We start from the raw sequence: 288,358 nt of genomic DNA, 5'->3' as shown, positions 1-288,358 counted from the left end.
AGGTCTTGTCTGTTCTTCTGTCTCGAGCTGCTTTAGATGTAATGTTAGCTTGTTTATTTGAGCTTTTGCTTGTTTTCTGAGGTGGGCTTGTATTGCTATAAACTTTCCTCTTAGAAGGGCTTTTGCTGCATCCCATAGGTTTTGGAGTGTTTTATCTCTGTTGTCATTTGCTTCTAGGTATTTTTTAGTTTCCTCTGATTTCTTCAGTGATCCACTGGTTGTTTAGTAGCATGTTGTTTAGTCTCCACGTGTTTGTGTTTTTTGCAGTTTTATTCTTGTGGTTGATTTCCAGGTGTATAGTGTTGTGGTCGGAAAATATGTTTTATATGATTTCAATTTTCTTAAATTTACCGAGGTTTGATTTGTAGCCCAGGATGTGATCAATTTTAGAGAATGTTCCATGTGCACTTGAGAAGAGTGTGTATTCTGTTGCTTTTGCATGGAATATGCTATAAATATCTATTAAGTCCATCTTGTTTAATGCTTCATTCAGGGCCTGTGTTAACTTATTGATTTTCTGTCTGGATGATCTCTCCTTTGCTGTAAGCAGGGTGTTAAAGTCCCCCACTATGATTGTGTTATTGTCAATTTGTCCTTTTAAGGTTGTTAACAGTTGCCTTACATATTGTGGTGAACCTATGTTGGGTGCATAGATATTTAAAATTATTATATCTTCTTCTTGGATTGATCCTTTGATCATTATGTAATGACCTTCTTTGTCCCTTAAAATATTCTTCAATTTAAAGTCTATTTTGTCTGATATGAGTATTACTACTCCAGCTTTCTTTTGAGCCCTGTTTGCATGAAATATTTATTTCCATCCTCTCACTTTCAATTTGTATGTGTCCCTAGAAGTGAAGTGGGTCTCTTGAAGACAGCATATATATGGGTCTTGTTTTTGTATGCATTCAGCCAGTCTATGACTTTTGTTTAGTCCATTAATAATTAAGGTAATTATTGATATTTATGTTCTTATTGCCATTTTATTAATTGCTTTGGATTTGTTTTTGTTGATCTTTTTTCTTCCCTTCTTCTCTTGTTCACTCCTCTTGTGGTTTGATGACTATCTCTAGTGTTGTATTTGAGGCTTTTGTGTGTGTGTGTGTGTGTGTGTGTGTGTGTGTATCAGTTGTAGATTTTTGGTTTGCAGTTACTCTGAAGTTTTGGTATAAGATTCTATATGTATATGAGATTGTTTTAAGTTGTTGTTCTCTTAATTGCAAGTGCATCTTCAGTGTCCTGCATTTGTACCTACCTCTTCTGATGATTTCTGATTGGTGGTATAATTGTGCATGGGTGATTTCATATCTTTACTGTATATATACCTTTACTGATGAGCCTTGTCATTTGTGGTATTTTTGTTTCCTGATGCTGTCTTTTTTTTTTCTGCCTAGAGAAGTTCCTTTAGTATTTGTTGTAAGGCTGGTTTAGTGTTGCTGAATTCTCTCAGCTTTTGCTTATCTGAGAAGGCTTTGATTTCTCCTTCAAATCTGAATGAGAGCCTTGCTGGGTAAAGTAATCTTGGTTGGAGGTTTTTTCCTTTCATCACATTAAGTATATCATGCCACTCTCTTCTGGCCTGCAGAGTTTCTGCTGAAAAATCTTCCAATAACCTTATTGGGGTTCCTTTGTATGTTACTTGTTTCTTTTCCCTAGCTGCTTTCAAGATTTTCTCTTTGTCTTTAATTTTGGTCCGTTTGATTAACATGTGTCTTGGGATATTCCTCCTTGTGTTTATTTTATATGGTACTCGTTGTGCTTACTTGATTTGAGTGAGTGGTTCCTTTCCCATGTTAGGGAAGTTTTCAGCTATTATCTCTTAGAATATTTTTTCTGTCCCCTTCTCTCTCTATTCTCTTTCTGGCACCCCTGTAATACAGATGTTGGTGTGTTCAATATTGTCCCAGAGTTCTCTGAGACTCTCTTCATTTCTTTTCAATCTTTCTTCTCTTTTCTGTTCTGCATCAATGATTTTCACTAGTCTATCCCTCACCTTGCTTATTCGTTCTTCTGCCTCCTGTATTCTTCTGTTGGCTGCTTCTAATGAATTTTTTATTTCATTTGTTGTATTTTACATCTCTTCTTGCATAAGTTTTATATCTTGTATCTCTTGATGTGGGCTCCTCTTTGTCTTCTGGAGTAGGATGTCTTCTTTAAGGTTTACAGTCCATTTGGTTGAAGATTTCTCATCCTTTAGTTGTGAATTTTGTTGTTTTTAGGAGAGACGTTGAGCTCCAGTCCTTCTATTCCACCATCTTAATCCCACCTCCCCACATATAGATTTTTTTTGACATGTTTTTGAGAGAACATGGGCACTACGTCTTACTCAACCACATTAATTATGCCCCCACAATCTAATTATCCCAATACTTCTAACTTATTTTATTTCTTACAGTGATCTGTCATCAGTGATATCTGATGTTGCTACCATAATTGTTTGGGGGAAAACCAAAACTCTATGAGATGGTGATCTTTTTTTTTTTTTTTTGTCTTTTTGCCTTTTTCTAGGGCCGCACCTACAGCATAGGTAGGTTCCCAGGCTAGGGGTTGAATTGGAGCTGTAGCTGCCAGCCTATGCCACAGCCACAGCATCGTGGGATCCAAGCCACGTCTGCAACCTACACCACAGATCTCAGCAATGCCGGATTCTCAATCCACTGAGCAAGGCCAGGGATTGAACCCACAACCTTATGGTTCCTAGTCAGATTCGTTAACCACTGAGCCACAACAGGAACTCCTGAGATGATGATCTTAATCAATAAATATTGTGTGTGTTCTGAATGCTCCACTGACCAGCTTTTCTCTCCCTTTCCTTATGCCTCCCTATTCTCTGAGACACAGCAATGTTGAAATTAGGTAAATTAATAATTGTACAATGACCTCTAAGTCTTTAAGTATGAAGAAGTGTTACATGTCCCTCACTTACATTAAAAGCTAGGTAAGATTAAGCTTAGTGTGGAATTCTTTTCAGAAGATGAGACAGCCAAAAGCTCAGCCTCCTGTCCCATTATCCAAGCTGTGCATACAAAAGTAAACTTCTTGAAGTAAATTAAAAATGCTACTGTGGTGAACACACTAATGGTAAGAAAGCTAAACAGCCTTATTTTTGATGTGGAGAAAATTTTAGTGGTCTGAATAGAAGATCAAACTTACTAACATTCACTTAAGCCAAAGATTAATCCAAAGTAAGTCCCTAACTCTCTTCAGTTCTGTGAAGGCTGATAGAGGTGAGGATGCTATAGAAGAAATTTGAAGTTAGCAAAGGTTGGTTCATGAGGTTTAAAGAAAGAGACTTTTTTTGGCTTTTTAGGGCCACACTAGCAGCATGTGGATGTCCCAGGTTAGGGGTTGAATCAGAGCTATAGCTACCAGCCTATGCCATAGCCATAGCAAAGTGGTATCTGAACCACATCTGTGACCTACACTGCAGCTCATGGCAATGCTGTATCCTTAACCCATGAACAAGGCCAGGGATCAAATCTGCAACTTCATGGTTCTAGTTGGATTTTTTTCTGCTGTGCCACAATGGGAAATCCAAAAAGACATCTCTGTATGAGTGTAAGGTGAAGCAGCACATGGGAGAAATAGCAAGCTATCCAAGAGATCTAAGTGAGATAATTAAACTAAACAACCCATTTTCATTGTAGATATAATGACCTTCTCTTGGAAGAAGATAACACCTAGAACTTTCTCAGCTAGAGAGGAAAAGTCAGTGACAGGCTTCAAGCTTCAAAGGACAGGCTGACTCTCTTTTTAGAGGCTAATGCCACTGATAATTTTAAGTTGAAGCCAATGTTTATTTACCATTCCAAAAACACTAAGGCATTTAAGAATTACGCTAAATCTACTCCACTTGTGCTCTATGACTGGAACAGGAAAGCATGACTGTTGATATCATGGTTTACTGAATAGTTTAAGCCCACTATTGAGACATACTGCTCAGAAAAAAAAATTCCTTTCAAAATATTACTGCTAGTTGACAGTGCACATGGTCACCCAAGAGCCCTGATGTAGATGTAAACATGATTAATGTTTTTGCCTCTGCTGCTAACACAACCAAAATGTTAAAACCCATGAATCAATAAGCCTTTGAATTTTTAACTCTTATTATTTAACAGATACATTTCATAAAACTATAGATGCCATAGATCGTGCTTCCTCTGATGGATCTAGACAAAGTCAATTGAAAACCTTCTGGAAAGGATTCACCATTCTAGATGCCATCAACATCTGTGATTCATGGGAAGAGGTCAAAATATCAACATTAAGAGTTTAGAAGGAGCTGATTCCAACCCTCATAGATGACTTTGAGGGGGTTCAAGAGTCAGTGGGGGAACTAACTGCAGGTGTAGTGGATATAACAAGAGAATTAGAATCATGCATGGATCCTGAAGATGTGACTGAATTACTGCAGTCTCATGATCCAACTTTAAAGGATGAGGAGTTGCTTTTTAGTGAGCAAAGAAAACAGTTTCTTGAGATGGAACCTATTCCTGATGAAGATGCAATGAAGATTGTTGAAATGACAATGCAGGATTTAGAATATGACCTAAACTTAGTTGATAAAACAGTGGTAGATTTGGAAAGGATTGACTCCAATCTTGTAAGACATTCTACTATGGCTAAAACAGCTTTGCATGATACAGAAGAATCATTTGTGATTAATGTAGCAAACTTCATTATTGTCTAATTTTAAGAAATTGCCACAGCCACCCCAACCTCCAGCAACCACCACCCTGATCAGTCAGCAGCCATCAACAAAATTCAAAACCTTCCACCAGAAAAAATATGAGGATAATGGTTAACATTTTGTAGCAATAAAGTATTTTTAATTAAGATATGAATACTGTTTTTTAGACATAATGCTGCTGCACACCTAGCAGACTACACTTACTTTATTATGATATTGACTTTACTGTGGTGGTCTGGAACCAAACATGCAGTATTTCTAAGGTCTGCCCATATAGATAGATAATCGATAGATGATCGGTAGGTAAGGAGATGATAGATAGATAGATAGATAGATAGATAGATAGATAGATAGATAGACAGACAGATAAATAGATAGGAATTGCCAATTATTTTAATTTATATTAGTGTCTCTAAAACTGCCAACACAATTAAAAGACTGAATCAACAAATTGGGATTTAAGAATAATTATAGTTAAATTACGATAATGAGGACAAATAGCCATCAAAAAACCCACAACTCTCAGAGAAATTATAGAACTGAACTCCCACCATTAAAACTCATTCATTTTATTTAATAATCAGAATTTAGGGTACATATTACCAGCCTGAGAAACGTGAAGTTACAATCTTGTTTTTCATGTTTGCAAAGAATGAAAATTGTAATTGGAGATAATATTTACTATCTCATATATGAAACATAAGAATCTTGTTGCTTTTCCAATCTTGTGATCTTATTGGTATCTCTATATATCAAAAGGATTTTATAAAATCTTCACTTGTTTTCTTTTATCCATCTACATTAAAAATAAAAAGTACCTTAAAAAAAACAATAAATAAATTGGGGAAAAACTATTTTTTTCAAAGTTATTTGGTGGCCATACTCTGTCTTCTCTTTAGTCCAATAGTGATAGCTGGAAATTTGGGAAATTAAGTTTTAGTTTTCCACTAATAGATCCCATTTAGTAGTAATTTTTCAGAGACATGAAATATCAAACTATGTCAATTGAAATACAAAGGTATTCACATGTTTAATAAAAATAATAGTAAGTTTCACTTTTGCCTGAGATGTAGGGAAGGTATAGTGAGTGGGGCGGGCACATGCCAGGATTGACTTTTTAATTTTGTGAGTCTTTGCTAGAAGTGCCCACAGTGAAAAGCACCCTTGACTCCTACTAACTTTCCTTCAGCTGTTGTTGGCTTATTATAATTCTTCTATACATGGTTAATGGCAGAAGCAGACATAACATTTTAACATGCATTGAGCCTGCCTCAAGTATTTTAATTGGTTTAAAACTGTTGGTAGCATCTTTTACTGTATTAATTTATTGCTTTAACTTCAGTCAACTGAAACCTTTGACAGATGTAGTGCAACTACTGCATACAGAACAGGAGACTGAAGGTATTTATATGATGCAAATGCCTCTTTTTCATTAAGTATTCATGAACTTTCTCTTAATGATTATATTGAAAAAGTACCATGAAGGTTGAGATTCATGCCTTGTGAAAATTAATAGTCTAATTTTACAAAGTGACAGTTTTGTTTAAATATGATGGAAGACATAGCTTTTGAGCAGATACTAACAATTGTGAAGAAAGAGTATCCCTTCAATGGTTTTGTTTTGTTGAGATTCAGTGGAATTCAAAAGTGACAGCCTTAAAAATAAACATCCTTCATAGCATAGAATAAGAGAGCACAGTGTTTGTTTATGCCATACCTTCAAATATTACATCTTTATTCATTTAGTTATAAAAACACATTGTGCAGTAGTTATATAATAACTGGTGTTTCTCACAATATCATTAGCTTCAAAATGTTCTAATAAAAAATAGTGTATTCTCAGATAAAATATGACATTCTAAAATCATACACACACACACACACACACACAGCACCAAAATAAAATTAAAGCTATTTTTAATTTCAATCAAAACGTTGTAGCTTTTAGAATCTATTGCTCAAGACTGCGCATAATCAACTTAAATGCAAATTATATTGGTAGTGCTTAAGGGAAGCAGACTGTGTATTTTTGAATAACTTTCCTGCTGAAAACATACCTACCTTTCATCAAAAAAGCAAAATATGTTTACAAAAATAATCTGTATACATATTTTAAGTTGTTCCCAGATGGCCAGGGTCACAATACATGTGACTGAAATTCTACCTAAATATTGCAAACATTTGTACACCCATCAGTTTTTATTGTCTAGCAGCATATGTGTCTTTATGATATGGTCCATTAACTGTACATAGAGCAGAGCTGCTGGGACATCTGCCCAGAGGCAGAAACTTTTCTCAAGATATGTGCTTATAGGTATTTGCATCTGTAAGCCTTGCCTTGTCAGGAAGAAAACAGGACAAAATCCTTATAACAAAAATCAATTTCCAGGAACATAAACAAGAAATGTTATACTTTGTAACAATGAATCACTTTTCATTTAAAAAATAACAGCATGGTATTATATATAAAAAGAAAACACAGATTTATGGATAAGAATTTATACTATTGGTAAAAAGAGGAAAAGAGGATGAGTGAGAATGAAAGATGGAGGAAGAGATGTCTATCTGAAAGAAGACATTTAACAAAATTCATAATTGTTACATGGTCATAATTTCAAACTAAACTTGATTATTTAGCTAGAGAGTTCACTTATCCTTGGTCAAGCATGACACATTTGAAGTAAAAAAAAAATTGGCTCTATCTTAATACTCAAAAGATGTCAACATTCTTATTAATATATCCTGTATGTTTTCAAATCCAAAATGATTTATAAAGCAAAGATGCATCCTATGCATATGCTTTTTTCTTCTGCTTCTATCTGCCAACAACAATATCCTACAAGCTTCTAAAACTCTTTCATAAAATTAAAACGTTGGAAAATATTTTTAAAGTTCTTATAAATTGAGTAAATCTTTTTTTTTTTCTAACCCTCATTGTTTTCAAGCTTCCCAATTTGTTTAGGTTTTGTAAGACTCTGTTAGGCTAGTCTTTGATACAGAATGGCAGCTCTGTAATTCACAAGTCTAAGTGTTCATAAAATAATTTTTTGCTTGTCTTATTGTAATCAATTCATTGAGCTATGTCTTTCATAAAATATAAGTGTACAGATCAATGTGTATTGATAAATACGTCTTTATTTAAGCACCACCACAATCAAGATACAGAAATCTCTTATCCCCCAAATTTCTCAACTACCATTATATCTCTCTCTACTCCTCAACCCAGCAAGATCACTGGTTTTATACTCTTCATCAAATCTTAGTTCTGTCTGTTCAGGCTTAATATTAACTAGAAAACACACACTGTACATTTTATTGGATGGCAGGCTTCTGTCACTCAACTAAACTGTGTTCTTTATTTATACTTTTAGAAAAGCAGTAATTTGCTCTTTTTAATTGGTAGGTGGTATCCCATTGTATAAATATATCCATTACCTAAAGAAGAACAGTGTTTTCGGTTTTGTGATTATGCTTAAGGCTGCTGTGAACATTTCTGTACATATATTTTCATTCTTTGGAGTAAGTGCTTAGAAATGGAAATCCTGGGTCATTTTTAGGTATATATGTATCTTTATGAGTAAATGTCAAGCTCTTTTCCAAATTTGTATAATTTTATATCTTACATCCTCTAAATACTTGGCATTAATTCTTGGGGATTTGCAGTTGTATCTCATCATGGCTTTAATTTTCATTACCTTGGAGACTAACCATGTCAGGTGTCTTTTCATGAGTCATTTATACATTCACTTTCTTTTTTAAAGTCTTTTTTCCCAAGTAATTCTGTATGTTTACTGGACTATCATTTTATTGAAGTTTTTAAGATACATATAGATATAGATACACTATTCTGAGTACAGTTTTTTATCATTTCTTTATATGGCAGATGTTTTAATACATTACCATAGGCTATGGAGTTTCTTTTCTTTTATTAAAATTAAAAGTATCTTTTGAAAAACAGTTTTTAGTTTTGATAAGGTCAAATTCATTATTTCTGTTTCTTGTATTATTTAGTACCTTTATCCTAAGACATTACCTTATATTTTTTTTCTGAAATCTCTGTAATATACATTTAGCTATATGATCAATCTGAACTTAATTTTTTGGATGTTATGAGATGCTGGTCCACATTGTTTGAACTTTTTTTTAAACTAATGTCAGATATTCAATTTACCTATTATAACTTGATGGAAAATTTAAACTTTCCCCATTAAATTAGCCTAGCACATTAGTTTAAAAAATTACCATATTAATGTAAGTTTTTTCCGGATGCCCCTCTGTTCCATTAGTAGATTTGTCTATCCTTTCACCATTAGTATACTATAGATTTATAGGAAGTTTTGAAATCCAGTAGCAACATTCAATTATTATTTTTCAAAGAACTTTCAGCTATTATTTTCATAAACATCTTAGAAACAGTTTGTCAGCTGAGACAAAGAGAACTGAGAACTTCATTTGGGCGATGGAAGGAGAAAATCTTTCTGAGGCATATGTTCAGTCCACTTAAAAAATACATATCATCTGACAGATGTCATTATTCACAATATGTCTTTTCACTGAAACTTGTCAGAAACAAATTGCATCTCTGGAATTTTTCGAGGTTAAATGTCTCTTTAGCCATTTGGTTTCTCTGACCTCTTTGGTGCCTTCTGACTTGTCTCCCTCTTAATAACACATTCATTCTCATTTCTGAGCTTACCACTTGAGACATAATTTAAATTATGACTCCAATTCCTTACCTTTTTAAATGTTCAGTTTGGTTCTTAGACCCTGCTCTAGCTTCATGATATTTTCTAATATGAGCAATTATTTAAATATTTTATACCAGGCATCATAAAAGCATTATTGTTTCTGTAGCTATTCCAAAATGTATATCCTCAATTTTTTTTTTTTGTCATTTTGCCATTTCTAGGGCCACTTTTGCGGCATATGGAGGTTCCCAGGCTAGGGTCTAATTGGAGCTATAGCTGCCAGCATACACCAGAGCCGCAGCAACGTGGGATCCTTAACCCACTGAGCAAGGCCAGGGATTGAACCCACAACCTCATGGTTCCTAGTTGGATTTGTTAACCACTGAGCCACAACGGAACTCCATATCCTCAATTTTTATTGCAATTTGTACTTACATTTCTTAGCAGGGGAATAGTTGGAATCAGGAGGAATATCATATCTTATTGAAATTTGAGTGCTTATTTTTGAAACCCAGATGAGTTGAGCATTTACTTTTTCAGTCTCTGCTAGGTTTATTCTTCATTTGCTCTAAGAGTCTCCATGTACTGTCTCAATGTACAATTTCATATAAAGTATCAAATATTCATAAACAAAAGTATCATATTCTTCACAAAATCCTGACAGCATCAGCAACTGAGGTACACAGTACTTTCAATCATATCATTTTTTTTCCTTTTTCTTTTTTGTTTATATCTTCTTAACTCTTCACAGAGAAAACCCCATTATCCAAGCAAGTGCTCAAGGATTAGAGCTATAACGCGGCAACCAAATCACACCAATGATCTGCCCCAAATTCATGGCTCACTTTGTCTCTCTGATTGAGAAACAGATAGAAAACATCCAGCAAATGCCATTATAACTATCACTCCTAAACTCCTCCTTATAAATACAACATGCAATTAGTTAGGCAGAATTAGTTACACATTGATTTTTAAGAATGATGTGGGGTCCCAATCACTCGGGATCTGAGCCAGTCAGATTTTTAAGGTAACTAGAACCCATCTAATTACTCCATGTCATTCCATAGATAACACACATTGGATGAACAGTGGCACAATAAGCACAAAGCATTGAAATTTGTTCTTTTGTAGTGAAAGTAAATGCTTTCTCTAGACATCTTCAACTATGAGGATCAAAACTGAGTATGAAGCCAGTATCCACATGGGGGGCAGGTGCTGAGAAATGGAGGAAAATGAAGTCAGATTCCAGATCAAACTATGTCTGTTTCCAAAATACATCTAGCCCTTTCAGTTGGATGACCCAATAAATCCTCTTGTTTAAGATGATTTACTTGCATTTTCTGTTAGTGCAACTAAATGCGAGGTAATTGGCAATAAATAGTAAATTAAAACACAAATAGCATTACTTGTCCACCTGTATCATCTGTAGAAGAAAATGCAACTATCTTACAAATAAAGGTTTAAACTAGATACAAGTAAAAAGAATGGTTAGTTTAAAAGAGGACAAGGAATAACTGAAATATAGTTAATATATTGGAGATTGTTTTTTTGGAAAATCTGTAGAAGATCTCAATTATTCAGTAAGGATGAACCTAAATATGTACATCTGTTTGTTCACTCATTTGTAACAAATACTAATTATGTGACAACCACATGCAGACACTGCAGTAAGCCCTGGATATTGGGTTGCAAAGAGGCCTTACCTTCCAGAATTTAGCATACAATTTCATTTCATTTAAGAAGAGACATTTTTGCATACAGAGTGACAAAAGGAAGTTATTATTTAATTGTTTTTTGTGTGTGTTTCTTTTTTTGCAATTTCTTGGGCCATTCCCGAGGCATATGGATGTTCCCAGGCTAGGGGTCAAATCGGAGCTGTAGCCACCAGCCTATGCCAGAGCCACAGCAACGCGGGATCTGAGCTGTGTCTGCAACCTACCCCACAGCTCACAGCAACGCCGGATCCTTAACCTACTGAGCAAGGCTAGGGATCGAACTCGCAACCTCATGGTGCCTAGTCATATTCATTAACCACTGAACCATGACGGAAACTCCAGGAAGTTATTATTTAATTGTTAATGGACACTTTCTAAAAAGTTTTATGAACATCCATTCAATAATTGAAGTTTTAAATGATCACTTTCTAATATTCATTTCTATATTATAGCTCCTATTAATTAAAATTCTGAATATTATTACATTATGTTAATTTAGAATATATTTTGAATTTTCTAAAACTTGCCATGTTTGCTACTTTAATGGTTTCTTTATATATTTGAAAAAAGGCAATTATATTATAAATACAAAAATGTTGTTATGTATAGGACCTAACATTTTGACACTTTTATCAAATTTCTGTATTTCTATATTAAATTATATCAAATAATATCATGCATTGAAAGCAGTCTTGTGGTGTAAACAAATAACCTAGTAGGAAATACACTACAGTATGTTTAAGTTTAAAAAGAACAGTTGGAAAAATATGTGTCTTAGACTGAAGTTTTTTATCTAGAATTAATAGTAATATATTGAGAAAAATTGTATTAACATTTTAAATTAACCTTAAAATTAAAAATTTATATTAAAAAATCTTTTCTAAACATTTGAAAAGACCAGATATATAACATATTTAATAGATACACTGATTCTTACTTTTCTAATTTTAATTTCCATCTGCCTTTAAATTTTTTTCCTTGAGATGACTTTAGATTCAAATGCGTTTGAATGAAATAATAAGGGTCAAATACTTTCTCCACCCAGTGTTCCTCAATATTGGTATCTTGCACAATTATATTATAATATTACAGCTAATAAACTGACACTGGTATAATTCACAGACCTGATTTAGCTTTCACTGGTTTCACATGTCCTCACTCCTGTGTGAGTGTATGTATGTATGCACATGTGCACGTGCACATGTTTAGTTCCATGTAATTTTATCACTTATGTGCATTCCTGTGATTACCACCAAAGTCATGATACAGAAAAGTTGCATTACAAGAATTCTTTGTGCCATCTTTCATAGTAACAACATGAACCCTGCCCCACCAATCTCCTTACTCTGTTTTCCATTTTATAGTTTTGTCATTTCAAGAATGTTGCATAAATGAAATCATTTAGTATAATATTTTGAAATTGGCTTTTTCACTTAAAACATAATTCCGAGAGTCATTCAATGTATTGCATGTATTAATAGTTGTTTTTTTAAAATTATCGCTGAGTGGAGTTCCCGTCGTGGCGCAGCGGTTAACGAATCCGACTAGGAACTGTGAGGTTGCGGGTTCGGTCCCTGCCCTTGCTCAGTGGGTTAACGATCCGGTATTGCTGTGAACTGTGGTGTAGGTCGCAGACGCAGCTCAGATCTGGCATTGCTGTGGCTCTGTCGTAGGCTGGCAGCTATAGCTCTGATTAGACCCCTAACCTGGGAACCTCCATATGCTACGGGAGCAGCCCAAGAAATAGCAAAAAGACAAAAAAAAAAAAAAAAAAATAAAAAATAAAATAAAATTATCGCTGAGTAGCATTTCATGATTTGAATGTATCACAAATGCTTAACATTTACTAATTAAAGGACATTTGAGTTATTTCTGGGTATTGAGTTGATATAAGTTTTTATTTCTATGGGATAAATGTATAAGAGTAAAACTACTCAGAACTATGGGAGCTACATGATTAGTTTTGTAAGAAACTGTCATAGATTTTTCCTTAGTAGCTGTACACCATTGTACATACCTACCAGCAATGTATGAGTGATCAAGTTTCTCTGCATCCTAACCAGTGTTTTGTCTTGTTTTGTTTTTAATATTTGTAAATTTTTACTTTGAAATAGTTCTTAAATTTTAGGAGAAACATTAAAGAAAATCCTAACTACTCTTTACCCAGATTCCCCAATTAACATTTTACTACCCTTGCTTTATCTCTCTGTCTCTCCCCGGTTCAATCTCTCTCTCTACATATATCTATATATAGAGAAGAGGAATATATATATATATATATATATATATATATATATATGCACACACACAAACACATATGTATATGCACACACATATGTATTATCATTTTTTTGCCTTTGTGAAAAGTGTGTAGTCATCTCATTCACTGAGCTTTGAAATGGCATTTTTTAAATAGTTAATGATGTTGAACATTTTCCTTCTGTATATTTTTTCCAGTGAAATATTTGTTCTTGTCTTTTGACCGTTTTTAATTGTATCTTTTTTTACATTGAATTTTGAGAGCTCTGTATATATTCTAAATATAAGACCATTGTCAGATATGTGGCTTGAGAATATTTTCTCCAATTTCTAGTATGTCTTTTCAATCTCTTCAAGTGGTCTTTTGAAGAGCAAAAATTTAATTTTGACAAGGTCTAATTTATCTTTTTTTCTGTATGTGTCATGTTTTGATGCCAGTTCTACCAACTCTTAACCTAACTTCAGGCTAATATTTTATATATTTATTTCTAAAATGTTTAATTTTATATTTTACACATGAGTCAGTGATTCATTTTGAGTCTATGTTTGTATAAGGAGTGAGGTTTAGGTCAAAATTTTTTTTCATTTTTCTTGGTCTGTGGATGTCTAATTGCTTTCACACTATTTGTTGAAATAATTACTCTTCCTCCTCCACTGAATTGTGCTTTAGTACCTTGGTCAAAAGTTAGTTGGGCTTATTTGTGAGTCTTTACCTATGGGTTCTCTTATCTTCCAGTGATCTAAATATAAATGAAATAATAAGAGTATTGAATAATTATTCAAATATTTGTGAAAACTGTCATACACAGCATCTTCAATACACAAATGTGTAACATTCCAAGATCAATGGGCTCAGTATCATCTTTGTTTTTGTTTCGTTGTGGTAAAACCATCCTCTACCACATTGCAAGTGTTGTTCCTTTAGCTTTCTACCTCATCAGAAGAAAGAATTTCAAAGACGTTAGCAAATATATTTAAAGGGTACTATAATTTTAATGATGTCATAAATCTATTTTAATTTATAATAATGGAGCTCCATAACTATGTGGTGAACATTCTCAAAGGCAGGAAATTTTATCACAATCCATCACAACCATGAGTCTCTGGTCACTGGAAGTTGAAAAGGGAGATAGCCAGGAAAGAAAACAAAATAATCCCATTTCTTACTATTATTTTGGCATTCACACATGAATTTTTACATCAGATTAGTTTACTCAAAATTTATATTTGAGTGTTTATAAAATACTCAATGTATTTGATGTATTTTTTAAACTTAAATTCAAAAGAAATTGAAAATTATTTTAATTATCCTCTTGTGAGTACATTATAGGTCCAATACATTGAATTCTTTGGGGACTTTAGTGATTACACTCTCTTGGATAATATTCAAAATTTACATATATGATACTAAATATCAATTTGTACTAAGCAATATCACAATGGTGTTTCAGGGTACATATGACCACATTGCCCACATTTCTTTAAATATAACTCACAAGAGGAAAGATAATATGGATATGGAGTTTTCTTTAACTTCTTTTTTTCACATTAACCTTTGCTTATATGTATGATAATTAGAAATAGTTTGTCTTAAAATTTGGTGAATATATTCATTATTATAATTTTATTATCAACTTTTTTTATTCTATTACTGAAATATGTAAATGTGCCATTTAGTCTCATAATAGAACTTGTAATGAGCTATTTTGGACAAATTGGCTAGATGAAATCAGAGATAGAAAATAGAAAAAAATGTAAAATTGAAGTCTTTGGTACAGAATATGCTTGAGGAGATATAATAAATCTTCTTGAGTATTTTAAAGTTTTCTGATCAAATTATTAAAAGGTCCACCTATAGCTGAAGACCTATCACTACCTGATCACAAAATGTACTACCAATCTACAATAATCAAGACAGTGTGGTATTAGTGAGAGTATCCACACTCAGACTAATAGAGTGAAGGAGATGAAAAACAGACTTAACCCAAAGACAGCCTATGGAATGGGGGAAAATAGTTTTAAATGATGCAACTGAGAAGGGCTTAATCTCTAAAATATACAAACAACTTATAAAACTCAACAGCAAAAAAGCCCAACAACCCAATTGAAAAATGGGCAGAAGACCTGAATAGACATTTTCCAAAGAAGACATACAGATGGCCACCACGCACATGAAAAAATGTTCAACATCACTAATTATTAGAGAAGTGCAAATCAAAACTACCATGAGGTACCACCCACACCAGTCAGAATGGCCATCATTAATAAGCCCACAAATAACAAATGCTGGAGATGGTGTGGAGAAAAGGGAACCCTCCTACACTCTTGGTGGAAATGTAAACTAATAAAGCCACTATGGAAAACAGTATGGAGGTACCTCAGAAAACTAAATATAGAACTACCATATGACCCAGAAATCCCACTCCCATGCATATATCCAGACAAAACTTTCTTTGAAAAAGATACATACACCTGTGTGTTCATTACAGCACTATTCACAATAGCCAAGACATGGAAACAACCTAAATGTCCACTGACAGATGAATGAATTAAGAAGATGTGGTATACATACACAATGAAATACTACTCAGCCATAAAAAAGAACAAAATAATGGCATTTGCTGCAACATGGTTGGAACTAGAGACTGACATACTAAGTGAAGTAAGTCAGAAAGAGAAAGACAAATACCATATGCTATCTCTTATATCTGGAATCTAAACTACAGCACAAAAGAATCTTTCTACAGAAAACAAACAAACTCATGAACTTGGAGAACAGACTTGTTGCTGAGGGGGTGAGGATGAAGTGGGATGGACTGGGAGTTTGGGCTTAATAACTATTGCATTTGGAGTGGATAAGATATGCTGTATAGCACAGGGAACCATATCTAGTCACTTGTGATGGAACATGATAGAGGATAATATGAGAAAAAGAATATATATATATGCATGTGTGTATGTATGCATGACTGGGTCTCTTTACTGTACAGCAGAAATGACATAGTGTAAATCAACTATGATGGAAAAAATAAAAACCTAAAAAATAGACTTAAATATAATGTGGGAAGTTGTTTTTTCAGTTGATACTTTTTATCTAGATCATACAATAAAATAATATTTTGGATATTGGGTTAAAATTAATTACTTTTAATTTTTTAATTTATATTTTAAAATAATTTTAGATACATAGGAAGTTTCAGAGACACTCATGTACTCTTCACTCGGTTTCCTCCAATGGTTATATCTCACTGTAGTGCAATATCAAAACCAGGAAACTGATATTTGTACAATGTGTATAACTAGTTCTAAGTCATTTTATCAGATGTGTAGATTTCTGTGACTATCACTACAATCAAGATGCAGAACTATTTCATCATTGCAAAGATCTCTTATGCTCACATTTCATAGTCACGTCTGTCCTCTTACCTTACTGTCCCTAAACCCTGGAATGACTGATTAGTTCTCCATCTCTATAATTTTGTCATTTGGAAAATGTTATAAGAATGGAATCATACAGTATTTAAACTTTTGAGATTGGCTTTTTATACTCAGCATAATTCTCCTGAGATCCCTTCAAGTTATTATGTGTAATAATAATTCAGTCTTCATGTTCCCATTGTGGCTCAGTGCAAACAAACCCAATTAGTATCCATTAAGATACAGGTTCAATCCCTCACCCTGCTCAGTGGGCTAAGGATCCAGCATTGAATGAGCTGTGGTGTAGGTCACAGACACAACTGTGATCTCATAATGCTATGGCTGTGGTGTAGGCCAGCAGCTGCAGCGCCAATTTGCCCCCTAGCCTGGGAACTCCCATATGCTGCAGCTGCAGCCTGAAAAGCAAAAAGAAAAACAGTAATTTGGTCTTCTTTAGTAAGTAATAGTTCATGGGATGAATATACTAGCTTGCTTAACAGTTCGCCTATAGTAGGAAAATTTGATTGTTTTCAGTTTTTGGCTATTACTAATAAAATTTGTATGAACAAACATTTACAGGTTTTTGTGTGGATATAACTTAATTTTTCTAGAATTAAAGTACTAAAAGACCAGCCATGCAATACATTTATATTTTATTTTTTACAGAAACTACAAATATTTTCCAGAATGTCTTTATCATTTTGCATTCCCAACACCAATGTATAAGAGATTCAGTTTCTCCATGTTCTTTTCAACATTTCGTATTGCCATTGCTTTTTGGCTTTTCAGAACTGTTCTAATAGGTATGTATGATATTCCTTGTGGTTTTGATTTGCAATTCCCTAATGGATATCATACATACCTATTAGAACAAACTCAAAAAAAAAAAAAGAAAGAAACTGCAATACCAAATGTTGGTGAGAATGTAGAGAAATGTTTAGTGTCTTTTCCTGTGCTGATTTGCCATTCACATATCCCCTTCAGTAGAATGTTTCTTCATATCATTTGCCCATTATTCAACTTGGATTTTTTGTTTTTACTTTTGAGTTCTGAGAGAATTCTTTATATATTCAAGACATGAGGCCCACATCAGAGATGCAATTTATAAATACTTTCTCTTTGCAAGGTATTTTGCAGAGCAAATCTTGTTTTCTTTTGTTTTTAATAAAGTCCAATATATTGATTTTTTAATGATCTAGCTTTTGATATCAAGTATAAGAACTGTTCTCTAAGTCTTCATTCCTAAAGATATTCTCTCCTTCGCTTTCTTTTGAAAGTTCAAAATTTTTATCTTATATTTAATTCCACAATTCATTTTGACGTGTGTGTGTGTGTGAGAAGTTTAGATCAAGTTTATTTTATTTCTCTGTGGATATTCAACTGATCCAGTACCATTTATTTTATTTTATTTATTTATTTTGTCTTTTTGCCTTTTTCTAGGGCAACACCCATGGCATATGGAGGTTCCCAGGCTAGGGGTCTAATCAGAGCTGTTGCTGCCAGCTTTTGCCAGAGCCACAGCCATGCGGGATCCCAGCCACTTCTGCAACCTACACTACAACTCGCGCAATGCCAGATCCTTAACCCACTGAGCAAGGCCAGGGATCGAACCCGCAACCTCATGATTTCTAGTCGGATACATTAACCACTGAGCCACAATGGGAACTCCGATCCAGTACCATTTATTTTAAAGACTTTCCCTCCTGAGTTGAACTGCTTTTGTATTTTTATCAAAAATATGTTGGACAGATCACCATAGGACTTATAGGGCAGTGAAAATTTCTGCATAATACTAAAATAATGGTTACATTGCCATTATTCATTTATCAAAACCCATAGAATATATATCATTGAAAGTGAACCCTAATGCAAATTGTCAACTTTGAGTGATAATCATATGTCCCAATTGATTGTTGCAAAAGTATCACTCTCCTGGAAGATGGTGAGAGGGAGGGAGGCTGTGCATGTACAGAATCAGGTTGTACATTGAAATTTTCTGTACTTTGCACCAAATTTTATTGAGAGCCTAAAACTACTCTAAAAAATAATTCTAATAAAAAAATTAGGGAATTCCTATTGTAGCTCAGTGGGTTAAGAATCCCATGTTGTCTCTGTGAGATGCAGATTCGATCCCTAGTCTTACTCTGTATGTTAAGAATCCAGCATTGATGTAAGCTGCAGTATAGGTCACAGATGCAGCTAGGATCCAGTGCTGCTGTGGCATAGGCCACAGCTGTAGCTCCAATTAGACTCCTGGCCTGGGAACTTCCATATGCTGCAGGTGCAGCCATAAAAAGAAAAAAAATAATAAGTTGACCATGTTTGCATGGGTCAATTTCCAGATCCTCTGTTCTGTTCCATTGATCTATATGTCTATCTCTATGGTAAAATGATTATCTAAATTGATGTAGCTATTTAATAAATCTCAGAATCTTAAACTTTAAGATACAGTTAATATGGTAACCAGAATAGTTAATGGACAATATGTCCATCAACCTTAAAAATATCCAAAGTAATGTACATAAACAGTGTATAAAAATAGCTTGTCATTTCCAGGCCTTATGTGAAAATTATCAGCATAGACTCTCAGGTCATGCCCTTTGATAGATTCACTCTCAAGTAATATAGTGTTCAGATTTTAAGATAGGCTTTTCATATCTTAATAATAAGAAAAATTATAACTTAATGAGCAACACAACCAAAGACAGCATGAAAGATTTCACATTTTTTGTTAGTCTCTGTGACTATATTAGTCTTAAAAATATTTACCTCAGAGAAAGAACCTAGTGACTTTATAAAGAAATAATAAAAATTTATTAAATCACATCTTGTATAGACAAATGTCATTGAAGCAAAAATTTTTCTATTTCTTCATAAAAATAGATATTTTTATAGTATCCAGATATTTATAAGACTACCCAATAGTCTCATAGATACCCCTGACTGCCAACTTTCCCACATGACTTCATTATTCCTATTGTTCCAGGTTTCCAGTCATTTTTAGCACAGATTTTTGAATGATATATTTATAATTTCCTTTGGTCGATATTTACAATTGTGCTAGCTAATGTTGTATTTTGTGGAAGAAATGTAGACAAATTATTTTGAGAAATTTTTCTAAAGATGGTTTGTTCTCTCTAGAAATTTTGTGTTTGTAACTGGGTAAGAAAAGTATTCCTGTGGCAATGTGATTTCTATTGTACACTTTATTAGAGCTCCCTTACTAGACTATGATCTTCCCAACGATATCAGCCATGCTTTATCATTTCATATCCAGTGCCTCACTCTGAGCAAATACACAGTAAGGCTTATTAAATAAAGGAAGAAAGAAAAGGAAAGAAAGAAAGGAAGGATCTGGAATTCCCATCGTGGCATAGTGGAAATGAATCCAACTAGGAACCATGAGTTTGCAGGTTCAATCCCTGGCCTCACTCAGTGGGTTAAGGATCCAGCATTGCCGTGAGCTGTGGTGTAGGATGCAGTTGCAACTCGATGTGATGTTACTGTGGCTGAGGTGCAGGCTGGCGGCTATAGGTCCGATTGGACCCCTAGCCTGGGAACATCCATGTGCTGAGGGTATAACCCTAAAAAGGCAAAAAAAAAAAAAAAAAAAAAAAGAAAGAAAAAAAAGAAGGATCTGATTCATTATGTATATTATTGATTTTTTCCCTCTTTTTGACACATCTATGGCATATAGAATTTCCCAGAGCAGGGATCAAATCCGAGCTGGGGCTGTAACCTATGCAATGCCAAATCAAACCAGCACCTCCACAGAGACAAGCCAGATTATTGGCCCACTGTGACATACCAGGAACTCCAACTTTTAAAGTACCTCTTTGGATTTGTCAAACTTACATGCTTTTTCAAAACAAAGTCCTAGAATATTAAATTAATATTCCTTAATTTATGTATTATATATGCGTAAGTTAACATCGTAAGAAATGTTTTAAATGATATTTTAAAGATTAAAGCAATCTGTGTGGAAATTTTACACAAGTTACTCCATTTGGGCCTCCCCAGGTCTAAACCATGTTACGTACTAGTCCTTGCCTGATCTCTTCATGAACAACTGTTTCTGTTCCTATATGTAATTACAGGACGCCTTGCCAACCCTACAAGACATATTGATGTATAAGGCATAACAGCTTTTGAATGTGTTCCCCTCATTACCAGCATATGGTGACCAAGAGAAAACTGTTAACAGTTCGAAGCCATTGGTCAACTGTGCCATATTCTCTGGTTTTATCAATGTCTGAAATATGCTCTATTGCTTTTCTCGCACTGGATCACTCTTATGTACCTGGGCACTAATCAATCACAATATATTGTTCTGATAACAAGTACACACCCATACACTTTCTACCTTTAACTCTCTCTGTTTAGAAGAAAAAATAAGGATAAGGTGTAATTGGGGGCCATGTAAATGCACTCTGAAATATATTCCCCAAATATATTTGCCTCATTTCTGTTTCTTTTCTTATAAACATTGTCTGTTGCCCTGACATTCTATTTGGCATAGTCTGTTTATGCCAAGGTAGCTGGGTTACAATGAGAAAATAATGTAGTACTGCTATACTTTATTTTAGGATCTTTGTAAGAGCTGGGTTAGAAGCATCTATCAGAAAGGTTCAAATTTAATATCAAGATTTGAGAGGTTGACTGAGGTTTAGTCATTAGCAAATACCACAGGCTTTTCTGCAAATACTTTTTATTCTGATGTTGGCACCATTACTTAAAATGGGATTACATAACCAAAGCCAAGAGTGCTCCTTAGTTCATCCTTTTATTGTTGTACCTAATAATAATCCTCATTTTCTTGTTATGACAAAAAGCTTTTCTAGGTTGAAGAAAATGCATATTATATTATGCATTTAATGACATATTATATTCATAATGTATTTTTTTAAAAAGGATTCCACTGAGAAGCTGAACATTTTCAGGTGTTTTACCAAAAATAAAATAGTAATAAAACAAGATATTTCAAACCTATTTTTAAAATGACTGCAATTGTGAGAAGCCTCTCCCCTACAGACACACCTCCCCAAATCACTTGTATAAATTATAGCCATTATAGATCTTCAAAAGAAGAGGGGGGATTGAAATCAATAATTTTTCTCCTAGATGTTATTAAAATAATGTAGGGAAGTCCACCAGCTGCCTACAGAAATAGAAATACATTTATTTTTACTTAGGTTCATTCATGACATTTAACTTAGGTGGTTAATATCTTAAGCATAAAATAAATTTGTTTTTGAGGTGGTTTAATTTCATCTGAAGTCAAGTTTTCCAGTGTGGTGACACTATGACCAGCATACTTTTTCTGCTTTGTGTTCTTTCACTCATGCAAATGTCCATTCTATTAAAATCCGATTTTTCTTACAATGGAGAGAGTGCCTCCTACAGCAGAAATCACTCATAACTGGCTCAGGGGAAACAATTTATTTATACTTCTAAATGTATGTTTCTTGAAGGATAGTCAAAGAAAACAGCTCAATAGGGCTAAAGGTATATTTCAGTTTACTCAGAATCAGAGAAAAAAGATAAAGTAATTTCCTAATTTTGCTTTCTGAACACATCCGTTCTGTCACTTTTTGCTAAATAGCTTAAACAATTAAATTGGCATATTAGCAGTTCTTTGTTAAGAAAATTATTTACTGCTATATATCAAAAAGGGCATTATATTTTATATCACTTTAATAAACCCATTCTGTATTTAATATATATTTAGTTCCCTTTTTACAATGTTGCAATGATATGTTGACTTTCTGTATGATTGAGAATAATGTAAATGATATAATTAATTTTTTTTAATTTGCTACCTTAAATTTCCATTGCTCATGTCCTTTCAAAATTTCAAATGTGTAGGTTTTCTGATCACAATGTATGTTTATTAAATAAATAATTGCTTACACTTTCTGAGGTTGTTTAATGGAAAAGGCAGAGGCAGTTTCAAGTGTTTTTAAAGGCTTAAAAACTAAGTAGATTTGAAGACATAGTAATAAAAAGTAAAATAAACAGGGAGAAAAAAACACTACTTCAAAAATGAATTTTGGCAGCTTCAGTAAACTGAAACATTAACACACAAAAAAAGTCTGTATATACACACATATATATATGTAATTTGACTATCTAAAAGACAGCAGAGCAAAAATATGTAAATAAATAATGCTTAAGATTTTTCCAAATTTGGTTAAGATGTAAACCCACAGATCAATGAACATCAATCTTAAGTGCAAGAGACACAAAGAAAAACTACATCAAGCCATATCATATTGTAATCAAATTGGCCAAAATTAGGGATAAAAAGAAAATCCTAAAAGCAGCTAGAGAATAAAAGTAGTCCTATTGTCAGAACAAAGATAGCACTGTATTTATTATCAGAAACAATGAAAGTGAGAAGACAGAGGTGCAACAGCTTTAAAGTACTGAAAGAAAAAAAAAAGTCAAACTTGAATTCTATATGCAACAAAAAAAAACTTTCAAAAATGACAAGATAAAAAATTTATTCCTACCAAATATTAAGCAAATAAGAAAAATATTTTATTCTGAGACCATGCTATATGTATTGACTTATCTAAAGGACCTGCAATTTTCTGAGGTTATAGTCCAAATTAGTGCAGTTTTGATTGACTTTATACAAAATGTATCTTTTTTATAGTAAAATCCACAAATCTTTAGCATACTAATTGTTGTATTTTAATGTGCATATGGCTTTATATAACAGATCAGGTTATACAATATCCCTACTCTCCTGGCAGGCTCCTTGACATATGTTAGTGTTAGCCCTAAAGTAACCATTCTTCTGACTGCTATCACCATAGATTAGTGATGCCTGTTTCTGACTCCACGTGGATATAATCATACAGAATACTTTATGAATATTATGTTCGTATTCGCTTTTATGTGTGCCAACATTGCTGAGTAGTATTCCTCTGTAAAAAATATAAAATAAAATTACCAATCTAATGTTGATGGATATTAGGTTGTGTCTAGTTTTTGCCTATTAAAATAATCATCTATGAACATTTTTGTACATTTTTGTTATACATCAGAGACTCCTTTTTTTAGATACATGCATTTTTTGTTGTATATCTAGCAGTAGTTTAGATTAGTTAGCTCATTTAAAGTACCTATCTTTAATGTTTGAAAGTATGTCCTTCCAAACATTTGTTCCAAAGTGATTACGTCAAATTATGAAGCCACCATCAATGTAACAAGGTTCTGGTTGTTCCACATCCTTAAAGGTATTTTAAACTTTTCCAGAGAGAGAGAAAGAAACACTGAAACACAGAGAGAAACAAAATGAAGAGAAAGAGAATTATACCACCAAATTACAATCCATGAAAAATAGAAGAGGTAGAGTTCTACGAAACTTGGACTAAGGTAAGAGAACTTGCTTTGGAGCTTGCACACCCTATTTTAGGTATGGTGAAGAATTCAGATTTCTTACAAAGTAGGGCAAAAATTTCACAAAGGAACATCAGAGTTTCTTACATGCATAAACTCCTTTGCCACCATTTTGACTGTGAGCCATCACACTTGAACCCAAAAAACTTCTAGCTTGCACACTTTTAGTACAGTCAGATGGGAAATTATCTTTAATATATTCCTTATCCTTTTTTTATCCCCTATTCTAATGCTTCCCTTGGAGTCAATAACAAATTATTTTTAATGATGAAAGACTCTTTTATACATCAAAACATCAGCTTATTTTGGCAGCATAATACTTTGTAAACCATAGAAAACAGAACTCGGTGTGAGGAAAAGAAATACACATAAGAAAAATACACTACGAAAAGTAATTTTAGAAAAGTAATTTCTAAAATAATACTTTGAAGAAAATGGGAGTAGAAAGGTCATGTATTGACACAGAATATAGTTGAGTGTTGAAGAATCTGCATTAAAAAATCAGAGACTGGATAAATCAAATTATTGTCCTCAATCCATTTAGTGAAATACTTTCAATTTAGTATTGCTTAATTTCCTTAAGTTCCTTACACCTCACTTAAATTATAGAGCAAAAATAATTATGCAATTACCACTAATACTGCAAGTAAATAGTTGAAGGTAGAGAACAATTTCATAAATTCTAATCTTTATCTAGCAAAATAATACCATATCCTATATATTTTTGCATCTATATATTTATATTAAGATATTAAAATGTATTTTATTATTTGATATTTCTAAGCAAACATTTTTTTAAAATTACTGGGGATAACTAAGGTGCAGTTTTCATATTTCTGATAATTCTGAAGTTGTAGATAGTAAATTGGAAAGAAGATAATAGAATTTAATTTTAAATGAATATTTTTAATATGTGGATTAATAACAAGAGGTATTCAGGGAAGAGAAAATGATGGCTAGAATTTACGTCATTCAATGGTTTATTTCCTAAGAAAACAAATTCTGTATTTATCATCTTAATTTCATTGCTCCCATAGTTTATAATACTTTGTCTTTATCACCTTTCCATGAAAATATGTGCAATGTATTTCTTATTAAGAAATTCTAAATTGTAATCCATATTTCTATAAGTATGTGCACACTATCAGGTAATTAAAAAAATAAAAACAAAAACAAAACACCTCTTGCTTTTTGCCATCAAAATAAAGACAAAGTATCACTTCCTATTTGAAACTGGAATGCTGAGAAATGTATGAAAATATTAATTTTATATATTGAGAATTATCATTTGTGACATGCATTGAAATTAAAAATTGCCGTCTATTATTGCCATTTAATGCCAGAACTTTTGTAACATCAGTAACTTAAAGGGTGGCCAACACAATAATTTCCTGTTTTGTAATCACATTCTTTATTGTTTAAATTATCAACATTCTCTTTTTTATTTTTGAAACAATAAGATTTGCTGTGATTTATTATATGTCTAGTTATTACTAAGATGGTATCACTATTCAAAAAACTCCTAAGTGAAAATTTATTCCTAAGTACATAAGTCAGCTATAAATTTTCAATTTACACTGGGTCTGATTTTATCATCACAAATAGCTACAATAAATATGAGAATGGTTATCTGAAAGTGTAAATTTCAAATAAGTAAAATGAAATTATGTAGATTTATCTTAAATATTTCTTTTTAAATTAGCAATTTATTAATTTCAATACAAAGCACAAGGAAATACTCCAAGACAGTATTTTATAATATTTGTTTATATATTAATCTTCCATTTATTACACGTGCTCCATGAGGGCCGGGGCTAAACCAGAATAATATTTTTCAATTAAAAAATTAATACAAACTTAAATTTATGAGTATATTAATAAATCAGTTATTACCCTTTGAAAATCATCTGATTTTCCATTCTTTTAAAAAAATATTCTTAGCATTATCTGACAACATTGACTGCTCTATCATCTCACTGGAGTTTTCAGGACTCCATGCTTTGTGAACACCTCGGTAAGTTCAGTCTCTGCCCTATGTTGATATATCTTTTAATAAGGCCCTTAGAGAATCTGTGCACTCTGACTGCATATCTATCAAGAGCCAATTCCAAAAGCTGCCTCTAGCCCAGATATCTTCCTGTCACAATTCTATATTCAGGTTCATCTGTGACTTATCCAAAAGTTAAACAGATCATTTTCACTCCAAAATACTTGTTTCTTTTTTTTCTCACCTACCACTTCAATACCTTAAATACACCAAATACTTCTATCCTCCCGAATTTCTTCCCAGTTTTTATTTTCCACTTCTTAACCATTATCCTTGACAGACGATAATCTTTTCATGCCTGGACAATAACATTAGAGGTCTTTATAGTGTTTCTGCTGCTCTTGTTTCTAATACAGTCCATACCAATCAGAATTTCTCAAATATGATTTAGATAATATCAATAAATGTTATATTTTGTAACATGTAAAACATATAATTTGGATTTTATACATTTAAACTCTTTCGTTCTCTGTCATTATCTGGATTTTCTTCACATAGTTTTTTCCTTATTCATATTTTGGTTTTGTTTAATAGGTCAGTCAGTCATTTCATGCAATTGACTATATTTACCATTCTTTCAAGAAGTCTTCTTCATTCGGTTTTCCCATATAGAAGTCTCTCCCAAGTTTTGCACATTTGCCTATTATTTCCTTTATAGTCTGTGATAGTTATTTTGCCCTTTGATTCATTCTATGACCATCTCTTCTGATAATACTCTTCCCTCTGATAGCACATAGAATGAATGAAATGATTCTCACACAGAGTCAGGAAAATGATTCTCACTATTTCGAGTTCTTGGCTCCATCCTTATTTGTTGCCAACTATCTCCTGAGGAATCATGATTTAAATCAAAAGTTACCATCTCATTGTATCTTTTCATTCCTTTTTGTAACAGTCATTTCCTTTTTTCCCATTCTATTTATGTATTTTTGTAGCAACTAAGAGCTCTGTCATCTAAAAATTGACCCAATCTCAAACCACACATCTAAATCAATGTCAGGTCAAGAATAGAATTAAAGATAATATAGAAGAATTTCCTAATTGATATTGCCAGTGGTTTACAAACACCAGTTATGGATTTTCTATTTTTCTTATGCTTCAAGTGAAAGTTTAAAAATCTACTTCTTATAATTACCGACAGGACAGGTGAGATAATCAAATCGGGTCCCTGATTTGAGAGTGTGAAAGGGGCTGCAATCAGAGGCAAGGTGAACAAGGAAAGAAAAAGCAACAATGAAGGCAAGTAGATGTATTTAGGAGCCAGAGGGAGCAAGATCTTTAAAGGGTCTCATGTTATAACTTCAGATTTCTCAAAATCAGGAGTAAGTTAAAAGAGCAGATGAAGACTTGCGACATTTGTAATGAATGCAAACATTCTGAATATTATGGGGAATAGAACACCAACAGATAATAATGAGCAGCAGTAGTAGATGTGACAAAGGGTCTGACCCTTTAGTGATGTTAAACTGCCAGATTTTAGGCTGCACCCCTCTCTCTTTCTTTCTATCTCACATCTGCCTAGCTAATAAAGAATTCTGGGTACCTCTTCCTTTGACTTTGTGGGAAAGTTTAATCATGTAAGCACCATACAGAGTACATAGGGAATCGTCATGCAGGACCCACCCTCTGATCACCATAAATCCTCAAATCAGTTTCCTTTCTTTCACCTCTTGAGATATTTTTGGACTAGCTTCCAAATGAGGGAAGAAGAGACCTTCAAATTGAACTCATACCTGTATAGCATGGGGGATGAAAAACTTCCATTTGAAAAATGTACATGTGAAGCAGAAATTTGGACAAAATAGTTATCAGATGTGTTTGGGAATACTAATGATTATTGAAAATATTGTTAAGAAACTAGGAGAGTTATTAGTTAATAAATGGTAGTTGTAGATGGCATTGTGAAGAATTTCAAATGGTAAAAATAATTCAAAAGATGTGTCACTGCACTAAGCAGTGTGGGAATGACTTGTAATTAATTACAGAGGCTTATATGTAAAGAATCCAGGCATGTGAGCAATTCCAAGATTTAGATGATGAGTTTCAATAAAATTTAAATTAGTAATCCAGTTCCCTAGTGTATAGAGACTTGAGCTCATTTGAGAATTCTAGAATGGCCACACTATGTGAATGACATTTCATAGACATGAAATGGTATTCTTAGTATTCCACGAGATGAATGTCCTCAGACAGCCACGTCAAGTGGCATTATTTCTTGGATTCTATAAGGAACAAACTTCATGCTATTTGAAGGGATTACTAACAGCATGTAAAGAAACTTCAGCTTGGAGCTTCACTGAGAAGTGACGTACAGCATCAAGCAGTTATTTAGTTCAATAGTCAATAAAATTCAGTAGATCTGGGCTGGGCTTGCCTGATCTGATTTGTCTTTTTCCATACTTCTATAATCAGCAATATTTCAGTAAGGCAGATCTGCTGATATTAATTAGATTAGCTTGCATATATAGCACCAGCTAATTCTTGTTTGACATAGGATGACTTCAACAGAAGCAACTGAGGCAACCAGTTTTATTCCAAATGTTTTCACATCAAGCTAGCTCACATGTATTATCATATAAAAGGTAGATGGCATAAGAAAAGCAAATTCAATCACAGAAATACTTTTTGTCTTGCTTGTGTAAAAATTTGCTGGTATCCTATTGACCAGAGAAAATTGCATACCTAAAACTGGAGTTAGAATTGTAGACATCACAAAATCACACTGCAAAGGATGTGATTAAGGTAATAAAGACTGGAGCCATTTCTGAATTCCATCATACCATCTATTCTACATAATTATATATTCTTAAGTATCTATATTTTAAGCTAATTGACTAACTACATATGCATTTATTAGTTCATTCACTCAGTGATCGTTTATTGAGCTATTAGTATGTACTAAACATCTTTGCAGGAGCTATATATATATAGCAACAAACAAAAGATTTAAAAAATCATCATAGTACATATTTTTTAAGATTTTTAGTTTTTTCTGTTATAGTTGATTTACAGTGTTCTGTCAATTTCTACTGTATAGCAAAGTGACCCAGTCATACATACATATATATGTGTATATATATATATATTCTTTTTCTCACATTATCCTCCATCATGTTCCATCACAAGTGACTAGTAATAGTTCTCTGTGCTGTAAGACAGCATAGTACATAAATTGTTTTAGAGTTGTCACAGACAACAAACAAGTAAAAAGCAATATGTATAATGTCAGTAAATGTGCTATGAGAAGAAGAAAATAGAATTAAAAGTTTGTTGGGGAAAACTATAATTTAAATAGTGCCAGTATTTTATTTTCCAGTTTTACTCAGATATAATTATCATATAGCATTGTATAAATCTTAGGTGTACTGCATAATGATTTAACTTACAAACATCCTGAAATGATTATTACAAGTTTAGTAAATATCATCTTATGTTGATACAAAATTAAAGAAAAGGAAAAAATCCTTGTAATGAGAACTCAAGATTTACCCTCTTAATAATTTTCATACACAACATATGGGAGGGTTAATTATATCTCTCATGTTGTACTTTACATCCCTATTGCTTATTTATCTTTTAAGTAGATTGTACTTTCGAATGCCTTTATCCAATTTCCCCCTCCCCATACCCCCTTGCCTCTGGTAACCAGGAATCTGATCTCTTTTTTCAAATAAGTTTTTTGGTTGGGTGGTTGATTTTGAGGTTATAAGTGACCTACAATACTTTGTAAGTTCCCGTTACCCAACATAGTGATTCCATGTTTCTATACATTTCAAAATGATCACCACAATAAGCCTTGTTACAGTCTGTCGCCAAAGATATTACAGAGTTTTTGACTATATTCCCCACACTGTGCATTTCGTACCCATAACATTTGTTTTGCAACTGAAGTTTGACCTCTTAAAATCTATTTCTGAAGTTCCCATCATGGTTCAGGGGAAACAAATCTGACTAGCATCCATGAAGACATAGGTTCAATCCCTGTCCTCACTCAGTGGGTTTAGGATCCAGCATTGCCATGAGCTCTGGTGTAGGTCAGAGATACAGCTTGTAGCTGGTGTTGCTCTAGAAGCTATAGCTCCAATTTTACCCCTAGCCTGAGAACCTCCGTATGCTGTTAGTGCAGCCCTAAAAAGACCAAAAAAAAAAAATCTATTTCTTTCCTCTCCCCACTATCTCTCCTCTGGCACCCACCTGTTTGTTCTCTTTATCTATAATTGTTTGATGTTTGTTCATTTGTTTTGTTTTTTAGAATCCACATATAAAGAGACATTATACAGTGTATGTCTTTCTCTATTTGACTTGTTTCACTTAGTATAATACCCTCTTGGTCCATCCATATTGTCACAAATGGAAAGATTTCTTTCTTTTTTATGGCTTATTAATATTCATATATATCACATCTTTGTCCATCCTCCATTGATGGGCATTCAGATTGATTTTATATCTTGTAGATAATTCAGCAATGAACATAGAGGAGAATTACCTTTTGAATTACTGGTAATTTTCTTCAAATAAATACTTGGGAGTGGAATTGTTTGATCATATGGTAGTTTTATTTTTAATTTCTCAAAGAATCTCTATACTGTTTACCATAGTGGCTGAGTTTATTTACCTAGGTAAATAACACACTATAGGAAATGAGAAATTGAAAATTGTAATTGGGAGAATGAAAATGACATTTACAGAAATAGGAAAGACTTGAAAAGGAGGAGGTTGACCACTCTTCCAGTGATCCATGGCTTTCTGATTTCAGACTCCGATAGTACCAAGTGTTAGCCACAGCAAATCTTATATATTGCATATAAGCATGTATATTTTTATAACCACTTTGGAAAATATTTTGGCATTATCTAATAAGTCTACAACCCACTAAATCCATTTCTAGATTAATCCAATGAAATATCATGTATATATGTTCTAGGAATGGGGCCAGCTTCCTGGGTGCACAGCCTGTGCAGTCATATTATGCTCCACATTTTGTTTTAATGCCCTTTTGTCATCATCTTGTAATTCTTAATAATTTTGGAAAAGAAGCCCTGAATTTTCATTTTTTAATGACCCCCTAAATTAGACAGCCCTAGGAAACAGGTACAAGAAAGTCATAGAAACATTACACACAGCGTAAAATTCTCTAAGCAACTTGATGTCTATAACTATAAAACGAATTTTTACATTTCTTTCTCTCATTTTTACATATAAGAGAGAAAAAAATAAAGACAGAAACTGAGACAGAGAAACCACAACAGCAACAACAACAACACACACAAACACACAGGTATACATGCAATTTGATTTAGCCAGTGGTTGCCAGGTGATGTAGCATAGGCATTTATAATTGCTTGAAAGGTGTTCATGTGGTAGAGTTTTCTTTCTTACACTTTAGACTTCTCTGTGGAAGTACATATATTTGGAAGCTCACTAGTTCTAGAAAAATAAGAATCAGAGTAGCCTCAGCCAAAATTCAGTCTAGCAGACTGCAACATGAATGCCCAGATGACTTGTAGGAGAAAGGAAGGGAAGGGGAGGGGAGAAGAGGAGAAGAGAGAAGAGGGGAGAGGGGAGGAGAGGAAAGGAGAGAAGAGGGGAGAGGAGAGGAGAGGAGGGGAAAGGAGGGAGAGAAGAAGAGAGGAGAGGAGAGGAAAGAAAAAGAGGACCTTAAGCCAAAGTATAAAAGTAGAGTATCTCCTAGAACCAGCTTCTATTCCCCTTCAATTCAATTTGCTTGTCTGCCGTAGCTCTCTCCTATTGACTCCCCACTTCCCTGTTGGGGCCAGCCAGCTCCATCTCCAGTTAAAGATATCCTAATATTTTATGTTGAGATATGAATGTTTCAAGAATAAAATCACAGAGCACTTCTCTCCTAAGTAATTTACAACATGATTTTGAAAAGCAAGCCCTAGCTTTTATGAGTAGGAGTAAAAAATGGACAACCTTTCCCAACCAAATGTTGCTAGTTGAGTTGGAAGTCAGAGCTCTGCTATTTAATATGAATATTACGTCTAGTCTATTTTACTGATACTGGCCTTCAGCAGAAAAATCTTGCCAGTGCATTCCCATCTGCAGGTACATATGCTTTAAGACTTTCTTTCTTTCAGGTAAGAGCAGGTTAATATATTTTGCTAGAAAAAAAATGCCTTAATTTTCTTTCATATTTATTGAAGACAGGCAGATAAACACCTATAGGCAGATCTCTACCTGCAGGAATGAGTATGCTTTAAGAGAAAATCTCTTAAGTCATGCAAGATGCTTTTAGAAGGAATTCTTGTGTGTTAGCTAATTAAAACCCTGCTCTGAAAAAATGTTTACTTGCATATTCTTGGAGTTTTTCCAATTGCTTTGCTGTATTGCAGACTGTTTGCTGACACTTTCAGGAGATAAAAGAAATAAATGCAACATATTTTTTTAAAAAACTTATTCTAAGATTTTTATTGAAAACAATATCCTTACTCTTGGTTTAAAATCTCAATTGATGGTTGGTATAAATATGAATTTTTTTAGTCTCAGTGCAATCTGTTCAACATAATGATTGAATAAAAAGTAGCTACATGGAATTTATTTCAAAAATTTTTTAAAAATCTTGTTATTGAGGGAGTAAATATTTATACTAAAAATAGAATTGCTTATTTTGATTCTTTTATGGAAAACCACAGAAATCACAAAAAATACTGAGTCTCATCATTAGTCAAAATATTATTAGCAAGACTCATTATTAAACAATTCAAACTGCTATAAAATAGTAGAAAATTTAGAGGTAAGACAAAACATTTATTTACATTAAAAACTGTAATTGTATTTTTATTCTCAATTAATTTAGGGACAAATTAATGAATTTTACATTATAAGTATTATGTTGCCAATAAATATGATGATTCCATTCAGCATTAGAACATAACTCTGATTCATATTCTCTGCATCGTAATCTCAGATTGATTTACAGTGGATAATAATGTACATATTTATTTACAATGGATTAAAATATAAAAATGCTTTACTTATTTTTTCACTCAAATATGACTCCCATTTTTGACAATTTAAATTGGTTCAATTTTTCATTCGTAATGCAACATTCCTCAAAAAAAGCTATTTCCATCAAGAAATCAGAATATTCTAATACTCTCTAAGAGTAATATTTTTTGACTTAGAATGTTATTGCAATCTTCAAAAGTAATGTATTAAGTATTTTATAACTAATTAACATAGGAGCGTGGTCAGCTTCAAAGCCAGGGAACTTAACTAGCTCAAAAAGAAAGTCCCATCACTAGCATATGCCCTTGGGAAAATTTCCTCTTATTATTGAAGCAAGCCATTAATATAGATTGAGATTTTATTCATCTATAATACCTCAATGACATTAAGAGCATTTTAACTATGGCCAGGGCACACAAAGTATATGTCATATTACATTTAGGCTGCTATATCAAAATACTGTAACTCAGGAGCTTGCAATCAATAGAAATTTATTGCTCACAGTATGGAAGCTGGAAGTATAGATCAAGATATCAGCGTGTTTAAGTGAGATCACAGACTTCTCATCATATTTTCACATGTAAAAGAAGTCAGTGATCTCTCTGGAGCCTCATTTATAAGGCACTCATGGCATTAATCTGTGATCCACCCTCATGACTTAAGCATCTCTCAAAAGCTCCACAATCTAATAACATCACCTTAGAAAGTTAGGATTTCAACATATGAATTTTGGGAGGATCCAAACATTTCAGACAATAGAAAGAATAAAAACTGCAGAAGTAAGAGGTTTCAAAATCCTAAAGGTGGAAGAAATTCCTAAGCTCTCTGTGTATCAAATGACCTTAAGCAAAGTGCCCTTCTATGTCTATCAGAATACTAATGCTAAACTCTAAGCACTGTTGAGTTTTGTTTTTTAAGGGGAAATTAGGTGAGATATATAGGATCATTTCATAAGTACTCATCTATTTATGTACGGAAATAGGAGATCCCAGGTAAGGCAACCCTAACCACATGCTACTTGGATGGAGATATGAGGATTTCTCCACCACCCCAGTGATGCAAAAGGGAATGAACTTAGTTTGAGTTCTTACACTTTTCATTCCATACACCTCCTCTGGCCAGAAAATTGTATGACCTCTTTCTATTATGCTGGCCTGTCTGGGTAAATATCCTTTCTTTGTCTATTTCAGAACAACTACCACATTCACTGAGCTCTCAAATACCAAGTTCCTAGATTTCTCTCTGGACAACAGAGGAAAGGCTACTAATTACCACTCATATTAACTTATATAAATATTCTTAGAATTTATTTTATATTTTCAAAAAATATAAAATCTACATGCTGAAGAAAGAAGGATAATACTTTAATACTCCCCCCCCAAAAAAAAAAATACCATCTATTAGGGAGGATGGAGAAAATAAATATGTACATAGTGTTAGCAATACAGATGGTACAGAAAAAAATACATGCATTGGAAAGTACTATTTAATCATAGATCCATAAGCACAAATACAACACATAAAGTTCAACAGGAGTAGGCCCACAAAATGTTTTTTTTTTTTTTTTAACAAACTCCCTAGATGATTCGTCTCTAGTTTTCATCATCATAATCTTCCAAAAAACATTTAGGAATTAATGCTCTATATGGTTTGCAAAGTGATTTTCATAACAAGGGCATTTGAATTTTGTCACTACAGTTCTAAAGACATTTCAGTGGTTTCCCCATGGCCTTCAGAATAATAAAGTATACATAATGTGACTTCCCTGAGTTTAAATGTGGACCTGGATATGTACTGACCTTCCTGAGTTGACACACAATCTTATGACCACAGCTCTAGTCATCTTAGACAATGTTCTTCCTTCTCATGTATTGTGTTACCTCCATCTCCATAAATTAATGAAAGATTTCTGCTCAAAGGAAATAGTCAAAATATTGTTAAAAAGTCTCAGTTTCCAGTTAGACTTGTGAAGAGCTTAGAGGTCATAACTGCATTCCTCACAACAAGAAAAAAGCTGAATAAACTGAAAATCAACAACTCTTCCTAGATGCATAACAGCATTGAGGTCACAGGGCAAACTCAGTGTCCCCCCAAACTGGAGACAAACAGGCAGTTACAGAAAAGTCACAGCTTAACTGAAGCAGGTCAGGGGTGGAAAACCACAGTGTAAGCCAGTATTGAAGGAAGTATTAAAGGAGGTCAATATTAAAGGAAGACTTTAAACTGTAATTGACCAATTGCCAGAAGTTCAGAGTAGAATAATTTTAGATTTTAAAACTCCACAGGGAAACCATCCTAAGGGGATCTTTCCCATATGTATTAATTTTTCCTGTAGCATCCCTACCTGGTTCTCATTTTGAAGATCAGAGAAAAATCCCTTCACATTTCCAACAGAGGGAAGAGAAAAGGAATCGTTTTATTTATTTATTTGTTTTAATTTTTTTGTCACCATGTTGTATAGTAGAAAAAAAATTGTATTGGGGAATCATTTTAAAATACACCCAGAGCTCTCTGTTCCCTTTCATAAGACTTGCCCTCAAGAGGAACTATTTTATCAGAACCTAATCAACTGGGATTTTAATAAAACCCAACTGACATAGAAAATACCCAATTGAGACTCACTAAAAGACTATTTGCAGGATTGGGGAGAATGCTTCCTATCCCACTCCCTTCCCTCACCATCTTATGATGATAAAGCTCCTATATAATAAAAGAAATGACACCTAAAAGAAGGTCAAGCCTCAAATCCTATTTGAAGCATACCTAAAGACAATGGTGGGATGGGGTGTGGATTGAAAAGAACACTGAAGGAAATTTTAGCATTTGAGACAACAGCTATAGCAAACAGTAACCACAGTATTGTTGCTAGCCAGATAAACATACAACCTCACTCTAAAAGCATATCTACTTCATTTTTTCTAACCTGATACATATCATGTCTGGTTTTCAACATAACATTATAAGGTATGCTAAAAGGCAGCAGTCAGAGTCTGAGGAGACAAACCAACCATCAGAACCAGACACTGACATGACAGAAATTTTTTAATATAAGATCAAAAATTTAAAATAACTGAGAGATTTCCTACTACGGCTTGGCAGTGACGAATCTGACTAGAATCCATACTGGTTTGATTCCTGCCCCTGATCAGTGGGTTAAGGATCTGGTGTTGCCATGAGCTGTGGTGTAGATCAGAGGCAGTTCAGATCTCACATTGCTGTGGCTGTGGTGTAGGCCAGCAGCTACAGCTCCAATTTGACCCCTAGCCTTGTAACATCCATATGCCATGGATGTGGCCCTGAAAAGATAAAAATATAATAAAATAACTATTGATTACTATCCTAAGGGCTTGAATGGATTAGTGGATAATAAGCAAGCAAAGGGATAAGCTAAGCAGGGGGATGGAAATGTAAAAAGGAAAGTAAATACTAGAAATGAAAAACACTGTAATAGAAATGAAAATGACTTTGTTGGGTTCATCAGTACCATGAACATGGAAGGTGGAAAAAAGAATCAGTAGCTTTAAGGTATGTTAATAGCAACTTCCAAAACCAAATGCAAAGAAAAAAAAACACAACTAACAGATATGGCTTAATATAATATCCAAGCACTGTGAGAAAATTATAAAAAGGGTACAGTATGGGAGATGGGAATACCAGAAAGAGAAGAGACAGGAACATAATAGATACCAAGCCACAAATTAGTGGTCTCAGAGAGCACCAAGAAGCAGAGCTACCAAAATATCTACGGCTAGGTAGATCGTATTTCTTTTCTTTTCTTTTCTTTTGTCTTTTTTGGGGGCCATATCGGCAGCATATGGAGGTTCCCAGGCTAGGGGTCGAATCGGAGCTATAGCTGCTGGCCTACACCACAGCCACAGCAGAGCCAGATCCAAGCCATGTCTGTAAACTACACCATAGCTCATGGCAACACGGTTCCTTTACCCACTGAGCCAGGCCAAGGATTGAACCTGCATCCTCATAGATACATTCATTTCTACCGAGTCAGGATGGGAACTCCTAGGTGTATCGTATTTAAACATAGCTAGGTGAGAAATCAAAGACAAAAAAAAATTTTGAAAGGAATAAAATACCTTTCCTATAAAGGAACAAGAATAAGAATTTTATCAGACTTCTCTTCAGAAAACATGCAAGCAAGAACTGAGCAAATTTAAAGCATTTTTAAAAAGAAAAAATAACCCTACCAGCTTAGAATTCAGTATCCAGCAATGTTATCCTTTAAAACTTAAGCACTTTAAGAATAGACTATTTTCCAGACAAGAAAAAACTGAGAGAGAGACTTGCCTTGCAAGAAATCTTAAAAGAAATTCTACAGAGAGAAGGAAAATGATAAAGGTCTAAAACTCAGGTCTATATTAAGAAAGGAAGAGCTTTAGACAGGAACAAATATAAGTAAAATAACACCTTATTTTTCTGATAATTAATCTATGAGATAACATTGTTCAAAAAATAATAGCAACAATATATTTGTTGATTATACCTTATGGATAAGTGAAATGAATAACAGCAAGGCTATAAGGGGTGAGAGAGACGAAAGTGAAATATTTTGTTATAAGGCACTTGTACTGCCTGTGAAGTGGTATAGTGTGATTTGAAAAATGGGCTTGGATTAGTCAAAATATATATTGCAAGTATCAGGGCAACCATGACAATTTTAAAAGAGAACTACAATAGATACTAGAAGGAGAAAAGTGGAATAAGAAAATGTTCAGTTAAAACCAAAGAAGGCAAAAAGTATGAAAGGCCCCAAATAAAGGAGACAAAATTAGAGGCAATGAATTGAAACATTGTTATTTTTTTCTTACCTCTGCTGAGAGAATAAAAGGATCAGATTTCAGGAGTTGTTGGGGAGGGAAGAAATCTATTAGAATAGCATTTCTTTTCCTCTATTAAATAAATACATGTTCATGACTATTTTGTAGCTACCATTGTAGGGAAGATTTCTGATTAAATCGCAAATTACCCTAATTAATATATAGGACAGCATTATATGAATAATAGGTAAGTTTAAACAACATTCATGAATTCTTGGTTGCCAGCTCTGAGAAACCAAGTAATAGGAAAATAGAAGAAAATTCTCCTCTATAAATTTTACAAAAGAGGTTGCATATGCAAAAAAAAAACAGAATAAGAATATATTTCTACTTTCTTTTTAATCTCTCAGTTTCTTTTGCTAAAAGGAAAGTCACAAAACTATCACAATTAAAAATTTACTTTTATTATCTTGAAATTTTTTTCCATTTTGGATCAGTTTATGTGAATGGAAAATGTGTTCTTCCCCATAGTTCTATTTAACTGAAAGCAAGTTACCTTATTTTGAAATATTATTACTGGAATATTTCTCTATAAACATATGTTGCTCTAAAATTAACATAAATAAATAAGCCAGCATGTTCAATAATTTGTATGAGACTAGTTAAATTTACAGATACATCATGACAAATTCTTTTCTTGGTTTAACTGTACATACATCTTCAAGATAGAAAAAAGTGATTATTAGTTACTTATCTTTAATGGTTTTAACTAAAATTTTAATAATTAACCATAAATGTAAGTTATGTTATATTTCATGGTTTAGTAATTAATTTCCAAATTAAATCCTAGCTTTCAGCAATTATGTAATTTGTGGAAACTGGTTAGTGAATGTCTTTATTTTCTTAAGGTTTACTGAGTAGTTCTATAAAATTGGGGTTGAAATTACATATCTTAAAATTTTAGTGTCCATTGTATAATGATTGGTGGCCTAAGTGGCTTCTGAGACTATGTGCATTCATCTTGATAATAAAAAAAAAAAATCACCTTTAGCTCTAAAATTCTATTAGATAACAATAAACTTGGTTTTTAAAAGATGTCTATTAATAGTGTTAGTAAAAATAAGGCTTTTCATACAAAACCACAAGTTTTTTTGTCTTAATAAATTTTAAGAGCCAGTACAAAAAAATGGTAAATTGTACACTAGAAGTCCATTAAATTTGGGTTCTATTCATAATTTTGACACTGAAATTTGATGTCATTACCATTGGTTAAAGAGTTTGCTAATTGGGTCTCATATTGATAATCTATAATTAAAAGATTATATGTTGGTCAATACAACATGGAACTAATGTTTAAGTAGTTTATTTATAGAACCTGAATAATTTACCTTAACATTTTCAAAAGTGTCTGTCTTAGTTCATTCAGACTGCTACACCAAAAGTGCCATAGACCACATGACTCTGTGTCCTCACTCAGTCCAAGGAGTGAGAGAGCTCTCTATGTATCTTTTATAAGGGGACTGATCCCATTTATGAGGGCTTCACCCTTGACCTAATTATCTCCAAGGGCCCCATAGTCTAATATCATTACATTGGAGGTTAGAATTTCAACATATGAATTTGGGAGGCACATAAACATTCAGTTCATAATAGTGTCATACATTTTTAGAAAATGATTTTGATTTTATGAAGGAAAAGGGGAATATCCAATTTTTTTCCTGCACTAAATATTTTCCCTAGTCTAAGAAACACCTAGAGACAACTAAGGATTGAATGACATGTTCCACCTAAGGATAGGTTATTATTTCCACTTACCATCTGATGTGTGTGCCAACAATTTTCCCAATAACTATACACTTCCTCTCAAAAGAAAAGAGAAATTGGAGATACTAAAAAAATTGGAAGATCATATAACCATCTAAATGTGGTTTCTTTACACAAGGCTTTAACGAGAATACTGTAAGCAGTGACAGATGGTCTGGAAGTATTAGCTGTGTAGAATTTGAAATACTTAATTTGTATTAATCATAATCAATATTGATTAATAAGATAAATTCACAATTGATAAGATAGGTTATGCTTATTCTACTTATATTATTTGTGAGTCAATTTTCACTCCTTATGCTATCTTTTCAGCACTACTTTTTCTCAATTATTTTCTCAGATCATGCATAATAATATCCTCTAACGCTCCATGGTAAGGCCCTGATTTTTAGTATCACTCAATATGGGCAAAGAGATATTTTCTAAAATGTATCTTTCAACACACATTTCTTTAATAAGCAGACATTCACCTACACAGAGATGCTTATACTATTTTTCCTATTTGGGAATCACAGCTTTATTAATGTTCCAACCATATTCTAATTAATAAGAAATAAGGAGTCATGAGTGGGTTCTAAGCAGAGGAGTGACAAGTCTTAGTTTTCATTGTATCATGTTTGCTCTAGCTACATTTCTTTTTTATAATTTTATTGAAATATACTTAATTTATAATGTGTTAGTTTCAGGTACATAATAAAGTGATTCAGATATATTTGATATATAAATATGTATTCACTTTTAGATTATTTTCCCTTACAAATTATTATAAGATATTGAGTATATTTCCCTGTGCTGTATAGTAGATCCTTGTTGTTTAATTTATATATAATAGTGTTATATTTTAATCCTAAACTCCTAATTTATCCTTCCCTCTCCCCTTTGGTAACCATAAGTTTGTTTTCTATGTTTGTGAGTCTGTTTCTGTTTGTAAATAAGTTCATTTGTATCATTTTTTTTAGATTCCACATGTAAGTGATATCAATATAATATTTGTCTTTCTCTATCTGACTTCCTTCACTTGGTATGAAAATCTCTAGGTCCATCCATGTTGCTTCAAATGGTATTAATGCATGATTTTTAGGGATGAGTAATATTTCATTGTGTATATGTATACAATACATCTTTATCCATTCATAGCCGCACTTCTAAGAGAAGTCTGTGTGGAGGCATGTGCTCTGGTTAAAAATCTATCCTAGTTGCAATAATCCTGTATACTGAAGTACCAAATAATCCTATCACCTCAGTGAATTACCTCAATAAATTTTATATCTCACACATGCATTTTCAACTCAAGTTTACAAGGGTTTTCTGCTCATCATGGTCATTAAAGAGCTCAAACAGGCAGAAGCTCTGTCTCGGTGCCTTCAACAATAGATAAGTTAGGAGAAGGAGATGTGAAAACATATATCAGCTCTTAAAGCTTCTATTGTCACAGCTATTTACAGTTTATTAGCCAAAGAATGTAACACAGTTATGTCTAACTTCAAAGGAAATAGAGAGGAACAAGTCTATTATGAGTCTAGAAGAAGAGAAAAATATTATAGAGACTCAACAAAAACTCCAGCAAGAGGTGACAGTGCCTTAAACAAGGGGGAAAGGGAGAGTTGGTGAGAAGTCACTGGATTCCAGGCGGCTAGAAGTATTTCCTAACAAATGGATATTAGGTGTGAGAGAAGAAGAGGAGTGATGGCTTTGGGGGACAAACAACTACAAAGAATGCATTTCCATTATTGAGATCAGGGAGACTGAAGGTACAGGGCCAGCAGAATTTGGAGAGGACTTAGATTTATACATATTAAGTTTTAGACATTCAGGTGGAGAGCTTCAGTAAGCCATTGAACATACATGCTGGTGACTGCTAAGGAGATGTCTGCATTGGAAATGAAAATGAGAAAATCAGCAGCAGATAGGAGACATTTAAAGGTATGAAATTAGATGAGATCATTAAGGGAGTTGATAGAGGTCCAAGGACAGAGATGTCTACAAAAATGCAAATTTTAGTGTCTGAATTCAGAAGTTAATAGTTTTTCTCTAGACCCATCTGACACAAATAAGTCTAATCCTATAAACCCATACCATGTTTATCATACCTAAGTGTATTTAGAAATATTTATCCATTTCCTATAATGAAGTGATATATTTGAAGTATACAAACACTAGTACCACACAGATACAGGTGAAGCACAAAGGATGTCTGCTAGTTTGTGTTCATCCTGCTTGTAACACCAACCCCTGACTTCCCTTCAAGAGCCCCATTGTCTAATATGTGAAACTCAGCTTCACTTCCATAGGCAGCATTTAATTATTATTTGCCTTCTCATTTTTTATAACATTGTGACAAAAAGTATAATAGAATTTGTTACTTTAGGCAAATGTTTTAAATGGCTTTTTTCTTCATAAAATGCAAATTCAGAGCATATTTCTATAATTTTTGAAACACCATGATGCAGAGGTCTTGAAACAGAGAAGAATCTTAAAATAATTATAATTATACTAACCAAATAAGTTATGACTGTTAGCAATTATCCTAATCCTATATGACCTCATAATTCATTATTTACTAACTAAGGCTTTAAAATGTTTAAAGCAAAAACCAATATAACATGACAGTGTTTTACTAGGCTAAAATTTTAAGTAAAATAAAAAGAGAAAATTATATAATTAACTATATTCCCGCCAGGATTCCCTGCTAGGTATGAGCTCCTTCAGGGACCATATTTCATTCACTTATAATTTTTTTATTAAAGTATAGTTGATTTACAATGTTATGCCAATTTCTGCTGAACATTCATTTATAACATAAGCATACAGCACAATGCATGTGACAAAGGAAGCATTTGATTCAATAAATATTCGGAGAATCTATTTTGCGACAGGTATTACCCAATGATAAGACAGGAAAGAAACTAGCAGATTAGTATCCAGTTTCCATTATAGTGGAGGCTAAATGAAATAAACACATTCCTAAGTCTAAATTATATATTCAGGTTAATGAGAAATGGAGTACCCAAAATTAAAGCAGGATGTAGGAATAAAGAGTGAAGGGAAGGGGGAAGTTAGCTGGCGAGAAGATATCACTTTCTGAGATGATGACAAAAGAAAATGGACAAGAATAATGTAAAGGGACCAGTCAAATAGAGATGTGGAGAAAGATATCCTTGCTGAAAAAATTAATAACTGACAAGATGTGTGGATGGAAATGAATTAAGTGTGTTTAAGAGTAGCAAGGCCAGAAAGGCTGAATCAGAATATTAGTAAAACAAAAAGTAGGAGACAAGGCCAGAGACCTAAGCAGTTGTCATATTAAGCACTGCCTTGTAAACTAGAGAATTTGGATTTTACTCTGATAAGAAGCCACTGGAGGGTTTTTAGTATGATAGGATATGATTTGATTTATGTTTCTAAAAGGCTACTTTGGATTCTGTGTAGAATATAGGAAATAAATCAGGTGAAATCCCAGGACCACTTTGTTAATAAGTTTTTTAAGTAATTTGGAAAAGATATGATGATGGTTTGGACTTGTAACAGTGTAAGTAATTAGAAATCATATTTGAAAGCTTATGGTTATTCTTACAGACAGTAAGCAACCAACTTAGAGATGGCTGAGCAAAAGATGGTTGATGGACTGCATGTATAATTTCAGAGAATGAGAGAGATCAAGGATAAATCCTGGGGTTTTGGTATCACCCACTGATACAGGGAATATTGGAGGAGCAGGTTTTTGAGCCAGGAAATCCATTTTACCTATGTTAGGTTTTACATGCCAAATTCATGTTTAAATGAAGATGCTTAGAAGCAGAAATACAAAATTATAAACTCAGCATATACATTTGAGGATCGTCAGTGTATAAAACATCTTCAAATCCATAGGACTGTGTGTAGTCAACTCAAAAGAGAGAAGATCTGAGAGTGAGCATGTAGACTTTGGGAATTGGAGGAGTCATTAATTAGACTGAAGGGATTCACTAAGAAGAAAGAAATTCAGTAGAGGTTTCTGTTTGGCAATCGACAGAGAAAAGTTTTCATGAAAAAAGGTATGGTGTATTGCATAAAATGGTTCTTAACTTCAAGTATAATGTTGGTTAAAATTGATCATTGGGGTTGGCCAGTAGTGAAAGTTTTGGTAACATCAGCAGTAGTAGTAATTTCTCCATAGTATCAAACTACTCAGTCAAAATTAGAATTTGACTATGCTGAAAAAGAACAGGCAAACATGGATGTGGTAACAACCAGTTATGTGAAGATTTGGTGAACCAAAGAGGGTTTTGTTTGTTTTCAAACTGGAAGCATTTTCGCAATCTTATTGTTTATAATACATAGGAAATTAGGATATTGACTACAGATAGACTAATAGATTTGTTAATGGAAAGATGAGTAGATCTATTTTTATTTCTCCCATTTTCTCAGTGCAAGAAGAATCAAATTTACCAGCCTTGAGAGAGAAGGGACAGGTATGAAATGGTATAAAATAGCCTTTGAAAAATAATGTCATATAAAATAATAAATTTATGTGTTATATATTGTGAATTTCTACAGAAACTGGTTAGGGCTCAATTGGCAAAGGAGTGACAGAGACAATTGTGTTGGATTTGAGGGATTTCCAAACAAATATGATAATAATCTTAAAAAAATTGATTTTTTTCTGAATAAATCTAGAATATGAAATAAATGATCTAGTGAACCTCTCCTCAAAAAAATGCTCAGAATAATATTTTGTTTTGATGAAATAGGTCTTCATTTAAAAAAAAGGATATCACATAAGTAGTCACATAAGTTTGAGGTTCACAGACTTAACCAAACTAAAGCACAGTTTGGTTGATGGTTTCTTTCATTTTATATTTTTTTAATTACAGAACTTATCAGAGCCTTTAATAAGCCACTGGACATTGTGAATCTCCCACAGTGTGATTTTGCATGTTCTATTTGAGGATACCCCTTCTTTGTGGAGAGAGGGTATCCCCAAATAATCTGATTATTTTTCTTTCTTCCAAAGCAAAATCACCCTGGTAAATGTCTACCTGTCCCTTTGGGAGAAAGCTAGAAGAAATATTAAAGTACAAATTTTAGTGTAATTTTGAGAATGTAGTTTGTGAAGATCTGCCCTGGTACGTCTAAATTTCAAATATTTTATCACATTCTCTTTTTATTTTGTTTCCCCTCCATTACTGCTTTACATAACAACTTTCACCTTCCCTTTTTTTTTTTGCTTTAGATTAATAAAGTGTTATGAGATTTATTTTGTGAGATATGTCAGCTAACATATCACTTTTTCTGTGGTAATCAGGCACAAACCACTTGTTCTATTATTGATTATAACATTATACTTAACTTTGGAAGAAGTAGAAACAGCTTGTCTATATGAATATGATCTTAGATTTCAAAGACTGCTTTCCTCTGAAGATTGTTACAATTGAAGTATACACATTAAAAAAAAAAAAAAAAGAAGAACAGCCAAAATTTAAAGTAGTTTCAAGGTTGTACTAACAACAAGGAACTTGAGTAAAATGTGCTACATTGTAGATAATGCATGAAACTGGGAATGCTATTTTCATAATTGAGAGACAGCAGAGACCAAAAAAATTCTATTTTTATCATTTGGAAAGAAGCTTCTCTAATTTCATATGATTTTCCCCTATTTTAGTCCAGACAACCTAGGTTCCTGAAAGTTCCCATTTGTTAGTAACTTAATTAGCAACTCAGTTCAGTTGGGTCTGCAGCCTAACGCTATTGTTGGAAATGACTGAGAATGAAGGCAGCCCAATTTGTTGAATGATTTCCATCTCTACCAACCAGTCTGTGAAATCTAGAAGCATTACCTGGGCTTCTGCTTGTTAACTCAGAGCACATCACAAGGCTCAGACTGATGTCCAGGGTCCTGTGCTCTCTGCTCTCAGCCTATACAGAGCAGCTGTAATCACACTCTGAGCATAGGGAATTTAGTTTTATCTAAGTGCTCCAAATACATGGTCTCAAAAAGGAATGCTACAGGACAGAGGTACCTTTTATTGGAATGATTTGAAAGCATTTACATCCATGAGAAAAGCTGTGCTTTCCCAAGGATACTGAAAAATGACTAATTGTGTCTGGTGCCAGGTGCATAAAGCAAATCATTTGGTTCGGTTTTCACATTTTTTAAGGAAAAAAAAAGGAACAGTGTATAAAAAGAATCAGTGTATTGCTTTTCAAGATGTATTTGTTGTTTCTGGGGATGATACCTTGTTTCTATTTATTACTCTGGTTCAATTTCTTTACTTTCTTTTTTTCTCTTATTTCCATATTGAATTGTGATCAGAAGAGCAGATGGAATTGCATTTTGCAAATTCCTCTGTTGATTAATATAAAATTTCAGAAAATGCACAGACTGTCAGGAGATTAGCATTTCTTTCTTGAGATGTTCTTGGTTTGATATCCTTCAAACTGAATGAGATTAATGGGCATCAATAAATGTGGGCACGTGACCATGCATATCAGCCCATCAGTTCTTTTTTTCATACAAGTGCCATAGATATTCAAAATATTGTTTGTGTTATTCTTTCAAGTTTTAATTCTTATTCTCAGGCTATTGTCTTTTTTTTTAATCTCAGAAGTGATATTACATAGTTATCATTCTTAGTGTTATGTGTGCTACCTTTTAGTGGTTCACTTTTTTTCCTAACCACTGAAGATTGTCACTTAGCTTGCATGGATTTTTTTCCAAATAATCATCAGTTGCCATAATTCAGTAAAATGTGACACCTTTCTAGAAACACTTTTTAAAGCAAAGTAACTAGCTGAGGTTTATTTTATTTTGTTTTGATCTATGAATTAGTGGGGGTTTTCTGGTATAAAATAATTATAACAACTTAAATGAGCAAGCACACAGAAAATTGATCTCTGTAACTCGTCTAATATTTTTTTCTATGAAATAATATTTTGGTTAATTTCATGATATTCCTGTGTTATATTAGTCCTTCATGTGCCACCAAACATTGAAGAGACATTTTATGTAAGATTCAACAGAGAAACAGAATTAGTAGTATTTATATTTGAAGGGGTTATATGATTATGAGGAGTTAGTGTACATGATTGTGAGAGCTGCCTAGGCAAGTCCAAAATCTTGGGAAAGGAAGGGAAAAAGAGGAGCTGTCAGGCTGAATTAAAGATGCAGTACACAGAATTTTTTCCAGGAAACTTCAGTTCTGTTCTAAGTCCTTTCAACTAAGTAATTAAAGTCTTGCCCAGATCACCTTAGGATAATCTCCTTTGCTTAAAGTCAACTGATCATAAATGTTAACCACATCTACAAATATCCTCACAGCAACATCTAAATTAGTGTTTGACTGAATAAATAACTGGGTACCATAGTCTAGCCAAATTAACACATAAAATTGACCATTGAAGTCCAATATATCTCAACCTTGGCACCCAGACACATTTCTTAAAGTATATTCACTCTCCAAATAAAACCAACCAAAGTCATATTCAGGTAACGTAATACAGCTATCCTGTGCACAACAAAAAAGGCACCAACCATTTCCCTGGAAGAGGATGCACAGTCAATGGGTCATGTTGCACTTCTCTTTGATATCCTTTGTCTTAAATACTGTGATGTAAAGTTAGTTATTATTAATATATCTTATGATGGATGATTAAAAATAAATAGGAAGAAAAAGAAAACATTGCTTAATATAACTCTACTAATCTATACAAAACATATCCATAAAAAATAAGGAACAATTAAAATATTATAGTACTCATTTCTACAATTATTCATAAGTTTATAGCTAATATTTATAACCATATTTCTACTATCATTCCAGCACCTCAGCTGCTCATGGTTCTTTGCCTGTTGAGGTGGCCAAATATTACTTGCAAATATGTCTGGGCCATTAGTAGTCCTACCTTAGTTTGGTTATTGTAATTTCCCATTAATTTAATCACAAGACTGGCAATGCTAGGAAATGCGTTCGGGATCTCCTGTATTCCACCCATATTATTTCTTACTTCCATTGTATAATGGAAATTGAAATTTGTGCAAACCAGTTTCCCTTTGATGATCAGGATCAAACATTCCAGTCAGTACAGAACTTCTTTCTTTGCCTGTTGTTTCAGAGATATTAGGAAAACAAAACAGACAGTGACATTTTCAACTTCTAGTTCAATGGGATCATTGTTTTGCTTCCTGGTAGAAGCATTTCTCCCTTTGGACTAAGACATCTAAACCAGCAAAGCATGAAGTCATAAGACAGAAAGTAAATATTTTGCTAGTAGTAGTAGCAAGTGATACCCCTCCCATTTCCACCCCTTCATTACTAGACATGATACTGTCTATGGAAAAAAAATTTGATTTATTGATCATTAATTTAGAGTATATACAGCCTCATGGAGGTATTATCACCCATCTGAGACTGTAACTGAATCTTCAAAAGGCCACAGCTCTGTTCTGTCAAGCCAACTGATACTAGAGGATAGGGGACATAGTATAAGTGATAAATACAGTGGACATGGACCCATTGCTAAACTAATCAATGGTCATTACTTCATTGACCAGAAACAATGCTATTTGCCAAGTCATGGAAGCTACCTAAATGTCCATTGACAGAGGAACGAATAAAGAGGATGTGGTACACATATACAATGAAAATATTATTCACCCATAAAAAAGAATGAAACAATGCCATTTGCAGCAACATGTATGGACCTAGAGATTATCATACTGGAGGTAAGTCTGACAGAGAAAGACAATTATATGATATCACTTATATGTGAATTAATAAAAATGATACAAAAGACCTTATTTTCAAAACTAATATTATATTTACCATAGGTAAAACCATGGAGGGGAAGGAAGAATTGGAGGCTGGGGATAACATGTACAATTTATTGTATAAAATAGATGATTAACAGGAACCAATTGTATAGTAAAGGAAAATCTGCTTAATAGTTTGTAATAACCTATATGAGAAAAAAGAAACAATATATTTATATGTACGACTGATTCACTTTGTTGTACAACTAAAACTAACACAACATTGTAAGTCAGCTATACTCTAATAAAATTAAGTAAAAAATACATACATAGATAAATCAAAGCAATGTTCCTATAAATATAAAAATAAAAGAAATAACGCTATTTGGAATACCACTAGGCATTCTATGCATCCACTGGTAATTTTGACAGAAGCATTGTGGGCAAGGCATATAAATCCATATTCAGAATAAGTGTCACACAGAACACAGCGCTACCCCTTCCATGAGAAAAATGGTTCAGGGCAATTAATCTGCCAACAGGTAGCAGACTGATCCCCTGGGAAGCAGTGCCATAACGGGGAAGTAGTGCTGTTGGTCTGTCCTGCTGGCAATGGGCATCCAGATGCGGCTATAGCCAGTTCTCTTTAGTGAAATGAAGTCCATGTTGCTGAGCTATGAGTTATCCCCATCCTTGCTACCATGCCCACTTTGTTCATAAATTCACTGAGCAATAGCAGGAGAGGAAAGAGGCTAACTGGTATCTGCTTATATGTCATCCTATCCGCTTCATTATTAAAATCCTCCTCTGTAGAGATCACCTTTTGATGCTCATTCATATGGGACACAAATATGTTTATAATGTTGCCCATTCAGCAAGTCCATCCACATAGCTCTTCCCAGCACCTTCCTGTCACCAGTTTCCCTATTACATTCCTTCCTAGTCCTTGACTATTCAATCGAATCTTTGGCCAGAGCCCATAAATCAATATATACTCATACCTCTGGCACTTATTCCTTCCAAGCAAAATGCACAACCAGCTGCACTGGTTGAAGCTCTGCCAACTGGGAATATTTCCTATCACCACTGTCCTTTAGAGATGTCTCAGGAAGGGCCTGGAGCACTACAGCTGCCCACCTTCAGGTGGTATCTACATGCCATACAAGGACCCTCTATAAAACATTTCTGAGTTTTCTCTTCCTCAGCCAACTAATTATAGGAAACTACCCAGGCTGTGGTATGGGCTGAGAAAGAGTAGGTAAAAAGCAGGTATAGGAGCTATGAACATTTGTACCACTTCTTTACGTAACTTTTCTTCAGGCCTTGCTCTATTCAATAATAGATATCATTTCCATTTGATACTAGAATGCTATTGCAATCATTTATCTGGTAAAAAACTATATATTTGATCAATTTATTCAAGTCATAAATATTAATTACCTAGGAATAATTATTTTTTTGGAGGCACAGTTATACATATGGTAATACAAGAAACAGTAATCTTATAAAACAGTCAAAATACAAACAATATAGCTAATAACATTAATAGAGTTATAAGTAAATAGTTAAGCCAAGATCTTCTTACATCAAACCAGTGTTTGAAGATGTCATTAAGACTAGGGACTGGGTCACTTAAAGTAGCATAGAGACCTTAGAATTCAGTAGGCTAATATTAAGTCTGATTACTATCATATAAAATCTGTTGAGTGAATTTCAGTAAGTCTTTGATATGGCTGATTACATGTTCCAATCCTATTTAAGGTACAAAAATAGCTGCTAAATTATCATACTAGCTGAATACAGAACTCTTGACCCATTTGGCTCCTACCAATGGTATACTGGTTGGGGTCATCTTTAGATTGTTATGAAAATGGCCTTGAGTCCAAGGGAATCCTAGAGTACATCTCCCTCTCCATCCTGGCAGTAGCCAAGGCCATAAATTAATACTAGAAATTTAGTGAATTCTGTTAGGTGTGACTCAGTGAATCTCCAGTCATCTCACCCAGTCTGTTCCATACCAGCCACTATCTCTAAAAGTAGTAATAGGAAGGCATTGTTCATAGCGGGCCCAGATTAATTTCCTAATGTTACTAGGCTAGGCTGATCATTCTTAGTATGAGTTAATTGTTCCCAACATCAACTTTTAGGTTTTGGCTTTTTTTTTTTTAAGTCAATACAACCTATGTGGGAAAAGAATCTAAAAGAATGGATATATGAATATATATATATAACTAATTTACTTTGATGTACACCTGAAATTAACACAACTTTGCAAGTCAACAGTCAACAATACTCCAATAATTTTTTAACCCCCAAAAATAAATAAATAAAAAGAAAAAAAACTAGAGTGCTGCTGAAAATGCCCAACTTTATGGTGTGGAGGGTCAGAAAATACTCAGTTTATGATGGACAGTTCAGTTTGCATTGTAACTTGGTGGCTGAAGCTCAAGCATTCATTTTCTACTAAAACCCAGGAGCAGACCAAGAGGTGCTTCTCAAAGAGATAGTAGTTATCTGCCAAGGAAGATAGCACTTTTCTCCAAAATCCTAAGAATCCTCTCTGTGATTTACCTGTAAGTGCCTGTCAAAGGCTCAATTCAACATCTCAATCTGGAGCGCACACCTAAAGCACTATTTCATCTGCTGGATCATATGACTCAAGTGGCAGAACAGAATTCATGGAAACTTGCCACTGCCACAGAATCTTCCTTTCTTTTGACTATAAAGTAGCAAATGTTCAGGGCACTTAGTAATGGGCCAGAAAAGCATACGTTGCCTCCAAAATCCAAAGAAGCACACTGAGCTCAAAGTCTCTTTTTCAATTGGGCCAAATGCAATATCTTATCTTTTACCCTAGAAAGGATATATAACAGGCTCATACCAGTGAACTCCCAGAAATTTAACTAAAGTAGAAGGCCCCTGCTTTTATTTATAAACTGTTAATGCAAAGTTATTAGATGGAATCAATGTATGTGATTGTGGAGACAAGCTCCAAATCCAGAGTAGGCCATTAGGAAAGGCAAGATGAAATTCTCAGCATGAGTGGAAACCACTGTTCTGTTTGTAAGGCCTTTAAATTGGTTGTATAAGAGCCATTCATATTTTCTAGGATGATCTCCTTCACTCGAAGTCAACTGATTATGAACTTTAATAATATCTAGAAAATATCTTCATGAAGCTTATAGTTAGTGTTTGATTGAATTTTGGGAGACTCTAGCCTATCCAAATTGATATACACAACTGAAAGTCACTGTAACATTTGCACAATAATTATATATCTCTGGAGATTTTTCCTAATTTATAAAATAAGGCACTATGTATATGATCTTTAAACATTTCTTAGCACTGTATCCCCTTAGAACTTCCATATTATACTTCATTAGAAATCATACAAAAGAGCAAGTGTAACCATCACTACTTAAGGTAACTTTTCTAAGCCCAATTTATTTTAACTTTTCATCCTTATTTTTTTTTCAGGCTGAATTTAACTGCCATTCTAGCCTTACCATAGTTATAGTTTATTATTTATAAAATGCTTATTTTGATGCACCAATAAATATGTATTACATCAAGATACTGTATGGCAGAGAAAGAATTTAAGCTTGTCAAGTGTAATGGTGTAGAATTCAAGACAGTTTTCAGGTAAGAAAAACATACTAGAAAACTGGGTTTTTGGAAGTAGGAGAAAAATGAAGGGGTCCAGTAAAATTCATAGTTGAAAATGAAAGACAATTACAAAAGGAAAGGAAACACATGTTTTAGCTTCTCTACAACTTCACAAGTTTGAGGGGAGCTTCTTTATAAGCATGTGGAAATTTTGCTATAATTACTGCATCTTTTGCCCTTAATTGGATATGAAATATCATAGAACGAAGGGCACTGCTGTTAACTCACAGGTTACTATGCCCTATGCTAGTACTCTGGGATTCAGTACATCAAATTAATATGGAGTCTTATGACAGGGAGTTTTTTCCACATCATGTTTCTTCGGTGCCTGTGGTATGAATATAAAAGATTTCTTCTTAACATTTTTTTTGACACAAGAAGATATGGATTTTCAGTTGAAGTCATGTACCTTAATCTAACCCAAATTACCCCCAAAGGGCTAAACATCCCTTCTAGCTAATAGTAAATCTTTTTGAGGTCTCCTAAAATAGCTGTGTAGACTTGGAAAATAAGGATCAGAAAAGAATTTCCTCTGTTTTGTGTCAAAGGGAGATTTGCCCTGTTAAGCCTAGAAAAGGCATAAGCTATTCCTACCATTTGTAATAATTTTCCCTCTATGAGATGATACAAAATGCAATTCTCTATATTCATTTTGTTACAGGAAATACCCTCAGAAATATAAATTTGGACTTGAGTTTAAACCATACAGGAAAAGAATTTATATACAAAACAGATAAGTGAAATAATTAAAAATAGATCATTGACACCCAATATCAAAGCAAGAATATGACTTTAAAAATGTAGAAACGTTGTTGCTTTCAGTTTCTGTGATAATCACATGATCTGTTATAGGACATAAGATATGGTATAAAATTTTGCTATTTAATTTTTTACAGTTTAAATTTCTCTTTCGAAGTGATGAAAAGTACTAAAGAATGCCCTATACCATTTTATTACCATAATAGCTATTACCTAAGCAAATGAACCAAAGGAATTTTAGAAAAACAAACCCCCCTTCTGTATCTTACTCCTAAAAATTCTTTAAAGCAATAGTTTTCTTTTTTTCTTTTTTTTTTTTTTTTTCTTTTTATGGCTGCACCTGTGGCAAACGGAAGTTCCTGGGCTTGGCATTCCCAGGCTATGTCACAGCCATAGCAACGCCAGATCTGAACTGTGTCTGTGAGCTACACAGGTAATGCTGTATTCTTAACCCACTGAGTGGGGCCAGGAGTCAAATCTACTTGGACACCAAGTAGGTTTCTTAACTCACTGAGCGACTGGGAACTCCTCTTGAAGCAATAGTTTTCAAACATGGTCATTTTTTTTTCCTCCAAAGAACATTTGGCAATTTCAAGAAACATATTCGGTTGTCACAACTGTACTGGAAATGAGGGGAGTGATGCTATTGGCAACTAGTGGGTAGAGGCATGGATGGTACCTACCATTCCACAGGGCACAAGAGAGTGCCTACCAACAAAGAATTATCCATCCAAAATATTAATATTGCTGAGATAATTTCTTTAAAGGAATGAAATGAAAGTAATTATTGTATATTTGGATGCTTCAGAATTATCTACTAATATTCAAATACCATATTTGATTCTGCTTTATCAGGTCTAAATAGCAGTCACATGCATTGTAAATGTTTCTTCTGAATAGATTCTGCTATCCTCATTTTACTTCATTTCTTTTTCCTCTTTAATCTACTAAGAAGTATTTTATAGGCCGTTGTTTCTAAGTATATATTGCCATGACAACCAAAACATCTCTACACCTTCCCTTTGCTTATGATTTTCCTTTACTTTTACTTGAGTCATTTTATGGATGGAGATTAATTTTATACCTTCAAAATCTTGTGTGCATGCATTCAATAACTAATTAGGCAAATTTTATGATCCAAAACTTATCTGCATTTGCATATTATTAATGAAAAAATTAGAAGAGAATGTCATAAAGAAGTTGGTAATTTAGGAAGATTTTAGAGGGAATCAACTATCAACTTGGGCTTGAAGTTGAAATTATAAAATGGAAATGCAAAAGAGGGTAACTATCTAGTGAGAAGGAACTTGTAGGCAGATGAGGAGAGTGTCATATGAGTGAGAAGCAGATGAGGAGCAGAAATAAGTCGGCTTGGATGAGTAAATATTTTTTACAAAAGCATATGGAAAGATAAGTTTGCTAATAATGGCTACATTAAAAAAGAGTTTGATCGTTAAGCTAAGGATCCTGGGTTTTGTTTTTAAAACAAATGAGAAACGTAGAAAATTTTTGATGTAGAGAAGTGCCATGGGCAAAAAACTTTCTAGAACAACTAATCTGTCTGTGATATGTCAAATGGAGCTGCATGGAGAAGGGGATAGGAATAGCAACTCTAGAGGTAAATATGGAAAATTAAGACATTAGATTTTAATACCATGAGAAAATAGAGATCAACCTAGGAAAAATCTCTAATGATTGAATATTGATGTATACTATACTTGAGAGGTAGGAGAACAACCAAAATAGAGTTGATCCAATTGGCTAAAAAAATAAAGGAAAAAGTGCAGTGTAGAATCAATAACTAAATATAATATCATACTTCATTAATTATTGCAATGCCATACCATTGGTGATTCACATTTATTTTTTTTTTTTTGGAATGATTGTTTTCATGCTGATAAGCAAAATTGGTTCAGGGTTTGCATTGCATATAAACTATCTCTTTATATAACAATAAGATAAAATGGATTTAGAAGTTTTATAACTTTTACCTCTGCATTGGAAATTTTTAGAGGAAAATAAATCATTTTGTGCTTGATTTTACTTCAGTTTTTACAGAAAATATTTATGCATATACCTTTGTGGATTAAAAGACTTTTGAGATACTTGGGCATTTTAGTTTTTTGTGGGTTTAGTTTTTTTTCCTATTTCACATGTATTGGCTAATTTAGCCTTTCTAAGATAATTTTATGCATATTTGCATAATTCATTTATTTCTTCAAACTCTATTCCATCTAGATTTCAAAATTTAATAAGTATGTAATTGAACATAATATCTTTCAAACTCAGATTAATGAGGATTAATATATTGGAGTTCATAAGCATGCATATTACAGTCTGTCAGTTTTTTTGCTGTATAAATACTATAGATATAGAACATAATAGTTTCATTAATATAGCTATTTTCTTTGTAATCCTTGTTATGGTCACTTTGCCAAAACAGCATATTCAAGTAACCTTGTTTTTATGTACCTATGTGTCCCTTTTTTTTTCCTCTAATATTTTTACTCAACACGAAGTAGAACATTTAGATCCAAAATCAGCTCAGGGAAATTACCCTTGTTTCTATGATAGCCCTTTTTTTCTTGTTTCTATGTTATATTTTTCTAAAATCCTATTAAAGATTTGCTCAGTTTTATCTTATGATTTAGATCTTTATGTTTGCTCAATGAGACAAAGAACAGCAAGTACCTACCTGAGACTGCCAGGGCTTCTCTGGATGGGCTCCCTTCTTTCTGTGAGATTTGCCTGAATATGTGGTCTTTTCCTCATACTGTGTAGAGAACAGACTGGTTGAGTGACAATAGCCTTTAATTGAGAAAGTAAAAAAAAAAAAAAATTGTTATGGTAACTGATCAGGTTCCTGTGGGGTCCTGGGCACAAAAGGCTTTCTGTTTCACCCCTTTCTTATTTTTAGGAAATGGGCCTCATTCAGCCTCCATGGCCTTTTTTGAGTTCCACAGGGCAGGTTCAGATAGTTGCTGATTGAGGAAGGGAGGGCATGCAAAGGCAAGGGAGGAACAGTCAAGCAACAGCAGTGCAGCCTTGGGGCAAAATCATGGTTCTGCCCACCAAGGGATACATATAATGACGTAGGCATCTTATACACCTAAGAGAAAAGTTATATTCCTTATGCTTCTTTTAGAAATGAATACTTTAACATTGGGCAGCTGGGGGCCCTTCCTTGTGCTTCCCCCTCATTTGATTGATTCCTAAACACAATCACCTATAAATTAAAATTAGGCACCCTGAGCACAACTGCCTGTGGGTTAAAGATTATTAGCAGGTGGTGTTTTTCAGAAATGTTCCTAGTTTGTTCTAATCTATGATCAAAATGCTTTTTGCAGTTATTCTAGGCAATAATCCTGAAGACCACCATCCGGATCATGCTGAGATATACTGATGCCAGGTTGGATGACTAAAATTCCCCCGAATTAAAAAGAGTGCATGTCTGACCCAATCCTGAACCTTATTTGAAAACCTATTGTTCTCTTAGATTAAAACTCCCTTCAATTCTTCCTCGGGGCGGGGGGGGGAGAGGGTGGGGGGGCGGCGCACAGTCTTTATGGCATTAACCTGCTGTAGCCTCATTTGCCTGGCAAAGCAATAAAAGCTATTTTTTTCTCTTTCACCCAAAACTCTGTCTCCGCATTTCTATTCAGTGCTGGGGGACAGCAGCTGTTTTGGCAACAATATCACAGTATAAGAATTTATGAATTTTTCACTCTACTCAGCATCTAGAATCTGTTCTTCTATCTCTGGTTACTGTGATGAGATAGGACTGCTTTGTCTGGCTTTTTTTTTTTTTTTTTTTTTGAATCACCACAATACCTGAGTTGGGCACTTATATGGCAGACACCAGTGCACAGAGGGAACTACACAGTTTGGAGTGAAAACTACAGCTGCATCCTCTGAGTACATCAATTAAACTCTGGTTAGTTCTTTATCCAACTTAATCACTGCAGTAAGTATTATGTAACTTGCTGATGGTTTATGTTGTTTTTGGTTTGTTATTCTTATATTTCAGTGTTTTTAAGGGAAAATCAATCAACCATCTCAGCTTACCTCTTCTGTTTTTTAATCTTTGCTCTATTTTGTTACTCTTGTTCCAACTGCTTTAAGACTTGTAAATGTGATTAAAATTGTGATCATCTTTGACACATTACTTACTTGTAGTGATCACATGGTTTAATTTCTATTTTCATATTTTTCAATTGTCTCATTTATTATATTGATAAAGAGGATAAAATATGAATTTAAGACTCACCTCCTGATATGAAGCCTTAATCTTTTATCTTCAATAACTTTTAATGTACTTTAAAATGTTATACATTTACATACATCTTAAACTCTCTAGGCTGTTTGTTAATTAATATCCCCAATAAATCAGATGTTTTAACCATTATCTGAGGTATATATAAGCACCCTAATATTCTAATGTCTAAAAAGCCTAGATTTTGTTGAAATAGTCTTATTTTGGCATTGAATCAAACTGGTTCACAGTTCTGTTTCTTTAAATTGATTATTTATTGATAAAATACATTCACATTTATATCAGATCCTCAATGCTGGCCTCTCAAGATTTAGAACACAACTCAAAGGAAGGGAAATGGTCTTCTAGACCAGCAGCATTTCCACGAGGACACCCTCCACAAATCTTCAGAGCAATCTAAAATTTTATTTTAGGACATAAAAATATCACCTTTGAAATGAGTAAAACTTTGGCATTTTAGCTTTTGCTTTTATAAAGCACCTGCTAGAATTGAAATGAACAAAAGTCACACACCAATTTCTTCATCCAAAAGACCATCACCTGGTGGGAGAGAAGCATAGAAGAATAAACAGTAATTGTTTTTATCCTGAGTTGTAGTTACAGCTCTGCTAGTTAGTAAATGATGGTTTTAGGAAGTAACTCAATCTCTCAAAGCCTTAGCTTCTTGTAAAATGTAGTGAGTCTGTTCTTCCTGCCTAAGATAACTAGAAAGCACAAAGGTAAGGATTATATGTCAGCTTCAAATATGTCAAGATACTGTACCAAAGCGTATATGATTTTATTAAATGAATATATCTTTAATTGACTAAACAATTTCTGACTCTAATCTAGTCTTGCATTAGAAAGTGTCTGACAAGAGGATCAGCAGCAAGGACAATGTAAATACCTAAGAGAATGCAAAGTATTTTCTGGTGACTGAGAAGCAGAATCAGACATAAGTTCCCACATTAATAATTACCAAACTCAAGAACATGGACACACACTTTTGTTTGCCCTAATTTATAAGCACATTCTGACAAATGCATGCCTGTGACAGTAGCTATTTAGGTCCAAGCTCTTCCTCATATTTTTTATGATTTAAGAAAGCAAAAGGAATGACATCAAGGTAGTGATATCTTGGATCTTACCTTTGCGTCAAAAGTAGCAGATGCCAGTTGGGAGACTATGTACAAAATATTGAGAAGTGCTTGTCTGCTTACTTCTAAAAAGACAAGTTCTTCTCCCAAAACCATCTGCCATGTAATCAAATTCTCTGGTCATCACACGCAGACGAACTCAGTCAAATCAAAGTACAGATGGTCGTTTATTACAAAACAACACAGGAGGCTTAGAATAGATGATACATTTGGTCATTTTTGCACATAAAGTCTCTGATTAAGTATGAAAAATGTGAACATTTGTTTATCTTGGAAAAACTGCTATTACTTGTCAGGCATGACCAATTAGTTATTTCTAAACTGTTATCCGTATAATTAAGAAAAACACCCATCTGTAAAGTCAGAAGTTTGTGTCTCTTTTCTGATCCATATGTAAATGTAATTTCCGTAATCTGATTTACTTAAAAGAGAATTATCAGGCACAATATAAGACATATGATAGAAACTAATGTGTTTTCTAATTTCTTTCTCTGTTTATTCCTTCACTTATGGGAGACAATATAGCTCTTGTGGCTGGAATAAGGAAACCAAAATAGCATTAGAAGAAAGCTTATTAGGATATTTATTTTTCAAACACAGGACATGAGTGTTATAAAGAAAAGTGAAATTGTCACATAAGAAAGTTTATATCATTTTTATAACATAAGCATGTTACATACTTAAAATAGGAAAAAAAATCATGATCAAGTTTTTAAAAATAACCTCACTTGAATTCAGTTTTAATGTGCATATATATCTTAACAGGTACATGTGTGTGCTTAATCTTAATAAATATTACTTATATGTTAAACATAACTTCTATACTTAGATAATCGATAAATATTTATACAATGCTTATTTATACTTCATTTATATCAACCAGCACTCTTTATCTCGAGCAAAATTCTGTATCATAGAATTCGATATCAAATGGTGAGCAAATGAACCAATTATATAAGATGCAAGTTTCATGGTTTTTTAATTTCCAGTAAACTCAACACTTTCCTCAATGTCCAGAGTGGAAGACGTCACAAGAAAAGAATTCATGCATCACTTAGCAACTCCAGATGTCCCCAACACCTACTGTTATCAGTATTTAATCATATTCCCAGCTGTCCTTTTTTTGTTTTGCCTAGGATTTTTTAATGTTAAACATTTTAAAAGACCGTAAACTCTATTTTAATTGATGTTATTAATGCTTAAAGGAAAAGTACTTACACTGTATCTCTTTCTCATAACCAGTTACTCTTGAATTACTTACTATTCTGATTTGAAAGGGCCAGTTAAAAAAAAAAATGCAATTCCATAGGAGGTTATCATCAGAATAAATTGCTTAGTTAATGGCTTTCAATTACCTTTTTTTTTTTTTTGGTCTTTTTGCCATTTCTGGGGCTGCTCCCGCAGCATATGGAGGTTCCCAGGCTAGGGGTCGAATTGGAGCTGCAGCCTCTGACCTACACCAGAGGCACAGCAACATGGGATCCAAGCCACGTCTGCAACGCCGGATCCTGAACCCACTGAGCAAGGCCAAGGATCCAACCCACAACCTCCTGGTTCCTAGTCGGATTCGTTAACCACTGAGCCACGGCAGGAACTCCCCGCTTTCAATTACTTTTAATTAGTCAGAAATAGGGAAAATTCAAGATTCTGTGAATATATAAATCTGCCATTTATAGTATATGTGTGAGTAGCCAGTATTTCTGCTATGTATGAATAATCAATAGTGAATACTCCATATTTTAAACTTAGAAAATATAATCAGAATATTTAGTCAGGTTGCTTTCTGAGTTTAATGCCATGGAGTATATTTAAGTTTGCTGATTAAAATAGAAGCACTTTAAAAAAAATATGTCATGTCTTACTCTTTAAAAAGAAAATATTTAGTAATGGGAATACTGATATTCAGAAAAGCCTAATTCTTGCATTCATGATGGAGATAGGGGCTATGGAAACAGATTGTTTGCTACAAACCAGACTTACTTTTCACAACACCGGTCAAATCTAGAGCCGACTTCAAATCCGAAAGAAAGCACTCCATGTTCTTCCTGACTGAGCCAAATATTAGAATCAGCAAGAAAAAATTATTTGTGAACTACAACTAAATCATGTGCATTTCTTTAGGTATTAAAAGAAAATTGAAACATTAAAAAATAAGTTTCCATGTTGTCTTCTCAATCAGCTTTCATAAACTTTTAGTTTCAAGACCTCTTTTTTATCTTAAAATTTATCAAATCTGCCAAAGAGCTTTTCTTTGTGTGACTAATATTTACTGCGCTAGAAATAAAAACTGAGAAATTTAAAACCACTTATGTATTAATCTGTTAAAAACAACAAACCTCTTACAAGTTAATGAAAAATAACTATAATGACGTAGATAGCAAAAAATTTAGAAGAGTGACATGACTTCATATTTTTACAAATCTTCTCTGATATCTGGCTTACGAGAAGTCAGATAAACTCTCATCTCCACTTTTGCATTTAAACCACTGTGATGTCACATATGATGCAGCATCTGAAAATGGCATTTGTAAGAGAATGAGAGTGATAAAGGTAAATTATGTCAAGGTATGATAAGGAAATTAATAGTTTTGGCCTCACTAAGCCACAAAAGAGTTCAAAATCCCTTTAGAACCCCAGAAAACACTGTGGGAACCACTATTATAAAGCATGTATAACGCACAAATGATTTCAAACCAATGAAAAGTATTTAACAATGGACAACCCAGTTCAGTATGTATAATTCATATCATGTATTCGTACCTAATGTTCATGTGTGAGATAAAGGCTATAGTCATGTGTGTATGTATAGCTATTACATCCATTAGACATTACTCTTTACAAATTATTACACAAAGATATAACACTGAAATTTTTTAAAAGAACAAGGTTGAAAAATACAAAGAATTTTTTTTTTTTTTGGTCTTTTTTCCTTTTAGGGCTGTGCCCACAGCACGTGGAGGTTCCCAGGCTAGGGGTCTAATCGGAGCTGTAGCTGCCAGCCTAGGCCAGAGCCACAGCAACATGGGATCCTAGTCACGTCTGTGACCTACACCACAGCTCACAGCAACACCAGATCTTTAACCCACTTGAGCAAGGCCAGAGATGGAACCCACAACCTCATGGTTCCTAGTCGGATTCATTTCTGCTGCACCATGACGGGAACTCCACAAAGAATGTTTTAATTATATGATTTTTTATTAAAAAGTAAGAAGATATCAAATTGCACATTATAATATTTATCTAACATAGAAAACAGCATTATACTTATGGTTTTGCAAATTGATATAGTCTTTTAAGTGATATTTCTAGATTATAAAGCAAACTCTCCAGTTAACTACCTTAGTTTAGAGCACTAATCCTCATTCCTTGGTTTGTTTGTTTTTGTTTTTGTTTTGATAATATCAATACACTGTATTCTCATTCTTTGGTATAACATTAAGGATGAGTTTGTCAAACTTACAGATGTAATGAGTAAAACAGCAATGCAGAACACTTAGAATCATACTATTCACAATGCTAAATTCTAATGAATCAGAGGCATTATGTAGAATTTGACTCACATTGTTCTCACTGCCTGCTAGCCTGCCAAAAAGCAAAAGATATTTGTCATCATGCTTTAAAAGGGATGAATTAATTATTCAATAAAGACTATAATGAGAAAATAGAATGCATTATGAAATGATTTGCATAGAAATCCTATAGGATAACCTTTGTATTAAAACTGTACAATAATGCCACCCATCACATCAGAGTAACAACATTTCATAAAGTAAATAATTATGAAGAAAGTGGTGAACAGATGAAACACAAACATCAATTTGCTGACTAAATCTAGGACAGGCTGATGAGTAAGTGAGAAACAATCAGTATCAAGGAAAAATATGAAGCAGTAAGAGATTTGTGGCAGCATCTGGAAGAGATGCTAACCTAAGGAGGATTTGGTGAGAGCTATTCTAGCCAGCCAAGGTAAGAAAAGCCCTCCCAAATGGAAAGTTCACTGAATAGATGAGATCATATTTTCTAATCTAATCCAAAGTTCACATTCAGCACCAGCTAAGTTAATTTTTAAATATTATTTTTATTTTCCATGTTATCCAATCTATAGCTATAGAATATTTCTCTGAAATGGACATCACAGGTCAATATCTCAAAATACTAAAATGATAAGTGAATCTTTCCCATACAAAATCTACTTGACTAATCAATGACATCATTCCTTTTATAAGTTTTAAAAGTTAAGTTTTAGAATTAACATTTAAAGTGACTGGATTCTCTTGGGATAGAGCATAACGTAAGACTATAAGAAAGGGAATGGTTTTTTTTGGGTATATACACAGACAGACATATGTAGATGAATATATATGACTGTGTCACTTTGCTGTTTAGCAAAAATTGACACAACATTGTAAATCAACTATAATTTAAAAAAGAAGCATCAGAATGTAAAAAAATTAAAGTGACTAGATTATCTTTAAAAATAATAAAGCAAGACTATAAATTCTATGTATAGTAATGATGTGTTCCTTTTAGTCTGATTATTATACTTTATACTCACTGTTATTAAAATTTAAATGAAAGGGGAAACTATTCTCTAAATGCAAATTTTAGTATGCAACATATCACATGATGATTTAATATTATTAGCCATAATTACATTAAACATATTTAAACACACATATACATTTATATAAATTGTGAGTTAAAAATCTGAAAATTAAAATATTGCCCCCAATATACCTCACTGAAATGGATAAGGAAAGGCCATGTGTCTGACTGCACTGATTTCTAGATATAATCATAGGCTAAGAGTTAGGTTTAGATATTCCAGAAAATGTATGATTATAAATGGACCAAATTTCAGATAAACCTGTGGACAATAGACTTTTCTTCTTAATAAAATTCCAATCAACACTTTTCTTTTTACATATACATTGAGGCAGACAGAAATTAGGGAATATACTACCTTCTATATTTGAAATAAGAGAATCAGAAAGGTTGAAAATTGCAGAACTCTGAGCACCTAACAGCTCTGTCCAAACCCTTGTACCAAGACACTTCATCAGACTCTAACAAGGCTCCCAGCTGCAGGAGGCTGGGTCCCTAAGATGACACAGTAGCCCCTCATTAAACTGCCTGCCTGAGAAAGCCCAGCATTGCCAGGAAAACTGACTATTGTAGCCATTTGTTCTAGCCAACTGTCATGATAACTCCCAACCTCCGTTCTTAGAATATTTACAAAAAAGGGCTTGAAATTTTGAGTATGTGTTTCTTGCAACCAGAAGCCTCTCCCTCCAGGACCTGGAAATCATTCTTTTGAAACATAATCATTGAAAAGAAGGTCTCTGCATCCAGTCTCTGTGGGAGGATAGAATCCTGGCTTGGATAACTGCCAGCCAGCACACACAATGGGCCTAAGCACATTTACACTGACCAACCTTTGTACTTTTTCACCTTTCTAACTCTACGAAGACCCAAACTTCCCCTCCCTCGTTCTCCCTGTGAAGTTTCTAGTCACTTTTGCAGAAATCAGAATGGAGCCTCAGCTCTTTCCCTTACTGTTAGCAGTTACTAGATAAAATCGGTTTCACCCCTTTAATGCTCTGTTGTGTTTATCATTGACAGTATCACAGGCAACACGTCAGCACAGGTAGAAATAAATAGAAAAGATAGATAAGTGGTAGATGACTGATTGAGAGAGAGAGGAAGGAAAGGGAGAAAGCACTTGAGAACCACTTAGGAAAAAGGTGAAACCTAGTTGCCATTTCTTCTCTAAGGTGCGTAAACAGACTCTGGCTTATAATCAGTCAGACATCAAGGAAGTGTCCGTGTTACTCACTGAATCTTGCAACTTTTCACCATCTAACTAACAATGAGACTCAAACCAACTCTCTTTCTTTTCATTTTAAAGTCACAATTAATTGTGATATTACTGCCTTCCATTATCTGGACTGCAATCTCCCAATAGCCCCAGTGGTCATTCTGCTAACTTCCTATTTTGAGGTAGCAGAACTCCTTGTGTTAGAACAATTAGGCCTCTTATTGATTTGAATTTGGAAGTTGGAAACACAGGATATGTAGGCATGCATTCATAATCATTTTCACAAAGATGTGAAAATTCATAATATGTCAGAGAAAAAGGGCATGACTACTCGCTCTAAAATTAAATTTGTTAAAGGCTTTATGCCTTCAGGTGAAATCTTACCTATAAATTCAAATCCTAAAGGAAAATAAAAAAAAAATCATCAAATTTCCCAAAATAATAGTGAAATAATAGAAGTAATTCAGCCAAAATATCTTCAAATTCCTATTTCTCATTAAAAAATTTAAAAGTAGAAAATGGTAACAAAAATAGGTTTCTATTTTAATAATTATTCCTATTAGATAACAAGTTAACTAAAGAGTGAAAAAGAAATCCAATGGAAGTATTTACTCAATTTCCATGTGATAACATTAATTCAGTAATGATCAGTAGCACTGGCAGGATAATTTTAATTTTTTTACACATGTACTTGTTTAGTTAGGCAATTGGACATCAAAATCTATAGAAAGCACACACAATTTATTAATGATTAAGGATTCATTTCTCCTTTGACTATTACATATTACAAAGGTACATCCCTAAAAAATTCATTTTGCAAAAAATGACATACAATAATTCTTGATATGGTTACCTGAAAAGTATTATATATTGACCGAAAAGACAAATATTAATGTGGAATGTATTTCTCAATGCAAATTCCATTAGGAGACCAATTACTCCATTTCCAAACAATGTCAGTATTATGAATAGATAAGTGTGTGCATAATGTTATTTTAAAAGCCTCCAAAAGACCCCTGTTTTCAATCCACAAAAAAGCACCATAAATCTATTCACCCTATTCATCAATGCCTCATGTTCTAAGAATCATTTTTGGATAAAATTCTGAGCTCATTAAATGTAGTTATCGGGTTATAGCAAAAATTTAGACTGATCAGTCATTCATACTTTAATGCAAGTGAATGTATAAACCCTTTGCAAAGGAAAGATTTGCATTTAGATACTGTGAATATGGGAAGTAATAATAATCTTTATTTGTTTCAGGGTTCTTTCTTCTCCAATTTATGTACTCTCCTTGAGTGAAACCTCTGGAAATTGTAAATGATTATTTGAGGTGAGGTAAAAATAAGAGAGAGTGAATATCACTTTCAAAGGAGATTTAAGTTTTCCTACTTGAGGTAATCTTGTGTGTCACATCCATAATATTCTGTTAAAACTCTAAGCAATGTTGATTAACATTTTGGGCAAACCTGTGAAGAAGAAAGGCATGTATTTGAGAGGGGAAAAATGTGGGAGATAAATTTTATATAAATACTTTATATGTTGGTTTTCCCATTATGAAAAGCTATTCAACAACCAGGAAAAAAAAAAAAAGTGGAGGGTGGGAGAAAGAAAGGAAAAGAGAATATTTCATACCAAGGAAAGAGAGGAAATGAAGAAATTTGCTTGATGTAGCCAATTGTTTTCCACGAATCTGATGGGGGTGTAGCATGAGCAATTGTTTTCCACGTCTGTCTTATGTCCTTATCTCAACCCTCATCAGATGGCATGTTGGGAATGCAGTCTGCTGCTTGGAAGCACATTGTAGGGCATGCCATTATGATTCTGAAGTTCTTATGCCTGGAGAAGATGGATACTAATAAAGGTCTCTCATCACTCCATTTTAAAAATGATGAAATTCTTCAATAATAAGCATGCTGGTTTCAATATTTAACAGTTAAAATAAATATGATTTACTATTTTAGCATTAACTGATGAAAATAGTGTTATTTCACTGATTTATATTTTTGGCATTGCAAAATATACAATTTTTTGCATACAGTTTTAGGGAAATGTGACCACCAGCACATAATCATTTAGTGCTTTAATTAGAAATAGAGCTGGTATATAGTTATTTTGAAATCACATTTCCTTTACCTATCATAATGATGGGTTTTTAAGTATTTCTGAATCATAAATTCAGTAATTTGAAATATTCAGTTTTAAATGTATCACTTCTCAGTAAATTAGAATATACTACTTATTATATCTATGTCTAATAAAGTATCCTGAAAATAATTTTCTATTTTAAAATTATTTGATTTATAACTATTTTGTCTTTGGTCTGGCAAGGATTAAAAACATATGTGATCTATCTTTTTAATGTGTTCTTTGCCTCTCTGTTTTTTTCCAGTATCACTTAGTAATGTATTAACTTTGCTCCTTAACAAAAATGTAGGCAGGCTTCTCTGAGCCCACTTCCCAACTAGGCCTCGCTTAGCTCCCCTCTGTCTTTGGCATGCCTAGACCAGTTTTAGCAAGAATTCCACTAATTTATTTTAGAAAGAATGCTACCTTTGATGTCTGATCATCTTTGACATCTGTTCAAATTCCTTATTCCTCACACTTGATATATAAGTCCTTGGTTAAGTTAGTTGGTTTAGTAAGAATCCTATCTTTGATGTCTAATTTTCCATCTCCTTGACCCCCTCATTTTGTTCATTGTCTTTGCCCCAATGAGTCTTTGACCTACTCAAAATAGAGCCTAATCCCTCCTCCTTCTTGAGGCCCAGGACTTAACCCACATCTTCACTGATACTAGTTGGGTTTGTAATCCACTGTGCACAATAGGAACTCCCTTCCCTACTGTTTCAACAAGCATCAGAAGAGTTTTTCTATAATATTGCTGGCCCTGAGATTACGGGCAGAGCCAGAAACATCCCCCAGTGGAAACCTCAGAAATGACAACTTGAAGCACCATGTGGACATTGATGGAGATGAGTTGAAAAACCAATTCACATGACTCATCCACATGGAATTTCCACCAAGCTCGTCATCTTCAGGCTCATGTCAAGGTTGAGAAATGATACAACATCTATGTAAACTCAGAGTGGAGTCTGTCCAATGTTTAGAAACTTGGATAGCTGAGCTCATTTCCAAAGGAAAAAGACACTCTAAGAAACATTGTCTCTCAAACTTAGGAAAAGAGTTCACTTTTTCTTTCTTGGAGAGCATGAGGAAATTATAACCCTAATTTTGTGTGAGGAGTTACTATCATGGCTTAGTGAAAGCGAATCAGACTAGTATCCATGAGGATGCAGGTTTGATCCCTGGCTTCCCTCAGTGGGTTAAGGATCCGGCGTTGCCATGAGTTATGGTGTAGGTAGAAGACACAGCTTGGATCCCACATTGCTGTGGCTGTGGTATAGGCCCAGCAACTGTAGCTCCAATTTGACCCCTAACCTGGGAACCTCCACATGCTGCAGATGAGGTCCTAAAAAGACAAAAAAAAAAAAAAAAAAACCTTGTGTGAGATACCGGAAGGCAAGTTTGGATGATTTTGAAATGGAAAGGGTGTGCTAAGAATAATTAATAACTAAATTTTGAAGTACTAGTTTATTGGCCAATAAGTAGGTTATATTTTATTGATAATAATTAGAATAGGTTTACTTAAATTATATTTAAAAATAAAATGATTTATCAGTATACAAAATAGATATGAAATCATTTTTTCCATTTAAAGTAACTTAGTAGGAAATTTTTCCTGAAATATATTCCTGTAACAGAAACTTCTTCACCATTTCGGCATTTAATATCTTATTATTTATATTTTTTCTAGAACTTACTTTTTGTAAAGTCTTATTATTTTTTAATTTTGTCAAAATTACCTATAATATCTCCAAAGTTATATTTAATGAATAATAAACTTAATATTCTTGGACATTTTAATAAGCCACACTCTATACCATAATACTATTTTAATTGGAATATTACTCTACAGTAGCTAAAGTCTCTGGTAAGCTTAGAGAAAATTCTGAAAGTAAAAGATATTCTCAATTTCTATTTTTATTGAAATTTACTTACATTTCAAGTAAATTATTTTCACAAATTTATTTTTGCCTCATTTCAGAGCAGCTTTCTTGGACAAATAGTATTATAATAAAACAAATCATATAATATTGATGATTCTTTAGAATATTTTATAAAATTTTTATTATAAAATCAAAAGCTTTCTAAATTCCATTTTATTCTACTATACAATAAAACAATTAAATACAGAATCTTCATCAAAAATCATACTGTTAAATAATAATAAGTTACTTACCAAGGTGAATTTATAAAATTCCAAATTAAAAATAAAACAAAACAGGGAGTTCCTGTCATGGCTCAGTGGTTAACAAATCCAACTAGGAACCATGAGGTTGCGGGTTCGATCCCTGGCCTTGCTCAGTGGGTTAAGGATCCGGCGTTGCCATGAGCTGTGGTGTAGGTTGCAGACGCGGCTCGGATCCCGCGTAGGCCGGCGGCTACAGCTCCAATTTGGCCCCTAACCTGGGAACCTCCATATGCCGCGGGAGTGGCCCAAGAAATGGCAAAATAAAGACAAAACAAAAACAAAAAACTGCAACACATATTTTTATCTCAATTTATTTGTTTCTTTCTCTCTTGAAATTTCTGGTCTGTATTTTTTTTTTTCCTTTTTGGCCATCTACAGTATATGAGTTCCATAGACCAGGCCAGGGATTGGATCTGAGAATCTGAGCAGCTGTTGCAACTTAGGCTGAAGTTGCAGCAACACTGAATCCTTAATCCACTGCTTGGGGGCAGGGGTCAAACCTGTGTACCGGCATTCCCAAAATGCCACCTATCCCATTGTGACACAGTGGGAACTCCTCTGGTCTGTATTTTAAAGTTTCTCTAGCATTGCTTTTGATGATTGCACATTAACATATCCTTCAAAATTGAAATTATTTTCAATCACATTTATAAGAATTTAATATGTTACATATTGATAGAATGAACTTCCGAATATTTTGGTTTGATTCTGTAAGGTAGGTGAATAACTCAAATCATCATTGAAAGTAACTGATTTTCTATTTGAAGCATCTGATGACATGGCTTAAATTGAACATCATTTAACATTTGCATTTTTGTCTTCTAAAGGAGTTGACGTAATACAAATATTGTTTCATTTTAGTATTTGCAAGGAGAAAATTTTGATTTGAAAATTAGTGCCACAGTTTTAGAGGAATATTTTGACCTAAAAAAAGGTTTTATAGAATAGCAGGTGTATATGTATGTACTTTTCGCAGCTGAATGTTTTAAATTATCTTCGGTAGGCATAGAATTTCTAATATGAAGATTACTTTCAAGAAGTGGGCCAGGCATCTTCTAAGATTTGTTTCTTCTGGTTTCCACATAGTCAATGATGAAGGCTTTCTTTCCATTTACTTTGCAGATTACACACACATCATCAAATATTAACATTCCTAAGAAATGGAAATTCACTACTTATTAATTGAACATTTTTCTTTTAAGATTAGTATTTTAAAAGGCATATATTTTATAACGTTTAATGTGTTACAAAGTGAAAAAAGTATATAAAGGTGAGATTTTACACCAATAAAATTTTAAAAATTCTAACATGAGCTCTCTATGTTCTATACTCTGATCAGCCTTAATTTCCTCTATGTGATTTACAAAAGTTATTATTGTCCTGTGTTTTCTACAGACACCACTGACTAATAGCCTGTCTATATCTTCCATGTTAAAAAAAAAAAATAACTCATCATGAACAATGACACACCTGGCTGTTTTATCAAATTGCAAGATGTAACAATCACATTTAACCTGACTCCTGCCATAACCAGAAAGAATTAGTTAACCCTACTCACATGTGCCCTCTGTAATTAATTTTATCATCCAGTTTCCAAGCTATCCTTAAAAGAGAAGGGCTAGATAATTATGCGAAGAGTTGGGAAAAGAGAGGGCATATTGCTGGTAGTTATTCATATTTGACTGTGTATTAAAATGAGAATTTGCACAGGGCACAGTCATTTCATATGTTAACAGCTAAGACCATGGAAGAACTCTAATGGACAAAGTAACAATCTACCAAACTCATCCCTGATTATTGCTAATATTAATAATTAAAATACAAAAATGTAAAATGGTAACAAAAAGCTAATCCATACAGATTGATAGAACAAAAAGTATAAACAAGGAGTGTTCTAGGCAAATAGGACATGTGGTCACCCATTGATAGAGAGCCTGACCAATGTGAGAAGGCTGAGACAAAGAGACAAAAAGTTCCACATCTCATGGTGGCATATTGGGGGAAAGTAAAACACCAAGATGGAATGATGGGAAATACAGTTTCTTTCCTACATGCAAATATGTTCCAGAGGAATAGCAGGTCAGGATAATGTGCTGAGATAACTAATGTGGTTTTTTGTCTCCATGGGATTAATTTTCCTCTCCCCTTTCCAAGAAGTCAGCATGACTCATAATAACTTTATTCCATGGTAATTTGGGCATGTGTAAGATCAGAAGCTGCCTAAAGATAATCATTTGGGGAGCATTTTTGAAAGCTGATGTTCTTTATAAAAATTGTATCAGGCACTCCAGGGCACTGCTGAAGAGATGGGTGTGGCATTGAGAAATAAATATGAGGAGAGGAGTATTATTTAATTATGGAAAGAGAATAGAAAGTGCAGCTCTTATTGGCAAAGATTTCTTAGGCCACAGAAAGAAATTAACCATACAATCAAAGCATGACAAAAACACATTTCATCAAAATAAAAAATAACTTTACTTGTTAAACACATCGTTAAGGAAGGCAAATTAATCTGGGGAGACTATCAGCAAAACATGTTTGGCAAATTATATTCACAAAAATCTGTTATAACTCGACAATAAAGAAAAAATATTTCATTGTTTTAAAAAGTGGAAAAAAAGACATGGACAGATCCTTCTCAAAAGAGCATATGTAAATAGCTAATAATGATATAAACAGACATTTTACATAGTTGGTCATGAGGGAGATGTAAATTGAAAACACATTGAGACACCACTGATGTACCCACTAGATCAGAGAAAGACAATTAAAAATAAATTCCTTTTTTAAATTTGAAAACCTCGCAAATCCTAACCAGGACCTAAATCCATAGTCCAAGCAACTACTTTCCTCTTCTATCCACTCCTCAGTTCCCATCAGTTCAAGAGATTTCTTGTTATTTCTTAAATATAAAAAAATATAGTTTCCACATAGGGATGACTGGTTTCTTTATCCTCCTTCCTGACATCAGAACAATTTCTTAAGTAGATTTACTTAATTATTTCCCCAGAAAGAATTCATTCTGTGAGAAATGGAGCTGTTATCTATAGACAGACTTCTAAGATGTTCTCAAATACAGTATTGCCCAGACTCTTGGTGTATACACATCTTCTCTCAATTATTCAATTAAATAGTAATCTAGGTACTCCTATTACTGAGCAGGACTCAATGGGGCCTTCGCAGGATAGACCTCCACCTACATCTTCCACCTGCCTTTTGTCTACAGAAAAAGCTCAGTCAAAAAATAAATTTAATCATAGAAGTGAGAAAATGCCCAAAGAAAGGAAAACAGTCAAGCAAGACAAAATAATACTTTAGTCATTCAACAAAGTCAAGGACTTTAGTTCTTCCTCAAGAACTACATAGATAATACTCTGGGCCATGTGTTTTCAAGCTGTTTTGCAGACTGAAATTCTCATCAGGTAAAAGATGTTAACTAAATGCCCACAAACAAATAGACCTCAAACCAACTGAAACCAGAAGGTTGATGATGCTGACTTCCAATTAATTCACCACCAACCAATCAGAAGAATGCCCATGAGCTAACCACACCCCACTCCATGAGCACTATAAGACTCCTCACTATCGCCTCAGAGTGGGGGCACAGTTTATACGGCGCTGGCCTGCTGTGGTTTCCTGAATCTGGCAGAGAAATGAAGCTGTTCGTTTCTACTTCACCCAAAACTATGTCTCCATGATTCAGTTTTTTGCTGGTGTGCAGAGGCCGAATTTAAGCAACACTCCTGAGCAGCAATTCCACAGGTACAATTAAGTTATGAAATCACTGATAAACAAGAACAGAATTGTCCATGTGGGTGTTAACTAATCACACAAATTCTAGGTCTGAATCAGAGTAATGAGAACTTGATGTACACTTTCTGACTTGATGCACCGTTTCTGGCTTGGAGATGAAGGAGGCCTTGCAGCAAGTGATGCTGGTGGAATGTTGGACTGGGGAGCAGCCCCAGCTATCAGTCAGAAAGGAAACCAGAGACCACAGTCCTAAACCTGTAAAAATACTGAATTTTTCTTGAAATATAAATGCTTTGAAATTAAACATGGAATGGAATCTGACTTCTCCCAGAACCTCCAGAAGAACTCAGCCGGAGGGACCCTCTGAATCAGATTTGTGTTAACTCTGAGCAGACCAGCCATGCGGTACCAGTCTTTTGACCAACAGAAATGGTGAGGTAAGAATTTTTTGCTGTATTAAGCTATTACATTTGTGGTAATTTGTTACTAAGTCATAAAAACACACACACATCTAACATTCAGTCGGCCTACTGCCCTGTAAACAATAAGTTTTTAAGTAATAGCCACATTATAAATCTTGATGACCTTGTGGTAGTTAAACAATTTTAGCAAAATCTTTGTATGTTTATTGCTTGAACACTGTTTTAGTTATTTATTACACTATATTAATATATTAGAGTTGACTTAATCTTTTCCTCATGTGCATCTTTAAATGTTATCATAAATACTGAATTGCTTTTAGCCCTTTTATTTTTGTAACCACTGGAAGAAAAACCAAAACAATTCCAAGCTTTAGCGTTTTTCATGTAATGGAAGTCACCTGATGGCTGGTAAGAATGCCTGGGAGGATCTTCTCTGATAAATCTGCAGTAATAGTTTTCAGGTGACTATTTTGGGTCTGCAATTAAAATGTATTTCTGTCTCTGTGCCTCAATTCCTTTACTGTGTAATTTCTGGACAGAAAAAATAGTAAAAAATTTTAGACTTAATATAAATTATACACTTCTTGTGTTTAGCTGATAGTTTCATCCAAAATTCTGCATGTTTTGTAGATGGAATTTATACTAATGGTACTCAGTGTTATGATTATACCTATTTATTGCTCAGATTTAATTTTAAATATGGTGATAACAGGTATTAGACTTGTTTTAAATGTACTGTTTTGTCATGGATGCCGCATAGAAGTTACAGACTTCTTGTTATGAAAGACACATGAAAGATGGAGTTTCCAAACTTTACTGGAAGACCTCCAAAAACAGTTGTGATGGGAGAGATGCTAGCATACATTGTATTTATGTATTCAGAGTATTTTTGAATCCTATTTGAAATTGGAATTTTCAAATCAATGCTTGAAAGCAAGCAAGGGTGGTTAGTAGTTCTGATAATGACACAAGATTGTGACATGTAGTCCTAGTCATTTTAGACTCAGTATCTGGATCTTAATATTTTCAAAAAGAAGGAAAGCGTCCTAATATAAAAACATAGGCTGACATCAAAACTTTTCAATATTTTCCAGATTATAAAATTAAGTTCTGAACAGTTTTCTGTACAGTTTCCAAGGTGTGAAGTGTCCAGTTATCTATTAAAATTGAGGGTTTTTTTTTTTTTTTTAACTGTTTTGTATCATTGTCTATCACTTTAGCAACTGAGGATGTTATTTAGGGAACAATGAATAGACAAAAATGAGTAGGCTAGCAGTGTCCTTTATAGTTAAACATACAGCAAAAAAAAAAAAAAAATCCTAGACAGAATAGCAAAAAATACCTAAACATATAACAGATTATAAATACAAATGCCAATCAGATAGCCAGAATTCAGGTATTTAAAATATACTGATAAATAATTCTGTGCAATGTTGCTTTTAAAGCTCAGCTCTGCCCTACTATAATAAATGCAGGGAGCCACTGAGAGGTCAATTAAAGTTGAATAACTAAGCCCCAGTCCAGCATTTTGAGGGCATCGAGGTTATAGTTTACTACTTATTAAAAGCAGTTCATTAAACAATTTAGAGTAATGTCTTGGAGTTTTGTTGGTGGCTATTAGTATTACTGACTGTGAAGCAGCTGCTTGATTTAATTCAAAAACACTTGTTCTTTTCATTTACAAGAAAAATTAGCACCTACACTCTTGCCAATAAATTAGACATTGTACCTATTCTGAAATGAGAACCACTAAATACTGATTGTAATTAGAGCAGATAACCTATCACACTTGCCTAAGGCTTTTTGTTCTGGTGCTTACCTTCATCTTTGCAAATACAAGGAACTGATGTATCTTTGATATCAAAGTTCCCTGGTAAATGTCACATTTTTTTTAGTAAACACCTGATGGAGTAATGCATCAAATAATACTAGTTCTTGTATATTGAAGGGAGTTCCACTGTGTGTCAGAGCATAGTTGAGCAATATAACATACTTTAATGAAGATTCACTACAGAATTAGTAATGTAAATGTATAAGGCATGGTCTCATTCATATGGCTGCTTTAAACCCATAAGAACACAACTTTTGATTAATAGTGCGTTTACATGCTTTCAAAAACCAATATAGGAATAACTATATTTTTTTTAGTAGTGAATGAGTAAAATGACTTTTTGAAATTTCTTACCAGCCATCTTCCTAACCCTCTCCCCGTCGCCAACCCACACACCACACACATTTGGCAGAAAAAGGCAAGGTCTATACTAGGAAGATAGGACAATATTTAGAACTAATTTTCTAAACGTACTGTAATGTATTACCAGTTTGTTCTCATTCATTTAAAATCTACTAGCTAGGCTGGTCAATATGAATTAGCTTAGATATTTATATGTAGCAATACCTGGAGTGATGCTTTAGAGGCATTCTAAAAATGAAGGTGACCAAAGATTTTGGTGTGAATGTCTGAATCCAGACTCTCTAATAAGTACAAAAATAAAATTCATATATTCATTGTTTAAACTACTTTAAAATTTAAATATAAATAACTACAATGAATTTCCTACTAACAGTATACTTATTTATCATACTCAGTTCTTCCTCACCAAACACAGCCTATACCCAGCACCTGTCTTTCACTTCGGCCCGATCATTAACTGGGATGGGGGGTAGATTGGAATCAATCCAGGCAGAAATCAGGCTAGGTCTGCATTTTGTTGATTATTCAGGCTACTTGCAGTGTGCTTACGATGTTGTTGTAGGATGGACCTAGTGTGCGCAGAGTTGTTTGTATCTCCTCTCCTCCTGTGAGGAAACATCCAGGCTGGGCTGAGGTGATGCACCTTTGCTGCTGCTGTAGCCAATCACCCCCACATACCTATTCCATGGAAGCAGGCTCTGGTCAGTTGCTTTTCCCCTGACTTTTTTCCTGAATACCAAATGGGCATTTAAGGAGAAGAATCTGCAGAGTCCTTTTGTGAGGTATTGTAAGCAGTTGCATGATGTCATAGTGTCCCATACTTAGCTTTAGCATTTTGTCTAAACTCCAGCTGACTTCTCTCCCTCCTGGATGGTGCCTTACATCACTGTTGACCACACTGTGTAGAAGTGAATATAGTCTCTACCTGAAAGCTTGTTTCTTCCTGGAATTGAGCAAATGTTTGTCCTAGAACTCGAGCATTTTGATGACTTCAAGAAAAGCACTAACTTTATGTTACTCTGATTTTGTTTCAAAGTGGGGAATGATATTCTTTCCAATTTTCTGTATTCTAGACAGAAACTACCTATGCATTTTGGTCATTGATCCCTTACCGCAGTCCCTTGAAAGGCTTTTGAGGTAATTCAGGATTTCATCCAGAATTCATACTAAAGTGACTCTCGGTCTGTTTATAAATCAGTAAATATTAAATAGTCCTGTGGTGATTTTAATGCTCATAAAAATTTAAATATTGGCTTTATATATAATAGAGAATTTTTTAAATATGTAACAATTATGCGCTTTTATTAACTTTTTAATGTTAGGTTGTTTTACATGGAAACATAATGCAAATTAGAAGAATCACAAATACCAAGTTCCATTCACTTAAAGAAAGAAATGACAGTTAACATTGTAATATTAATTTCATAAGATTTTTACAAAATTGACTCACTTGAAATGATAGTTAGCTGAAATATCCTATTTCTCTTCAGATATATTATACAGTGACCAAGTCGTTACAATGGAGATTAATACTTTGCACATTTTATGTAAAGACACCACCATAGCACTTCTAACAATATTTCTATTGCTTTTATCTATTTTATTGAATCAACTCAGGACTACTGTATGGCCTCATATTACCTAATCATTCTTATTCCTCACAATTCTCTTTATATTAATAACAGTCAAAACGTATTTTTCTTGGATTTCTTGCTGTGGCACAATGGGATTGGCAGCATCTTGGGAGCAGGGGACGCAAGTTCCATCCCTGGCTCTGTACAGTGGGATAAAGATCTAACTTTGCAGAAGCTGCAGCTTAGGTGGCAACTGCAGCTCAGATCTGATCCCTGGCCAGGAACTTCATATGCTGTTCCCAAAACATATTTTTATTAATCCAAATGTATGCTTTTAATTTCTGTTGTGTATCACTGTTACATGTTCTACATTCTTTCTCTTCCCTATCATTATTCTTTTCATTTTTTATTTTTTCTAATATTTTCTTTCAGGATTAATCTAAATTCCTAACCTATTTCATGAATCTTATTCCATTCTATATTCATCTTGATTCACATGGCTAGAGTACCACTTTATTGTTCTATAGTTGTTAGTTTCTAATGAGTGATCTAATGTGGCATTTTCTCCAGTTTTTGAAGTGTTAGTCTCTTGTGCAGAAGAATGCGAGACTTCTAAAGAGTAAGTAATGCATACATATTCATTAAACATAATTTGCTAAAATTGGTACAATACTCAGCACCACTTATTAGCCAATAATTAATTGACAGTCATTAGTTAATTATGTAGTCAATTATATAAACATTTTAATTGTTTTATGAAAAAATCTGTGCCTAGACACATAATTAATCAGTCATTGCAACAAAGTCAAATTCAAAAAAATCTAATTTGTAAGAGTGTATTTATAAGACATATCATGTTCTGAATCATTACATGTTTATTATTTTCAGTCACTGATTTAGAGACATTCATATAACCACCATTTGTGAATAGGAAAAATAATCTTGACTACTGTCTCTAGATATTCCATTCTTCAGCTCATTGAACTTTGTGCATTAGAACTAAAGTTTAAACATCAAGTGTTCTATCTAATAGAGTCCAGTGGGAAATTATAACAAGGCATTAAAATAATAGAAGCAAACTCAATTTCTTTCAAAGAATCATTCTTTAAAATTTAAGAAATTGCATTTAAAACACACTTTGATAAGTACTTGAATACCAAATCACAAATTACCTTCTCCTAAAGTTTACTTAATATTTTATTAAACCCACTTCTATATAGATACGTGCATATTTACCTCACTGATTTTATTTTTGCATTTTCTTTTTAATAAGCTTTTTTAAAATTTTCCTATAGTCAGATTTTAGAATGTTTTGAAAATTGAGTTCCTATATATTTCAAGCCCATTTTACCTTATTGTAACCTCTTACAAAGGTAGAAACATTTTTTTCCCAAATATCTATTACACCATAAAAACAGATTCTAATATAAGTTTCTGTGAAAGGAAATGTTTGAAATTTTTAAGCTATGGCTTTGTCTTTATATGAATATAGTACTTGCACAAATATACAAAATGCATACTGGCAAATAACTAATGTTAGGCTTAATGTGCACTTGATAAGGATAGTTAAATAAAATGTATTAAAAAAAAGTCAATCATATAGGCCTTAATTTTTTTCCCAAGGTTTAATTTACTGCTTTATAATGTATTTTATGAGGTTCAATTGTAATTGCATTGTAAAAATCTTAGAGGTAGAGATTTGCAGGTTAGGGAATGGGGGGGACAGGGAAATGTTGAGTAAGGGTCAGAAAAACCCACTTTTTCTGGCTTTAAAGATGGAAAAGGGGTCATGTGCCAAGAAATGCACTAGAACTCTAGAGGCTGCAAAATGCAAAGAAGCAAATTCTCCCCTATAGCCTCCAGAAAGAAAAACAGTTCTGCAACAGTTTAATTTTAGCTCAGTGAGATGCATGTCAAACTTCTCACCTGCAAACGATAAGATAATTTGTGTCATCTTAAATTTCTAAGTTTATAGTAATTTTTAGTAACATTAGGAAACTAATATACTCCCTCATTTAATAGATCATCTAAAATTAGTGTGGAAAGAGTGAAATAAGTTTCAAGAAAAATCCTATTTTATTGCTATGGTCAGCTTGACTTGACATTGGAGTGCTTTTGGCATTTCATGGATTCAAGTGAAAATAACCTGACCATCACAGGAGAGCTCACTTACTGCCCATCCATATGGCTGAATGTTTTTCAGCTGCTTGGTCACTGAGTTTCTTTAGGTATGAAGAACTGCCTTTCTACTTTTCATGTCTTAAGTTTTTACTTTTGCCTCTGGTAATCTTAAACCTGATTCAAGGTATCTGTGGGACATTTCTTACTGAAGTAGCACACAGCTAATCGGTAGGAACAATCCCTGTACTCTTGCTCATGCGGGAATGTGAAACTCATAGTAACTTGACAGTTTGCCCAATAATCATGTGACTTCCTACTTCAGCATTCTGCAGAGTCAATCCTGCGAGTGGTCAGTTTGGATTATGGAGGAAATTCTTATGTTGTTTTAAGATCAAGTCAAATATTGAAATATACCAGTTAGGAATGACTTGGGTTATAAACTGACAGATTTGTGGTTATTAAAAGCATTTAATTGTTTTATATAATTAAGATATCAGAGATAGGAATGGCATACTAGACACAGTGCCACAATGACACTAAGAACCTATTCTTAGAGTTCCCGCTGTGGCTCAGCAGGTTATGAACCTGACTAGTATCCATGAGAATGTGGGTTTGACCCCTAGCCTTGCTCACTGGGTTGAGGATCAAGCTTTGCCATGAGCTGTGGTGTAGGTCGCAGCATGGCTCAGATCCACGTTTCTGTGGCTGTGGTGCAGGCAGGCAGCTGTGGCTCCAACTCAATCCCTGGCCTGGAAACTTCCATATGCCTCAGGTGTGGCCCTAGAAAGCAAAAAATAAATAAAACCTAGTTCTTTTAATTATTTCATTCACCTGTACATGTGGCCTTTGTTTTACCTTTTGGGTTTCCTGTCTCCAGAAAAAGCAACATTGTTTTTAGAAAATAGGCAGGAAAAATAGGTGAATAAGATTGGAAACCAGAATAATTTTAAGTATCTGCCTTTGTTGCCAGGAAACTGAATATACCCCAAAACCCATTTGTTGTTCCACGAGAATTCCTTTTGGGGATTCACTGACAATAACTAAGCAATTTGACTGATTGATCAGATAATGAATAAATATTTTAAAATTTTAATTGAGAGTGAATTAAAGTTTATGCCTATATAATGGCTAATTTTGTAGCGAATACCAAAGGATAAAAATATAAAGGAATAATAATTTTGATTAACTCATCATAAAATTATTTAAAAGGTACAAATACAATGTTTTAAAATATGTGATATATGGATTGGATAGACCATGCACTCCATAAGGAAAAGTCCCCAAATAAGATCAGGAAAAATGTTACATGTTCATCTTTTTAAGATACTATAAAAAGCTGAGACCAAAATTCATTATTCATGGATTTCCACATATTCAAAACACTGTCATTATTATTTTGTGATGAATAGAGTAACAGTTATAGCATCAAGGACACATATAAAATGCCTTTTCTCCAAATTAGCTTTTATCAAGTTGACTATAGCTCCAAGTCATACAGTAGTTTAGGAGAGATGATTTATATAGACTCCAGTAATAGTCTTGCTGTCCTGGTACCAATCAGTAGTCTTTTTTTATATTATCACTTGACTTTATCATTTATGCTGACATGCAAACAAAGATCATTGTATACATTTATAAAGGGATAGTTCTTTTGGCATATTAAAATAATGCTTTTAAAAGAATGTTCAACTTGAGTAAAGCATATTTTAATGACGTGATAGAATCAACTGTGGTTGAAATAACAGACACATCTATCTCCTCTACCTCCTTATTTAAATATTCCTCTTCCAAGAAACTTCCTCACTAATTCTTTGCGACTTTGAACTATTATCTACTGAATGCAACTGAGGGCAGATTTTAAATTTTTTTAGATTTTGGTAGTGATAATGAAAATATGCTTTGTATATTTAACATCTAAACAATAAGATTATGCTCTCTAAATTAGTTTAGCATATTTTTAAGGCTGTGAGTAGTATGGTGGGGGGAAAAAAGGAAAGGGAAAAATTGAAGAGACTGGGAAATTATTCACCTAGCTACTAAAATATATATCATGTTTTCTTGACCTCCCCTGTTCAAATGCTTAATCTTTATTCAGACAAACATCTTAAAAGAGATCTTTTGTTCTTATTGTTTGCTTAAAATACATTCTTAATAATTAACTATTAAAAATCAAATCAATATGAGCTTTTTCTACATGAAAATAAGGTAGGAGTATATGGAAAAGGATCTATGTCTACATATATATGTGACTAGTTATATCTCCCTATAAATCTATATATAATCAATATCTATCTACATATATAAATGATTAGTTACTGCCATTATTTTGCAAAATAATTTTTAAGTATTAGTATTTTTCATATGATCCAAAATATTCTAGGCTCCTCCATATAACTTTAGGTTTATTTATGAAAAAAATTGTAAAATAATGGCTATTTCAAAGATCTATTCATTAAAGTAATAACTTCATTTAAACTATAGGAATTTTACTTACATTAAAGAATATAAAATCATTTTCAGAAAGATCAGTACAATGGAGATGAAACAAATGAATGAACAAAATACCTAGTATTCTCTATGTATGGAAATATGGAATATTTGAAAACTATTTCATAAAGTAACTTCCACAGGTCTCAGGAAATACAAATTAATACTTTTAAAAATTGTATACACCCTGTGCTGCTAGAAGTCACCACAAACTCATGATTAAAGCTGAAAACAACTCCAAAAGATACGGTGGTGAAACTTTCAAGTCCAGATGAGCAAGTGACTGGACACTTTCGCTATAGTAGATTTGACCTCATCCCATCGTATGTGAAAGCTTGAAATAATTTGACAACATGCTTGAAATAATTTGTATATCAGGAAGGGAAATGTGTCTGATACTAAATCTGTGATGGAGGATTACACAGAAGCATTGAGAAAGCTCTCTTTTCCTCTCCTTCTCTCAACCATATTTATTGTAAAGTACTTCTCATTTTCAAATATCGAAGGAATCCAAAAGTAGATAAAGAAGAAAGTAAGGCTAACTTCTAATTTTACCACTCAAGGATATCTTGTATTTCAAAAATGCTCCAGATTATAATCTTCACTCCTTCTCTCTCTCCCCCGCCATTTCACACATACCCACATTTTCATGAATTTTTTACAAATATTTATGATGCATGTACAGAAACTCTGGTTTGTTTCTGATGATGATGGCACTGATAGATCGCATTTTAAATTGCAGAATATGAGATCTATTTTTTATTCTTTTTTTTTTTCTTTCTTTTTTGGTCTTTTCGCCAGTTTTTTGGGCCGCTTCCCGCGGCATATGGGGGTTCCCAGGCTAGGGGTCTAATCGGAGCTATAGCCGCCGGCCTACACCAGAGCCACAGCAACGCAGGATCCGAGCCACGTCTGCAACGTACACCACAGCTCACGGCAATGCCGGGTCCTTAACCCACTGAGCAAGGCCAGGGATCGAATCCGCAACCTCATGGTTCCTAGTCGGATTCGTTAACCACTGAGCCAGAACGGGAACTCCCTATTTTTTAATCTTAAACATATTCTTGATAAGGCTATTTTACTTCCTGTCATATTCATTTTCCTAAGTGACTGTTTCACATTTTTCTTGACTACTCCAACACACCTTGAACTCTTCCTTACTCTTACCTGATGCATTTGCCTCATAATGAATTGAGAATATATAAATAAGCATTCAATAATTATTTAATGATCTGTCTTTCTACCACCTAATCTATCAACAAATCAGCATCCATATCTGGGAAATCTTTGTACCTTCTCTTAATATTTTTGTGAACCTGAAACTGCTCTTAAAGTATTCCCCAAAAAGTCTGGAAAGGCTGTATTTTGGCGGAATATTAAGTGGCAATATTCTTTTTACATTTTCCCCCATTTCTTAAGCTTCTACGAACTCACTGATAATGCTTACATTCTCTGTAAAGTTAAAGGCATGTAGAATGTAATACTGAGAATTCTATAAGTACAAAGACACACTTCACCTATTTCACTGTCAGGCATAAGACACAAGCAATAAAATGTGCAATCTATTCACTCAACATGAAACTTTGGCTCCCATTCTCTCTTAACAGTATGTTCATTGAGTTTCTTTATGCTCATTGAGTTTCTTTATCACACCTATCTTTTCCAAACTTGTGAGGTGTTATGTTAAAATCCAAACCTTATTAATGCTACCACTTTTAATTTTCACCCCACTTTTTAATTTTCACCCTACGTTATGTTCTAAGTATGATCCCATCTCAACACTATATATTTCCTCTCCTGTAAATCCTTCACATGAAAGTATATATTACAAAAAGCATGTGAGCAAGCCTCATACCTGTGTCTGGATGTAGTTTGCTACCCCTGTTCTCTGAGGGTTATAAATTCTAGCCACCAATGTATGAAACTGAAAACCAAGGCCACTATGAGGGAGCCTGTGTCCTGTTCCAAGCTCTGCAACTTTATAAACTAACCAGATGGTGCCATTTCAATACACTAGTTTTTACATCCACAAAATAGAAATAAAATTTTTATTTAAAAAAAGGCATGAATACAAAAATGAGACATTTAAAAAATTAATCTCAAACTGGATCTTTCATTAATCAGATTGAAACAAGAGCAAATGGTCAGTGAAATGGTGAAAACTCCTGTAATGCTGTAACATCTCCTGCAGTAGATTAGAATGAGCCACATATTGAAAGGGAAGCTTTGGTTTATGCAGGAGCTCTAACTTGAATGACATGAGTGTAATATTTAAAGATAGTGTATATCTGCCTACTAAGGGGTCAAATAAAGGGGCTTTGGATTGGCATATGCACACTGAGGTGTATAGAATTATTGGCTGGTAGGGACCTGCTGTGTAGCACAGCAAACTCTACCCAGTATTCTGTGATAATCTATGTGGAAAAAGAGAATGTATATGTGTATATGTATGATTGGGTCACTTTATTGTACAGCAGAAATTATCACAACCTTGTAAATCAACTACAATAAAACTTATAATTCTCTTCGTAAAAAATATGTTCACATGACCCTATAAAGCATGCCGTGAGAACAGGAGGGCTTGGATGGCGGACGCATTCATTTCCTACAACTATGAGGCAAACTATGTTGAGAACTGGGAACAAAATTATATCATGAGAATGGTAGATTGCCGAGGCTAGCTCAGGAGGTTAGGGCTGAAGAACGGGTGCTGTGGAACTTAAGGGAAAAGTTAATATAAAGCAAGACGGAGACATTTATCTTAAAGGTGTGAACAGGGGACTCAAGATCTCAGGGACCAAGAGTGCTGCCTCAAGAAACCACACTGCTTTTATTGTGCTCTTTGGGAGTACATCAAGTGAGGAGGGGGCTATAGGTGCAGGATATGGGGGGGGTTGTTTTTTTATTTTTTTGTTTTTTTTTTTTAACAATCAGTAGCATTTTAGGAAGCTTGGCATTAACTATGCACAGCATCTAGAGAATCATCACTGTGCTTCCTCAAAGGGCATGCCTGTCTGCGGCACCCCTGCGTGCCTAGGTTTGCACCTTGGTTCTCTTTGCTAATGCATATTCTAACAACCGCTCATAAACCACTTGGGACCATGAGTTTCTTCTCTTAAGAGGACATATGCTGTGCAAACGGCGTGCCAATCTGCACAGGTCTGGCATGCCTAGACCAATACATTATGTCCTCTTTCAGCTGACCATATGAATAACTTATGCCTTTAGGTCTTTGTTCTTAAGCTTTTAAGTCATTCACCAGCACTGTGACTGTTTTTCAAGCAGAAAAATGGGATAAAGTAAAGCAGGACAAGATGGAGCTTTCAGCAAATAGACTAAAAAAATATTGTAGAAACATGTCTCACGACAGAAGATTAAACTGAATTTTCTACCTCCAGTGCCCTTGTATGGTAAAGTAAGAGTTCCAAGAGATGGGCACTTAAAACTAGAATGAGGGATTATCTGAGCATTTAAATATTGATATCAGTATCTATATTTCAATTTGTAGATTAGCACCAGATGAAGTTACAATGGGGTGGGAACTATTTGTAATACTGAGGTTTGATGATGACTATGGTGACTGATGGTGATAGAGATTATGGAGATATACTTTTATTTAAAAACTGAGGAATATGCCAAAATCTTTAAAATATCTATACAATAGATAATAATACCTACTTCATGGATAGAAACTTCATACATACTTCATAGATAGAAAAAGCAAAGTTCCCACTGTGGCTCAGCAAAAATGAGTCTGACTAGCAACCATGAGGATACATGTTCAATCCCTGGTCTTGCTTTGTGGCATTGACGTGGTAGTGGTCTAGGCCAGAGGCTATAGCTCTGATTGGAGCCCTAGCCTGGGAACTTGTATATGCCATGGGTGCAACAGAAGGAGGGAAGGAAGGAAGGAAAAGAAAGAAACTTAAAGAACTATTAAATCTTTTGCCCCAAAGCAAAAATTTAAAAATTCTGGAACCAAGATCACAACGTAGTACGTTGGCTCCACTACATCTTATGAGAAAAAAAATGCTTTGTGTAATGTAAATGAACTTGGACTTCGCCTTAAGAATTAAAACCTTCAAATATTTGCAAGATCTTTGATTTAGGAATTTGGATTTATTTTTGTATTCATAGAAATGGTACTGTCCTGTTTTAGAATATTTGCATGCATCTTTATGTGAAGATGGAGAGAAATAGATATATGCAAGAGGCTTATGAGTGGAAATTAGCATTCTTGGAGATTGATTATATATGGACTGAAATGTAATCAGGTATAATATTCCTAGTATTTAAAAACCCACACAGCATAAGTACCAATCAATTAAATTGAATGTTGAATCTGCAAAACAGAAAGGAGCTGCTTTGTAGTACCAGTGTGTCCTGGTTCATTATCAGCTTTGGGTAGATGGAAGAAGCAGAAAATGTGTAGTCCTTGTTTTTTTTGCTTAAGTGAATGGGTAGATGGTTGTGCTGGTCTTTCTGACTGGGACATATTTCTGTACTAAATGATAACGTGTGCTTATTCCCTTTAGAATTAACTTTGTATCAACTTATTACAGATTTATGATGAAAAGAGTATCTTTGTTATCAATTGCCTAGAAAAAAATCGATCAGAAATGTTAATTGAACAGATGTGACTTTGAGCAGGAATTATATATTTGAAATAGTGATCTTTACAGTCTTATTGAGGTATTGATGTATGACACAAAGTTTCAGATACACAACATAATGATTCTGTATTAGTATATATTGAAAAATTATCATCACTATAAGTCTAGTTAACATCCATCATCATACCTAGTTAATAATTTTTTGTGCTGAGAACTTTTAAATTTTACTCTCAGAGCAACTTTCAAATATGCAATATAGTGTCATTAACTATAGTCACTTTGATGTACATTATACCCCCATGATTTATTTATACTAACTGGAAGTTTGTACCTTTTGCCTACCTTTACCCATTTTTCCACCCCTTAACTCCTGCCTCCTCTATCAGATATCAATCTGTTCCTGTATCTATGAGCTATATTTAGTTTTCTGGGGTTTGTGGGAGTTTTTGTTTTTTATATTTAGATTTCACATATAAATGAAATAAATCATATGTAACTTATCTTTCTGTCTGTTTATTTCACTTAGTATAATACTTTCAAAGTCCACTCATGTTGTCACAAATGGGAAGATTTCATTCTTTTTTATGGCCGAATGTTATTCTTGAAGTTTTATTATATTCTAAATAAATACACCATTGAATAGACACATAATAGACATGTATATTCCAAACAGAGTAGATGATTAATGATAACCTAGCATATAGCACAGGAAAATCTACTCAATAGTTTGAAATAACCTATATTGGAGAAAACAATGGATATATTTATATGTATACATGGTTCCAACTTGCTGTACACCTGAAAAGTGTACATCATAAGTCAACTATACTCCAGTACAATTTTATAAAATATCAATATACATTAAATTAGATAAAACACCTACTATATTTGGGGATTGAAATTATAACAGTTTATGGTAGAACTAATATTCTATACACAACCTCTTATTGTTGGAATTATAAAATATATGCACCCACACCAAAAAAAATATAGTCAATGCTCCAACCACTTCTTTTTAATAAATGACCCAATGTAGATATTTGACATGGGACCATGGGATAGTAATAAAAATAGAAGGACAGTTAATGTTTTACAACTTCCCAGGTCCTTGACTTCAAATGTTAGGATAATAAATTACTAAAATATAACTTGTCAATAACAAGTTGAAATGTACAGATATTCATATGTGTTCAAGGAAGAATATCAACAGATGCTTGTTATATCATAGTTTTTAATAGCATACAACATTAAAATCAACTTAAGTATAAAAACATAAGTAGACAATGGAAAATATGTTTTGTATACATCCTGTACCAATACAGTTAAGTCCAAGGCAACTGTTGGAATCAAGTTAAGTATAATTGCTGACCCACAAAGATGTTCATACTATATCGTCAGGAGACAAAAGGAATTTTTTAGTGTTGTATAGTATGAATGATCTTTGGTAAAGTGTAGAAATGAATTCTAATGACTTCAAGGCTGCTCTGTGTTCTATTATATTCGGATGCCTTCCAGCCATATTAACAAAAATTAGCATAAATATAGCTCTTGTGCCTTAGATTCCCCTGATATAAAGAATCTCTGATTAATTTCAGATTGGGTCGTGGGTGCCTGGCAATATAGATCATCCTTAATTTAATTCTTAGCTCAATGCACAGGAGAATTAAATAAACCTATGTACTTATTTGTTTACCCTGGCAAATACATTCATAAGCACTTATAAGGAAATGCTTATAAGGCAATTAAGAACTGTAATTACAGGAGAACAACAACATTAAAGATCATACATATTATTGAATATTGTGATATTCTTTTAAATAATCAGATATGTGGGAAAATAAAGTAGCAGGAGGAGGAGGAATGAATAGAGAAAGGAGATAAGGAGTCGGAAATAAGGGTTAATTCTATTTTGCAAAGTGTTGAAGATAATGATTCTTAGATACTTTTTGTAATGTATACCCCACTCACACTGTGTATCATAAACGAATGAACTGCATTGCTCTATTTTTCAGTTTGTGCTCTCATTTCTGTTTCCATGACTTTGTTCCTATAAATGTCCTCTCTGAAATAATGTATGTCTAAATCTAACCTGATGTTAAAAAGCAAATCAATGACCACTCATTTAACAAAGCCTTTTTGATTTTAATCACCATACCAGCCAAACCCTCAGTGGGATAGCATCAGAAATATATACAACTATATTTTATCTGGAAATTTTAACACATAAGCTTTCCTACAAGTGCTGTTAAATACTTTGATTTTTTAATTTGCTTCTAAATAAATAACATTCTCCATTTTTCATTATGGAGATATTGATGCTCTTTTCTATTTTTTTATTTTTACAAGTTTATTATTTCTAAAGAGTGGCTTGCTATAATAAAGTTTGATTATTGCTTATTGAAATAATGACTATAGTATCATATGCATTTTAGATTAAAATAAATCATATTTTATCATTACCATCATAAATGTTTAAAAGATGTTTCCATACAATATGTAGCTTGATTTTATGTATTCCATAAATGTAATAAATCTGTATAAGCTGCTCACTGAAATTCTGTCTTATGGAATCTTAAAGACTTCCTAGAAGCACAAATTATCCTTATATCATTACAGGAAATGGGTTCTAAAGCTGCTTTGGAGCATAAAACTTAACATATGCTATATAATGTTAAACATTATATATTAATAATATATATTTATATATTGTGTATAATTAGAAAATATCAAGCTAGGGGTACTGATACTTTTCATTTCATGTGCGATTGACCCCTGAACCATGTGAGGGTGGGTTATTTCATATAAAACTTATAGTTGGACCTCCATCTTTTCAGTTCCTCCATATGTGTACGTTCAACCAAACATGGACCGTGTAGTTCTATAGCATCTACTATTGAAAAATATCCCTGTATAAGTGGATCCCCGTGCAGTTCAAACCTCATTGGTCAAAGGCCAATTGTATTTACTTTTGTCATCTGTAGATGTTAACAAATGAAAGTTTGTGTGAGGCTGAACAATGCCCAAACATCAGAGTTTGGAACAGAGAAAGGTTTATTGCAGGACCATGTAAGGAGACTGGTGGCTTTTTTCCCTAAAAAAGCCCTGAACTCCTTGAAGGGTTTCAGCAAAGTCCTTTTAAAGGCAAGATGAGGGAGGAGTGTGGTTAGTTGTTACAAACTTCTTAGTGTCAGATTCCTTCCTTTTTGCATCTGTCCACATAGGTTAGGTCACCATGTTCCTGTGGACCTCCAGTAGGAGCAATGTTGTTTTTGTTCTGCAACTTTTTATCTTTATGAGGATGGATTCTTAAAGGTCAGAGCATGAGAATAGGCTATCCTCTGTATTTCAGACTGCAGGCAACATTCTTTCACAAAAAAAGGTGTGGCGCCAGCATGACTAAGCATAGACAACAATAGTGCTGATAGAGAGTCAGATTTGTTCTTCCCTATTATATAGACATATAATTACTTTTCTTGACGTGCTGCAAGACAGTAAGACAAGCTTACGTGATGCAATGAGCTTTTTGTGATATTAATGTTCTCACTATTCTATCAGATGATAATATGGCCAGGTTTTATACATTTGAATATTCATAAATGTTATAGATTGTAATTAGTAAACAAGATTTATTCCATTATTTTTTGTTTCATTGTATCCAGCAACATTTGGTTACTATTTCTAATCCCCTTGTACAAACTTTACAACTACCCCAACAATCACCATCTTACCCAATGGTACCTGCACATACCCCATTGCCAGGCCTATAGCGTCTGACCCTTGACTTCTCTAAGCTTATTATACTATTACCTTTGTCTTATGCCTTAACCACACTAGTCTTACCTTCCCTTCAACCTGCTAAGCTCCTTCATATGCTAAAAGATTTGGACTTTAAAAAAAATAAATTTGGGGAGTTCCCATCGTGGCTCAGTGGTTAACGAATCCGACTAGGAACCATGAGGTTGCGGGTTCGGTCCCTGCCTTGCTCAGTGGGTTAAAGATCCGGCATTGCCATGAGCTTTGGTGTAGGTCGCAGACATGGCTTGGATCCCGCGTTGCTGTGGCTCTGGTGTAGGCTGGCAGCTACAGCTCCGATTAGACCCCTAGCCTGGGAACCTCCATATGCTGCAGGAGCGGCCCAAGAAATGGCAAAAAGAATAAATAAATAAATAAATTTCTTCAAATTAAATGTGATATACTTCTTTCTTTGGCTTAATGATTCAACTATCAACCTTATCAAAGAGTAGTTCTAAAGACACTATGTAATACTTATTCTTTAGGTGATTTTTATTTAAGATCTATTTCTTTTATTTGTAGGGCTTGCAGATTTCACTGGTTGTTTTACTTGGTTAATCTTTTTCAACTCCATCAGAACACAACTTCCTTTAAAATAGAGCTTTATCTTGTTTAATGTCAAAATCCCAGTACCTAGAATAGAACCTGGCACATAGTAGCTGTGTTAATAAATGGTTTAAAACCATGTATATGAAGAAAAGTTGTTTGTGTATAACTGAGGGTAAGGAGGTGTGGTGATGTAGAAATTACAGTGGTTCCACATGTCAAAAAGTTTTCAAAATTTTGAAATAATATTATTACTTTAAATCTTGAATTACTCTGTTATAAAGACAGCAAGATAGTTTTAGATTGCTATATACAGAAACACTTAGATCAGGGAAGAGCAATATAATCATTTCAATGAAAAATGTTGCTACATTCAGTGCTCATTGAGAATTGGCTATTGTCGATTGCAGTTTTGCATAGATGGAGTGAAGGGCACCATTTGGATCATGCCACAGACAAAAAGAAACACAGTTATTGCTCTGTAATGATGGAGCAGCTGCTGTAGAAGACTAATTGTGTCTCATTGTCTCAGCTTTTCCAATTTGAATAAGATTCTGAATGAGAGAGGGAGAGATCAGAGAGTAAGAGAGGACAAATTACTTGTAAAAAATTCTAAGCCCCAAATGTATTCCCAAACAAGGGCAGGAAGTGGGGCATGGGGAAGATAGAAAAAGAAGACACAGCCATTATGTTGAAACAGATGAATATTTACTTGGGTAGGGGAGCATATGTATTTCTATGGGTCTCCGAGGTGTGAACATTTTAACTCAAGAGAAATTTAACTCAAAAATCATGTCTCCTTTTCATCATAGCACAAAGAACAGAAGAGGGGGAAGTAGCCCCTGCAAAAAAAATTAAGTGCTGTTACTGCCAGCTGTCTTGGATGGTTTGCCCAGTTTTTGAGTGATTAAAAGAAAAGTTACAAAGTACAAAACTTCACCTGCTTATTTATATGGGACTTTGATGTTAAAACACAGAACTTGTTTTGGCATGGATGAAATATACAAGTTTACCTCATTAAGCCAGAAGCTATGCTACCAAAATTATTATTTTGATTATAATTATGTGATTTTTTGAAATCACAAAAAGTATATTGAATAAATATATTTAACTTAGACTAAAAATGTGTATATTTGCTCCTGTGTTACTCTAGTAATGCTCTTTATTAGGCATTTCTAAGAAACTAAAAACAAATCTAATTAAGACTGGTCTGCTGTTCTTAGCAAATATTAATTAGAACTATTAAAGCTGTAGGTAATCAGCAAATTTTCAACTATCAAATTAAATCCAACCTTAAAAAGATGAATGCTTTTGTTTATTTTATATTTTGAGGGTTTCCTGTATTTTTTTCTCAATGATTAAAATTCTATTGATAAGGCAGGTGGAGTAAAAGGGACCTTTGTATTCCAGACTTCTAGGCTTTAATTTGCATTTGTTCTAAAGGGAAATCCTACACTTACATGTAGAATCAGAGTTAATGGCATTACTATTTTACAATAACAAGTTTAAGAGGGAAGTAGTTAACTATTAGCTTGATCTTAAAAATATCAAAGGTTTTTCCTGAAGTTTGTCTCACCCAAAAGTTTATACACATTAAAAACCAAGAGATAGCCTTGAAAGCTATTTTCATGTTTCATGAAGTCAATCAGCACTTCCTATTGACTGTGTTTCCAAAATACACCAAATTTTTGGCACCTCTTTTTCTGCTGCCATAGGTCTTGTGAGAGAACTGTGGTCTCACAAAAGCTTCCTAATATATATCTCTCCTTTCACTCTCATCTTTTCATCTGCTTTCAAATTTACTAGCCTTAAAAAAAGAAATATTCCCTAGAATAGTTTGTATAAGTTTGAATTTATCTCTTTATAATTTGGTAAGAAATCCTATAAAACATTTATGTATTCAGTGTTTGGTTGTTTCCATTTTTTAAGTTTATTGAGATGAAATTCATGACAAAGTTTATGAGGTGTAATACATGCACAATGTTGAACAACTACCAACTCTATAGATGAAGACTGTTTCAAGCACTGCCTGATTAATCCCTTTACCTATTAAGTTTCTTCCCATTTTCCTTCCCCACCTTCCAGCCCAAGCAATTACCAGTCTGAGTTCTGCATCTATGGATTTATCTATCTCAGATACTTCATGTAAATTGAATCATAGAATGTATGACCTTTTTGTCTGGCTTACTGCACTTAAAATAACATTTTGGAGGCTTATCCATATTGTATCATGTATCATTCTGCATATTTTATTCAGTTACGTTGTATGTATATATCATGTTTATCCATTGGTCCAGAGATGCACATTTGAGCTCTTTCCACCTTTTGGATATGTGAATAGTGCTGGAATGAATATGTATGCATATATATTTATTTGAGTGATTATTTTCAATTATTGTACGTATATTTTTTGCCTCTAATAATACATATTTCATTAGAGTCGTATTTGTTTGATATCAATGTGTAGTGGTCCTTAAAGGATTTCCTGATATCTTTTATATTAATATTTATAATCTTAACCATTTTTAAGTACACAGTTTAACAGTGTTAAGTATATTCATATTGTTGTGGAAAAGATCTTTAGAACTTTTTCACATTAAAAATCTAAAAATTGACACATATTAAACAGTTAATCTTTTCCCCCAACCCACAGCCCCCAGTAATCACAATCCTACTTTCTGATTCTTTGAATTTGGCTACTTTATTTACCATATAAAAGCAGAATAATATAGCACTCTTTCTTTAGTGATTATCTTATTTCAATTGGCATAATGGTCTCAAGGTTCATCCATGCTGTAGCTTGTAACCAAGAATAATTCAATTTCCTATGTATACCACAATTTGTTTTCCCATTCCCCCGTTAATGGGTATCTTGATTGGAACCATCTCATAACTATTGTGAATAGAGCTGCTGTATATATGAACATACAAATATTTCTTCAATATCCAGCTTTCAGTTCTTTTGAATGTGCATCCAGAAGTAGGATTGCTGAATCACATGGTGGTGCTATTTTTAATTTTTTGAGGAAACTCCATAATGTTTTCCATAGTGGTTGCACCATTTTACAATCTCACCAATGGTGCATAAGTGTTGCAATTCCTCCACATCCTCACCAATGCTTGTTTTCTTTCTTTCTTTTTTTTTATAGTAGCCATCCTAATGGATATCAGGTAATATCTCTATGGTTTTGATTTGCATTTATGTGATTAAAAAGCGATGTTGGGCTGCTTTCCATATGCATTGGTGGCAATTTGTATATCGTCTTTGGAGAAATATCTGTCTTTTGCCCATTTTTAAATAGGTAAAAGTTTCAAGTGTTGTTTATGTAATATTAATCCCTTATCAGATATAATTTGCAGATTTGAACATTCCCTAAGTAGCTATTCAATCTGTTGCTAAAGTCATTTGAACAAAAGTTTTTAGAGTTTGATGTAGTTTCATGTCTATGTCTGCTTTTGTTGCATGTGCCATTGGTGTCATATCTAAGAAATCACTATCAAAACCAGTATCATGAAAATTCCCTCTATATATTCCTCTAAGAATTTTATATTTTGATCTCATACATTTATGATAATTTTTATTTATTTTTTTCAGAATAAAATACATACATTTAAACACAATTACATTCACACAGATTATTATATCATGGATTTTAAGAAACAGATTAAGCGACTCCCTCTGGAGAAGTGGAATGAAAAATATGCTGAGACAAATAGGAAATTTATTCTATACTCCATCCCATCCTGTAGGGCTTTCATCCTTACTATTTAGTATTATCTATTACATTTCAATTTTTCTTTAAAAATTAGCATTATATTGTGTATATTATGCAACTAAAATTTATAAAGAAGAAAGCCTTATATACCATTAAATATTTTATATAGCATAATAAGAATAACAACTGGTAAGAATAACAAAAATAATATACCCTCTGAAAATAAGTAAAATATGAAATGAATAAATTGGTTAAAAAACAGTGTAACTATATAAATATGTCCTCACAATCTGTTACATCTTATTGATTCTTCAATATAGGCATTACACCATTCTAGGTGATGTGATAAACAAGACATTATAGACCTTACATTGTACCATGGAGAAAATGATTATTAATACTACAATTGTAGAACTGTATAATTTAATTGTACAGTTGCATTATTTAATTATAATTATCATAAATTCTTTGATGGAGAAGAAATCAGAATCAGTTCTAAGAAGACTTCAGCATTCCAAGAATGATGTCAAATGACCCCCTACATGGTGGATTATGCACTTATTTACTATGAGATATATTTCTTCTCCAGAGATTCCTTGTTTGGTATCAATTGTAGATTTTTGGTTTGCAGTTACTCTGAAGTTTTGGTATAAGATCTATATGTATATGAGATTGTTTTAAGTTGTTTTCTTAATTGCAAGTGCATCTCCAGTGTCCTGCATTTGTACCCACCTCTTCTCACGATTTCTAATTTTGGTGGTACAATTGTGCATGGATGATTTCGTATCTTTAGTGTATATATACCTTTACTGGTGAGCCTTGTCATTTGTGGAATTTTTGTTTCCTGTTGCTGTCTTTTCCTTTCTGCCTAGAGAAGTTCCTTTAGTATTTGTTGTAAGGCTGGTTTAGTGTTGCTGAATTCTCTCAACTTTTGCTATCTGTGAAGGTTTTGATTTCTCTTTTAAATCTGAATGAAAGCCTTGCTAGGTAAAGTAATCTTGGTTGGAGGTTTTTTCCTTTCATCACGTTAAGTATATCATGCCATTCCCTTCTGGCCTGCAGAGTTTCTGCTGAAAAATCTGCCGATAACCTTATTGGGGTTCCCTTGTATGTTACTTGTTTCTTTTCCCTACCTGCTTTCAAGATTTTCTCTTTGTCTTTAATTTTGGTTAGTTTGATTTAATATGTGTCTCAGTGTGTTCCTCCTTGGGTTTATTTTATATGGTACTCGTTGTGCTTCCTGGATTTGAGTGAGGGATTCTGTTCCCATGTCAGGGAAATTTTCAGCTATTATCTCTTAGAATATTTTTTCTGTCCCCTTCTCTCTCTCTTCTCTTTCTGGCACCCCTGTAATACAGATGTTGGTGCATTTAACGTTGATCATGTTAATTTATATTGAGTTCATTTTTGTATTTAGTGTAATAAGTATCCAGCTTCATTTTTTGCACATGGATACCCAATTTGCCCAGAACTATTTGCTGAAGAAACTTTTTTCCTCATTGAATAGTGATTGCAACCTTGTTGAAGATATTTTGACCAAATACACAAGAGTTTATCCCTGGATTCTATTTCATTCTGTTGTTTTAAGGGTCTATCTTCACCAACACCAAACTGTTCTGATTTCTGTAGCTTCATAGTATATTTTTATTTAAATTGTGTGGTGCGTTCTCCAAATTTGTTCTTTTTCAAAATGGTTTATAATGAGCCCCTCAATCTTATATAAATTTTGAGAATTTTTTTATATTTCTTCAAAAAATGACAATGGGGTTTTGATAGGGATTCTGTTGAATCTGTAGATTGCTTTGGGTAGCATCGATATCTTAATGTTAAGTCTCTTAATGACTGTATACTGGATGTCTTTCATTTATTTGTGATTAATTTCATTTCTTTGAGCAACATTTTGTAGTTTTCAGTGTACAAGTTTTTCACCTTCTTTGTTACATTTATTACTAATTATTTTTATTCTTTATGCTATTATAAATGGAATTGTTTTCTTAGTTTCCTTTTTGGCTTGTCAATTGTTAGTATATATAAATGCTACTGAATTTTATGTTAATTTTGTATGCTACATCTTCACTTAATTGATTTTTTTTTTTTTTTAGTTGTAACAAGTGTTTTGTGTGCACGTACACACTGCAAGCAAAATCTCCCATATTCCTGTTCCTATTTGGCTATTTGGATGCCTTTTTTTCCTTTTCCTGATTGCTCTGGCTAGGGTTCCCAATACTTTGTGGAACAGAAGTTGTGAAAATAGGCATCCTTGCTTTATTCCTGATATTACAGGAAAAGCTAGAAGAAGACAGCAAGGGAGCTAGAGAGGGGGAAATGTGACATTGCTATTTTTTATCTTATTGACATAGAGTTGATTTACAATGTTGTACTAGTTTCAGGTGTACAGCAAAGTGAATCAGTTATACAATTACATGTATCCATTACTTTTCTCCAAATAGATTAACAGAACATTGAGTAGACCTCCCTGTGCTATACATAGGTCTTTGATAGTTATCTATTTTATATACAGTAGTGTGTATGTGTTAAACACATCCTCCCAATTTCCCCCCCCAACAGTTTTCCTTTGGTAACTATAAGTTTGATTTTGAAATCTGTGAGTTTGTTTCTGTTTTGTAAGTAAGTTCATTTGTATCATTTTATTAGTTTCCATATGTAAGTGATAACATATGATATTTGTCTTTTTCTGTCTGACTTATTTCACTTAATATGATAATCTCTAAGCCCATCCATGTTGCTGCAAATGGAATTAGTTCATTCTTTTTATGACTAATATTCTACCATATAAATATCCAGATGTTTTTTATCCATTCCTCTGTCAGTGGACTTTTAGGTTGCTTCCATGTCTTGGCTATTGTAAGTGGTGCTGCAATGAACATTGGGGTGCATATATCTTTTTGAATTACGGTTTTATCCAGATACATGCCCAGGAGAGGAATTGCAGAATTATGTGGTAGTTCTATATTTAGTTTTTTAAGGAGTCTCCATATCATTCTCCATAATATTTGTACTAATTTATATTCTCACCAACAGAGTAGGAGGGTTCCTTTTCTCCCTACCTTCTCAGTATTTATGACTTCGTGATGATGGCCATTCTGACTGGTGTGAGGTGATACCTCATTATAGTTTTGTTTGCATTTCTCTAATAGTGATATTGAGCACCTTTGGAGAAATGTCTATTTCGATCTTCTACCCATTTGTTGATTGTATCTATCGATATATATAAAGATGTGACATATCTGTGTATTTTGGAGTCAACCTTTTTCATCTCTTCATTTGTAAAGATTTTCTCCCATTGTAAGAGTTGTCTTTTATTTATGGTTTCCTTAAGCTCAATCAAATTAGCTCAATTTGATCCAATTTGTTGATTCATGTTCATCATTCTAGAAGTGGATAAAAAAAGATATCACTGGAGTTCCCATTGTGGCCCAGTGGTTAATGAATCCGACTAGGAACCATGAAGTTGCGGGTTCCATCCCTGGCTTGCTCAGTGGGTTAAGGATCCGGCATCTCCCTGAGCTGTGGTGTAGGTCGCACATGAGGCTCGGATCTGTCATTGCTGTGGCTGTGGTGTAGGCTGGTGGCTTCAGCTCTGATTAGACCCCTAGCCTGGGAACTCCATGTGCCATGGGAGCAGCCCTAGAAAAGGCAAAAAGACCAAAAAAAAAAAAAAAAAGCTATCACTGCAGTTTATATCAGAGAGTGTTCTGCCCTATGTTTTCCTCTAAGGAGTTTGATAGTGTCCAGCCTTATATTTATTTCTTTAATCCATTTTGAGTTTATTTTCATGAACAGTGTTAGAGGATTTCAAGAATGTTCTAATTTTATTCTTTTACATGTAGCTGTCCAGTTTTCCCAACACCACTTATTGAAGAGACTATCTTTTCTCCATTGTATATTTTTGTCTCCTTTGTCATAGATTACTTGCCCATAGGTACATAGGTTTATATCTGGGCTTTCTATCCTGTACCATTGATCAATATTTCTGTTTTGGTGCCTGTACCATACTGTTTTGATGACAGTAGCTAGTTTGGAGTCAGGGAGAATGATTCCTCCAGTTCTGTTTGTTTGTTTGTTTGTTTTCAATATTGCTTTGGCTATTCAGGGTCTGAGGTGTTTCCATACAACTTAAGTTTTTTTTTTTTTTTGGTTCTAGTTCTATGAAAAATGCTTTTGGTAATTTGATAACAATTACGTTGAATCTATAAATTGCCCTGGATAGTATACTCATCTTGACAATATTGATTCTTCCAATTCAAGATTATGCTATGTCTTTATCTGTTCTCATTAATTTCTGTCATCCTTGTCTATAGTTTTCTTATACTGGTCTTTTGTCTCTTTAGTTAGGTTTATCATAGGTATCCTATTCTTTTTGATATGATGGTAAATGGGATTGTTTGCTTAATTTTTTTTTGTTGTTGTTAGTATATAGGAATAATGTCACTTGATCATGATGTATGATCCTTTCAATGTATTTTTGGATTCAGTTTGCTAATTTTTTTGTTGAGAATTTTTGTGTCTATGTTTAACAGTGATGATGGCATGTAACTTTGTTTTGTGTGTGCAGTATCTTTGGCTTTGATATCAGGGTGATGGTGGCCACATAGAATGAGCTTGGGAGTGTTCCTTTCTCTGCAGTTTTTTTGGAATAATTTCAGATGAATAGATATTAACTTTTCTCTAAATATTTCTCTAAATGTAACTTGTTTTTCATTTCTAATTTTACTGATTTGAGGTCTCCTTTTTCTCTTGATGGGTCTGAATAAAGGTTTATTGATTTTGTTGATCTTTACAAAGAACTACATTTTAGTTTTATCATCTTCTCTATTGCTTTGTCTCTAATTTATTTCTGCTCTGTTTATGATTTCTTTCCTTCTACTACCTTTGGACTTTTTTTTTTTTCTTCTTTCTCTAGTTGCTTTAGGTTTAATGTTTGGTTGTTTATTTGTGATCTTTTCTTGTTTCCTGAGGTTAGATTATATTACTATAAACTTCCCTCATAGAACAGCTTTTGATGTGTCCCATAGCTTCTGCATCATCATGTTTTCATTGTCCTTTGTCTCTAGGTATATTTTTATTTATCTTTAATTTCTTCATTGATCCATTGTTGAGTAGAATATTATTTTACCTCCAGGTGTTTGGGGGTTTTGCTGGTTTCTTTCCTTGTAGCTGATTTATAGTCTCTAGAATTGTGGTTGGAAAAGATGTTAGAAAATTTTCTTAAATTTACTTAGGCTTGTTTTGTCATCCAAGATGTGATCTATCCTGGAGAATATTCCACATGCACCTGAGAAAATGTATATTCTCCAGCTTTCAGACAGAATATTCTAATATAACATCTATGTCTATCTGGTCTAGTGTGTCATTTAAGGCCTATGTTTCCTTGTTGATTTTCTGTCTATTTGATCTGTCCATTGATGCAAGTGGGGTGTTAAAGCTCCCCACTCTTACTGTGTTGTTGTTGTTATCTACTTTTATGGTTGTTAGCATTTGCCTTATATATTGTGGTGCCCCTATGTTGGGTGCATATATATTTGCAATTGTTATCTTTTTCTGGATTGATATTTTGATCATTACATAGTGTCCCTCTTTGTCTTTTGTAACCATCTTTATTTTAAAGTCTATTTTGTCTGGTATGAGTATTGTTACTCCAACTTTCTTTTGATTTCCATTTGCATGGAATACCTTTTCCCACCTCCTCACTTTCAGTCTGTATGTGTCCCTAGATCTGAAGTGGGTCTCTTGTGGACAGCATATAGATGGGTCTTGGGTTTCATATTCATTCAGCCAGTCTATGTTTTTTGGCTGGAGCATTTACTTTATTTACATTCAATGTAACTATTAACATGTATGTACTTACTGACATTTTCTTAACTGTTTTAGATTTGTTATTTTAGATTATTTTTTTCCTCTTAGGATTTGATGCCTATATTTAGTATTGTATTTGGTTTGCTTTTTTCTTTTTCATGTCTGTGTCTATTGTTATCTTGGTTTAAATTTCCCATGAGGTTTTGATATAACAGTCTACATATGTATAGGATTCTTTTAGGTTGATGGTATCATTATTTCAAATGCATTTTCAATATTCTGCACTTGTACTGTCCAATTGCATGTATCTAACTGGAAGTAGATAACATTTGAATTTATTGTGATAATTTATATCTTGAGTTTTACTTCTGCCATTGTATTTTTGCTTTAATTTCCTATACTCTCAGGCTGTTACTTTCTCTCAACAATTTTCAGATGTGTTGAGGGTTTCTATTTACATCCCTAAATTTCCCTCTTCTGTTTGTGAAAAATCTTATCTTCATTTCTCTTTAATCATAACTTGCAATTTTACCATGTGTATTTAGTTTTTTAATCAGTATCTTTATTTATTCCTGTGAAGGCATATAGTACAGAATTGAGGCCAACTTCTCTGACAAATTTACAACAAAGAAACTGAGATTATAATCCTGAAAGCAGATAAAATAAAATTCAGAACCAAAGCAATAAGTAAGATAATGAAGGATAATGTATAATGCTAAAAACGATCTTTTCAAAATTGATATAATATTTATGAATAACTATGAATCAAATAGCACAGAAGTCCCTAGTATAAAATATAATCTACTGAAAATTAAACTTTTAATGGGAAACTGAACTTAATTTGCCTATTTAAAGATATCTCAAATTGCAACATAATGTAAAACTAACTCTATGTCCTGTACAAGAAACAATTATTTTAGAAGTAAATAAGATGACTAAAAATTTAAATGTAGACAATGCAAAGCCAAGAAAATGGAAAGATAAATTTAGTTGTCTGGTAAAGTTGGGGAAATAGTCTCATTCTTTGGTAATACAAAATGATATACCTAAAGGGGTAGATTTTGGAAATACTCTACAAAATTATGTATTTACCTTTGGAGCCACCAATTCTACTTCTAGGAAAATATATTGAATTACACTCCCCAATGGTGGAAAAAAAAAAAAGAAAAAAACATATGTACAAGTTTACTAACTGTACCATTAAGAATTACCTGTATTGAGAGTTCCCTTTGTGGCTCAGCAGGTTATGAACCCTACTAGTACCCATGAGAATACAGGTTCTATCCCTGGCTTACACTCTGGAGTTGCATGAGCTGCAGTTTAGGTCACAGATGCGGCTTGGATCCCAAGATGCTGTGTTGTTGGCCAGCAGCTCCAGCTCTGATTCACCCCCAGCCTGGGAACTTCCATACACCAAAGAAGCAGCCTTAAAAAGCAAAAAATAAAAAAATAAATAATTTTTTTAAAATTTTTATTTTATGTCCAAATACAGAAGATAATTGAACAAATCATGATACATAAGTATGTTACACAACTGTAAGAATGAAGAAGTATCAGTGAACTGAAATATAATAATTTCTAGTAGATATTTTTATGTGAGAAACAATTGCAAAATAAAATACATAATATGCTACAATTGCTGTAAGGAGAAATAGAAAATAGCAATCATATTTCTGCTTGTCTCTGTGAAAAGAAGCACAAAAAGGATAAAGCTCCAAAAAATGATGTCACTAACAGGAGGTGGGGTTAGGAAAGTGTATAAGTATGACACTTCTATAAATAATCTTTATAAAGTACTGACTTCTGGAAGCATGTGATACCATTGATATTTTTTCACACTGTAATAAGAATGGAAAGGAGGGAAAAAAACTAAAAACTAAATTAACCTAACTGCATTTCAAAAGAATAAGATAGCCAAGTGGAAATAATTACTTGAAGTGCAAATGGAGTATTTTTTTCATTTAGAAGATAAATATTTTGATGGATTAGGAGTCACTGACCTTACTTGGGAAGAAAATTTTCGAATATTGAAAGGTTTAAAGAAAACTGTTGGCCATGTTGAATTGGAGATGTTTATATGGATGGACTTCTAAAATATGCATTTGCATGAACATTTCAAGTACATGAATTAGATTGCTTGGAGAAACAGCTAATTGAAGGGCTGGTTGAGGGAAGTACAAGATGACACTAGGACATCTCTTACCATGCCAGAAGTTAAAGAAGCACTTAAAAAATAAAAGTGCATGTCACAATGACACAGGCACCACCTTGAATAGGCTTCTAATGGTAAAATCTGGGGCAATTTGATGAACAAAATAATTAAGACAAGTGATGAATTATAAAATTTGAAATAAGATATAATTCATGAGATCATACTTTTAACAAATGCCGACTAGATGGAGAGATATACTGATGAATAGGAAGAAAAAGTAGACTCAGTAAAAAGGCTAAGTGTGGAAAATTAATTTTGGAAGCAATGATGGAAGTAAAATTAACCCTAATCATCACTGGTGCATGTTGGTAGGACCTTAAAGTGTCTCACCATGTGTTAAATATCGAAGGTAAAAGCGAGTACCTTAGTATAGATTAGCATAGATTGCCTATTATAATGGAAAAAAGCAGTAACCATACAGTGGAGAACTTTACAAAAATTAATAAAATGTCTGAGAAATCTTTTAATAATTCTCCTGATTCAAAGAAATGCCAAACCGTTCTGTTTATTAAAGAGATTCAAACAATTGAATAACAGTTACATCCAAAAGACTTAATAACCATTAAAAAAACCCCACAAACATGTTTTGGTTTTTGGGGTTTTTTTTTTGTCTTTTTAGGGTCACACCCACAGCACATGCAGATTCCCAGGCTAGGGGTCTGGTTGGAGCTGCAGCTGCCAGCATATGCCAGAGCCACAGCAACACCAGATCCAAGCCACATCTGTGACCTACACCACAACTCAAGCAACGCTGGATCCTTAACCCACTGAGCAAGGCCAGGGATCGAACCTGCATCCTCATGGTTCCTAGTCAGATTTGTTTGCTCTGTACCTTGACAGGAACTCCACAAATACGTTTTTTAAAAGCCATTTTATTTTCATTCCTAAATAATCTAATGGAATATATTTACATTTGGGGCACTGAACAAATTTTCAAATTTGGAATCAGATTGGACACTGACCATCTGCATTGCTTCTATTTTTGTGTGTGTTCTTGGTTTCATCAGAGTGAGTATCAAATACTTCGGTTTGCAATGTCATAACATCTTTGAAATAACATAGGATGATCTAATTTAACTCTAAGCTCACCTCAAGCTAATTTCTGGCAGTTTTTGTCAGATGTTTGTGCAGTTTCTGGCAGACAGCAAGTGCTATTGTATATCCCTAGAAAATTTATCATTGGTCACCCCATGTGCTCATCATAGGACCTTAGGGTGTATTTGCCCATAGTCTGAGGACCATGTTTATAGTGAACATATGAGATAACACATTTACAGTGTGATAAAAACATTATCAACAAAGGGCAGATGGACATTGTGTGACTCCAGCTGTGATACTTACACTAAGGGGGACAAAATGTAGAATATCCAGGCTAGGAGTATAAAACCTGCATCTAATCATAAGCAAGACATAATAAAAAAAAAGTTAAAACAACAACCACAGGGGTGATAATTTTCAATAATATCAATTCATAAAATTCAAAGAAAAGCTAACTTTTTTTCATATATAAGGAGACTGAAATGACAACTCAATATACTAAACTGATTCCTTTATTCTGGATTTTTTGGGTTTTTTTTGCTTTTTAGAACCACACACAGCATATGGAGGTTCCCAGGTTAGGGGTCTAATGGAAGCTATAGCTGCTAGCCTAGGCCAGAGCCACAGAAATGCCCCATCTGAGCTGCATCTGTGACCTACACCACAGCTCATGGCAACACCAGATCCTTAACCCACTGAGCGAGGCCAGGGATCAAACCCGCAACCCCTAGTTCCTAGTCAGATTCGTTTCTGTTGTGCCATGGTGGGAACCTCCAATACTGCATTCTTTACTGGAGGAAAAAAAAAATTGCTACACAGGACATCATTGGAGCAATTGGCAAAATGGAATGGAGAGCAATTTGGGTAAAAGTATTATAGTTGTATTACATGTTCATAATTGCACTATAGTTATATAAAAGAATATGCTATTTTTAGAAAATGCATACTAAGTATTAGGGATAAAGGGCAATGAAATATACAACTTCCAGATCAGAGTGAAAGAAAAAGATAAGGAGAGAAGGTGAGCAAAGGACATAGCAATTGAGGTAATATAAACATTTATCTACTTTGTAAGTATTTTGCTATAGGTTTTTTTTTGTTTTTTGTTTTTCCAAGAATTCTATAGGAAGTAAAACCATGTTTCACTCTGTTTTTTGTTCACCAGTATGGGATAGGAAACTTTCCAGAAAATACGGTATGGAAGAATATATTAAAAATGTCAGGAGTTCCCATCGTGGTGCAGCGGAAATGAATCCAACTAGGAACCATGAGTTTGTGGGTTTGATCCCTGGCCTTGCTCAGTGGGTTAAGGGTCCTGCATTGCCATGAGTAGTGGTGTAGGTTCAGACTCGGCTTGGACCTGAAGTTGCTGTGGCTGTGGTATAGGCCAGCGGCTACAGTTCCAATTCAACCCCTAGCCTGGGAACCTCCATATGCCATGGGTGCAGCCCTAAAAGGACTGAAAAGACAAAAAAAAAAAAGTCAGGATGCATACTATTGCCTTTGGAATGGATTAGCAATGAGATCCTGCTGTGTAGCACTGGGAACTATGTCTAGTCACTTGTGATGGAGCATGATAATGTGAGAAAAAATGTATACATTTATGTGTAACTGGGTCACCATGCTATACAGTAGAAAATTGACAGAACACTGTAAACCAGCTATAACAGAAAAAAATAAAAATCATTATATAATAAAGTCAGGAAATTCCTCTTGATTTGACTTTAATTACAAAGATTTTAGCACTTTTTTTGTTATTAATTCCATAATCTCCCTTTCAAGTTTGTCACAGTCAAACCAGAGTAATTATGCATTTATATTACTCATCAATTTTGAGCTAATTAGATTGTAAATAGCCTGATCTCTTTTCATATTTTAATCTCTATTTTAAAAACCTGCACATATTTAATTAATGTAAAAACACTCACTGATAAATTAAAATTACAACCTTATACAGATTTTTCAGATGCATAAGATACTGTTTTATATCTTGAAATTAACATAAATTAAAGGATCATAATGTTAAAACAGATGCATTTATTGCACTTATTTCACCTTCAAACACAATGCGAATGCTTTCATGATGAACACTATTTATGCAAATACCAAATGTTTCGAGCTGATGTGTTTGAAAATACAGTGATGGGCAGCTTCCAGTAATGAGAAGTGATCATGAATATGCACAGATGATTTCATCTGGGTTTTAACTTGCTCCAGTCTTATAGTACCCAAATATAGTATCTGATGTATTCATAAAATAATCAACAATTTTTGAAATAATGGAAGAGGAAATATGCTTGTAAGCAGCAAGTAAGGGTTTGCTACCACATTGAGCAATTGTCTTTACCTCTGTTAAGTATAAGAAAGAAAAACAAAACAAAAAGCCTGATTATCACAGTCAATATTTTGTGGTACTCATGGGACCTAACATTGCCTGGCTCAGTACTCAATTGAATAATCCAGATAGAACAGTGGAAAACACCAACTTTATGCTCTTAAATCTCATTTCCTCTTTGTAAAATGGGGTTAATGGTATTCAAAAGGAATGCCTATGGTATTGCCTGGCTTCTAGAATGTTAAATACTATTACTATTTTTTTTTTTTTTTAGGTCCACACCTGCGGTACATGGAAGTTCCCAGGCTAGGGATAGAATCAGAGCTGCAGCTGCCAGCCTACAACACAGCTGCAGCAACACCGGATCTAAGCTATATTTGCAAACTATGCCACAACTTGCAGCAATGCTAGATCCTTAACCCACTGAGTGAGGCCAGGGATCAAACCTGTCTCCTTGTAGACACTATGTCAGGTTCTTAACCCACTGAACCACAACAGGAACTCTTAAGCACTGTTATTATAGTATGTTGTTTATTAATTCTGTCTAGATGTAGACAATTTTCTGAATTATCTCAAACAAAGGATATGCCAAGGCTGAAACCTAGAACTTGTCAGAATTCTAAGCCGAGACATTATGGACTTTGTACACGTGATGTAGCCAGAGGGAGTGCTACTCATGGGTCATACAACACATAAGCCCCATGTACATCTGAGTCTGGAATGGCAAGGCACTATTGCTTCAAGAAGGTTGCTTAACCTATGATATACCTCAGTCACTATTAAGGACTCCAAGTTGGAGAAAAATATGCTTAAGTCAATATATGCTTGATACCAAGACAGCAAAGGCTGAATCCCTCCTCCAAGGAGGTCAGGCACTTGAATTGGGAGGTGGAAAGTAACTTAAAAATTCAAAAGTAGAACATACAAAGTTTAGAAGAATATAAAGTTTAGGTGAAGGGCAATAAGAATATCGAATTAACCTTTTGAGATGAATTTGCAGTCCATCTTACGAGGGTAAGATATGGGGAAGGTACGAGATTTTGGTAGTAGGCATAAAATTTAAATAGAAGTTACAATCCATTTTCCATTCCATTCCATTCAGTGGTTCAAAATCCTACAGGGACAAGGCTCACATATTCTATCCACTATACATTCTGGAACACTACTCACTAAGCAATATTAATGTTAAGTGTTTCATGCCTCACCTGAAGCATGTCCCCTTCCTTGAGAACTACTTTCATCTATAACCCCACCTGGTAGACTATTCACTCACCCCACATGCACTTCAATTTTGTTTTGCTTGATGTTCCATTTATTCCTTATTATAAGTTCCAGATCGGTACTCACTAGTCTTGTAAATATTCTGCAATTTTAGGCATGTGTTCTTATGCTATACTACCCAATACTCCTCTTCTTGCTATTATTTGTAACATGTTAGCATCTAACTTCAGTATTCTTCTTTACCCCAATTATTGTCAATATTCTGGGTGACCCCACTTTCCATATAGATGACCATTCCAACATTCAGCCTCTGTTCTTTAATCTCTTCATCTCCAATGATTTTTCTCCTCTCCTTCCTCAACCACATAATTCTACATTATCATCTAGATGTTGTTCCACCCAGTATTGCTCCCACCAGTCACCTTTGCTTCTCATAATAGTGCTCTTTATACCAACCTTATCAGTTCACTTGTGAATTACTTCCATCCATACACTCTTTGATCTCATGTGACTCTCAACTGTTCTATATTTCCAGTCTCCATTCATTGCCCTCACCATTTTCCTTTCCATATTCAGTCTTTGCTCCATGGTTCATTATTTAATAATTCTCACGCAAATATCCTAAACCTTGGTTACTTTTTTATTCTTACTGCACTCAAGGATGAATTCTAAAGCTTGATCATCTGTTTTCTCCATTTCCAAACATGGTCATATGTCCTACTGCAGAAAAGGCACTGGACATATTGAAGCACTACACATACCATTCAGAGCCTCATTAATGGTTTCTCTAACCATCAGTAATCCTATCTATTTTGTCAGATACTTACTTTATAATAAAACTTTTCAATGGGCAATGAAGCATGCTTGTCAAACTATCTTTAAAATAATCTATTGGACCATACATAACCTCCAAAACTACCACATCAGTTCTTTCCTTCACAATGAAATTTCTTTAGAGTGGTTGACATATGCTAACTTCTTTTTTTTTTTTTAAACTTCTCAACCCTATTCAACTGTCTTGTGCTCCAATCATTCCATCAAAACAACACTTACTCTAATTACTCAGGACCTTCTGGAGGTTAATTTGGAAGCATATTTTTAGGCTTCTTAAATGTCTGGTGAATTCCTTCCTTTTCAAAACATTTTCCTTGGATTTTTGCCACTCAAGCTGTATTTATCTTGTTATGCTGTGTCTGGATCCTGTTTCATGCTCTCTTTTCCAGGATCATCATCATCCCTTTCAACACAGGAGTTCCTCAAAACTCATAGTATCTTTTCTTACTTTCATCTCATTTATGTTACAGCTTCCATTGTTATCTTTATACCATGTTAGACAAATTGTTTGCAAATTTATTTTTAAACTTCTTTGTTGAGCTCCAGACTCATATATCTAATTGTCCACTTAATACCGAAAAGAACTAACACTTTTCTTCACAAAAAGTATAGTATTAAAAATATGTTAAATAGGGTGTTCTTGCCATGGTGCAGTGGGTTAAGAATCCGACTAGGGTCCATGAGGATGCATGTTCGATCACTGGCTTTGCTCAGTGGGTTAGGGATTTGGCATTGCTACAAGCTATGGCTTGGATCTGGCATTGCTATGGCTGTGACATAGGCTGGCAGCTGCAGTTCTGATTTGACCCCTAGCCTGGGAACTTCCATATGCCACACAGCAATGAAAAAATATGTTAAATAAAGGCCAATGTTACCTCAAATTGAACATATTCCAAATAAACTCAGTCTCTTCCCCATGTCTTCCTCCCCAAGAAAATTAACTGTGTCTCCTCCAGTGTTGTTTTTTTTTTAATCTCAGCGATTGATACCACTATTCATTTCTATAAATATGAAAGATACTGAGAAGTCACACTTACTTGCCCTCACATATTATATTCTATTTCTCACTAAGTCAGGTCTGTTTATCTTCAAAATTCTGCTAAAAACAATTTTATTTCCTTTCCGTTGTCACTGTGCTAGTTCAAGTAGCCATCACACCTTCTTCTCCTCATTCTTACAATTGACTTATCTTCTAACTGGTCTACATGAAGCCCCTGTATACCAGAGCGGGAAAGATAGTATTTCATAAATTTACCCGAAAATGTTATATTTCTTTTTTTATATTGTTTCTTCTGCTTAAAAGACTTTTCTATTGTTTCTCTACTCTCTCATTTTCCTACTTAACTTTCCTTTTTTACATATCTGCCTTATATTAATCAAGAGCTCCTCCCTGCCCACAAGACTGTAAAGATATCTGAGCCTCTATTAACTTACACATTTATAAATTTTCACCCATGGAACTTTTACATTCTATTTTTATGTATTATACTACACCACAGTTACGAGAGAATGGTCTGTATCTGTTATTTCGGTTGCTTCTCAAGTGACTACTATAGTTCCTGGCACATAGTAGGAACTATTATGAAGTAACTGGTGTTTGTAGAGTCAATAAATAAGGAAAAATAAATTCTTTTCTATGGGGAAAAATAAACACCTTATTACATTTAGCTTATGTTATCAAATAAAATGCAACACAATTCAGCTCTGAATAGCGATAAAATGTTCTTTGTGATTCTTATATAATGGACACAGAGGGCATTCTTATATAAAGGGCACAGGAGGATAATAGGCAAAAGTTTTTCATTATGTTTGACAAAACAATTAGATATTTTCTTTAGTGGAAGCTTGTAGATATTGAAAATGTAAGATTAATTCAACTGAGTAAAAGTATTTCTATAGAGAACTAAAATGATTTTTGTTGTTCTTACAAAACTTAATATAGTAACAGAAATTAGAACACCAGTTTCAAGTGCTAAAATGTCAGTCATCTGAAGTAGAACAAATTAAATCTCTCAGGATTAGGAAAGGGATTTATTTCAGAATCTTGGATATAGCTGAGCCTGTAAGGGATATTAACTCGTTTTAGGTATGTGGATTGGAAAATATCAAGAATAAATAGCCAGATAAATAATTAGGGCTTCTTTTTATGTCTTAATTGTAAATAATTAATAGTTAAATCCTTTAATGCATGGCTGAAATACACATGTTTTGGTTGTTTATTTTAAATAATCCATATGGTTTAGATACCAGATGTTCTGGTGACATAGCAGCAAATTCTGTTCTAAAATTTAGAAATGAACACCTATGCCTTTCTATAGCCTCAAGAGGGTAGACCAGAGAGGTATATATGACCTAACATTAATAATGATATTTATAAAGAGTTTGGAAGTATGCCTGATACATGGCAGGTGATTTATAATGGTAAAATTATTACTAGCTATACTTAAAAGCAAAAAACCATTCCTGTAAGAAATGTACATTTAATATCCATTAAAAATCAGATATTTAGTTTTAAAAGTATGCAGCTGGACTCATTTGCATACCATGAAAAGATTTATTTTGAAATTGAAAATGTCCATTGAATACAGTATTCTATAACTTGTGCTGATAAAATGTTAATCCCATTACTCAAAACAAATAATTAACTCTGTGAATGAATAGTGTGTCAAGAAGTTTGACAGTTATTTACAAACGAGAAGCTAAGCTTCTGAACAATATTTTCATTACTTCAGGATCTGGATTATCTTTTGTCTTTCTGCTTTTTGAGGGCCACTCCCACGGCATATGGAGGTTCCCAGGCTAGGGGTCGAATTGGAGCTGTAGCCACCGGCCTACACCAGAGGCACAGCAACGCGGGACCCGAGCCACCTCTGCAACCTACACCACAGTTCACAGCAACACCGAATCCTTAACCCACTGAGCAAGGCCAGGGATGGAAGCCGCAACCTCGTGGTTCCTAGTCGGATTCATTAACCACTGAGCCACGACGGGAACTCCTGGATTATCTTAATTCAAGAAAATATTTTAAGATTCTCTTACATATACTATGCATTAAGAATAGTTAAGGAACTGAAAACAATCCATTTGGGTATTCTTAAGAAAATTTAGTCTATATGTGAGATAGATACAACAATAATAATCATGAGAGATGCCAAAAATATTTGTGTTTAAAAAAAGTTAAACGGAATGAAGGTAAAGATATAATTGGCTTTATTCAATGATTCCTTAATTGGGCAGCATCCGATCTAGCAAACAGGAAAGAGCTCAAGGAGCTGTACAGACTGGAAGGCTTTTATAGGCATAAGGGGGTGGGAAAAAGAAATTTCTAACAAGAGATAGATTGTTTCAAAGTCACCTCCCTATAGGGACAGAGTCTACCTTACAGATTATCTCACTAATGATGACCAGATAATTGGTTAAAGTTAACATTCCTAGGAGATCAGGGTAACATTAGGTCTTGACTTGCAGCCGTAGGACTTAGCACAATGACTTCATTTAGGGCCTATTATTTATCAGAGGAAATGTATGGTATTTAAATAATGTGTCAGTTAAAGATGTTCTTTCTAGGGTTTTGCTGAATTCCTCTTGCAACTCATTGTTCAGGTTGTTGAGGGAACTAACACTATATCTGCAATGATCAATTGAAATTTAAATAAGTCAAAGTAGTTTTCAAGAGATGGGTTAGAATCTCTTATCTCTGAATTTCCTGTTTGCCTCTTAGAGTTCTTTGCGTAGGCATCCTTTTGTAACAAGGTAAGGATATTTTCATATGATCAGTGGATTGATAAATATTTGCTGAAAACTTAATTTATAACCTTATTGAAGCATTAGTAATTTTCCTGTCTACATTTTAAAAACTTTTTAAAACTTTTTAAAATGTGATATAAAATGAATTCTCTCAGAACATACATCATGGAAAGCAAATGAGGCACATTTCCATTAAGAATCGAGGTTTGTTTTTGTTTTGTTTTGCCTGTATAATGAAGTCCATTTTTCCTTCTTTTCTGACTATCTTATATTCTCATATGTTTTTGGTGGGAATATCTCTGGATGAAAATAAAAATGAGGTAGCTGCCTTCTGAACATGCTGGAATCTTTCTTGAACTGTCACTTTTTAAAATATAGTTGATTTACAATGTTGTGTCAGTTTCTGCTGTTACAGCAAAGTGACTCAGTCATACACACACATACATTCTTTTTTAATATAATTATCCACCATGATCTATTCCAAGAGACTGGATACAGTTCCCTGTACTATACAATAGGACCTTATTTTTTATCGATTATAAATGTAATAGTTTGCATCTACTAACCCCAAAGTCCAAGTCCATCTCATTATCTCCTCCCTCCCTCTTGACAAACACAAATCTAGTCTCTTTGTCCATGAATAAGCTTCTGTTTTGTAGATAGGTACTTTGTGCCATATTTTACATTCCGTATATATGTGATAACAGAGTGTTCATCTTTCTCTTTCTGAATTACTTCACTTAATAGATTTTCTAGTGGCATTGCTGTAAGTGGCATTTTTATTTCATTCTTTTTTGTGGAGTAGTATTCCATTATGTATGTGTACCACATCTTTTTTATCCATTTATCTGTTCATGGACATTTAGGTTGTTTCCATGTCTTAGCTATTGTGAATAGTGCTGCTATGAACAAAGGGGTGCATGGGTGCATGTATCTTTTTGAATATAGTTTTGTCCAGATATATACCCAGGAGTGGGTTTCCTGGATCATATGAGAGTTCTGTATTTAGTTTTCTGAGGAACCTCCATACTGTTGTCCATAGCGGTTATACCAATTTACATTCCCACCGAAAGTGTAGGAGGATTCCCTTTTCTTTATGCCCTCTCCAGCATTTATTTGGAGACTTACTATGATGGCCATTCTGATTGGTGTGAATTGGTACCTCATTGTAGTTTTTATTCACATTTCTCTAATAAATAGTGATGTTGAACATCTTTTCATGTGCCTACTGGCCATCCAGTTTTCTGCCCAATTTTTAATTTTGTTTGGTTATTTTTGAGTTGTATGGGTTGTTTGTATATTTTGGAGGTTAAGCCCTTGTTGGTTTAATTATTTGCAAATCAACTATTTTCTCTCATTCTGTAGGTCTCCCCCCCCCCCCCCCCGCCCCGCCTTGGCTGTCCTGAAGCATATGGAGTTCCCTGGGCAAGGGAAAAGATCAAAGACGCTGCTGTGGCCTCTGATGCAACTGCAGCAATGCTGGATTCCTTAAACCACTGGGCCAGCTGGGGATCGCACCTACATCCTGGCACACCTGAGATGCCACTAATCCCACTGTACCACAGCAGGAAATCCAATCTTTTGGGGTTTTTTGTTTGTTTGTTTTTTAATGGTTTCCTTTGCTGTACAAAAGCTTGTAAGTTTGATTAGGTCCCATTTGTTTATTTTTGTTTTTATTTCTATTGCCTTGGGAGACTGACCTAAGAAAACATTTGTATATTTATATCAGAATATTTTGCCTATATCTCTTCTAGGAGTTTTATGGTGTCATGTTTAATTGTCTTTCAGCCATTTTGAAGTTATTTTTGTTCATGGTGTGAGGGTGTGTCCTAATTTCATTGATTTATATGCAGCTGTCCAGTTTTTCCAGTACCACTTGCTGAAGAGACTATTTCCCATTTTATATTCTTGTCTCCTTCGTCAAAGATTAATTGACCATAGGTGTCTGGGTTTTTTCCTGGGCTCCTCTATTCTGTTCTGTATGTCTATTTTTGTACCAATACCTCACTGTTTTAGTTTCTATAGCTTTGTAATATTGTCTCAATTCTAGGAGAGTTATGCTGCCTGCCCCCCACCCCAGGATTACTTTGGCAATTCTGGGTGTTTTATGATGCCATATAAATTTTTGGATTATTTGTTATGATTCTATGACAAATGTTATGGGTAATTTGATAGGGTTTGCATTAAATCTGTAGATTTCTTTGGGTACTATGGCCATTTTAACAATACTGATTCTTCAGATCTAGGAACATGGGATACCTTTCTGTTTATTTGAATCCTCTTTAATTTTCTTGATTAATATTTTATAGATCTCAGAATATAAGTCTTTCAGCTCCTTGGTCAGGTTTATGCCTAGGGTTTTTTTGTGTGTTGTTTTGTTTTGGTTTGGTTTTTTTGGTGTGATTTTAAAAGGTATTTTTTAATATTCCTTTTCTAATATCACATTTTTAGTATATATAAATGCATCTGATTTATGAATGTTAATCTTTATCGTGCTATTTTGATGAATTAATTTATCAGTTGGAGTTGTTTTTGTGTGGAGTCCTTAAGGTTTTATATATATAATATCATGTTATCTGCATGTAGTGAAAATTTTACCTCTTCTCTTCCAATTAGGACACCTTTTATTTCTTTTTTTTTCCTTGGTATTATTGCTGTGTCTGGACCTTCCAATACTACATTGCATAAAACTAGTGAAACTGGGCATCCTTGTCTTATTCCAGATCTTAGTGGGGAGGATTTCAATTTTTCTACATTGAGTATTATATTGGCTGTGGGTTTGTTATAAGTAGCTTTTATTATGTTGATATATGTTCCTTCTACAACCACTTTGGTAAGAGTTTTTATCATAAATATATGTTGAATTTTGTTAAATGATTTTTTTGTCCTTCTATTGAGATTATCATGTGATTTTTGACTTTATTTTAATGTGGTGTAAGACAGTGATTGATTGTGTATGTTGAACGAGTCTCTGAACTTACAATGAATCCACTTGGTTGTGGTGTATGATCACTTATATGTAGATTCTGTTTTCTAAATTTTGTTGAGAATTTTTTATCTATATTCATCAAATATATTGCCTATAATTTTCTTTGTTGGTAGTATCTTTATTTGCTTTTGGTATTAGGGTGATGGTAGCTTCATAGATATCTCTGGGTTTCTTATTCTTCAATCTTTTGAAAAAATTTAAGAAGAATAGCTATAATTTCTTCTTTGTATGTTGGGTAGAATTTGTCTGTAAAGCCATCTGGTCCTGGACATTTGCAGGGAGCTTTTTATTATTATCATTAATTACATATTCGGTTTCTTTTCTACAGATTGCTCTGTTCAAATTATCTATTCTTGATTCAATTTTGATAGGCTATGTGTTTCTACAAAGTTGTCTATTTCTTTGAGATAGTCATAGTATTCTTTTTTTATATTTCTGTAGTATTCATGAAGATTTATTTTTTTTTTTTCTTTTTGTCTTTTTGCCTTTTCTAGGGCTGCTCCTATGGCATATGGAGGTTTCCAGGCTAATGGTCTAATTGGAGCTGTAGATACCAGCCTACACTAGAGTCACAGCAACACCAGATCCAAGCGGCATCTCTGACCTACAACCCAGCTCAGGGCAATGCTGGATCCTCAACCCACTGAGCAAGACAAGGGATCGAACCTGCAACCTCATGGTTCCTAGTCAGATTCAGTAACCACTGTGCCACAACAGGAACTCCGATCTTTTCATTTCTTATTTTGTTAATTTGGGCTCTCTCACCTTTCTTCTTAGTGAGCTTGGCAAGAGGTTTGTCAATTTTGTTTACCCTTTCAAAAAGCCATCTCTTGGTTTCATCAATTTTTTTCTTATTTAAATCTCTATTTCCTCTCTGATATTCATTATTACCTTTCTTCTGATGACTTTAGATTTTGTTTGTTATTTTTCTAATTATTTTAGGAGGTAGATTAGGTTGTTGATTTGAGTCTTTTCTTGATTTTGGAGGAAGGCTTATCTCACTATGAACACCCCCCTAAGAACTGATCTTGCTGAATCCCATAGACTTTGTATGGTTGTGTTTTCATTGTTGTTTGTCTTGACATATTTTCAATTTGCCTTTTGATTTCTTCATTGGCTCATGGGTTTTTTAATACCATGTTGTTTAGTGTCCATGTAGTCAGCTTTTTCTCATTTCTTTTCCTGTAGTTGATTTCTAGTTTCATGCCACTGTGGTCCGAGAAAGTGCTTGAAATAATCTTTATACCCTTAAATTTGTTGAGGTTAGTTTTGTGCCCAGTATGTAGTCAATCCTAGAGAATGTTCCATGTCTGCTTGAAAAAATATATATATATATTCTGGTTTTTTTGGATGTAATACCCTGAAAATATCAATTAAGTCTAACTGTTCTATCATGCTATTTAGGATCTTTTTGCCTTACTGATTTTCTATCTAGAGGATTTGTCCATTGATGTGAGTAGGGTTTTAAAATCTCCTATTATTGTATTCCCGTCAATTTCTCCTTTTATATCTGTTTGTTTTATGTATTTAGGTGCTCCTATATTATGTGCATAGGTGTCGATAAGTATAATATCTCCTCTTGAATTGATCTCTTTATCATTAAATAGTGTCTATCTTTATGGCCTTTGTTTACAAGTCTATTTTGTCTGAAAAGAATATTGTGACTCCCACTTTCCTATCATTGCCATTCACATGAAAGATCTTTTTCCATCCCTTCACTTTCAGTTTATGTGTGTCCTAAGGTGATTCTCTTGTAGGCAGCATATTGTAGGCTCTTATTTTTTTTATCCAGTCTGCCAATCTGTGTCTTTTGATTAGAGCATTCAATCCATTGACATTTAAGGTAATTATTGATATTTTTATTGTCATTTTAAAACTTCTTTTCTAGCTGAGTCTATGGTTCTGCTTTGTTCCTCTCCTTTTCTTTGTTATTGGGGAGGTTACATGATTTATTTTATGCTTGTGTCCTCTTCCCAATATCTGCTTGATTTAGACTGATAGTTGTATAGACTCAAACACATTTTTTTAAAAGAGTCTAGATTTTCTTACTCTCTGTCCCCACATTTTGATTTTGATGTCCTATTTTACAACTTCATGTTTATCCTTTTGCTATTCCTTGTGTTTATCACCTGCAAAAATAGGTTTTGTTTTTGTTTTATCTGTATACTGGCTTATTTAAGTGATTATTTTCCAACTGTGATTTCCTCTATCTTTTATTCTTACATCCTATATTAGACCTTTCAATATTTCTTCTAGGGTAGGTTTAGTATTACTCTATTCTTTTAGATTTTGCTTTTCTGAGAAATTCTTTATCCTTCTATTTCAAATGATAATATTACTGGTAGAGTATTCTTGATCGCAAGCTTTCCCCTTTTAGAACTTCAGATGTATCCTGCCACTTTCTTCTGGTCTGTAGCATTTCTGTAGAGAGATTAGCCAATAGCCTTATGGGAGTTCCCTTATAATTAAATCTTTGTTTTTCTCTTGCTGTCTTTGGAATTCACTCTTTAACTTAGACATTTTTGCTATGTCTTGGTATAGGTTTGTTTGGGTTCATCTTGTTTGGAACCTTCTGTGCTTCCTGTATCTAAGTATCTGTTTCCTTATTTAGATTTGGAATGTTTTCAGCTATAATCTCTTCAAAGATATTTTTAATCCCCTTTTATGTTTCTTCACCTCTGGGATCCTTATTAAGCATAGATCAGCATGTTTTATATTATCCCATAGATCTCTTACATGTCTTTCATTTTGTTTTAATTTGGCTTTTTGTCTATTGTCCTGATTGGGTGATTTCCATTATTCTATCTTCCAAGTGTCTTCTTCATTCTCTGGATTATCCGTTCTGCTGTTCAGTGCCATTAGCTCAGCTGCCATCTTGGCAAATGTATTTTCTAATTTTTCTTGGCTTCTCCTTACAGTTTCTAATTCCTTTTTAAATTAATCTATATTATGGTTGAGAGCCATTCTTAATTTCTTCAGTATTTTAATTACCTTCTTTTTGAGGTTGGTGTCTGTTAGACTGCAGTGGTCTGTTTTATCATTTGCTCCTTCATGGGGATTCTCTTGTTCTTTTAACTGGAATGGTTCCTGTGCATCTTTATTTTGCATATATTTTTCTTACTTGATGAGTTTAGGGGAAACAATTGTTTACTATAATCTTGGAGGGCACTTTGTATGTGGGAACATCCCTGGGCTTACGTGATGGTTTATTTTGGTTTGTATGATTACTCAAGAGTCAAAATCAACCCTCACGTAAGCCCAGGGATGCTCCCACATATAAAGTACCCTCCAAGATTACAGTGTATTATCCCCTTGATAGTGGGTATGTGGGTGTATGGTCTGCATGCACTTCCACGGAGGTGGGGGCAATGAGTGGTGCCTGCAGGTAGCACCTGATTACCAGGCCTTTGGCAGTGGTGGTGACTCCTGAGGATGTGGAGGTGGCAGGCTGCATGCACCTGGTTGCATGGTCAAAGGTGCCTGCTCAGAGAACCTGCAGTGCTGGTGGGAAATGCCCACCTCTGGAGTCCAAGATGGATGCAGTGGTTTGAACCTACCTTCATATCCCACACGAGAGGCACCATGCCACCTGAGAGTCAGGGCATGTGCAGAGAAAGAAGTTTCTAAGACAGTCCCACATTCCTCATCTCACACTCTCCAACAATGGCACTTTGCTTCCCTGGAGGTCTCAGGCTCCTCCCACCCTTCCTTGGCTGTGATGCACTACTACCTGGCCCCTCCAGGCTGTTTCCACAGCCAACTTTAGTCCTCTCCTTGGGACTTACCTCGGAAGCCCAAGCCTCAGCACTTAGACTCCACCTGAGGAACTCCCACTATGGTATGCTAGGTGATGGTATCAATGGTCTGTGTGTCTCCTGCTTTGCCCTCCTCAGACAAGCTGGTGTGCTTTTCTTTGAGGCTTTGAGGATCCCCCTCCATCCTAGCTGATTCCTTTCCTCTTTCACAATTCCCTCTCAGGAGTTCTGTCCTGCCTTCATTCCTTTTTTCTCTTTCTCTCTTTTCTCTCCTTTTGTTCTACCCAGTTGTGTGGAGGGTTTCTCACCCTTTTTGGAAGTCTTAGGTCTTCTTCCAGTGTTCAGTAGATGTTCTATGAGAATCATTCTACATGTAGTTTTTTGGGGGGTTGTGTTTGTGGGAGAAGGTGTTCCACATCCTACTCCTTTGCCTTCTTGATCCCACTCTGTTTTTTTGGAAGTTTTTAATCACAGTTTAAATTTCAGTACTTGTGATTGGTCTATTAATACTTCCTATCTCTCACTGGTTCAATCTTGGAAGGTAGTATCTTTGTAAGAATTTGTCCGTTTCTTCTAGGTTGTTCATTGTATTGGCCTATAGTTGCTTACAGTAGTCTCTTTTTGGGTTTTTTATGATTTCTTTTGATGTATTTGTGGGAGAAGGTGAGTTCCACATCCTACCCCTCTGCTGTCTTGGTCCCACCTCTAAACTGTCCCTATTTTGACAGTTCTTGTGAATAACATACCAGTGGGAGATACCACATGGTGAAGCTAAAGTTGTTTACTGACTATTTCACCTGATTACTCTGTTGGTTTCTGATTCCACCCTTGCACAAATATTTACCTAGTAGACTGGTTATGTTAGAAGTCTATTTCTGTAGAATTATCACTTATTCTTCTCATCCAGATAAAAGTTATGGTAACAGATACATAGAATAAAAGTGAGGTTTTCATTCCTTTCACAGCAGAGACTATTTGCTCAAAAGGGGAAAAAATCAAGTTAAATTTCATAATGATTTGAAATGTTTGTTTTACTTAAGAACTTTATAAAGTTTCATTATAAATGTACCCCATGACTTAGTAACTCTCTGGAAACATGTTCTTCATTCAAAGCCACATCCAAATACAACCTCTTCAGAGTATAAATAAGAAGTCTTATTCATCTTGGTCATACCCCTTGGTATTATTCCCTAAATGGAATTTGAAATTACTATCAAAGAAGTCTAGTCTAGCTATAGGAATGAAAAGAAATCTAGTCTAGCAAGAGGAATGAATAAAAAGCTAAGTCAATGTAATGATTAAAAGGATTCCACAAGGACTGTGGTCATCTGTGGCAAGAGATATATTTAAATATTATCAACAGTATTTCACAAATACCTGCCTCTAACAATTGCTATAAATGAGCCTAAATGGCTTTATGTGCATGTATACATCAACAAAACCTCACCTGTCTCATTGGGGAAAAGGAACAAAGGCACTCAATTAGGATGTTCATGTTGCTGGCACCAGCAGCTTCAAGGTGTCCATTTTGGCCTTATCTTAAAAGGCAGTTGGGCTAGCAGTGCATCTTTTTAAGGCAAATGTACAGCTTAGAAAGACGCCATTTCAAAAAACCTAGGTGAATCCAAATATGGAGGTGAAAGGGTAGATTTTTCTAACAATGCAATTATCTAGTATTCTAGGAACACTTTGGGTGTAACCTTTATATTTCTCAAATTTCTGTTACAAGCTCACAGAGGTGAGATACATTCAAAACTACTTAGACCTTAGATTTTAGTGAAGGCATATGGAAAACTGATAAATTTATGTTCTGTATCATGCACTAGCCACTTCCATTTCTCATAAGTGAGTTATCTTTCACATATTGTTATTTTTAAAGGTAAACATCTTTTAGTACTTCAGGAAACTGAAATATTGAATACATTTTCCCTTAGAGCAAGGTAAATTGATAGTTACCATGAACACCCATATCCTATTTTCTGTATATAATATATCTGTAAAACCAGATTATGAAGGAATGAATGACATTCACTAATTTTTTTTTTTTTGGAGTATAATTAACAAAATTCTAGAATCCAAAGTTTTCATGCTCATCTTGCCCAGAGACTCCCTTAGTTCTTTTATTCTTTAAAAAATTATATGTAAAAGTCACCTCGAGAGCTTGCCCTGCCTTGAAAGATTCATGTTTAGTAGTTCCACAGGAGGGGATGAGGTATGTGAATTTTTTATCAGGGAACTCAGGTGATTCTTACATCACCAGGAATCTGCATGCTTGGAGAAAGACTCTTCTCCATGTTGTCAGCATGATATTGAGTTGAATAGATTCTCAGGAAATAAAATTTAATGTTGGTGTCTTTTAAGGACATTAAATATCATTTCGAATGTCAAATGTCAAAAAGATCAAAAGAATTGCTAATGCAACAATGGCTCTTTGCTTCCTCATTCCTTTACTCTGTCAAGCTCTTTTCTCTTGGGACTCATAGTCCTCAAATGCAGTTTGCATTAGAAAACAAAGCAGAGACTGCTCATTGTCTCTAGTAGTCACTGTACCTTCTATTCTTTGAGAAGGTAACCCAGGGTTTTATCTTGGATTGGGTTGCCTGAATAAATATGCTATTTCCCAACATCCATGTAGATGTGTGGTTAAAGATTATAGAGCTGAAGGCGTATGGTTAAATAGTGTCCAAATGGCTGTATGGAGATAGGCTGTTATAAAAAAAAAAAAAAATCCCTGACAAAGAAGGCACAATTATTTATTCTTCCTTTCTACTTTCTGTTAGATGGAACGAAATTATGATGGCTGAATTCAGAATGTTACCCCCAAATAATGCCTCTTTGACATAAAAATTATGAGCAAAGACACTTAAAGAGAGAACCCAGCAGGTGCAGGAAACACACTGACTCTCCTCTTTTCCTTCCTGAAAGCAGGAGGAAAAACCCCCTATGGAAGATGCCTTCCGTATATCAGAAGGAAAATAATATTCTTATCAAGGACCTTAAGTTGAGATTAAGAGAATTCTATATGAACAGATTTTTCTAGAATTATCATCCTTATCTTCCTCACTAGATTACTTACTTCTCCACCATGGACTCTGTTTGTTCAACCCAATACAAAAGCAAGCATGTTTTGCTATTTCTTTGGGTCTTCATTCCATATGGTTCATTCTCAAGTTCACATGTCAAGTAAAACATGTATGCTAGGTGCAAACTCTTATATTTAGAATGGATAAACAACAGGGTCCTTCTATATAGCACAGGGAACTATATTCAATCTCCTGAGATAAACCACGATAGAAAATAATACAAAAAAAGAATGTATGTATATGTATGACCCAATCACTTTGCTGTTCTGCAGAAATTGGCACATTGTAAATCAACTATATTTAATAATAAATTTTTTTAAATGTATGCAAGTTTTCCTCTTGTTGATCTCTCTTACATCAATTTAATTCTCATGCCCAGTGAAAAAATTTACCTCAAAATTTGTATGCTACTGGCCACTGTTAGCCTCTCAGCAGAGCTGCATGCAGAGAATGCACTAGACAGTGGGCTCCTTGAAAACAGGTTCTGAAGGTGAATTTTTTTTTCATGCTTATTTTTAAATACTACTAAGAGCTCATGAAATACAGCAGACTCATAATAAATATTCAAATTAATGGATTTTTTCAGATCATATTTTAATTAAATATTAATTTTTAACTTTCAGAAGTAAATCAGAATTTGATGCTTGTGTTTGTCATTGACAGTGAATTGCCACCACTGAAATTTTCTTAGAAATAAACCATGTAGTAATTTCTTTGCCAATTAAGTCTGTCACCACTGCAATTAGATTGAAGTTATAAACATAATTATACAGTGATTTGCTGGCATATTAACTGGTTATTCTATGGTAGATGAGGGTTATGATTTGGGAAGAAACTTATAACTAATGGGAATTTTATCTATGGCTTCATTCAAGTTTATAGGTAATTCACATCTGAATCCAAAGCCAAAGGTGGGTTGGAGAGGAGAAATTTGTTTAGCATTATATTGTGCCATTAATAATTGACATAGTAGATAAAATAAGCATTTTATTCTTGGCAATTAAAGTTCATGCCTCTGCTTAGGCTCCATTTTCCCAGCCATTAGATACAGGGACTTTTTCCAAATTCTGATAGTAACTTCTTTAATTTGATTAAAAATCTGTGAGATATTGACCCAAACTCAACTATTTATTCACATTTAATCATATTCTGTACTATGTAGTAACTACTGGTTATGCATATACAATAATAGAGATTTCATAAATCTTGATAATATATTTAATTTGTAAAAATATAGGTAATTTACTTTGTAATGTTTCAGAAGGAGAAGATGAAGAACAGAGTTATCAATACGCTGGCTCTTCCCTCCCTTTATACCTTACCTAGATGTTTGTCCTTTCTTGGAAATCTTTTGGTAATTAAGTTAGTGATTTTTTTTTTTTTTTAAGGTCCTCACTTGTGGCATATGGAGGTTTCCAGGCTAGGGGTAGAATCAGAGCTGTTGCCTATGGCCTACACCACACCCACAGCAATGTGGCATCAGAGCCATATCTGTGACCTACACCACAGCTCACAGCAACTCTGGGTCCTTAACCCACTGGGCAAGGCCAGGGATGGAACCTGCATCATCCTCATGGATACCAGTCAGATTTGTTTCCAGTGAGCCACAAATGGAACTACCCCCTTTTTTTTTAAGTTATTTCTTAGAAATGTGTTCCAAAAAGGAAAAATCATTATCACAGGACATGTTATAATATGGGTTATGAATTATCCTATTGTATATAGTTATTTGAAATAAAATATTAAGAATAAGGCAGGCTGAATTTACTATACAAAATTAATTTTGTGTTTCTTACATAGCAACACATAAATGATTGATGTCACTTAAATAACTTTTGAAGTAGCTAATTTTTCTGATTGTTTTTCTCCTTTTGCTTTTTGGGTGCATTTTTAACTGCCACAACATTCATGAAACCCTCTCCTCCTAGGTTTTTCCAGCAGCAAATTATCCTTGTTCTCCCCTGCTTCAAAGACTATCCTGTCCCTTTTCTTTGAGGAGTTATTATTTCTCCCATTTCCTAATGATGAGAGGCACATCATTCTCAATGTCTACTCTTTGCTTTTGTAACACTGCAGACTTCATTTTTTGTCTTTAACTCAAACACTCAAATCACAAAATACCACATTTCCCTCAAATTTCAGCCTGAATTTTTTTCTGCCTTGGTCATTTGCACATGGACTCATCCAAACATGGAATACATTCAAACATGGACCTAATTTCCCTCCCCTCTCCCACCTTCTAAATCAGCTTGCTCACAAGTAGCCAATTTCCTTTTATTCCACTATTTTTTAAAAAATTATTTTATTAAACTATTTCATGTCTGTCTATGTATACTTACCTTTTTTACTGACATGATCTAAACATTACCCTTCTGTTGATTCAAAAATAGCCACCTCAAAAAAATTTAGCAATAGTTAGTTATTATGGTACTTCCTCTCTCTTAAATATTTAATTATTATAGAAAAATTTGCATTTTATTTTGAAGACTGCAGCTTGTTATACCATGTTACTTGCTCAAAGCATAAATTATTAGACCTTAAATTGGAAAGTTAAATTATGCTAAATTTTCAAAGTTGTCTGATTTATCTCTGTAATTTATAAGAAAAGACACCAAGTAAATTATTTGAAAATAAATCATTTGGAAAATAGGGAGAAAATGTAATCTCTATATTTTGAATTAGATGGATCATGTATCCTTGTGTTCTACAAATTTGTATTATGCAAATTTGAACATATCAGTGTGTGTTAGTTAATATAGTTGTTTTCATAAGAATGTAAGGACATAATATGACAGCACAATTTTCCATTTTACTTTTAGCACAAACTATACCACCTAAGACTAGCATAGGCTACATATTTTTAGGGAGATTTCATGGAATAGGATAACTGCTTAAATATGAATGACTATATTTCAGTCTTCACTTCATCTCTCCCATATTCCTCACTGTTTACTACCACTGTTTGAAAACTGCCCATTGAAAGGGCATAAGGAAATTAGGCTAATGCATTCTACTCTGCAATAGGATTGAAAGGTATGGAAGGCAAATTGAAGCTTACCAAGGCTATAATTTTCGGATCAGCACAAAGACTCTAACTTCCTATTAACATGTTGCTTAGAATCCATCAAAATAGCTTTGTCTTGATGTCAAAGATATTTTAAAATACTAGTGAAATTCATTTTCTGAAAGATTGCTATTATTTTGACCAAGACAATGGCAATCAAAGTACATATTGTGGTTGTTAATAATAATACATGAATATAGTTGCCAGATCAATGGATACCTGAAGCTACACAGAGAGACTCAGAATTTACCAGATAGCTATTTTGCTTTTTGTTTTTTGCCACCCCATGGCATATGGAGTTCCCAGGCCAGGAATCAGATCTGCAGTTGCAAATTATGCCACAGCCGTGGCAATGCTTCTTCCTTAACCCACTGTGCCAGGCTGAGGGAACAAACCTGTGTCCCAGGGCTCTCAAGATGCAACCTGTTGCACCAAGCAGTAACTCCTGGATAGTTCTTTTGAATAGTAGTTTTTTGAAGTAGAATAGTTAACCTACTTTGATCAAATAGGACCTTCTCAGATGGGCTTTCCCTAGTCACACACTGTTAAATTAATTCAACAAAGAGGCCTTTAGATTGACATGGGTTGATGTGGGTTTAATGCCTTTGTAGCCTTCATAAGTAAAATAAAACCTAAGCCAGTAAATGACTCAAGGTAAATGACTCAAGGTTAAGAAATGAAAATCTAAGGAGAACCAATCACAAATAGTCAACTTGACTTTCCCCCAAACTATAACAGCTTCATCAAATAATGTCCTTGTTTTGCTTTGGCTGTTTCTCTATAAATGTCTTTCCCTGAGTTCCTGCTGGTAGTGTTCCAACCATTTCCAATTTGGCACTATGTCACATCAAGAATAAAAAGTAGATGTGGAAACTTGTCCCATTCATCTCTGTATCTTTAGAAGTAGAACTAAGTGTTCTATAAATGTTTTTGAATGAAATAAGTAATATTTCCCAAATTATATTTTATTTCTGTCACAAAATTGAATTACTGCTGTCAATGTCATAAAATTTAAACTTAGATTTTTGAAAGATGAAAGAAATATATCATCAGCCTCATAGCCTCTTGTTGAAATGTCAGGTAGGGTGATATCTCAAAATACCCATCATGAAAATAGGTAATAGTTACCTGTAAAAAGGCAATGCAATATATCAAAATATGCAAAGAAGTAAGCATTAAAGATAATAAGATTTACAAGGTAAAATGTACATAAATTAAGTCTAGTTTGCTGTGTCATTCTAAGTTGTTATATACAGTATGATCTAGATTGAGTGAGTTTGGACCCAATTAGCACATCATAATCCTTCTGACAATATTTGTAATATTCTAATGCCTAGGTCATACTTTTAGGAGTTCTTGTTTAATTGCTATAGAATATGAATAGAGGCTCGGTACTTTGAAGGTCTCCGCAAAATGATTCTAAGTGAATGCATCCAACACTCTAGTGTATTTCTAGCTCTATTTCTAAAATACCTTTTGAATTTTAACTTTAAAAAATTCCCTTCTGTCTTTGTATTTCACATTGTATATGCTATTTCAGTCACAATCTAAAATTGTATTTTGTTTTTGTTCATAATGAAGCAAAAACAGCCAATGAAGAGAGAATTCTTAAATTGTATTAAAATGAAAGACGATTTACCTTTAAAGGTGAAATTTTGGTAGTCTCAACTTGATAAAATACTTTAAGAAAATTAGTTATTTTATTCAAAATATTTATGTCAAATATTTGATGGGATGTTTTATATGTTATGTTTAAGTTCTGGCTGATTTTGGGTAGTTCTACAAAACATGACTGAAATAATCTTACTACAGTTCAATACTTGGATGTGACAGCATGAACTATTGGTTTCACTGTTTTCACTAAATTGATGACTAACAATTTAGTTCAGATGAAAACTATAAGAAATAGATAATGCTTTGCCATAAATATCTTGGTTTAAAAAAAAGAAAAGCATCAAGTATACTGTCTCTGTATGCCTGACATGTTGCACAGCATAAGCACAAGCTTACAACAAACATTACTGCCTATGGCACAAACTGAATACTTAGCTCCCTATTAGTATAATAGATCTGGAGGAAATAGGACTCCCTAAGACAAGTTGGTAATTGCACTGCTTTCTTCAATTTTCTTGCTTTAGGCAGTAGAATCTTGACACCACAATCAAACAGTTTACCTGGTCTAGGAGAGTATGTAACAGTAACTCTAGAAGACTTCTCTAAATTAGTGTGTTATAAAAATATTGAAAGATTTTTCTTCCAAACTAACGATGTATTGCTTTCATGAGTGTGCATGTGCGTGTGTTTGTGTGTATGTGTAGTATAACCCTTAATTCTTAGAGTTTAAGATAATCTTAACAAACCAGCCTAAATCCTCCCTTCAGAATCCCATTCTATTTTATCCCACATATCTGTTTGGAGCTTCATCATAGATGGTTGCTCTAATTCCAACCAATAAAACAGACCAATTAATGTTGTTCACCCTCTTGCACCTTAGTCCCCAGATGGCTGCTTTCTGTAACAATGCCAAGACTCTGATTACATTGTAGTGGGAAGAACTACTTTAAATCCGAGAAGGTTTCCAACTGTTCACACACCATAGGGACCTTGACATTTCCTATGAAATGCCGTTAAGTAGACCCCTGCAGCAGTGATTCCTCATGTTTTAAGATTGGCTCATTCTAGCCATTATAATCACACATCTTTATACATTCACTCCCTTATGTGATAGTAAGAAAATTAAAGTTACTTTTTTTCAGTTTTCATGGTATGTAAAAGGCCTAACTGAATCCTATTAAATACTAAATCAAATTATTTAAATCTTCTTAGAATGAATTTTGATTTTTTAAACCAGTCTTTTAACTTTTAAACCATTTTAAACAGATTTATTTAGATATGGTTTACACACCAAAAATTCACTGGTTTTATGAGTATAATGACAAATTTAGGGTTGTGCAACCAGAACTAAAGTCAATTTTAAATATTTTAATCATTTAAGAAGATATTTTTGCCTGTTTGCACTTATTTTTTGTTCCCACCTCAGCTACAAGAATCTGCTAACCTATTTTATGTATCTGAGAATTTTTTTTTCATATAAATGCAATCATACAATAAGTGGTATTTCATGTCAGGCTTCTTTCATAAATTTGTTTTTAAAGTTTGTCGATGTTGTCTTTATTTCTCTTAATTGCTGAATAGTATTTCATTGTCTGGATATATCACATTTGTTTATCTATTCAATAGATGAACATTTGAGTTATTTCTGGTCTTTTCGTTTTCGTGAGTAATGCTGCTAAAAACATTCCCATAAAGATATTTATGTAGATACACGTTTTCATTTCTTTTAGGTGGATCCTAAAGATGGGATTGGTTTGTTGTGTAGTAAATGTATGTATATCATTTCAAGAAACTGTCAAACTTTTTTTGAAGTGGCTGTATCATTTTATATTCTCACCTGCAAAGTATGAGGTTCCAGAGCTATCCTGATATAGAAACCACATGGAGAACAAGTGTCCCAGCCAACCTACCCAGTTAACTGCCAGACATGTGTATGGCTACCTTGGATCATGTAGCACAAATCAATTCATCAGATGACTGCAGCTGTAAGCAAAACAAGGAGAAAAACTTACAAGCTCAGCCTAGTCCAATTTAGGGTATCATAAGTAGATAAATGCCTACCAACATGGTTGAAATACCATTATGTCACAAAAATCTTCCTTGTTGCTAATTTATAAAAATAATGTTGAATCATATGAAACTTTAGTTTTATGATGAGTAGAAGATCTGTTCCTTAAGAACATCTCTGCTTTTAGACTACAGGTGTTTTCAGTGGAAATTGTTAATAATCAGTGCTTTGCTAACCTAAATATCAGGGACATGGAAAAGGGTACAATCTTTTGCCAGCAGTGTCCTGTTGGCTCCCAGTGGGAACCTCCAGTGTAGTGTTGGAGAGCTGGAGCAAAGACAACTTCATTCTACTTCTAAAACCTTCAGTGACTGCTTTGGCTCTCCTGCCGTGACAGTGAAAAAAAACCTTGATCTTATTTGCAGATGTCTATGGCCTCCTGAAACAGTAGTAAGGCCTTCTTTCATACATTTCCTGGTCTTTGGGTAAGACCACCCTAGGCCTTTTTTTAACCCCTCCATCTTTTCCGAAAATTTTGTCACCCAACTCATTCATTAAATTTCTGTGCATGAAATGTCAAGAGTGGGTTCTTGGTGTTCTTCTGACCAGTTTCTGACTGATATCTTGTTAAATCCCTCCTGAAAATACAGTTTGAAGAAGCTTCCCTGTCTAACCCTGAAAGTAGAGACACACTTTCTGGATATAGTTCTTTTAATATATATTTTGGCAAATTGTACAGACTCGTAATCTGACAAATTTGTATTTTGCTAAATAGGAACTCACCTGGGGACAAAAATGTGTTACATCATATTGAACAAAGAAATGCTCCACTGGCTTTAATTCCACTTAGTTATCCCATTTCTGGAACAACATGAGTTCTTTTTCTTTTTAACTTAAATAATGGCAGACTATTATGGTGGGATGGAACAAACTAAACATTCTCAGTTCAAGTTCTTTTCCGAAGTTGAGAACTGGAAACATCAAATCTCCTTCCCAGCCATTTGCCTATTTTATTTGTTCCCTCAAAACTGACTCACCCTTTCCTCCCCTGACCTTTCTGATTAAGTGTACACCCCCACCGAAACATCTCACAGAACCATGGTTCTCTTCTTTCTACTATTGTGATGTAATTTTATGGTTATTTGTTTGATTATTGGATTTAAAACTGCCCCAACAACTTTCCTGTTAGTTCCATGACTCTAAGGCCATTCATTTGATTATTTTTGTTATTATTCTCACCATCAAATCTCCCAGGTTATTAGCAGTTTGAATTCTAGCTATGTTTTCTATTTGTTCTCTCTACCTTGAGAAGTTACTTCGTCTCTGTGCCTCAGTATCCTAATTCACTTTATAGCTATGTTAATTTAGGCCATATATGTAATTTTACTAAACCTCAGTTTATCCTTTATTAGCAATATAACATTGGAGAGAATTTAAATCTTTCTTAGTTGTCATTGTAAAAGAATAGGATACAATGCTATTAGAAGGATAGAACATGCATATGAAGTACTTATCACAGTGCCTTGTATTTGATAAGTACTCGGTAAAGGTTATAGTTTTCTTTTTTTAAATGTAGGTAATAACATGGTCGATATAATAATTAAATTTTATGTAACACCCTCTATGTAATTTGTATTTCCTATAATATGTGAAAAATGTATTAAAATTATTGTAGCTTTACGTAGGAGCAGTCTTGATTGTAGAGAACTGTATTTGTTGCTAGTGGAAATTCATTCTGTGGAGAGGATATTAGACAGAAAACTTTGTTTCTTGTTTTGCCACTAAGCATCACTAAGTAGCAATGGAGTAATAGTGATAATGGCATTAATTATAACAAGAAAACTACTGTTGATGGAATGTCTACCATGTGCCAAAGACTATCGACCATGTGTCCAAAGTATAATTCTAAGTGGTGAGTTAGACAGTATCTTGAGCTCATACCTGACCATATACTAACATTACACCTTCGGAAAATACTTACCTATGCCCAAGACTCTTGTTCCTCACTAATAAAATGAAATAATAACAATTCTTATTCTATTAGGTAGTAGGACATGAAATGAGATGATTCACCTTGGTTTCTCACTATGCATTTGAACCATTGCAGAGCCTCAGAATGTGCTGATACATGATATAGGCACCAGCATTCTTCCTTCTGTCTCATGCCTGACTAAAGCATCCTGAGGTCTTTTCTCCACTGGACATATTTAACCACATTATCCATACTTCTCCAGGATGAATGCTTTTCCCTAAAAGCTACTCTTTTCATTGTTCTCCTAACATGTTCAATTTCCACATGTCTACTTGCATCTACTGATAGGGGTTTAGGCAGAGAGCCACAGAGGGGCCCGCTGCACTCCTCTAGTCAGATTCTTGCTCATATCTTTCTCTCCTTCAATGCTCAGTTCAATTCTATGTTATGAAATAAACCTCTCTGACTGTTTCAACCCATTTTGATACTTAGAGGGCATGTATTAACTTCATTGACTTTGGATTTTTAAAATAACCATACAGGTCTGGTCCATAAAAGATTGTTAGCAAATTGCATTAACTTGAATAGAGGGATTTTTCCAAGGCCTTTTTTCTTATCTAATGTGTCTGAAAAGTGGTAGGTAACATTTTTTTTCCCCCCAGTAAAACATCTATGAAAATTCATGATCACTGCCTGTGTCCATCTTATTCCCCAAATATTAACTCTTTGGCTCATAATGTTTATATATGTGCATCTTTCTGCATCTTGCAGGTAGAACTTCCTCCAAGGCTGTGTAATAGCCTGACTCAACCCTCTCACTATGTAGTTGGTCAGGAAATTGAGAATTAGAAGAGTTCCCTTTGTGGCTCAGCAGAAACAAACGTGATAAGCATCCATGAGCATGCAGGTTCCATCCCTGGCCTCTCTCTGTGGGTTAAGGATCCAGCGTTTCTCTGAGCTGTGGTGTAGAGGGCAAATGCAGCTCATATCCCGCGTTGCTGTGGCTGTGGTATAGGCAGGTGGCTACAGCTCCAATTCGACCCTAGTCTAGGAACTTCCATATGCTGCGGGTGCAGCCCTAAAAGACAAAAAAAAAAAAAAAAAAAAAAATTGAGAGTTAGAGAAAAATCCGTGGAGATTGTAATATCCAATTTAAGTCCAACCTGACATAGCGTTCTCTGTCGGGCACAGATAGATCCAAAAAAATACCACTTTTAACCTGATTTTCTTGGGGCTAATTTAGTTTTTCTACCAACTTTTGAAGTCTGGAGAAGCATACAATAGTGAATTTTCCATCATCAAGTAAAAAACAGAAAAGTGGGATTCCATTGCTTTGTTTAAATACAGTATCATCTTGTTATAATAATGAGAAATTTTCAAAGAAGAGGACTCATCTATTTGAGCTGCAAAAACTCATCTGTTTGATTTGCAAATATTCTTTCTAAAGGGAAAGACTTGAACAAGGTAATTTTAGGCAACAAGACTATTTTAGCTATTTCTGTCTAAATTTAAATTTAAATGAAAGCTCAGCAATCACTCTTTTCAGACCAGCCATTCTCATTGTCATTAATTTATTTTGTCAACAGTGTATTATAGGCTAAATCAGTGGTGCTTTTTAAAAATATTGTTAAAGTAAAGAGTCTTTTTTATTTCTTATCTCTCTGATTACATAATGCAAACCACTTTTGAAAGCTTTGTAACAGAAAATTACAAAGGCTTGTCTGGGCCAAGATAGGGGAACTAATTCAATTATAATAAAAAGGATTTAAACCCAAGCCATAAGAGTTCTTGCTTTTATTGATTATTTTTCAAGCTTTCTGGAGATTAAAATCAAAAGGTTTTAATGCAGGATTACAGACAAAGCTAATAATCTTAGAAAGCGAGTCAATTCAATAATGTTCATATAAAATAGAATATTTTAGCAAATATAATTAAAACATTAAAAAATCTAACCTCTGGCAAATAAAATCTTGCAAAATCCAATGGCTCCGAAAAAGGAAGATATTGTAGCAAGTCACAACATTTAGATGAATGCAACTATATTAAACCAGAAATTAAAACAGACATGAAAATAAATACTTTCATCCTCTTCAGAAATAAGATGTCCGGTCACAGAATTTTCTCCTGTGTTGTACCACTTCTGCTGTTTTTATATCTCATAGTTCACTATAATCCAACATCAACCAAAAATAACAAACTGCTACTCTTCACCCAAAAACAGGTTGAGTTTATTGATTTAGAAAAGTGTAAGTAGAAATACTAGAGATAATTAATATTTTTAAACTATGCTTTTGGTTATGTCACTATTCTGTTCAAAACTTTAAAGTTCCCATTACTTAATAATAGTTGAGCACCTTCTTATAAATTACATCATGTAAAGTAGAATTATTCTCCTTTATCTGGTTAGGTTCCAAGAAAAGCATGTTTAGGGCATGGTGATGCTTGTAGGAAGGTGAGATTGACCTCTCAACCCATAAGTTTTTTTTGCGCTGCATGCATGATTAGGCTGGCCCTGGTGATTCCAGAGGAAAGGAGTAGAGAATACACTGAAAGATCTTGGCATATCTCCTGGAGGTTTTAGGGATAAAAAAGACTCACTGAAAGTCACGAAAACGCATGGATAATGTATTTCACTTTCATATACTTTGCTGTGAAAATTCCACAGGCACAGCAATGGCTTCAGCTGCCTCTGATGGCTGAATGAAAAAAGAGACAGAAAGGAGCAGGTTGTACTCACACAGGTGTGGAGAGAGCTGTTTGGTCTCATTGATGACTTGAGTCCTTTTAATAAGAACTGTGATCAAGAGGCCAGATTGGAAGGTCAAAACTGCCTAGACAGAAAGATTCAACAAGCGGTGGACTAACAGGAAGTTAGGGACTGACAGCAGAATTATCAATTGCCAGTTAGTGGAGGTGTGCTTGAAAGCTGGAAAATGTAGAGAAGAGACAGGTGAAGCCCTTTCAGAATATTCTAAAATGGAATAACATAAATGAACATATAGTAATTCAACACCATCAACCATGTAACACCTGCCCAACTTTGTTACATCACCCATCCATACTCTCGTTTTTGAAACCCTGGAGAAGCAAGAAGTACACAAAATGGTGAGAATTGAGGAAGAGGAGAAGGCAGAATCAAGGAGGAAGAGTAGAACAGATGCCAAAACAACCAACCAATGAGAAACCATTTGACCACTTCACTACATTTCTCATTGCAGGTTTATGAGATTATGTATTAAGGCAGAAATTGTAGTTTGCATAAGTAAGGTATGTTTAGATTTGACCATATTGTTTTTTTTCTTTTAACTGGAACAATTAGACTGTCTAATAACATGTGAAAGTAAAAGAAAGTGCTTTGGGTTTGTTTGATAAATCTCCAGGACAGGATGCTTAAAAAGAGGTGCTTTGAAAAATGCAGTTGCTTTTTCTTTCATATCCCATAAATCTAGTTTGTTCACTAAAATAGGTGCCTAGAGTTCTTTTGATTTTGACATTCTGACCACCCCGAAAATGTATTTCACTTTCATATATTTCACCAACTCTCCAACCATGAATGCATATTCTGATAGTATGCCTCACTGTAAAAAAAAAAAAAAATTTTTTTTGATGGGTTTGGCCTATAATTGGCCCTAGGTAGAAACTATTTATTACTCTACATTTCAATTACAATATTCATAATGTGTGTGTTTCAATAAATGTTTGGAATATAAATTTTCAGATCAGCAACATGGTATGTGTTCATATAAAAAGATTACATAGATTAGGTTAGATTAGTTCTTCCCTGCTGGTAAGCAATAGCAGATAAATGTTTATGTATATATATATATATCACATACATATGTACATGCACAGAAATATAGATTCCTGTATGCGTATATATGTGTGTGTATGTTTGTGTAGTCTCTTTGACTCTCTTTTATTTCATTCATCTGTTTATCATCTTTAATCCAAATATGGACTCTCTTAATTAATGTAGCTTATAATTTCTTGATATCTAAAAGTTCTCATTTTGCAGAAACCTTGCAGTGATCTTTGGTTCTTTTAGCTTCCATGTGCATGCTGGAATCAGTTGGCCAAGTGCAACAGTAACCATGGATCAGTTATTTCCTTAAGAATCCTTGGTTCCTTTTATGGCAGAGTAGGTATAGGAACCAAGCAAAGGTACAGTTATAGCTACTGGGGTGAAATTGTAACTAAGCCTTCTCAGTATACACAGCTAGGAAATATATGAAATGTATGTAGATGCATACACAGGTGCATCCATATCTATTTAAATTTCAGTCTGTATATCAACAAAAATCTGTAAGTTTATACTGATGTCTTGAACACCACAGGGTTAACACAAGCCATTCTTCCTTCTTTATTTGTAATTCCTTTCTCTGATAGTCTCTCTTACAGTAAGAAACTGGATTTCATTATCTACAATATATTTACTGATTTGCTCAATCCTAGAATACCGATAAAGCTTTGTCAGAATTGCTACCCGAAAACTCTGTGAAAAACAAATTTACTAAATAGAGTACGAAATGGCAGACTATTATTTTTCCGTTAGTATATTTAATAGTATAATATTGTTTATTCAACATTTTCTCACATCTTTTCCTTCCTTATACGAAGAGTAGCTAAGTTTTGCACAAAATGCTTTTTCAACCAAATTACCTGAAAAAAAGAAAGTCAAATGCAAAAGAGTGAGTCTGGCAGTTTTAAAGTAACATGTAATTTTTAAATCCTAAAGCTTTACATTAATGACATTAAATATTAAAGTCAAGATTTGTTATGGCTCTAGTTTTTATTCTTATCAGTTGGTGTGGTAGAGGACTATCTGTTTAATTAACCATGGGAAATCACAGAGTTACACTTTTCCAGCACAGGGAAGACATCTTACAGGCAGCTTGTAAGGGAAATGCTATTTCAAAATGTATATCTAACTTTAAAAATTACCTCAAATGTTTAATAGGGGATAAAAAGAATTGAATGTACCTATTGGATCTGATGATAGAAAAACACTTTTTCTGTGGTACTTGCATTTGGCTACATGCTAAATTACTGTTCTAGGGGGGAAATAAATCCCTAAATATAAGACAGAATTGACTGAAGAAGCCAAACCCACCAAATACTAGCAAATATTTTAATGCATTTCACATGAGTACTTCCACCTCCCTGAATTCTTTAACTTTTATTTATAACTATCAAGTCTCTATGCCAATATTTTCCTATAAATATATAACTGCACTAATAAAAAGGAGTTGAGAAAAAAAAATTCAGTATTTTCTACAAGAAAACAAAACAATACCAATTTGGTAAAATATCATTTCTAGTCACTTCACTCTTAGGTTTCATGAAACTAACTGAAGTCTAACAGAAACAACATGTACAACAAATCTCACAGTAAGTGGTGTTTTCTTTCCAAAAACACCACTGTCTCTAGGGGCCTTTCTTATCCTTTCACAAAACAGTTCTCCACTTTTTCACCACAAGCACCGCAATTACAAAAAAAAAATCTACATTATACACACTATATGGTTTGATTCCAAATTGGATCTACCTTATCATTGAAGTAACATGAATATATTTAGTTTTTCACTTAAAATGAAAAGGTGTCAGATCAATTCTTCCTCTCTGATTTCTGCCTTTGACTCTGGCATTATTACAAATTGCCCTGAGGCATATCTTTCCTTTTAATATGATGTCTAAAATGCAAACGTTCAGCAGCAGTTATTGTTCAACATTACATAACCAAAAAGAAATGCCACCTAGTTATTAAACTGTCAGAACATTAAAAGTGAATAAATCATAACAAACTTCATAGTATATAAAGCCATAGACACAATCAGTTTCTTCAGAAGAGGCTTATGAAGTGCATAAAGGAAAGTAAAGGACCAAAACAGAATAGGAATGTATCATATTTAAACATTTTTATCCCTAGTTCCATAGAATTAGTAAGGGTACAGAATTGTATTTCCCATCCTTTTGTTATTTAATATGTGGCTTAGTTAAAGGAATATTTCTAAATGTTAGAACCACTCTGCAAGAAACTGTATTTTAACACATAACCAGCATCTGATACTTCATTTTAATTTGAAGTCACCCTTGATATCTACTGGTGAATACTTTGAATTTAGTTTCATATAAGTTTAAATCACAAGAGAAGCATATTTTTTATATAAAAGAAATACTATATTCTTTTTTATTCCTTTTATGACCACATAATCGAGCCATAGCATCTTTTTTTTTTTTTTTTTCCCTGCACTTAAGGCATGTGAAAGTTCTCGAGCTAGGGATCAAATACCTACCACAGCAGCTACCTGAGCCACTTCAATGACAATGCCAATCCTTAACCCTCTGTGCCATAAGAGAACTCCTGCATCATCTTTTATTAAGTGTTAATCTGTTTTCAAGACTGTGTAAAAATGTACACTTTCTTTACATTTCCTCTTAGAACAAAGATAGCAGAAGGGTTCTAGATTCACTCAAATGGAATTTTGAGTCTAATTAATTAATAAAATGCACTATTGGCTTTTCACCATTGAAGACCAAACATAAAAGTGGATCCTGTAAAAGGAAAATCTTAGAAATCTATAAAGTCCTAAAGTAATGTAAATTATAGGGCAGGACAAAACAAAAGTAGCAATAGCACTGAGTGAACTAAGTGACTATCCTTTCAGAAAATAAATAGGGAAAGATATAAAATCGGGTGTTCCATGCCAAGCTATATTGCAATGTCTTGGAGCCAGTCCCTATATTTTGGACACGGTACCGCCAATGGAGATTGTTAGCAGGTACTGAATTAATATATATATTTTTACTCCACCTGACTATCTGAGGCGACCATCAAAGTTGAGAATTGATTTAGTTTCATATAAGTTTCACTCACAAGTTTCAACTATTTGAATTAATCTATGATCAATCTCATCTAATTTAGGTAATAGTTTCTAATCCTTATTTCTGCCTAACACTATAACTGTGGATTTCAAATGCTCATTAGCTTATCATAGGCAATGAACTTTCATAGGTAGTAATAGGCATTGCCTGCACTAGTTGGTGAGACATTAACTGTCCATAGTTTTCTTTCTACAGAATGACTTGATGATGATAGTTGTCATCCCCTTATCTTGCAAATTTATCTTAATAATGAGACAATACTTGACAATTTTTTTTTCCATAACTGACTTCCAGTTACAAAGGCAGGTTATTGAACATGTCAATCCACATGTTTAACATTGTAGTTATTGCCACTGGGTAGTAATTCTATTAAGGTATAAAATATAAAATTTCATATTTGACATTTTCACAGAGATGTATAATTCCCTCCATTCTTTTGCTTATGATAAAGAAGGAACTTAAAGTATAATTTAGAATGAAGAGGAAAAAATAAGTCTTTTGTATTTTTCTAGTTCCAGTTTTCTGACTTAAAATGACAATAGCTTATATAGATGAAAGAGAGAATGCCAGACAAAGCACAAAAGACTGCCAAGAGGAAGGTACATCTGAAACTTAAATAGCATTGCTTTTGAATATCCTTCTGGGGGTTACTCACTGCACATTAGTTAGTAAGAACGCTTTTACTATATTCATCTACTCCTCACACTGTAGCTTTTAACTTGACTGTCATAGACCAGATGCACTTGTATGCCGTAAGCAAACAGCAAAAAAGGATTCACTTTTATTATTTCATTTCCATGTTCCTTTGGTAACTGTAGTTCAGTTTTCTCTTTTCTTACATATATTTAAGCTATTTGGACAAGTACCATCTACAGAAAATGCAACAAATTGGTTTTTTAAAGATTGTTTCCATTGCTTAGCACAAACAATACCAATGAAGTGGTGCTCCAGGAAATGCAAGAGAAGGGGGATTTAGAATGCCTGGGTGGAAAATTTCAGCACCCCATTGTGAGAAACTTTGTGTAGACAGTTACCTTTAAGTGCTCCAAATTATGTGAGGAGTTATTAGTGGATAAAAGATCAAATAGATATAAGAAACTCTGAGTTTATTAAAAGTCAACAAGTTTCTTTCATTCAGATCTTGGCAGAGCTTTAAGTAAACAATTTGAGCATGAAGAGGATGATAGACAAAAATGCTGAGCAACCAATGAGAAATGTTATATAAGGGAAGTTTGAAAAGATATGGTCAGGCTTTTATTTCCAGATCTGTTGTATAGCAGATTACCTAGGATGAAAGTTTTAATTTCTTTAACCCTATTGTCTAATTAATAAAAACTTAAAAGTTATACCTACTTTTCGGGGGTGTTGCAAGATCTATGAAAATAGTAGAAAAATACCAAATGCAATTTGAAAATCATAATAATAAACCTAATCTTCTATGTATATTATTAAACTCAACGGTAGCAAATAACATTTCCAAGATATTGTTTTCTACCCTATCGAATCTTTAGGAAAATAAACATAATTTTTTCTTTTTTCATTTTTTTCCGTTAGTGTTATCCTAGCGTCTGAAAGTATATATAATGAGTCAGTACTCAATGGTTTTTTTTAATAAAATGAATGACTAAAGTGAGAAAATACTATTTAAAAATCTGCAGAAAACAAGAAAAAAATAAGCAAACAAAAAAAATCTATGTAGACAAGGGGCCAGAGTGTGGCAGAGCCATGCAGTACCCGCAACGGTCCCCCCACCCCACAACCCCGGCTGGCACCATGGGGGTTCCGCTGCACATGCCCATGCAGTTGCTGCAGCCTGTGCACCCAATGCGGTTCTACATCAAGGACATTCTGGGCAGCAGGCCCGCCAAGTCCACCCCCATGCCCACGCTGCCGTCCCCCAACTCCTCATTCACCAGCCTCGTGTCCTCCTACCAGATGCCTGGTGTACAAGCCCATGCCGATCCACCCCACTTTCTCGCACCACTCCGCTGCTGCGCTGGCCACCGCCTATGGACCCGGCGACTTCAGGAGCCCTCGGTACCCCTTCCCATGGTCAGTGAATGACTACAAGCACGCCCTGATCCGCCACGACCCCCTAGGCAAACCCCTGCTCTGGAGCCCCATTCTTCAGAGGCCTCTGCATAAAAGGAAAGGCGGCCAGGTTAGGTTCTCCAAGGACCACACCATCGAGCTGGAGAAGAAGCTCGAGACCCAGAAATACCTTTCCCCGCCTGAGAGGAAACTTCTGGCCAAAATGCTACAGCTTAGCGAGAGGCAGGTCAAAACCTGGTTTCAGAATCATTGCGGTAAATGGAGAAGATTAAAACAGGAGAACCCTCAAAAACAATAAAAGGAAGAACTGGAAAGTTTGGACATTTCCTGTGACCAGAGGCAAGACTTGCCCAGTGAACAGAATAAAGGTGCTTTGGATAGCTCTCAGTATTCACCCTCCCCTGTCTCCCAGGAAGATCTTGAGAATCAGAGATTTCAGAGGATTCAGATCAGGAAGTGGACATCAAGGGTGATAAAGGCTATTTTAATGCTAGATGATAACCACTGATGTTGGCATATTCAGAAAAATGGACTTGGGAATAACATTTACCTTAAAAAATCTTCATAGATGAACTGGAAAACTATATGAAAAAGGGAATCAATTTGCTGGTATTCTGGAAAGCTAAAATACTTGCTGCACTAGCTAAATAACAACCTCACATTGAAACCTTACTTTTGACTTAAATAGTTTATGTACTGATTTTAGGTTGTATGATAAAAGGAATCCACTGATTAAATTTGCCCCCCCTTAAGAAGTAAATTGTTTTTTCTATTTATAAAAGTAATTTTGAACTTAAAAAAAATTTGTTACAACTTAAAATATTTTAATATAACCTTCTTAAATAACTTTTGTGTAATCTGTGTCTACAGTCTACTTAATAGAAAAGCAAAGGGGCAGGCCAAATCCAGAGATAAACCTAGGAAAAGGGGCCCACAATTCAGGCAGCCTTGGAGTATTTTAAAGGAAATATTCTTTACTTTTATATTACATTTTTAAACTGAAGCTTTTAAATCCAAACCTATCTCAGAGCTCTTGCCTCTGGGATATATGTGATCTTTTTATTAGAGAGAGAGTTGATAAACTGAAATGCTTGTTTTGCACTATCACTTAGTACCTGTTTGACCAAGGTATTAAGGGAATACAGTCCAATTCAAACAGGGAAGCTGACTCATCAGTGGCTACAGTTAATCACAGATGAACTAGAAGTAGCAGTTAATGAAATGTAAGTAGATTGTAGAGAGTATGTTTTGTATTAAACTGTTTATAATGTGTGTATATACAACTGTTCACTAAAAAACTATAATGTGTGTATATATAATTGTTCACTGTTTAAAAAAAAAAGACCTAGTGGGTTTGTTTAACATGAGTAACTTGCCTATAAAATAAATCTTTCAATGGGATGGGAAAAAAAAAACATATATATATGAAGCTTGATTCCAGAATCTATCTCAACCACAGTGTGCTGTGAATTTTTGTGAAAGATGTACTTTCTTTTCCTTTTTTTTTTTTTCTGAGGGGGGGTTGTTTTTCTTTGAGGAAGTACAGCCTTTAAAATAAAATTTTACATAACTAAAGGAACACATTTAGTTGTTCCCTAGTGGCCCAGAGATTAAGGATTTAGCATTCTCACTGCTGTGGTTCAGGGTACTGCTGTGGCTCAAGTTTGATTCCCGGCCTGGGAACTTAGATATGCTGTGGGTTTAGCCAAAAAAAAAAAAAAAAAAGAATGTGTTTAATCTTTTCTGCTTCTGTGAAATTCTTCCATTTATTCATTAATTCATCAAGCATTTATTAAATGATGACCATGTGTGAGATAGTGAGCTAGAAATGGGAAATTTTATACAAAAATGCAAGACAAAGTGCTTGCCTTCAGCTCTATTACAATGGAGAAGAGCAGCATGTAAAAATTACTTATAAACACAGTTCAGTTGCTTTGGTCATTTTTGCAGAGCACACAAAGAAAATAGAAAGTTACTTGTACCTATATTTACTGACCATTTGTGAATTGCATGGCACATACTGAGACCTCAAAATATTGTTTTAATAAGTGAATGAGTGATGTAAAGAATTATTTTTAAGAAGCTGGAAGTGGAAGGGATTTAGGTTGGGAAAATATTTAATCTTCATTTTGCATCTTTTTTTTAATTTTGGGGAAAAAATGTTACTTCTGATTACCCATTGTCAATTACTGGGTCTACAACTATCAGAGTATGTTATAATCAGAAAAATTAATCCTGAGTTGACAAAATATGATGAAAAGTGGTATATAATATGTACATTTCTAAAAAAAAAAAATGTACTCAGGAATACCTGTGGTCAAGTTCCTGTTGTGGCTCAATGAGTTAAGAACCTCACATAGTATCCATGAGGATGCAGGTTTGATCCCTGGTCTTACTCAGCAGGCTAAGGATCTTGTGTTTCCACCAACTGCAGTGTAGCAGTGTAGGTCACAGATGCTGCTCAGATCAGGCATTGTTGTTGAGGTGGTAAAGGCTGGCAGCTGCAGCTCTAATTCAACCCTTGGCCCAGGAACTTTGACATGCCACAGGTGCAGCCCTCAAAAAAAAAAAAAAAAAAAAAAAATACCTGTGGTTTGGCGTTCCCACTGTGGCACAGTGGGTTGAAGATACAGCATTGCTGCAGCTGTGGCATAAGTCACAGCTCTAGTTCAGATGCAATCCCTGATTCAGGAACTTCCATATGCTGCAGTGGCAGCCAAAAGAGAGAAAAAATAAAATAGAAATCAGTTAAAAGAAAAATGAGGAAAGAACCAACAAGTGGAGATTAAAATACATGCTACTAAAAAACCAGTGGGTCAATTAAGAATTCAAAGACAAAATCAGAAAATAACTTGAGAAAAATGAGAATGGAAGTGCAATACTCCAAAATCTATGGGATGCAGCAGAAACAGTTCTACAAAGGAAGTTTATAGTGATACGAGCCTTTCTCAAGAAACAACTTAATCTACCACCTAAAGGAAAAATCTCAAATAAACAACCTAGCCTACCATCTAAAGGAATTAGAAAAAGGAAAAATAAAGCCCAAAGTTGGCAGAAGAAAGAAAGTTATAAAGACCAGAGAGGAAATAAATAAAATGGAGATCAAAAAGAGCAAAAGAGAAGATGAAACCAAGAACTGTTTTTTTTTTAAACAATAAACAAAATTGATAAAACTTTTAGCCAGACTCACCAAGAAGAAAAGAGAGAAGACCTAAATAAACAAAATAAGAAATGAAAGAAGATATCATATAGACACACACAGACACACACATATGCATACTCACATACAAAATGGAATATTTCTCAGCCATAAAGAATGAGATTCTGACATCTGCAGCAATTGGATGGACCTAGGAAAAAATGTGCTTAGTTAGGGAAATAAGTGAGAAAAAGATAAATATTGTATGATATTACTTGTGGAATATGAAAAATAATATAAATCAATGTATGTACAACAAACAGAAAACTAGAGCATACCAGAAGGGAGAAGGAAGGGAGAGGGGTAAATTAGGGGAATAGGATTAAAAGATACAAACTACTATGTGTAAAATATATAAGCAATAAGGGTATATTCTTTAGCGCTGGAAATTATAGCCATTATCATGAAATAACATTTAACAAGAATATAATCTATAAAAATACAGAATTACTATGCTGAACACTTAAAACTATTTTAAATCAACTACAGTAAATTTTTTTCTTATAAACCTAAAAAAAGAACAGCTGAGGCAATAAAACTTCAATTCTTAGAAAGAATTTCTACCCGACATTATTTAGAAAAATGTTACCGTAATCTTAGAAACATCTGTCTAACGAACCATTTGAAAAACAGGCAAGAGTTTAAGAAAAGGCACATTGGTTAAGACAGCAGAATAAATGTGCAAAATTAAATCAGAGATCAAGGTTCAAAGTAGACTGACTAAAATTGCAGATTCCTATAACATATTTCCTTTTTCACTTGATTGTTTTTTTATAGCCAAGGCCGATATATAACGGTGCCGAATTTTTCACGTAAAACATTTTATAGTTCCAAATAATGTTAAAATTTCAACATGTTCAAGGGTAAATTTATTTCCCAGTCTTTCTTATATATATATAATTTTTTTTCCATTATAGCTGGTTTACAGTGTTCTGTCAGTTTTCTACTATACAGCGTGGTGACCCAGTTACACATACATATACACATTATTTTTTCTCACATTATCATGCTCCATCGTAAGTGACTAGACATAGTTCCCAGTACTACACAGCAGGATCCTACTGCTAATCCATTCCAAAGGTAATAGTCTGCATCTATTAACCCCAAGCTCCAAATTCATCCCGCTCCCTCCCCCTCCCCCTCGACAACCACAAGTCTATTCTCCAAGTCCATGATTTTCTCTTCTGTGGAAAAGTTCATTTGTGCCATAAATTAGATTCCAGATATAAGTGATATCATATAGTATTTGTCTTTCTCTTTCTGACTTACTTTACTCAGGATGAGAGTCTAGTTCCATCCATGTTGCTGCAAATGGTATTATTTTGTTCTTTTTTATGGCTGAGTAGTATTCTACTGTGTATATATACCACCTCTTCCAAATCCAATCATCTATTGATGGACATTTGGGTTGTTTCCATGTCTAGGCTATTGTGAATAGTGCTGCAATGAACATGCAGGTGCATGTATCTATTTCAAGGAAAGTCTTGTCTGGATATATGCCCAAGAGTGGGACTGCTGGGCCATACAGTAGTTCTACGTATAGTTTTCTAAAGGTATCTCATACTGTTCTATATAGTGGTTGTACCAGCTTACGTTCCCACCAACAGTGTAGGAGTGTTGTCTTTTCTCCACACTTCCTCCAGCGTTTGTTATTTGTGGACTTATTAATGATGGCCATTCTGATTGGTGTGAGGTTGTATCTCATATTAGTTTTGATTTGCATTTCTCTAATAATCAGGGATGTTAAGTATTTTTTCATGTGCTCGTTGGCCATCTGTATCTCTTCCTTGGATAAATGTCTATTTAGGTCTTTGGCCCATTTTTCAATCAGGTTGTTGGTTTTTTTTGCTGTTGAGTTGTATAAATTCCTTGTATATTCTGGAGATTAAGCCCTTGTCAATTGCATTGTTTGAAAATATTTTCTCCCACTCTATAAGTTGTGTTTTTGTTTTTTTATGGTTTCTTTTGCTGTGCAAAACTTGTCAGTTTGATTAGGTCCCATTGGTTTATTTTTGCTTTTATTTCCTTTGCCTTGGGAGACTGACCTGAGAAAACATCTGTAAGGTTGATGTCAGAGAATGTTTTGCCTATGTTCTCTTCCCGGAGTTTGGTGTCTTGTCTTATATTTAACTCAGCCATTTTGAGTTTATTTTTGTGTGTGGTGTGTGGGTGTGTTCTAGTTTCATTGATTTGCCAGTAGCTTTCCAGGTTTCCCAGCAAGAATTACTGAAAAGACTGTCTTTTTCCCATTTTATGTTCTTGCCTCCTTTGTCAAAGATTAATTGACCATAGATGTCTGGGTTTATTTCTGGGTTCTCTATTCTGTTCATTTGGTCTGTATATCTGTTTTGGTACCAGTAGCACACTGTATTGATTACTGTGGCTTTGTGGGTATGCTTTCCAGAGAGACCCAGCTCACCAACCCCAAGGGCCTCCCAGGGTCATATTGATCACCTTGCATTTAAAAAGAAATAGTTTTCTCCCCTCAGCCTTTCAAAAATAGACATCTATTTTTTTTTTCAATATCCAAATGAAAAATACCTCTTAGGAGAAGATTCATATTAAATAAGCTCATGAAAGTGATTTGTACTTTGTACTATTTACTAAGTTATATCTAGTAATTAGTGTCATAGATTTTAGACTACAAAACTCATATATAAATTACATGGAAACAAAATAAGCTTGTGATAGGGACTCTAAGGAACATCTGTAGAAGTCAGTTGAATATTTGTGGTGATTGCAGTGATGACTTCATTTCTTTGTCTCCACCTTTATCTGCCTTTCTCATGAGGTGTTACAGTTTCTCACAGAGTTTTTATCCATAAGCCTTGTGTTGGTGGTACGCTTTCAATTTGTCTTAGATAAGTTATTGAGGCAAAAATGTTGGTATTCCAGTTCCAGGCCCAGGCTTGAAGGAGGATTGTGCAATTTCCATTTGTACTCATGTGCCTCCACCTTCAGTGTGATAATGAGAACAGGTGGGGTTGGCCAACTAGAAGATGATTGATGATAAAATAGAATCTGAGGTTAGCCAGAGTCACATTGTCTCTCAGAAGGTTAAGGGCCCGATATTGTCTCTGTGAGGTTGTGGGTTCAGTCTCCAGCCTCAATGAGCAGCTTAAGGATCTGGTGTTGCCATATGTGACATAAGTTGCAGATGCATCTCAGATCCCATGTTGCCATGACTGTAGCATAGGCCCCAGCTGCAGCTCTGATTCCAGCCCTGAGCTGGGAACTTCCATATGCTCTGGGTGTGGTAAGTCCAATAAAAAGAAAAAAAAAAATCTGAGGCCAGCCTGGATCAGCTAAAAAATGATCACTGATTTTAAGACATGTGAGTAAGTCCAGCCCAGATCATCAGAGCCTAGCCAACATCTAACAGTCTTTAGCCATAAACTCTTACTGTTATATGTCACTGAGTAGCTCACTTGTGGTAATAATTAAGTTGATGGAATAGTAAACAGAATCTGATTACACAATTCAAAAAACTCCAGCCACAGCAATGCAGGATTTTGAGTACATGCTATTGCATCTGTCTGAATATTACAATGACTATTTATATACTTTTAGACTATATTGTCTTAAGATATACTTATCCAGAGAAATATACATTGATATAAACCAGTGGTATCCATTATGTTTGTACATATGAAATACACTAGTATTCTCACCATTGCCAAAAATGCCATTTATTTTCAAACTATGTTCTGTTAGATTGTGCTTATGTTTTCCATTGTCACAACTGTATGATTTTTTTTTTCCCTTTGAAATCTTTCTTATAGCCAAAACCCTTTAAACTACTCAATTGAGTGTTATTTAGCAACTACGTACTTCTGAAGTACACAACATTTAGGTGGGGTTTTTTTACTTTTTTTTTTTTTTTTTTTTTTTTTTTTTTTTTTTTTTAGGGCTGCACCCATAGTGTATGGAAGTTCACAGGCTAGGGGTAGAATCGGAGCTAGAGCTGCCAGCCTGTAACGCAGCCACAGCAACGTGGGATCTGAGCTGCATCTATGACCTACACCACAGTTCATGGCAATGCTGGATCTTTAACCCACTGAGTGAGGCCAGGGATTAAACCTGCATCCTCATGGCTACTAGTCAGGTTCATTACCATTGAGTGATTATGGGGAATCCCCAATATTTAGTTTACATGTTTAATACCCCTTTATGTTCTTAGCTCATTAAGAGAATGACTAAATCTTTTTCTTTATACTCCTGTTGTTTTCCTCCTCAACTCTCCTTCTGTCCCCTAGCATAAGAATAAATGTATATACCTAGTAAATCATAATGTATATGATAACCTCAGTTTATTCTTGAAAGTTAATTTGGTATATGATTTGAGAAACGTAACACCTCAGATTTTATTTTTTTCCAGGAAGTTAAAGCTCATCATGTCATTTATTTGAAGATTTTGTTCCTATGTTAATTCCTAGGGCTTCTATTACAAGGTAACATGAACTGGGAGGCTTAAAATATCAAAATTTATGGTTTCACAGTTATGGAGGCTATAATTCTAACATCAAGATGTCAGCAGAACCATGTTCCCTCTGAGACTCTGGGAAGAATCCTTCCTTGCCTCTTCTAGCTTCTGATTGTGGCCAGAAATCCTTGGCATTCCTTAGCTTCCAGCTGCAACGCTCCAGTCTCTGCCTCTGTCATCAATATAGTATTCTCCCCCTCTTCTTACAAGTAAACTAGTTATATTGGATTATGGCACACCCTAATGACCACATTTTAACTTGATTACATCTACAAAGACCTTATTTCCAAACTTAGTTATATTCAGAGGTTCAGGATTTAGGATATTGACATGGTTTGAAGGACACATTTCAATCCATGACAGCCTCTAGCTCCCAGCTGATGTTTTGTCCAACCTAACTAATACCCAGAGTATTAAGAATAAATACTAAATAACCAGGAAATTCTAGAAAGTATGCTTGTCCTTCTGAATTATGTTAGACTCCTTCTGTCAGGTGATAGAAATATCCACCTAGAAAATCAGTGATAGTATTTACCAACTAGAGAAACCATTTTGTTAAAAGTGTACTGAAGTTGGAGATTTTTCACATACAGCAGCACAACCATCAGCAATGTCGTATGGCACAGGATCAAGGTGGCAGAAAAAACACGGCACTCACCTTCTCTCACAAACACATTAAAAAAAAACTATCTACATGTAGAACAGTTCACATAGAACATCTATTTAGTGTTACCAGAAGACCTTAAACCTCCAAAAAAGGCAAGAAAACTCTATGTACCTGGTAGAAAAAAAACAAGACAGAAGAGGAAAAAAAGGAATCAGGGCAGGACCAGTGCTCCTGGGAGGGTGCTGAGTAAGAGGAAAGGAACCCTTACCCTGAGACATGACCAACTGATGGGGAGATCAGCTGAGACAGAGGGACCTCAAAGCCTTGGAGAAAACCACAGCAGTCAGACTGAGGAGGGCAAAGCAGAAAGAGAGCACACAGACCATCAGTACCAGTGCCCTTGGATACCATAGCCTAAGACACTCCAGGAGGGGCTGGGGGCTGAGACTCAGGCTCCAGAGGTTTGAGGGAGAGGACTATGGTTGGCTGTGTGGAGACAGCCTAGGGGGCTAGGGAGCAGTGCACCACTGGCTGGTGATTAGAGAGCCACAGCTAAGGGAACCTGGGATGAGGTCTGGGCCCACAGGAGAAGCAAGACACCATTGTTGGGGAGGGCAAGAGCAGGAGGAATGAACTACCATAGGAATATCTTTCTCTGTGCACACACAGTCTCAGGCAGCTAGGCACCTCTTGCATGGGCTACAGGCAGTGGGGTACCACTTGCATGGGATATTAGCAGACTGGTGCCTCTAGTACAGACTAAGGATGGCAGGGGGAAAACCACCGCAGCCATTTCAGATTCCAGAGTTGAGCATGGCCCACCACTGCTAGGGATCTGTGAATAGGCACTACCTACTGGCCCAGTAACATCAGAGGTCGGCACAGAGAAAGGCACAGTAATTGAATGCTACTCGTTGTTGCTCTTACTACCCTGGGAATGCACAAACCCTGCTGTTACCCCTGCCAAACACTCTGGCTGCTGCCTACAACTGCCTGAGGGTCACTGTCACTTCCCAGGTCCCTGCAATCAATAGCAACCTGCACAACCTCCCTTTGGGTCCTTGTCCCTGGTCAGTGGCCCGGCAACCAGGCACTGGCCACAGGACCTGCCCATTGCCTCCATATCCCTGGAAGCAACCACAGGCCCTAAACCAGCATGGGAATAACAGCCTGCACACACTGAGGAAGAAGACAGCAAGCATCCAAACCAAGAGTCGCCCTCATACCAAAGTGGTCATCATCATCATCATCCCTCACAATATACCCAGGGACACTCTCACATATAAATAGCCCCCAAGACTACAGCAGTTGTTTTCCCTAAACTCACAGAAAAAGAAAAATATAAACAAAATGAAGAAGCTCAGGAAACATTCCCTGTTAAAAGGAGAATTCCCCTGAAGGAACAGAAAATGAAACACACCTCTGCAGCCCAGCAGACACAGAATTCAAAAAGGAGATAGTGAATATACTGAGGGGATTAAGAGCGAATATGAAGGAATTAACAGTAGATATGAAGAGTAATGCAAATTACTTTAGAAAGGAAATAGAAAATATGAGGAGCCAAGAAAAATTAGAAAATTCATTTGCAGGCTTTGTTAATGGCACTAAAGAGCAGAATGAATAATGCAGAGAAATAAGTTACTTGGAAGAGAGACTAATGGAAATCACCCAATGAGGACAGCAGACAGAAAACCAAATGAACAAAACATGTAAGCAATATAAATGAGATCTATGGGATAATATAAAGCAGACAATCTACACATAATATGCATTCCAGAAGGAGAAACTGAAGAGGGGATTGAAAATATATTTGAGGAAATTATGGCTAAAAAATTTGCAAATCTAAAGGAAATAGATACCATGATAAAAGCAAGAACAGAGAGGCACAAACAAATTGAACCCAAAGAGGCCTGCACCAAGACATGTTGTAATAAAAATGGCAAAAGTTAAAGACAAGGAGAGGATTCTAAAGGCAGCAAGAGAAAAAGAGTTAATTATAAGGGAACCCTCATAAGGCTATCAGCTGATTTCTCTACAGAAACAGTACTGGCCAGAAGAGAATGGCTAGGTATATTTGAAATTCTAAAAGGGAAAAATTTGCAATCTAGAATACTCTACCCAGCAAGGATATCATTTAAAATAGAAATAAAGAATTTCCCTAACAAACAAAAACTAAAAATATTGCAATACTAAACCCCTTCTAAAAGAAATACTGAAAAGTCTCCTTTAAACAGGAAAGAAGTAAAATAGGATGGAGAAAACACAATTGAAAAGTAATCACTTAAGCCAGTATACAGATCTAAAAGGAAAAAATAAACCTATTTTAAAAGTAACAAACAAAAAGAACAGCAAAAGGATAAACATGAAGATGTTAAAAATGAATATCAAGGAGTTCCCGTCGTGGTGCAGTGGTTAACGAATCCGACTAGGAACCATGAGGTTGCGGGTTCGGTCCCTGCCCTTGCTCAGTGGGTTAATGATCCGGCGTTGCCGTGAGCTGTGGTGTAGGTTGCAGACGCGGCTCGGATCCCGCGTTGCTGTGGCTCTGGCGTAGGCCGGTGGCTACAGCTCTGATTCAACCCCTAGCTTGGGAACCTCCATATGCCGCGGAAGCGGCCCAAGAGATAGCAACAACAAAAGACAAAACAAACAAACAAAAAAAATGAATGTCAAAACCATAAAATGTGGAGAAGAAAAGTAAGACTTTTTTAAATAATCTGTTTGAGCCTATATGACTTTCAGGCTAAACAAGCAGCTATAGGAAGAGGTTAACATACTTGAAAAATAGGACAAGCACAAATCAAACCAAATAATACATTCACAAAAACTAAGAAGAGGACAAAAGCATAAAATAAAAGGAAATCATCCAACCACAAAAGGTAAGGAACAAAAGAGAAACAGAATCAACTGGAAAACTAGGTTTAAAATGGCAGTAAATACACATTTATCAATAATTACCTTGTCTATGGACTGAATGCTCCAGTCAAAAGAGTATGGTGGTAGACTTGATAAAAAAACAAGAGAGTACAATATGCTGTCTACAAGAGAATCACCTTAGTGCAAAGGATACATATAAATTGAAAGGAGATGGAAAAAGATATTTCATGTGAATGGAAAAGATAGGAAAATGAGAGTTGCAAAACTCATATCAGACAAAACAGGCTTTAAAACAAAGGCCATAAAGAAAGACAAAGAAGGATAGTATTTAATGATAAAAAGATCAATTCAAGAAGAGGAAATTATACTCATCAACATATATGCCCCTAATATAGAAGCACCTAAATACATATAGCTAATACTAACAGACATAAAAGGAGAAACTGATGAGAATGAAATAATAGTAGATTTCAACACCCCACTCACATCAATCAACAGATCCTCTAGATAGAAAATCAACAAGGCAACAGAGATCCTAAATGACACAATAGAAAATGTAGACTTAATTGATTATTTTTGGAATGTATGTATGTATATATAAAACTGTGTCACTTTGCTGAAATTGACAAATTGTAAATCAACTCTAATTTTTTAAAAAAAGCAGATGTTTAATGGATGGTTTTACAGGCAGCCAAGTGTCTCTAGCAGTTATTAAATAAAAAATAATAATCTACTAGTTGCCAAGAGCTGTCCATGTGGACATGTCAATCAAATCTTGTAGACAGAAGCTTCTATAGGAACATCAACAAAGTTAGATAACCAATCTTTGAAATTCATGCAAACAAATAGTTTGTATACAAATATTGCTCAGTCTATTAAGAGTAAAAGTAACATAATGCTCACTTTGTGAATCATGAGTTCATAAATTTGATCTATGAGCATAACTTTTGCAGATTAGGAAATAGAATCATATCACCAATTCAAAAGCACAAAATTTTAATAGCAGTCTCCAAATATCATTAGGAAAATAATCAATGACTTTTGGAATTAAAAAATACCTGAAAGGCCTAGCTCTCAATTACACTTTTAATATGTCATTTAAGGTGTACAAGATTTGTCTCATTTCTTTTTACATTGAAAGGTCATTATTATCTACCTCATTACTCTTCTAATGGTTTATTTTCTTCTGTTATTAACCAGCAAACACACATCCTAAAAGATATGTGTTTTTGCCATTTTGTTGAAAAAGGCTCACAAATTATCATTAGGGTTTGTCAATTCCAAACTTTATAATGTTATAATTTAACCAAATCTTTTAGTCATCCAACATCAAGAGATTTGTCTCACTTATTAAAGCAATATAAAGACATATATTCTGCACTATACTACATGCACTGAACTGAAAGAGATTTAAGCCATCATTTAAAAACATTAAAGTATAAGGAAGTGGTATATTATCACAATAACATTACTATAATAATATAAATGTATTTGCCATCTGCATCATCAGAGTTTTTTTCAAGTCTTTCAACAAAATGATTTATTTTATTGAAGTATAGTTGATGTGCAATATTAGTTTTCAGGTGTACAGCAGTGATTCAGTTTTTTTTTTTTTTTGCATGTTATACTCTATTGAAAATTATCATATGAGAAAGAATATAATTCCCTGTGCCATAAAACATTCTCATTTCTTACTTTGTACATAGTAGTTTGTATCTCTTAATCTCTTACCCTATTTTCCCCTTCCCCCCTTTCTTCTTACTTCTGGTAAGCATAGTTTGTTTTCTGTGTATGTGATTCTGTTTTAGTTTTGCATATACATTCAGTTGTTTTTTTAGATTCCACTTTTAAGTGATATCATACAATATTTGTCTTTTTGTCTGACTTATTTCCTCCCTAAGTGTACATGATATTCTCTAAGTTCATCCACATTGCTGCAAAAACACATATCTTTTCTACATCTCCTCATCAACCTTTGTTATTTGTTGATTTTTTTGATGATAACACCTCATACCTGTCAGAATGGCTTTCTTGATTTTCATTGCTCTAATTAGTGATGTTGAGCATCTTTTCATGTGTTTATTAGCCATATATATGTCTTCTTTATAAAAATATCTAATCAGGTCTTCTGCCCATTCTTTGATTGGGTTGTTTATTTGATATTGAGTTGGATGAGCTGTTCATATATTTTTGATATTAACCCCTTACCAGTCATATTATTTGCAAATATTTTCTCCCATTCTATAGATTGTCTTCCGTTTTGTCAGTGGTTTCTTCTAATATCATCAAATGTTCATTCCAAAATAATGTATTAAAATGTTTAAAATGACTTACCTGAAGTTTCAAAGATAGGTGAGTATTGTCACTTGCGTAATACAAATCAAATCCTTTTCACTGAATTATCAAAGGTGTAGAAAATGTTGGAAAATTGAGGCTCCTCCAAGACCACTCAAGATATTTATTTAAAGAAAGAAATTTCAATTACATAATTCTCAATTCTTATTGTTTAACTTCAGAAGATTCTTAAAAGCTTATTAGTACCACATTATTGGATATGATTACAGTCAAAATTTCATGATTAAAATGCCTAATATGAAGGGAAAACTTCAACATAAAACCTGAGTTTTATTTAGTAACTCAGAATATCTAAGTATTTTTTTAACTTTTAAAAATAATTTTATTGGAATAGGGTTAACTTACAAAGTTGTGTTAATTTCAGGTGTACAGCATTCTAAATCAGTTATACATATACATATATCCATAGGTTGCCACACAGTACTGAGTAAATTTGCCTGAGCTATACATTATGTCCCCATTACCCATCTATTCTAAATATAGCCTTGTCTATATGTCAATCCCAACTCCATAATTTATCCCTCCTCTCTCATGTTTGCCCTTTGTTAAACATAGTTTGGTTTCAAAACCTCCGAGTCTGCTTCTCTTTTGTAAATTCAATTGTATCATTTCTATTATATTCCATATATTAGTGATTTTAACTATGATTTAATATGCAAATGTAATTATTATTATAACTGTAATAGTTACAAAAATCAGGAATAAAAACCTTGGTATATAATCATAATATAGTAACATCATAATAAAAATAAATATGTATTTAAAAAAATTATCCCCAGTTCCTGGCACAGAGCTACTAAAACTTTTGGGAGTTACTGAATGACAGGTCTTTGTTACTTGTTATGACTTCCTTTCAACCATATCTGAGTTTTGGTTAATAAGGTGATTTTTGAAAGGGGGGTGCTCAATGTCAGAAAAGCCAAGGAAAGATTAGAGGTTAGAATTTTCAGGCCCACCTCCAGCCTCTGGGAAGGAAGTTGTGTTGGATATTGACTTAATCACCAGTGGCCAGTGAGTCTGTCAGCGATGCCCACCTAATGAAGACTCACTAAAACTCCTAAATTTCAGCATTTGGAAAGCTTCTGAGTTGGTAAACAATGAAAGTTGTAGGAGGAGAGGGTGGAATGCCAAGAAATGGCATGGAAAATCAGCACCCTTTTCCCAAAACTTTTTCTGTATCTCTTTCAGGTGGGTATTCCCAATTTGTATTCTTTATAATAAACCAGCTAGAGTACATAAAGTGTTTCCCTGAGATCTATGAGCTGTTATAGAAAATTATTGAACTTGAATAGAGGGTCTTGGTAATCCTCAATTTGTAGCCAAGTTACACAGAAGTGTGGGTAACCTTAGGAGCTACCAATTGTGCTTGGAGTCTGAAGTAGAGGACAGTCTTGGTGGGGTTGAGCCCTTAACCTATAGGATATTTAGTATCAAAGTCACTTAATGTGAAGGAAAATATTCATACACTGGTGTCAGAAATATTGTGAGTGATAGAGAAATACTTTCCATAGCTATTCAACAAGCCATCATAGATCTTAAGAAATGAAGCAGTTTTTCAATTAAAAACTTAATATTTCTTTCCCTTTGTTCTACCATTCAAGTTGGTTTATATTCAAACTAAAATACCATCTGTCTCATAGATGGAGACATCTTATTACTCTGACAGATATGACAACCTTAAGAGAAGCTCACTCACTTTTGTCTGTAATTACTTTTTAAAAAAGTCTGATCTGATCTCTTATGACATAATGAGCTATTTAAGAAAATAGCATTTTAGTTAAGTGAATACTGGTGAGTTAAAATTATATTCAGAATAATTTAACATAGTGATTTGTTAACTTCATTTTTTCAGAACTTTGTATGTATGACTATTACAAGATTCTGATATTTTGAATGTGAAGATTGTTAGTTATCCAAGGTCATACTCAAATATCTTCCATCTGTCTTACCATGGATGACATTTTCTGCAATGAATAGGCATTTGTAAGTGCTGATTTACACATCTTGAATTCACTTAATTTACATCCAATTCAAATTTAACCTGGCAAACATATTTTAACATTACAATGTACCTAATATTATCTTAAATCAGGCTAGCTCAGTACCTGGGCTCAACCACATGGTTTGCTGGCACTAGTAAACTTGTCTTAAAAACAAAACAAAAACCAAAAAGCACAGATCTTCAACGTCTTCTAAAATAGGTAAGCCACATTATTCAATATGTGAATCAGTCAGTGTTTATTATATTTCTAATATGAAAACATGAGCAGGCACAATTTTGGAAACTGCAGGAGAACTTAAGCATACAAAATGCTTCCATTGTCACTGTCATTAGAGTCTAACCGTGGAGACAGAAACATTAAACATAAAATAGAGAATCTTATGACAGTGCATAATTATATCCTGGAGGAATCCAAAATTAGCTTCATTTTTAAAAGGAATTTTTCTTCAGTAGGTCTGTTAAAATGTAAAAAGATTTTCAGCTATGTAGCTAAAAGTTATCACTGCTGCTTTAGCACTTCTAAAGTTATGAAACAAACAAATGTGTTAATATTAAATTGAAATCTGTTTTGTCTTTGTTTAGAAGGAGTAATTTCTATAAACCTGGGTAAGAATGAGGACACATACATAAGACAGATTCTATCTGTCCAATAACAATTAAAAATTGGAGTAATTTGAGCATATAACTTTGCATTCAATAAAAAAAATGTTCTGGAGAAATGTCCTACTGAGTCCCAATCTGGTGAACTCTGCTATGATGGTTGAAAATAGAGCTTGTGATAAGTCTCCAAGCTAAATTCAACACATGGGAAAATCAAAGAGATAGGACACTTTGTTTCAAGTACAGAAGGAGGTTTAAAGTGACAGGGCCCAAATAGTTCAGCAACACACCTGTGTTAATATATTCCAGTATTTAAAAGGTTCCAGAAAGTTGTTTATGTGTCAAAGAAAAAGCGCTTAACCAGTATAGAGCCAGCTTCTATATCTAGTAATAGGAAATTACTGATGGCAACACTACCATCAGAAAGATGAAGGTAAATAGTTTCTACATTCCTCACATAGGCAACTCGGAGGGGGGGGGAAAGTGGGGATACAAAGCTTGCTTTTGTATGCAAGACACTATGATAAGACCTTTATGTATACACTTTAAAACTGAAAATGAAGATGAAGCTAATACTTCATAATAAGGAATCTGCATCCAATTTTCTGTAGTGATAGTGTAGTTTATTTCTACTATAAAAAAATCTTTGCTTGTGGTGTACTGGAGTTAGGTAATTAGAAATATCGGTAGATTAAAAGGCCAGAAAGAAAATAAAGTTGTTTCCTTATAAAAGATAGAAAATTTTGTCCTGCCCCCACCCCAACCCATCTTTGTCTCTCACTGCTTTTGTTTCCTTCCCCAGCCGTGGCACTGAGTGTGTGTCTCTTATCCACCTTTTATAATTTCAGTGGACGTTATAAGTCCTTATTTATAGGTGTTCTTTTTATGCTACATGTTAATAATTACTATTAAGATCAAATTTTGAAGTCCAAAACTTGGGGAAAAAAAGTCCAAAGCTTGAAAAATTAAAAGTCATATTTAAGTCCAAATCTTAAAAAAAATTCATAAACTTGAACTGCAGAAAGAGAAACTTAGAATAACAAAAAATAAAAGACATTTTTGGCAGAATCAGTACTAGTAGGCATTAAAGATGGCTGTTTGAGGTTGTATTATTTCTTCCCCTTTGGAGAAACGGGAGGACTGACATTTCCCTTCTGACATTTCTGATTCAGATATTATACTGACAGAAAACTGGGAAATCAATAGAAAACTTCTTGAGGTCCTTTTGTCTCAATTTCTAAAATTACCTGCATGATAATTAGTGGTAAAATATGGGCATTCTTATGTAAATACGCTGTTTAAATTAAATAGCTAGGCATATTTGAAGTGGGGTAAAAAAAATGAACCTTTTATTATCATCTGACAAATCATTTATGACCCTGTGTAGTTTAAAATAATATACTATTGGTAAAGCTTATCATAACTCTGCCTAAAGAGGAAATATGTGAAATAAGAAAGCTGCCATAAAATTTTTTTTTTTTTTTTTTTTTTTTTGGTTTTAGGGCCACACTTGTGGCATATGGAATTTCCCAGGCTAGGGGTCAAATCAGAGCCATAGCTGCTGCCTGTACCACAGCGACAGCAATGCAGGATCCAAGGCATGTCTGCAACCTACACCACAGCTCACTGCAATGCCGGATCCCTTAACCCATTGAGCAAGGCCAGGGATGGAACCCACATCCTCATGGATACTAGTAGGGCTTGTTACTGCTGAGCCACAGTGGGAACTTCCCATAAAATAATTTGATCTTAATAGTAATTCTTAACATGTAGCCTAAAAAGAACACCTATAGATAAGGACTTATAATGTCCATCGAAATTATGAAAAAAATTTACCTTCCAAGGCATTTTTAGCACATGAATGTAAGCCACATCTTATTATATCTATTGTGTGTAGATTTTAGTCCATGGTTACTATATGTACTGCTAGAGAATGCATAGTCATTCAAGAAATTACTCTTGAAATAATGATATAATGCAATATTTACAACAAACTCTATGAAGCTTCATTACTGAATGTCCATCCAAACCAAAGGTGGATGAAGAAAATATTATTAATCAAGCTTTATAAAAGATAATAGTGTAATTTTTGTCATTTCAAATATATAGCAGGGACATGAAGGAGCCAGACTAAGTATGTGATTTGAAGGAACGAGGGATTTGACAGCAACAGTCAACATTGAGTTCAGTGAATTTTCTCTTGAAACAGAAAGAACAAAGGAAAATCAACACGGATGGATAGATAGGATATCTCTTAACAGGCTATATTTGCTTTTCTCATCAGTTGCCTTCACCAGCAGTATAACTTACACTGTCCATATCAAACACAGAGAAAGAAAAGTCATTATTGAATAAAACTCTGCATAATTACTGGGGCACAGCTGCATAGTGACAAGAAAGAGCAAATGTATTCAGTGGCTTTCAAAATATATGTGATTATTGTGGTGACATTCAGAAAAGCAAATTAAATTATTTCTTAATGATACAGCAAGATAAAAATCCCTAGTATTCTGAAGCTATGGTAAATTAATACTTAATAGAAATGTATTTATGTGTTTATACAATGTTCTTGTGTTGTGAAGTTGTTAATATTTGCTTATTTTAGCAATGTATCTGTAGATTTTTTTTATTTTTCTAGGTAAATCATGACACAGCTACAAATCCATTTTTTATAGATTTTGTTATTATTGTTACAATTTTATTGTACTGCAGTGGGCTAGAGCTCTTTAAAAACCTGCACAGTAGTGAAGTTCCCACTATGGAACTATCAAGTGTGGTATCTCAATAGGTTTTTTTATAGAAAACAAAATATTTTAAATATTTCCATTTCTTCAGAAGTGTGAACTTGTTTCAACATGAATTTCAACATGAATTAATATTGAATTCTATTCACTGCTTTCTCTTTATATATTGAGATAAACATGTTTTATTCATTAAAATGGTGAATTACATTGTTATGCTTCTTTGTATCTCTGGAATAAACCTAGATAGTTTATAATATATTTTTATTTTTATATATTGCTTCAGTGTTGTTGCAAATATTTTGGGTAGAATTTCTACATGTATGTAACAGTAATATTCCATAGGTTTTGTTTCTTATGATATGTGTGTTTGCATACACATAAATATATACACATATGTATGTATATATGACCGTATAACTACTTAGTTTTTTTTTTTTTTTTTCTTTTGGAAGTTTTGATAAATGCTTCTCCTGGATTATTAGGACCCTCTCATTTTCCCTTTTGCCTGAAGAGTCCTCTTTAGATTTCCTTTAGTATTGTTGTGTAGTTAATTAATAGTCTCTCTCCTTTTTTTTTTCCTGAATAAGCATTTATTTCATTTTTATTTTTAAAGGTTATTATTACTGGATATAGAAACTTTTAGGTTGACAGGTTTTTCAGCACTTTGAAAATATCATTTCCTTCTTTTCTGTTCTTCCTTATTGTTGCTGTTGCTAGCTCTCAGTGTGTTTTAAAGATAATGGTCTTTTTTTCAGGTGGCTTATAGAACTTAGTTATAAGTTTTTAACAATGACCATGATATTCCTAGATGTGGTTTTCTTTTATTTTTCTTATTTGGCATTTATCAGATTTCTTAAGTCTGTGATCTTGGTGCCTTTCATTCATTTTAGAAAAAAATATCAACCATTATCTCTTCAGGTATTACTTCTCTCATTTGCTGGTAATCCATACATATAACATTGCTTTTTGTATTGTAATATTTTTTGTTGCATTATATCTTTTGGTCTTCCCTGGGTATTTTCTTGTGACCTAACTTTCAAGAGTTCGTCATTTCTTTTTCATGTTCAGAAATAGCTACTGAGTTAGCTAATTCTGCCATTGTATTTTTAGTATTATATTTTCTTGTAGTTCTTGTTGAAGTTTCTAGTTCTCTGGAAATTTTCCCAAACTCACCTTCTATTTCATTGATTATTAAGCATTATTATTTTACTGTTCATAGCTGATAAGTTCCTTATGTGGATCTACTGTGAGTCTGTTTCTTTTGACTATTTTATCTATTTTTTTTTAATCAGGTCTTCTATGCCTGAGTATTTTAATTAATTTGTGGAAATTGTGTAGAAGCAATATTGAAGATACTTTTAGGTTCTGGATGATGTGAATTTATTTCTCAACATTTTTAAATGAGCAATAATAAATCTAAAATATAATATTTTCTTTAAATTCAGATAATCTGAGGGGTAAATATGAACTTAATAGGTTAGGTATGATTACTTGAATCAGAAATAACACTTGAAGAATCAAGATATGGGGAAGGATTCATTGGGATGAAACTGGCTTTTACACAGTAAGAGTCAGAGCTATAGGAAGATTTTGAGTAGAATACTAATAAAATTTAAGTTTTAGTACAGTTACTCTATCTGCAGAGGGAGAACAGATATAAGGTTAGGTAGGGCAGGAGAAGGAAAACAGAAGGTATTGTAATAATACAGTTGGGAGATAATGGCAGTTTGGACATGGAGGAACTCAGCTGGGGAGCATTTGTCAGACATAGGATACGCTTTTATTGCATACCAGAATTTGCCACCCCAAATATGCCACCACATTGGGATCATTTATAGCTGAAGGTAACTGAAAAGCAGATCCAAGAATAGCTTTCTATCCTCTCCCTATTTTCAAAAAAAAAACAGGATAAAAATTTACAAAAGTTTTGTCCTTCTCTATAAGGAAGGACAAAAGTTAATCACCACAGACACCTTTAGACCCTTATCAACCCAAAGATGGGACCAGAGGAACCAAAGTAACAAACTTCACTAACTAGCCTTTATCTGCCATTTACCTTCTCATCTTGCAGACCTTGGAAGTCTAAAATGTCATTGCTTTGTAAATATATGTTTTGGTTTTCTGAGTTCTAAGCCACCTCTTAAGTTACTCATCCCTGAGTTTCTTCCATGTATATGTGATATACTTGTTTATAAACTTCTCATTGCCCTTATCTTCTTAATCTGTCTATTATAGAGCAGCAGCCAAGAATTTAAGATGGGTAGAGAAAAGTTTTTTTCTACCCGATTCTTTTCAGATAGAGAGGAAATGTATGACTGGATTGGATGTGGAGTATGGGAAAAAAAATAATGGCTTAAGCATTACTTTAAGTTTTCTGACCTGGTAAATGGAAATATACAAATGTGGAAGAGTTTTGCTGAAGCAGTTGTGCGGTTGGATGAGAAGATTATTTGGCATCCAAATAAAAATCTCAAATAGGAAATTTGTTAAATAAGTCTGAGGTTTCAGGGAGATATACTAGTTATAGATATAAATTTGGAAGTTATCAGCATGTGGACGGTATTTAAAACCTTTTCTGCAGCTGGGTAAGATCACTAAAGAAATAAAAACAGATTAGAAGTGGTTGGGGAATATTATTTACAAATGTGTTCCCAGTTTTTTTACTCTTTCAATTCATTTCCTTTTAAATGTGACTTCATAGTTTCTTCCATAAAGAGGTGGAATCATCTCAAACTCCTTTGAATCTAGGCCATCTTTGTGACATGCTTTGGCCAATACATCGCAATGGAAATGTCAATCCAGGTCTCTAGACACATCATGTGCTTCTGATTTCTCTTTCTGAAGATTGACAATGCCACATGAAAAAGTATAGGCTAGCTTGCTGGATTCTGAGAATCAAGTGGCTTAATCACCCTTTACCCTCCAGGCCACCCAGTCAGCCAACCTCCAGAAATGTGAGGGAGGCTGTTCAAATCAATCATGTGTATGCAGTAAAATCAGCAGAGCCTGTTCCAGGTCAAAAGACCCACTGAGAGGACATATGGATTCCTGAGCAATAATAAATATTGTTTTAAGTGACTGAATTTGGGGACAGCTTGTTACTCCAGAATAATTATGAGAATCAAAGAAGGAATCATGAGAGTGACCCAACTGTTAAGGGATGAGAAAATGAAAAATAATCAAAGAAAACTAAGAGAATATCTGGGAAAGTTGGAAAATATCCAGGCATTCATAATATTTTTTTCACAGTATTTTCTAACCCAGAAAAAAATATTTCAAAAGAATCAGAATTATCACCTTTGTCAAGTACTGTTAAGTAAGATGAGGGCTAAAGTTGACTCCTTAATTTCGTAATGTAGTGGATGTTATTGGCTAAATTTCAAATAACCATGTTGACAGAATGAGAATAAGGCAAATTTTATGAAAGACACTAAAGATTACTACATGAATTTAATTATAAATTGTAAAAATTTGAAATTCTAAATAGTCTCGTTTAGGTTGAATATATATATTTTCTAGTATACCAAAGGTGTAACTCTATTATAAGATATTAGAGCAAACAGAAGCATCAGTTAAACCTTAAATTGTTCATAGACAGATTTTTACTCTTTATACATACCAAAATAAATAAAATTCAAGTACTTTGTTTTTGTATAAACCATCATACACATGACATATTATTTTTAATGTCCTTTCATTAAACCAAAGGACAGTTTTACGCATAATTGCATACAAGCATGTAAATAAGGTTCCAAGGAAAAATGTGGAAATAATTTTTTAAAGAGTATTTTTAAGGGCATAAAAGCATTTCATAGTTATTTTCATCTAATAGTTACATTAACGATAGAACATCATTTCTGTGTATTAAAAATAATTTTCCAGGCAATATAAAAGATAATTTGTACTAAAATTTGGCCTTAAAAGGCAATCTTTAGTGTTTGTTAATAGGCCTTTTTCTGAAAGTGAGATTGGTGGATTATTTAAGCAGCCTGTTTTCTGATTTTTGTCTCTGGGTCTTAGATTTGTTTTGTTAGTGATTTTACTGAGCCTCACATAAGATAAAGAGAATTTTACATCCTGAATCAGCTTTATCCCTTGTTACCCGGGAGGCCATGTTTCTCTTCCTTGCTTCCTATTTTAACCCCCTCACCCCCACCTTGGCTGCCATGGAATAGAAACATGATGCTCTGAGTCTCCTACTCAGCATTTAACATGAGTTTGAAGAGAAAATACTGAGGCACTGCTAGTAACCTTTTTGCATCTAGGCCCAACAATGGTCAGATAGGGAGAAAAAAAAAAATACCACCACTTCAAAGTGATTAAAAGCAGTCCTGTGCAGACGGGAAGAATCATCCTAATTGTGCCGTAGGGAAGCACTGCTTCAGAGGGATACTTATGATTACTTTGAAGTAGAAGTAACTACTCTGGCCCTCTCAGCGGGCTTTCACTAAGTAGAAATGTATAAGCTCTCATGGACTCAAGGGAGAGAATAAGCTGAATACCTAGTAGAAGCATTGATTTCTTAATCTCATGAGGTAAACCCCTGAAGAACAAGATGCAAAAACAAACCATGTGATTTCAACTTGATTGACCCCATTGCATTAAAACTAAATTAGACCAATGTCGATAAGCCTCAAGAAAGGAATGTCCTTCTAAAGAAAGCAATAGTTTAATTTATAATTCTGCCTAAAGGTTTCTCTGCTAAAAATAATCAAATGGAATAGATGCAATGCTTTCTATTTAATTTAAAATAACATCAAATGAAGGTGATAAATGACCAGTGGTGATTATATATTTTGAAAGCACACAGTGACATTTACTTACTCTAAACTATAGGAAAATGTAAAATTGGTCACCCAGTTTTACTCTAGTGCCTGGAAGAAGAGTGTAACTCCTGCATTTAAGTTACTGCTAACAAGTGAATTAAAGACTAGGGAGAGATATTATGTAAATAGATTTGGTGCTCTAAATTTCCTTATTTGTGATAGTTTCCATTCTGACTTGATCTTTGTTATTTAAAAATGCATGCATACGTAAATGCTGTTTTGTTCCAAACTCAAGGTGTAACAGAAATTACCAAAACAGGAACTATGCCTACCATTTACCAATAAGAGTAAAAACTGGTCTGATTCAGGAATGCACTTTGTGTAGAAACACCTTAATTCAATAACATTTTAAATGCATCTTAAAATATATTTTTTACTTAGAGTATTAAAAATTCATCACAAATGTGCCAGTTATACACTATTGTTAATTTTGAAAAAAATGGAAAATAGGACTAGGAGTGTTAGGGACACTGGAATTGTTATATCAGTCTTTAGAAAGTGAAATTAATTTGTCACAAATTGTTTTTTTGTTTTACATTTTACAAAGTAGCAGTGTCTTTAAATAGAAACTGCTTCTAATGAAACATTAAGGTATGAACCATATTCGTAAGTATTACAAATATACACCCTAGGAAAATAACTAAATGGAGAATTTAAAAGTAATGTGTAGGTTTTTTTCTTCTTCTTTTCTTAGTTAGAAACAAATGAGAAGTATCAATGGAGAAGACTGAGATGAGTTAACAGTTGGATATGTATATAAACAAATATTTACATGAGCAGTTGAGATATGACTTGCAATTTATAATCACATATTTCACATTATCACTTAGTACTACATTTTTTGTTTTTTACTACTTTTCTAGAAGGTTAAACAGTATTGCATATTTTAGTATTAAATAAAAACTTTCTAGTTTTATAGAATTACAATTGTACACACTACAAAATAGTATTTGTTTTCTGCATTTCCTATTGATGGGGCTAGATCCTTTGTTTATTTCTCAGCAAGTGCTAATAGAATAATACTATGTGGAATGTTATTTTTTCCCCCTCAAATTTTTACTAGTTGTTGGCTGCTATTGCAAGTCTACCATATGTTATAAAATAAAGATTTCATTTCAGCATACTACAATATGTTGTATTAAAGCCATAAGGAAAGGAAACTTGACTATAAAGGTCATAAAATTGCTGGAATGTACTATACAGAAAAAAAGTTGTTACTGTCCAAGTCATCTCATGAATATGATCTACATTTCAATATGTGCAGTAAATGAAATGTTTAAAATCTTTTTAAAAGATGCTTTCCTTAAGCAAAAAAAAATCATACTAAAACAAGCATTTGGCTGGATATTTAAGTCTCAAAAGAAGCATATTTAAGAGCTTTGTCCATTCACACATTTGATAAAATGTATTGATTACATACAATATAGTAACCACCCAGCAGAAAGATGTACAAACTCAGAATAAGATTTCCAGGGGTTTATAACATACTAATGGTGATTGTAGACATATAATCAAATAACCATAAAAATGCAGTAGGTTCTGTTTTTAGTAGATATTTGATAATGATATTCTACAGACCCAGAGAAGAAAGCACTTAACTCTACATAATAATTTAAGGCAGACTTCCCAGAGGAACTATCATTTCAGCTAAAAGTTTTGTTTCCATTATTCAAATTTCCCCAAATGCAAAATCTATATGGCCATAAATTTAATAAAAAGAAAGAAAAGAAGAATGATTTCACAGCTTCTACTCTTGTGCCCTCCACCAATCCATTTCTAAAAGCAGCCTGAGTGATCTCTTCAAAATACCATTCCAAACAAGGCACTCTTTTCCTTAAAAATTCTGCAGACACTGGCTCTCATACTATGATCCACAAAGCTGACCTTAGGCCACATTCTTTTTTTTTTTTTTTTTGGTCTTTTTGGCCATTTCTTGGGCCGCTCCTGCGGCATATGTAGGTTCCCCAGGCCAGAGGTCGAATCAGAGCTGTAGCTGCCGGCCTACACCACAGCCACAGCAACGTGGGATCCGAGCCACGTCTGCAACCTATGCCACAGCTCATGGCAACGCTGGATCTTTAACCCACTCAGTAAGGCCAGGGATCGAGCCCGAAACCTTATGGTTCCTAGTCGGATTCGTTAACCACTGAGCCACGACGGGAACTCCTTAGGGCACATTCTTAAAGATTACATGAACTCAACTCCTTCGACTCTTCCCTTAACTTAGTCTTTACTCTAGACATGTCTTTGCTGTCTTTCATATATTTAAAGACATTTCATGAAAGCATTCATATATCTTAATCCTTCACTTTATTCTAGTTTCTGCTCAAATGTAATCCTTTTTTAAAAATAAATTTTATTGAAATAATAGTTGACTTACAAAGTTGTGTTCCAGGTGTACAGCAAAATAAAATAGTAAAATATATTCCCCATTTCTAGCCAGTTGGTCAGAAGTATAGGTGACCTCGGATTTTAGACTGGCATCTGAAGTGAGGGAAGGCTTCTGAGACTGAGTCCTTAACTTGTGGGCTCTGCACTAACTCAAAATAGTGTTAAAATTTAATTGAACTATTAGATAACCTGTTGATGTCAGAATCACAGACTTACTTGTTATGTATTCTTTCTAGTCTGTTCTGTTTTCTCTATAGCACTTATCTTTACCTAAAATTATAGTGAAACTGAATTCCCCTAAAACCAGTTTCCTCTGCCAAGTTTATGATTAATCTCTCTATCCAAAAGGTTATTTTCTTGTCAAATATCTCTTCAAGACTGAGGAGCAATAAAGAAAATGGGAGAATTAAAACTGGGCAGTACTCTGTGGGGCCCTTTTGGTTGCAAAAGACTTTCTGTGTTCCCTGTTTCTTGTTTCTAGGAAAAAGGTTTCAGGCTCCTAGACCTTCCCATTCCAAAGGGCAGATTCAAACAGTCATAAATTAGAGAAGGGATGGAATGCAGAAACAAAGGAGGAACCCTCGAGAAACAATAGTGTAGATTTGGGGCAGGGTCCTGGCTCTTCCTTGAGGAATACACATAATAATGTAACTACTTCTATAGGAATTAAGGCCCCCACTCAAGTGGAGGATATTAACTTCAGGCTGAGCACAAGCACAAGGACACTAGACTGACTGGAACCAAAAGGCTGATGATTGAAATTCCTAGAACACCACCCTATCACCTTACCACCAAGCAGAGAAAGGTCACACACACACAGCAAACTTTCCCCACAAATTTTGACTATAAAAACTCTTCCCCCCAAACCGTCAGAGAGTTTCAGTCTTTTGAGCATGAACTGCCCCTTCTCCTTGCTTGACCCTTGCAATAAACCTTGCTCTGCTCCAAAGTTAAATGTTTCAATTTGTTTGAACTTACTGTGCATTTGGGCAAAAGAACTTATATTCTACAGCAAAAGTACTTTGTTTCCCACAGATGCATGATGACAAGAGACATTTCTGTCTTGTTCATCATGGAATTCCTGAAACCAGAAGCACTACTTTACATGTCTTAGGCATGCAATAAAATTTGAAAATTAACATGAATGCACACATGACTGCTTACAATGGTTACTATTTTGCTATTTATTTTATCATTGATCACATGGGTTATAATATATTCAAGAAAAACAAGCATATGTTTTGCAAGGTTGCATTAGCATTATGAAGAAATATCATCAAATGAGGAATGAGAAATAATATATTTTGTATACCAACTAATGAAGAATCAGAATAACACATGAATCAAACAAGAGAAGCCAAATAGCTTTGGATAAAATTATTTTATGTTTTCTCTAAAAGCTGTTCTTTTCATTTTGAGTTTTACAAAGTTCATTCCTTGCCCTGAAATAAAAATTATATGACTTTCCCCCTTGTTTGCTTATAGGCTGTAAGATCTAAGTATCCCAGCAGGTTTTAGTTGAAAATACAAAAGGAGTAAATTCCCCCCATATGGTTTTTGCATTATCCATATGAGGGTAATCAAACAAACCCAGCTAGGGAAATCAAAGGGATCAGCTGGAGACTTCCTTTTGCTAGAACTAAACAGACCAGTTCAAATAGTATGCATTCTTAAAATGTCATTTTGCAAAACTAGCTCTTATCCTTTATGAAAAGGGTGTACATTCAAAAGTATTAAAGGTATTAAGGCAATTTGCTCTCTCTATAAGGTATATTTAAATGTGTTAACTGAATATTTGTATAATATCTGTTACCATTTTTTTTTTTGTTATCAAATTGCCTCGGCTGCAAACCAAAGCCTAACAGTAGCAAAATTTGATTTGAATTGTTCATTTCCAAAGTGAAATTTTTCTATGTTGTTCTGAGCAACTACGGAGACTTTTAACAGAACATACGAATGTAAGTAACAGTATCTAAGCCTATAGTATTTTCATATATGTAACTGGCATCTTTTTCCTCTGCAGATAATTTGTAAGGTTTTCAGTTATAAATAGTGGAGGAGGAAGAAAAAATTTTCCCTCTACCCTTCTAGGTTCTATGTCTAAGACCTCCTTTTCTTCCTGATAGGTAAACAGGAGAAAAACAAAATAAAGTTTAATAATACATATATCTCATATACACTTCGGAGATACCCAGGAAAACAGATTAAAATTTCCTCAAAATGGCCCACGCTATTGGAAATTAAGATAACTCTGGCTCGGGTCACCAGTGTCGGAAAGTGAGACCTGTGGACAAGGAGAAACCGTGACAAGGCAATTTACTTCTGCAGAAGGGTGTGGGTACTCCAAAAAGCATGTGCCAGGAACAAAGGACCCTCCCCTATTTATCCCTAACTCAGGTGATTTACCTGTCCCCTTCCCATTGGTCAGGTCAAGGCTCACATTCTTCCCAGTTGGCTAATTGAAAAAAATTGCTGCTGGGAAAAGAGGTAAACAGGAAGGGGGTCACAGGGGCACTTCTGCTGAAACCAGAGCAAAATGGAGTAACCAAGATTTCCTTTGATAGGAAAGACATTATGTTACTTTCCACAACACCACCATCTTAAATACCATCTTTATCTAAAGACAAAGATTTTACGGTGGTGGGAGACTAGTTATGGGAGGTTACTGGGAAAAGCATGATTAACAAAGGTAAGGTTTGTTAGGTAGGTTTAATTTTCTATTGGTGAGTATCTGGAAATGTAGAGTTACTCTTCTCTCCCTGGTACCAAAAGAGAGACACCCTTACAAAGGAGATTTCCCTCACAAACAGGCAACTCCTACTCTGTTTTCAGAGATTCTCATATGTCTATAGCTTCTGAAAAATAATCAGCTCAAAATAATCCTGATGCCAAAAAGGTGCATTTTGAGGTGGCATAAATCATACCAATACTGATTCCCTATTTTTGATAATTATACTGTGGTTATATAAGATGTTAACATGAGAGGAAACAGGGGGAAGAATATAAGAATTTTATGTTCAACCTTTGCAGCTTGTCTAAATTTTGTCTAGAATATAAGTTTAAGACATAAAAAAGAAAATCTTATCTTTTATCTAGATAATTAGTAGACTATGACATAAACTATGTGCAAAATACATCCTAAAAGAGAACCATGAGAAGAGAAGTTTATTTAGGTAGATCAAGTTTTTAAAAGTTTTTATACTTTGACTTTCAATCATAATAAATTATGTAATACTTGACATTCATTCTCACTATAAATAATTATAAAACTAGACAAAATAGGAGATAACATTTTTGGACATTAAAGAGAAAAGAACAGGCCTGTGGCCCCTAGGAACTAAAAATCCATGAGAAAAGCTCTGTGATTTATCCAACTCTCTGATTAGGGGTATATACCCTATTGTGACAGTAATGAGAAAGCAGAGCTTCTGAAGAGGCTGGAATTTGTGCAGATGAATCCTCAAGGAGAAAAGTAATTGTTACTGAACTCAGGTTAGGTGGCTCACTGCTCAAAAGCTAATTATTGAGAGGCATGAATTGGTGGAAAGGAAAGCTGCTTTAATCAGAAAAACCAGCTACCTGGGGAGAAGGTGGACTAATGTCCTGAGACCAGCTCTGAAAATCCTCCTTACCTATGACAGTTTTTAAAGGGAAAAGGGGGGAAGAATCTCAGTGAATCATTGAGGTGTAGGAGGTTTGGTTCTGCGCCATTCTTCATTGCATGCAGACTGGCTGACTCTTCAGATGTTGTCTTGCCCAAGTGATCTACCTGCAGGATTGCTAAGGGGACTGCTGAGGGTAGAGAGCTAGTCACTCTTTAACTACTTAATTCTTCATTTTTACTTCTTTTAATCTAGGAAAAGACTCAATAGGTTAGACAAGGCATGATGTGCATTCAGGAGAGCATAAATCAGGAATTAGGTTAAACTGTCTAGCGATCTCATTTCTTTTAAAGCTAGAGGAAAAGAGAAATGGGCAAACAGTAAAGGGCAGAAGAGCTGCCTTTGGTTCCCCATTGTCAAACATCATTCCATTTCTATAAGATTAAGGGTGAAGGTCTGTCTTCCATAATTTTCTCATGCTGACATAGGGCGTGTATTCTCAGAGTGAAGAATAAACATGGGTCTGTATCATTTCACTTTCCTGATTCAGTCTTAGTTGCCTGCTTACATATATGGGCATAGCAGGCTACAATTATATTGATGCCCACAAAGATAGATTTTTGCAAGTAATAATAATTAACCCCATTCTCTTGAGGCCAGTTCTTAAAATTGTGCTAGGTGTAGATTCAATACTAGTCAAGATGGAGCAGTTTATGTTATGGCAATAGTCAGGTTATCATGTAGTTAACTTTTTTTTTCTGGTGGCAGTTACAGTATGTGTAAAACATTTCAGGAATATGCATCAGACACTGAGTCAGTGACTCTATTGTCCTAATTATTAACTGCTTGAACCTTCTTTTTTGTGACTCAGGAAGGCCCTGGACAATTCAGATTTTCTGCAAACAAGAGACAGGGGGCTTGGAGGGGCCTTTGTTCTTGGGCAGTAGGGGGGCTATGCAAGGGTCTGCTTGGTGTCATGAACAGGGAGGAATGCTTAGAAATCTGGATGGGAATTTACATGGAGTCTTTGGTTAAAGGCTGAGCTATCTATGTTCAGGGTGAGGTTCTGCAAGTGCTGGCAGAACATAGCCACTCTGGGACAGAATGCAGCACAGAACTTCACAGGTCACACAGGATGGAGAGATGTTGAGTTTGAAGCCCAACTAGAGGAGATACATTACAGTTCTCATCAAAAACTCAGTTTACATACTAGAAGAAAAGCCATGTTTGAATATTAAGGGACTTACCCAAAGATTGACACAAAGTGAAAATATATCTACCTAGGAATCAAAGAATAAAACCAAGCCTAATAGAGTTAAAGGGAGCTGCCAGTGATTTATGGTTGCTGGAACAAAATTCAACACCATTCAAAGATGGTGGCATAATCTGGATAAGATATCAATCAAAATGTTCAATATAAAATAAAAATTACTAGTCATGTGAAGGAACAGGACCAGTGTGACATATAAGTAGCAGGGGGGCTACTCAGTGCAAACCAACCCCAAGAGGATAAAGATTTTTAGAAATAGATAAGGACTTGTAAACAATTGTGATGAATATATTAAAGAACATTAAAGATAAAAATGATTGGATTTTTATCCTTTTTGGTTTCTATTTCTCTAAGAGATAAAAGAGAAATAGAAACCAAGAAATTTGAAATTATAGAAATAAAAAGAATAACATTTAAAATGAAAATTTTACTATATAGTTATAATAGCAAAATGGACAGAGACTAATAAAGGATGAGTAGATATGAGGGCAGTTCAAGAGCAAAAGGAAAGAACACAGAGAAAAAAGTTTTGAGTTAAAACAAATACACTTTAGTGTCTTCTCATAAGACATCAAGCAGACCAACATATAAATAAATGCATTCCCCCCAAGTAGAAAAGAGACTAAAGTGAAATAATATTTGAATAACTATGTCTAAGGTTTGATGAACTTAAGACATCAATTTAGGAAAGCAAGAAATCCAATGAAAGTCATTAAGTGTTTTTTAAAAAAAGCACAGCTGGAGTTCCCGTCGTGGCGCAGTGGTTAACGAATCCAACTAGGAACCATGAGGTTGTGCGTTCGGTCCCTGCCCTTGCTCAGTGGGTTAATGATCCGGCGTTGCCATGAGCTGTGGTGTAGGTCGAAGACGTGGCTCGGAACCCGCGTTGCTGTGGCTCTGGTGTAGTCCGGTGGCTACAGCTCTGATTGGACCCCTAGCCTGGGAACCTCCATATGCCACGGGAGCAGCCCTAGAAATGGCAAAAACACAAAAAAATAAATAAATAAAAAGAATAAAAAGCACACCTATGCACACTGTTATAAAACTGATAAAAACCAAACAAAAAAATCCTAAAGAAAAACAATATTTCATTCAGAAAAGAAAAATATCAATAAAGGCAGACATTCTTCTCAGAAACAAAGACCAAAAACAGTACAATGGTATATTTAATGTGCTTAAAAGGAAAAAAACAACTGGTAAACCAGGATTCTCTATCCATTGAGAATATCATTCCAAAATTAATGAAAAAAGTAAATAAAACTTTATTATTATTATTGAGGTATAACATGTATAAAACTGCATGAGATTTAGGTGTACAAATAATGATTTAATATATGTATATATAGTGAAGTGATTACCACAGTAAGTTTAGTTAAAATCCATTACCATATGGTTACACATATTTTTTATTGTCATATTTTTTTAAGATTTACTCTCCTAGCAATTTTCAAATATCTAATACAGTGCTGTTAACTATAGTCCCCACGGTGTACATTACGTTCCCAGGATTTATTTCTCTTAGAAGAAGAATTTTGTACCTTTTGACTATCTTTATGCACTTTGCCCATCCCTCTAACCCCTGCCTCTGGCGATCACCAGTCTGTTCTCTGTATCTACGAGGTTTTTTTTCTTTTTTCAGATTCCAAGTATAAAGGAGATCATACAGTGTTTCTCTTTCTTTGACTTATTTGACTTAGAATAACACCCTCACAGGGCCTTTATATTGTGGAAAATTTAAGGGTTTCATTATTTTTCTTATAGCTGAATAATATTTGTGTGTATGTATATATAAATATATGTGTGTGTCTATGTATGTATATGTGTATATATATATTATTTTCTTTATCCATTCATCTGTCCATGGACACTTAACCTGTTTCTATGTCTTGGCTACTGTAAATAATGCTGCAGTAAGTGTGAATGCAGATATCTTTTTGAGATACTGGTATCATTTTCTTCACATAAATACTCATAATGGGAATTGCTATATTGTATGGTAGTTCTATTTTTCATTTTTTGGGGAAACTCCATACTGTTGTCCACAGTGGCTGCACCAGTTTACATTCCCACTAACAGTTAATGAGGGTTCCCTTTTTGCCACATCCTCACCAACACTTATTTCATGTCTGTTTGAAGATAAACAGGTGCGAGGTGATATTTCACTGTGGTTTTGCTTTGCATTTCCCTGAAGATTAGTGATATTGAGCACCCTTTCTTATACTTGTTGGCCATCTGTATGTTTTCTTTGGAAAAATGTCTGTTCATATCTGCTGCCTATTTTTATTTATTTATTTATTTATTTGTCTTTTTAGGGCTGCACTCATGGCATATGGAGGTTCCCAGGCTAGGGGTCAGATCAGAGCTGCAGTTGCCGGCCTACGCCACAGCCACAGCAACGCAGGATCCAAGCCACATCTGTGATCTATACCACAGCTCAGAGCAATGCCAGATCCTTAACCCACTGAGCAAGTCCAGGGATTGAACCTGTATCCTCCTGGATACTAGTTTGGTTCTTAACCACTGAGCCACAATGGGAACTTCTATTTTTAATTTTTAAAATTGAGTTGTATGAGTTCTTTAATACTTCAGATATTAGCCCATTATCAGATATATGGTTTGCAAATATTTTCTCCATTCTATAGTTTACTTTCATTTTTATTTTTTCTTCTGCCATGCAGAGCTATTAAATTTGCTGTAGTACCACTTGTTGATTTTTGCTTTTTTACCTTTGCTTTTGGTTTCAAATCCTCAAAATTATTGCTAAGATTAATATCAAGAATTTCCCCTTCTTTTTCTTTTAAATATTTTATGGTTCCAGATGTTATGTTCAAGCTTTTAATCCATCTTGAGATTATTTTTGTATATTGTGTAATGGTATTGGTCCCATTTCTTTCATTTACATGAAGTTGTCTAGTTTTCATACCAGTTATTGAAGAGACTATCCTTTCCTCATTGTATAATCTTGAATAATTTTTTAATAAGTTAATTGAATATATATGTATGGGTTTATTTTTAGGCTCCGTATTCTGTTCCATTGACCTATGTGTCTGTTTTTATGCCAATTTATTTTTATTGCTATAACTCTATAATATAGTTGTTTTGACATTTTTTTAAAGTTTTCTTGAAGTATAGTTGATTTACAAAGTTGTTACAATTTCTGTTGTACAGCACAGTGATTCATTTAAATATATACAACATCCATTCGTTTTCAGATTCTTTTCCTCTATTATCACAGAATATTGGGTAAAGGTCACTGTGCTATACAGCAGGTCCCTCAGTCAATCCATACACCTCAGTGTGCATATGCCAATCCCAAACCCTCCCTCACTCCTATCCCCTTTGGTAACCATAAGTTTGTTTTTAAAGTCTGTGAGTATGTTTCCGTTGTGCAAATAAGTTTATTTGTATCCCCCCTTTTTTCAGATTCCACATATAAGTGATGTCACATGTTGTTTGTCTTTCACTAACTTCATTAGTACAGTAATCTCTAGGTCCATCCATGTTGCTGCAAATGCCATTATTTCATTCTTTTTATTGTTGAGTGATATCCCATTGTATATACAGACCACATCTTCTTTATCCATTCCTTCCTCTGTTAATGGACATTTATGCTGCTTCCACATCTTGGCTACTGTAAATAGCACTGCAGTGAACACTGGGGTGCATAGATCTTTTTGGATTATGTTCTTTTCCAGATAGATGCCCAGAAGTGGGACTGCTGGATCATATAGTAGTACTATATTTAGTTTTCTGAGGTACCTCCATACTGTTTTCCAAAGTGGTTGTACCATTTAGTTTGAAATCAGGATGTGTGGTATTTCTAGCCTTGTACTTCCTTCTCAAGATTACTTTGGCTATTCCAGGTCTTTTGCGCTGCCATACGAGTTAGGGTATTGTTTGTTCTACTTCTGTGGAAAATGTCATTGGAATTTAGATAGAAATGGCATTGAATTTGTAGATTTTGGATAGTTGGGACATTTTAACACTATTAATTCTTTCAAGCACAGAATTATCTTTCCATTTATTTATGTCTCCTTTGATTTCTTTCATTAATATTTAAACTTTTATTGATGAATGAAAGCTAAGAGAATTTGACAATAGTAGATCTACAACATAAGACATGCTAAAAGGATTTTAGAATGAAATAAAAATGTGAATTTGCAGAAACAAATGTAAAATACCAGTTAAATGACTGAAGCAAAAATAATTATGTTTTATTCTATAATTTGTAATGAATATAAACAGAATTTTTGACAAGCATATGATAAGTGACAGGAACAGTATGTGATGCTATAGTGGTTCTTAAATTTTCATAAGAAGTAGAGCAATTATAAGTCTAAATAGATCCTGATATATTAATAGTGTATATTGTTACCTCTAGAGCAACTACTTCAATAAAACAGCACAGAGATATAGCTAAAAACCAATCAGAACAATTAAAAGGGTACATAAAAATATTCAATTTACCTAAAATGAAGTAAATGAGAGTAAAAAAAAAATCAGATGGGACAAAAAGAAAAATAACAGCAAAGTGAGGACACTTTAACCCAAATATATGAATAATTTCATTAATTACGAATCAACTAAAGATTCCAATCAAAAGACAGAGAAATACACCACAAAATTATATACTGATCATAAGAGAAACACCTTAAATATAATACCAGTGATAGAATTAAAATAGCAGTGATTCCCCAATCTAACTTTTGGTTTTCACAATAAATGTTGAAAATGAAGCCATTTAATAAGATTGCGAAGATCCATCCTGGCCAATGACCTAAGTGATGCCTTTCTCATTTTTCTCATTAGACACAACATGGGGCAGCTGGGAATAAGCTTTCTATTTTTCCATTTCTAAGGCTTAAATATTTAAACATTGATAAATAATAGTACAGATTCTATTTTAGTGTCTACCTGTCTCAAAGATTAATTGCATGATCCATCTAATTATGCCAGTCTGAAATGTAAGAATAAACTATGACACCATAGTTATTTTTATTCTCTATGTTAAACCATTCATCATGTCCTCTTTACCCTTTAAATATAACATGAACTGAATTATTTCACCCCACAAACTTAACAAACATTCTATCTTACCTGCACCTTTAAAATTGTACTTTAACTGAAACAGTGAAATTCTTTTTTCTGTAAAGAGTGAGACAATAAATGTTTTTGACTACATTTACCACATTTTAATTGTAACAACTACTATAGCACAAAAGCAGTTACAGACAAGTGAATAAATAAAGCCATGTATGTGTAACAATAGAACTTTACTTTTAAAACCAGGTAAATTTGGTTGTTAAACTAGAATTTTGCCAATTCCCACAAACTGACCCACCTGAATCCATCCTAAACCTCTGCAGTTCATTCTCCACTTTTCATTCAGATGTTATTTTGAAATGTAAATCGCCTCTCTGCTGAACCGTTAATGTCCTTTCATTTCTCTCAGTATAAAATCAAACATCCTGATCTGACCACAGTGGCCAATACAGTCTTTCTGACTTATCAACTCCAACCTCAGTTGGAGGACCTCCAACCAGGTCCATCTCTTGTCAGACCTCTTGGCCTTCTTTTGCACCACAGCAATAATGCACATATTCTTCCTGGGACAGTGTTCCTTCATCCTCTACCCATGTAAGCATTTTGGCATCCTTCTGATCTACCTCAGTTTTACTATAGGAAACTTTCCTGGCCACTTCAGATAGGTAAAATACCCCTATTCAACATCTCCAAATTTTCTTGCACATGTTCTTACACAACTAGTCATAATTCAAATGTTAAATAAGTTTACATTAGTGCATAAGTAGCTAGTATATTTAAAATCTCTTATTTATGATAGTGTTAAGAGTACCAAGCACTTTTAAAATGCTTTATGGGGAGTTCCCGTCGTGGCGCAGTGGTTAACGAATCCAACTAGGAACCATGAGGTTGCGGGTTCGGTCCCTGCCCTTGCTCAGTGGGTTAACGATCTGGCATTGCCGTGAGCTGTGGTGTAGGTTGCGGATGCGGCTCGGATCCCGCGCTGCTGTGGCTCTGGCGTAGGCCGGTGGCTACAGCTCGGATTCAACCCCTAGCCTGGGAACCTCCATATGCCGCGGGAGCGGCCCAAGAAATAGCAACAACAACAACAAAAAAGACAAAAGACAAAAAAAATAAATAAATAAAATAAAATGCTTTATGGGCGTTATCTAACTAAATCCTCCAATGATTACATGATAAGAACTAATTTATGACTAATATTGCAGTTACAAAACTGGCCTTGGAAATAATCATTTGCCAAATCAAATAGGGAAATTTTCTAAATCAACCCAGGCAGTCTGACTTCAGAGTCTCTCCCCTTAACCACTGCAAAATAATAGCTCTCTTCTTTTAGACTGTAAGATACTTCGTTTCTATTCTTAATGCATTATTGCAAAAATAAATATACTATACCATACACACATACTTGTAAATGTATGGAGTGGTAAAATTATTGAAATTCAGCCTTTCACAAAATAGACAACATATTTCATATAACAAGTGTAGAGATACTGAAAGCCTGTATTTTATATAAAAAACATAAAGGAGTATAGCAAAGAGATTGAAACTTCGAAGGAAAAACAAGCTGGCCTGCTACCACTATCAAGGGGAAACCTTGTGTTGATTTCCTTTTACCTGGTGAAGGAGATGAATTATCAGGTCCTACCTATTTACCTAATCAGATTGCCAATAATCAAAAAACAAAGGTAGACAAAGAGGATGGAAGATAGAATCCAAAGACCAAGACTGCTTTTTCTGTTGTTCCTTTTACCTAATCCCTATGGTAACAGACACAGTTTACACTGAGTTTTAATTGAAAATCCATAAGGAGCTCTTTCATCTCTCCATTGAAGAAGGAATAAATAAAAGTCTTATTTGAAACATGTAAAGTTACTTGGGACTTTTTAAAAAAAATTCAATTCTATCAAAATATAGTTGATTTACAAGGTTGTGTTAATTTCTGCTATACAGCTAAGTGATTCATCCATACACATATACATATCCATTCTTATACAGGTTATCACACAACATTGAGTAGATTTCCCTGTGCTACACAGCAGATCCTCGTTGATCATCCATTCAATATAGAAAAGTGTGCCATCGCCATTTCCGAACCAGCAATCCCTCCCTCCCCCCATTTCCCTTTGGTAACCATATATTTGTTTGCATAGCCTTCAAGTATATTTCAGTTTTGCAGATAGGTTCATTTGTGACATATTTTGGATTCCAGATATAAGTGATACCATATGGTATTTGTATTTCACTGTCTGACTTACTTCACTTAGTATGATAATCTCTTAAGTCCATACATGTTGTTGCAAATGGCATTATTTCATTTTTTTTGGCTGAGTAATATTCTACTATCTATATGTACCACATCTGCTATATCCATTTCTCTGTCAGACATTTAGGTTGCTTCCATGTCTTGACTACTGCAACTAGTGAGGCAATGAACATGGAGGCACATTTTATCTTTTCAAATTATGGTTTTCTCTGGGTAGATGCCCAGGAGTAGGACTGCTCGATCATATGGTAGTTCTAGATGGATTCTGAAGGAACATCCATACTGTTCTCTATAGTGAGGTTGCACCAATTTACATTCCCACCAACAATATACAATGGTTCCTTTTTTACCCACGTGCTATCCAGCTTTTATTGTTTGCAGACTTAATAATGGCCATTCTGACTGACATGAGGTGATAAATTACAGTTTTTATTTGCATTTCTCTAATAATTAGTGATGTTGAGGATCTTTTCATGTACTTTTAGGTCATCTGTCTTCTTTGGAGAAATGTCTACTTAGGTCCCATTTTTTGATTAGGCTATATAATTAAATATTTGTGTATTTCGGAGATTAATCCTTGGTGCTTGCTTTATTTGCAAAGGTTTTCTCCCACTCTGTAGGTTATCTTATTTTGATAACAGTTTCCTTTGTTGTGAAGAAGTTTTTAAGCATAATTAGTTCCCATTTATTTATTTTTGTTTTTATTTTCATTACTCTAGGAGGTGGGTAAAAAAAGATATTGTTGCAATTTATGTCAAAGCATGTTATGCCTATGTTTTCCTCTAGGAGTTTTATAATATCTGGGATTGCATTTAGGTCCTTGATCCATTTTGAGTTTATTTTTGTGTATGGTGTTAGAGAATGTTCTAGTTTCATTTTTTTATATGTTGATATCCAATTTTTCCAGCACCACTTATTGAAGAGATTGTATTTTTTCCATTATATATTCATGCCTCTTTTGTCATATGTTAGTTGACCATAGGTGCCTGGGTTTATCTCTGGGCTTTGTATTCTCTTCTACTGATTGCATTGAATCTGTAGATTGCCTTGGGTAGTATAGTCACTTTGACAATGTTGATTCTTCCAATCCAAGAGCATGGTATATCTTTCCATTTGTTTGTGTTATTTTTTGATTTCTTTCATCAGCATCTTGCAGGTTTCAGAGTACAGGTTTTTTACCTCTTTAGGTAGGTTTATTCTTAGGTATTTTATTCTACAATGGCAAATGGAATTGTTTCCTTAATTTCTCTCTCTGATTTTTCATTGTTAGTGTAGAGGAATGCAATAGATTTCTATGTATTAATTTTGTGTCATGCAACTTTACCAAATTTGTTGATGTGCTCTAACAGTTTTCTGGTAGAAAATTTTCTATGTATAGTATCATGTCATCTGCAAACAGTGATAGTTTTACTTCTTTTCCAAATTGAATTCCATTTATTTCTTCTCTGATTGCTGTGGCTGCAATTGATGGTTTTGATATATTTGTGTGGATGATGTAGCTTTACTGTATGTTTCCCTTTACCAATGAGCTTTCCCATTCATAATTTTCTTGTTTCTAATTGTGGTGTTTCATTTTCTGCCAAAAGAAGTTCCTTTAGCATTTGTTGTGAAGCTGGCTTGGTGGTGATGAATTCCTCTAGCTTTTGCTTGTCTGTGAAGTTTTTGTTTTTTCTGTCAAATCTGAATGGAAGCCTTTCTGGGTAGAGTATTCTTGCTTATAGATTTTCCCCTTTCATCACTTGAAATAGATTGTGTCACTCTCTTCTGGCTTCCAGAGTTTCTGCTGAAAAATCAAATGAGAATGATTCTTTTGTATGTTATTTCTCTTCAGCAGCTGCTTTTAATATTTTTTTTCTTTGTCTTTATTTTTTTGGGGGGGGGGCTTGTTTTGGGGTTGGTTTTTTTTTTGTTTTTTGTCAGTTTGATTCTTATGTGTCTCAGTGTGTCCCTCCTTGGAAGTACTTCCTGTGCTTCCTGTACTTGAGTGAGTGTCTCCTTTCTCTACTTAGGGAAGTTTTACAGCTATAATCTCTTTAAATACTTTTTCAGACTCTTTCTCTCTTTTCTTTCTAGGACTCCTATAATGCAAATGTTGGTACATTTAATGTCGTCCCAAAGATCACTGAGGATATCATTGTTTCTTTTCATTTTTTCTTTATTTGCTGCAATGATTTCCAGCACTCTGTCTTCCAACTCATTCTTTTTTCTGCATCAGTTATTCTGCTGTTGACTCCTTCTAGTGCATTTTTCATTTCAGATATTGTATTTTTGTTTTTGTTTTTGTTTTTTCTTTAAGTCTTCTAGCTCTGTGTTAAGCATTTCTTATCATTTCTTGGTCTACGCCTCCATTTTTTTTCTGAGATCTTGGGTTCATCTTTACTATCCTTACCCTGAGTTCTTTTTCAGGTAAATGGTCACCTCCACTTCACTTACTTTTTCTTATGGATTTTTATTTTGTTCCTTTGTCTGAAACATACTTCTTTGCTGTGTCATCCTGTCTAACCTTCTGTGTTTGTGATCTTCTTTCCACAGACTGAAGGATCATAGTTTCTCTTGCTCCTTATGTCTGCTCCCTGGTAAGTGAAGTTGGTCTTAGAGCTTGTGCAGGCTTCCTGTTGCAATGGACTGCTGCCTTCCCACTGGTGGATAAACCTGTGTCTTTTCCCTGTGATGGGAGAGGTTAAGTCCAAGAGTTTGCTTAGAGCTCGGTACATCCCTAGGCAGTCTGTCTACCATTGGATGAAACTGTATTCCTATCCTGCTAGTTGTTTGGCCTGAGGTATTCTACACTGGAGCCTGAAGGCTATTGAATAGGGCCAGGTCTTGGCATCAAAGTGGCAACCTCTAGTAGAGTTCATACCAATCAGTATTCTCTGAGTCCTCTGTCATCAGTGTCTGTGTCCCTCCAGTGACCCTCAATTGACCTCCAATTCCCCAGAAGATCTTCCTGCAGGTAGGTCTAGCCTAGGCTCCTGTGGAGTTGCTACTTTGTGCTGTGTCACAGTGTACATGAAAGCCTATGTTCACTTTGCAAGAAGTTCCATGAAATTCCTTCACTCCACTCAAGCCCCACTAGACTTTGAAGCCAAATGCTCTGGTTTTCTTTCCTGATGCCAATCCTTCTGGCTGGAGAGCCTGATACGGGGCTCAGAACTCTCATTTCTGAAGGAGAACATTTGTGGTAAAAATTATTTTCCAGTTCATGGACCCCCTGTCTGGTGGGTATGGGATTTAGTTATGTCGCCAAGCACCTCCCTACCAACCTGACATAGCTCTTCCTTGTTCTTGAATGATAAATGTCTTTTCAGTGTGTTCCAGTGTTTTTTTTTTTTTTTTTTTTGGATAGTTTTTCAATAGTTGTGATTCTGGTATCTTTGTAAGAGGAGGTATGCTTAAATTTTTCTATCCTGTCATCTTCTCCTGAATTGAGGGGTTGCTTTAAGTTTGATGCTTGATGCCTCTTTTCTCAGTGTGTGCTGGTTAGTTCCTTGAAATGGGGCATGAATTTGTGGTGGTTCTTTCACCCTCCTAGGACAATGGGGGCAGAGCTCAGCATCTACTTGTGGTTCCACACAGGCATCAACTTCTCCTGTTCTCCTGGGAGAGTGGGGGTAAGGCCCAGCACTTGTTCACAGATTCTGTAGGTGTATCTGGGGCTCACTTGTTTCCCCAGGACAGCAGGGGCTAGACTCAGAGCCCACTTGCAGGCTTTATGGGCATATCTGGGGCTCACTGCACTCCCAGGACAGCAGGGTTAGGGTCTGGTGCCCATTAGCAGGTTTTGCCAGGACTGCTAGGGCTAGAGTGTTCCCAAGACAGCAGGAATAGAGCCAAGGGCCCTCTTACAGGTTTCAAAGGGGGCTCTGGGGCTAGCATGCTCCTGGGAGAGTGAGGATAGAATCCAGGGCCCACTCACAAGTTTTGCAGGCATATCTGGGGCTCACTGCTCTCCCAGAGGAGTGATATCCTAGGTCCAGTAGATTTTATGGGGGCAAATAGGGCTAGAGTGCCCCTGGGATAGAGGGTTTAGAGTTTGGCACTCTCTGGCAGGTTTAGCGGGTGTGTTTGGGGCTCATTGCATTTCTGGGATAGTGGGGTCAGGGCCCAGCCCCTGCTCATAGGTTTTGCAGTGGCAACTGGAACTAGAGCAGTCCCAGAACAATGGGAGTAAGGCCCAGTGCCAGCATACAGGCTTTTCAGGCATACCTGGGGCTCAGGTACCTTCTGGGATCCTGGAGGCTGGGATTGGAGCCTGCTCACTGGTCTCCTAGCAGCCACTGGCCTTTGGATCCCACAATAGTGGCCAAGGCTGGTGTCTGCCCCAGACCTTTTGCAGGCAGTATCCTATTGCCTGAGATTGCTCACAGAGGAAGAAGCCTTTCTGGCCGTCCTATACAGTAGTTTTATGACTAATTACTTCTCTTTCAACCTGGTTGCATTTTATCATTTCTCAACAGTGGAATTATTATAAATAAAATTATAAGAAGAATAATACATTTGTTTTGCCATTTTAAACTATCCCTCTAAATGTTAATTTTCTGATGCAGTATCTGTTTTTTCTGTTTTCTCTGTGAAGCATAGCCTTACTTGACCCTCATTAGATCATCCTCCCAGTTTGCTAAACAAATTTCATACAATTGAACATGAGTCATCGGCTGGCAACAGGAAAACAGAGGAACTCTAAATTTGTAAAGCATTTTATTTTGCAGGTCCACAACTGTTAGACACCTTCTTTCTTAATTATAAATATCAAAACAATGGGTACCCATTTTACAAGCTCTCATTGTGGCTCAGTGGGTTATGAACATGACTAGTATCCATGATGATGTGAGTTCAATTCCTGGCCTCACTCAGAGGGTTAAAGATCTGGGGTTGCCATGAGCAATGGTGTAGGTCACAGACGCTGCTCGGATTCTCTGTTGCTGTGGCTGTGGTATAGGCATGTGGGTGCAGCTCTGATTCAACCCCTAGCCTAGAAACTTGCATATGCTGCAAGAGCGACCCTAAAAAGAGAAAAAAAAAAAGGGTACATGTGATTTAACATAAACTTAATCTCTCTTTCGAGAAAAATGCTGAGCTGCAAGTATTCTTAAGAAGGAAAAAAAAAAGTCTCCTGGCTTCTTCTCAGATTTCTGCTTTGATTTATGTTTTCTCTTGATCTGCATACTGCCTTCCAGATCGAACCCATTTCCCTAGTCTCTAATCTGCATATTATAAAGCTGGGTTTCCTAGATTCACATTTAATATTAGAAAACATTTACATGTGTCAAAGAAATAATCAAATACAAAACCAGGCATGGAAATAAATAAAAAGAATATATCTTGAATTTACATATTCCTCCCTTTATTCAAATGCATATTTTTGAGTGCCTAAATGTGGAAGACACTTTTTTTTTTTTTTTTTAATTCTCTGGGATTCAAAAGATGCATGATATGAGCTGTGCCTTTGAATGGCTCAAAATCTATGGGGATCCATGGTGTAATGGTTAGCACTCTGGACTCTGAATGGCTCAAAATCTAATTGAGTACCTTAGACCTAAATTCATTATGTATATGAGAGATTGATAGAAACTATAGGCCTACACTTAATATACTGCAGTAAGGTGAAGCACTAGAAACAAAATAAGCTGGTTAATATCTCATACCTGTAAAATATTCAATCCAATAAAAAAGACAAAGTTTGCCAGAAGAGAAAATATGTACAAATAAGGGGCCTCCACAGGGCCTCAAAAAATAGTCCCTGGTATTGATAAATTGAAGGCCTAACATACATAATTTAATAAAAGTCAATGTTACCTGGTAAAAAACAAAATTTGGTGAAATGTTCCTATTTATTTTTCAGCTCTTCATATACTATCATACTGAGTTTTTAGGAGATTCTAAATCTACTTGTAAATTTTATGAGTTGTATGCACAAAAGAAATTCATTGAGTTAAACAACTCAATTTAAATTTCCATGTAGAGTCACTGAAGAAAATTATTGTGGAACATTTTTCAGATTTCAAATACAAAATATGAGTTGAATAAAAATTTTGATAAAAAAATCAATCTATCTTCAATTGGTTCTGTTATAGTAACTATGCTCCATGTTTTTCTATTGCCTTGATGTGGTTCCTTTTACTTTATACACTATCTTATTTTTTTAAAGTGAAGCACCGACTGTTTAATCAGGTACTATAATACATGTAATAATGTACTGTTTCACTTTGTGTTTCCTAATGAGTTTGCAACTGAAATCCATCTAAACTTTCCTGATAGCTACAGTACACTTTGTACTTTCTAGCTCAACACAGTATTATATTTAATAGTTATATCACGTCTTGCAAACTTTGTGATATAAAAAATGCTTAAATAAGCTGTTAGCTATTTTTATTTCATGATGCTATTGTTCTTTTCAGTCTAACTTTAAAAATAAACATTTAGATTTTGCAATTAAGGGCCATCAGTGAATTTATCTTAATTGCATTAAAAAAACTCTAGATTTCAGCTGAAAGGAGAAACTATTTAAAATTTATATATGTTGTATCAATGCAGTAAAGAGATAATACTAATTTCTCTTGTAACTGTTCTTCTGACTACCACTGTATAGCAAAATATCCAAAAATTTCTGGTATGAAATAACTTTTATACTCAAATTCTGTGGGTCTGGAATTTGGACAAAAAAACAGTGAAATACCTATTTCCCCTACCACTATGTCTGGATACTTGGTTGGGAGTATACGAAATCTGAAATCATCTGGAGTTGGCTTCATTCACATGTTTACTGCCCAAGTTAGAATAATGAAAAGTTTAAGTCATATTTCTCAGTAAGACTACACAAGATTTTGCAATGTGGCTTGGACCCCTTATAGGATTTCTCCCTCAAAATAAATGGCTCACATAGAGACAAAAGGCTAGGGCATAGATGTTACCACAAATAGGTGGGAGCTGCATCATTGTATATGACCTAGCCTTGGAAGTCACACAGTTTAACTTCTACAATATCCTATTACTTAAGGTAGTTGTAAGTCCACTCACATACAAAGATAGGAGATGCAGACACTACCTTTCAATAGCAGGAGTGTCAAAATATTTAGAAGCAGTTGTGAAATTGAATAATTTTTAAACAGAATTATTTAAGATACACAACCACATGCTTTGGAAAATTGTCAGAATTATCAAAATATGTAAAACTAATATTGAATATCAGTTTTCTGATCATAAAATTGAAACTTATATTAAGATATGAGAAAGCTAAAGGCTAAAGAAGCAAAATTGCTCATCTGTGTGTGGATAAAACATAGATGATTGGTAGATAGATGATAAGTAGATAGAAAGACTGGAGTTAATAGATGCAGATTATTTCCTTTGGGATGGATTAGCAATGAGATCCTGCTGTGTAGCACTGGGAGCTATGTCTAGTCACTTGTGATAGAGCATGATAATGTGAAAAAAAAAAGGAATATATACATGTATGTGTAATTGGGTCACCATTTACACATGCTGTATAGTAGAAAAAAATGTGTTGGGAAAACAACAATTGGTTATGATTAAAAATAAAAAGACTGGAGAGCAAAGACTATGCACCAAATCTAATACGGATGGCAGTTTTTAAAACATTTCCAACAGATGAGTTGAATACAGTCAGAAGGCTGATCACAATGTGATGGCCTTCCTTCCACTAAGACCATTTTGTCTCCACTGCTTAGTCAGCCTCTTTACAAATAGGTGACACCAAGCTACATATCTATTATTCTGTAAGATTTCTAATGTGGATGCTTATTAGAAACTAAAGATACTTTAGCTCTTTAACATTATTTATACTGCCAGCAAAGGTGGTATATTAGGGACGGGATATACTGTCCTGAATAAACAACTATCCTACACTTGAAACAAAGAGATAAATATATAAATAGTGGTATTAAAGATCTGTACAGGGTCTCCACTCAAGTTTTCATCCCAGTAGTGATCAGGTATTTTGTGAGGAAACTATCCTTGACTGAAGAAAGAATTATCCAAAAGCATTAGAGGAAAAGTATGCAGCACTCAACAGTGAGTGCCTGTTCTCACTCACCAGCTTGGAAAACAATTCAAGGGAGTTTGGGAAGAGTAGACAACAGAGTCTTTCTTCAGGCACTGGGAAAAATCAATGCTAGATTAAATGCTGTTGTATTCTTGCCTAAAAAAAATCTACAAAAGCAATGATCAGACCGTTTCTAAGTTAGTTTAATTGTGTATCAGAACAAGGCTTCAGAATATAGAAATACAAAAATATCCAGCACAAACAAGGCAAAGTATATAATGACTAGGACCCATTAAAAAAATTACCAGGCACTTAAATGCACAGGAAAATATAATCTGTGATGAAGAGAAAAGTCAAGAAGTTAAAATTTATAGAAATATTAGAATTAGCTTGCATGGGCATTAAAAAAAGTGCTAGACTGTATTCCATGTGCTTTAAAACTTGAGCAACATAAGATGTCAAAAAAAATCTAAATTGAAAATCTTGACATGAAAACTATAATGCTGAGGTGAAAAATACACTAAATGAGATTAAAAAAATGGCCAGTATTTCATAAGGAATAGTTAGTAAACAAAGGCAATGAAGAGTATTTGTTGTTGATTATTAATTATGTTTGTCTCATTTGTAACATTAAGAATATTATATGTTTATAGGACCCCCAGAAGAAATGAATTTAGTTCCTGAAACATCACATGGAAGAAGGTTATAACACATAAGGAAAATCTACATTAGACTTAACACAAACACACACAAAATATATAAATATATATTAAGCCACTGAAACATGGTGGTTTATTAATTTCAAAAGTTACCAGCTTTCTAACTCACATGGCAATAATATAAAATTCTTAGAAATTGTTGCATTTTTTCTGGGAACTTCATCTGAAGTTGTATAATATGCCCTGCAAATTTTACAGTGAAAATTAAATCATGCAATATATTTTATATTAAATTATGATTTGGGGTAACTCACTCAATTACAGTATAAAAGCTACCAGAACCTATATTGGACATGATGCATATTAGTAGAAGAAAAGTTTTATTCAAATTCTGTATAGCTTAAAAATTCTCACTAACTACAAATGAAGACAGAAGTGTATAGCAGACTACTTAAAATATAGTAAAATAAAGCACACAATTCTGACATCAAGCTATGATACTGCAGAAGTTGCTGTTCTTTGATCTTCCTGAACTCATTTTTTGATCTGGACAAAAAGGAGGTAGTATACACACATGTATAAAAAAACAGGAAAGGGATTCCACACTAATAGCCATGTAGGTCAAATGCAACTGAAGTCTTGAAGATTGTAAAGATGGGAAGCAGTAATAATGTTCATTTATTCATTCAACCTACTTGATTTGATTGTCAAGTATAATGAGTGAAAATTATGTGTTAGGCACTGTGATGCTTTCTGAGAAGCAATAAAGGGGAAGATCATCTCTGCCCCTAAATAGTTGTTAATAAACTGGAGCTAATTACAATGCAGTGCATGTTTGTATAGGGTAGAGACGGAGGGAGCATCCTTCATGGCAAATGTTTCTAACCTGGAATCAGTAGAGTTCAGAGAAAAGATAACTTCAGAGTAAAGAAGAGGTTGTAGGAGGTTTTGTGGAACATTGTAAGTGCAGACAATTTGAGTCAAAGATTTGGAGTTCGATCATTGTGTTGAAGAATAGAAAATTGTTTAGAATAGCTAAAGCTTATGGATGAAATGGCAGCGGCAGCTAAGTATAGATCATAGTGAGCCTTTGTGGTCACCTCCAGTCTAATGGAAAATTTAGACCTTTTCTGTGCAACCCATAATTCCACTGTCTGTGTATATCATTTAATCTTGTTGTGACATTCATATTTCCTGCAAATTCTGTTTATATTATGAGCCACTAAAATCCATAGGTCATGTTGAGCACAATGACCCTTTATTTCCCCAATGCCTTAGTTTCCAGGTGAATGAATGAATCTGCAGAGTAGTCCATATTACTCAGTTTAATGAAATATCATTAACACACCTATCATAGACCATAATATTAAGGAACAAATAATCACTAAAAGAAGCATTCACATTTTAATAACTGGATATACCATATATATTACTTTCTAATAAAGTTGTGGCCAACCATTGTTTAAATTCCAAATTAATATAAATCATGAACAAGAAAAATTAAGATCCCTCTGCTATTTCTCATCTTCCTTACTTATCCAGCCATCCTAAGCAAGCAGAGATGTATGTATTAAGTCTCTGTAAAATCAAGTGTCACCTTGCTTTCATCTTGGAATGAGTTTTTATCTGTTCTTAGGACTTTGGGATTTCAATGGGACTTGACTCTAGAAAAATGCTATTAGAGCTATAAATAACTACTGTAAACAAAAGTTGAAATAGGATAAAGTTATAGAAAATACCTAATTTAACTTATAAAGTATATTAATATATCAGAAAGCAATGTATCATGCACAAAGTTTAGTCAAACTTGAGGACATAAATGTAGAGCTGCTGAAATAAAAGTTATTACCACCTACACAAATAAATACTACCCAGGATAAATGGAACATAAATCAATAGTATTTGAGTGTCTCAAGTTCTCTTTAGAAATAGCTATATCTAACCTGATGTCATTATTGACCTATCTAGTTTCTGTTATGTGATTCAATGTTTAGCAAGGAATCTTATCATTTAAAAATAATTCTCATGTAGATCTATTCAGAGAGAGAGAGAGAGGGAGAAAGAATGTATACTGACCACATGACTATTAGTTTTGGCCAGAACTAATAATCACATGACCAGTGTTCATTGATTCATTCATACACATTTTATATATCCAAGTACAAGAGTATTTCGGAATTCTGATTGTATTTTTAAAGGATATAGTTTAAATCCCCCTCCCCCAAGGAGTTCATTCTTCTCCCTGCACACAAAGTTCTCAAGCATACAAAGCACACTTGAGTCTTAGTAAGCACACTGTAATAATACTACTCCATAATTCTTTTGGGAAATAATCACCCATCTTTCCTTGACAACATATGACTGCTGAAATTCAAAATTCTATAGCACATAAAGTATTACCTTAATACACTGTCTCTTTCCCTTTTGCCTACCAATTTGTAAGTTATACTATCCCTTTTATATTTTTTATTTTTAATTAATTAATTTTGTCTTTTTAGGGCTGCATCCATGGCACATGGAAGTTCCCAGGCTAGGTGTTCAATCTAGCTGGCCTTCACCACAACCACAGCAAAACGGATCCTAGCTGTGTCTGCGACCTACACCACAGCTCACAGCAACGCTAGATCCTGAACCCAATAAGCAAGGCCAGGGATCAAACCTGTATCCTCATGAATACTAGTTGAGTTCATTACCACTGAGCCATGATAGTAACTCCCCCTTTTATATTCTTATCAATCACTAGCAACCTCCTTGTTCATGGCCATCTCACCCAACACAGATTCATCACAGCCTTTTTACTTAGGAGTTATTTTTTGTTGTTGTTTTTGTTAAATCTTTAACAGATATTTTTTAATTCTAGTTTATACTCTGCCTTCCAATTTTACTCTGTTCTTATAGATTAATTCGTTTTTAAAGAAAAGGGTACCTGTTACCTAGTTATCTTGGCCTATCTACATTCTTGTTCCCTCTTTAGTCTTTATAACTAATGGGATGGAATGGCTTTTTTTTTTTTATTTGAGGGACAGATCATAGGAGGGAATAATGAGTCTATATAAGAACGTAGCTTTGCATATATAAAAAACTTCCATTGCTAGTAAATCCATTACATTCACGTCAATATGCTAACTATTCCACTGTGTGTGTGTGTGTGTGTGTGTGTGTGTGTGTGTGTATACATACATTTTTACCCATTCATCTGTTGATGGAGAGTTAGGTTTCTTCCATGCAATATCTTCCTTGACAATTGTAAATAATGCTGCTAGGAACACTGGGATACATGTATCTTTTCAAATTATTGTTTTTGTTTCTTTCAGGTATATACCCAGGAGTGGAATTGTTGGGTCATATGGTAGTTTTACATTCAGCTTTTAAGGAAACCTCCATACTGTTTTCCATAGTGGCTATATCAATTTACATTCCCACCAATAGCATGGGAGTGTTCCATTTGTCCACATTCTCTCCTACATTTGTTACTACTTCTTTGTGATAACAGCCATTCTGACAGGCATGAGGTGAAATCTCGTTGTGGCTTTGATATGTAGTTCCCCAAAACTTAGTGAGTTTGAGCATATTTTCATGTGCCAATTAGCCATCTGCATGACCTCTTTGGAAAAATGTCTGTTCAGTACTTGTGACCATTTTAAATTGGGTTTTTTGTTTTTTTGATGTTGAGTTGTCTGAGATACTTATATGTGTTGGATATTAACCCCTTATTGGTTCTAAAATTATCCATCTTTGCCTACAGTTTATTTCCAATGTCTTTCATCATCTTCAGCATCTAGAAAAATTATTGCCATTCATCTCCTACAGTAAATAAATGCAAAAAACAAACAAATGAAACCTACCTAAAAGATTTTGCACAGCAAAGAAAACCATCAACAAAAGGCAAAGACAACCTACTGGAGAAGGTATTTCCAAATGATATGATAAATTCACTTGAATAATAAAAAAATAAATAACATATAAAAAAAATTATTGCCACTCTTCAGGTCAGATTATTATATGTTGTCTTCTAGGAGTTTTATAGTATCTGGTCTTATATTTAGGTCTTAAATCCATATAAATTTTTTAAAAAACAGATTTACTGAAGTATAACAAGCATTCAACCAATCCTACATAGTTAAATTATAGAATTTGATAAATTTTCACACATCACCACAATCAAGATAATGAAAATACTCATCACTACCAAAATACTCCTGCCCCATTTTGTTCCTCCTATGCTGATCCTAACTGCCCTATCCCACAGTTTTCAGGCAACCACTAATGTACTTTCTATCAATTATAATTTATTTTTAGGGCTGCACCCATAGCATATGTAAGTTCCTAGGCTAGGGGTTGAATCGGAGCTGTAGCTGCTGGCCTAGCTACAGCCACAGCAACACGAGATCCTAGCCACATCTGTGACCTACACCACAGCTCATGACAACGCTGGATCCTTAAACCACTGAGCAAGGCCAGGGATCAAACCTGTGCCCTCATGAATACTAGTCAGGTTTGTTAACTGTAGAACCACAACAGAAACTCACTCAATTATAAATTTGTTTGCATTTCCTAGAATTTTTTGTCATGCACTCTTTCATTGTCTGGATTCTTTCACTCAGTATGATGATTTGGGGAGTCATCCATAGTGGGTATAATAATTCTCTCCTTTATTTCTGTGGTACCACAGTAATCCTTTTTTTTTTTTTTTTTTTTTTTTTTTTTTAATTTCTTTACTTCTCTGCTGTGGCTAGGACTTCCAGAACTATGTTGAAGAGTAGTGGCAAGAGAGGACATCCTTGTCTTCTTCCTGATCTCAGCGGGAATTCTTTCAGCTTTTCACCATTGAGAATGATGTTAGCTGTGGGTTGTCATATATGGCCTTTATTATGTTGAGGTAGGTTCCTGTTATGCTCACTTTGTGAAGGGTTTTTATCAGAAGTGGGTGTTGGATTTTTCAAAGGCTTTTTCTGTGTCTATTGAGAGGATCATATGGTTTTTATTCTTCAGTTTGTTAATGTGGTGTATCACACTGATGGACTTGTGGATATTGAAGAATCCTTGCATCCCTGGGATAGATCCCACATGATCATGATGTACAATCCTTTTCATGTATTGTTGGATGTGGTTTGCTAGTATTTTGTTGAGGATGTTTGCATGATGTTCTTCAGTGAAATTGGCCTGTAGTTTTCTTTTTTTGTGGTATCTTTGGTTTTGGTATCAGGGTGATGGTGGCCTCATAGAATGAGTTTGGGAGTATCTGCAATTTTTTGGAATAGTTTCAGAAGAGAGGTGTTAGCTCTTCTCTAAATGTTTGCTAGAATTTGCCTGTGAAGCCATCTGGTCCTAGACTTTTGTTTGTTGGAAGATTTTTAAACACAGTTTGAATTTCAGTTCTTATGATTGGTCCATACATCATTTCTATTTCATCTTGGTTTAGTCTTAGAAGATTGTACTTTTGTAAGAATTTGTACAATTCTTCTAGGTTTTCCATTTTATTGGCATATAGTTGCATATAGTAGTCTCTTATGATCCTTTGTATTTCTGTGGTGACCGTTGTTACTTCTCCTTTTTCATTTCTAATTTTATTTATTTTATTTTTTTAATAATTTTTTTATTTTCCCACTGTACAGCAAGGGGGTCAGGTTATCCTGACATGTATACATTACAATTACATTTTTTCCCCCACCCTTTCTTCTGTTGCAACATGAGTATCTAGAAAAAGTTCTCAATGCTATTCGGCAGGATCTCCTTGCAAATCTATTCTAAGTTGTGTCGGATAAGCCTAAGCTCCCAATCCTCCCACTCCCTCCCCCTCCCATCAGGCAGCCACAAGTCTCTTCTCCAAGTCCATGATTTTCTTTTCTGAGGAGATGTTCATTTGTGCTGGATATTAGATTCCAGTTATAAGTGATATCATATGGTATTTGTCTTTGTCTTTCTGGCTCATTTCACTCAGGATGAGATTCTCTAGTTCCATCCATGTTGCTGCAAATGGCATTATGTCATCCTTTTTTATGGCTGAGTAGTATTCCATTGTGTATATATACCACCTCTTCCGAATCCAATCATCTGTCGATGGACATTTGGGTTGTTTCCACGTCCTGGCTATTGTGAATAGTGCTGCAATGAACATGCGGGTGCATGTGTCTCTTTTAAGGAGAGTTTTATCCGGATAGATGCCCAAGAGTGGGATTGCGGGGTCATATGGAAGTTCTATGTATAGATTTCTAAGGTATCTCCAAACTGTTCTCCATAGTGGCTGTACCAGTTTACATTCCCACCAGCAGTGCAGGAGGGTTCCCTTTTCTCCACACCTGCTCCAGCACTTGTTATTTGTGAACTCATTAATGATGGCCATTCTGACTGGTGTGAGGTGGTATCTCATGGTAGTTTTGATTTGCATTTCTCTTATAATCAGCGATGTTGAGCATTTTTTCATGTGTTTGCTGGCCATCTGTATATCTTCTTTGGAGAAATGTCTATTCAGGTCTTTTGCCCATTTTTCCATTGATTGATTGGCTTTTTTGCTGTTGAGTTGTATAAGTTGCTTATATATTCTAGAGATTAAGCCCTTGTCCGTTGCATCATTTGAAACTATTTTCTCCCATTCTGTAAGTTGTCTTTTTGTTTTCTTTTGGGTTTCCTTTGCTGTGCAAAAGCTTTTCAGTTTGATGAGGTCCCATGGGTTTATTTTTGCTCTAATTTCTATTGCTTTGGGAGACTGACCTGAGAAAATATTCATGATGTGGATGTCAGAGAGTGTTTTGCCTATGTTTTCTTCTAGGGGTTTGATGGTGTCCTGTCGTATATTTAAGTCTTTCAGCCATTTGGAGTTTATTTTTGTGCATGGTGTGAGGGTGTGTTCTAGTTTCATTGCTTTGCATGCAGCTGTCCAGGTTTCCCAGCAATGCTTGCTGAATAGACTTTCTTTTCCCCATTTTATGTTCTTGCCTCCCTTGGCAAAGATTAATTGACCATAGGTGTCAGGGTTTATTTCCGGATTCTCTATTCTGTTCCATTGGTCTGTCTGTCTGTTTTGCTACCAGTACCACACTGTTTTGATGACTGTGGCTTTGTAGTATTTCTTGAAGTCTGGGAGAGTTATGCCTCCTGCTTGGTTTTTGTTTCTCAGGATTGCTTTGGCGATTCTGGGTCTTTTGTGGTTCCATATAAATGTTTGGATTGTTTGTTCTAGTTCTGTGAAAAATGTCATGGGTAATTTGATAGGGATTGCATTGAATCTGTAGATTGCTTTGGGTAGTATGACCATTGTTACAATATTGATTTTCCCAATCCAGGAACATGGAATATCTTTCCATTTCTTTACATCTTCTTTGATTTCTTTGATTAAAGTTTTATACTTCTCAGCATATAGGTCCTTTACCTCCTTGGTCAGGTGTATTCCGAGGTATTTGATTTTGTGAGGTGCAATTTTAAAAGGTATCGTATTTTTGTATTCCTTTTCTAATGTTTCATTGCTGGTATACAGAAATGCAACTGACTTCTGAATGTTAATCTAATATCCTGCTACTTTGCTGAATTTATGAATCAGTTCAAGTAGTTTGGGGGTCGAGTCCTTAGGGTTTTCTATGTATAGTATCATGTCATCTGCATACAGTGACAGTTTGAACTCTTCTCTTCCTATATGGATGCCTTTTATTTCTTTTGTTTGTCTAATTGCTGTGGCCAGGACTTCCAAAACTATGTTGAAGAGCAGTGGTGAGAGTGGGCATCCCTGTCTTGTTCCAAATTTGAGTGAGAAGGCTTTCAGTTTTTCCCCATTGAGGATTATATTTGCTGTGGGTTTATCATAAATGGCTTTGATTATATTCAGGAATGTTCCCTCTATACCCACTTTGGCGAGGGTCTTGATCATGAATGGATGTTGAACTTTGTCAAATGCTTTTTCTGCGTCTATTGAGTTGATCAGATGATTTTTGACTTTTTTTTGGTTAATGTGGTGTATGATGCTGATTGATTTGCGTATGTTGAACCATCCTTGTGAACCTGGGATGAACCCAACCTGGTCATGGTGTATAATTTTTTTGATATGTTGTTGGATTCGGTTGGCTAAGATTTTGTTGAGAATTTTTGCATCTATATTCATCAATGATATTGGGCGATAGTTTTCTTTTTTGGTGGTATCTCTGTCTGGTTTTGGAATGAGGGTGATGGTGGCATCATAGAATGTCTTTGGGAGTATTCCTTCTTCAACCTTTTGAAAGAGTTTAAGGAGGATGGGCACCAATTCCTCTTTATATGTTTGATAAAATTCACCTGTGAAGCCATCTGGTCCTGGACTTTTATTTGTAGGGAGTGATTTTATGACCTCTTCAATTTCATTTCTAGTGATTGGTCTGTTCAGTTGGTCTGTTTCTGCTTGGTTCAGTTTTGGCAGGCTGTAAGATTCTAGAAAATTGTCCATTTCTTCCAGATTGTCAAACTTGTTGCCGTGTAGTTGTTCATAGTATTCTCTTATGGTTTTTTGTATTTCTGCTGAATCCGTTGTGATTTCTCCTTTTTCATTTCTAATTTAGGTTATTTGGGTTCTTTCTCTCCTCTTTTTCGTGAGTCTGGCCAGAGGTTTGTCAATTTTGTTCACCTTTTCAAAGAACCAGCTCTTGGTTTTATTAATTTTCTCTATTGTTTTTTGAGTCCCTATTTTATTGATTTCTTCTTTGATCTTCTTTTATTAATTTCCTTCCTTCTGCTGACTTTAGGTCTTTTTTGTTCTTCTTTTTCTAATTCATTTAGGTGGAGGGTTAAGTTGTCAATTTGGGATCTTTCTTCTTTTTTGAGAAAGGCCTGTATTGCTATAAATTTCCCTCTGAGCACTGCTTTCGCAGCATCCCATAGATTTTGAGAGGTTGTGTCTTCTTTATCATTTGTTTCAAGGTAGTTTTTAATTTCCTTCTTGATTTCCTAATTGACCCATTGGTGTTTTTTTATTTTATTGTATTTTTTTTTTGTCTTTTGTCTTTTTGTTGTTGTGTTTGTTGTTGTTGTTGTTGCTATTTCTTGGGCCGCTCCCATGGCATATGGAGGATCCCAGGCTAGGGGTTGAATCGGAGCTGTAGCCACCGGCCTATGCCAGAGCCACAGCAACGCGGGATCTGAGCCGCGTCTGCAACCTACACCACAGCTCACGGCAATGCCGGCTCGTTAACCCACTGAGCAAGGGCAGGGACCGAACCCGCAACCTCATGGTTCCTAGTCGGATTTGTTAACCACTGCACCACGCCGGGAACTCCGACCCATTGGTTTTTTAGTAGCATGTTGTTTAGTCTCCATGTAGTAGGTTTTTTCTCATTTCTTTTCCTGTGGTTGATTTCTAGTTTCATGGCATTGTGGCCAGAGAAGATACTTGAGATAATTTCTATGCTCCTAAATTTATTGAGATTAGCTTTGTGTCCCAATATGTGGTTGACTCTTGAGAATGTTCCATGAGCATTTGAGAAGAATGTGTATTCTGATTTTTTTGGATGTAGTGTCCTGAAGATATCCATTAAGTCTAACTTTTCTATTGTTTCCTTTAGGATCTCTGTTGCTTTATTGGTTTTCTGTCTAGAGGATCTGTCCATTGATGTGAGGGGGGTATTAAGGTCTCCTACTATGATTGTATTCCCATCAATATTTCCCTTTATGTCTGTTAGTATTTGATGTATGTATCTGGGTGCTCCTGTATTTGGGGCATATATGTTGACGATAGTAACATCCTCTCCTTGGATGGAACCCTTAATCATTAAGTAGTGTCCTTCTTTGTCTTTCTTTATGTCTTTTGTGTTAAAGTCTATTTTGTCTGATATGAGCGTTGTGACTCCTGCTTTTCTGTCTTGTCTATTGGCGTGAAATATTTTTCCCCACCCTTTCACTTTCAATCTATATGTATCTTTTGTCCTAAGGTGAGTTTCTTGTAGGCAGCATATTGAAGGTTTTTGCCTTTTTATCCACTCAGCCACTCTGTGTCTTTTGATTGGGGCATTCAGCCCATTGACATTTAAGGTGTTAATTGATAGATGATTATTTATTGCCATTTGAACCTCGTGTTCCAGTTGATTCTATGGTTCTCCATTCTTCCTTTTTTTTTTTTTTTTTTTTTTTTGGTTGGATGGTCTCTGTTATTATCTGCTTGAGTGTATTTTTTTTTCCATTTTTTGCAAATGCAATATTTGGTTTTGGCTTGTGGTTGCCCTGTTTTTTAAGTATGCTAACCCCTTCCCATAATTGTGTGTTTTAGCCTGATGGTCCTGTGAGTTCAAATATTTAATTACTATATTAAAATTAAGAAGAGAAACATACAAACAAACAAAAAGAGTTATTTACTTCCTAACATCCCTTGCCCACATTTTATGGTTTTGATGACTCTTTTTTATTTTTTCCTTTTTAATTTTATTTTGTTTGAAGCATGTTCATGATTAAATCTGTATGCTGGCTTATTTGAGTGACTGCTCTCTGATTGTGGTTTCCTCAGTCCCAGTTCTTCCTCCTCTTCTTCTTTTTTTCTTTTCTTTTTTCTTCCCTTTCCTTCCTTTCTTTTTGGTTTAGAGAAGCCCTTTCAATATTTCCTTTAATCTGGGTTTTTTGTTGCTGTATTCTTTAAGTTTTTGTTTGTTGGGAAAAATTTTTATTTCCCCTTCTATTTTAAATGATATTCTTGCTGGATAGAGTATTCTAGGTTGCATATTTTTTCCTTTGAGCACTTTACATATCTCTTGCCATTCCCTCCTGGCCTGTAGTGTTTCTGTAGAGAAATCAGCTGATATTCTTATGGGGGATCCCTTGTAGGTAACATTCTGTTTTTCTCTTGCTGCCTTTAGGATCCTCTCTTCATCACTAACTTTTGCCATTTTTATTATGATGTGTCTTGGTGTGGGTCTGTTTGGGTTCAGTTTGTTTGGGGCCCTCTGTGCTTCTTGTATCTTGAACCCAGTATCCTTTAGATTTGGGAAGTTTCCAGCGATAATTTCTTCAAATATATTTTCCATCCCCTTATCTTTTTTCTACTCCTTCTGGAATTCCTATTATGCGTAGATTGGCCCGCTTTATATTATCCCATAGGTCTCTTATATTGCTTTCCAGTTTTTTGATTCGGTTTTCTGTCTGCTGACCAGATTGAATGATTTCCATTATTCTATCTTCCATATCACTGATTCGTTCTTCTGCATGATTCATTCTGGTTTTTACTGCCTTAGTACAGTTTGCATCTCTGCAAATGAATGTTCTAGTTTTTCTTGGCTCCTCCTTATATTTTCTAGTTCCTTTCTGAGGGTATCTGCATTACTGTTCATATCTTCTCTTAATTCCTTCAGTATTTTCACTATTTCTCTTTTGAACTCCAGGTCTGTCTGACTGCAGAGATCTGTTTCATTGTTGACTGTTTTAGGTGAGTTCTCCTGTTGGTTTGACTGGGGGTGGTTTCTCAGCTTCTTCATCTTGCTTGTTGTTGAGGGAGTTGTACTCTCCGTTATCGGGCAGTGTTTGCCTTGTCACTGCCGTGGAATATTTCCTGAGGGCTGGCATTGTTGGTCAATCTTTTTTGAGGCAGTGTGGCTTTTCTGGAGTGTTGATGGGGCTAATAGTGTTTCTTTGAAGCAAAGGAGGGCTTCCTGAGGGCAGACAGGACTGGGAGGTCCACACCACGATGGTAGCAGATTTCACTTGGTCATGCAGAGCTTGCTCTGGTGTTTTTAGGCTGTGGGGTTCTTGCAGTGGGTTGGTGGTGTTGGGCAGCTGTTCCTCAGGAGTTCAGCACCCCCTGGGGGCTGGAGCAGCTATCTGGGTCACTGAGAACTAAGAGGCTCTTCCCTAGGGCAGCCCAACTCAGAAGGATGGCCTGAGAATGTAGGCGGATCTTTTCACAGTCTGGCCAAGCTTGTTGCAGCTTTTCTGGGCTGCAGGGGGTCCTCCAGGGGGCTGGTGGTGCTGAGCAGCTATTCCATGGGAGTGGGGCACCCCCTGAAATCTTGAGTGGCTAGCAGTGCCGCTGAAAACCCAAGAGGGCTCCTCCCCAGGGCAGCCCGACTCAGAAAGACCGTCTGAGATCTTTTCCCGCTCGGCCAAGCTTGTTGCAGCTTTTCTGGGCTGCAGTGGTCCTGCCTGGAGCTGGCAGTCCTATGCAGCTGGTCCACTAGGTCTTGGCACCCCCTGGGGGCTTGGGCGGGTAGCAGGGCCGCTGGAAACTCAAGAGGCTCCTCCCCAGGGCAGCCCAACTCAGAAAGACCGTCTGAGATCTTTTCCCGGCTCGGCCAAGCTTGTTGCAGTTTTTCTGGGCTGCAGGCGGTCCTGCCTGGAGCTGGCAGTCTTTGCAGCTGCTCCACTAGGTCTTGGCACCCCCTGGGGGCTTGGGCGGGTAGCAGGGCTGCTGGAAACTCAGGAGGCTCCTCCCCAGGGCAGCCCGACTCAGAAAAACCATCAGAGAATTAGGCAGATCTATTCACGGCCTGGCTAGTCTTGTTCTAGCTTTTCTGGGCTGCAGGCCTTTTCTCTGGGGCTGGTGGTGTTTGGTGCTGCTCTGCAGAAGTGTAGCCCCTCCAAAGGGCAAGCAGGCCTGTGCAGGGACAGCCCCTGCAGTGGTAGGCTTCAGGCAATTGTTGAGGCCAGCCCTCCTGGATGGCAGGCAGCCCCAGGTTCGGCGAGAGCGTAGGGGTGGTGGGGGTGGGGGAAGGGGATGCACTGGGATAACTTTCTGCTGGCTAGCGGGCCTGCAAGCTTGCTGTGGCGTAGGGAGTATGCTATGGGGACCCACCCCTTCTTCTGTCCCCTCCCCAGCAGGGGCGCAGACCAGGCTCTTCTCCCAGGTTCCCTCTGAGGCGGCTTTCCACTTCCCCGCCCCTAGAGTATTGTTCCCTTCCTCTGCGACAGCTTTGTTTTCTAGTCTCCCAGGCAGTCTCTGCCCCGTCAAACTTGACAGACCAGTTTCTAGACCTCCCAAGCAGTCTCCGCTCCGCCCCGCCCTCCCAGCCTGTTCTCGGGGACTAACCTCTGGAGCCAAGGACTCGGTGCCCAGCCCCCACCCAGGCGTCTCAATTTTTGGTGACTGTGCCCGTAGTTCAGATGGTCCGTTCGGTTCTTGATCAGCTTTTCTGTACTCCAACTTACTGCTACACTCTTCTCTGCATCTGGAGATTCCTCCGGTTCGTTTGATCTTTCCCCCGAGTAGGTGACTTTGCAGGGTGCGGGATCCCTTTCTCCTCCGCAGTTCCCTTTTGGGAGCACCTGTCCCGCTCGGATTCACCTTCTCTCACTCTTCTCTTTTCTCCCGTTCTGCCCAGTAATGTCACGAACTTCTTGCCATTATTGGAGTTTAGGTTCCTCTGCCAGCGATTGGTTGCTGTTCTGTGCGAGTCATTTATTCTGTAGATGTGTTTTTTTTGTTGTGTTTGTGGGAGAGGGCGAGTGTGTCCCCCTACTCCTCCGCCATCTTGTCCTCTCTCTCTAATTTTATTTATTTGAGTCCTCTCTCTTTTTTGCTTGATAAGTCTGGCTAAGGGTTTATCAATTTTGTTGATCTTTTCAAAGAACCAGCTTTTCATTTCATTGATCTTTTCTATGGTTTTCTTTGTTTCTAGTTCATTGATGGCTGCTCTGATCTTTATGATTTCTTTCCTTCTACTAACTTCAGGTCTTGTCTGTTCTTCTGTCTCGAGCTGCTTTAGATGTAAGGTTACATTGTTTATTTGAGCTTTTTCTTGTTTCCTGAGGTGGGCTTCTATTACTATAAATTTCCCTCTTAGAACGGCTTTTGCTGCATCCCATAGGTTTTGGAGTGTCGTATCTTTGTTGTCATTTGCTTCTAGGTATTTTTTAGATTCCTCTTTGATTTCTTCAGCGATCCATTGGTCGTTTAGTAGCATGTTGTTTAGTCTCCACGTTTTTTTGTTTTTTTTCCTTGTTGTTGATTTCTATTCGTATAGTGTTGTGGTCAGAAAAGATGATTTCAAATTTCTTAAATTACCGAGGCTTGATTTGTAGCCCAGGATGTGATCAATCTTAGAAAATGTTCATGTGCACTTGAGAAGAATGCATATTGTGTTGCTTTTGGATGGAATGTGCTATAAATATCTATTAAGTCCATCTGGTTTAATGCATCATTCGGGGTCTGTGTTTCCTTATTGATTTTCTGTCTAGTTGATCTGTCCATTGCTGTAAGTGGGGTATTAAAGTCCCCCACTATTATTATGTTATTGTCGATTTTTCCTTTTAAGGTTGTTAACAGTTGCCTTATATATTGTGGTGGACCTATGTTGGGTGCATAGATATTTAAAATCATTATGCCTTCTTCTTGGATTGATCCTTTGATCATTATGTAATGTCCTACCACAGTAATCTTGATTACTATAGCTTTGTAATATTGTCTGAAATCTGGGAGAGTTATGCCTCCTGTTTGGTTTTTGTTCCTTTGGATCACTTTGGCAATTCTGGGTCTTTTATGGTTCCATAAGAATATTTGGATTGTCTTTAAGTTCTGTGGAATGTCATTCAGTGGTACCACTTTGAATAGTTGTGTCTTCATTATCATTTGTCTTGAGGTATTTTTTTAATTTCTCTTTTAATTTCCTCATTGACCCATAGGTTTTTTAGTAGCATGTTGTTTAGTCTTAAGGTAGTCAGCTTTTCTCATTTCTATTCCTGTGGTTGATTTTAGTTTCATGTCCTTGTGGTCAGAGAAGATGCTGAAATAATTTTTATACTCTTAAATTTGTTGAGGTTAGTTTTGTGTCCAATTATGTGGTCAGTCCTTGAGAATATTCCATGTGCACTTGAAAAGAATGTACATTCTAATTTTTTTTGATATAATGTCCTGAAAATGTCAATTAAGTGTAAGTTTTCTATTGTATCATTTAGGTTCTCTGGCCTTAATGATTTTCTATCTAAAGGATTTCATCCATTGGTATGAATGGGGTGTTAAAGTCTCCTATTCTTACTGTATACCCATCAATTTCTCCTTTTTTGTCTGTTAGTATTAGATGTATGTATTTGGGCATTCCTTTACAAGGTTCATATATATTGACGAGTGTAATTTCCTCTTCTTGAATTGATCCTTTTAACATTAGTTTCCTTTGTCTTTCGTCATGGCCTTAGTTTTAAAGTGTATTTTGTCTGATATGAGTATTGAAACTCCTAATTTCCTGTCTTTTCCATTTTCATCTAATATTTTTTCCTTCCCCTCACTTTTAATTTACATGTGTCCTATGCTAAGGGAAGTCTCTTAAAGGCAGCATATTGTAGGCTCTTGTATTTTTGGTTTTTGTTTCCAATCCAGTCTACCACTCAGTGTCTCTTGATTGGGGCATTCAGTCCATTGACTAAGGTAATTATTGATAAATATGTATTTATTGCATTTTAAATCTTGTTTTCTAGTTGTTTCTACATTTCTTTTTTCTTCCTTTTTTTGATTGGATGATTTTCTCTTATGTTTGTGTCCTCTTCTTATTAGTTTTTGTAAATGTATTGTTTGGTTTTGATTTGTGGTTGCCATATTTTTTTTAAGTATGTTAACCACTTCCTATATATGCTTACTTTAGCCTGATAGTCATGTAGTTTCAAATAGATTCTTAAAAAAAACCAACCTAGATATTCTCACTTTATCTCCACATTTTATGATTTTGATGTCCTTTTTTAAGGTCATGGTTATCCTTTTGCTGCTCCTTGTGTTTATTATTGCTTTTATAATAGTTTTTAATTAAAAATTTTTTTTTCCTTTTAGATCTGTATACTGGCTTATGTAAGTGATTACTTTCCAACTGTGATTTCCTCCATCCTATATCTTCTTACTTTCCTATTTAGAGGAGACTTTTCAGTATTTCTTTTAGAACAGGATTAGTATTGCTGTACTCTTAGTTTTTGTTTGAGAAATTCTTTATTTCTCCTTCTAGTTTAAATGAAATCTTTTCTGGCTAGAGTATTGTAGGCTGCAAATTTTTCCCTTTTAGCACCGAATATATCTTCCACTCTCTTCTGGCCTGTAGTATTTCTGTAGAGAAATCAGCTAATAGCTTAATGGGGGGTTCCCTTATAATTAATACTTTGTTTTTCTCTTGCTGCCTTTAGAATCTTCTCCTTGTCTTTAACATTTGCCATTTTTATTACGGTATGTCTTGGTGTGGGTTGTTTTGAGTTCAACTTGTTATCTGTTTCCTTCAGATTTGCACAGTTTTCAGTCATAATTTCCTCAAATATATTTTCATTACCCTTTGCTTTTCTCTCCTCTGGAAATGCCTATTATGCATAGGTTGGCCCACTTTATATTACCCTATGGATCTCTTATATTGCTTTCATGTTTTTTCATTTGGTTTCTCTCTGCTGCCATGATTGTGTGATTTCCATTATTCTATCTTCCAAGTCACTTATTTGTTCCTCTGCATTATTCATTCTGCTCTCTGGTGCCTTAAACTCAGCTTGCATCTCTGCACATTAAGTTTCTAATTTTTCTTGACTCCTCCTTATATTAGTTTCTTTCTAAAATAACATTACTCTTCATGTCCACTCTTAATTCCTACATATTAGTTCTTACTTCCTTCAGTATTTTCACTATCTCCTTTTTGAACACAGAGGTCTGTTTCATTGTTTGCTCCTTCAGGAAATTCTCCTGTTCTTTTAACTGGGAATGGTTCCTGAGCTTCTTAATTTTGGCTTATCTTTTTCTTATTCTCCAGACTCTGAGTCTCAGTGCCCAGCCTCCATCCTAGCATCTCAGGTTGTGGTGTCAAGGGCAATGGTACTGTTTTTTGTGCAGCTCTCTCTCTGCCTCAGCCCAGCTGATGCACCTTTCTCCAAGCTTTTTTAAAATTTTTTATTACTCAAATGAATTTATCACATCTGTAGTTGCATAATGATCATAACAATCTGATTTCACAGGATTTCCATCCCACCTTTCTCCAAGCATTTAAATCCCTCCAGCTCAGCTCATTTCCTTTGATTACGTAGCTTCACAGGGTGTGGATTCCTTTCCTCTTTCATAGTTACCTTTCAGGATAGCTGGTGCCATCCTGATTACCTTTTTTTTCCCCTTTCATTCTACTTAGTTATATGGAGGGTTTCTTGCCCTTTTTGGATGTTTAAGGTCTTCTTCTAGCATTCAGTAAATGTTCTGTGTGAATATATATGCAGATGGGGTTTTTTGATGTTTGTGGGAGATGGTGAGGGCTATATCTTACTTGTCCACCATATTGATCCCACTTCTCCAGTAGTATGTCATTGTGATTTTGTTTTTCACTTTTTTTTTTTGTCTTTTTGCCTTTTTTTCTAGGGCCACTCCCTTGGCATATGGAGGTTTCCAGGCCAGGGGTCTAATCAGAGCTGTAGCCACTGGCCTAAACCAGGGCCACAGCAACACAGGATCCGAGCTGCATCTGCGACCTACACCACAGCTCACAGCAATGCCAGATCCTTAACCCACTGAGCAAGGCCAGGGATTGAACCTGCAACCTCATGGTTCCTAGTCAGATTTGCTAACCACTTAGCTACAACAGGGACTCCTGTTTTTCACTTCTTTATGAGCAGTGATAGTGATCATTTTTTCATGTGCTTATTTATCATCTGTGTAACTGAAATCTTTTGGCCCACAAAGATTCAAGCATCCCTGAGAAAGTGACTGACTCTGACATTGTGTTAATACTGTCATGTATCCCTGAATTCCCGAAGTCTAGGAGATGCTAAACAGGTTCTGTGACTCCTGTCTTTAAGACTGTGAAAGTCACCGGGTCTAGGATACTTCCTCTAGGTGTTACATTCATATAATGGAAGCTTGCCTAATTTTCATCACCAGAAAACTATACCTGGTGCTCAACAGTTTTGAAAGTATACTATTTGGGGGGTAAGGATGAAAAATAAATGCAATTTTGTATTTTTAAAATGTGTAGAAAAAAATGATGGAGCTCTCTTGTGGCACAGCAGGTTAAAAATCTGGCATTGTTACGCAGTGGCTCAGGTCCCTGCTGTGTTGTGGGTTTCATCCCAGGCCTGGAAACTTCCACATGTCATGGGTATAGCACCCTCCTCCAAAAAAAAGAAGTGTATAAAAATCTCTATGAGCATGTATAAAAAACTAACAAAAATGGTTTTTTTTGAAGAAAAATGCCAACAGGTAGAGGGTAGAACTTTTAACTGTACATCGTCATTCTTCTTAGTTTTTGCATCATAAAAATGTACTCTTTATTTTAAAAATACAAGCAAATTAAATGAACTATAAGAAAATGGAAATAGAAACCATTTTTTGTGTGTGTGATAATAATCAATTCCCCATTATTTTTATGCTAATGTACTACAGTTTCTGTTAGAATTTTTAAGCCAATTTAGATTTGAAAGATAAATGTAACAGTCTTTATATTAGTATGTGTAATAATACATGCCCAAGAATAGCTAGAGTTATATTAAAGTGGAAGAATAAGGGGAGATTTTCTATACCACATATCAGAGAAAATGACAAAACACTTACTTAAATCAATATACAGCAGAATAAAAATACAGCATGTGTGGAATTTAATGACCAAAGATAACCTCACTTAGAGGGAAAGGATGAATTATTTATATTTTCACCATCAGCATATAAGTGATGCAGTTCCTTCACATTCTTATCAACACTTGATGTAGCTATGGCTAGACTAATTTTATGTAACTGGCTAGCCAACTGGGAAAAAAAAATCTGAAAAACTTCCTTTTATAGCATTTAAAAAATGCATTAAAATTATACTTTAATTTTTTGAAATATCTTGAATCAGAAGCTATGAGACTTTATCATCCAAAATGTAGAGATAGAAGTTGTTTTAACCAAGAGTGGAATTCATACAAGAAAACACATATTTGGAGTTGCCTCGTAGCTCAACAGGTTAAGGATCCAGTGTGGTCACTGCTGTGGCATGGGTTTGATCCCTGGCCAAGCAATTCTGCATGCCACAAGCACAGAAAAACAAACTAAAAAAACAAACAAAACAAAACAAAAAAAAACCACAGACATATTAAACTACATAAAATGAAATGTGTACCATTACTAAAGTAAGCAGTCAAAAATCAATTACATAATTGCCATGTGTATGGTAGAAAAAAAGAGATAATATGTGTAATATTCCCAGAATTAATACAAACTGATAAATGCGAAAATAATACAAAAACAATAAAAATCTATTAACTGAACATTCACAGAGAAGTGTCAATAGTCAATATATTTGTAAAATATTCAAACCCACAAGTAGCCAGAGAATTACTATTTGATAATGACATATTATTTACAGGATAATGACTTGTCCCTTGCATCTATCATAAAGGCAAAAATTAAAATAAGTTATAACATCTATTGCTGGCAGGGATTAAAGAAGGGTACACTCTCACTTAATGCTATTGGTAATGCAAAATGTTACAACCCTTCTGGATATAATTTGGTAACATGAAATTTAAGAATACTAGAAATAATACTTTTAATTAAGAATTTAAAAGCTTTTGACATGAAAAATCTTGTATGTAGGGACATATTACAAGAATGTTTGCTCATTATAGAGAGCAAAGATAAATATATGACCATGGGACAATATTAAAATAAATCAAAGTATATCCATGTTGTGGAATACCGTGAAGCAATCATTTTAAGCAATTATTGATATACTAGTTTACTTAAATTACTGTTTTGTAAGAGACAGTTGAGCTATACATATATACGTCCAGGTAGTACCTTTGTAAAGCAAGAAGGAACAATTAAGCCTTATATTCAGATAAGTGAACATATTATATATACCATATATATAAATGACAGTATGAATGTTTCTATATAATTATGTTAGCTTAAATAAAATTACATTATTTTAAATATTAAATTACAATTTGGGCTACTTTGGGATATAAAATGATGTACAAAGAAAGATACTGAAATTAAAAATATATGTCATTATAAACATATAAAATTATGTATTGACATAACTTTTGAAGTAAAATGAACAACCAATGAATATATCAATTCATTTCAAAACTAAGAAGTGCTAGAAACCCATTAGCTACCCTTCTGATAGGATTCCCAACATTCAAGTATTGAGGGAAATACCAGATAAGCAGAAAAATTTTCCTAAATTCATTAAAATCAAATTACTTCATTAATGTCGAGATCAGTGTTTTTTTCCTATTTCTGAATATGATAGCTAAACCAATCTTTAAATTTGGAAAAGGTATTATCTTTTTTGCCCTTTTAAAGATTATATGCTCCTAATTATATCTAAATATGTTCACATTTGCCTTAAAATCACCAGAAATGAAGTTAACAGGCAAAAATTGTATCGCTAATGAGAGAGATTTGATTTAGATGTCTTTTACTAATATACATCCAAACATCAAACCAACAAATGAAGTTTAAATACTGGATCTCATTATATGTTATAAAACTTTGAGAAAATAACACTTTCATACTTGCATCAATGTTTTGAATAATAATAGCTGTTACGTGCAAATCTACTTTTAGTTTCCAGTTTTTTTAAAGAGAAGTCTTTTCATTCTTTAATTCTATACACTTGGATTAACAAAAGTAATCTAATGCATGTTAGTTTAATGAAAGAGAAATAGTGAATCAAACCACATTTATTTCAGTTCACTTGTTCACAGGCTCAACTCATTTGTGAAATCTAATGAAATGCCTCTGGAATGAAAGGGAGACACAGAAGCTCTAAGAGATTTGTGGGAAAATCTGAATTAATTTGAGATAATAAAGTTTAAGGAAGCTGATACTTTGTTTTAGAAAACTTTATATAACAGTCAATTCTACTGAATTCAATGGGTATTATTTCATAAAATGGAACTGTCTGCCCAATCAATTTGACTGAATATGTTAAACCCTGTTTCATTGATATCCAAAATTTAGAAATAATACTTTGAACTAGACTTATTCATGGAAAGTAGAATTATATAGGTTATAGTTTATTAACTGAAGCACAGACTTTTAGTTAATCATTTACCTGGAAACCTATGAAGAGTTCAGATTAACTTGGTTAAGTTTAAATAATATTATTGCCATTTTACCCATAGGACATTTTCACTTTAAGAAAATGTAAAATGTGAAGGAAAAAAAATCACAACCAGTTAATTTCCTGCTAATCTCATGGATTCCTGCTCATCTGAGTCTAATCCAGTTTAGTAGCACTACTAGTACAGTAATTTATTTGCTTTTGTTATTTGTTTATTTTGTTTTTTTTAATTATTATATCCCCAGTACAATTTTTTTTCAACTGTACAGCATGGTATGTGTATTTGCATACAAACATATATATATATAAAATAACAAAAGCATACATGTGAGAAAAAAGAGTGTATACACGTATGCTTTTGTTATTTTATATGTACACGTTTGTATACAAATACACATACTTAACCAATGACAAATATGTAAGAATCAAGTTGAAAATCACATAACATACAACTATCTAAAACCCTCTATTATTTCACATTAGCAATGCCAAATTTGTATAGGAATTCAGCAGAACGATGTTTTAGAAAATTCCAGAAACATTCAAGCCAGAAACCATTTTTCTGGGAGTTAGTTATCTTTATAGCAAAACACATAGCGGACAACTTGTTTTATACATTTTAGGTCGTGTTTTATATTTATAATAGGAGTTTATACATATGCCTTTCTCTGACACTTCACTTACCTACATTAAAAGGTATATCTGGTACATACCTTCAAAAAAATAAAAAACATAAAATTAAATTATTTTAAAAGCTTCATATAAATCTAAAGTATGGCAATTTCACAATAATTTTAGCCACTCTTCTCTTCATGGATATTCAGATTATTTCCAGATTTTATTTGTTCATACTAATAGAGTTGAAACAAACAACCTCACTTTTGTGCTTTCCTTCTTGGACTTCTAATTCTTTTTGGACTCTTACAGAGTAGGTAGCCTCCCTACCCCCTAAAAAAAAAGAGCCCTGACCCTAAAATCATGGACATTTTTAAATGTAATTGCTATGGCTTGCCTGCTTGCCTGTATTATGGGATAATTCCTGTTTTGAATAATAAAAGTCACCTTCCCCAGAATCTCTTTAACATTAAACGTTATTTTCCATTTAATATAAAAAGTAGCAACTTTCTGTTATTTATATTTATCTTCATTAATGACTCCACTTATTATGGTCTTTGACCTACTCTTTAGTCCAATTTTTTTTTATTTTATTTTTTTTTCTTTTCCCACTGTACAGCAAGGGGGTCAGGTTATCCTGACATGTATACATTGCAATTACAATTTTTCCCCCACCCTTTCTTCTGTTGCAACATGAGTATCTAGACATAGTTCTCAATGCTATTCAGCAGGATCTCCTTGTAAATCTATTCTAGGTTGTGTCGGATAAGCCCAAGCCCCCAATCCCTCCCACTCCCTCCCCCTCCCATCAGGCAACCACAAGTCTCTTCTCCAAGTCCATGATTTTCTTTTCTGAGGAGATGTTCATTTGTGCTGGATATTAGATTCCAGTTATAAGTGATATCATATGGTATTTGTCTTTGTCTTTCTGGCTCATTTCACTCAGGATGAGATTCTCTAGTTCCATCCATGTTGCTGCAAATGGCATTATGTCATCCTTTTTTATGGCTGAGTAGTATTCCATTGTGTATATATACCACCTCTTCCGAATCCAATCATCTGTCGATGGACATTTGGGTTGTTTCCACGTCCTGGCTATTGTGAATAGTGCTGCAATGAACATGCGGGTGCATGTGTCTCTTTTAAGGAGAGTTTTGTCTGGATAGATGCCCAAGAGTGGGATTGCGGGGTCATATGGAAGTTCTATGTATAGATTTCTAAGGTATCTCCAAACTGTTCTCCATAGTGGCTGTACCAGTTTACATTCCCACCAGCAGTGCAGGAGGGTTCCCTTTTCTCCACACCTGCTCCAGCACTTGTTATTTGTGAACTCATTAATGATGGCCATTCTGACTGGTGTGAGGTGGTATCTCATGGTAGTTTTGATTTGCATTTCTCTTATAATCAGCGATGTTGAGCATTTTTTCATGTGTTTGTTGGCCATCTGTATATCTTCTTTGGAGAAATGTCTATTCAGGTCTTTTGCCCATTTTTCCATTGATTGATTGGCTTTTTTGCTGTTGAGTTGTATAAGTTGCTTATATATTCTAGAGATTAAGCCCTTGCCGGTTGTATCATTTGAAACTATTTTCTCCCATTCTGTAAGTTGTCTTTTTGTTTTCTTTTGGGTTTCCTTTGCTATGCAAAAGCTTTTCAGTTTGATGAGGTCCCATGGGTTTATTTTTGCTCTAATTTCTATTGCTTTGGGAGACTGACCTGAGAAAATATTCATGATGTGGATGTCAGAGAGTGTTTTGCCTATGTTTTCTTCTAGGAGTTTGATGGTGTCCTGTCGTATATTTAAGTCTTTCAGCCATTTGGAGTTTATTTTTGTGCATGGTGTGAGGGTGTGTTCTAGTTTCATTGCTTTGCATGCAGCTGTCCAGGTTTCCCAGCAATGCTTGCTGAATAGACTTTCTTTTTCCCATTTTATGTTCTTGCCTCCCTTGTCAAAGATTAATTGACCATAGGTGTCAGGGTTTATTTCCGGATTCTCTGTTCTGTTCCATTGGTCTGTCTGTCTGTTTTGCTACCAGTACCACACTGTTTTGATGACTGTGGCTTTGTAGTATTTCTTGAAGTCTGGGAGAGTTATGCCTCCTGCTTGGTTTTTGTTTCTCAGGATTGCTTTGGCGATTCTGGGTCTTTTGTGGTTCCATATAAATGTTTGGATTGTTTGTTCTAGTTCTGTGAAAAATGTCATGGGTAATTTGATAGGGATTGCATTGAATCTGTAGATTGCTTTGGGTAGTATGGCCATTGTTACAATATTGATTTTCCCAATCCAGGAACATGGAATATCTTTCCATTTCTTTACATCTTCTTTGATTTCTTTGATTAAAGTCCAATTTCACAGTGAAACTTTAGAGTCTTTATTTCTCCACCCAAACCCCACTACCTGGCTGCTAAATGTCATCTTGCTTAATAATCTTAGCCAGGTCATTATAACGTTTTCCCTTAAAATACCCACTCATGTCACTGCATGTGTATTTAAATACCCAAGTATGCTTTCAAAAACATCTACTAAGATAAATGTGTGTCAAAATTTATTTCTCCCTCTTTTCTGGTTTTGTTTAGTGGCCAATCCATCATTCTTCAACTATTTTTCCTCTGATGAATATGGCATTTATATATCCTACAAAGTAATTTCTTATCCTAAAATATTTTTATTTTGTCCTAAAAGAAACATTACATCGCTGTGAGTATACTATTTTTTGGATCAAGTGTTTTTCTCTTTGTCCTACTGACTTCTACATGAGAGACTGTTGCTAATCTGATATTTATTCTTATATAAGTAACTTGTATTTACTGAAAGCTTTGGATTCTTGTCTTTATGATTGGAATTCAAGATATTCACTAACTGAAAAAGACATTTTTTAAAATAGTCCTGCCTGGGACATGAGATTTTTAAATCTTTCTTTGGATCAGATAAATTGTCCCCCTTGATTTATTAATCATTTCTTCTATATTATCTATTATTTTTCTTTCTCTAAAACATGTATTATATTCCTATTATATCCCTGGCAACTATCCTAAAACCTTCTTGTTTCTATTACATGCCTTCTCATTTTGTTCTGTGGGTTCTGAGCTATTAATTTCACATGATCTGCCAAGCCACTAACTTGATGCTGAATACTGATGACCCAGTCTTCCAAATGCTTAAATCAGTTTTCACAATGTTAATATCATGATTTTAATAACTTAATTGGTGTTCCTCGAGGGCTCACATTATTGTGTTGTTAAGGTTGCTGTCTGCCAACTCCAATAATTCTGTTTCAGTATGAGAAACCTAATTCCTGAGTCCTATTTGTAATTCCTTCCTGTGGTGCCTTATACTCTATAGTATGAGTTTTTTCCCTTTTCACAAATTATGAGATGAATTTGACAAGGGGTGAGAAGGCACACCTTTTTATATACCTCTGACCAGGCAGGAGACAATCTTTTAACTTCCTACTATGTGTGAGCATCTCTGTACTGAACCATTGCTGGTTATTAGGAAATCCTGTTCCAGTCCCCAACTTGGAACAAATTCCTGTGCTTCAGGGGATGCAGATGAAGCATTCTGCCTCAAATACCTTCTCCACTTTTGATGTTAAAAATAACCTAGGAGTTCCTGCTGTGGTCAGTGGGTTAATGATCTGTCCTATCTCTGTAGAGGCATCAGTTCGATCCCCAGCTCAGGGCAGGGGCTAAGGATCTGGCATTGCTGCAGCTATGGTGTCGGTCACAGCTCCAGTTGTGATTTGATCTCTGCCCCAGGAACTTCCACATACCATGGGTGCAGCCAAAAAAGAAACAAACAAACAAACTCTTGTCTTAGAAGTTCCCAAGTGGCATAGCTGGTTAAGGATTCGGCATTGTCACTGCAGCGGCTCAAGGGTGTGGATTTGATGCCTGGCCTAGGAACTTCCACATGCCTTGGGCATGGCCAAAAAAAAAAAAAAGAAAAAAATTCTTGTTTTATCCCAGAGAAGACAAGAGATAGAAAAAGGTGGATATATTTTTTTCCCTCAAAATACCTCACTCAATAAAATTAACTCTTCAAATAAAATAATGAAATATGACTATTTAGGAACATTATATAGATTTAAATATTAACATAAATAATATTTCAGTCTGGTTTTCAAAAATTCATGTGCAAACTCCTGTATCATTCGCCCAGGTTTAATGTGTGGCCTGATCTTTTGTTATCAGCACCTATTGGGGTAGGGGTGGAGGCAGGAAGAAGAAGGAATGTAAGAAGTGGTATATTTACCCTTTATGATACTGCTTTTAGCAAAGCAGTAATTCTAAGGTCCCTCCCCTTTATTCTCTCATTCAACCTCATGAAGGAATGATACTTAGGAAACAATTAAATCTAACTTTGGTGGAGAGATGCTGCTGACTACAGAATAGGTTCTGGAAACTTGTCAAATAAAAGGAGCTCATAAAAAATTGACCCCTCCTCTTATATGTAATACATCATTCTCACAAGTATGAGCCTCATTTAGGAAGCCTCCTATATGAAGCACTGGCTGGGCACTATAGCATGGCGATTGGTCAGTTTCATTGAGGTTAGTCCATAACTCACAAGGTTCTTACTTTCAGAAGTATAATGACAGTAAAATACATGTTTAGACAAAAAAGTTTACTTTTTTTTTTTCCACACAATAAATTCTGTAAATTCTGTGAAGACTATTAAGTAGGTTAACTGTTGCTGGTGAAACGAATATATTTAAAAACAGATAAAGGGACAAGAATACTCAGAGCTTCTTGTTCACATATTAACCCAAGTAGGTGGCAGTAGAACTGTCTGTTGCTCAATCCAGTCACTAAAGGATCCTGGTGGTGGGCAGGTCTACCACCTTCAATATGTAGTTTCCAAAATTGCTTTGTGACTTGTCTTCATTGTTGTCAGGAGAGGGAAGAGCACAGATGACTGGATATCTATGAGGGTTTAAACAAGCCAGTCTGGAAGTGGTTCCCACCAATTCTACTCAAGTTCCATTGACTAAGATGTAGTCACATGGCCCACCCAACTGCAAGGGAGGCCAGGAAATATAGTCCAGCTCTAGGCCTACAAAGAAGAGGAAGTTCGGTCGCTGTTTCCCAGGCTTAAACTAAAATTTTGATAAATACACAAATATCAGTTTAACATAATGTAAACATAGTTTAACATTAAGGATGATCCATACTTATCTAGAAGCAAGGATGAAACTGGTTCAGTATTTTTATTTTTTCCACTCCTATAAACCACACTTCTAAAACGTTCTATATGGGAAGGCAGCTTGTAGGAAATGCACATTTTTTCTTTTGAGAGAAATGTCATAGTTCACTCCAGCTTTTGGTGGAAAGCAAATATTGAGGAAAAATGATACACAGCACAGGGCACTCTACCCAATATTCTGTGATAATTTATGTAGAAAAAACAATCTGAAAGAAAATGGATGTGTGTGTATATGTATAACTGAATCACTTTGTTGTACAGCTGAAATTATCACAGCATAGTAAATCAACTATACTTAAATAAAACTTTTAAAAATGAAAAAAATGATATATGTTGGAAATACCTAAATTTTTTTATTCTATTATTTTGTAGTAGCAAGCACTTCTCTTTCATTTTGTCTGGTGAAGTTTGCACTACCAGTCTGCCACTGCACATGGTTCTTGTGGGAATGGCAGCAGATCTGCTCCAAAGCCCTGCCCCCAATTAAATGTCTGCTGTGTGTAGAACTATGCTAATCAAACTATAGCCCTGGGCATGAAAGACTTATATGGCCTAATACAAGGCCATAATGTTGTGAATAAATAATTCTAGTTAATTATGATGTCAGTGCCCTGAATAAGAGTCACTCAGTTCAGCTGCTCAGACTAATGAGTTCACTTGGTGTTTTTCCTACCCAAAGCCTAGTTTTTAGACTTCCATTGATACAGTGAGAGGTATCTCTCCAATATACACTTCACATTTTTTAAAATTGATTTTTGCTTAAATTAGTTGGAATCAGGATCTTTTTGCTCCCTTCTTAGGAACTAACTCAAACACTATGTAAGGTGCTAGGCCATGCAGAGAAAACACAATGCATTAGTCCCGTGTGTACAGTTAAAAGGGGTACAATTTTAGCAACTGTGTTTGACCAGTCTTTTTTGGTAAATAATTACTAAATAGAATTGTGCAGATACGTGTTCTTAGTGGTACCAGATGTCATTCAAGCAGGTAAATAAATAAATAAATAAAATTGTAAGATTCAGTGGGAAGGAAAACGTAGCCTGTCTGTACAGGAACATGCCACATTTCTCAGTGATGTGTGTTATTGCTCATGTTCGATTCTCAAACATCCCTTCCACATAAGGTCTAGGAACTAAAAATCATATTTTTGGGAATCAAAAGCCACCAGGTTCATGGCTTCAGCTTCTACCCAGAAGGAAAAATCAGTAAGTGCTGTTGACTACCTGTCTACTTACTCTACAGAGACATTAGTTTTATGACCTTGGGGCATTTTATTTTGAGGCCAAGAGACAGCAATTGATAATTAAAATTCTCATGCTACAGCTATTTTTATTTTTACAGCTTAAAAATATTTAATTGGCATGTACCCTGAGGCTTTTTGCAATAGGTTTATCTTAACAAATAATAATCAACATTACAAGCAATATTTTAATTTCTTAGCAATTTAACTGTCCAACTTTTATGTCTGCTTTCTTATTTTTGTCAGTCTAAAGAAAGCTGATATAACAGATGAATATAATCAGAATTAACATAAAAGGGCCTAAGAAAAATTAATTAAATTGATTAAGCAGCCATCTCAAAATTAACATTTAAAAAGCAAAACTGGGTACTACAAATTTATTTTGTAACTAGCCTATCCACTTGACTTTGAATATATGTTTATAGCAAAGGCCTAAGGCTATTATATACATACGTCAATCTCTGGTATGACAATGTTAATATCCTAAACTCAGAACCATCCATATAGCACCCATAACAATCAAACTACCATAAACCTTGACTCCACAGTCAGTGATACTTAGTACACAAGAAAAAGTAAAGTTTTAGGCATTTTTGACCATATAATGAACCTAGGAGCTTCAGATACACTCATTCAAATTTGGATTATTATTGCCATTTCCATTCTGAAGGTAATAACACTAATTCAAAAACTTTCTCCCTCTCTTTTTCTTTCTCTTTCTTCTATCTTGCTCTCTCTCTCTTCCACTCATCTGTGAAATCAGTCTCATTTGATGCTAACACTTGCAAACCTGCAATTCCAACATTTGGATTTTTCTTAATGTCTGACATAACATCCCTTTAGTTAGTAATATGTGTATGCATGTAGATATGTTGTAATATTGACCTGACTATACTGATCTATCTTCTTGAGCATCAATAAACCAGCAACATACATACAGAAATCTCAAATACTTTGAAATATTTGAGCTGTTACACTATATACAGACAGCTAAATTTAGTTCAGTGAAAGTTAGTTCAATCACAAATTGAAAGATGAGAAATACATATAAAGTTAATGAGAGAATCAGAATACAGTCTTTCTACTGTAACCCCTGGACTGAAAAAACATGATAAATATTCATTACAGTGAGGAATCCACTGATCTCCAAACAGGCTGTAACTTAAGATTAGCTTAGCCTCTTAACCTAAACCTCTTTTTAAGAGAGAAAGCTATGGTGAAGGAAACAGTTACATTAGTGGTCTGAGAAATGAAAAGAATATCAAGGCCAGAAAAGAGATTAAAATATCATGATTTGGCAAGGCCTTGGATTGGGTTATTAGCAAACAAAGTCCAAATGCTGCTTTAAGAAGAAATTAAAGGTTTTCACAATGCGGAAACTTCAAGCCATTCTTGCAATGGGAAGAACAGATATTTAAGGTACTTTCTAGCAGTGCACATGTGCCTTTGAGACACTTGAGGGTGGAACATCTACAAGGACATCTTCTCTTGCTAATATGGATTACTTTTCCTATATACACCTGGATGTCTTATTGTGCCAAAGGATCTATCCCTACTAAAGAGAAGAGGAAAAAGAAAAAATGGCTTTTTTCCCCCCTCAGCTATCAGATCCAAAGCATTTTTGGTTTGACATATTTCCATTTGGAACTTTGTCCAACTTCCCTAAATAGTATTTTAAGTGAAAACCATTACTGTGTTTCACTTTTAGAGGTAAGGTGGGTTAGCTTCTTGCTATTGAGAGTTGCAGGGTAATTCACTATTTTTGGTATCATTTTGTATTTTTTATAGTTTTGTAAATAGCCTGTCACTTTTTAGTGTGTCATCTGTTTCTATTTGATTCAGAGTCCTCAATTCCTTCCCTTTTACATTCTATAGTGAAATGATCAGCAAATACAAATATTTCTACTTTCAAATCCTATCCATAATCTTATCTTACCATATGCACTGCCAACCACCTCCTAGTGCTTCCCCTTTTATGCCCTGGCACAGTGAGGCTGACTCTACTTTTATCACCTCTGAAGTAAAAGGACAAGGCTATCCACAGCTGAAGCTTTAGGACATTGGAGACAAGAGATACCAAGATCTTCCAACTGCACCTGAAGGCTAAGAGGACTGACAGTTCTTTTCATCACCCAGGGGTACTCTGCACTAGTCAAAGCCACATCAATCCCTGAATTATGGCAAGAGCCTTCTGCCTGCTCTCCCAGCCCCAACTCATTCCTTTGTCAGAACAGATGGAGTTACCATTTGAACCAAGCTTCATATCACCTCATTACAGACCTAAGACTTCCAGTGGCTTTCCGTTACAGGTAGAATAAAATCGAAACTACAGGACCCATTATAAAGCCTGTCTCCCAACAACCCCCCACCACCTTCTCACCTACACTGTGTTACTAGACACCTGCTACAATCCTTCTTAGTTGTACCTCAGAAACCTCTTGGTTAATACTCATTGCACATTTTCAATTGTTCCTTTTCCTTTGAACACTCCCTCAGAGCCTCATTACCTTGTATACCTCATGTACTACTTAATTCAAGTGACACCTCCTTAGAAAGCTCTTTCATAGTCCAACTGAAATAAAATCCTGCACCAATCTCTGCTATATCATTGACCTTATTTTCCTTGTAGTTTATATTAACCAGTAAACTTATCCTATATATTGATTTTACCATTTTCTGTCTTCTCATGTAGAATATGGGCTCTTTGAGGGTCAAGATACTGTCATGAATCTACAACTGGAAGGACAGAACCTGATTCATAGTAGGTATTCAAAATTATATGTTTATGGTTGCTATCTGACTTGACTTGCAAAGCTTAAATCTTTAAGCCTCTTATTCCTATCCTTTGAACTGGAACTAATTGCATTGCTAATCTATCATTGTGTGCATTTGAGGATTAATTGACATTTATGTAAAAGTATTTAGTGTTTTACAAAAGTCTAAACATAACACAAGTGATTGTTGTGGGTGGTACGCTGGAGCCAGCCCCAAGGTGCAAAAGCTATTAAATTTTCAGAAATGTTGGGAGCTGGCTGACATCACATTACTGCTTGAAAGTGGCTACACTGTAAATACACCATGGAAATCAGAAAATACACAGTAAGAACTTCAAAGAACTGGAAAATATCAAAAAGAACCACATAGGAGTTCCCATTGTGGCTCAGTGGTTAACGAATCCGACAAGGATCCCTGAGGTTGCAGGTTTGATCCCTGGCCTTGCTCAGTGGGTTAAGGACCCAGTGTTGCTGTGGCGTAGTCTGGCGGCTACAGCTCCAATTAGACCCCTAGCCTGGGAATCTCCATATGCTGCGGGAGTGGCTCTAGAAAAGGCAAAAAGACAAAAAAAAAAAAAAAAAGAAAAAGAAAAAAAAAAAGAAAATACTACAAATTGGGGCCACTTTTTCCTCAAAGATCTTATTAGATATTTACCAGTACATCACTGAATTCCAATGTACATTGATAAATACGATTCATTAAGAGCAGTACTACAAAGAATATATTATAAAGAAGTATAACATTAACATAACAGCTTTATGGATTAGGAGCTAAAATAAAATATTTGTTTTAAATCATATTTAACTTTGGATTTGTAATAACTAAATCATACAATATAGTTATTACAAATATACAATTATATTTGTAATGTAATATATTTATAATGCAATATAATTTGTAATAATTGTAAGTATTACATTTATATTTGAAATAACTAAATTATATAATCAAATTAGCTGTTTTAAGACATGTTCAAAGAAGGTAGCAATTTATGTTTAGATGCAGTCATTTCAGATAACTGAAATTCTTTGAAATTTCATAAAATAGATATTACCTTTCTCACCCAAAGCTTATTAAGCCCCTAAGACAGTAATTCTACTATTTCACTAAGCATTAGAATCACTAAGAAAGCTTTTAAAAATTTCAATACCCATGAGCCAATGCCCATGCCCAATTAAGTTTGAATTTCTGATGTTGGAACCCAGATATTAGTATCTTTCTAAGCTCTCTAAATGATTCCAGTATGCAGACAAAGTTGAGATCCACTATCCTAAGGCATAAGAGTCTTTAAATGGGCATCATGCCTAGTAGATATGGATTTGGTATGAATATAGATATAAATGGAATATTTCTACTTAAACCTTATGCCAGTCAAGTTAAACTTTTGTAGATACATTATGTCATTATCTCTGAAATGTGTTTGGTTGAAATCCAAGGAAGATAAATGAGCACTCTTCTTAGAAATGGTTTAATTTGGCAGACACCACCACTTCCATAAACAAACTGCTCAACAAAATCAATTCTTGGAATCATTATAACTTTAAGAATAGGAATTAAAGAACTATGTGGCAGGTGTTATATGTAGCTGCAGTAAACATAATGGAAAGATTTTTTGCATTTCATCATAAACAATATTATTTCTCCAGGTGCCTGTTCACAATTTTAGACACACACCATGTCAGACTGACTTATCCATTCTCCTCTACCATTAGCCAAACACATTCTCCTAAGAGAAGAATGCATTGCCATTATATACACAGGAAAATCTATAATAGTGTCAGTTAAAGTTAATAGCATCAATTGCTTTATTAAATTAAATCAACAAGGTGCCACAATATTTCAGAAAACTATTCATGGCCATGCCATAATATGTTTATCTACATAGATACATCTATTTTAATCTATCTAAATCTATCTAGATTTAGAATATATTTCAGGCTATAGAGCAGTTACTGATGCTGTTTTTTTATATCTGAAACCCTCAGAACTCATTTGAGAGCAAAATAAAAACTGCAACTGGGAAAATAATTTCAAGAGACTTATCACAAGTGCACTAGGAATAACAATGGAAATTCCTTCTGCATTATAGAAGCTTGGTATACAACTTGAAATGTGTAAACAGGGCCAGTGGAGACCTAAAAATTAAAGATTTGGCATCACTGCCCACTATTTGCTAATCTGAAAGAGAAAAAAGTTGAATGACAGTTTTGTTTTTTTCTTAGTCATTGCCCTTTTCCTCCAACCATCTTTATTTTAATTGTACTGGAGCATAGTTGACTTATAATGTTGTATTAGCTTCAGGTATATGCACATATACATATATCCAGTCTTTTTTTCCCATTTAGGTTATTTCAGAACATTGATTTCTCTGTGCTATGTAGTAGGTCCTTGTTAGTCATCTAATTTACATACAGTAGTGCATATATCATAATCCTAGCCTTCTAATTTATCTCTCCTCCCCACGGATTCCCTTTTGGTGACCATAAGTTTGATTTCAAATGTGTCAGTTTAAGTTCATTTCATTTTTATTAGATTCTACATAAAAGTGGTATCATATGATATCTTTCTCTGACTTACTTCCCTTAGTATGATAATCTCTAGGTCCATCCGTGTTGCTGCAAATGGCATTATTTTATTCTTTTTATGGCTGAGTAATATTCCATTGTGTATGTGTGTACACACATCGCATCTTCTTTATCCATTCCTTTGTGGATGGACATTTAGGTTGATTCCATTGGCTATTGTGACTAGTGCAGCTATGAACATAGGTATACATGAATATTTTTGAATTACAGTTTTGTCCAGATATGGGCCCAGGAGTAGGATAGCTGGATCATATAGCAGTTCTATATTTAAATTTTCTGAGGAACCTCCATACTATTTTCCACAGTGGTTATACCAATTTACTCTCTCAGAAACAGTGTAGGAGTGTTTCCTTTTCTCCATACCTTCTCCAGCATTTGTTAACTGGTAATGACCAGTGTTAGATGTTACTTCATTAGATTTGATTTGCATTTCCCTAATAATTAGTGATGTTGAGCTTTTTTTTTCTTTCATGTGCCTATTGGCTACCTATATGTCTTCTTTGGAGGAATGTCTATTTAGGTCTTCTGCCAATTTTTCATTTGGGTTGTTTTTTGTTGTTTTGAGTTGTATAAGTTGTATATTTTAGAGATTAAGCCCTTGTCAGTTGAATTATTTGCAATTATTTTCTCCCTATTCATATGTTGTCTTTTTTTTTTCTTTTTGGTTTCCTTTGCTGTGCAAAAGCTTTTAATCAACCAATAGAGTTTTTTCTTTTGTATATGATGCAGATTTATTACAATGCTGCACTGCAAAACTGTGTACATTGTAAAATACCCATATAAAATTTACCTTACTTTCAATTAGTTTCTTATGATAGATTAAACATTTGCTTTAAAAAGTAATCCTTGGGTGGCTCAGTTGCACAATGGATAGTATAGTGGACTTCTAAAAAGCAATCCTCTTATCTGAATTATCATAGATATTATTTAGAAATCCTTGTTTAAAGGACAGAAATATTTGAAGTTTCCTATATGGTATATTTCTATAATTTTTCTATACCACAATGATATTTTTTCTATTTTTTTTATTTAATGATTTTTTTCTTTTTCCATTATAGCTGGTTTACAATTTTCTGACTGTTTTCAGGGCCACAACCATGGCATATGGAAGTTCCCAGGCCAGGGGTCAATTTGGAGGTACAGCTGCCAGCCTACTCCACAGCCACAGCAACGCCAAATCTGAGTCGCGACTGTGACCTACACCACAACTCATGGCAACCCTGGATCCTTGACCCACTGGGGGAGACGAGGGATCGAAGCTGCATCCTCATGGATAGTAACTGGATTCATTTCTTCTGAGACATGATGAGATTTTTTTCTAATTTAAGGTAAGCTCTTTCAAAATTTATTGGTTCTTCCCAAGATAAAAGTGAAGAAAACCAAATTTTAAAATGCTAAGAAATGCCATTAAAATGTGCAGAGGATCAAAGTTGGTGAATTGTTAACAATTTCTAGCATATTCTGAAAATTACAAGAAAGAAACAGAAAATCATTTATTTTATTTTATGTTTATTTTTGACTTTTTGTCCTTTTAGGGCCTCACCTGCAGTATGTGGAGGTTCCCCGGACGGAGGTCGAGTCAGAGCTGTAGCTGCCAGCTTTATGCCACATCCACAGCAATGCCAGATCCGAGCCACGTCTGCGACCTACACCACAGTTCACGGCAACACCAGATCCTTGACCTGCTGAGTGAGGCCAGGGATTGAACCCGCAACCTCATGGTTCCTAGTCAGATTCGTTTCCACTGCACCACGATGGAAACTCCAGGTAATCATTATTTTAAGACAGTGTAAAAAGGAAACTAATGCATAGTCCTTGACTCCTTCTGTGAATCCATTTGCCAGGTCATCTGACACACAGTCCAAGCATTCCTTTGATGTACATACACTGAGTTTCTGTTGGATGGTATCATCTGGATGGTTCAAAAACAAGTCAAATACCAATCTGAAAGCAAAATTAAATTTTTCTTCAAATATGCTGAACCTCTCATTTTCACATTCATGCATAATGACACTACTATCTCAAAAGTGATTCTTTACATGAATGTACTAGGACCACCATGAATGTTAGAATTACTAGAATGAAAAATATTTTTATAAAAATGTTTCATTAAATTTATTTCTTCCAGAAATTAGACTTATCTAGATAATTCTGATTTAAATTTTGAAAGTCATTAATTATATCCATTTTGCTTAAATTTTAATACCATTGTTCTTTCAAATATTATGTTTTTAGAAAACAATAATTTTATCTCTAATATTTATGTTTATATACTTTTATCATTTTTAAATTATATGGCAATAATTATTGCCAAAAGAGTACAAATCAAGGAGTTCCCGTCGTGGCGCAGTGGTTAATGAACCTGACTAGGAACCATGAGGTTACGGCTTCGATCCCTGGCCTTGCTCAGTGGGGTAAGGATCTGGTGTTGCCATGAGCTGTGGTGTAGGTCGCAGACATGGCTCAGATCCCGCGTTGTTGTGGCTCTGGTGTAGGCAGATGGCTACAGCTCTGATTAGACCCCTAGCCTGGGAAACTCCATATGCCGCAGGAGCGGCTCTAGAAAAAGGAAAAAAAAAAAAAAAAATACAAATCAAGTAAAATATTGATTATAAATATATAAAGTGATTTTTGTGAAAGTAAAGACAGGAAAAATAAATTTCATGACAAGAACAATCTATAATAATATGTAACTGGAAAAATATATATTAACTTTTGAATTATTAAATTTTTATTCCTTCTCACCCAAATACTGCCTACCTATCAACAGCTGAGTTTGTACAATAATGACTATATTCAATTGTATTTGATATGTTGCTAAATTTTTATCATTTAACAAAAATGACAGTAATACACATATTCAATAAGCTCCAAGAGCTGCTCTTACAAATAACTACAAACTAGATGGCTTAAAACAACAGAAATTTATTCTCACAGTTCTGGAGTCTAGAAGTATGAAATCAAGTTGTCAGCAGGGTATGCTCCCTCCAAAGTCCCTGGGGGATAGATCTTTCCTGGTCTCCTCTAATTCAGGTAGCTTCAGGTGTTCCTTGACTTGCAAACAGCATAACTCCAGTCATTACTTGGTTCCCATTCTCGCATGGCCATCTTCTATGTCTGTGTGTCACTATTTCTTTGCATGGTGTTTCCTTTGTGTATCTGTGTCCAAATTTCCCTCTTCTTGTATACCAATAATTTGGATCAAAACCACACTAATGACCTCAATGTACCTTAACTAAACCTACAAAGACCCTATTTCCAAATAAAGTTCATATGCAGTGGGAGTTAGGGAGTTAGTGGGAGTTAGTTATATAGCAACATATTTTTCAACTTCTTGTTTTGAAGTTATACTCGTTGAGGTAAAGGCATGGAAGTTTACAATTTACGTTTGTTAATTTAATTGTAACCACAGATTTTAGACATGTGATATATTGAACTTCATCTTTCCTCTTTTCCTTGGCCCCCAAAATATTTAAGATGCACTTTATAGTTACTAACATTTATTGCATTTTAATCTAAAATAGAATATATTTAGTTCATAAATTTCTGATGTAGAATAATTACATTAGTTTTTTATTCCTAGTGTCCAGTGCACAAACTTATGTGATATTGATATTCAATAAATATTTGTCAAAAGAACTTTTTTAAAAAATGAAGAATGTTACTAAATTTGAAGGGAAAAAAAAAAGGATAAGGCAAAAATGTTTTCTCTTTAAAAAAATTTTTTTCGGAGTTCCTTCTGTGTCACAATGGGATCAGCAGTGTCTTGGGAGTGCCGGAATGCAGGTTCAATCTCTCATCTGGCACAGTGGGTTAAGGATCCAGCAGTGCCACAGCTGTGGCTTAGGTCACAACTGTGGCTCAGATCTGATCCCTGACTCGGGACCTCCATATGCCAGCAGGCAGCCAAAAAAGAAAAACAATTTTTTTTTGTTTTGCTACTCTACAAATCATGTAACAAACTTGTTGCTACTTTTTGTTTCTAAAACCTTAATATTATATTCCTCTACACATTACATTCTAGAGGAAAATGTTTTGATTACTTATTTCCCTTTGTGGTAGAACTCAAAGAAACCTAAATGTGCTACTGTTTCCCCTAACTTCCTAATTGTAAAAGCCAGATATAAAAATCTCCAAAATAGGAGTTCCTATTGTGGCTCAACAAGACCCAACATTGTCTCCATGAGGATGTGAGTTCAAAGCCTGGCCTCCCTCAGTGGATTAAAGATCCAGTGTTGCTGCAAGCTCGTGGCATAGGTCACAGATGCAGCTCAGATCTAGTGTTTCTGTGGTGTAGGCCTGCAGTTGAAGCCTTGATTTGACCCCTAGCTCAGAAACTTCCATATGCCATAGTTGTGGCCCTAAAAAGAAAAAATAAATAAAAAATTTAAAAAACCCAAATAAAAAACAGTGATATGAGTCACAAAGGCAATGCTTTTCATGTGTTCATCTCACTGATGCATCCCTAGTGCTAGAACTGCCTGGCATACAGAAGGCATCCAATTAATGTGCTGACTTAATTGATATATACATATTTCTTATGGGAAATATCTGAAATAGATATTTATAGTTAGGTTGCTCTTCTGAAAAAGCAGAATACCCAGAAGAAATCTTTTAGGTGCTGGCTAACATTTATTACAGGAATGACCCAATTTAATTTCCTCAGAATCATCTGTCTTTTAATCACTGCCTTTCCTCAGGTGGACAGGATATTGTCTCATCACAGGTGCTATGCAACACATGTCCCAGTATTTTCTTTTCACCTAATGCTTTGACACATGCAAGAAAGAGAAACTTACATATGAACTACAAACTTGGTGAAATGATACTGTTAAGGAGCTCCTCTTAAAACCTTTCCTTGAAGGGAAATGAATTTAGCACTGTGGAAGAGCTGGATCAACTTCTTTTTTTTTTTTTTTTTGTCTTTTTGCCTTTTCTAGGCCCGCTCCCACGGCATATGGAGGTTCCCAGGCTAGGGGTCCAATCAGAGCTGTAGCTGCCAGCCTACGCCAGAGCCACAGCAACGCGGGATCTGAGCCTGTGTCTGCGACCTACACCACAGCTCACGGCAACGCCAGATCCTTACCCACTGAGTAAGGCCAGGGATCGAACCTGAAACCGCATGGTTCCTAGTCGGATTTGTTAAGCACTGCATCACGATGGGAACTCCTGGTTCAACTTCTAATAGTAATTAAGTCAACTGACCACATTTTAGGTATGTATAAAAAAAATAAACTGAAGACAAGGTTGCATATTACTTCAAATTTTAATTATAGTGTATTACTAAGAAAAGCACCCAAGTATTTACCTGCTCAGACTGTTAAACTGTTAATGTACACTGAGGAAAAAGGTTAGGCTAAGTTTTTTAAAATTCACTTTTTACTGCAGAACATTTTTTCATTAAACAGAAAAATCCAAGGATTTTATAGTTCTCATATACCCCAAACCCAATTTCCTCTATTATCATTTCATACCACATGACACATTTGCTAAAATTAATGAACGAATATCAATATATTATCATTAAGGTCCATTGTTATTGAGGCTTTTTTAGATTTTATCTATGTCCTTTTACTGTCTTACGACTCTGTTCAAGTTACCACATGACACTTGGTCATCATATCTCTTTGGGCTCCTCTTGGCTATGGCAGTTTCTCAAATTTTCCTTGTTATAGGTGATTTTGCCACTTTAGAGGGATACTGGTCAGGTATTTTGTGTAAAGACCCTCAACTTGGATTTGTCTGATTTTTTCTCTTCTGCCTGACTAAACATGAGTGTTTTGGAGGGAGACCCCAGAGGGTAAAACTGTATTTTGCAGTGTTTTTATTTCACACTACCACATGAAATACTACCACATGAATTGCACTGTTGACATTGCCCACGATGGTGTTGCTAAAGCCGTGTTTGTATTGCTATGCCACTATAAAGTTTCTCTGGTCTGCCTCTTCCATACTGTACTCTTTGGAAGAAAATTCATACATGCAACCTGTGCTTAAGGAGAGGAATTCATGCTCTATCTCCTTCATGTCAGAGTATCTTCGTAAATGATTGAGAATTACTCTTCATAGGAGATTTGTCTATTCTCCCTCATTTATTTTTCAAATAATTATTCGTATCAGTATGAACTCATGGATCTTTATATTTGGGGTTAAAATCCAATACTACTTCATTTAATTTGTTTTTCATTTTTTTTTTCCAGGTTGGGCTATTAGGAACTCTACTAACATATGAAAATGATGAGAAAATTTCAAGTATAACTCTTCTGATGGTTTCTTTCCTGGCCTAACATGGGCTGTGTCTCTGTGTCACAAACTGCAGTGATATTAGTGAAAATTAATCAACCATCTAGTTCCGTAAGTAGAAAACAAAATATCAAGCTTTTATCCTACCTTTTTAACTACTTAAATATTTATATCATATGGGCATAATCTTGAGATTACTGCCAGCAAAATTATACATTTCTTTATAACATAAATGTCAGACTATCAGGGATCACTTTGCTATTGATGCAGGTCCTTGATGTTGTAAACATGACTGATTTTGTCCACAAAATGATGCTTTTTCGTATTTATTTTCTAAGATCATAAAAGTTAAATCATCTCAAACAGAGTTTCAAAAGCACAATTTAACATCTATTTGATAATATTAAATTTAAAATTCTAGTCCAGAGTTTCTGTGTGGAGCAGCAAGTTAAGGATCTGGCATTGTCACTGCTTGTGCCTCTGGTTACAGCTGTGGCGCAGGTTTAATACCTGGCCTGGAAACTTCTGCATGCCGCAGGTGAAGACAAAATTTAATAAAATTCTAATCAAAGTATTTTTAGTATGTTGATGAGAGGAACATATGCATGGTTTATTAAAGTAGGAACATGGATTTCTTAATATAAATAGAAATAATGAAAATCGGACAAAATTGTTTTCTCATTAAAAATGCTCTTTCCCACAATTCGAAGAACCTTATTTTTTGGGCTTAGCTTTAAAGTGTATACTAATAAAAGCATTTTAACCTAGTTCCCTCAGCACATGTATATAATGTCCATATCTGAAAGGAGAAAATAAGCTTCACAAAGTTTAAGATAATGTTTTACACCACAAAAAAAGACTAAAGTTTCAGTATAGAGTCACTTAACACCAAAACTTGTGCTCTTTGATTACATCACAATTTTGCTTAAAATTCAATAAAAAGAAAAATACAAAATTACACACAATTTATAGTAAAACGTGGAGTTGTGTGTGGGTCATGTGGAGGATAAAAGGAAGAATTTCCTAGATTGAAGCAGTTAATAAGGAACAAAGGTGGCTTAAGCAAAACGTTGGAGAGTCTTTAAAAGCCTGTCTGGCATTATTTTTTATTAAACTAGTTTAAAAAAAGAACAAGCTGGTATTCTTTATCAATAGAATCTTTTTTTTTCTGATTTTTAACATTATACAATAATTTAATGACATCTCAGACCAGTATATGAGACAAAAAGAAAATTATCCCAACATGCAAAATCCCAGTTTTATGCATAATATTGAAATTGGGTCACTAAAAACATAGGGTTTAAAGACACTGAAATAGTGAGGTGGTTCTGTTACAGGTCTCTGTGTTACTCCTTTCGGTACTTGCCCACATGCAGCAAAGAATTGAAGCTTTGGGTGTCTGCCAAAATGAAAGGGCAGCCTTTGTGGTTTGTCTTGGAAACTATAATCCAGTCAAATCAAGTTCAGGGGAATAAAATGTACATCAAAATTCATTCACGGCCTCAGAGCAGGCCACCCTGAGAACAGGGACTGCCCCCACCCCCTTTACAATTGGGTTTCCCATGCTGCGGACTTGATTGGGGATCTGATTTCTCCTGCCCCAGGCCCACTAATTTATCCTGCCCGAGGCCCCTGCACTGTGGATAAGGGCTGGGCATTGACTGATCTCTGCATAGGCATGCATTTTGATCCTCTGATTGATTTTGGTCAGGATGCTTCATCTGCATGGGGAATAGGCGATACAGAGGCAGGGTGAGGAGTGGGCCACATACCTTCCCAGTGGGGAGCAGGAAGGAGCAGGCTAGGTTGTGCAAGGTGTCAGGGAAGGGATGTTACAATGAGACAGGTGGGGCAATCAAAAGGGTCTGGTAATTCTTGTCTTGGCCAGAGGCTTTGGGGTTCAATCTCTATACAGGGAACATGAAGCCTGTAACAGTTCCACCAAAGCCAGAGGCCAAAAGGAAAAAGCACAGGGGACTAAATCACTGCGTAGTCTTTCAGTTTGTAAACTCAATGAGTTTTTATTAATTCATTTGAGGATGACCTAATTTTCAATGATCTCTCTAGCACATTTTACCCATTTCGTCCCCATATGTTCCGAATAACTTATCTAACGTAGCTAGTACAAGCCTGCATTACTCCTGGAAACATTGTGAGAATGATAGCATTTCCAGTGAATTAGGCATGCCTTTTATTCTTGGGGGACTTCTGTGTTTAAATGAATACTCACACGCTTCATTACAGTATCTCTAAAATACATGCGAACCCTGAGGCATACCAAATTACTGAATTAAGGTGACATAATTCTTAGAAAAAGAGTTCAGTACTTCGTTCCGAAAATATACCTATGTCTCCGAGGTTCTGACTAATTTACGCTGGTAGGGGAACTGCCCCAATTTACTCTGGCTTTCAATAAAATACCTACAGCTGCCGCTAGCTATAGCTCTGATTTGGGACAGCAGTACCAGGCAAATTAGTGTTATCACAGTATCATTATTTTTAATAGAGCTTCACTTCATCAGAGTAAAAAGACCAGGACCCAATCTAACTTGTTATGTTGTTGTTACCCAGAGAGCTCACCATGCTTCCCAATGGCAGATTAATATTAGTTTGCAGCTGTACTAAAGAAAACATGTTCTTTTATGTATAAATAACACCAACTATAAATATGGGACAATTTCTTCAACTCATTTAGTGGTCCGAGAATTCACAGAAGTGCAGAAGATAGTTAAAATTAGAGAAGTGCTGAGGTGGTGTTATGGAATAAAATCATTTTTCATGTGTCCCATCAATAAGAGAACTGGATTCTTGAATAAAATGAATATGATTGACAGAAATGGCTTCCTAATGAAATAACACGTGTATTATTAAAAGCTATGAAATAACGTGTATTATTTCATAGCTTTTCTAAAAGCTAAGTTATAGGATGGTCTTCCTGATATTGGATGGGTGGGGCCCAGGGATAAGCCTTTAAATACTGAAAAGGAAGCATTTTTCCAAAAAGAGCCAGATACACAGGTAGAACAACTGGCTCTTAGTTTGCAAGTTGACTTGAGTCAACTGTTTAAAACTCTGATTTCACATTTCAAATCTGTGTGTCGATGCACTGCCTAACATGACAGTTGTACATCTAAAATAAAACCAGGTCATTTCTATCTGGTAGGCAAGAGAAAATGTATACATGACCTTCTGTGGTACAGATGAAAATTAATCCATGAAGCACTTATTCTTTTCATTATCTAAGTCTTTATGGAAAAAGAACACACCCCCACTGTGCAAACATCTATACTTCAAAAGGCTTTGTAACAAGATATTTTATCTTTGTTCATCAGCTAAGGAGTTCTGCATATAAACAGGGAGCCTTAGCAGTCAATTTGGTTAACTTTTCTTGGATGATGAAAATACTGCTGCATCCTAGAAGTGAAATCTGCTTTCCTTTTACTCTAAGGTTACACTTATGATTGCTTTACTTCCCCTTTCATATATTGCCCATGTTAACTAAGAATCAGAAGTAGTATTCCCTTCCTTACATTCAAAATTAGGATAGAAGTTCATTACCTAGTAAAATATATCCTCCCAAATTCTAAATCTGTTGTATTTTCTATTTTCAAAGATAAAACTGAATTAACTTTATACTAGTTTAATGACATTTTGAAATACTGTTTGTGATTTCTGATATATTCTCTCTCATTTTCCTATTAAAGTACTCAAGAGGAGTTCCTGCTGTGGCACAACCAGGTTGACAGCATCTCTATAGCACCAGGGCATGGGTTCGAACCCTAGCCCAAAGCAGTGGGCTAGAAGATCCAGCATTGATTGCCATGGGTGTGGCCTGAGTCACCACTATGGCTTGGATTTGATCGCTGGCCAGGAACTCCATAGCCATGGGTGGCCAAAAAAGGTGTAAAAAAAAAAAAAAAAAAAAGGCAATGCTTCAAGAATACTGTTAACAAAAGTCACTAGGCAATCACTGGATGCAAGAGGACACATTCAAATTGTACCTAAATATCTAAGGAAAAACTGTGGAAAATTCCACAGAAAACAAAGATATTTCCATTTTCTCCACCAATCCAATCTCTAGATCTAGATGTAAATGCCCACAAGTACACACTTTTTTTTTTTTTTTTAATCTGAAAACCAGAGTTAGAGCCCGTCTGGCATAAGAGGGGGTGAAATCAGAATGGCCAAATATAGCTCGAACAAATATAAACCAGTCAAAAGCAAATGGCAAAATAGCAGACATTGTGATATAAATACCTGCCATAGAGTGAAATGTATAAAATAAAGCAAAGACAGCTATATTATTTTAAGTACACACTTAACAATGAAGATATGTAACCACAAGCTTACTTACCTGTTTTAAAGTCAAGAACACTTTGACAGTGTAGAGGTCACTATGATTTTACTCATAGTCTTACGCCTCTATTCAAATGAAAGCCATGCATACGGTGATTAAGAGCAAGGGCACTAAAGCCAAATGACCTGCAATTGAACCGAACCTTCAACTTACTGAAAGTAGTATCATGTATAAATTGCTTCAGCAGTCCCATTCATAATAACACCACCACAATAAAATTATCGTGGATTAAATAAAATAAACCTAATGACCCTACTACTGCTGCTTGTTCTTTTTTTTAAGTGTTAGGGTTTATATAACAGACTGTCAAAAATTTTTAAAAAAAGATATATAGAACCACAATTCTCAGACTTTAGTTTCTATGAAAATTACTTAAGATGTGGATGATGATGCTGATTTACGATATTACAATCATGGCTTCTGTTTCATTAGGAACAGAAGACGTACCAGTAACCTGTATTTCTACCACTTTAGATCTATGAAGCACATTGTAGAGAACATAGAAAGGTTGGTAACACAGTATCACAAGATTGATTTTATTCATACATACTGAAAATTGAACACTGCAAAGAGCAAATATATCTTATTATTTTACAAATTTATGGGATAGTTCAAAATCTGGTTTTTAAGAAGGTGGCAAACAGATACAAAACAGTTATTTCTCAAGGTGAAACTGAAAAGATTCTTTGATAAAAATAAAATAAATCAGAAATAACAAAAGCACAAGGAAAATTTTTAAAAATTTAATTTGTGATTTATGTCAGAAATTAATTTTATTATGAATATCCCAACTATACTATATAGCTAAAGTTGCATTCAGTAGTTTTGCATGCTTATGTATGTATTTTTTGGTCACATGTATAGCATGCAGAAGTTCCTAGGCCAGGGACTGAACCCCGCACCACAGCAGCAATCTGAGCCACTGCAGTGACAACAGATACTTAGCTCACTGAGCCACAAGGGAATTCCTACAAGCTTTTCTTTTTAAAGGAAAAAAAATGATGCAAGATTTAAACTCAGCACATTAGAGCATCAAAAGTAAAAAACTGAATAAAGTGTATCTATACATGTACACAGAACAAGAGCACCAACAGAGAGGGAAAGGAAAAGAGGGAGGAGGAAAGAAATTCTTGCTTTCATAAAATAGTAATTGATGAAGATGAGAAAAACTGAAGGAAATAAAGCATAGTACACCCAACCAAATTCTGAACATACCTAATTTAATCATCTCAGTAATTATTTGTAATGAGGTCTGTCAACATTCTACTTTTCAGAAGTAACTGATGCTTAAAGGTAAAACTGTAGAAGCTCAGTCTTGGCTTTTTGATAAATGAAATAACATTTTCCATGGTTATAAAAATGTGAAGAGAATATATTACACATGTTCAAAATTACATCTGAACTTCCGAGAGAGATTTGCTGACACAGCAGTTTTGTTTTTTCGTTATTGTAACAAATCAGTTTTCTCAGTTGAGGATAAGGAAAAAATATATTAACTGCCTTTAGAAACTATTTTTTTTTTCTGCGTTTACAGGAGCTTAATTGATTCACATCTCCCACCTCAAGTACACTCTTAAGAATGAGCTCTGTGATTGAAACATCAGCAAAATTACCCGTTCTCTTCATATTTCTAAATATTCTTATTCTCTCCTCACCTTCATGAACAGCTAAGAGAATAATGCTTCCTGACTATTAAGTATATAATCTAAAATACTTGTTAGATGCCATAAATGATATCTCAAAAAATCCTCATAACTTTTAATATATCATTACTTTTATTTCATAGGTGAGAAAAATGTAAGTCAGACAACATATTATTCTTTTACTAGAATACCGAGAGTTTATGTAGTCTTCATGGTCATTTCACAGCCATCTTCTAAATTCCCATGCCAAGTTACCACTTCAAAAAACCTTGAAATTGATAATTAATCCAAGAACTGATGATGTTTCTGAAAATCAAAAGTATAAAAAAGGTAAGTATATCTTCAGCAATTAAATCAAAGGAAAAATAAAGAAGTCTAGTATGCAGGAAATGATATATAAATGTATCTGGGCCTTTTTTTTTTTTTTCCTTTGGTCTTTTTGTCTTTTTAGGACCACACCCGTGGTAAATGGAGGTTCCCAGGCTAGGGGTCCAATCGGAGATGTAGCCGCTAGCCTATGCCACAGCTCAGCAATGCCAGATCCAATTTGCATCTGAGACCTACACTATAGCTCACCAGCAATGCTGGAGCCCCAACCCACTGGGCAAGTCCAGTGATCAAACCTGTGTCCTCATGGATGCTAGCCAGGTTCACTAACTGCTGAGCCATGATGGAAACTATCTGGGGCTTTATGAAGAGGGTAAATAAAGGCAGGAAGCTATCGTTTTGACACACGCACAGAACCAGGATTCTAGGAATCGGGAGACAAAATGGAATCTGAGGCTGAGCTACCTTCAGGAAATCAGAAGTCAGAGAGTATGTGCATCAAAGACTCTGAGATAAGTCTGGTTCATGGAACTACCAAGGAAACTTGCCCTCCTTTAAAGTCTGAGCTAAAATGAGAAACATCTATATGGGAAGGTAAGGATCCTTAAGCAGATGTATCAAATTCATACCTCTCTAAAACTGTAATAACTTGAAAAATGAGTGTGAAAGCCTAAAATTTTGCAAACTGAGAGCACTATGGGTCCCCTTTAGGGAAAAAAACATTAAAACCTCGAGAGATGTTTCCCAAGCCAAGAATACATGGGGCAAACAGGAAAACCACCCTGAGGAGGAGCTCACAGTCAATGTTTACAAACCATCTGAGGAGACCTGCAACGACGGAAAGTTAACAGATGGAAAAATGGGAGACTTTCCTCTCCAAGTGAAGAAATCCACTGGCATTCTAATCAAAATCTCACCAGGAATTTTAGCATAATTTGACAAGCTAATGCTATTAATCCTAATGGAGTTGTAAAAGTGAAAACAGTCATGGCAGTTCTGCAAAAAGAGGTTTATGATCTAGCCATAGTAGTTAAAACTGGCTAGATGGAATGGAACTCAGAATTCATGCTCCTCCAAACACACAGGGCACATAAATGATAGAGGATGGAAGTGACATTGCATATCAACAGGAAAAGTATTGTATTAGGATTCTCCAGAAACAAAGAATGAAAAGGGTACAGAGAGTATGTGTGGAGAGAGAAAATAGAAGGGAGAAATTGAGTCTGCTTTTTCTCTTGAGGGATTCAATGAATTGGATAAGGCTAATAACCACCTTACTGAAGGTAATCTACTTAAAGCTATGGATTTAAATCTCATCTAAAAATAATGCCTTCATAGAACATGCAGAACAAATATATGGATACCATGGCTGACCATCTTGACACACAAAATTCACCACTGCAAGTCTACATCAACTTGGCACCCATAAACATCTCCTTAAATGATATATAATCCCTAAATAAAGGTAATAATAACAAGGTCAGAGTTCTCTGGTGGCCTAGCATTTCAAGGATCTGGAGTCACTGCTGTGGTGTGGGTTTGATCCCTGGCCTGGGAAGCTCTGCATGCTGTGGGTGCAGCCAAAAAAAAAAAGTAGATAACAAGGTCATAATTTTGTCTACCATGAATGATACATATGTTGACTTTCTATCACAATGTTAAGTTCTGTTTGTCAAGGGGAGTAAACATTCAGGGAAACTACATCCTCTTCTGGGGAAAGGATGGTGGGGATTTTGTTATACTCAGGATGGATACATTATGTTAGGCTGAAGTATGACTTTCTTCTCTTTATTTTTGGATTAAGTACAGTTTAAGAAGATGTAATATAGGTTTCACATTACATCTGACAATAAAATTCATGATCACAACAGTGGTCAGGAAATGTCTCCTCACAAATGCAAAACGCTGCCTTCAACTGCCTACTTGAGCTTCTTCCTGAAAGCCTCCAAGTACTTCATGTTTTGCATGACCAAAATGAACTCATCATTCCACACTTCCAAACCTGCCCCTCTCCAGTTACTGCCGATCATTGAAATAAAGGCAGCATTGCCCATCTGGTTACACAAGCAGGAGACAAAGTTATCTTTCTTGTCACTTTATGAAATACCAGAGGAAAATGACAATTATTAAAAGCCCTGTTATTAATCCTCTTCTATTCCCCTTTATTCAACATGTTTATAATACTTTAATGAGTTTTCTGAAACTCAAACTAATTAGATTAAGTAACCTAGTGACTTCTGGTATTTTTACAACAAACTCATAAATATGAGCTGATTCTGAAATCATGCAAAATTAAAGTACTTTTTCAATTTTACTAAAAAATTTCAACATTTTATTCAAAGCATAGATCTATATTCCAAATGTTAATTTAAGACATTAATATAAACTCTACATATAAAATTTTTACACCAGAAAGGTTTACATTTATAATTAATGATAATTATAGAAAATAATCTTACATCTGACAACAAAAGTAATAATTACTGAATATAAACCACTATCAAGAGTAGCTTTTGGATGAGTTCCCATCATGGTTCAGCAAAAATGAATCTGACTAGTATCCATGGGAATGGAGGTTTGATCCCTGGCCTCTATGAGTGGGTTAAGGATCTGGCATGTAGGTTGCAGTTGCAGCTCAGATCCTCCGTTGCCTGGCGGCCACAGTTCTAATTCAACCCCTAGCCTGGGAACCTTCATATGCTGTGGGTGCAGCCCTAAAAAGACAAAAAACAGCTTTTGGAAAAGGAGGCAAGAAAATGGGAAGAAGAGAGTCTCTTCAGCAAGCAGTACTGGGAAATTAGGAACAGTTGCATGTAAATCAATGAAATTAGAACACACCTTCACACCATGTATAGAAATAAACTCAAAATGGCTTAAAGATTTAAGCATAGGATACAAACTATTACATTTAGAATAGATAAATTATAAGGTCCTACTGTACAACACAGCGAACTATAGCCAATCTCCTGGGATAGACCATGATGGAAAATACAAAAATAGAATGTATATGTATATATGACGAGTCACTTTCCTGTACAGTCACTTTCCTGTCACACTGTAAATCAACTATAATTTAAAAATGTTTTAAAAAAGAAGAGCTTTTGGAAAATTTCTTGTATTTTGATAACTGGTCCATCAAGAATTCTGATGGCTGTTCTCTTTGGTAATTTGCTTTTTCTCTTTATTCTCTTTAAAAATTTTACTACATACTCGTGCCCGTTTTGATGAAATTATCAGGCAAAATTGGAATATTTGGTATTTCCTGTACATATAATTCTTTGCCTTTGATTCCAAACTGGTATTTCATTAAGATGGTATAAATATGAACTGCTATTAAGTAACACAAAGAAGTAGATCAGTTGAAGAGTGACTAGGAGTGAAGAGATCACCAACTTTTCCACGGATCTGAGAACCAGAGACAGAAGCAGTTACATAGGGAGCTGCGAGAGCTGCTGCTCCTTGGCTGTGATGTCACAACACATGTACATTCATTTCTAATCAGCACCTCTGTCCCTGGTTCTAAGTATTAATTAGTGTTTCCCTCATTAGTACACTTGCAACTGAGGTTTTCAATGGAGATTACCTCATCTCTGTATTCAACAGAAGTATAAAATGCCTTAACAAAAAAACCCCTAAAACCTTGTGTCTAGTGTTTTTTGTTTGTTTAATGGTCATAACTGTGGCATATGTAAGTTCCTAGGCTAGGGGTCAAATTGGCCTATTCCACAGCCACAGCAATACCAGAAATGAGCTGCATCTATAACCTACGCTGCAGCTTGTGACCACACCAGATCCTTAACCCAATGATCAAGGCCACGGATCAAACCTGCATCCTCATGGATACCATGTCAGGTTCCTAACTCACTAAGGCACATGGGAGCTCTTACTGTTTTTAATGGAGTGTTATAATTAACACATATATTAAGTTTGAAAATAAAGGGCATTAATCATGTGCATGCTCCGAATGACTGCATTTTTTCAGACACACATGCAAACCCTAAGTCTTATTAAGAGCACAGTACTATGAAAACAGACACTATGAAACAAATGTACTCCAGATAAGATTTTTTATGCAACAATTACTAAAGAACATGTTATGTTTCAGTATATATTTGATTTTTTCATATAGACATGCTAAAATTGACAGCTATTCATATATATAATTATTTTAAGAGGAAATTTGTGCATATTTTATAGTTTTACTTATGAACTCATTTCCAAAGTTTTATCTAGTTTGAAATTCTATTTTCAATTTAACATGTGATTTTGTCCTGTAGATATTCAGTTTAGCTCCATATTCATGCAAGATAGCTATGGCTCACTCAAGTGGGGTGAGTTGGCAGTTTAAGGAAACTTTAGGAAAGGGCTATAGGAAATCAAAGAATTTTACACATCTCAAGTCTAGTGGCTGTGGATGGGTGGGTGGTATCTGTCACCATGCTAAAGCCTGGGGCCTGGGGAGGTTGCTGGACTGCAGGAGAGGGTAACTGGGGAATAAAGACTTGGACTTCACTTTCTTCCTGTCTTCTGGGAGAAGATATCCTGCTGGTAGCCCAGGATATAGCTAGGTAGAGAACAAGGGAGAGAGGATCTGAAGGGGCAAACAGAAGATACCCACAACAGCCTGCCTCTGTGACATGATCTTTATGCAACAGTAATAAAATTATTGCTTTGCTTTTAGTCTGTTGAACAAATAAAAGAGGATACAATCAAATTAGATTTCCTTTAGACTATAAGTAACTAAAATACATATAAATGAATGTCTCATTCTTCTCAATGTCCTTCTGAAGTACAGATTCTACTCTATAGTGATGGCTAGTTCATAGAACATAAGCCAGGTACATGTTTTCCTAAGATGATGGCTGATTAAACTTAGCAACCAACAAAGGCAGTATTAGGTTAAAACAGAATTAAAACCCACATCTAGTATATTTTTTTCACAGCTACTCAAATTTTGAAATTTTTGAGTTGACTTCCCAGGTCAACTCCTTAGAAAATACAAAGACTTTGTGCATAGAGCATATTCACTTACATCATGAAAGACATCAATTCTCCCCTATATCTTGGTATATAACCTCAACTTTTCTTTTGGGTCAATGAAAACTGCTGTTTAACATTTTATCTCCTGTAGTCCCTGTCATGGCACAATGGAAACAAATCTGACTAGGAACAATGAGGTTGTGGGTTCAATCCCTGGCCTCGCTCAGTGGGTTAAGGATCTGGCGCTGCTGTGAGCTGTGGTGTAGGTCACAGATGCAGCTTGGATCTGATGCTGCTCTGGTTGTGATGTAGGCCAGTAGCTACAACTTCAATTAGACCCCTAGCTTGGGAAACCTCCACATGCCATGGGTGCAGCCCTAAAAAGACAAAAAGACAAAAAAAATTATCTCCCTTTCCCAGCATACATCATCGTGAAGTCCTATATTTGGAAAATTTAATCATGGTTTCAATATATTGATTAAGTAATAAAATATTTTTAAGTCCATTAGAAGTTTTCTATACAACATTTAACTTAATAGAGAAAGGGTGTCCATAATTAATTTGAATCATTTTAAACAATAATTGGTCCAAAAATATTTAGGAATTTGGTCAGATCATGGCGATAGTGTACCACTAATCCTACATCATACACAGAGAAATGGAATTGACATTTTGCTCCTAGGACAGTTTTCTTACCAGTACTTTGAGACTGTAAATACAGCATAACTAATGAAGTAGCAACACATGAAAAGTCACATCGCTGCCTAGCTCAACCAAGCCAGGTAAGCTAAGCAGAAGCTCAAGGAAGGAGCTGATGTGTTCCATAGGTCTGTACTGAAGGCAATGTCCAGGAATAAAAAGGGAAGCACAAAGAACACAATAGAGCATCAAGCCTGGAAAAACCAGAATAAATCTTTGATTTCTGGGGCTAGCCAGGAGTTTAAGGGATGAATTCTCAGTGACAATGTCTGTAATAGCTGCACATTAAATACTGTCTGCACATGGACTCACTGGGGAAAGACTGTTAGTCATCCATAGATGGTCTGAGACACACCTGTTTACCCAAAAATTTCACTCAATAGTACCATTTCTTTATGCACTTGCAGGTGTGTGTATATATACACATACACACACACACACACACACACACATAATAGGGATATTTTTGAAATCTCAATTGAGATTTAATGAAAGTAAACATAAAAATACTAAGTCATTCATCCAAACATTTTACTTTATCAAGAGCCTTTGTCCCCGAGCATACAGTGATTGTTTTCATATAAATACTTCATGAGAAACTAGAGATGTTACTAATAGGTTATTATTAAAAAGGAAAACAACTGTTAATTGTTAGAGAAATGAAATTCAAAACTCCAACTGAGGTATCACTTCACACCAATCAGAATGGCCATCCTCAAAAAATCTACAAACAATAAATGCTGGAGATAGTGTTGAGAAAAAGGAATCCTCCTACACTCTTGGTGGGAATGTAAATTGGTGCAGTCACTATGGAGGAAAGTATGGAAGCTCTGTAAAAAGTTAAATGTACAACTACTACATGATCCAGCAATCCCACTCCTACTTATATATCCAGAGAATTCTCAACCATAATCTGAAAAGATAAGGCACCCCAATGTTTACTGCAGCACTATTCACAATAGCCAAGACATGGAAGCAACCTAAATGTTCATCAACAGTGGAATGGATAAGGAAGTTGTGGTATATACATACAATGGAATATTAGCCACAAAAAAGAATGAAATAATGCCATTTGCAACAACATGGATTGACCCAAAGATTATCATACTGAATAAAGTCAGAGAAAGACAAGTATCATATGATATCACTTATATAAGGAATCTAATAAAAATGATACAATACTGAGTTTCCACCAAGACATAACAGAATTGGTGGCATCTTGGGAGCACTGGAATGCAGGTTTGATCCCTGGCCTAGCACAATGTTTTTAGAATCAGCATTGCAGCAGTGTGGCTTATCTATGGCTCAGATCTTAACGCTGACCCAGGAACTCCATGTGTTATGGGGTGGCCAAAATTAAAAAAAGATATAAAAGAACTTTCTTTAATAAAAAACAGAAACAAACTCATAGATTTCAAAATCAATCTTATGGCTACCATAGAGGAAACCATGGTGGGGAGGGAGGAATTAGGAGGATGGGAATAACATATATACACTACTGTATACAATAGACAACTAACATGAACCTAATTTATAGCACAGGATATCTACTCAACAGTTTGTAATAACCTATATGGGAAAAAAGAATCAATATATTTATATGTATGACAGATTCACTCTGCTGTACACCTGAAACTAAAACATTTTAAGTCAATTACAATAAAGTTTTTTTAAAAAATATAAATGTTTAAAAAAGTCATAATTTATATAGTAAAAAACAGCATAGAAAACAGATTTTAGAACTTATAATATTTATAAGTAACAATTTTTTTAACATAAATGATCAATAGCTTGAGGTCATCACCCAGCTTCTTCTATTTAACAGTGAACTTATTTCTTAAATACACAGATATCCCCTACAAACCCCTGTAATACATATCCATTTTGCAGAAAAGGCTTATGATAATGGTTTTGGTGCTCCAAACTTTAAATCCATGTTTTTTTATTTGCATTACACTGCACTGAACACTTCACATGCTTTTTATACCCTTAAAGTAAGCTTTTACTGGTTTTTATTCAGTGATCACATTGTCTTGCCAAATGACAGCTGTTACAACATCAGAATATCATCAGTTTTATATTCATGTTGAAGCTATAGCTATTTTTAATACTTTTGTCCTTAAGCCTTTTTTTTTTAATATAGTAGAATCAAGTGGTTAACACACCACCATATTACAGTACTAGAGTATTCTGAAACCTGATATATTGAGCCTTATGTTGTCTTGTAGTTTGGTTTAATTAACAGATTTCCATTAATTATAACGTCCTCTCAAAGTTTAGCATGTACTACATGTTACAATAGGGGAAAAGACCCAATAGTAAGATAGTAAAATTCTTATGTTTGAAAATAAGAATTTGGTATATACTATCTAAAATGGAAAGATAAATACATGATGATTATTCAGTTAATACATATAGAGAAGATAGGGCAAGAGGTTCCTAGTAGTTCATGTAAAATATAGTACTAATTGATTTTTCAAACCACATTATTTGCACTATTTTAATACAAAAATGTTAGATTAAAACCAAAGATATTTTAGACAAGTCAAAGATAGAGATACAAGAATATTTTGACTACAGTTGTATATGGGTTAATGAAAAGCAAAAAAATGTGCCTCTATATGTACAATATAACAGCATCCTCTTTCACTAGGGACCTAGACATTGACAATAACTGAAGCAAAACTAAATAAAGAAGGATGGTGAGACACTAGAAGCATGGAAACTGAAATGATTTTATTTCATAAAATGGATATAACATAACATTAATTCATGAAGAAAACTTGATGATAATTTAGTCAAACTTCCTTATTTTACTACAGAGAAATCTGAGATTAGAGAAAGCAAGTTAATTGAGGATGGTCACATGTCAGTAAGAGGAAAACTGGACTTGAAATTCTCTGTCTATAGGTCTGGGATCTATTACTCTCCAGTGGTGTAAAATCAGATATTCTTCACCACAGAGAGGGTACTGTTCTAAAGGGAGACATTGTAGCAGTGATGTATTTCAGACAGCCTCCCACATAGCCAGAAGAACATACAGGTATCACTCAATTACTCACAGGAAGGGAAAGTTCATCAATTTGGTCTATTCTGAAAGGTGTTCATAAATGTAAAGTTTGTTTAAAAATGTTTCAAAAATATTTTAAATAATTTGAAAAATCAAGAAAAATACACACACAATAAGTGGTGTGATAGGTAAAACTTGAAATGAGTGTTTGATGTTTGCTATGTTTCTATTTTCAATTTTTTCCAAGTTTAACATTTTTTACTGAATCTTTGAAGCATTTAGATTTGTTATTTAACTGGCTGAAACTGAATTACAACGTCCTTTGGAAAACATTCTGATACTTCTGATCAAAATTATTAGAAAAGCGCAGACTAACAGTTTTATACTGCTATATAAACAGAAAAACAAAAAATAAAAATTCTACATGGTTCTTTTATACATATATATGCATTACATCTTCAAAGATCAATCTATCCTTTTTAACTAATACATTTCTTTTTATTTAAAATTAACTACTTACTGAGAATTTATCAATACACTTCTGAAGTTTTCTTAGCCATATTTATGATGTTCAGCATTATTTATTAACATAATTAGAAATATAATTGTGAAGAACTAAGAGTTATAGTAAAATGGACTTTTCTTAGAATTCCCATTGTGACTCAGTGGGTTAGGAACCCAGTGTAGTCTCTGTGAAGATGTGGGTTTGATCCCTGGCCTTGCTCAGTGGGTTAGGGATCTGGCATTGCCACAAGCTGTGGCATAGGGCACAGATGCAGCTCTGATTTGACCCCTACCCTGGGAACTTATATATGTCGCAGGTGCGGCCATAAAAAGAAAACAATATATATATTTTTTTAAATTTTCTTTAGAGTTATTGGGAGTTTTAAAATCTTACAAATTTACCAAAAGAGAACGTGGTCAAATGAATTAGGTTAGTTAATTAATCTAGAAATTCGTACAATGACACTATTTCTGCTTGATTACATTGAGTCTTATGAAAGTGGTGTTGTCCTCTGAATATTTTTGGTTAGTCTAGTTTGATCCTCACTATTAGAATAACTATGCAATGCACTGCTCTGAAAATTTGTTTAAATATTTACTGGAAAGCTACATGGTACTAGCTTATGAATCTTGTTCCACTAAAATTCTAAATACAGAAACTTTTAAAATTTAAAATAAATACCCATGAGACCTGAAAAAAAAATGTGATTTTAAAGTCATTTAAGTCGCTTTACAGAAACAGCCTCTTGTAGCAAATACTATTATTCGGGCATGGTTCTCTCCTATGGAAATTTTGGGAGTTTTTTGGCACCATGATGGAAAAAGGCCTAGTCCACTATGAAGCTGACAGAGAAGAGAGGAGTGCTAAGAAACAGGTCACAAAGTCTTGGTGGCCTCATTTGATCTACCTGAAGCTAGATAAAGATTGGTTTTATGAGCCAATGTAATGTCTGGCTGTCTCTCTTGCTTAAGTCAAAGTTCAGTTCCTGACCAAGGAACTAACTACCCCTTATGACTCACTCCCAACCATGGCAAGCCCTTTTTACCGTTTCTGCTCATGATTGGAACACCCTTCCCATCTTTCAACCCAGCAGTTTCTATGTACCCGGTCACACCCAGGTCACCATACCTCCCTGCCATTCTACACTACCCAGGCAGAATTAATCCCCTCTTTAGGTTCCTGCAGCCCAGGCTCACTCAGGCCACTGCACTTCATCCTCAACTTCATATCACCTCTTTGATCACAGTAGCATATTTGAGCCATACTACCACCTGAGTGTGTAACTTCTAAGGAAGCCATCAATATTCATTTTAATTTCTTTTTTCTTTTTTTTTTATTGGCCACACATGCAGCATATGGAAGTTTCCTGGCCAGCAACTGAATCTTAGCCACAGCTGTTATCTATGCCGCAGATGTGGCAACACTGGATCCTTAAAGCCACTATGCTGGGCTGGGAATTGAACCCGTGACTCCGCAGGGATCTGAGCTGCTACAGTAAGGTTCTTAACCTACTGCACCACAGTAGGAACTCCTCATTTTAATTTCTATTAGCAAAAAATTCTGATTGCTTTTCTGCATGTTAAAAGTGATAAAGGCACGTTATACTCTTTAACAATTCATTTTGATCTATTGCACTTAGTTGATGTCCTCCTGACCTTCAGAGTATTCTTCATGGATTCTGGGCACTACCCCATGCTCAGCCTGGCTTGACAAGATACTGGGCAAGTTGTTCTCACTGGCACTCTTCCCTATGTGTTTAAGACCTGGCAGTGACATCTTTCAGCTTAGAAAACACAGCATGAACAACTGTGCTCAAAATTCTACACAGTGACATCCAAGAAAAGTTTACTTTTGCAGAAACTAACATAATATACCCCTGCCAAGCCTTTGAGGCTCTTTCCAAACTATATACATTTCTCAAAGAGAGAAAACAATTTATTTGATATTTTTAGACAAAAATAATATCCATAATGAAATAATTTCTGATCTCTAAATATTTAAAAATAAATTTCAGCTCTGCATTCTTTTATAATTTTCATTCAGCACTCCAAGAAAATAGCTTTAAGGTGAACTGTTTACACATTTGTGTTTTTATAAAGAAGACTAAAATAGGGATAAAATTTTTATCAAATTCTAATTTAAAAGTATTCAAAATTATTTTTACACACTCAATTAGAGAAATTTCCTTGTACCTACATAAAAGATAAGCATTATTTAAAATTAATTTTTCTTAAATTAAGTATTAAAAAGATAATAAATGGAGATGAAAGGCAGATTGGAGACAAGATGGCAGAGTAGAAGGACCCTGAGCTCACCTCTATTCACTGGCGCATCAAAATCACAAAAAACTGCTGAATAACCATTGATTAAAAAGATTAGACCCTACTATAAAAAGGTATTGTACACCCAAAGATAAAAAGACAAAACCACGAGACAGTAGGATGGGCTCATTTTGCAATATAATCAAATTCCATGCCACCTGAGTGGTTGACCCACAAACTGGAGATTATATTGCATATGATCTCCCATAGAAGTGAGAGCTCTGAGGGCTAAGTCAGGCTTCTCTGCCTAGTGGTCCGGCATTAGGAGGAGTCCCCAGAGAATTTGGCTTTGAAGGCCAGTGGGGCTTGAAGCAGGAGTTTCACAGGACTGTCAGAAACAGACACTCCACTTTTGGAGAGTGTACACAATATCTTGTGCACACCAGGACCAAGGGCGAAAGCAGTGATCTATAAATGCCTGGGCCAGAACTACGTGTTGGTCTTAGACGGTCTTCTGGGGAAGTGGGATTTGGCTGTGGCTCTCCCTGGAGTCATAAAAGCTGGTAGCAGACATTTGGGGAGTGTTCATCTATGTGAACTCTTGCTGGAGGTAGACATCTGGCATGGGTCTTTAGCACAAAGACCTGGCCCACCCAACAGCCTGTAGGCTCCAATGCTGGGATGACTCAGGCCAAACAATCAACAGGGCAAGAGCACAACCATACCCATTGGCACACCAGATGACTAAAGACTTCCAGAGCCTACAACCACCTCTAAACACACCCCTTGACATAGCTCTGCCCACTAGATGTTCTAGACCTAGCTCCACCTGCCAGACGGCAGGGACTGGCCCCTCCTGCCAGGAAGCCTGCAAAAGCCTCTAGAAGAGCCTCACCCACTGGAGGCAGACATAAGAAGCAAAAAAATGATCACATGGCCTACAGAACTGAGTCCACAAACAGGGGTCAGAATCTACCCTGGAAAATCTGGCCCTTGGTCCTTGGGTGATGGGAAGGGGGTATACTGCTGGGACACACAGGATGTGCCTTACAGAAATGTTAACTAACCTACTCCATACATAAAAATACAAATAGAAAGTTAAGTAAAGTTAAATAAAAATACAAATAGGAGACTGCAAAGGAATATGTTCTAGACAACGGAAAAGGATAAAACCCAGAAGAATAACTAAGTGGACATAGGTAATCTACTTGAAAAAGAGTTCTGAGTAATGATTGTAAAGATGATCCAAGAACCCACGGAAAGAATAGATGCACAGAGTGAGAAGTTACAAGATGTTTTTAACAGAGTTAGAAAATATAAAGAACAACCAAACATAACTGATGAATACAATAACTGAAAGGAAAAACACATTAGAAGGAATCAGTGGCAGAATGGACAAGTGAGCTGGAAGACAGAGTGGTGGAAATCACTGTTGTGGAATAGAATAAGAAAAAGAATGAAATGAAGGCAGTTTAGGAGATCTCTAGGACAATTTCAAATGTACCAATATTCACATTACAGGGGTCCCAGAAGGGGAGGAGAAAAAGAGACTGAGAAAATATTTGAAGTGATAATAGCTGAACACTATTTTGTATATCCTGTATTCTCTAACACAGGAAAGGAAACAGTCACCCAAATCCAGGAAATGCAGAGTACCACACAGGATTAACCCAAGGAGTAACACATGGAGATACACAGTAATAAAACTGACAAAAATTAAAGATTAAGAGAAAATATAAATGCAACAAGAGAAAAGCAACAAACAACACACAAGAGAACTCCAATAAGGCTATGAGCTGATTTTTCAGCTGAAACTCTGCAGGCCAGAAAAGAGTGGCATGATATATTTAAAGTGATGAAAATGAGAAACCTACAACCAAGAATATTCTAACCAGCCAGGCTCCTGTTCAGATTTGATGGTGAAATGAAAAGCTTTATAGACAAGCAAAAGTTAAAAGAATTCAGCACCACCAAACCAGCTTAAGAACAATTGCTAGAGAAAAGTAACTACTCTAGGTAGAAAAGAACAGGTCACAACTAGAAACAATACAATTGGGAAATGGGAAACTTACTGGGGAAGACAAACATACAGTAAGAGTAAGAAATTGTCTACAACACACAAATATGGTATCAAAACCAGTAATTGCAATAATAGAAGAATAAAATGCAAGATAGTTGAAATACATTTGAAATTGAGAGATCAGCAATTTAAAACAAGCAAATATATAGATGTAGATAGCCTTACCAAAACATCGTGCAAATCAAAAATCTATAGTAGATATACACACAGAAAAGAAAAAGGAATCCAAACACAACACAAAAGATAGTTATCGAATCAAAAGAGAACAAAAGAGGAAAGAAAAAAAGACAAAAACAAATACAAAACAATGAACAAAATGACAAAAAGAACATACACATCAATAATTACCTTAAATGTAAATGGATTAATTCTCCAACCAAAAGACATACACTAGCTGAAGGGATACAAAAACAAGACCTACATATATGCTGTCTACAAGAGACCACTTCAAATCTAGAGATATATACAGAATGAAAGTGAGGGGATGGAAAAAGGTATTCCATGTAAATGGAAATCAAAAGATAACTGGGGTAGCAATACTTAACATTAGACAAAAGCTTTAAAGATGGTTACAGGACACAAAGGAGGACACTACATAATGAACAAGGATTGATCCAAAAAGATATAACAATTATAAATATATATGTACCCAACATAGGAAAAGCTGTATATAAAAGGCAAATGTTAACAGACATAAAGGGAAAAACTGACATTAACAGAGTAACACTGGGGGACTTTAACACCCCACTTACATCAACAGACAGATTATCCAGAAAAAAAGGTCAATAAGAAAATACTGGCATTAACAGACACATAAGACCAGACAGACATAATTTATATTTATTGACATCCCAATAGAAAGCAGCAGAATACACATTTTTTTCAAGTGCACATGAAACATTCTCCAGGACAGATTACATGCTGAGCTACAATTCAAGCCTCAATAAATTTAAGAAAATTGAAATCACATCAAGCGATCAAGTATCTTTTCTGACCAGAAAGCTATGAGATTATAAATCAACTATGAGGAAAAAAAAATGAAAAACACAAACATGTGGAGGTCAAACAATACATTACTAAACAACTTATGGAACACTGAAGAAAGGAAAGAGAAAATAAAATACAACAATAGAAAATAGAATACAAAATACAAATACAAAATAGAAAATAGAAAAATAGAAAATACAAAATAGAATAGAATAGAATACAAAATAAAATAAAAAAACAGAATACAAAATAAAAAAATAGAATACAAAATAGAAAATAGAAAATAAAATACAAAATAGAAACAAATGAAAATGAAAACACAATGATCCAAAACACATGGGACACAGCAAAAGCAGTTCTAAGAGGGAAGTTTACAGCAATTCAAGTTTACTTCAAGAAACAGGAGGAAAAAAATCTCAAATAAACAGCCTAACCTAACACCTAAAGCAACTAGAGAAAGGAAAACAAGCAAAATCCAAAGTTAGTAGGAGAGAAATCATAAATATCAGAGCAGAAATAAGTGAAAGAGAGACAAAGAAAAAAAAAGATAAATGAAACTAAATGCTGGTTCTTTAAAAATATAAACAAAACAGATAATCCCTTAACAAGACTCATTAAAAAGAAAAAAAAAAAAAGGAGATGGCCTAAATCAATAAAATTAGAAATAAAAAAGAAGTTACAACCAACACCACAGAAATACAAAGGATCATAAGTGACTACTACAAGCAACCATATGCAAATAAAATAGGCAACCTAGAAGAAACAGACAAATTCTTACAGAGGTACAATTCCTAAGACTAAACAAGGAAGAAATGAAAATATGATCAGACCAATCACAAGTACTGAAATTGAAACTGTGATTAAAAAACTTTCCCCCCAAAAGAGTCCAGGACCAGATGACTACACAGGTAAATTCTATTAAACATTTAGAGAAGAGTTAACACCTATCCTTCTGAAACTATTCCAAAATACTTTAGAGGAAGGACTACTTCTGAAGTCATTCTATGAAGTTACTATCACCCTAATAACAAAACCAGACAAACAAACCACAAAGGCAAGATAATTACAGGCCAGTATCACTGATGAAAATAGATTCAAAAATCCTCAAAATTACTAAAAAATTGTACCCAACAATACACCATGATCAAGTGGCATTATCCCAGAAATGCAAGGATTTTTTCAATATCCACAAATAAATCAATGTCATTCACCACATTAAAAACAGAATAAAAACCATGTGGTCTCAATAGATGCAGAAAAAGCTATTAATAATATTCAACATCTATTTTTGATTAAAAACTATCCAGAAAGTGGATATAGAGGGAGCCTATTTCAACACAATAAGGCCATCTATAACAAACCAACAGCTAATACCATACTCAACAATGAAAAATTGAAAATATTTCCTCTAAAATCAGAAACAAGGCAAGGATGCCCTCTCTCACCATTTTTATTCAACATAATTTTGGAGGTCCTAACCTCAGCAATCAGAGAAGAAAAAATTAAAAGGAATTCAAACCAGAAAAGAAGTAAACTGTCCCTGTTTGCAGATGACATAATACTATACATAGAAAATCCTAAAGACACTATCAGAAAACTACTCTAGCTCATCAATGAATTCAGTACAGTTGCAGGATACAAAATTAATATACAGAAATCTCTTAATTCCTATATCCTAACAATGAAAGATCAAAAAAAGAAACTAAGGAAGCAATCTCATCTACCATTGCATTAAACAGAATAAAATACTTAAGAATAAACCTATCTATAGAGGCAAAAGACCTGTACCCCAAAAACTACACAATGCTGATGAAGGAAACTAATTATGACACATACAGATGGAAAGATATATCATGTTCTTAGATTGGAAGAATCACAATTGTTAAAATGACCATATTATCCAAGGCAATCTACAGATTCAGTGCAATGCCTATAAGATTACCAATGGCATTTTTCAGAGAAGTAGAACAAAAAGATCCCAAATATACAAACAATCTTGAGAAAGAAAAAATGAAGCTGGAAGAAGCAGGCTCTCAGACTTCAGAGTATATACTACAAAGCTACAGTCACCAAAACAATATTGTACTGGCACAAAAACAGACATATAGATCAATGGAAGAGGATATAAAGCCTAGAAATAAACCCATGCATCTATAGTCAATGAATCTACAAAAAAGAATACACAATGGAAAAAAAAAACAGTATTTTCAATAAGTGGTGCTGAGAAAACTGGGCAGCTGAATGTAAATCAATGAAATCAGAACATTCTCTAACATCATACACAAAAGTAAACTCAAAATGTATTAAAGACATAAACATAAGGCCAGACACTATAAAATTCCTACAAAAAAACATAGGCAGAACACACTTTGACATAAATTGAAGCAACATCTTCTTTGATCCACCTCCTAGAATAATGACAATAAAAACAAAAATAAAACAAAAGGACATAATTAAACTCAAAAGCTTTCACAAAGCAAAGGAAACCATACAAAATGTCAACCCACAGAATGAGAGAAAATCTTTGCAAATAAGGCAACCAACAAGGGCCTGACATCCAAATTATATAAAACAACTCATACAACTCAACAACAAAACAAACAACTTAATCAAAAAATGGGAATTTGGGTTAATAGATGCAAAATATAACCTTTGGAATAGATAAGCAATAAGATCCTGCTGTATAGCACTGAGAACTATATCTTGTTACTTATGATGGAGTATGATAATGTGAGAAAAGAGAATGCATATATGTATGTGTGACTGGGTCACCTTGCTATACAGTAGAAAATTATAAACCAGCTATAATGGAAAAATAATTAAAGTGATTATAAAAAAAAGAAAATTATCCATTCATAGAGAATATTCATAGGTGAATATATACAAATATTCTAAATATTTTTATTTTATAGGGAATATTTACACCCATTTGTTCTTAGCTATATACTGCACATATTTCCATGTTAGTAAATATATAACCACACTTAAAAAAAATGCGCAGAAGACATAAATATACATTCCTCCAAAAAAGACATGTGGATAGCCAACAGGCACATGAAAAATATGTTCAATATCACTAATTGTTAGAGAAATGCAAACCAAAACTACAGTGAGGAACCAGCTCACACAACTCAGAATGACCGTCATTAACAAATCTACAGATAACAAATGCTAGAGAGGGTATAGAGTAAAGTGAATGCTCCTACACAGTTGGTAGGAATGACAGTTGGTGCACCCACTATGGAAAATAACATGGAGGTTCTCAGTAGAATATAATATTGAATACTCAGGGGAATTCAATTCACTGAATGATTCACGAATCCCACTTCTGGGAATATATCCAGAGAAAACTGTAATTTCAAAAGATGCATGCACCTCAATGTTCACTGCAGTACTATTTATAATAGCCAAGACAGGGAAGCAACCAAAATGTCCCTCGACAGATGAATAAAGAAGATGTGGTATACGATGCGGGGATTAAGATGGCAGAATAGAAGGACTGGAGGTCAGCTTCTCTCCTAAAAAAGATGTGGTATATATTTATAATGGAGTATTACTCAGACATAAAAAAGCATGAAATAATGACATTTGTAGCAACATGGATGGACCTAGAGATGATCATGCTAAGTGAAATAAACCAAACAAATAAATACAAATATCATATGATATTGGTCATATTTGGAATCTAAAAAAAAGATAAAAATTAACTTATTTACAAAACAGAGAAAGTTCCACAGACACAGAAAACAAACTTATGATTACCTAGAGGAAGGAGAAGGAAGTGATACATTAGGAGTTTGGGATTAACAAATACACAGTACTATATATAAAACAGATAAACAAAGAGCTATTGTATAGCACAGGGAACTATACTCAATATTTTATAATAACCTATAAGGGAAAAATTTATGAAAATACATATTTGCATATATTTATATATATATATATGTGAATCACTGTATTGTACGCCTGAGCCTAACAACAATGTAAATCAACTATACTTTATTAAGAAAAGGTAATAAATGAATTTTTGAAACTAACCAAATGCATTTTTCTATTAATGCTAAAAAATTAGAAAACTAAGTTTCACTATAATATTGGAACTGCTTTCTTTATGGATGTGAGAGATCATTTTTGCAATAGTTCATGCCATACCCCATTGCATAGTCTATGCAGAAATCAAAATATATCTGGTTTTATTTTGTCCTGATTACACATCCCTCTGAGGCCACAGGCAGTATGTGTTTTAAAGTACTGGAATTAGAGTATGTTGAAAATGCAAAAGATAGCAGGCATCTTTTATTGTTTAAAAACGGAATACTATTTTGATGACTCCAAGTCTCATTTAAAGGATAACTGATTCCATTACCTATATTCTTTAGTATTAAGCCTGGAAACCAAAATCCCCCCTTCTGGTTCTGAGCAATGAATGCATATATCAGAGTGATACCTTAGTTGCATATCAATTCACAGAGATTAATCATGTTGAAGTTGTTTTCACACTGACAACTGTATTAGTAGAGTGTAACCCAATAACCAAAAATTAGATGCTCAATCCAAACCATGTACTCAAGACAGAATTTTATTCTTTTAAGGTTTTCCATAGTTTGAAGCAATCAACATGATATGTGAAATACCTGGTTGATATTCTGCCATGTTTAGCTTTTTTTTTTTTAATATTCTTCATGGATCCTTTACAATTATATTTATTTTTTCACAGATTTCAACATTTTTTGTATGTTTTTTCACACTGGTCCTGCCACGCCATTGTACTTTCACTGAGTTTGAAATTAAATCTGTCCATGTAACTCATTTTGGACAATGAACTGAAGGCTATAGAGTCTTGACTCATTTCTAGGTTGACATCTGAAGAAAATAGCATGTGTTCTACCACACTCTCTTTTCCACACTGAGGGTGGAGTGGAACAGCACCCCCTAACCTGCCTTCAATGGACATGTGGCAGAACTGATAAGCCTTGTATGTCACCAGAGCATTACTGATGAACTTGAAAATTCTTTTTAAAAGGAGCCATAAAAAATGTATGGAATGAAAGATGCTTAATTTTTTACATTTCAATTTTACAAATATCTTATTTTCCCAATTTTGAATTTCCAGAATGACTTTATCTTCATGCTATTCTTTTTCTGATATCCACTCTCTCAAATGAAGACTTTAAATAATGTGACTCAAGTTCCATAGACAAAACCAATGAAGGCACAATCTCCCTTTTGATCTTCATTCTCCCTCTCCTTCATACATATTTGCAGAAGATGCTAAGACTTTCAATATGTTTAAAAAAGAACATTATTTTCTTAATTTTTATTACAACTTCTTTTTAAGACTATGTTAATACAGGTTCTTTTCACAAATGATTTGCATGGAAAAAGTTCCCTCAAATGCATGGATCTCTTCTATTCTTTGAATACCTTATTCAATATGAAAAGTTTGGAAGTAACACATCAATTTTAAAGAATGTTCATTAATCATAAAACTTAATACTATGATTCAAAACAATTTTTTATCTCTTTCCTCCTAAATTAACCTTATTAAGCTAAGGGGTATAATAAAATATAAAGAATACAAATGAAATAAATATATCATAAGGTCTTTTGTGGCACTTTATGTATTTTTGTGATGGTTTGGTGCATCTCAAGGATTTTTGCCCCAAAATAGGAACACTTTAAGCTGTAATATTAAAAGAACACATACTGTTTGATAATCTTCAAGCTGTTTGAATCTTTTGTAGCTAAATGGCTTTATTCCAGAAAAGCAGATAAAATTTAAGCTGATTGGAGTTATAAATATGTCAAGAATCAGTCTAAATCCATCATTAAATATCACACTCCAATTTGAGATGCTCTACAAATATCGACAAAATATCATCTTTGAAGTTTTAAAGATATCAAACATAGTAACAAGAGAAAAGATACCACAAAACTGTAAACCAGCCAACAACATTAGAAATAAAAAATTAGGATTCAAATATATGTATAAACCATGCAATTGCTTTGTACTGAGATTATATCACATGAAACATCAAATTCTACTTTATAAATGTTCAATTTAAAAAATTAAATAGCCTTTGTTTTATTAAAAATGATGCATAAAAGTAAATGTATAATATTTTGGATGAATTTGTAGGTATTAATAATCATGAATTTAAAAAAAATCAATTAGATATTGCTTTTAGCTCATAATGTTTGAACTCATTAATATTTCTTTTTACATTAACAAACATAATCATATATGTTTATACTTTTTTAATACTTTTCTAATTAGTACATTAAAATTATAGTTAGTTTTTAAATAAGAAAAATAATAATACATTACAGTGGAGTGTTTTTAAATCTTAGGTAAGGCACCCTGGATATTTAAAACAACATAATATTTTAAGTGTTTTATTTTCTACCTTTTCCTTGAAATATTTTTCATCATGAAAGGTAGCAGAATATGCCACATGAAAATATGCCATAAAGATCATTGGCATAAAGATTATTTTGAATTGAAGGAACTGGGAAGCAGGTAAAAACTTTCTGCTCTCCCGCTATTTGCCTTAAAGCAGGGCATAAATTTACAAAAGTATCTCTCCTCCTCTACCAGTCAAAAACAAAAGTTAATCACTGGAAAAAACCTGGGACCTTATCAGTCTGGAGAAGGCAACAGAAGAATCTTCACAACTTTACTAACCAGCTTATGTCTACCATTAGTTTGCTCTAGCTCCAACCCCTCAATGTTTGTTTTCCCACAGTTTGCTGCCCTTGGAAGCCTAAAACTGTTTTCCTCTGTCATGTCATTTACTAGAGATACACTGTTTTCTGTTTAATATGATAGATAAACCAGACTTCTAAGCCATCAATTTGAATTACTCATTTTTCTCTGGGTGCCTCCATTTATACAGGATGTATAGATGTTCATGACCTTCTGTGTTTCTCTTGCTAATAACCTATCTTTTGTTACAGGGGCCCCAGAGAGATTTAGAATGGTAAAATAAATTATTTTTCTTCCTCTATAAATATTTAGTAAGAAATATTAAGAATGTACATTTTAAATAGTAATTAATTTGAGATATAATTGTCAGAGTTGCACTGCCTAGAACCTGTATCTTATACAATTTCAAGTAGAAAATAAAACAACAGAAACCAAGGGTTTCTTCTCAAAGCCTATTCTCCCACTTTAAGATGCATGTGTTTCAAACAATTTTCAAATATATCTCTTTAAGAAGTTCAGTAAAACGTATCTTTTCTGGAATAATTCCCTTAAGATTTTGCTAACTTATGTTATTAAACAGTCATGCATTAATTGATTAATTCAATAAGTACATAACATGAAAAGTACTGGGAAATCTTGGAGCACACACAGAGATAATCAAAGTAAGATTTCCACTTCCAAGGCCCTACAGCACAGTTTTCATGTTACTTCGAGCAATACAAGACTTGACATGCGAATTAGGGATATATCACCTTTTGAATACAGTTAAATCTCAGACCAAGAACCTTAGATTTTACTAGATGGGAAATTGCAAACCACTTATGGAACTGCTTTTAGTAAAGGCTGAATATGGCAGCTTCCTTATTTGAGGTCTGTAATTCTCCCAAGAATCAATTTTTTTGAGTCCTCTGTAGTTTCACTCACCACAAATGTCACATAATCAGGAACACACAGGTATAGGTGGAGGTGGAAAGTGTCCTCTGAGCTCGAAACCATTATTTCCCATGGTCTGCTCAAAACTAACTAGTAGACTGAATAATTCAACCATTCTCCTCCTATTCAAAAAGAAAATTCATAAGAATCATCAATTATTTTGAAGCTCTCTATTCACTAGTATTATCATTTGACATTATTAACAATGTTGATATTTGGCTCATAATCTATTTACCCATTAAAGTACTATCATCAGACAATAATTTTACCATGTATATACTGCTACCAACACTCTAATTTTAGTCTTTTGTTCTCAGGTCCACTCATCAAAACCTCTACTGTTCTTTTAGCAACCACTCTTATAGCCATGGCCTTAAACTTGTTAAATTATGGCACTACAAAGTACATGGTCTAAAATCTATGCTAGGTCCTCAAAATGGCTTGGGAATCATTTTTGTGCCAACAACTTCATTCCTCTTAGCATGTATTTAAAACCATCACTATTTCCTCAATACCACCTCACTACTTCTACTGAATACAGACAATTTTATATCTTTTTTATATTACTTGATGAATTTATTACATTTATAGTTGTACAATGATCATCACAATCCAATTTTATAGAATTTCCATCCCATACCCCCAGTCACCCCCCACCCCCAAACTGTCTCCTTTGGAAAACATTAGTTTTTTCAAAGTCTGTGAGTCAAAGTAGTTCATTGTGTCCTTTTTTCAGATTCCACATGTGAGTGACAGCATTTGATGTTGGTGTCTCATTGTATGGCTGACTTCACTTAGCATGATAATTTCTAGGTCCATCCATGTTGCTAAAAATGCCAGTATTTCTTTCCTTTTAATGGCTGAGTAATATTCCATTGTGCATATATATGTACCTCATCTTCCTGGTCCACTCCTATGTTGATGGGCATTTTGGTTGTTTCCATATCTTGGCTATTGAAAATAGTGCTGCTATGAACATTGGAGTACATGTGTCTTTGTGAGTCATGGTTTACTCTGGATAGATGCCCAGGAGTGGGATTGCTGGATCAAATGGTAATTCCATTTTTAGTTTTCTGAGGCATCTCCATACTGTTTTCCACAGTGGATGCACCAATTTACAATCCCATCGACAGTGTAATAGGGTTTTTTTTCTCCACACCCTCTCCAGCAATTATTGTTTATAGATGTTTTGAGAATGGCCATTACAGTGGTTTTGATTTGCATTTCTCTAATGATGAGTGATGCTGAACATCTTTTCATGTGTATTTTGGCCATATGTATGTCTTCTTTGGAGAACTGCCTGTTTAGATCTGTCTATTTTTTGATGGGGCTATTTGTTTTTTTGGTATTGAGCAGCAGAAGGTGTTTATATATTTTGGAGATTAATCCCTTGTCAGTCGATGCATTTGCTAAGATTTTCTCCCATTCTGTGGGTTTTCTTTTCGTTTTGTTTAGGGTTTCCTTTGCTGTGCAGAAACTTTTAAGTCCCGTTTGTTTATTTTTGTTTTTACCATCATTAGTCTAAGAGGTGGATCTGAGGAGATGTTGCTGTCGTTTATGTCAGATGTCAGAGAGTGTTTGGCCTATGTTTTCCTCTAAGAGTTTTATAGTATCTGGTCTTATATCTAGGTCTTCAATCCATTTTGAGTTTATTTTTGTGTGTGGTATTAGGGAGTGTTCCAATTTCATTCTTTTACATGTGGTTGTCCAGTTTTCCCAGCACCACTTATTGAACAGGCTGTCTTTTCTCCATTGTATATTCTTGCTTCCTTTGTCATAGATTAGTTGCCTCTAGGGGCATGGGTTTAATTCTCGGCTTTCTATCCTGCTCCACTGATTCTATATTTCTATCTTTGTGCCAGTACCATATGGTTTTGATGACTGTTGGCTTTGTAGTATAGTCTGAAGTCAGGGGGCCTGATGCCTCCAGCTCCATTTTTCTTCCTCAGGATGTCTTTGGCTATTCTGGGTCTTTTGTGCTTCCAAACAGACTTCAAACTATTTTGTTTGAGTTCCGTGAAAAAATGTCCTTGGTAATTTGATAGGGATTGCATTGAATCTGTAGATTGCCTTGGGTAGTATAGTCATTTTGATAATATTAACTCTTCTAATCCAAGAGCATGATATGTCTTTCCATATATTTGTGTCATCTTTGATTTCTTTCATCAGTGTCCTATAGTTTTCAGAGTACAGGTCTTTTGCCTCTTTAGGTAGGTTTACTCCTAGGTATTTTATTCTTTTGGATGCCATGGTAAATGGGATTGCTTCCCTAATTTCTCTTTCTGATCTTTCATTGTTAGTATATAGAAATGCAGTTGATTTCTGTGTATTGATTTTGTATCCTACAACTTTGCCAAATTCATTGATGAGCTCTAACGGTTTTCTGGTAGAGTCTTTAGGATTCTCTAGGTATAGTATCATGTCATCTGCAAACAGGGATAGTTTAACTTCTTGTTTTCCAATTTGGATTCCTTTTATTTCTTTTCCTTCTCTGATCGCTGTGGCTAGGTCTTTCAGAACTATGTTGAAGAGTAGTGGCAAGAGAGGACATCCTTGTCTTGTTCCTGATCTCAGCAGGAATTCTTTCAGCTTTTCACCATTGAGAATGATGTTATCTGTGGGTTTGTCATCTATGGCCTTTATCATGTTGAGGTAGGTTCCCTCTGTGCCCACTTTCTGAAGGGTTTTTATCAGAAATGGGTGTTGGATTTTGTCAAAGGCTTTTTCTGTGTCTATTGAGAGGATCATATGGTTTTTATTCTTCAGTCTGTTAATGTGGTGTATCACACTGATGGACTTGTGGATATTGAAGAATCCTTGCATCCCTGGGATAATTCCCACTTGATCATGATGTACAATCCTTTTCATGTATTGTTGGATGTGGTTTGCTAGTATTTTGCTGAGGATGTTTGCATCGATGTTCATCAGTGAAATTGGCCTGTAGTTTTCTTTTTTTGTGGTATCTTTGGTTTTGGTATCAGGGTGATGGTGGCCTCATAGAATGAGTTTGGGAGTATCTGCAATTTTTTGGAATAGTTTCAGAAGGATGTTAGCTCTTCTCTAAATGTTTGCTAGGATTTGCCTGTGAAGCCATCTGGTCCTGGACTTTTGTTTGTTGGAAGTTTTTTAATCACAATTTCAATTTTAGTTCTTGTGATTCGATCATTCATCTTTTCTATTTCATCTTGGTTTAGTCTTGGAAGATTGTACTTTTCTAATAATTTCTCCATTTCTTCTAGGTTTTCCATTTTATTGGTGTATAGCTGCATATAGCAGTCTGTTGTGATCCTCAGTATTTCTATGGTGCCATTGTTACCTCTCCTTTTTCATTTCTAATTTTATTGTTTTGAGTCCTCTCTGTTTTTTGCTTGATAAGTCTGGCTAAGGGTTTATCAATTTTGTTGATCTTTTCAAAGAACCAGCTTTTCATTTCATTGATCTTTTCTATGGTTTTCTTTGTTTCTAGTTCATTGATGGCTGCTCTGATCTTTATGATTTCTTTCCTTCTACTAACTTCAGGTCTTGTCTGTTCTTCTGTCTCGAGCTGCTTTAGATGTAATGTTAGATTGTTTATTTGAGCTTTTCTTGTTTCCTGAGGTGGGCTTCTATTACTATAAATTTCCCTCTTAGAATGGTGTTTGCTGCATCCCATAGGTTTTGGAGTGTCGTATCTTTGTTGTCATTTGCTTCTACGTATTTTTTAGTTTCCTCTTTGATTTCTTCAGCGATCCATTGGTCGTTTAGTAACATGTTGTTTAGTCTCCACGTTTTTGTGTTTTTCGCAGTTTTTTTTCCTTGTTGTTGATTTCCAGTCATATAGTGTTGTGGTCAGAAATGATGCTTGATGTGATTTCAAATTTCTTAAAGTTACCGAGGCTTGATTTGTAGCCCAGGATGTGATCAATCTTAGAGAATGTTCCATGTGCACTTGAGAAGAATGCATATCGTGTTGCTTTTGGATTGAATATGCTATAAATATCTATTAAATCCATCTGGTCTAATGCTTCATTCAGGGCCTGTGTTTCCTTATTGATTTTCTGTCTGGATGATCTTTCCATTGCTGTAAGTGGGGTGTTAAAGTCCCCTGCTATTATTATGTTATTGTCAATTTTTCCTCTTAATGTTGTTAGCAGTTTCCTTACACATTGTGATGAGGCTATGTTGGGTCTGTAGATATTTTAAATTATTATATCTTCTTGGATTGATTCTTTGATCATTAGTTAGTTGCCAAGACCAGCTCAGCAGGATGGGGCTGAAGAACGGGTGCTGTGAAACTTAAGCAAAAAAGTTAACATGAAACAAAACACAGAGACATTTATCTTCAGTAAAGGTGGGAACCGGGGGAGTCAAGGTCTCAGGGACCAAGAGCACTGCCTCAAGAAACCACACTGCTTTTATTGTGTTCTCTAGGATTACGTCAAGCCAGAAGGTGGTTGTAGGTGCAGGATATAGGATTTTTAAAGTTATTTTAAAAGTCACATAGCAGGTTGCTGATTAAGCTTTTATTCTGACCTTTAGGCATTTAGCAATCATTAGCATTTGAGGAAACTTGGCATCAGCTATCTATGCATAGCATCTAGAGAATCACCACTGTGCCTCTGTAGATGGTGTGCCTATGTTTGCACCTAGGTTCTCCTTGCTAATGCATATCCTGCTAACAACCCCTCATAAACCCCTTGGGGTCATGAGGCTCCTCTTTCTTTTATTCTTAAGAGGATGTATCATGCTGTGCAAATGGTGTGCCAATCTGCACAGGTCTGGCGTGCCTAGACCAATGCATTAGGTCCTCATTCAGCTGACCCTATGGATAACTTATGCCTTTAGGTCTTTGTTCTTAAGCTTAAGTCATTTACCAGCATTGAGACTGTTTTCCAGGCAGGAAGATGGGGTAAAGTAAAGCAGGACAAAATGGAGCTTTCAGCAAAGAAGCTAAGAAAATATTGTAGAAGCATATCTCACAACAGGTAGTGACCTTCCTTGTCCCTTAAAATATTCTTCATTTTAAAGTCTATTTTGTCTGATATGAGTTTTGCTACTCCAGCTTTGATTCCCGTTTGCATGGAATATTTTCTTCCATCCTCTCACTTTCAATTTGTATGTGTCCCTAGAAGTGAGATGGGTCTTTTGAAGATAGCATATATATGGGTCTTGTTTTTTTATCCATTCAGCCAGTCTATGTCGTTTGGTGGGGGCATTTAATCCATTAACATGTAAGGTAATTATTGATGTGTATGTTCTTATTGCCATATTATTAGTTGCTTTGGGTTTGTTTTTCTTGCTCTTTTTTCTTCCCTTCTTCTCTTGTTCTCTCCTCTTGTGGTTTGATGACTATCTTTAGTGTTGTATTTTAGTTGATTTTTCTTATTTGTTTGTGTATCAGTTGTAGATTTTTGGTTTGCAGTTACTCTGAAGTTTTATATAAGAGTCTACATATACATATATATATGACATTGTTTTAAGTTGTGGGTCTCTTAATTGCAAGTGCATCTCCAGGGTCCTGCATTTGTACCCTCCTCTCCTCACGATTTCTGATTTTGGTGGCATAATTGTGGGTGGATGATTTCATATCTTTACTGTATATATACCTTTATTGGTGAGCCTTGTCATTTGTGGTATTTGTGTTTCTAGTTGCAGCCTTTTCCTTTCTGCCTAGAGAAGTTCCTTTAGTGTTTGTTGTAAAGCTGGTTTAGTGTTGCTGAATTCTCTCAGCTTTTGCTTATCTGTGAAGCTTTTGATTTCTCCTTCAAATCTGAATGAAAGCCTGGCTGGGTAAAGCGATCTTGGTTGGAGGTTTTTTCCATTCATCACATTAAGTATATCATGGCACTCCCTTCTGGCATGCAGAGTTTCTGCTGAAAAATCTGCTGATAACCTTGTTGGGGTTCCCTTGTATGTTACTTGTTTCTTTTCCCTAGCTGCTTTCAAGATTTTCTCTGTCTTTAATTTTGGTTAGTTTGATTAATATGTGTCTTGGTGTATTCCTCCTTGGTTTTATTTTATATGGTACTCGTTGTGCTTCCTGGACTTGAGTGAGTGGTTCCTCTCCCATGTTAGGGAAGTTTTCGGCTATTATGTCTATTTTTTCTGTTGCTTTCTCTCTCTCTTCTCATTCTGGCACCCCTACAATACAGATGTTGGTACGTTTAACGTTGTCCCAGAGTTCTCTGAGACCCTCTTCATTTGTTTTCAATCTTTTTTCTATTTTCTGTTTCCACATCCGTGATTTCCACTAATCTGTCCTCCACCTCGCTTATTCATTCTTCTGCTTCCTGTATTCTGCTGTTGGCTGCTTCTAATTTTTTTTTTTCATTTCAATTATTGTATTTTGAATCTCTTCTTGCTTAAGTTTTATATCTTGTGTTTCTTTGCTCAGCGTTTCCTGTAAATTATCCCTCTTTGTCTCCAGTTTATTTCCAATGTCTTGCATCATCTTCAGCATCAACAGTCTAAAGTCTTTTTCCTGGAGGCTGAGAATCTCCTGATCACTTGGCTATTTTTCTGGGTTTTTTCCTTTCTCCCTTATTTGAGTTATAGTTCTCTGTCTTTTCATTTTTATAGGTTTTTGGTGTGGTGACCTTTTTACAGGAAATAAAATTGTAGCCTCTCTTACTTCTGGTATATTCCCCCCTTGTGGCTGAAGTTGGCTTGGGGGCTTGCTGTAGGCTTCCTGATGGGAGGAATGATGCCTGCCCACTGGTAGGTGGAGCTGATTCCTATCCCTCTGGTGGGTGGGGCTTTGTCTCTGGGTGAGATTAGAGTTGACTGTGTGCCTGGGGGGGGGGGTCTTTAGGCAGCCTGTTTACTGATGGGTAGGGCTGTGATCCCACCTGGATTGTTGTTTGGCCTGGAGCTTCTCAGTGATGATGGGTGGGGCCAGATTTTCCCAAAATGGCCACCTCCAGAGAAAGGCAGCTGCTAAATATTCCCTAGAGCTTTGCTTCCAACATTCTGGGACATTAAACATACCAACATCTGTATTGTAGGGGTGCCAGAATGAGAAGAGAGAGAGAAAGCAACGGAAAAAATAGACATAATAGCCGAAAACTTCCCTAACATTGGAAAGGAACCACTCACTCAATGCCCTCCCCCCCTACAACAAGCCACATTCATCCCTGCTTTCCCAGGAGGTCCTCCAAGAACTGCAGCCAGGTCCGACCCAGATTCCCATGGAGACCCTGCTTTGCCCTGGAGACCCTGCTTTTGCTCTGGGACCCAGTGCATGTGAAAGTCTGCGTGTGGTTCCAAAAATGGGGCCTCAGTTTCCCCCAGTCAGTACCATGGAGTTCCTGTGCACAAGCCTTACCAGCCGTCAATGCCAGATCCCCTGGGGGCTCTTTCTCCCAATGCCAGATCCCCAGGCATGGGGACTTGACATGGGGCTCAGAACTCTCACTCCTGTAGCTTAATCTCTAGTGATACAGTTACTTTCCAGTCTGTGGGGCTTCCCACCCAGGAGGTGTGGGGTTGCTTATACCGCATAATCACCCCTCCTACCTCTTGATGTGGCCTCCTCTTTGTCCTCTGGAGTAGGATATCTTTTTTGAAAGTTTCTGGCCCATTTGGTTAGTGATTGCTCAGCATTTGGCTGTAATTTTGTTGTTTTTAGGAGAGAAGCTGACCTCCAGTCCTTCTATTCCACTGTCTTAATCCTGTCTGTACCTCATCCAATTCCTATTTCTGGACTCACTGAGGTTCAGGTTCTGCATGTCTCCATGCAGAAGGAATTCTGCCCCCCACAAAGTGATAGACAAGAAACAGATGCTTGTGAGAGACGCAATCGGGCAGGCATGGAAGCTCTGCCTTATATCTCCTAATAAAGGGGACATACTCTGAACTTCCTGTCCTTACCTAATGAGTCAAACTAGTTCGTAATGAATTGTGATAAATTATATTTTGATCCTATTATTTCCTGTGACTCTGCTGAATAAATCTATACCTTTGGATGTATGTGTAACTTTGTAGTGTCTCCTTGTGGTCTACAAACAGTAATATTCCCTAAGGCATTATTTTGGGCTCAGGTATGTCACTTGCTTTTGGCAATGTGATTTAGCAAACCTGTGTAGACAGGGGTTTTAAGTATTTTACATTGTTCTGCTTTGAACTTCAGCCATTCCATTCAGATTGATACAAATTGTCCTAAATAGCCAAGAGTCAACTACAGCAGACATGAACACAACCAACAGCCTAAAGCTCAGCCAATCCCAGCAGTGCCCAGTGTAGACACAACCTCCTCACAGACCTGAGAGTGGGTTATAAATGGAGACTATTGTAAACTGCTTGAAGTTGTATTTATGTAAGATTATTCAATTATTACATGGTTCTATATATCTTTCCTCCTATTCCATTGGAAATTGCTTTTCTTTCTAATGGTCATCTTCACATATTTTGGATTTTTCCTTCCTGGGAGTCTTACCTCAACTTGCTCAAACTGACTTCTGCTAGACCTTTCCCACTTTAGGTCAGCCCCTCCCCTCTGCCACCCTCCCCCACCCCCCACAGAAACTGCATGTACTGCTCAGTTCCAACAATGTCCTGTGCGAGCAGGGCTCCACTGAATGCCTTTTGGACTGAAATGTTTAGGAAATTCTGGAAAAGAATGAAAAAGGTAGAATTTCTTTATATATTCCAAGTATACAATCTCTTCTCTATACTCTGTAGAAGTTTTATCCCAGATGGACCTTTATTTTTTAATATCCCCAAACATATATATTGAATGAAGTCAAATTTATACCTTTACTCATATGATTTTACACTTTTTAGAACCTGTCTAAAGAAAGTTATTTTTAACTGGGTTCATAAATATATACAGTATTTTCTTCTTAGGACTTAACAATTTTTGATTTCATGTTCAGATCTTCTAACACATTTGAAAATATATCTGTGTATGAAATTAGCTTGGTTTCTATTTTACATTTTCCATAACGCTAGTTAATTTATTAACTAGCTAACATTTTCTTCATTGACTTACAATTTCTTCTTCCTTAAAATAAAAAACATCCATAAATGCTTGGGTCTATGAGTTGGCCATTTTGTTCCACTGGCCAACATAAAATAATGAATAGTTCCAGAGCTAGGTAAGGAGAGATTCTATTTGAAAGAATTATTGCAAAGGGAGGGAAGAAACTACTACAATTGTGAGATTTGTGAGCATCTCAAACAAGGCAGGAGGCGATTTTTCTTTTATATAGAGAAATGAACAAGACTAGAAAAAACAAGGAGGCATTCCCATGGTGGCTCAGTGGTAATGAACACAACTAGTATCCATAAGGATGTGGCTTCGATCCCTGGCCTTGCTCAGTAGATTAAGGATCTGGAGTTGGTGTGGCTGTGGTGTAGGCAGGCAGCTACAGCTCTGATTCAACCCCTAATCTGGAAACTTCCCTATGCCATGGGTACAGTCCTGGAAAAAAAAAAGATAGAAAGAAAGAACCAGGAGATGATGAAATAGTGTAATCAGTGGATCAGAAAATATTTTACCCTGAGTCAGCCTATTATCAGAAGGTTAAGAGAGGTTTTCTACTGCTTCTGGCTGAGTGTGGATTAAAAGTTCTGAAGCTTGGGGGAATTAGAGCAACTTAACCAAAGTCTGGTTACCAAATATTTTGTTCCAGCTGTTCAGCTAATATTTATATAGCTAAGAACAGGAATCTGGAGGTTCTGTATTTTGCCAGTCATGGGTATACAAGGGGGATATCCATGAGTTTGATCTAAGTCATATGGGAGAGTCTGCCTCCTTGCATTAAGCCGTTTCCTAAAACACAAAATGATGGGGGAATTTCTTTAACCAAGACTGTTAACCAGGATTACAGGGCTGCAAATTTCAACACTGTGATCAACTTGAGTAAGTATCACAAGTATGCTCTACAGCTATTTAAAACTTAATATCTGGTAAAAACAGGCTTATCTTTCTTAATTTGTTTTCAAGGTATCTTAGGTATTATTGATCTTTTGCCAATTCAAGAGTAACTTGACAATTAACATAAAAACTCATTTTTATAAAGCTAGAATTGCATTATACTTAATATATTGACATAAAAATGGCATTTTCATATTTAATTTTCTCCTTATATATGGTATATACCTTCATAAAGTTAGATTATTTTTTTTCCTTCATGAAAAGTAATGGATTTCCCTATGGATCTACTACCATTTTTTCTTAAATAGAGTCTTAGTTACATTAAAGTTTTCCGTTACTCTTAAAAATGTAATATTCACATTACTATTACTACATGCCTAATTTTTATAACCCATATAAAGGAAAACTATCAATATATGCATATTAGTTTTGGGGCCAACAAACTTGCTAAATTCATTTATTATTTCACAGCATCTATAAATTTTCTTGAATTTTCTGTATATGTATTAATGTCCTCTGAAAATAACAAGTTTCTTTCCATTCTTTACAGTTCTGAATTCTTCTTCCAGCACTGCTTTGTAACTCCAGCATGAAACACTGAATAAAATCAGTGATAAAAGATACCTTGTCTTGCCCCAGAATTTGAGGGAAACTCTAAATTTCTACTGGTATCCACTGAACTGATATTTCACAAAACACATTTTGAAAAACAATCCTTTACCCTAAAATGCAGCACTACTTATTTCTTTGCAACTTACACATTTTAACAAATACAAGGCAGGTTTTTGTTTGTTTGTTTGTTGTATTACTAGAGGTAAAATAGTTTGTATCTACTGATGATATTAGTCATGTGTGTGTAGCATTATTTTTTATTTAGGGAACAAACAGATTTTTATCAAGTGCATATTACATCCGTTTTGGTCTTAAGCTCAGGATCTATGTGCCACATGCTATCTATGTGGCAATTTTAAAGCATAAAATTAAGTTTTTGGTCCTAATCAGATATATCATCCCTGAGTTCCTTTGATACCACAGGTGGTGGTAAGCATAACACTTGGCATTATAAAATACACAGTCTTAACCAATCCAATGCCAGCAGTAAAAGGAAATCACTGATGTACTCTATAGTCTGAGAAACCAAAAACAAAACAGAATAAAACATAAAAAAAAACAAAAATCAAATTCTGAGTAAAGACCTGGTAGATTCCTGACAAGCCGCAAGTGGTGCCTAAGCAGGAATAATAAGGGAAAAACGGCATGTTTTGTGGGAAAATAAAGCACAATAGTGACAATCTAAGCTTCTAAAAAGTTCTGAAATACACAGCATGTAAATCCTTACAGAATGTAATGCCTACCACTGAAGGATATTCACATAAACAGAGAAATAAGATAAACAAGACAGGAACAGTGAGAATTGGAAAAATAAAAGGATTCTGATATTGGATAGAAGTTGAGCCCACAGGAAAAGGATTTCAGAAAGTATTTTACCGCAAACCTAAGTAAGGTTGAGGATGCTACCTTGAAAGGCAAATCCTGTGGAGCCATAAATCTGGAGGGTAGGGTGGGAGGCAGAGAATTCTCCGAAGTCAGAGAGAAGAAAGAAGCTCCACAGCAAGGACGTACTTTGTACATCTGAAACAGAGGAGGGCAATAAACAGTATGTGATTTCATTTATATGTGAAATCTAATAAATGAACAACAAACAAAAAAAATGAGCTCATGAATATAGAGAACAGCTGGTGGTTGCCTGGAGGAATGGGGAGGAATGGGTGAAGGGTGTCAAAAGGTACCAACTTTCAATTATAAAATGAATGTATCATGGGAATGTAATGTATACCATAGTGATTATACCTAGTAATACTATATTGCATATTTGAAAGTAACTAGGAGAATGAATTTTCAAAGTACTCACTATAAGAAAAAAATGTGTACCTATGTATGGTGACATATTAACTGGACTTATTGTGATCATTTTGCAATATACACAAATATGAAATCATTACAATATATGCTAAAAAAGAAACCCTAAAAATTGGAGGGGGGGGAGGTCCCATCTTGGTGCAGTGGAAACAAATTCAACTGGGAACCATGAGGTTGTGGGTTCGATCCCTGGCTTCGCTCAGTGGGTTAAGGATCTGGCGTTGCTGTGAGCTGTGGTGTAGGTCGCAAATGCAGCTTGGATCTGGCGTTGCTGTGGTTGTGGCATAGGCCTGTGGCTGTAGCTCTTATTGGACCTCCTAGCCTGGGAACCTCCACATGCCATGGGTGCAGCTCTAAAAAGACAAAAGACAAAAAAAAAAAATGAAAAATCAGAGGACGGATTCCTTGAAGCCTAAAGATGAGGATATTACCACCTACTTCTAAAGATATGCACTTCATTTAAATATGGGAAACAAAGGTTTTTTTGCTTTTTTTTTTTTTTATAGCTGCACCCATAGCACATGGAAGTTCCTGGGCCAAGGACTGAATCTGAGCCATGGCTGCAACCTGCACCATAGCTATGGCAACACTGTATCCTTTAACCCACTGTGCCAGGCTGGGGATCAAACCCATGCCTCTGCAGCAACCTGAGCTGCTGGAATCAGATTCTTACTGCACCACAGGGGGACTCCAAAGGGGTTTTGTTTAATCCCACACCAATTAAGAGACAAAAAGAAATGAAATAGAATAATGTTTTGAGAAAAAAGTAACACATCATAATCTAATTTTTCAAAGTAAACTAAAGGTTTAACAAAATGTTCACAGCTTTAAAAGGACAGGGCAAATCAAAAATAAAATACAAACTAATGTGGCAGAACTGAAAAACAAACACAAATCATATCTCTAAGTATAAGTAAGCTCAAATTTGACATTGGGGATGTGAGATTTAAATAAGCTTTACTTTCATGGAATACCAAGAAAAAAAGTCATGATAATATAAAACTCATGATTATCTACAGAAATATAAAGAGTGGTAGTCTAGTCTATGCTACGATGAGTGCAAGACACATTAATTTCTGACGGCAAACAAAATGGGAAAAAAAAAAAAACATCTTTCTAGACCCCACGTTGGTAACCCCCATATTTAAGGGATGAAAACCCCTATAGGACAATAGAAAGGGGACTCTTCCTCTTGCTCCCAGCTGTCCTGGGAGCTGTTTACTTTCCTGTAATAAAGACCTTGCTTGCTTGTTGCCTGTGTGTTTGTGAAGTTCATTCTTCGGCTCCATAAACAAGTACCCGGATTCCAGTGACATCTTTCTGGCATCACCTACTCTCAGGGTGGCTCTTCCTCCGAGAGTGCACTTTCACTTTAATAAACCTGCTGCAACACTTCCCTTTTGGTGGACTCAACTGGACACGATTGGACTCTATTGTGGTTTCCAAGGCAACACTGACACAGCTGCACTTCTTTCGTTTTGGTGAACCTGGAGATGCCCCTTAAAGCACCTTATAGAACTATAATGCTTTCGAGCTGTGACACTTTCTAGCTATAACACTCCCACCTAAAGAGCTTGCTTGCATTTTCAAGGCACTTGCTGTTTCAATTCTTTGGCGCATGTGAGCAAGAACCGAAAAAATAAAAACAATGCAGCCCTAACACACATATACGTATACACACAAACACTTATACACATATGTGGCTTTATCCTTTTACCAGGTAACATTATCCCCAAATCATCAATTAAAAGCAACTTTGAGGAGTTCCTGTTATGGCTCAGCCATAATGAACCCAACTAGTAACCATGAGGATATGGGTTTGATCCCTGGCCTCACTCAGTGGATTAAGGATCCAGCTTTGACATGAGTTGTGGTGTAGGTCACAGAAGAAGCTCAGATTTGGCGTTGCTGTGGCTGTGGCATAGGCCAGCAGCTGTAGCTCTGATTTGATCCCTAGCCAGGGAGCTTCCATATGCCACAGGTGTGACCCTAAAAAAAGGCAAAAAAAAAAAAAAGCAACTTTGAAAATGCAGGAATATGCTATCAACTTTTTTTCTCTCTCCGTACATTATTGAAGAAATGTATTCAATCCCTATCATATGCCAAATACAGGGCCATGCCAGAAAAAAAGGATAATATATAATAACAATGGTCTTTACCTTAAAAAAGCTATTATACAGAATGAATCAGGAAAGTGGACTGTAGTTATCATACCTTGTGGCAGATAGAGCATGCCCTAATGATAATTTCAATATGGGGAAAAAAAATTCTATTTTTAGTCTTATTCTTAATGGGATAAATGCTTTCAAATGGTTAAGGAAAGCTTTCCAGAAGAGAGTATCTACCTGAATCTAAAAAGTGAAGACGGTTTGGTCAAGCAAGGGAGGTCAGTAAGGCACAGCAACAACCAGAGTAAGGCAGATAACAAGAAGCATGCTCAGAGAAATAGAGCAGATCACCACTTCTGGTGCATGTATTTTTTTTGGCATGGGGTAGTAGTTACGTGTGTGTTGAAATCAGTGGTGGAAAGTAGCCAGAGAGATTTCAAACATGACATCATGAAATCAAAGAGAGAAAGAGCTGAACAAATTTGAAGCAACAGAATTTTATGTTGTAAACAAGCTTAATCGTATGTGACTTGCTTGTTGAATTACCAACCACTACCCCCCTGGGAAATTTTGGAAATGAACTGTATTTCCAAAAACTACAAAATAAAAGGTCAATAATTATGTCATGAATTACAGACTGACTAAATAAATGATTTTTTTTTTTTTAAATCTACTGCTCTAGTGCAAGCGTTAGAGCTGCATTTGAAGATTATACAACTAAAAGCGTTACAGCAGGCAGATAGCTAGCTCTGAGCAGGAAAGTGAAGCGTGGGGCCAAGTGGCAGGAAAGCACACATCTTGTAAACAGCAGGATCCATGGCAGACAAAGAAAAGCAGGAACCTCTAGACTAACAGGAAACCACACATTGTGTGGGGATGATAAGTGCCCTGGAGGCAGACAAAGCAAGCTGGAAGAGGGAGAATCTCCTGGTTCTGAATTTAACCTATTGCTCATTATGTCCTCATTGCAATAAAATTAGCCTTGCAGACAAGAAGTACCCATCATGCACCTGCCATGACACTTTTGATCAAAGCATTTTTAAGAATGAGACTCCCTCCTCCCTTCAAGAAGGTGAAGCTGGAAGGAAAATTAAGGAATATGGGCCCCCAAGCCCCTCCTTCCCACTGAATATTCCACCTCTGCAACTGGATGCCCTTAATAACCAGAGTACCAAAAGAAAGAGAGGGCAGCTGCTTGCTTCTCTGCCTGCCTCTCTTTAAGAGGTGTATTTCTTACCTAAATAAATTCTCACTTTACTTTTTCATCTCATTTCTGAATTCCTTTTGTGAGGAGACAAGAACCATCCTTTTGGGAGCAAAAGCACAACAAAAGGAATTAGAAGAATCGGCATTAATTTAAATTGGCCTTGATAAGAATTTATTCTAGAGCTATCTCTTACTAAAAAGGCAGAGTGGGACAGACAAATTTAGGGATAGCGACTGTGAACTGAAGGTGAAAGAAGAAGAATCAAGGACAAACTCAAGTTTGAATTTCAGGACTGAAAGTGGAAGAGCTTAGAGACTGGGTATAGAAAATAAATACAACATTTAAATACAAATGTTGAACACAAAACAATACGATATATACTCGAAAGTGAGGTTGAAATGGAGCTAATCTCGTTTGACAGTTTAAGGTAAACAGTGATTAGAGCATGTATTAAGCATTATGTCAATGTTGTTTGCTATGATAAACCCAGATGACAAATTTTAAAAAGATTATTGTTGGTACTCTGTTATTCTCAGGTAACTGTAAGTAAAAAGGACTAATTTTAAGCAATCATCAACACAGATACATTCTCTGGGAAATTCACTCAACATGCTCATTTCAAACAAAATATTCTGTAGTGTTCACCATGTAAAATATAGCTTAGATCATGCGGTAGTGATAGAGGAGGATATCAGATACAAATTCAAACAAATTCAAACGGTTTTGAATGACATGAAATGAATAGTCAACTAGAATTCTCTGCCCAAAGTCTAAGTTATACTCAATATGTTTGCTGCACTGTCTGTTTTGTTCCTCTGCTGGTAATAAAAAGCCACTGCAGCACTGTATGAGCTGTGCTTTACAGAATCCTTTTTTTTTTTTTTTTTTTTTTTTTTTGGCCATGCCCTTAACATGCTGAAGTTCCCCAGACAAGGATCAAACCTGCACCACAGCAGTGACAGTGAGGGATCCTTGACCTGTGCAGCTGCCAGGGAACTCCGCTTTAAGAATCCTCCAGCATGCTACTAGTCTAGTTACCTGGAGTCATCCTCCTTAGTCTGCTGGGTGAAATGCTCCAGTTCCTTGGGTACCTTCACAGAAACTGCAGAGAGCACCAAGGACAGAGCCTTCGAGAGGCTGAGATGGAAGTGCTGCCACTAGACCAGACCCTGAGCACACTCCGCCCCCTACTGCTGCCTTATTTCCTTTGAGATGCCCATCAGTTACAATCCAGGTTGGTGTGTCAAGGCTTTGGGAAGGGACAGTCCCCACGTGCTTCCTCTAACAGAGGGCTTGTGGGTGAAGTAACAAAGCTTTCCATTTTGAAGAATAATATGGGTTTCTTTCAGTTTTTTCTTAGCTCAGAAGTTAAACTTAGGCTTGCTCTACTGAAGAAAGAGGAAACAACTGCACTATCACTTAAAAATGAATGTTAAAATAGCAACTGATCAACAAACCAATAAGAACCACAGAAAATAATAAATGGGGAGGCCAGTTCAAGCTTTTACTAGTCACGCCTCTCTTTACGTTATAAGGAAAGACAACTGCCATGGCTTACACATGAAGATATTTTTACATTTCTAAAGGGATGCAAATCCAGTGACTCCGGTTTCCCTTAAGGTTATACTAGTTTAAGAATAGATTCTAAACTTTTACTGATACAGTCTTGGTTTAACTGCCTTCAAAATAGTCTTCAAAGTAAATGAAACTCATTTGCTTATTCTCAAGAATTCCACATATACGGCTTGACCAACAGAGCATGGGTTCTGAAAAGGCGAGATACATTATATTCTCTAAGAAGTCATGGGGACAGGGAGAGAGTAACTAGTAGGGGAAAAAAAGACCGATAAATACTACAAATAAATATTCAGAATATCTTAAAAGCTATCCAATAATACATCACCTATTAAGTGCTAACTTCAGATGATTCAATACTCAAGTCCTTTTATAGATATTTAACTGCAAGGTAATCAATATGCTTCTTAAACTATTCCGTACACAAAAGAGTTTCTAATAAATTTTAAAAGTTATCACCATGGAAATAAAACAATGACATATCTCAAAATAAAAATCTGTAAATCATTCCTGTACAAGAGTATTAATTTTAAATACTTAAAAATATTAACAAGTTAAAGTTCCCTTCAGTTCTCATTTTCATTCTCAACATTAGATGTTGTTTCAAAAATAGCAGTCATTTTTCCCCTTTCACGCTAATAAACAAACGCATATTTACATAAAAATAATTGCTGTACTTGGGAATAAAAATTGGGGAATTTAAGAGTCAAAGCAATAGCATTATTACTTGCCATCAGCAGAAACGAATATGCTGGCTAAGATCCTAAAGAAATAAACATTTTCCTCCTCTTCCTCCCTCCCTCCTCCTTTCTTTCTCAAGAGCTATAACATTCTATTTAGCATATTTCAGAGATTAAATGCACCTCTTTTTACTATATGCTCAACCCAGGTTTATAGTTAGATGTTAAATATTAAGAAAAACAACATATCTTTCTTGATATCGATTTAATGTCTTTGGACAGCTGAAACTTTCTTACAGGAGATTTAATACAGCAAGAGACACACACTTAATTCTCTGCTCAATGCCTACAGAAACTCAGCTTGGCTTCCTGGTAACTTCCTGTCCCTTGCTTTGATTTTCTGAACTCACTGTTTCTCCAACCTTTTCTGAACTATATCCAATTTCTAGGCTTTGCCTATTAATTTGCAACAAATCTAGTTTGTCTCCACAATGGGTAAGGTTATGGATTGAACCTTTTTCTGCAAATAGCACAGCATGCCTTTCACAATTTCTAGCCAGTTGCACCTGCCACCCCAGTCTCTTGCTGCTGCTGTTAATGCCTTGTGCAGCTGTGTCACGTAGTTTCCAAAATTCCCTTCCTCTCAGTGTGTCGGCATCCTATGATGAGAAAGGAAGCTTTCTTTTGATCAATACACAATGACTATTTCTGAAGTTAACATCCAAGTTTACTAAATAATTTGTTCCTAACCAGAGTAAGACACTATATTATTACATGTTGTTAAACACGTTAGTGAAATCCAATCACCTGTTCAGATACACCCTAAATAGTTTGGAATTCTGATTAGCAAAGATCACAGAAAATAAATTTCCCATTTACATGAATGTAGTTAAGACTACATAATAATTAAAGCAAATTGTTCCTCAAAGAAAATAACCTTCATGTTATCTATATAAGGACAATATAACCTTATTCTTAGTCTCAAAATAAAATTGTCTATGTGACGTGGTGTAATCTGAGATATGCTTAAAAGTATGTCAATTCCCTAAATATACACATTCTCTATTAAAAGCTGACACTCTCATTTTTTGAAAAAACTATCATCTCTTTAAGGCTCTTAGGCTATGCTTATCCTCTATCGATTATTTAATGGGAAGATATTAATATGATAGCAAGTGCCTTCCTCTCTTTGAAGCTTGAGCCCTTGACTTCCTTTATCGCCACCCTAACTCCAGCCAAGCTATATTTCTTAAACATATACAAAACTGTCTGCTTCCCAGCCTATTTTTACATAAAGATTGACAACTTTAACATGTATTTGTCCATATTCAACAAATATATATTGAGTCCCTATTATGTGCAAATAGTTTGGCTGTTGGGGAGACAGAGATGAAAAAAAAAAAAAAAAAAAAAAGAAAAAAAAACAGGGTCTGTCCCCATGGAGTTTACTGTCACAGTATCTAACATTCTTGTCTTTTTCATATCTATTCAAAAATCTCTGGCCATCTTTCAAAGTTAGTCATTGATTTTAAATGTTCTAATATATTAAATTTCCTTGTAATTTAAAGGTGTAAAACTGGTAATGTGATGTGATATGATTATGTCAGATATCACTCCGTAGCTTCATTTGCTTTTCTCTAATTCTGTCTCAGGTGGCTCAAATGTTCTATTCCCCTCATCAATACCTTCACCCAATTCCCCTTTTTTCATTTTGGTGTACAACCCATTATACAACTATAATCTTTCTTCCAAAGAAAATGCTGAGCAAATATGAGTTGTATGTACTCTTCTGAAACTCAGCTTCTCTTCTGAAAGTGAACTGAATAGACATGAATATTAGAAAAATCATCCCACCTAGTCTTTCTTCAAAAGAAAGCACAATTGGGCAGAGATGAGAAGCTGCCCAGTAGTAAGATGCTCCACTTAAGGGAGGTAAACACTGCAGGAACAGCTATAGTCTGGCTTCTATAGGGTCACAGTTTAGGATGAACTGAATTTCAAGATGCAGTAAGATCAGGAAAAGCTAATAATTACGTATTTCAAAATATGGAGTTTGTATTTTGTTCATACGTTTCTTCACAGTTCTTTCAATCTCCACTAATTGTCTATTTGTTGTCTTTCCAGCCTTTCCCCAACTGCATAGTCCCAAAACCAGTAGCTGCTTTAGGTTCTTGTTATGGAAGCACTCAAGGTTCAAGGGGATGGAAAATATAATGGTACTGGAAACAATGATGTCACACTGCACAGGGATGCATGCAGGATGAGAAGGCTTTGGCTAAAGGAGTTCAATGGGAGTAGTTATGTAAAAGCTTGATAGGCATCAATTTTCATGAAACTGTTAAGAACTAGAGCTAGCAAAGAAAAAAAAAGAATTGGAGTTAGTAAATGTAGAATGCTCATTTAAAGAGTTATAAAGATAAAGAAATGTAAAGCTAGCTAGACAATTAGTAGAGAGCAAGAAAAGTGTGGTTTGGTTTGGTTTTACTTTTTGTTTAATAGGGAAAATAAGAAAATAACAGCATACTTGCAAGGTCATGGAAATAATACAACAGAAAAGGAAAACTATATAATGCAAAAGGGAAAATGGCCTGAGTAATGTGTATGAGTAATGTGTGTATGGGTATAAGTGTATGCCATCCAGTGTGCAGGTGGATGCCAAAATCAAGCACAGAGACACTGCCTTTGTGGTAACAGAAGAAAAAGTATAGTATCTGGGCACAAGTGCTATACAGGTGGCATAATGTGGTTATGGGAGCTTGATAACATTATTTCGAGATTTTCTTTTTTTTTTAAAATAGGAAGTTATCAACTAAGTGGAAGAAATAGGAGATATTGGAGATTTGAAGAGAAATAAACTGGGTATAAAATAAACCGGTTTAATTTTGAAAAATATTAATCTTAAGTGAGATAATCAGCTGGTTGTAGTATTCCACACCACATTTAACACTGCAGGGACTGGCAGAGAATAGGAGAGATTAAAAAAATCTTTCGTCAAGGTTATGATTTAGACAAGCAAATGAGATAAACCACAGAAGGGAGGGCATTGGCAAAAATTATAAAAAAGTGATGTTAGACTATGTATGAAATTAAACTGGAAATAACTTGATAGTATAAACTGGAAAATTAGAAGAAACTAAACATTGTAGGTTACACTGAGAGGAATTGATCATGTTAGAGGACTCAAAGGAGAGACTAGAAAAATGAGTTGGTGGACTAGAAAGTAGAATATGTGAGAGGAGATTTTTCTGGAATTGTAGTTATTGGTAAAGACGATTTACAATGCAATCGGGTAATAAATTGGATGGAGGTCAAGAAGCTAATAAATCAAGTTTCTGGGGAAATAATCTACTAGATTCTAATAACTAGAAAACTGAAGTAACCAAGGAAAAATGATAGGTTTGGTGGTGGAGAGAGTGACAATGAGCTGGGTAATAAAAATTCCAAGTTACTAAAACTTGGAAGTAACCAGCTACAAAAGAATGGGTTGGTAGTCTTATGACATGAAAGTCAAAGTTAGTTGTTTTTGTGCAAGAATGGGGAAATAATTTAGAAGTTAAAATAAGTAAGAGAGCACAACTGCAATGTGGTCTGCACCTGCGAGGGCAGCATGGGAAGGACTGGCATTAAGACTCAGATTTCCAGAATTCTTGACGTAGCACAGTGGAAATGAATCTGACTGGAACCACGATGATGTTGCAGCTTCAATCCCTGGCCTCACTCAGTGGATTAAGGATCTGGCGTTGCTGCGAGTTGAGCTAGGTCACAGATGCGGCTCAGATCCTGCATTTCTGTGGCTATGCTATTGGCCTGCAGCTGTAACTCTGATTTGATCCCTAGCCTGGGAACTTCCATGTACCACAGCTGTAGCGCTAAAAAGCAAAGAGAAAAAAAAAAAAAAAAAAAGGATTCAGATTTCAGGTTGAGCAAGAGGTGAAGGGGAAGGGTGGGTTCTTAAAAGCACCTGATGATATAAGAGATTTGTTGATGACAATGAGGTTTTTAAAGTCAATCTGAAAGGTTCCTTTGTTTTAAGGAAATGGAAATAGATAAAAGATGTAATCACAGAAGAAGTGATCACAGGAGTGATCCCTAGAGTTTTAGGTGGATTACAATCAGGGTGTGCTAGATGATAAGAGAAGTCTGAGTGTCTTCTGCTATCAGATAAACAGAAATAAAAGCCATGATGCAACTGGTCCTCATGGTCCCAAGGCAGATATTGGTGGCAAGCTGTGAATGCTGTGGAGAGTGAGATGTGGGAATGTTGCCAGGAGCATTTAATTTCTGCTAAGGAAAAGAAGAAAGAAAAAGACCAGTATTAAAATAGAATGTGCATCCTCCTAAAACACTGAAGTAACTGAAGGGGGGAGAAAAGAGAAATTTGTAAGTACTCATATAAGTATACTCAGATAATTTTAAAAGTTTTTTGCATCTACATGAAAATATAATTAGGTGCTATAAAAAGGAAATAACCCACAAAAAGTGTTCTTAGCTACCACAAATAATTTAAGAAAAAAAAAAAAAAGAAAGAAAGAAACACTTAAAAGATAATTGACAGTCTAAATGTAACTGAAGGAAACTACAAAATATAGAGCAAAAAGTGATAAGGTCAAAAAACAGAAAAAGTTAAACAAAATAGAAAATCAATTGAAAATTCAACTAAACAAAAAGCAAGTGAGTTCAAATGTCAGGGAAGAAGTATGGGACTGATATACAGGGGAAAAAAGAAGAAACGCTAACCATATATTTTAGTCAATTCTACCGTAGATGAAAACTAGCAATTCCTAAAGAGTCAGATAAAAAGCAGAAAAGTGAAAGCTTCTGAGACTCTCACTGGTCTCTAGAAATTAGGATGTGATATGCATAGCCTTGAATCAAAACAAACCTTTTTGACATACCATGCTTTCCGTTATGACTTTCAAGAGCACCCTAAGGAAAAGTAGATGTGAAATATATCAATTCTTACAGGACTAATTTCAGATTATCTGAATCCTGAAAACAGATTAAATAGTTTAGGATTCCTAGTGTCTTCATTGCTTACCAGATATTCTCTGAGTTAAGGTAATAAGATTACAGACCTCAAATCTACACCTTTTTTGTACAGTGTCCAGCATTCAGTCAAAAATAACCAAACAAAATTGTATGTCTGAAAAGAAAAGAAACAATGGAAAATACATAACTAACAGAAAATCCATATAATATACTGATTAGCCATAGGCTTTTTAATGGTTCAAAAGACTACATTCATAACTTTGACAGAGGTAGGGAGTTCCCATCATGGCTCAGCAGTAAAGAACTCAAGTAGTATCCATGCAGATGAATGTGGGTTCAATTCCTGGCCTTACTCAGTGGGTTAAGGATCCAGGGTTGCCATGAACTGTGGTATAGACCACAGATGTGGCTCAGATCTGGTGTTGCCATGGCTGTGGCGTATGCCAGGAGCTGCAGCTCTGATTTGACCCCTAGCCTGGGAACTTCCATATGTTTTGGGTATGGCTTTAAGAAGACCAAAAAAGAAAAAAAAAAAAGGAGGAGTAAAAACTTTGATAGAAATCGAAATAATTTTTTTAAAAATCCAATGGAGAAGTTCCCTTGTGGCACAAAGGGTTAAGATTCTGGCATTGTCACTGATGTGCCCTAGGTCATTGCTGTGCTATGAATTTGATCTCTGGCCCAGAAACTTTCACATGCTGTGGGCATGGCCAAAAAAATGCACCAAATGGAATGTTAAACATGAAAACTAAAACTAAGGAGTTCCTATTGTGGTGCAACTGGATCGGTGGTCTAAATGCAGCAGCAGGACACAGGTTCAATCCCCCACCCAGCATGGTGAATTAAAGGATACAATGTTACCATAGGTCACAACTGTGGCTTGGATCTGATCCCTGGCCCAGGAACTCCATATGCTGCAGTGAACAATAAAAAAAAAAAAAAAAAAAAAAAAAAAAAAAAAACTACATAATATCTAAATGAATAAAATAATACTTCTTTTAAAACTAAAAATCAAAACACTCAATCGATGGGTTTAGTGACTGATTATATATCAATAAATTGGAAGCATAAATTGGGAGATGACGAAGAAAATACCCAAAACGAAAATCACGGAAATATAAAATAAGAAAGAAAGAGAAAAAAGATATAAAAGTGCGATCATAAATGCACTTAGTATTACCACCAGGAAGAAAAGAGAGAGCTGAGAATCATATATAAAGTGATATTTTGCTATGCCTTTAAGTGGCTAAAGAAGCACAATAAATTCAAGCAAGTTAAATACCCCTGTCCACCCCAAATTCCCAAAACCCAAAAAACTATGCCTTGGCACATCAGAGTTAAACTACTGAAAATAAAAATAAAAGAGTAGATAATAAAAACTGCAAAAAAAAAAAAAAGTTGTATTATCTTCAAAGGAGAAGTAATATAAGGTTGAGAGTTGATTCTTAACAAAATTGAAAAAAAAGCAGAAGATAATGGAATTATATTCTCAAAATGTTGGAAGGAAGAAAAAAAAGCTTCACTGTTGAATTCAATAACCAGAGAAAAGTAACTTTCCAAAGTAGAAGTAAAATAAAATCATTTTCAGACTGCAAAAACTAAGAAAAATATGTCACCAATAAACTCACATTAAAAGACATACAAAAGACTATCTTCAAGCCAAAAGTAATCATCCAGATTCAACATAGAGTTAGAAACAACAAAAAGAATAAATATATGGATTAATCTAAATAAATATATGCCATATACTCCATATTTGAAATGTATTATGTGGTTTAAAATATACATAGTTAACACATGAAAAATAAAAATTTTAAAGAGATGTAAAGTGTTTTAAATGTCCATGCTTTTACTGAGAAATTTATATTAAGGCTAACAGATCCAATATGATTTGTAAACTACTAACTGAATAGTAAAATAGTGAATATTTAACAAGCTAGTTAATAGGGAAAAATGAGTAAAAATGTTATACTGTTTCAAAATAAGATGCATTAAAAGGAAAAGCAGAATGGGAGAATAAAAAAAGCAGCAAATAAAATGACAGATTTAAACCCCAATAATTATATAATTACTTACAATATGAAGGAGCTAATGTTTCATTTAGAAGATGATTATCAAACAGGCTTAAAAAAAACTGAATGAATGTATTTTTAAAATATAAGAATGTAGGAAAGTTGAAAGTCAAAGGGTGAAAAAAATAAATGACAAACTTTCCAAAAGAAAACTGCTAGCACTGTTAATAACATACAAAGTAGATTCTAAGATGAAAAGTATCTCTATATTGATCAAGGTTAAAATTACTGGGAACATATAATTCTAAACTTCTATGTACCTGGCAATACAACCTGCTATAATATGCACATAGTAGTATCAAAATGCATAAAGCAAAAATTAATTGCAACAAAAAGAGAATTAAGAAAAATCATCTTTATGGGAGGATTTTTTTTAACTCTCTTTCCTCAGGTAACTGACTGGACAAGCTGACAAAATGGACAAAAAGATTTGATCAATAAATAAACAAAACTGAATAATTTATTGACATATGCAAACATCTCAACAGAAGATCACAGAATACACTCTTCAAATCTTTACAGGATATTTACTAAACTTAAGGATATGCCTGGACATAAGAGTTGATAAAGGGTTAAAGTTATACAGAGTATATTCTTAGAACGTAATGTAAACATAGAAAAAAGATAAAGAAATACCTATGTGTTTGGAAATACAGCAACATATATTTTTAAAAAACCAGTAGGTCAAAGAAAACATTACAATTAAAAATAGAAAACATTTTGATGTGAATGATTATGAAAGTGCAATATGTCAAAACATGTATGATATAGCTAAACCATGTTTATAGGAAATTTACAGATTTGAATATAAGAAGAAAAAAAGCTGAAAATCAGGGCTCTAAACATCCATCTCAAGAAATCTGAAAAGGAGCAATAAGTTACCCTAAAAAAGTAGAAGAAGGTAAATTTTAAAAATTAAGGAGTTCCCTTCGTGGCTCAGTGGTTAAAAAACCTGACTAGGATCCATGGGGATGCAGGTTCAATCCCTGGCCTCGCTTAGTGGATTAAGGATCCAGTGTTGCTGTGGCTGTGGTGTGGGCTGGCAGCTGCAGCCCCAAATCAACCCCTAGCCTGGGAACGTCCACATGTCACAGATACAGCCCTAAAAACAAAACAAAACAAAACAAACAAACAAAAAATTAAAAGCATAAAACAATGAAAGAGAAAAATAGAGTACAATAGAAACCATCAACAGTCAGAGTAGATTCTTATCTAGTATTATTATAACCAAAGACCAGTAAAATGTATTAATTCATGGAAAGACTGGTACAGAAATATTTATGGATAGAATAAAAGAGAAGAGGGGGTATTTTATGGACTCTATCAATGTTAAAAATTTCATAAGCTGGAAAAACAAATAAATCAAACTTGATGCCAAAAAAAAAAAAGAGAAAACCTAGATTAAACGGACAGATTCCTAGAAAAACAAGAAAAAACTTGAAGTAGACACAAGTACAGACAGAAAAACTGAAATGCCCTGTGCCAAGAAAGGTAATTGGATCTGCAATTAAAATTAATTTCTCTATATTAATAGTTAAGTAGCACCTAGATTTATAAAAAGAAAAAATAAAACTGTACATAGAATCAAAACACTCAGGAACTTGGGAGTTCCCACCATGGCTCAGCAAAAATGAATCTGATAGCATCCATAAGACACAGGTTTGATGCCTGACCTTGCTCAGTGGTTAAGGATCCAGCATGGCAGGGAGCTCTGCTATAGGTCGCAGACACGGCTCAGATCTGGCGTTGCTGTGGCTGTGGTGCAGGCCAGAGCTTACAGCTCTGATTTGACCCTAGCCTGGGAACTTCCATATGCCAAGGGTGTGGCCCTAAAAAAATCTAGGAACCCACAGCATTGTAAATTAACTATACTTCAAAAAAATCTAGGAATGAATCAAACTACTAGAAATAAATACACAAAAATTTGTATTAGCTCTGTGTGGAAAACCATAAAACATAATTGTGAAATTTAAAAAGGGACTAAGTAAATCTGGGGATATTCATATGCTTGGGTGATGAGACTCAGCATTGTCATTTCTAGTTCTCCTCAATGTGTTCTATAGATTCAGTACAGCTCCAAGGGTAAAATCTTTATTTATTTATTTTTTGTTAAAAATATGTATGCAATGCAACAGGTCAAAAAACAAGAGCACTCTCATAGTGCGCTCTTATAAGAAGGACTTAGAATAACATTATGAGGACACATTATAAAGCTACAGTGATTAAAAGAATATGCTATTGATGCAAGGATAAAAAAATAATCACTGGTAGTAAACAGATAATCCAATAATAGACCCATACTTATAGAAACACTGGATTTATCATAGGACTGGCACCACAGAGCAGTGTGGAAAGGAAGCTCTTTCCCCAATGTGCTGAGTCAATTGGATATCTATACAGGAATAAAATAAAAATTAAGATATACTTTACATCAAACATAATAACGTTGATGGACTGTAGATTTAAAAGTGAAATGGTAAGGAGTTCCCATTGTGGCTCAGTGGTTAATGAATCGGACTAGGAACCATGAGGTTGTGGGTTCGATCCCTGGCCTTGCTCAGTGGGTTAAGGACCCGGTGTTGCCATGAGCTGTGGTATAGGTTGCAGACTGGCTCAGATCCCGCGCTCCTGTGGCTCTGGCGTAGCCCAGTGGCTATAGCTCCGATTTGTCCCCTAGCCTAGGAACCTCCATATGCCACGGGAGCAGCCCAAGAAATTGCAAAAAAAGACCAAAAAAAAAAAAAAAAGTGAAATGGTAAGTAATGCTTCTAAAACTAATATAGGATGTTTTCATGGTATGAAAGACGAAAAAATTTTCAGGACAAAAAAGTATTAATCATGGAAGGAAAAACTTGATAAATTTGACATTATAGTGAATAATTCCTTTTCATCAAAATAGACCATTAAGAGTGTGAAAAAGGAAGCTTCAGCATGGGAGATATTGTCAACTTACACAACTAAAAAAAGATGAATCCATAATACATAAAAATCCTTGAAAAAATAAAAGTATGCAAAGTAATTTTTTTGAAAAGCAAATGAGTTAGTCATCAAATGACCAATAAATGCAGAGAAAACTACTGAAATTCACTCATAAACAGGGAAATGAAAATTAAAACTGATATAGCACAAACCCCAATTTCAAGTTTTGAAAATATATGGAACCATAGATATTCTAATGCACTACTGGAGGGAACATAATAGCAGTCCCTGATTTATGATGGTTCAATTAAGGTTTTTCTACTTTACAATAGTGCCAAAACAATATGCATTAAGTAGAAACCATGCATTAATTGTTTTTTTTTTTTTTTTTTTTTTTTAGGGCTATACCCGTGGTATTTGGAAGTTCCCAGGCTAGAGTCAAATCAGAGATACAGCTGCTGGCCTACCCCACAGCCACAGCAACACCAGATCCCTAACCCACTGAGTGAGGCCAGGGATGGAACTTGCATCCACATGGATACTAGTCGGGTTCATTTCCACTGTGCCACAACGGGAACTCCTTAGAAACCATACAATAAATTTTAATTTTGATCTTTTCCTGGGATGGCCACATGCAGTACCATACTCTCTCTTGATGCTGGGTAGCAACAGCTCCCAGTCAGCCACGCATTTATGAAGGTACACAACTATAACAGGGAAGAACAAATCTGACTCCATACAGGACCTGTTTCTTTTACTTTAATCTTTGTATTCTATTACTTTTGGTTCAAGTTAAGAATGTTGCCTATAGCCTGAAATATATAGTATTAGAATACAAGAGGCCGAAGACCAAGAAACATGAGATTTCAAGCAAGTTAACTGACTAGCAGAGGGGCCAGAAGCACAGAGTGCAGAGGAGACTCAGGCTTCCCACTGCAAAGGCAAGGAGAACTTCTTATATATGTAAGGAGCAGGGGTCTCAGTCATGTACTGATAAGGAAGTAGGGTAAGGAATAGGGAAAATAGGAAAAGGAAGGTATTGTTAAAATTCAACAGTTTCTCCAGCTATGTTTATCTTGAGGCTTTGAGGTTCATGAGGTTGTCTTTGTTCCAAGGCCATCAACCTGGAGAACGTCTAATTATAAATCCCTTCTGCATCAGCTCATCTGGTGTTTCTGTATTTCAGTTCCTTTCCATTTTACATTTACCACCTAACACATAGCAAGGCTCTTACCTTTAAGGGTGTGACACTTTTCCATTTATATAGAGATAAAAAGTAGAACAGAGAATAAACTTTGTCTTCTTGGAGGTTTACAGGAACATCATGACTTGACCTATGGGGACAGCTGCAGGAATGGAGGATCCTGACACCCTGAGGTCTACAGCAGCCAACCATACCTCTCCCTCACCCTGCCTTTAAAACAGCTTTGCTGAAACCCTTCAGGGAATTCGGGATTTTTGAGCAGGGCCACTCCTTGCATGGCCCTGTAATAAACCTATCACTGCTCCAAACTCCAACGTTTCAGTTTGTCTGGCCTCATTGTGTATCAGGCACATGACCTTGTGTTTGGTAACACAACCAAAACACTTATAACCATTCTGTATCCATACAACCATTCCTTTTTAAACTTTTAGTACAGTATTCAGGAACCATACTTTGCTCTAAAACAGGCTTTGCATTAGATGGTTTTGCCCAGCTGTAGGCTAATATAAGTGTTCTGAGAACATTTAAGGTAGGTGAGGCTAAGCACTGATGTTGGCTAAGTCAAGTGCATTTCTGACTCATATTTTCAACTTATAATGGATATATCATAACATAACCCTATCATAAGTCAAGAAAGAGCTGTACATTGATACAAACACTCTGGAAATAATGTGTGGCATTATATACTATTTGGCATTATATAAATTTGAATATATACAAAACCAATCACACAGCAATTCAACTCCATGGTATGTACCCAAATAAAATGTATGCACATTGGCACCAGGAAAAATGTAACATTATCATTCCAAGTAGCCACACAGACACGAACACACACAATGGATAAACAGATTGTGGTACATTCATTTAACTGACATAATACTAAAATTTTTTAAAAACTACATTTACACTTAATCTGTAATGATGTCACAAGTATGATGTTTAGGAAAGGAAATCAGGCACACAAAGAATATATACTGCTTTCTTTTAATTTACATATATTTCAAACACAGGTACAGATAAATTATATTATTTGAAGTTATATAATATAAAGTTACAACAGTAGTTATCTATGCAGAGTAGGAATTGTAGTTTTGGGGAAGAAATGTGAGGGGAGCTTGTTCTATTTCTTTCTCTGTGTCATACTGATAGGTGTGTTTATTTTGTGATAATTACTGTGCTGTACACTTGTGTCTGTACACATTTCTTTAAAATGATAATAAAAATAAAAGGAGACAAATAGTGAGAAAATGTGATAAAAAGATTAGTTGTGCTGGTCTAATATGTGACAAACAGTATCGAGGGAAAGAGAGAACAAATAGAGTAACTCTCCCAGCTCAGGTGTAGATCATAAGTAGATCAGAGCTAAGCAGCTATCACACGAGAACCTGATGAAGCACAGCAGATATTAAAAAAAAAAAAGGAGTCCCGTCGTGCGCAGGGTTACGAATCGACTAGAACATGAGTGCGGTCGACCCTGCCTTGAGTGGAGGTCGGCTTGCGTAGCTGTGTAGTCACGACCGCTCGGATCCGCGTGCTGTGGCTCTGGCGTAGCACTACAGCTCCGAGACCTCTACCGGAGCCCCATATGCCGAGAGCGTCAAAAAAAAAAAAAAAAGACCTACTACCATTCTTTGGAACCTTCTGAAAACAGGCCATCTACAAAGCAAAGAATCAGACCTCCCCAGGACTTCTCACTGATGACTCTTGATGTTAATAGAAGTAATGACTTTAAAGTTTTCAGAAAAAAATGATACTCAATCTAAATTTAATATTCAGGCCAGCATCTGGCAAATGTGACAATGAAACCATTATGTAGCATACAGACATGACGTCATCAAATTCCATCAGTCAGTTCAAACTTGAAAATATCTATTTCACAAAAATTATGGTGGAAAATGGGAAGGAGATAAATGAAATTCAAGAACATTTCTCTTGGGAGTTCCCATCATGGCTCAGTTGTTATCGAACGCTACTAGCAACCATTAGGTTGTGACTTCGATCCTTGGCCTCGCTCAGTGGGTTAAGGATCTAGTGTTTCCATGAGCCGTGGTGTAGGTCTCAGATGCGGCTCAGATCCCACATTGCTGTGGCTGTGGAGCAGGCCAGCAGCTACAGCTCCAATTAGATCCCTAGCCTGGGATCCTCCGTATGCCATGGGTGCGGCCCTAAAAAGAACGTTTCTCTCAAGATTGAAAGAAGAAAGAAAAAGAGAACAGAGAGGGAGGGAAGGGGGAGGGTAGAATGGTGTCAGTCTGAGAGATGTGTCCTCGTAATAAAAGACTCCAGATTAAAGTTCTCTACCAGTGGAATCTCTACCAGAGAACATGTTCAAAAACCTAAAGTTTTCATCCCATATATAACTTGAGTAAGGAAAGTAGCATTTGTCATCATAAAGAGAGCATTTTCTTGTTTATCCAAAAATATAAAAGAAAATTATAAACTCCAAAACATAACTTACTCTATAATAAAGCTAAGACACTATTTTGAAGCAAATTGAAATAGAGCAAAACAAAAACAGTCATACTATGAACATTCTCTTCTGAGTGGTACAAAAGCCCTGATGTTGAATATGTAAAAACAACAATAGTAACAATTGCCACCCTCATTTATCGAAAACCAACTATTTACCAGGTACTATTATTCTATAATCTTCTCATGGCATGAATTATTTGATTCTCTACATAGTCCTATGAAGCAGGTCCTATTTCACATTATATGAACAACATAAATGTAATAACATGAATAAATAACAAAGAAACTAATGAACAGAGTTTATGTAATTTTTTCAAAGTTATATTCCTTAGTGCTGGATCTAAGATTTTAATGTAGATAGGTTGGATCTAAAACTTGAGCTTTTAATTACTCTGTTTTTATGTCTTCTGCAAAAATATTCCACAGGCATTCTTGTTTTTAAATTAACCAATGTTAACTGAAAACAACTGAGATAAATGGATTAAGATTAATGCTAATTTTAATCTATGAAGCCAGTTAATCATGATTATTTGGGGGAGGCCCCATTTTTTCTCTTATTGGGCTGGCTCTCTCTTTTGTCTCTCCCCCTCATCCACCCCTACCTCTTGCTATATTAATAACTTAATAACCTGGTCATAACCTGGTGAATAATCATACATATTCCCGCATGTTCTTATAATCATATGCCATTTCATCAGGACACGTTTCAATACACAAATACAAATAAATTCCTGCAACCAGATGTTGTTTCATGTCTCCATTACTCTCTGGATTTTGGTGAGCTCTTTTTGTCTGAATACTCAGGTCTATTTTATTTATTCATTGCTTGTATTCTTATGTTCATTTTATTCCTTAAAATTAATCTAAATGTATCAAGCCAGATGTTTTTCCCTCTTTTTATATTGCTAAAAGACACTTAAAGAAATTTCTTTCAACTTGTTTGCCAGGCCACTAATTTAGGCCTCAAAAGACAACCCTGTCCTCCAACTGTAGAAGGGAAATGTTTCAGTATTATTCAGAATTCAGATTTTTTTTCCCCTTGCTTAACTATATGCATGTGTGAGGGTATGGATGCGTGCTGAAGCTTTGGCATTTCCTTAATTGCTGTGATTAATTTTTCCTGTTACAATTATCAGTCTCAGGCAGCATCTTTACTGTGATGTTCTGTTTCTATGAGTGCTGAGTCTTACTCTGGCTGCCTAGTATGTGTTGGTCTGTCATGTTAGTCTCAGAGAACACTAGGCACAATCCCTCAAGGGAAAAGGAACTGCTGTCTCTCCATCAACCAACCAGTGATACAGAATCATGCAGACCACAGTCCCAGCCCCCAGTGAAGATATTTAGAAGATCGAGCACATCTATGGGACTGACTTTAAACCTTTCCACAACAGTGCTAGAACTCCGAGGGTCACATTTTTCTCAGGAGTTACATTCTTGCGATCTTCAAAAGATTCTCTGACAATGCACTCAATTTGCCTCAACCATAGCAGAGAAACTACACATCAGTTTTCTTGGGCCAACCCTCACAAAGGCCAAAGGATTAATTCAGACCCAGCCACCTGTATTTCCTAACAGGTTTCCAATCTGAAGACAAAGATAGTTTAAGGTTAGTAACCATGGAGAAATCAGCTGTAGTGTGTCTGGCTCCTGGATGAAAACTCCTGTGTGGGAGTTTTCCAGCCCCAACCATGGGTGATAACAAAGGCCTCCCTGGTAGACCTGGTGGAAAGCTGCCCTCCCACCCCAGACTTGGAGCACAGCCAAGGCTCTGCAGTCTTTGAGGGGAGTAACAATCAAGGACTGAGCCATCTCCCTGGCTGCCCATGTCTTACTAATATCTGCATTCCTAGCCTCCTCTAAGTGGAGGCCTCCTTAGGGGAGCTGAGCTCAGCTGAGACTTTACCCAGGCATCTCTGCCAAGATCACCTTATAGGGGCAGGGGCCTTATGGGGGCAGGGGCTTTGAAGACACTTTCCTTCACTCAGATTCCATTTTGGCTTGACCGCTCTGATGCCTGGCAGCACCTGCAGCTTGGGACACAGTACATGCTGTGACTTGCCGCACAGACACCCCTTCAGGAGCCTCCAACAGACTTGGCTTCTAACACCTTTCAGTTGAACGGCTTCTCAGAAATTTCCCACAGCCTCAGGAAGCTGCCAAGGCCCTAGTTTACCCACATCCACAACGCAGCAAGTGTGCGGTAATTCGTACAAGTGCAGATGCAAAGGTCCGCCCCCAACACCACACTGAGGAGCACCTGGGAAGAGTCAACTCAGCACCTGAACTTCTTGTAAGACCAGCTGAGGCCTCTAATTTTGTTGTATGTGCTTGGCAGTTCAAGCACCCACTCAGCCCAGTCCCACTACCTTCACACCTCTGTTAGGCATCCCAGGCCACTACCCCCAGGATAGCACGAACTCAAAGTGAACCTCTAGTCCGTTTCCCACCGGACCAAAGACAAGAGTAGGCTACAGGCCTTCATTTGCCCCAGTTCACTGTTTCTATACAGTTAATTCCACTTTTATAGGCAACTATACGCAAGGCAGAAAAATCTAATCATGGTGAATTTAGTATAAAGAGTAGATGGCAGGAGAGAGGAAGTTGGGGAGAGGGGGAAGAAAAAAGGTGTGTTAATATTACCTTATATAATGACATGAAGAGATAGCAAAGGCACGGCAGAACCCGATGGAAGGCAGAGCACTGAGTCGTGAGCCCCGTGCTCCAAGAGCCGGCTTGTCCGGCTTGTCCGCTGTGAGCAGGGTGGGCGGCACTTGGCCTGCGCAGGGCGTTCCCGCGCAGCGTGGGGCGTGCGGGGCGGTCTGCTGGCGCGCTGCTCTCTGAGTCGGGGCCGAACTGGTGCTGGTCCTCAGCCAGGCCCCTGGCTGGGAGGGCCTCCAGGCCTGACCTTACAACAACAGCAACAACAAAACAACAAAAAAAGGCCCCTCTGGCGCCTGGGGCCAGGATCTGGTGTTGTCACTGTTGTGTCTCTGGTTACACAGTTGCTCCAAGGTTCCATGCTTGCTCAGGAAAGTCTGCATGCTGGGGGCTGTTGCCAAATAAAATAAAATAGGGCTAAAATTGATGGCAATTGAACACATTTCAATACGGATTAGATATTATATAAAAAATCGTTTTTTAAAATGGGTATTATGGTATGTAAGAAAATAGTTTTAAGAAAGACACATAAGTGTACAAAGGTGAACTATAAGGTCAACAATTTAAAATAATTCAGCCCCAAATATGTAAATAAATGTAGTATATGCAGAAAAATATTGTATTAGCTAAACCTGTATGATGACTATGACTATGCATAGCCATTTCGGTTTTTGCTTTTTTTGTATATTTGACTGTTTTTCTAATAACAATAAATAAAAACATGAATTCGTGAGATATTAATGTACAGAATATTATTTAATTATAAAAATGACTAAAATTATCATACATAACCTGCAATTAAAGAGAAAGAGGGACTCGAAGTGAATTCTATATGTTATCAATTTCATCTGTCATAGAAAGTAGTAACAAAAAAAAGTTAATCCTAATATTTCAAGAAATGCTGGTATAAAAAAATTACTTAGCATTTTGGAGAAAAACAAGAGAACCCCAAATATAGACATTTCAAAAAAAAAAAAATTACTGCTTCTACAGAGGGGTAGAAACCAAACTGTGATTCAGAAAGGGATATATGGAATGGTGTTGCTTTTTTGGAACATTTTCTATATCATTTGACTTTCACCATCTGTAATTTTTACATCAGTGATAAGTAAAATTGAATTGAGCAAATAAAAATAATGTTGACAGTCACGAATTAAATACTCTGCTTTTATTTTTCTATTAATTTTCATGAAATATATAAAGTGACTCTCATGCTATGATTTGTTTTGAATTTCACTGGTAGGTGACGATATATGCTTCAAAGATATCTCTTCTCCAGAATTCATATGAAGAGAAATAATTCACAAGTTAGGTGCAGCCTTCCACAGAGTACGGCCCATCATTACTGCCTTCCACTAGCATTTTAATC

The 288,358-nt window shown here is 35.0% G+C and overlaps 3 long non-coding RNA genes and 2 pseudogenes across 4 annotated transcripts; 4 read left to right on the top strand and 1 right to left on the bottom strand.

Moving 5' to 3' along the window:
• LOC106510462 lies at positions 2,876 to 4,805 on the top strand (annotated as a pseudogene).
• LOC110262156 lies at positions 72,087 to 215,992 on the top strand. Of its 2 annotated transcripts, none has more exons than XR_002346787.1 (3): positions 72,087 to 72,245; positions 72,325 to 72,673; positions 215,925 to 215,992. It is a non-coding gene; the product is annotated as an uncharacterized LOC110262156 (long non-coding RNA). The 2 variants fall into 2 exon arrangements; XR_002346786.1 differs by lacking the exon at positions 215,925 to 215,992 and adding an exon at positions 90,798 to 92,301.
• Positions 137,836 to 139,999, top strand: LOC100514590 (annotated as a pseudogene).
• Positions 219,880 to 228,935, top strand: LOC110262016. The gene is made up of 3 exons (XR_002346499.1): positions 219,880 to 219,920; positions 224,793 to 224,946; positions 228,540 to 228,935. It is a non-coding gene; the product is annotated as an uncharacterized LOC110262016 (long non-coding RNA).
• LOC106504725 lies at positions 230,136 to 287,764 on the bottom strand. The gene is made up of 4 exons (XR_002346784.1): positions 286,972 to 287,764; positions 264,701 to 264,814; positions 253,318 to 253,448; positions 230,136 to 231,141 (listed from the first exon to the last, which is right to left on the bottom strand). It is a non-coding gene; the product is annotated as an uncharacterized LOC106504725 (long non-coding RNA).

The sequence above is a fragment of the Sus scrofa genome, chromosome 8 (genome assembly GCF_000003025.6).
Source record: "Sus scrofa isolate TJ Tabasco breed Duroc chromosome 8, Sscrofa11.1, whole genome shotgun sequence".
In the NCBI taxonomy this organism is placed as follows: Eukaryota; Metazoa; Chordata; class Mammalia; order Artiodactyla; family Suidae; genus Sus; species Sus scrofa.
The sequence above is the reverse complement of the archived record's forward strand: the minus strand, read 5'-3'. Positions and strand labels throughout refer to the sequence as shown.